This window comes from Ambystoma mexicanum, chromosome 11 (assembly GCF_040938575.1).
Source record: "Ambystoma mexicanum isolate Mex_15411 chromosome 11, UKY_AmexF1_1, whole genome shotgun sequence".
In the NCBI taxonomy this organism is placed as follows: domain Eukaryota; kingdom Metazoa; phylum Chordata; class Amphibia; order Caudata; family Ambystomatidae; genus Ambystoma; species Ambystoma mexicanum.
In genome coordinates, this window is record NC_090934.1 from 149,700,888 (window position 1) to 149,989,245 (window position 288,358).

Sequence of the window (288,358 nt, forward strand, 5' to 3'; positions counted from 1 at the left end):
ACAGGCCTCCAAGAGGAGGTAGGTGTCACACTCACCTGTGTCTCTGCAGGAGCGATGGACAAGCCTCCCTTGACCCTGAGTCTTCACTTCCCCTGTTTCACCTGGAGGAATACCTGTCAAATACAAGGTGTACACTGAGACCTGAATTCACCTGATTCCCCTAGGCCCTTCCCTTCTCTTTACTGTGTGCTGTGATGTCCCCCTATGGGCTTACCTTGATCTTTAGCAGGGTGTGCAGTCTATCCTGCATTTGCAGGGGCGTGATTCACTCATGTGATTGGTGCCAATGTCTGTAGGCTGAGTTCAGATGCCAAACACTCTTTTATGCCTTCACAGCGAGTTCAAGGTGCCAGTTTCTTCACTGGCTAGAAAGTCCTTCCCACAAGTGAATGTTGTGCAGAGAATGTTGAGTGTCCAAAATTGTCTGTATTGTCTTTGTTTGCCGGTATTTTTGTGGGTGAGTAGCGATGCATGTAGAAGCTATCTGCTGGTAGGTTTGCGCAGCGCCTTCAATTTGAGCGCACCTGGTAATGTCTCTCCCTTTCCCTTGCAGGAGAAATTATGTGGTATTAGCGCCTCGAGTCCACGTTCATCGCTACTGGAGACTTGGTGGTTAGGTAAGTTTGCACAGAGGCATTTGGTAAGCATGCACCGTGTAGAGAGAGAGCGCAGTGAAATAAGTGTCCGCGTTATTGGAGCAAGCGCAATGAATAATGTCTCTTCTTTCTTACACGGGTTTGTGCGCTCGTGCAACTAACCTGGATTCCAGTGTCGCAGGAAGAGTCGGTGAGTGTGCGCAGCGTTACTGATGTGTGCGTGTTAAAGCTGTTCTTCTTTGTTCTTACAGGTGCCGGTGTAGAAGTGCCCTCTTGACTGGAGATAACTGCGTCGTGGAGTAAGAACCAGGTAAGCTGAAGCTGAATGATCCGGAGCGGGTAAGCAGAAGTAGGATGATCCGGAGGAGGTGAGCAGAAGCAGGATGATCCCGAGCAGGTAAGCAGAAACAGGAGGACCCGGAGCAGGTAAGCAGAAACAGGATGATCCGGAGCAGGTAAGCAGATGCTGGCTGATCCCGAGCACGGCAAGTGTGCTGCTGATACAGCTCACAATAAGCAACACGAAGCACTGGAAGAATCTTGGGTGTCGCTTATATAGCCAGCCACACTCAAACACTAGAGAGCTCATGAGTTATCATGCACTTCCTGTTTGGCAACAGGAAGTGGTAACCAGGAAGTTACTACAAACACTAGGAAGGAATGAAAGGAGGGAATTGGTATTGGTTTCTTTGTGTGCCTATCGTAGGCCTGCCAAGCCTCCACCCAGCTTTCCCCAACTACCTGCCTGATAGCCATGACAGTGGGTCTGAAATCCAAAATTCTCAAATAATACAAAGTTTTACCATACAGCTTCCCCAACACAGGCCTTTAAGTGGAGGGGAATCTGAAATATTCTCAAATCATCATAATGTTTACCATCCAGCTTCCCCAACACCGGCTTTTAAGGGGAGGGGGATCTGAAATCCCAAATTCTTAAATCATCCCAATTTGTCGGTCAATCTCCCACAACGCAGACCAAAATAGGTGGAGGTCTGGTAAAAATCACCCTATGTTTATTTAATGATAGCCTTTTAAGCATGCAGGAAAATCGAAATTGCACTGCATTGCACACATAATTGTTTTTGTTTATTGACCAATTTGACTATTTCTTGAGGTGAAATCTGTGGAATGTAAAGAATTGTGATTTGTGTTCTTCCAAACCCATTTGTGTGATGTATTTATGTTGAGAGAAGTTTATTGTTTTGTGCAACGGATAAAGTGATGTTTGACATTTTAGTGAGATTTTCTTAACATCTAATTCAAATAAATTACACAGCCACTTTAGTGGCCGTGTAGTTATGGTTAAGTTGATGTTTCCATAGGAAGAGCACTTTTTGGGCGGCTTATAACTCTGCTACCCCTGGACGAATCATCACCGAATCTTGGAAAAAAAGGTCCTTGCCCACACGAATCATCACCGAACTTTGCAAAAAAAGTACATTGCCCACACTGAATCTTTTTGCAAAGTTTGGTGATGTTTGGTCCAGGGGGGGACAAGTCATAGGGGGGGGTTCCAAAATGTCTTTTTTTCCCATAGACTGAATGGGGAAAAATCTTGGCTACAGGTCAAACCGCTGGACGGATTTTCACGAAAGTGTGGCAGGTATAGGGGCTTGGTCCAGAAAGCATGCTTTTGTAAATTTGGTGACAATCCGTCCAGTATTTCTCTTTAAAACAACCAAAAACTATGTCTCAAAAAGTTTGTGATAACTATGTCCGCTCCGGGGTCACACTTCCCTGTTCGTTCCGCGGACAAGATAACAATTGGCTAATGGGCTCGCGTCATGCCTGCAGACACGCGATGTCTCTGCCGATTGGCTGCTGCGAGACGTGTTCTGCGTCAGATTGTTTGGCTGCACTCGACATCTTGGATCCGCCGATAGCGGAGCAACAACCAGCGTACACATGCTATATTTATAAAACATTTTTGCTGTGTCACAGAGCATTGGGACAGGTTCAGACAGTAAGACATGGCTGATCAATGCATTTGTTCTGGGGGTCGGTCTTCACAATGTATTTTCTATGGCCATCTTGTACACACAGAAAATGAGGGGTCTAATAACGGTAGCATTTCAGTCCATGCATTGCACAGGAAACTTGTAACTTTTGTAAGGACACGCGTAGTGGTAGTGAACATTGAAATTGACAACACGCCATCATAGCAATACTTTTTCCTATGGGTATTATTATATTCATTAGTACGCTGCCATGGGTGTGACATGTTACAGTGGTTGTGGCCAGGGCCTAGAGTCTTGGATACATGGCCGTTACTTGCAAGACTGTAGGCCCTGGCCACAAAAACCACAGCATGTCACACCCATGGATACGCCCGTAGTATTGCGTTTCAATTGGTAAGTTGTGGGGAGTGTGTGCAGTCTTGGGAGCATGGACGAAGGCCATGTACCCAACAACAAAGTTATAAGTACTGGACATGCAACTGACTGCACACCCATTCCATGTAATATCTATGGACATACAGCTAGGAGTGAAGCCTCTGGCCAGAAGCAGTGAAGGATACCACACTTATAGAAAAACCCCCACTACCACACATCACTGAGGTGGTTGTGGGGAGACCATGCACCCTATGACAAAGTTACAACCTCGTCATGATGTATTTTCTATGGCCACCTTGTACGCACAGAAAATGAAGGGTCCAATAAGGGCAGTATTTCAGTCCGTGCAGTGCTCAGGGAACTTGTAACTGTTGTAAGGACACGCGTGGTGTTAGGGAACATTGAAATTGCCTTCATGCCGTAATTGCATTTGGGTATTGTATTCATTAGTACGCCGCCATGGGTGTCACATGCTATGGTGGTTGTGACCAGGGCCTAGAGTCTTGGATTCATGGCCGTCGGCCGAAGGCCCTACTTCCAAAACTCTAGGCTCTGGCCACAAACACTAGAGCATGTCATACCCATGGATATACCCATAGTAATGCGTACCGATTGCCTGGTTGTGGGGAGTGTGTGCACCCAACCACAAAGCTATAACCTCTTCATTTACAAGCCCACATGGGTTTTATCTAGTGCGCTGGTTTTAGCAAAGATGTGTACTTTTTGGTGCATGGTTGCAGGCTGTATGCCATACACCCAAGCATGCACCCAAAAGGAAACTTGTAAGCACTGAAGTTATAAGCCACTTCACAACCATATATTGAACTGTATGAACATACACCTAAGATTTTAGGCCCTGCCCACACAAAGTGCAGAATTTCAGAGCTACAGAGACACCCCTAGTATTCAACATCAATCCGGTGGCTGTGGCAGGGTCTGCAGTCATGAGTGCATGGCCGCAGGCCATGCACCAAACAGAACAGTTGTATGTAGTGTACCTACAAGGCACAAATGGTGTGATATGGTGTAGTAGTGCATCACTCACGCGGCTGTGGGGAGGGGATGCAATCATGGGTATATGGAACATTCCCCCAAAAGCACATTTGTATGTAGTGTACTTATATGCCGCAATGGATGTCATATGGTGTGGTAGTAGTGGCCAGGATGCAGAGTATTGGAACAAAGTAATAAGCACTGCATTTGTGAGCAACTGTGCATTTTATATACTGTACACCCATATATTGATAATTCTATGGCTTCAAACTCACGTCTGTAGCCTGTGGCTACAAACTACTGCAACATATCACAGCTATTGATACACTTGTCCTATGCAACATCATTAAGATGGTTGTGGGAAGGGCGTAGCATTTTGGGAGCATGGCCAAAGTATCTAACTTTTGTTAAAAATCAAGGCAACAAACATAACATTAATAAGAAAGATGAAGGAAACAGGATATAACAACGACACAAATAAATGAATATCACAGATCTGTACGAACAAATGCACGTTTTGTCGTTGTTATATCCTGTTTCCTTCATCTTTCTGATTAATGTTATGTTTGTTGCCTTCCTTCTGATTTTTAACAACAGTTAGATACCTGTAGGTGTGTTCTAACTGTGCATTTGTTCCTACAAATCTGTGATATTCATTTATTTGTGTCATTGTTATATCCTCTTGGGCAGTTAGATACCTATTGGCATATTCTAAGTGTTTGTAGTCTTTCACATAATTTTTTGGCAATCTTGAAGTACACATTATTTATTAAATGTTGTCTTTAAGAAGATTAAATATGCATTTGTAAGATTAGCTGGCAATCTCTGCTTTAGAGTAATGGTGCTATCATTACATTGGAGCCATCCACATTTCTTTTTAATGTATAAAGTGTAGTGACCTGCATTGGTTGTAGTTCCTGCATGGTAGATTATACCTATTGTTATAAAGGTTTTCATTCCAAGTGACACTTCACCGTGTGTGAATCCAGTCAGTTTGCAGTTGTTTTTGGTACCATCTGCATTATAACGTGGAAGCATAAGTATTATGTAGGCACTATGTGATTGTATCAGAAAGGTGGAGCGATTGTCTGAATTGCAAATAGTACATAATCTGCCATGGTTTGCGTTCTGTACAAGTTGCTGAAATGGAATACTTTCACAATTTGGTATGGAAACTTACACAAATCACTCATTTGGGATTTCTTCCTGTATCACATTGCTACAGAGAGTGCATGTATGTTTCCACATGTACGAAATCTGGAAGATTTCATTTACAGGTATGCTTTTGTTTTCCAATACTAAAAGTAAGTACATTAGAAATTCTTGTGGATCTTCTTGTGAGTTCACAGTGAATCTCACCATTCCAGCACAGTCATCCAATTCATGGCGTATTCCATGAACACTGTATGTGTTGTCAGGATTGCTTGTTGTATTTCTATGAAGCACTAACATTTGCAAACACAATTGGTCTGTCATGTGCCTGTAAATATTGTTAACAATTGATGTTAATTGAAATAGAATATTCATTGCTACATTTGCATAGCAACTTACCCCACTTTCATTTGCAAATTTGAATGGACCACCTAGTTCTGTATCTGAGTGCATTTTTCAGATTTTCTGTTCCTTATTTGCCAACGTCCCTGGTTTACATTCCCTAATAGGTTCATCTTTGTTTGTGATAATTGATGAAACTTTAGCTTCTTTTCTTTTCTTTGAGGAATTTGCTGTTGGATTCTGTTGCATTTCTGTTTCATTTAGTTTTATTTTACCATGTTTTACTTTATCTGGAACAGGATATTGTTTCAGATGAGGGGTGTACAGTGAACACAGTCTATTGTATTCTAGAATGTAAGGAATATCAGCTTTGACTTTACTTGCATCAAAGTTCATTTTCAATAGACCGTCAAGTGTACGTAAGCGTGATAATGATACGGAGCTCATGCCTTCCTTAAAGACTGTGTTTCTTATATCTATCAATGCTTTGTCTAGGGTAAAACCTTGGGATTTGTGAATAGTAACTGCATATGCAAGAGTTAGAGAAAATTGCTCTCTATGTTACATACATGTCTTTGAAGAGAAGGAATCGAGCAATTGCGCGCCCTATCCTTTTCACTTCTGAAACTTTATCAAAGCAAATATTGACAAACTGAATGTTGCTGTCACATGGGAATGATTGAAAGCCAACAACTGTACCTAGTGCTCCATTAACTAGTCCTTGCTCGATGTCAAGGTTACGTTTAAGCATTACTCTACAATTTAAGGATAATTTTAATATTTTTTCCAACCCAGCTGTGTTGGCGATTGAATTTTCTAAACTATTTAGTCCTGTTGTGGCTTGCTCACACATGGGTACTCTCAAACCATGTACGTCTAGTTTGTCTGTGGCGCTAATTTCCATTATTGGTTGCATTTCTTTATTTAACATTGTTTCATTGAATTTGAAACAGCTTGCAAGAGTTGGCATTAAGGCCATACAAATGAAATTTTTGTGCGCTATTTGTTCCAAAATATCAGTTGGACATGCATTATTGCCATGAAGTGCATGAATGTGCCGGTTTTTCAATACAACGTGTGCTTCTTGCGATAGTACACCAACTCTAATACTTTTTAGGATGTTCTCAGTTAATTCTCTGTATTGGAAATATTGCCAAAGGTTGACATTACCTATGCTACCAACAGTTTTCCGGCAGAGTTTGTGGCCTAAGGTTTTAAAAATAGGTTCACTTTTCACTGTTGTCAATTGTAGAAGATCTCCGAAAACGATAATGTGATTCCCTGCAAAGAGTTTTTCGTTGTTACTTTTAAGTACTTCTTGTAATCTGAGGTGAATCAAAGCCAACATTAGGTTGGAGACCATGCTCACTTCATCTATTAGTAGCATTTTCATTTGTTTTAATACTCTGTGTAATTCCATTGCAGCTTATGCAGAAAGTTTGTAATAGTCTAATTTATTTTGATGATCTATTGGAAGCAGTAGTAATCGGTGTAAAGTGACACCACCTATGTTGTAGGCAGCTAAACCTGTGGGAGCCATTACAACAGCTGACAGTTTGTTGTTTGTCAATTGTTGAAGGAACTTGCTGATGATTTTGATTAAGAATGTTTTCCCTGATCCAGCTTCACCACTCACGTACAGCAGTATAGGTTTGTAATTTTGTCAGGTACATTCTTTATTTTCGTGTTGTACACCATGTACAATTTGTTTTGTTAAGTTTTCAAAAATGGTGCGTTGATCTTTGTTAAGTTTTGCTTGTTGTACATTTAAGTCTTCTGTATCTTCTTGATACTGATACATGTTGTTTTCTACTTCTGCCATAGCTAATTCAGCCCCATTTGCTATTAGTGGTTGTCCAAGTGGTTCTTGACTTCCTGTTACAGAAGGTTGACTACTGTCGGAAGAGTCCTTATCTAGTTGGGCCTGAAGTTTTTCTTCCTGTTGCTACTCATTTTGTAACATTGTTTTGTACTGCGTAAAGTTCACATCAGTGATAGCGCTTTCATTTGCTTTGAAAGCATCTTCATAGCAGTCATAGTTTTTTTGTATGTTTTCCTCTTTTCTCCATACTCTGAAAAAAAGAGACATGTAATATAGTTCTTTCTGTTGAGGGTTTTTTAATGACAATTATTTTACATGATTAATTAAGCTTCATTTGGTAAGTTTCACTAAGCTCCCTTCACAATCGGTCACTCTATATCTATGTTTGCTTTCATCGGGTTTTACATTATTTTTGTATGCAAAGTTTTGAGCTATGTGGTATAGACACATGCTTTGCAAAGTGCTACTCCTGTTTGGATAGTATGTGTCCAGTAAATTGTTATTAAGAATGTCTTGGCTGTTGGGATCATTTCTGGCAATTGTTTCTATGTCCTCATATGATTTCAGCACTCTTTTTCTAGATTTTGCAGGACCACGACTTAGCCATACTATGTTGTCTGATTTTCCATACAAAGCAGTACCGGTTAAACGATCTGCTGCTTCATAGGTGTCACATTCTCTATGAGAGGACATTTTTATGCCTAGGCTGTACAATTTCTGTGATAATGTTTTGTCTGATGCTAGGTCATCCCAGAGGTCTTGAAGCTCTGTTTTTTCTGCTTTTGTTAAGTAGGCATATCGTGCAACAGCAGTTGAATTGTCTGCAATGTACTGCACATCTATGTTGGCATTCCATAAGAGGGCAATGATTGCATTGTAATCATTGATATATTTTGATTCTTCCCTTCTTTTTATGTAATACGTGTTCTTAGGTGATTTACCTTTAACACTATGTCGAACTGAAGACATGAAGTTGTTTACTTCACCTATTTCTGTAACTAGTCTAGGGAAACAAAAGCAGCAATTGGTGTAGTATTTACCTTTGTTTTTGTATTTGCGGTGACAATATTTGCCACATTTGTGTCTTTGAAACTGTAAAATCTGCCCATGCAGCTCACTATGTGTCTGTTGTGAAGGGATTTCACAAGTAACATATTTTTGGATAAACTGCAAAACAGTGCTATCACTGTCGTGACCAATTTCCGGTGCACCTGTGATCCATAACAGCATGTGAATATGTGGTGCTCCTCTCGCTTGATATTCTTTTCTCCAAGAGAAGCGTTGCACTTCTCCAAGGGGAGGAACAGTTTTATTGCAAATAGAGTGTAGCATAGCAATGAAACGATGATGGAAATATCTTGACACATTAACTGGATCTAGAGAGCAAAGTTCTCCAGGTGTTAATATATCTATGTTGTTTTTGTTGCTGTTTGCTATGCGTAGGAACTCATGTAAATCTTCCCATGCATATTCACAACTTAGTGTAACAAACCAAGTCGGTGGTCCAAGGTTTCTGATCATACAACACACGTCTCTGTGCCGTCGGAACCAGTATTCCTTTGTACCACGCATGTTTGCAAACAATTTGTTATACTTGATTGTAAAACCTCATCTTTTTCCTTTACTTTTTGTATTAACTGCATAGCTGACATATTTTGAAAGTGGGTTCCAGATTTCAAAATGTGTGAAACTCCATAACATAGTGTTGCTACTTCACTTTCATAGAGTAGGTGGAATATGTATTCCACATTTTGTCTAAATCTGGGATCTTGCGAATACATTCGTAAAGAACGGTATTCTGATGCCCCAATCTGAGTGGGTCTATCATTGTATTTTCCACCTTTGCCAGTAGGAAATAACAGTGGAAAAGCACGTGCTTCTATACTTTTTTCCCATATTCTCATTGGTGACCCTTTGGTTTGTCGCATTTGGTAAGTTTCTAGTGCATCATGATGCTTTCATTGGAATGCAATGGATGAATGGTTTAATGGTCCAAAAGAGTGGATACTGTAGCAGGATCCAGAAGTTCGAATTGTCCAGTTTCTGATGGCTCTTGAATTATTTCAGTTGTTTCCCTTAAGCTTTCATCAATATTTATTTCCTTGTAGTACTTGTTATTGTCTTTTAGATATTGCAATGCGTGTCTAACTTTATGTAAATCCACCAGTTGTTGCCACATTTTTTTGTCCTTTGTTGGTACACCATTTACCAAGACTATTAAAGAATGCTCTATTGAATGTTGCACTCCTAGAGTGTGTACATTTTCCGTTAGATCTAATGGCAAATAAACTACTTTGCCACGAATGCCTTTCACCAATTCAGAGGAAGGTAATTTTGCTGTATTTGGATGAAGGTGTATAATTGCTTGAAATGGGTTTGAATTATTATGCTCTCATACAAATTGAGTTGTTGCACGATTTTTGTAGTGGGAACAATGCCAAATGATTTGTAATAGCACGTGAAGGAGTGTGGTTGTTGTCTAATTTTGTAGTACAGTAACTGCAACATATTAGGCGTTCAGTTAGTTCATATTTGTTTTCTGCTAAAAGGTAGAAAGCTAATTCAAACCATTTAGAGTCTTCATTGTATTCTATTTTGTATGCTATGTCTACATTTTTTGTGTTCCTTTTGTAAAACGTTCTGCGGCAACACACACACACATGGTTTGGTAATTCAGCCGATGGTCTTTTAAATTTTACTATTTCTTTTCTGTATGTGTGTAATAGAAGGTTGCTATGTGCAGAATTGTTGCTACTATGTTCTAAAACTATTCAATTTTGTAAGTGGCTTTCACTTCCAAAATACTTTCTCTGAATACGGTCAATTTCTTCTTGTAAGTATTTGGGTGTACCATGCAGAAGAGTGTTGTTTAAATTGCCTAATTCTGAAGCTGGACTTTTTGCATAGTATATTTTATACACTAGATTTCTAACATTTGAATGATGTATTGATATCCTTTTGATATCATGGAAGGTGCTTTTGCAAATAGGCCCAGAAATGCAGGCTAATGAATGTCCTTGTAGTCCTGTGTATTTGCGCACTGGACAAATATCCATATTTTGCAGCACTTTCATTTTACTTTTGTCTTTACCTTTTACATACTGATTGAGGAACTGATGTAAAGATTTGAAAGCTTTGTTTGGAATGGCACACATTGATGTGCACAGCCATTTGTATACTGGACGGTGTAGTTCTGCTGAATCGAGAGGTAATTCTGAGTTTTCAGACGATACTTTTGTAAGCAGTGTTTCTTGTTCCATGAAGGTAGTATTGATTTTCTCATACCCTCGTCCACTGCTATGGATGGCAATTGTGTTTGTTTGATTTTGTTTGTATGCTTCTTCATTAAAATATGGTTCTGTGGTTGTTGTGTGACTCCATTCACCACCACAAACATGTAAAAAAATATTTTTGTTCACATTCCGTTTATTGCTGAGTTTCTTTTGTAGTTTGGTACTTAGTTTTGTTAGTGCTTTCATCCTATTTAACACTAATATAAACAACTTCCTTTTGAGAAGGATTGCACTGTCCACGAGAGCTTGTAGGATTAACTTTCTATGGTAGGTTTTAAGGGGTGAGGATGATTTCGGTCCTCTTCGTAGTAGATTCTGAAGGACTCTGTGACGAAACATTTTTGATAAAATACTTTTTTTACTATGGGTTCTTGTTACACTATCAGGATTAGTAGGAGCATTGTTAGCTGTTCTGGTAGCTGATTTTTTGCCACCATTTTTGTGTTTTGTGACACGTTTGGATGGAGGAGGTAAGGTTTCGGTAGTTTAAGCTTCTTATGTTGTGCTGACTGCATTAGCTGGTTTCCTCCAACATTCTCTACAAACTCTACAACAGATGGATGCTTAGATTGGGCACCTTTATTTTTATTTGCTCTACTTCTGCGTTCCTTTCTACAGGGTTGCTTTTTGGTAGGCATTCTTTGGTGTCTGTTCAAAAAAAAGAATGCATACTTTGGTCTGTTGTACAATGTATGTGTGCTGTGTGCATGCGTGCATGAGTCTGATGGGGAAGCTCTTTGTCATGGTGTGTGAATGTGCATTGGACTCTTGCAATGATTTGGTAAGGCTATTTTACTGTTTGTATACTACTACAATGTGCTTCAGATGAGAGTACAAAGTGGGCTAGTGGTGACGAGAAGCATTATTAATAAACAGAATGCCATAAACTTGCAACAGCAACTTTCTTTCTAAATCTAACCTCCTAAGGATTATGTATGTTATTTGAGTTCCAAACACACAGGGATTTGTGAGCCATTCTGCCTGTTATTCTTTGTTCAATAAATGGAAATTTGTAGGTAGAATGGTTCAGAAATGAATGTTTGCTTTGGTGCCCAAATTAAACAAATAACCCATGCAGCCTCTTTGAGGAGTAGTTACAATATAAAGGTAGTACTGTACTTACTTTTTTTTGTGCAAAATTACCAGGTTTCTTTGGATATGTTGTCTGCAGTGTAGATGCTGTTGATTCTCAGGAGAGTAGTCTTCACTGTGATTCAAAAAAACTAAATTAATTACTTTGTGTGTTTACAGCAGTGCTGATACTGCACACATTAATTGTGCATCGTTCGTCAGAGCATTCTCCTTTCATATTTGAACACAGTGCATGTGTGCATTTCACTTCACTCTGTGCAGGCTTTGCATGGTATTTGCAATATGTTACTTGCAAGTCCTTCAAAATTGCAAACATTTTTAAGGTTATGAAAATGCCTTGTTTTTTACAAGGTGTACTATCTATAGGAGAGAGGTTTGTAAGTGATAGGGCACAGTAGTAGATGGAACCAAAAATTCTACTTGCAATTTAAAAGCACAATGCCGAAAAATTGGGAGACCCTCAGAAGGAGATGTCACCACAGCAATCGGGAGCGCTTACTTTTGTCATACAATTACATTGCAAGTAGCATTACCGTAGGCCGTACACAGTACACAACTCTGACATTTTCTAATACAAAATCGAGTTTGGCCCTAAATAGGCATGCTTGCAATGTGTGTATAGGTTATGCGGAAGACAGTAAGAATTTGTGTCGGTTGTCAATGATAAATCGGACATCTTGCACTTTAAAGGGGGAGCGTTGGTATGTATTGCCTATGCACATTTAGCAGCATTAATTTGTTTTAAATTAAATCATAAAGGTTGCACATGTTCTCTGATTAAAATACACATACCTGTACTCTATACTCATGCATGTGCGCATGCATGGAGCTGTATGTAGAAATTCGCAACACTTGCACAGTAGCTTCTGAAGTAGGTGCTTTGCAATGATATGCGACTTCCATTCAGAATTATCAACAGTGATTTTGAAGTGCGCAATGTTGATGACAGAGTTACATTTAGCGATTTTCAATGTGATTGGTGGATGGTGGTGTGACTGCTTAGTTGTGTCCAATGATGGAATCGATTTGCTACCGCTGTGGAAAGGGTGAAAGGACTGGGCAAGAGTTGCATGCCGCACATAGGCAACGCTTGTCCGCGGGTAGGGCGTGTCACATACAGGTTTCTACAGCAAATCCTGCATGGAAAAGGGACAGCCAATCAGATGTTCACATTACTCTTTTGTGTCGAAAGACGGTGCATACACTGAAGATGGCAGAGGTGGAGAGGGTCAGGGTTTTGGTGCTTGGAGACATTTTTGTCCATGGCTTACAACATTATGAAGAGAGTAGGCTTGTGGCACACCATTTCGATGTGAGAGGAGTGGAGGTGGTGTGGAATGCTGAGACTGATGCCAATGTTGCGGAAATTCTGCAAGTTTGCAGACACATACGTACGATGACCTCTCCTCATGTGGTAATTTTGCACTACAGTGCTTGCCATTTGGGCTACGTGACTGCACGTACTTTGTTGGCAGATTTGGGACAGTTGGGTCAAGCACTCATGAACATCTTTCCAACTGCAAAAGTAATTTTTTTCTGTTTACACCCTAGAGTAAAATGGGACAACAATTCTTTTTGCTGTCTAGATCAAAGTATCGGGAGGTGTATCATTAATCGCGGCATTCGTGCATTTATGTTACTTGCTGGTATGTTTTTCTGCAGCCACAAAAACATTGTTCCAAGTAATGCGGATTATTTTGAAGCAGATGATGTTGCGCTATCTTCTTTGGGAAATGTGATGTTCTTTTGGAACATAAGGCTTGCTTTAGAGAATGTTCTGTAATGGTTGTAGGGGTAAAGTAAGGACAAAAAATAAAAATAAAATAAACAAAATAACAGATGACTGTAAGGAATCTGCCCAAAAACAAAATAAAACAGCTCTTTTCAGAGCCCACCTTAAAGGGGAAAAAGGGGAATAATACTTTAATGTACCGTCGTCACGTTCTGATCCTACACATGTCTGCGGACATGGCGGTAGTTTGCAGCCAGCGCATTTCACCAACGGGGATTCTGGGGTGGAGACGCATGCAAATGAAAATGAGCAGAGCTATGGATTGGTCAATAAAGTTCAGTGGGTGTGTTCTGAACGACGAGATTTAGTAAAACCGTCTTCTCCCTGACAGGAGACCACACAGCCATGGCTTTGCGTGCTCGCAAACAGATTATCAGGATTTTGGGAGACTCATGGATACATTGGTTGAAGGTGCATGCAGAAAGCTGCAGTTTATCTGCAGATCTCGGATTTCCTCATGTGGAAGTGCACTGGCATGGCGTGCGTGGCATGAGGTTTGCTGGACTTGGTACCTCTCTGTGTTACTTTACTGGCAGAGTGTCCTGCAGATATACTTATCATTCATTGTGGAGGAAACAGTTTAGGCCATGTCTCTGGAATTTCTTTGCAATTTGCAATGAAGGAAGGGCTTGCGCAGCTCATGGACATGTTTCCAAATTGTCAAATACTTTTTTCCCATATTGCACAAAGACAAATATGGCTGCGTTCTTCTGCTTTTGGTCCACAAATGGAGAAAGTGAGACGCAATGTGAATAAGGCTGTTTGTGCCTTTTTAAGAGATTTTAGAATGTCCTCATTCCACAATGAAAACATTTTGTTTCGCAGTTCTTTCATTTTCCGGTGGATTCCTTCTCACATATGCTGGCAATCAGATTTTTCTTCACAATGTACAAAATTCATTGCAACCTCTTTTGGATTCACAATAACCTATGTGCCAATCCGTTTTCTCCAATCCACAGTTTTTGACCCACACAACACACCACTGAAAGGCTCTTTTCAGAGCCACCACTTACTCCCAGCGTACACTTCATTGTGTTTGCTCCGCTTGCACCCTCCTTTGTTTTTTCCCTACGATTGTCTGCAAACTTTTCCACAACTTCGCGGGGGTCTACAACGGTCACTTCATAGTTCGATTTTTAAATTGAGAAAGGTGGCTCTGAAAAGAGCCTTTTCTGTAATTTTTGTTGTGTTCACGTTTATTGCTTCTCAGCACACGACACACTTGGAGAAGAGGCCAAAGGAGGGTAAGTAAGATCACCAGCCATGGGGATAAGAAAGGGCAAGTGAACAGAGAAAGATATAGGTTGAGCTTCACTTAGGTAGGAGCAGATCTTCTGGAGCTCCGTGACCGTAGCCTCAAAAGCACTTCAAAATCTCTCCCCCCTGCAGAGTACTACGTCACAATACATACACACTATTGTCACCTTTTGAAAGGTACGTGTCAACAGCATTGCGAAAAGCTTGTGAGGCAGCTGGAGGGAGGCTCTCCCCCACAGGAGTGTCTCTTGTGGTGCGAGGATCGGACTCGGAGGATGCTGTGGAGGAATTCAATGGATTACGATCTTCACATGGCACCACCTTGCGAATGTCTGCAGTGTGGAACGAAGTGATGTGTCGCTTCATAGTTGTCGTACCAAAGCTGTACGCACCAAATCTCGCACGACTCAGCACCACCTCGCACTGCTTACATCTCACCAGGTTCGCACGTGCTTTTGGTACGTTCCCATAAACGGAAAACAACCTCTGCACCCACGACTCCCGGTGAGTGCTCCTAGTGCGAGTTCGTCCACTTCATTCTCTTCCTCTGCTTCTTCCTCGCTCTCTACATCCTCACCCGTATATCTCTCTGCAGGCCCTTGGGGAGGTGGTGGTGGTGGCGGGTTTGGGGGTGGTGCAGAGGCTAATGAACCAACAGCAGCCATGGAAGCTATACCGATTATTTTCCTTTTGGTCACTACAGCAGTAAAGGCAATACACCTCAATCTGCTATAGCTAGAAGGACAATGAAGATGTGCTCGGGGGTGTGGCCATTTATAGGGGTGGAGGGGTGTGCCTCGTGACCGTCTTCATCCCTGCAAAGCGGTATGAAAATTTTACACAACAAGTCCTCAGGTAAGCTATTGTCTGGGATATGTGAAATGATATTTCTACACTCTACAATATTTTGCCTTGTGTCTATAAGTTCTTTTGTACTGCTGCGGAAGCACACAAACTGCACAAATTAGTCCACACGCTCAATGTGGGTGCGGTCACATGATGACGTCATGAACACATCCACAACAGAAATGGGAGACCGCTGGACAGCAAATGCAGAGTAACAAACTTGCGCATGCATGCAAGTGTGCTACGGACAGTGTTCGGGTTCTCAAACTAATTCAAAGTGCTACACAAGTGAGACGGACAGTTAGGGACAGGCGCGAAGTTCGCTATACTTACGGTTGTACTGCGCATGTGCATACATGATATGCTCTCTGTACGGACAGGTCCAGTGACCTTAGGACAACTCCTTTTTGTTTGACTATGACCTTGTCGGCCACTGTGACTTTTCTACAGATGCCACCATTTTGACTGTCCTTAACACACTCCCATTTTGCTCATTTAAAACCATCCTGGACACCTGGTGTGTTCTACGAACATGTTTCATTTCGTTTGTAAGCGGCACTGCAAGGTATAATGTCCTTCGGATGCCCCTTTCTGTTTATGTACGCACAACTTGAACAGATGTTGCGGTCAAACATCAACTCCATCTTACTTGAAATTAGTAAGGGTAGGTGTACTGCCTTTACAACACCCACATTCCATTCCTTGCGGATAGGTCGAACAGGTGCACAAAATTCCCCAAACCTCTATAACTACAACTACTATACACAAACATTCCAATCACACACACACACACACACACACACACACACACACACACACTTCAATCCAAAGAAATAGCGGGGGAAGCAGATACTGACACAAATATAGGGGAATTAGGATTCAACACGTGTTGGTTATGAGGAGAAGATTTGTGAGGGGAAGAAGGGATGGATATTTCGTCAAAACATCTATTTTCTTCTTGCAGGTTTGGAGATGGTTCACTAGGGAATGGAGAAGTGGGGCAAGTACAGGTGGGACAATGGTAACGTACTTTTCCTCTCACACAGTCCTCCACAAACTCCCTTAAACTTTTAAAATTGTCATTCAGTACATCAATTTTCTGCTCAATCCTTTTCATCCTGTCGTCTTCTGTCTCGTTTGTTGGCCTTTCTTCTTTTCTTTCCTGGTCTGTACAAAAAAAAATATACATATGTTAAATGCCTATAAAATACTGATCAGTATTCTGCCTACGCAGAGCAGTGTGTACCATTATTGTCGCTGTCTTCAGACATTTCCCCATGCAGCAAATTCTGCTCCAGCCACTCCAAAGTACTATCCATTTCTGTGTCAAAACAACAGAAAGAAATTATTTCTGCACCACATACTTAAAAAAATACACACACATACAAAAAATGACCTTCACTCACTATTTTGATGTAATTTCCCTTCGTCCTACTGCATCCGTCCACTTTCAGTCCAGGCTGCAGAGTTTCTGTGAAGTGCTTACGAAGGAGGCATCCTTTTTTATTCATGGTACCATCCATTTCATTCTACATTGTTATTGAATGTGTCGTTTTCATTTCACACCTTTAGGTTTCCATATTTACTTATTACTACTTATAATGTCGTTATGTCCTTCTTCTACTCTGCAGATTTTTTGTTTAAGACAATAGTATATTTTCAGATACCCCCTGCATCTTTGAGTAATGTTGATCCCGTCCGCCCCCTGTCCGCAAACAGGCGCTCAGTCCGTCCCTTTCTAATATCAATAGGGAGGGGGTTTGGTATGTTCTATGTTAATGTATATCAAGTATGTACATTGTACTACATATCTCCCACAATCACATGATGACAGTGTATATTCAGCACAACAACTTCATTGACACAATGTTATGATTAAGTTCCCCTTCTAAAAACCTGCAAAATTCATTACAAAAAAAACTTTGTTGAGGGGACGTTATGGTGAAGTTGCCCTACCAAAACCTGGGGAAGTCTTACACCATTATTACACCATTATTATTATTATTATAATAATAATTATTATTGTATTTATTGAGCGCGGACCTAGCTTCCGGAAGCAATAGAGCGCTTTTCAGAGGTGTACATTACAGATGCATAAGGGTGCGCTTTTCAGAGATAACAAATGAATAGATATTCAGTGGGGGGGTAGAATACATAGGGGCACGGAGGAGGGGTACAGCTGTACAGGCTGGTGGGGAGGAGAGGGGCAGGTAGTGTCTCGTGAGTCAGGTGGCGCGACAGGTGACGTGATGGCCTAGGTGTTAAGGAGGAGTTACTCCTTGAAGAGGTGGGTCTTGAGTTCTTTTCTGAATTGTAGGAGCGGAGGGGCAAGTCTGATGCTGACGGGGAGGAGGTTCCATAGTCATCGCGCATAGGCAGGGAAGGCTTGTTGTCTGGTCCGTTCCTTTTTACAGTGGCATATTTCAATTCTTCACTTGTCCTGTTTCTGGTGGTGCACCACCAGCCAGAGATGCATAGTTCCTCCGCGGGGTAGCTGGGTGACTTGATGGCGACTGCCTTATAGATGATGCAGCAAGTCTTGAAGGTGATTTGTGCGTTCAGTGGGAGCCAGGAAGGTTGATTAGGGCCACCATGCCATCACTTGTAATATTGTGGTTAATCCACAGGACGAGTGCTACAAATAGTACATGAGTTTAGCAGCAATTCCGTGAATTTACTGCTGAATTAGTGGCAAACTCGTAATCAGTCCCAATGTGTTATGATCAATTTAGCAGAAAGGAATCTGGGGCAAGCCGAAATTCAAAGAGACTAAGACTCTAAACAGTTGTGCACAAGCACCAGTCACAGAACATGGTTTGAAGGTGCCAGGCCCTTAACATCTTAATGCCTAGTTCTGTCCTCATCACACCTAAGGAGTTTCCTCGCAACACAGTCAGTAAACGATGGAAACACATAAGATCTTCCAATGACTGAACCATCCATTGAGAGGCCTGGGTGGATCCAGCTCTCAAAAGCAATAGCCACCAGCTTTGAGGCCCTTGCTTGGACCCTCCTTTAAAGGAATGTCAAGCAATTGTTTGGGGTAAGAGGTCTGTTATGGCATGATGGCACTGAAATTGAAGCTACCGTGGGCAGAGGAGGAGAATTGTGACATAAGGAGATTTTATATATTTTTTAACCTATTTAATGGATTACATGAAAAAAACAGTGGGATTAACCATGAATATCTAGCGGCAATTTGATGTCAATATGCCCATCTGTTGTATGAAAACAGTTCCCATATGACAGCCTACTTCTCTACCAAACATTCCAATAAGTGATTCATTCGGCCTCATTCTAAGTTTTCCGGTCTGGTAACTAAGGTACCGCTAAGCTTGCCGGTACCATAGTTACTGGACTGGCAAACTACAAGTTCTACTTGCAGGTGCCTTTTCACCCGCCATGTCGGACAGGCGTGCGGAATGGCACACGCGAGCAAAGATGTTGGATGCACCGCCACCATTATAAATTGTGCCGGTGCATCCGACCTCCCCATTCCCAAATTTCACATGTTTGGTAGCAACCTACCGGTTTTACCGGCAAGGCTACTGCCAAACTCATAATGAGGCCCATTAGATTTATATACTGGCAAATAAAACAATGTGTCTATTGTCAGTGGACATTTATTTGCTGGTAATGACCTTCAGGTAAATAAGTACTGTTTCAGGTGTGTTTCACTTATCTCCACATCAGGTGGGAGACCTCACGACCAAGCAATTATCCATCATCACCCTCTCTGAGCATGAACCAATCCATGCTGAACAGTCTGCACCCACCAAAGGACAGATTTTCTGCCCCAGCTACAATCTAGACACTTTTCAACTTTGCACTGAAATTGAAGACTACATATGATGTGTGCATTTCAAGGAATACTACCATAGGCAGATAAATGAACAAAAGGTTGCACCGGATTATGATGGAACACAAAACGCTCAAACTAGACACCTCCATATGGCTGTAGTTTAAAACGTGCAATCTACATCAACTGATTCAGTAAAAGGATAAGATCTGACATCCTCAACAAACAACATGTAGCTGAACAGGATCTCACTCCCAAGAGAGAAGGCCAATAGGAACACTTCAAGCAAGCAACAACACATGTATATTTCTTTATTAAACAGGGCAATCATAATAAAAACAGCTGAAAAAGTTGACACTGGCATGTTCATGGGTACACAGTAATAAACAAGTGCAGCATACAGACAACGACTTGACAACAATTATTACCAGACACCTAGTGTTGACCTCAACATGGAATACAAAACCACTTTGGAACAAATCATCAAATTCGTGACAAGCGGTGTTGAGGAGCACCTGCATCATCTGATACCATACGACTCAACTCTTTTGACATTCTATATGCCCCTAAAGATCCAGAAACCAAAGAATGTGAGCCATCCGATCATCCCGGGAGTAAAAACTTTAACTAAATCCATACGTGTAAATACCAAATTCACCCTTATGCCTCTGGTGATGGACACACAACGTTTTGTACAAGACACAACACACTTCTTCAGAAGAATTCAAGAGGTAGATTGCAAACCCATGCACTCCTGCCCACTTTGGATGTGACCCCACTTTATTCCAACACTCCACATGAAGATGGAATTGCAGCATGCTGAGATCCCCGCAAAAGTGAGCATCAATGTAGACACCCAAACAACGATAAACACAGATCTCAAGAGATACATACTCACACGCAACAATGTTTGCATAAATGAAGGCGCGTCCTACGATAAACCATAACGTCCTTGGGCAGAATATTGTCAACTCAGTAAGTTATCCTTGCCATGGCATATGTCGAACAACAGCTCTTTCAACCAATCTAGATACTGCTAACATACCTGCAATTCATTCATTAGTCTTCTGGATTTGGTAAGAAGGTGACAATTCTCTTCATAAATCACTAAATGGCTTCCACCAATGTAACAAGATTATCATGGAATATTACATGAACAGCATACACTTTCTGGGAGGAATAGCCAACTAGAAACAGCTGTATACCAAAAACCCACAGGCAGAAACAAATACCTTCTTAAAGCAAGTTTCCATCCTAGCCACATAAAGCAGTCTGTTGTTTACAGCCATGTTGTCTGGTACTAGTGCATATGTTCCCACAGGAATACAATGGTCAATCAACTTGCCACACACCATATTCCTTCTTTCAAAAGGGTCACTCAGCCGGACAAATTAACAAGAAATTTGATTGTGCATTGAAAACACACAAGAGCAATCTGCTAGAATTTAGAGACAGGATAAATAAAAAACATGCACCCTTGATTGTCACTTATTATCCAGCACTAACACAATGAATAGTATTGTATGGACCTGCAAACAATAATTAGCAGAGATGATGAGCCGAGAGACATGTTCAAAGAAGAACCCATGATTGCAGACAAGAAACCAAAAAACATGGAACAGTCTCTAAACGTGAGTACATATTCACTAGATTAAGAACAGAGAAGACCTGAAATACACCAGTGAAAGATAAGACTGCCCAGCATGTACTCTCCATATGCAGAAATATCAAAAACAATTTTGCATAATTTACCATTTTTATCATTGTACTAAATTACTGTTATTTTCACCATGGATCTTTGCCCTCTAGCGTAAAGGCTATGTGCACAAACTATGAACTTTTTCCCTAAAGCAGAAACGAGAAATTCATTTTTTTTTTTGGGAAGTTACTAAACTATCAAGCATTGCGTGTTTGAATTTTGTATTTGTATTAAATTCCTATAGCACTTGACACCTAAGCACTGTGCAAAGCAACCAGCAGTAGAAATTATATGAGAAAATAATTGGAAACCAACAGATCAAGAAAGATGATGAGTTTTTAGATGAGTCTTAAACAGAGAAAAGGAAGAAATAGAGCGTAGTGCAAGAGGAAGAGTGTTTCAGTTCTTAGGAGCCAAAATAACAAAAGACAGAAAATGTGAGGAGGTACAAGGGGCACGAGGAACAGTTAGAAGAAAGAGACATTCAGAACTAAGTGAATGAGCGGGAGAGTAAAAAGAGATTAGAGAAGAAAGATAAGGAGGAGCAAGGCCATGCAGACACTTAAAAACAATACATAGAAAATTGAAACACGCGCAAAATTCAATGAAAGCCATTGCAAAGAATTTAGAGCAGAAGTATTAGAATAACGAGGGGTAAGGTTACAAAGAACTAGAGATGAAGACTGGTAAAAAAAACAAAGTGGGGCAAGATGAGATGGAGGCAGAGCAAGTAGAAGCGAAGAGCAGTAAAAAGAGTTGAGAGAAATCTAGCACGGAAATCAGAGATTTAGCAGAGGAAAAGGTAACAAACCAACAAGCTTTCAGAATATTAGAAATGTATTAGCGACAGGAGCGAGAAATAAAAACTATTTGAGAAGAAAAGAATAATGAAGAGTCAAGAATGACACCAAGATTATTGGAATACATAAGAAGAGAAGAAGGAGGAAAAGAAAGAAAAGGAGGAAAAGAGGACGATTGGTCTAATCAGGTAAGAACAGGACCTATGTTTTTGAGGGATTTAGGTGAAGAAAATGAGAAGACATCCAGGGTTGAATTGCAAGAAGACAAGCAGACAACAAAGATTGAATAGAACTAGGTAAAGAAGTACAAGATCAATACCAACTCCTGAAAGCCCAAATTCGAAATAGAGGAACGAAGAATAGAGTGATCGATCATATCGAAAGCGGGCAAAATATCAAGAAGATTTTTTTTATTTTTTTTTATTTTTTTATTGCATCAATTAGTTTCCAAGGAAACTTTAAATGCGTACTTTAAACAAAATCTCCGTTCAACAGAAAGAACAAACGTTAAGAAAAATGTAAAAAAAAAAATCAATTGTATGTATATAGAAAGGGGAGAAAAGGTAGTGAGCGTAAAGAAGGAAGAAAGAAAGGACAAGAAAAAGGAAACAAGTATGGCTAAATGTCCAATCCTGTGAATATTTCTCGCACAAAGTTCAACAATGCCAGAGTCCTGGATACTTTTTCTCCCCTTCTTAGGATTGACCACCTGTCTTGCAGGGATAGAGTGGTTAGATTTTCAAAGTGCAACCCTAACCATTTTTCTCTGGCCCTAGATAAGGTAACACAGTACAACACCAGATGTTGTAGGGATTCATTCTCCAGCCCACAGTATCGGCACAGCAGACAAGGTTGCATCTCCTTTTTATTTCTTCTCCCTAGAACTTCTCTGGTGTGAAGGAGGTTTAGTCGGAATCTTAGGAATCTATCCCTTTCCGTGCTTGAAGGAAATTTGTCAAGATACGGGAGCACTGTGCCTCTTTGATAGTGCTCGTCCATGCCCTGGGTTATTGATGGAAAGGCACTAAGTCTGTCCAAGGTGACTATCCAATCCCAGTCCAGTAGTCGCCTCTTTACTATGTGCGGGATTAGCACAAGGTTTTCAGGTACCAGGGCTATATAGTTCAAAATATCTATACAGATAGACTGCCATTTAGAAAGGGCCGGGATCAATTTTCTTGCCATGGCTTCGTTAATGGCCAGGAAACCACTTCTTTCCTGTGGATGCAAACATTTGTCAAGGAGTGACAATGATTTCCAAACCATGGATACATAAAGTGAAGATAAGCCCAGTTCTTTGCGGACACATTCGATTGGGATCGATGCCGGTAGGCCCAATACTCTTTTCCAAAATAGACCTTCCAGTAGTCTCCAGACCTCTTGATTCAAAAAAAAGTTAGCCTCTGCCGCATAGGTCAAGATGGGCGAGACTTTTAGTTTGTAAAATTCAATCAGTGGTCGGAGTGAAAAGGAACAGTATCGCTGTTTAATTAACAGGGCTTGAGAAGCTAAGTTAGTAACTTTGCTTCTGAGTCTTTCGATACCCGGACCATCTTGGATACTGTTATTTAAGGATACTCCTAGATAGACCATGGTTGAAACCACTGGTATCACTTCCTCCGACAAAAACCATCTGAGGTTTTTAATGGTCATATTGGGACCTAACCTCAGGATCTGGGACTTCTTTGGGTTTATTCGGAGACCGTTTCCTTGGATGTATAACTCGAGTGCCTTTAATTGGCGCTGAAGGCCCACCGCAGTTTGGTCTAGTAGCAGGAGGTCATCCGCAAACAGTAACCTTCCCACAGGGGTCCCCGCAATCTTAGGGGGGAAACATCTCACGGCTTCGAAGGCCTCCTGCATGTCAGATATAAACAGACAAAATACCGCTGGGGCCAACCTACAGCCCTGTTTCAGCCCGTTCAAAGCCATCACACTATTAGAAAGGTTGCCCTGTCTGTCCAACCTTACTTTAAGAGTTGTCCCAGTGTGCAGTGCTTCCAAGGGTTCTCTTAGGTTATTCGGACAACCCCATTTCCTCAGTTTTTGCCATAAAATGCAACGGTCGACAGAGTCGAACGCCTGTTCCAAGTCTATGGACGCAATGTAGATGTTTTTATATCTTTTCTCCTTAACCAGGCATTTTAGTATGTTTATAATAAGGATGTTTAGGGATGTCCCTATGCCCTTGCGGAACCCTGATTGCCAGTGGTCCAAGTGATTTGACGACCAACTCCAGTCGTTTAGGTGTTTCAATAGTATCGCAGCAAAGATTTTTCCCACGACGTCCAAGAGAGCGATTGGTCTGTAGTTCGTGGGTACAGACCTATCTCCTTTTTTGAAGATCGGCACAATTATGGACGTCGTCCAAGATTTCGGTAGTTTTTTTAGTCTCAGTATGTCGTTGAACAAAGACTGCATGAAAGAGGCCCATTTTTCCGGGTCTTTTTTAAGGATCTCGTTGGTAAGGCCGTCCGGACCTGCAGCTCTTGACGATTTTGATTTTTTAATTAGGTCTATGATGTCTTGTTTCCCAAAGACGATGGTCCAGGCTTCATCGGCAGATAGAGGCATTTGGGGACCACTATTTAACCCCTTAGAGTAAAGATTACAAAAGTGGATTTCCCATGTTGTTGATGCTATAGGATTCACCATTTTGGAGTCCGGAGGGGTATTTATTTCGTTAAACAATCTCCAGATACTTGAGATGTTTTTAGATGATAGCAGTTTTAACATTGACTCACTGTCTTGTTGCACCAGTTGGTGTTTATGTTGCATAAACCAATTCCTGTAGTTGTTTCTAGAATTTTTGTACAGGAGTAGGTCAACTGGTGCCCTAGTTTTAAGGAATTGCCTCCTGGCTTTCCTTACAACTTTTTTTTTTATCGCTACTTGGTGATCATACATATGCCGGATGATTTGGTGACTGCCCCTATTGTCCACCTTTGTTCTAAAAGTTTTCAATACTTCAGCGTATTCGATCAATTCCGAACCTTTGACTTTACTTAGAAAATCCAGTGCCAGGCTCGTCTCTTTTCTTCCCAAGCGCAGTCTGTTCCCCCCTGGAGTTATCTCTAGGGGCTGGTCGGATAGATGTTTAGCTGGTATAAGGAAGGATTTGTCCCAAGTCTCGATTGCAAGCTCCAAAATGTTGTGGTCACTCAGAGTCGTAGAGACCACTTTCATTGATGTAAGGTTTCCGTAGAGGGTTTCTGATACGAAGAAGTAGTCCAGCGTGCTCATTTGATTTCCCCGTTTCCAAGTCGGGGCGGCCATTTGGTCACCCAACAAGTTCCCATTAACCATGTGGATGTTCCTGGCTATAAGTTCTTTTTCCATGTTGACACCTCTTATTATGTTTTTAGGGGCGTACAAAGGCACAACCTCAATCTTCTTCTGATTCTTGTCGAAGCATTCCATATTGAAATCGCCACATAGAAGGTTTTCAAGATTCGGGCACTCAGTTCTTGCGTCATCTATAGCTCTCATGAGAACTTCCATGAATTTGTCTTCTGCTCGGGCCTTAGGGCCCCAGTATACATTGCAAATTAGGAGCTGCCAGTCTTGGGTGTGTTGGGGAGTCTTTGTCATTGAAGAAATCCTGGTTAGTTGAATCCACGGATTTCTATTAGTAGATGAGAGCACATTTAAGCCACTGGTGCGCTTGACCCCTACCAGGAGACCAGCACTCGGTCTCCCTTTCAAGCCCTTTGTTGCTGGGTTTAAGAATAGCTCGAAGCTGTCCAAGAGAGGGAGATCACACAGCCAGGTCTCCTGTAAGCAGAAGACATCGTAAGTTGACAAATGTACTAATGGATTTCCAAGGAGGTGCGAATGGCCCCTTGTGTTCCAACTCATAATTTTTAGCCCTTTTGACACAAAATTGAGTTGGGTACTTCGGGGGCACTGATGGCATTATGATTTAGTAGATAAGGCTCCTGCTAGCCAGCTCCAGTCCTCTAAGCTATTATCCGGGGTCGGTCCGGTTTTGTCTGATATGGAGCACACTTGCTCTTTTTTATTAGCACCCTTTCGTAGACCCCTGTTACTGTAGCCCTTTTTCCCCAGTTGTTCCTTTTTAGGGTCAGTAGAAGGCTTAGAGGAATTGTTTAATGTGTATTTCAGATCTTTAGGACTGGCGTATTCTAGGCTAGACCCCTCCTCCAACTCTTTTAACACAAACCCACATAAATTGAGTTTGGGACCCAACCCCAACAGAGAGGTTTTTGTGATTCTGTCTCCTGTGTGAAGAATCACACTATCAAGACGCTGTTCGTTGTGAAATTCAATCCAGTCTATGTCCCTGGATTTTAGGAGATCAGGGTTGTCAAAGGAGTGCAGGAGTCTCATGACGTTAGCCCGGTTCATAATCAGGTTATCTTCATAGCCCAGTATTCTTTCCAAAAGCAATCTATAGTGTGGAAGGGCATGGAGTGACTCCAGCCCTTTGTAAGCTGTCTGATTGGGAAGTCCTGATACTGGCTTCGTCTCTATGTTTTCTGCCCATGCAACTGTTCTTCTGGTCCCCTTTGTCGTATCCATGCGAGGTCCTTTATGGATGTGATCTTCCGAAAGTTTCAGGGCCAAAAGGTTTCTCCTGACTTCCAATGTTACAAAGTCCATGGTGCTAGGTGTCTGAGGTACCTTGCAGGCTTGTTCCGGGGACTCTACCTTATCTTCTCTCCCAGTGAACACTCTTGATTTCCACTTGAACTTTTTAACTAAGTCCACCTTCGGGACCGACGTCTGTGGTGGTAAATGCTTTTTGAGGGTTACTTGTCGCTCACCCCGTTCGTTGAAGTGGCCCTCCAACACCCCTTTGTTTTCAACGCCACTACTTTTGTTTTGTACTTCGGGGACTTCATCCTCAGTTCCACTTTCTGTGTCGGATATATTTATTCCTGACTTCTCCTCCCATGAAGAGTTCATATCGGAATAGACCGATAAGTCCATAAGGGAAGTGTCTGTGTTTTCATTTACCCTCTCACTGACCAGCGAACGATGGTACTTGTCTAGACTCACATTGTGAGAGGAGACAGAGGAGTCACTGGATTTCTTTGCTGGTCTTTCGTGGGAAGAAAGTTTCGAGGGGAAAGACAAATTCCTAGGAAGGGTTAGACCCCTTGCGGTTTTCGATTTCACTAAGGGTTTCCTTATGTTTAAAGACCCTTGCCCTGTAGGATTTTTCGACAACGTAGGGGTCTTCCCGTAGTTTCTTTCTCCTTTCTTGTTTACTTTGAGATAACCTATGTCTACAGGGGAGAGTCCTGTTTTAGGTTTCCTAAAAAGCTCAAACAATTTGGTGTTATCCGATGGTGCCGAGGCCTTGGATAAATCCACTATCACCTGCGGCTGGGTGTTTGTTACGGTAGAGGTCACTGGACAACCTCCTTTAGATGCAGAATCATTTTCCTTTGTTTTTGGTACGTTCGTCCACACGTTATTGTCCGTGTTGGTGGACGCGTCCGAAGATTGTAATTGAGAGGACTCAACCAAAGGGCTCTTGTGGGATAGTGCCGCCTGAAGTTTTGTAGTTTGAGCCAGACTGTCAAGGTCCGTCACATGACTCACCACTCCCCCTTGCAGGACACTTTGCCTTTCTGATCTCCTTATTTCCTTTTCCTTGATTATCGGCTCGATGATACTTTTCAAAATTTCAGTTGTATGTTCGTCGTTTGTTTCCAGTTTCGACTGGATTGCTGTGACAAACCCTTCAATAAAAATCATTTTGGAATACAGCATGGCAATTGTTGTTGAGTGGTCCCGCAGCTGGTCGTTTTGCGACTCTATAAGTTTCATGAAAGGAGCCATTACAAGTGCAAAAGCTGTGACCATTCCGGGGTCGATTTGCGGGTCCTTTTTTGACGTGTCCTCTGTTTGAGTAGATGCCAGGACAGACAGGAGATCCTCGTCTGTAGGTGAAGGTTGTCTTCTTTGCCGTTTGCTGGGGAATGGGGCTTGCTGGGGGAAGACTCCTTTGTGGGATCTTTGGGAGTGACCCCCCGCTGTGAATTTGTTTACTGAAGCAAGTTGCCCCCCTCTTGTATTGAGAGGTACACCCTTATACTCAGGGGCTGTGGTGTTTAGCCCCCGAGTGTCGGTTTGATGGTAACTGAACCGTGGCGTAGGAAGATCATGGTAACGTTTTTGGTGAATCTCCTTATTATGTGGGTCACCACTCAATTGGGCCGGGCAGAATGCGGAGCTCGTCAGAGAAATTCCGAATGGTTTCCAACCCTTGTCTTGACCTTGTGCATAAGGCTGGGCTCCCTTTATTGTGTTTAAAGAGCCAAAGACAAAGGGGTTCGCGTCTAGGGGAGGAGTTAACCTCGGGGAACTCCTGATGTCATCCGGGACTGGACCCAAATCTTTTAGTGCCAGTGTGATTACATTTGGGGAGATCAGGTTTGGCAAGGGTACCCACAGTGAATCCTTAGGGGACCAACCTGACACGGGGTCCCTACTGCAACCCGTTTCTTCTATAGTCACTTGGGTGGTTGCGGATGGGGGGGTTTCATTTTCTTTAGATGGGCTCGTAGTTTGTAACATTGGGGGAGTATGTCGGGGGTGATGGAGGTGAGGATAAGTATTGTCACTTCCCCTTCCACTTGAGCCATTTCCCGCCCCCTCTCCCAGGGTCAGTTGTAAAATATTTTCATGTGAACTTGTGGTATTTGTAATTGCTACTTTGGGGTACAGATCCGCCGTGGACCTAAGTATTGGACAAATCGGGGCTGGAGAGCCGACCATTGTCCGTAAATACTGGTTTATCAGAGCGGACTAGCTGGATTTTCAAGGGGACTCCCGGTACCCAGAGCCACAGCCTTTTGGTCAATGGTGCTGTGAACCCCTATAGTACGCTTCCGTACTGGTGAGCACTGTAGGGGAGTGGGACCAGTGGGAGTAAAACGCAATGTTGTCCTCTTACCTTCCTGCAGCTAACTGCCTGGGGCTGTGCTAGGACACTCAGTGGAAGTGGACAGGGTGTTACCAGATAGCCGTGAGTAGTCCTTCTTCCTTTGGTGAGGACCGTTTTACCGATGCACCCCACTGCGCACAACAGCCGACGCCCTCCACCCCTGCCGGGCTCAACGCCGCGAGGGTGAACGCGGGTGCGTTTTCAATCTGTGTCCTTGTCACGTGATGGATCACGTGATCACAAGCAGGCTCCGCCCCCTCCAGGCACGAAGCAGCAGCCAGCAAGAGTCCCAGCCGACTCGCAGTGCTGTGGACAGCCCTGCCACTCCACAGGATTTGGTGAGTGCAAGAAAAGTCTTTTCTCAAGTGAAACGCCCCGCTCGCCTGAGCGCGGGTGCGTTTTCAATCTGTGTCCTTGTCACGTGATGGATCACGTGATCACAAGCAGGCTCCGCCCCCTCCAGGCACGAAGCAGCAGCCAGCAAGAGTCCCAGCCGACTCGCAGTGCTGTGGACAGCCCTGCCACTCCACAGGATTTGGTGAGTGCAAGAAAAGTCTTTTCTCAAGTGAAACGCCCCGCTCGCCTGAGCGCGGGTGCGTTTTCAATCTGTGTCCTTGTCACGTGATGGATCACGTGATCACAAGCAGGCTCCGCCCCCTCCAGGCACGAAGCAGCAGCCAGCAAGAGTCCCAGCCGACTCGCAGTGCTGTGGACAGCCCTGCCACTCCACAGGATTTGGTGAGTGCAAGAAAAGTCTTTTCTCAAGTGAAAGAAGAACAAGGAGAGAAGAAAGTTTAGAGCTTCAAGAAGAAAGACGTGAATTAGTGACAGACACAAGTGCAGTTTCTGTGGCCTAAATACAGACTAAACAAAGGTAACAGAGAAGGTGTATTAATGAATAAAGGAAGAGACTTGAAGATAAACAGTGCACTCAAGAAGCTTAGAAAGAAAAGGAAGAAGAGATATAGGACGAATGTTAGAGGGCAAGGAAGAATCAAGGGAAGGATTTTTCAAAAAAAGAAGTATAGAGGCATGCTTACAGTGAGAAGGAACTAAAGCAAAAGGAAATTAAGTATTGAAAAGAGTAGTAAAATAGAGTAGAAGTGACAAATTAACCAGACAAATCAAGGAAGAAGGAAGAGAATCACATGGAGAAGAAGTAGGATAAGCTCTAGCAAGAGCAGAAGAAATATCATCCTCCGAAAGCGGGTGGAATGTAGATAATACAGGAAGAGAAGAGTTAGAATCCATCAAAGGTAAAGAAGGCACAGTAGAAGAGGAAAAGATAGAAGAATGGAGTACGGACATTTATGAAGTAAAATAATTAACAAAATCAGTTACAGAGAGAGGAGAGAAAGATGAAGGATCAGGAGAACGGGAGAGAGAATATGATTCAAGCTTGCAAATGACAACAAGGATGAGAAGCAAGAGAGGTGAAAAAAGAGTGAAAATACTGTTGCTTAGCAGAACGAACAAGAGAATCGTAAGTAGAGTGGAGAGAAGAAATGGAGGATAAATCAGTTGCTGAACCAGACTTGCCGAACCGCCATTCAGGTTGATGGAGTAAACGGCGAGTGGACTGAATGGTGGATGACATCCAGGGCTGGGAGGGCCTGTGGGATGGAGTAAACGCAACAGCAGGATAAAGAAGAAGAAGTGACAAAATCGAAGAAGCAAAGACAACAGAAACAGAGACATTGAAATAGAAGAAAGGATTGAGATTACAGCAGAGGAGAAGATAGTGAGATCAAACAGCCAAATATCACAACAAGAAAGAATAGTTGAAGATTGAGCCAGGGAGGGAGAAGGAGAAAGAAAAAAGGAGAAAGAAAGAAGAAAGTGATCAGATGAATAAATAGAGAGGGCAGAGAAGCAGAAATAGGAATTGAATAAAATGTAAGATTAAGGGAGCACCGGGATATATGAGAAGGAAGTGTTGGAATTTCTAAGATTGAATAAGAATGAAGAATAGACAGAAGTGGGATAGCACCATGAATAGTGTACAGATGTAGATTAAAATCACCCAAACAAAATGAAGGCGCAGGAGAAGGCAGAAGAGTGGAAATGAAAGTATCAAGATCAGCCCAAAAAGAAGAAACTGGGTCAGGAGGATGATAAATGGCAACACAATTGAAAGTACAGGAGAAGGAACAGCAGTGCTATTTAAAAGAAAAATAATCAAAGAGGGTATGATTGAGAATGGGCCGACATGGGTGGAACGGTAGACATGATACCTATTCTACCAACATGTCCATGGGAGTAGGGGGGTCAGAAAAGAATGACTGGCAAGTCAAGAATTGCAGTATTAAGCAGAGTCAACCAAGTTTCAGTAATGCAAAGGAATGAACATGAAAACGGGAACATATAAACCCTAACAGAGTGAGCTTTAATATTGAGGGAACGAGAATTTCATTAAGTCATATTAAAAGTTGCTGAGAACTGCTGACTCCAACAATCCAAGCCCACATTCTGAACAATCTCAGAGCTGTGAGTGGAGGCCCTGCCATCTTCCCTCAACCTCCCTTTTGCCTTCTGCTCCTTCCTCTCCTCTCCCCACCCCAGCACATCCCCACACCCACTTACCTGTTTCCTCTCTTGTCGGTGGTGCCACCGACAAAGCTGCTTCCACCTCCCACTGGTCTGCCATGGAAATTGAAGATGGGCTCCCCATGGAGCTCTGCCTTCCATTTCCATGACAGTCATATTAAGTAATTATTTTGTTTGAATGAATGGGGTGCCACAAGTGTTATGTTATGTTATGCTAAGCCAAACCTGCAAAGCGCAACCTTTTGTCAATAAAGGCATCATGTTGCTGGTGAACTACGAGGAGAGCAGCTAAAGAACCATAAAAAAACAGAAGAAAAGTGTCTTGAGTTGGCGATGAAACAGCAAATGGTTATCAGTCGCGTGGAGGGAGCATGGCAGATTGTTCTACATAGTAGCTGCAGAAACTGGGAAGGCTTAGTCTCCCACCCAAGAGCGCTTAAACCTGTATAAGATTAGCATTTTCTGATCTTAAGGAATGAGGGAGGGTATATAAGGCTGGAACTTCTACTGAAGGAACTCTGCACCCACTCCATAAAAACCATGATGGACTATGCAGAGAGCCTTAAACTCAATCCAGTGGGCCACCGGCAGCCAGTGAAAATGGCAAAGAACTGGCAAGATGGAGGCACACAGCTGGGTACCGGTTGCAGCCCTTGCTGCAGAATTCTGTAGCACCTGAAGCCTGTTTAGAAGATAGAGAGGCTGATCTAAGTGCAAAGTGTTACAATAATCAAGCATTCCGAAGATGGACGATGTTATCTCCGAAACACGACAGTGTTCTTGAAGGAAAGAAAGGGCCTTCCTCAGGATTCTAAGGTTGATATAACCATTTGTGCTGACCATGCTGACCTGGGATTCTGCCGAAAGAGACACAGAGATTTTACAGCCCAGGTCCTTCACCACTGCAACCGGGGTCAGAAGAGGACCCATGGAGGTGGACAAGAAAGCCTCTGCCCAGAAAGAGATAGATGAGGGGCTCCCAACCACCAGAAATTCTGTTTTGTCAGCATTCTGCTTCAACCAGTTTTGATTCATCCAGCTACCCACAGACTCCAGGCAGCGGTGCAGACAAGCAGCTGAGTCTGCAACCAGCAGATCGAGACGCATGACAATTTGGGTATCGTCAGTGCAAGAGTAGCAGTGGAACGCGGTGGGATGTTTTTACCCATGCATCCAAGCCCTACAATAAAACTGTGCAGTACTGGCATGGAAAACATCATGATGGCCAGAACTCCCCAGAGAGTGCACAGGGAAAACATGAAGAATAGGCTGCCACCCATTTTTGCCTATGTTGTGAGCACAGGAGGGCACTGCCTAAAACCACCACTGGGCTACACACACAGTAGCCTGAAACCATTGGGAATGGCAATGCTGATTGCCAAAAGCAACCCAGAACTGTGGGGAATGAATTTTCTTAATCCCAAAAATGGTTGCATTACCAGTACTCACCACTATCAGAAAGCCAGCGTTTTAAAACCACCAGACTTTTGTGTAAAACTGAACAAATGAAACAAAACCAGACCAAGGAAAGACTTGCTAAGAGGTGGATACAATGTAAAACTATATTCTGAAATGACTTGAAGGAAGTAATTATTTAATGTATAGGTAAAAATTGTCAGTTTTATTTGAATGTAGAAAACTGGGAACAAAAAGTGACATTTAGCTGAAACCTGGCTTAGTGAAACTGGATTCTGCCTGACAACTACCCCCGACAGGAGAAACCTGTTCAGCCACTCTTCCCAGGCCTAGCTGCATCCTGCTGCCTCTTGCCAAAAGGAGTTGTCACCTCTCTGATTAGATTAGGGGTGGAGCACCTGGGAACTGGAAGGAACAGAACAATGCAACTCCCTTGACTCAGGCAAATGTTATATTGGGGGCGTCGTAAAGTGGCTTCCTCTTAGGGGAAACTGGGAGGGACAGTGCCTCTGCTAGCAGCTGAGTTTGGGGCAAGTGGATAAACCAGTTATTCCACCATGTGATGTGCGAAGCCACACCCCTTTTTGACCAGAGCATAATTTTAAAAAGATAGATAAATCATAGTGCAGACTTGTCTGAATTATATAAGTAATATAATTATTTTTGTGATTTTTCTGTGAACATTTTAAGAGGCGTTAGGACCCTGTGGTGTATTCTGGGGGGTTGCTAGCGGAAAATAGGGTCTCACTCCAAATGTCTGCATGTTAAAAATCTGACACTTCATCAATTAATGTCCATACTCCTTGCGCACATGTGTGTAATTTTGGGTAAATGTCCGATATTGCAAAACCAGTTAAAAAGCGCAAAATGTTGTCATTTTTGAATGCAAGCCCCAGGAAGATCAGAGGTGGACAAGCATGGACCATAAGGAATATATAATGTGCACATGTAATTTCAACACATTGTATATCTGGGAAAGATGTATTTGAATCAAATATAGATTTGTGGGCAAACTGACCAGGGGAGGGCCTTCTGGCCATAAAATCTACCTCATCACTCTGACTCACAACTCAGTTCCCCCAATCAAGGGAGAAAGGAAAGCTTCGCCAATGATAAATTGAGAGAGGGGCAGGTTTAGTTATGACCAACGCACACACCCACTTTCCAAAACACATAAAAAGAGACTGCTGGGACAGGTAGAGGCATTCAATTCCATTTGCTGCGGAGCATGCTGACCGACGACTTCACATCCAGAGATCCAGACTTCAAATCCATCAATCTCCAGAACCTGTAGCAGTACCCAGAAAGCAGTGTTACATCCAGAATCCAGAGAGGCTAGACCAGCAGAGCAGAGCTGACCCAGATCGCTGTGAGCAGAACCGGTGCCTGATTGACCCACCGAGCAGACAGAACCGCAGCCGGACGTGTTGACCAGATCCGTGACGAGGCCTAGTTCAAATTTATATTGTGAGTACCTAGCAGAACTGTGCAGAACCAATCTCTTAGTTAAAATAATCTAATCCAAGCTATTTTAGCCTAAGTAGAACTGCCTCCTAGAAATCGTGTCATCTGTCATTTTTAAAGCTGCACAACTGTCACCTGTCAATTCTGCAGCTGCAAGCTGTCACCTGTCAATTTGAGTTACTTTAAATCCGAAAAACGACCTTTACAAAATCATTCATATCTCTGGAACCGTTTTTCCTAGGAACTTGGTTTAACTTTCCTCTGAAAGCTTAGAATCTCAGCTTTCCAGCGAACCTAGAACCGACTTGCTATATTATACTTTTGCCGTAATCACGATTCACGCACTCGCGAATTTTGCCGCGATTTGCGATTTGGCTTGATTTCTTTACCTGTAAAAAGATAGCAGCTTTTTGCTTTCCTTTGCTAAAAATGTGTTTGCCTCTTAATAACCATCCCATAATCATTGCTAAAGTGAGCCTGAGCTCATCCCAAGTATCTCTCACTCACCCTGAACCACCTAAAGGGAATTAAAAGCATTTTCAGCATTTTTCTCACTTCATTGCCACCACATTCAAAGCACTTGGGCCTGTGTTTTAAAACTCATACCTGTTTTCTCTAAGCTTGCTGGGGTGGGAATTGAATTTCGTATTGTATTTGATTGCATTCCTGAGAACTGTGTGTGTTACTTCCATCTCCTTGCATTGCATATAGGGGCGGGGGGTGAATTGCCACCACAGGAAAAGTGAACATATGACATCTTGTGAAACCATATTAGTTAGTTTCTGTACTGCATTTTCATTCAACATTGCATCCATTTGAAACCATAAAAGTACTTTTGCTGCCTTATCCATCCTACACCAACTCCTCATTGATTATAAAGAAGTGTGCTAGTGTCAGATTACCCATTGTTGATTAACATTATATTTATCAAGGCGATATTGATTATTAATTTATTATAAAAGCGTGGTATCTATATTTTGTTTTATTTCTCAAATAAACCTTTTAAACTTGCAAAAGAGAACTACTTCTTGGCTCAGTGGGGTCAGGGGGATTCTAAGAGAGGGGTGTTATATAGGGGTAGTCATCCAGAACTCATGAACTGGACATAAAGATATATCAATAAGGGTTTCCATTCAGTATCCCAGACTAGGCATTGACTTAGCTGTAGTGTTGAATTGAATCCTCTTACAACGCGTTGGACGGGACAAGGCTGGCCAAAGGCTGAATATACACATTACCCAGAATAGGAGAAAGAGCAGACCTGTGTGGAACCCTACAAGTGATAGAAATAGGATCGAATTGAAAGAGAAAAAGAGATAGTGACTGAGAACTGTTCCCAAAAGAAGGATCCAAACCAGGAGAAGACCGACCCGGAGATACCAGTGCTCAGCCTTTGAAGAAGCTTGGTGGAGTGGTCAACAGTGTTAAAGGCAGCCGAAAGATCTAACAGATGGGTCAGGTCACCCACGATTGAAACAAGCACAGACTCAGTATCCCTGCCCGTCCTGAATCCAGCTTGAAAAGGATCAAAGAAAGAGGATTTTTCCAGATAGTCAGAAAGTAGAGACCAGTGATTCTAGGATTTTCATAAGAAAAGGTAATAAAGAAATAGGACAATAGTTTGCGGAGAGAGAGGGATCCTGAGTAGTTTATTTTTTCAAAGTGGGATTACCAAAGCGTGTTTAAGAATATCTAGATGAAAGCTAACGAGAATGATTGATTAACTGCCCAAGTCACAGCAGGAGTAATGGTCGCAATCCCAGTTTTCATGATGGATAAAGGAATCGAATCCAATGGCCTAGCAGACCTCATCTTCTGTGTAGAATGTAGAATATCTGCAAGAAGAAATAAGGAGAAACTGACCAGGAGCATAGCACCTCATATTCGAAACTAGGTTTCCCTGAATAGGAGGAGATATAGTGGAAGAAACAATATCCTGACAAATGTTAAAATTTTATCCAAAAAGAAGGCACAGAGAGAGTCACATAAAGCTTGTGAAGGTGGGACAGCAGCATCCTCAGTAGTCGAGGAAGACAAAAACTTAACCTGAGGGAGCACCTGGGGCTGATTCAAAGAGGCTTCAACATAATGAAATGAAAGCATTTTGCTTCATAAATCGCCTTTCAGCAAGCACACTTCGAAATAGGGCTCTCAAATCTGCCCGATATTCAGCCATCAATTTCCACTCAGCCTGCCTGCAAATGAGCCTGAGTTCAGCCAACTGAGGGATCAACCAGGGTTCGATTGGGCAAGAGCGCTGACAGGAAAGCCTCAAAGTGGCTAAATGATTGGCTGTCACAGAAAAGACAGGCCTTCAAGTTCCATGTCAACCAATGACAGACAGACACTAGCAATCTATGCTGATATCTCAGAAGAATAAGTCAAGTGCCATTTGCTCAGAGCCAGGCCTTGAGTAGGCCTAGTCACGCGGGTCACCATAGTGTTAACAGTAAAAGTTAACAGAAAGTGGTCAGTCCAAAGAACAGGGAGAACAGAAAAACAGTGGCAAGATTAGCAGCAGCAAAAATGACATCAAATGTATTGCCAATCTTGTCAGTAGTGAAAGCAAGTCCCTCCAATGCTCACACCAGAGAGAATGCATTAGAAAGACCCAAGTCAATCTTGTAAGGATAACAAGTTTAATCACACACGCAGATGAGAGCAATAGCAAGGAACTCTGCTGCTAAGAACTTTCTTCTGAAAAATAGAACAAGCAGAATTGTATAAAGAAAAACATTGTCATACATGATGCAATACATAGAGTGACATCCTGTGCGGCTGGTCGGTGTGCCCCTATGCAGGATCCACCTTCCCCATAAGGGATTCCAGCCCAGGCCGCCCGTCTTCCATCATGTGGGTGATGCATTGATCATCTTCTCCTCACGTCAACGGTCAAAGAACAAATTAATTATACTCCTTCAATATGACTACTTTATCACTCATACTGTGTACTTGGCAGGCCTTAAGACGGGCACAAAGAAGGTTCTGGGGCACTCTAACCTTCACTTACACATTTCACTCACTCCCTTCTGCACCATCCGGCTCCAAGTTCTCCACCCTTGTTTTGAACTATAATGTATCCGTCCCTTCACCAAGCAATACACATCACATGATTGTTGCTTCAACAATGTGCCCTGTCTGTCCCTGTGAACATGTCAAGACTTGGTACCGTGGGGTTGGTGGTCAAGGGGCCCCTGGTGCCATGGAATTCAGGGATCTTATGTTTTAGTCAGTTATATGGGCTATAACTCATGGTTGCCTTGAGATGGGGCAGGTCATGCTTTGGCCAGTGTGAGATAGCATGCACACCAGGCGCCTGTCTGTGATCATAGCCTTGTAGGGCACATTCCTCTCAAACATCTTTGCAACACTATTAGAACAATGAATATGCGTTGTGGCGGTGGGGGTGTGCACTGTCCTCATGCAAGCTTGGGCATGGCTTGAGATTTCCCTTGTCTCGCAATTTGGGCCTAGTGCATGCAATGCCGCATTTGCTGCACAGGCCTTGACTTCTACCTATGGTTACTAATATCTATGCAAAAATAGCAATGCTGTTTGTGCCCTGTTTGGTTATATTGGAGTGGGGTCCTTTTATGCTGGGAGGTTGTCTTCTCACCACCCTCCTTTCCCCTGGCCCACCATAGTGCTTCGAATGCATCTCCCCTCACTCTGCAGCGCCTAGGGGGTGGGGCGGGACTGTAGGAATCAAATGTTGGAGGAAGGTAGACTAAAAGTACATGGAAGGGTTGTGAAGCTGATAAGGCTAAGTGTATCAGCATGGCTCGATATTGAAAGAGTGCTCAAAAGGCACTGTCACACAGGTAAATGAATATTGTAAAATCAGTGCTAGACTGCCTCAGGCTGCGGCAGACTAAAATATTTTATAATTAGCCGGGAGAGCTTCAGCGATATCTCGACCAGATGAGTCATTCAGCCAGGTTTCAGTTAAGAAAGCCAGATTAGGCTAGTGTTCATGCAATATCTCATATCATTCAGTACAATGTCATGTTAGAGAGAGAACATTAAACATAAAACACTTAAGCTGCTGAAAGCTACCAGTAGGGATTTCCACAGAGTTTGCAGATCCCACATTAAAGGAGTCGGGAAACCTGGTGATTATAGGAGCTTGCAACAATAGCTCTAACCTAGAATAATGCTTATCCAAATAGATCATGGCAGCATCAGCATCAGCCTGCCCATGGCCCGTCAGAGGCCGAACAGGCCTGGACGAGCTCAGATGGGCTTGCCTTTTCTGCACTTTTGGTGCGCTTTAGATCTGCCCGCTGTGCTCATATGCTGCGCTGCAATGTCTGCCGGCATGAAGATCACATGACAGTGGGAGGAGCGGCAACCGAGGAAAGACTACTGCTATAAGCAGTCAGTAAGCAAGCTCCAATAGAGCGATTCTAAACCTGCAGTGAAATAAATAAATAAATAAATAAATACATAAATAAATAAAATGTAAAAGGCACAATAAGTTTGGGGGTAAGGGAAAATAGGCACAATAAAAACACAGTGTGTCCCGTTCATCCAAACAAAATAGATTGGTATCAACACCCAGGATTTTCGGATAAAAAACCTGGGGTGCTAATTACAATAAAACCTTGTCTATCCTGGTATCAGCACCAGGACCCATTTTTAAGGCCTGAATGCTATACATTGGCAATTACCGGCTGACCCAGCCTGTGGGATGGGTGTTATTAGTATAATACAAGACTGGAGAAGAAAAGTAACACACTGTTACTGTTCATATTCCACACATATCACATGGAGCGAAAAAATACACATTGTGGCTTCTGCAAAATCACTTGCTCCTTCATATGGCTGCCTGCTTGACATCATGAGCCTAGCCCAGTGCCTTCACTGTGGCAGCAGCAGCAGAAGGCAGCACAGGGCAGGATTTATGCCTGCAGATATAAACCGTCCCCAGCACACAGGCGGGCCATTAATCTCACTCGGAACTGGCGGGATGGGGTGAGCCAGAGCAGGCTGCACGCGGAGGAAGGAAGCAAAGTGTAGCAACTGATGGCTGCAGAGGTGTAAATGGCCCGGTGGAGCCGAGGGGACACGTCTTTCACAAAACATCCCCGTATAGTGGGTGGGAGAGGCAGGGGGCGGGGGGAACGTGCGATTCCAACCTTCAATTATCTCCTAGCTTCTGGCAGGTGTTCCTTTAATATTGAGATCTGGATATTGCACGCACTACCACGTGTGAACACAGGCAGATGTTATGGGGAACGCTGCTGCTTAGCCCCTACTAGTTCACCATGTCCACCCACTGTAATTAAAACAATGAACATCTGGTTTCCAACATACATCGCATATTCAAATGAAGGGCTCAAAAGGTTAAAAAAATTAGAGGAAAAAGAAGCAAAATCAGCTGGCACAGACAGGACGTCCCTGTCAAAAATTACAATAAGCTTGAGACTACGTTGACGACCGAAGAGGGTTTTTTTCTCATTTTTTAATGTAATTTTCTGTTATGATAAGTCGTTTATAACGTGCCTATGCACACGTGTTTCAAGGCGCGACAATGGTAGGCGGACGGAGGACAAAACATAGGCCGTGTGTCATTCAGATCATGCAAGTTGAGGGAAGAGGAGCAGTGCCATCGCTAAGGGGGGTGGGCCTGAGGGGTCTGGGGGCCGTGTCCCTCTCTGAAATCCTGGGTCCTCCTTGTGTCCCACCCTACCTAAGGTGAACAGTGACCGTGTTCTCTGTTTGTGGTGTTATTTGTGACACTCACTAAGGCAAATGTCTGCATATCACACGGCAAATACTCTCCTTTTGTCTCAAAGCTAGCAGTGATCTTGGTATGCATTCTGGCATTGGTATGAACAGGAGCACGAGCCACTTCTCAGGTGTTCCTGCCCGGCTTCTGCACAGCGACCTCCATAGTGTGCAGAGCAGCTTGCAGCCCCTCCCATCAGAATGTAGGGCAGGAAACTGCTAATGATGGGCCATTAGTCACTGAATGGTTTTGTGCCTGCATTCTGATGGGAGGAGAGGTTCAGTGGGGTATAGGTAGTTGGTGTGCAGGAGTGCTTGTGACATCACACATTGCCTTTCATAGGTGCCCCCCCCCCCCACTTCTGTCTGTGCCCACCCCTACTTTTGTCTTTGGCCCCCTGCGTGCCCCTTCTAAATTTGATTCCTGGCGACGCCACCGAGGACGAGAGGTGGCGAGGGGGGAAAGGAGAGTGCAGAGAGTTGCAGTTTTTCAAAAGTCAAGAGAAATAATGTATGACATGTCAACGCAAGGGAGCAGCAAAGGGACCTTGCGGAAGGAAGGAGCGGCTGTCAGTGGTCAGGTCAGGTGCCTTGGCAGTGTTTTCCGCCATGTGTAAACCTGTACTGTCGGCACCTCGCGAGACCAGAGCGGGCAAAAGGTGGCACAGTGTCGAAAGAAAGGATATGCAATAAATGAACCTCTTGCCATGAAAGTGCACTGCTATTTTGGGACATATATAGGCTCGACGTGGTCTAGTCGCTGTGTTGCTGACTTTTAATCTGTAAACTATTAGGGGCGCAGTATACATGGTTGGCCCTATGAAGCTATGTATTTGTACTCGCTATGGCTGACGTCAGCATAGTCATCTCTTCTTTTCGGTTAATAGCCAAGCAAATTGGAGCTGATTTGGTGGGTGTTCAATAATTTTGCTTCTTTAGTGTTTGCTTTTTGCTGTATTGCCCTGTTTTGGCTTATAAATGTAGCAATTATTGTGATCCACGAGCCATATTACAGAAACTTTGCATCAGTCAAGTGCAGTCTGCTCCAAGACAGATATTACAATAGTGTCAAAAGCGTACTCGGCGTTATATACAGATTCCTTCAATGCATGCTTGCACCAGGACAAAGGACTAGCATTCGTTCAAGCAAATACGATCCCTGAGGCAAAAATGGACTGGATGACTATGGGCCCTGATTTACAAAGCGTTTTCCAATGGGATTTGTTAATTGAAAAGTGTTTTTCTTAATCAGGCAAGGGGCCTCATTACGACTCAGGCGTTGGACCATGGTGCTAATAGCACCATGGTCCATGCCGGTATTTACCGACTCCGCCATGGTGGAATGGGGAATTACCACCCCATTCCGAGGTTGGCGGGCGGTAATTCCCCATGCCGCCATGGCCCTTCCCCATTCCCATTTTTGCCCCATAGGGCTCAATGGGAATGGGGAAGGCGCTAATTACGGTGCCGTAATTAGCTCCTAGGGCCCTTTGCGGGTTGGTTTCTTAACACCTGCTAGAAGCAGGCGTTAAAGTGCAACTCGCAAAGGGACCTCGTAATCAGGCTTTAAGGGTTTAACGGCGCCGACACCTTTTACGGCGCCGTTAACCCCTTAACGCCTGGGTTGTAATGAGGCCCAATATCTTTTTTTGCACACAGGCTTTTTTGCCCTAGTACAAGTTGCACCTGTGCCCGGGTGCACTTTTGCTGTAACACTGCTCCTGATGAGCATTGCTGCAAAGTAGGTCCACACCATGCGTGGTAACTGATACCAGTCCAATCGCTTCACTTTACATGCCGGGACCTGTAGATTTATTTTTTTAAGAGAATACAAGAGCTAGTATGCACCATGACTATCTGTGTCAGCGATCATGCTTGCCATGGGTCCACTTTGGAGCATTGCACATTATCTCAAAACGTGCACTATACCAGCAGTCAGCAACCTGCAGCTCTTAAGATTTTTTGGCCTACAGCTCCCATGAACGCTCACCATTGACTGTGCTGACAAGGGTTCATTGGGATTGTAGTCGCCAACCAAATGGGGGCCAATTCATGGAATATTTGGCAGGTTCAAAATGAATTTGCACTGCTGAATAGTGACTTTGCACTGCCGACACAAACCCTGATTCATGGAACCGTGCAAAGTGCATTTTTACAGTGCAAAGTCCGGGCAAAGTCAGTGCATAGTCATTTGTGCAGTTCAAAATGACTTTGCCCAGACTTTGCACTGCGAAAAAACACTTTGCGCGGTTCCATCAATCAAGGTTTGTGTCAACAGTGCAAAGTCACTTTTCAGCAGTGCAAATTTACTTCGAACCGGGCAAACATTCCATGAATCGGGCCCATGGAGAGCCAAAGCTTGCAAATCCCATGCTCTACATGCTACCATTTACATAAACTCAAACATAAGAGTGCATCAATGTAAGCAAGGGACCACAAAACAGAAATTGACTGAACCCAACACTCAAATTACCCCCACTGTTCTCGAATAGCCAAAGAATAATTCATACATCTGCAAAAATCTGCATAGTAGGAATTACGAGAATAATAATAGAATAATTGCCAGCCAAGTATTTTGCACTGGCCAAACATGTTTGCTTTCAAGCACCTGGATTCCAAAATTCTGTGCAAATCACTTTATCTGCTTATGCCACAGATTGTAAATAAGTGTTATTGTTTTTAAGAGGCTTGATTGTTTTATGCTCTGTGCTATACATATATATAACTAGGTTTTGTATTGTGTTGTTGTGTGTATACAAAGCCACTCAGCTGAAAGTATGTTACCAATAAATAAATACATATGTGTAATGTGATGTAAAATGCCTGAAAGTAAATACTGAATACTGTGACGTCCAGTATTGTCCAAGTGGCATGACCGCCCCATACACTGATGTTTTTCGAAATCCGGTCTCATGTGGCCCACACACTCAATGATGTTCTATGTTCAGCATCCTAGGTTTGAGGTGCTCTGGCTACAGGAAATGTTCACTGTAAATTGGCCCCCCACTTCTTGGATCTAGGTCTGCGCTCAACTAAGTACCTGCAATAAAAACTTAGATAACAGGCGTGCTTGTGTTTGAGAATCAGACCAAGAAATCAGGAACGTTACAGTGCATCAATGTCTCGAAGTCCCTAATTGGTCTAAAAGGAAAGTGGACATTACATAACAGTGACAGTTTCCCTACACACTATAGAAATGAGTGAAGCCCATAGAATGATTCATTGAGCGTGCGCACATTGTTCAGAACAGTCCAAGGTAATGCTACGCCCAGTGAGACAAAGAGCTGCAGATTTGCATAGTAAATCCACCTGGGCAGTGGCAGAGAAATGGCTTGAGAGAGGTCACATATGTGCTTTACACCTTCAAGTGCAAAACCTGTTATGATAGCTTCATAGACCCGGCCCAGAGTTGGTACCACATGTTATGGCCCCATCAACTTTGTTCAACGTTCTTGTTGAGCTCTGAGCCCATAATGCCCGGTACAGCCCAAGAACCGGGTAAATACAGCTTAATTATAAGCTTTGAATGTTGGGTTGTCCTTTGACAACAGTCGGTCTGCAGAGGGCATTAAGCAGAGTTACAAAGTTTGCTGTTTGCTCTCAGTACTTCACCCACTCTGTCTTACATGTATTGTGTTTTCTTTGGCTACACGCTTTTCCTAGAACTCCCTCTCTAACATTCTCTGTACCTATTCTTTGTTTCCCCCGTGCATGAGCACACATGTAATTGCACCCTCCTCACTTGAGAGCTGTTTCGTGTCTCTGCTGGAGCTCCTCACCCGACAGTCTCAGCCGTGACTCCTCTTCCGCCTTCCCAGCTTCGCCTCCTCATTGTATCATCCTGCTTCCTAGCCTCATCCAGTTCAGCAGCACCATGCATGCCCGCTCACCATTCCCCAGCCACGTCCTTTGCAAATAGGTCTTCCTCTGTGCTGTCCCACAGGAGCTTCCTCTGTGCTGTCCCACAGGAGCTTCTTCTGTGTTGTCCCACAGGAGCTTCCTCTGTGCTGTCTCACAGGAGCTTCCTCTGTGCTGTCCCACAGGAGCTTCTTCTGTGTTGTCCCACAGGAGATTGTAGCTCGCCCATGAGTCCTTCCTCTGCTGTGTTGGCACCCGCGTGAGGGTGAGAACCACCACAGACTTGTATTTACCTTTATTAAAGGAAACATAATTTTGTTCAATACTAGAATAATTGTTTGCCCATACTGCAGCTGGTAATGGTGTTACAGCTCACTAAAGCATGACCATAATGGAAGTTAACGGCCATATCTTCCTTGTTAAGTGCCTGCGGCTTAGCCACAGGCCCTTCACTCAGCAGCCAGCTGATACCACCGGTACCGCCCCACCAAGGCAGAATGGCGCACCAACAGGTTGGCTAAGTTATCCCCCTGATTGTTCAGAACACTACTTTCCAAAGCTTGGTCTGGGCTCTATAAGCTGAATAATAGTAATAATTAAAATAATAATAATAATAATAATAATAATAATAATAATAATAGTAGTAGTCATATTAATAATACTAATTATAAGTATGGTGTGACACTAAGTTGCATTCTGACTCGTCCACAGAGTTCCAAATTAGGTGATGCCAGTTGGCCACTAAACAAGGGTTACAGTTCTCTATACATATACCTACACCATCATCAACCATCAAATCACCTAAAAAAAGGATTCCAGCAATTGCAAGAACTCGCTTGCTGTGCATTGTGCGTGAGACTCTTCTTGATTCTCGAGCCACACTTTTGCAAAACAAGCCGGTCTCCTCCCACTTGTCTAAATGGAAAGATTTTCTTTTTTTTTTTTTTTTCAATTTCTCCTCCTGAGTATTTTATAGGCAAGCAATGATAGACCAGTAACTCATGGACAGAACAGATCAATACAAGTAATCCATAGTCAGGGACATTCTGACAGCCTGACTCCAACTTGTCCCCAATTACCTCCCGATGAGCTTGTCAATGTTTGTGTCTGCCACAGGGCATATAAATTAAAGGCACTGTCTCGCCAGCTTTCTGAGTTTTATTAGGCATTTCTAAAGGTTTGTCCTGTTTCGTAGCGTTGGGTGTTTTTGGCTCGAGTAGCGTGAGCATATCAACTGTTTGTTGGATCCTATGCGCTACATTAGACGGTTTCCCTGTTGGTTGCCTTGTTGTTCTGGCTCAAATATAACATATATGTACATAATGTAGAATCTGTGTACTGTTACCAACTTCGTCATTCAGGGCTCCTACTGCTTCTATTGCACTTTGATTTCCTACCGGTCCCTGTTGTTGCACCGTCAGCCTATTTCGCATTGGTGGGAGATTCCAGATGCAGAAAAACACTACAAGTCAGTGTATAAAAGGAAAAGTCATACACAATTGCTTTTTAATATAAATAGATCTTCCAACATGGCCGCTGCTCCTATTATCCTTGCAAATAGTAATATAGGTCAGGGTTCTTCCTATGATTTTGGTCTCACTATCAGATTCTGGATTCCCGGATAATATGCATGTTTATTTTTTCTCTGATCCAGGCTGGAAGGTGACCACGCAATCGAATTCTGCAAAATACATTGCCCGACATAGTTGCCTTGGGCATAATATTCTAGAAGACTTTGGAAATTGTAGGTTTCCGTGTTCTGTTAAAAGGGTGTGGCCATTGATTTTAATCACTGTTTTGTAATGTTTTTATTTATCTCGAATCTCGCACCACTGTGAGGTAGGCTGACGTCTCACTCACCACTAGACAATCAAAGAGGGACCCTTTAATCCACAACTGATAAGAAGATGGGTGGGACTTAGTATTACATTTTTTCTTCCCTTTGCCTTTCTGTTGCAAAGCACTCTGGTTATGACCTCACACATGCATGAGATTGTTGCTTTGGACCCAGGACTTGGTTCATTAAGGTAGGCTTGGCCAACAGCAATCCCTGTGATCCATGTGGCTTTAAAAGTGGTCCAAGCCTCTCTTTTGGCAGATCATCTGAAGGCTTCACCAGAAGTAGAAGGAAGACCTCATCATTGGAGGTACAGGCTTACATCTTCTGCCAATGAAGGGAGGCAAGGACCTCTAAGAGCGAAGCAAGTTCCCTTCCCTAAACATCTCCCAGGGAACAGAGGGAGATAACGAATGCAGAGGACCCTCAAGGAGCTCCAGAACTGGTACCCCACAGCGTACCCTTCTAGTCTCTGCAGCAAACTTCCTAGGTAGAAAGTGCCAGAGAGTCACTGAACCCGAATCCAAGGACAAGGCAGCTGCCTGCAATGCACTCCACAGCATTGGGTCATCCGCCTTAAAGAATGACAAAAGCTCAGTGAATAAACTAGGAAAAGTGCTTCGACAATCATCTACTGATGACCACCTTAAAGGAAATTCTCAAGCCAGTTGATCCCCTCAAGCTGCAACCGACTTCATCGCTGACTGTTGTTATGTCACAGTCACTAAAGCCACCTCGCCCAGTGCTTCAGAACTGCCAGCCAGCACAGAAACCAGCCTTCAACCATCCGTCCAGCTTTGCTCACTGAATTATTTGCCACCTGATACCGGCAGCTGTCTCCCATCTTGAACTCTGTCACAGAAGCTGCAAAGCATCCTGAAACCGAAACCGACTTGACCCTGTCGAGCACCAAGAACACTGACAGCACAAGGTATATTTTGCTTTTGTCACCCTAGTCCTTCTACGAAAGCCCCTAGAGACATTTTAAGACCCATTGCTCCCTTTGCACTGAAGCAAAGTATCCTCGGACTATTGTGATCATTTATCATACCAACTTATTATAATAATAGACAGTTCCAGTAATGCTGCAAAAGACAACCCATTCTGTAAGTCAGGGCATATTGAACACCCTTGATACCCTCGCTCCCAACCCATCCCACATCCCCTTGACTCCCTTTGTCACTCACCCTCCTCCTTTCCCCTTCTTGTCCTTCTCTCCTGTCACATCTGATGATGTTACTAGAGTTTTCCGCTCCTTGAAGGTCTCTTCTAAGCAGGTTTGACTTCGCTCATCCAGGACGATGAAGGATAATATTGGCTCTCTTGCCCTGCACATGATGATTTCTGCAATCCCTCTATCGAAACTGGATCTTTCCCCTCCTCCCTTAAGCATTCCCTTCTGTGCCCACTCCTGAAAAAACCTTCAGAAGACCCTACCTTCCCTGCCAACTACCGCCCTATTTCCATCACCGCCTTCCTGGGGAAGCTGATGTAGAACTTGGCATTTCCCCAACTCAACTCACAGACCAAACTTGTTGATGGTCTCCATGACCATCAATCTGGATTCCGAGCAGCATCCAGTGGCATGGAAACTGCTCTTCTGAACACCTGTGAAGAACTGCTTGCATCTCTGGACTCCAAATCCCCTGCTGTCCTCATCCTTCTCGATCACTCCTCTGCCTTTGATACAGTGAATTATTCCATCCTCATACAAAGGCTACAAAATACCTTTGATATCTCGGAATGGGCACTGGACTGGCTGGCATCCTTCCCCAATGACCGCTCTTCCCAAGTCATCCTGGGCACCTTCTCCACTCCGACGTCCTTCTCCACTTGTGGTGTCCCCCAGGGTTCTATCCTCCCCCCTTGGCTCTTGAACATCTACCTTGCTCTGCTTGCACACCTCATCTCCTCCTTCACCTCCAACCTTCAGTGTTACGCAGATGACACACAGCTCTTTTTCAAACTACCTGATGACCCTCTTGCACCCTCCATCTTCCCCGACTGCTTATCTGCCATCCAGCCCTCGTGCACCTCTAACTATATTTGCCTCAACACCTGTAAAACTGAGATCCTTCCCATCAGGACACTTGCTCCAACCTTCTTCCCTTCACTCTGGCCTCGCTCCTTTGGCTTGCCTCCTGCTCCTTCTTCTGAAGCCAGAAACTGTGGAGTCATTTTTGACTCCTCTCTCTCCTTCCTCCATCACACTCAGGACATTGCCAAGAAGTCCTACTTTCAACTTCCCAAAGGAATTCTCCATTTTCTCACTTTCCCCCAGATGCTTAATGGTACCTGAGCCCTGGTTCTCTCTAGGCTTTACAATTGTAATAGCCTCCTCCTGAATCTACCTTCTTCCACTCTGGACCCTTCCAGCTAAGACTAGGGCAGCAAGACGTATCATTGGCCTTCAGCCGGGACTGCATCTCTCCAGATTAAAACGTCTTCATTGGATCCCGGTTGCTGCACAGATTACATTAAAATCCCTCTGCATCATACACAAGGCTGTCTAGGTCCAGGGACCACACTATGTTCATCTTTATCTTACTAAGTACCCTCCCTCTAAACCACTATGTTCCACTGGCAACAACTCTTTGGGCCTCATCACGACATGGCCGTTACCGCCGGCGGTATTAGCCCTACTGCCGAACTCCCCAGCGCTAATAGCGGACCCTTAAATCCGGCGGCAATAGCGCGACTGACAGATTTAAGGGTTACTGCTAAAGTCGTGATGAGGCCCTTTGTGTGTAAAGCATTTTGCTACACAGAGGTTTGGTGGTCGATCACTTTCCTCAGCTGGCTACCTCCTATGGAACAGCCTCCCCCTGCCTCTGTGCCTTGAGCCGACCTTTCTTAAATTCCGGAAGCTCCTCAAGTCTTTCCTCTTCACCTCCTCCTTCCCTTCTCTTCTCTGCTAATCCCACAGTTGCTGTGATTGGTGTCATGGCCCTTATGCATCCTCAGGGCCCCTGACCTCCCACACCCAATCTGCCCAGCCCCTGCCTACCTTCAGAACTTGCCTTGGCACTTACTCCTCATGTGGCCCCTGGATGCGTAGCACTTAACCCCAGCACTTCTTCTTTGGCAGACCCATGAGCCTGGACTCCCTGCACTTACATCCTCTGCCCTCTTCTTTGCTGCATTTGCACTTTCAGAATACTCACAAGGCATAGAAAGTCTGTCCTTTCTTCCTTCTTTCCCTCCACTGCTCTTATTAAATATTGTGTTTTTAATGTATTGCACTCCCCTTTTCCTTCCCCCTCCCTCTATGGGAGATTTGAAACAGTATTGTACTTGCTGTATAAACACCTAACAAGTAAACAATAAATAAATAAATAAATAAATACATAAATAATCATGGATCTTGACAGAGAGACTGTGAAACACATGAGCAAAGATAGCCTGCACGTCCTTTGTCAAGCGAGGGGACTTCCCCACAGCAACAAGGCTAATAAACCTGTAGGAGTTGCTTACCAGTCTCCAAGCTTGGGTAGAATCCAGGGCAGCTGGGGGGAAAAGACCCTAGTGGACAGGTTAGACCCTGGGTGCCCAAAAGAAGAATATATTCTGGGATCGGTAGTGGAAGATGATGAGGAAGACAGCGTGAGCAGTGTTTCTCACCAACCATCCCTTCGGGGGGCAAGAATGGTTTCCCAACAGTTGAGAGTGTCAGTGATGTGAGGGGCTAGTGCAGTATCCCACAGCTCCCAGGCCTTGCCAGGGCCTCTAATTACCCCTATAATAGTTACGGCTGTTAAAGAGGTAACTGTGAGAAAGCTCCTGCTGGAGGAACGGAGACAAGCACTAGAGGAACAGAAACAGTCGAGCAAGGTCACCATAGAGCTGTGTAAACCGGTGCTCAAAAATTAGAAAAAGGCCAACAGATCCACCTCTAGCAAAACCAGCAGAAGTGGCTCAAACAAGGGTTGTGCGACAATTCAAGAGAATATGCATGGCTATTGTAGGTGCTTTAGATCCTCAAATCAGCTCAGGGAACTGATACATCTTGGTAGTGGTAGACCACACCACAAGGTATCCTGAGGCTGTCCATCTGAGGAGCATCAAAATCACTGTGATTGTTTCGGCTATAATTGGGATTTTTTCCCATGCTGGATTCCCCAACAAAGTCATTTCTGACAGGGGATCAGACTTCATATTAGTGTATATGAAGGCTTTGTGGGAAGAGTGTGGAGTCATCTACCGCTTCTCTACATCCTTCCATCCACAAACAAACAGGCTTGTTGAGTGGGTCAACAAGACCCTGAAAGGCCTCACAGCTGGCTTGGAAGAGCACCTCAGGAGAAAATGAGATATTCTCCTGCCATACCTACTGTTTGCCTACAGGGAGGTGCCACAGAACGAGTAGGGTTTAGCTCCTTTGAGCTTCTGTTTGGACATCATGTACGAGAGGCCCTCAGTCTAGTGAAAGATGGAAGGGAGGGCAACCCTTCATCCCCTATGTGAGATTTGGTGGACTGTGTACTTGGTATTTGGTCTATAATGCAAAGTACATGGCACAGTTGATTGTAAGAGGATTCAATTCAACACTACAGCTAAGTCAATGCCTAGTCTGGGATACTGAATGGAAACCCTTATTGATATATCTTTATGTCCAGTTCATGCGTTCTGGATGACTACCCCTATATAACACCCCTCTCTTGGAATCCACCTGACCCCACTGAACCAAGAAGTAGTTCTGTTTTGCAAGTTAAAAGGTTTATTTGAGAATTTAAACAATATATATATATATCACACTTTATAATAAATTAATAATTGAATATCACACTTAATCTGAGCAGTAATCAATAATGGATAGTCTGGCACTAGCACACTTGTGAATAGGAACAGAAGAATAATGTGGTAGAGAATGCTTTATAGGGTTCAAGGAAATGCAAGGTTGAATGAATGAAATGCAGTATAGAAAATAAACTGATATGGTTTCACAAAAGACAAGGTAATCACTTTCCCTTTGTGGCAATTCACCCCCCCCTGTACAATGTAAGGAGATGGAAGGAAGAGCACACAGTTCAGGTATACAATCACAATGTAATACAGAGTTCCAGTTTCTCAGCCAGTTTAGAGGAGAATAGATATGAGTTTTACAAAGGCTCAAAATGCTTTAAAATGTGATAGCAATATATTGGAAAATGTGCTAAAATGATTTTAATTCCCTCTGGAGGTTCAGGTTGAGGATTAGTTGGTTTAAATTAGTTCAGGCTTACTTTAGCAATGTTCTAGGAATGATTGGCAGGTTAAACGAATTTTTGGCAAATGAAAGCAAGGAAGCTGCTGTTTTCACACGTGGAGAAATTTGCAAATCGCGTATAGGGAGTAGGAATGCGGTTCTAGGTTCTAGGTTCGTTGAAAAGCCAAGATTCCCAGCTTTCAGAGGAAAGTTACTGCAAGTCTCTAAGAAAAACGGTCACAGAGATATGAGCGATATGGTAAAGGTCGTTTTTCAGATTTGAAATTTTAAAAGTTCAAAGTGACAAGTTACAGCTTGCAACTAGAAAATGACAGGTGACAGCTTTGCAAATGACAGGTGACAGTTAGGAGACAGTTCTGGTTAGATTAAAATAGATTGGGCCTCATTACGACCCAGGCGTTAAGGGTTAACGCCGTCGTTAACCCTTAACGCCTATTCTGATTTTAACGGCTGCTTTTAGCAGCCGTTAAAATCCATGGCGCTAACCTGCCATGATGCTAATTACGCCACCGTAATTTACGGTGGCGTAATTAGCGCCTTCCCCACTCCCATTATGCCCTATGGGGCAAAAATGGGAATGGGGAAGGGAAAATGGGAAATGGGGATTTACCGCCCCACTCACCTTGGAATGGGGCGGTAAATCCGCCATCCACCATGGTGTAAACATAGTTTACACCATGGTGGTAAAGTTGGCGCAATTAGGGCCTGGGTTGTAATGACCCCCATTGAATTATATTATTTTAACTAAGAGATTGGTTCTGCACAGTTCTGCTAGGTACTCACAATATATTTAGAAATAGAATGGGCCTCGCCACGGATCTGGTCAACAGGTTTTCTTCACTCGCCACGGACGGTCTCTGCGCACAGCATCTGGGTCAGCTCTCTAGTTCTGCGAACAGCGGTCTGGGTCAGCTCTGCTCTGCCTCTGGTTCTGGATACTGCTCTGCTTTCTCTGGGTACAGCACTGCTTCTGGATCTTTCTGCACAGCTTTCTCTGGACCCAGCGCTGATCTGCACGGCTCCTGGATGCTGCTATCGCTGTTAGGTTTGCTGGATGCTGAGGCCCACTGAGAAGAGTTCTCAGTTTGTGGGTTTAGGCCCTTGCTTTGAGTTCTGAATCAAGTTCTTTGGAGTTTTAAAGTCTAAGTGTTGAATCTAGTATCTTCTGGATGTTGTGTGGTCCGGCAGAGCGCGTTGCAGCAAATGGAATTGAATGTCCCTATCTGTCCTGACTGTCTGCTTTTATGTGTTTTGAAAGTGGGTGGAGAGGCTAAGCTTTCTAGGCCCAACCCCTTCAGAGTTCTGATAGGTTGGAGAATTCTTTGCGTTCTCACTGGAGAGCAGGATTGTGTGTCAGAATGATGTCATTTAATGGCTTTCAGAAAGGACACTCCCCTGTCAAATTGCACACAATCTATATTTGATCAAAAAGACATATTTGCACAGGTACACATTTGTTTAAAATTACATGCACCCATCACATATCACAGGAGGTATACCCTGTCCAAATCTGCTCTTCCTGGGGGCTTGCATTCAGAAATGGCAACATTTGCACTTTTTAACTGGTTTTGCAATATCGGACATTAACCCAAATGTACACACATGTGCGCAAGGAGTATGGACATTAATTGATGAAGTGTCAGATTTTTTACATGCATACATTTTAAGTAATACCCTCTTAACTGTTAGATTGCCCCCAGATCATACCACCGGTTCTAAAAACCTCTTAAAATGTGGGCAGAAAAATCACAAGAATTATGGTATCATTTAAATAATTTTCACAAGTCCGCTCTATGAATGATCCATCTTTTTAGAGTTATGTTCTGGCCCCAAAGGGGTGTGGTTTCCCCCCAGCACAAGGTTGAATTTCTGGTTTTTCCAGTTCTGCCAAGCTCAGAGACCCTTCCCCTCCCAGCTTCTGCCAAGAGGAAGCTGTTTTACGGTCCCCCCAATAAAGCATCTGCCTGGGTCCTGGAAGGCCCATTATTCAAGAGGAAGCCATTTATGGCCTCCCCCTAATAAACCCTCTGCCTGGGTCCTATGTTTAGTCTCTAGCAGTCCCTTGGTAATTCAATCAGAGAAGTGTCATATCCCTTTTGGTGGGAACAGCAATAGGCAGCTAGGCCTGGGAACACAGCTGTTGTGCAAGTCTCAACTCCTGTCGGGGGTAGCTGGTGGGCAGAATTCAGTTCCTTAAGCCAGGCCCCAGCTAATGTCACTTTTAGTTACCCAGTTTTCTGCATTCAAATAAAACTAACCATTTTTACATATGCAGCTAGAATGCTGATTCTAAGTTTAAAACTATGAAATTTAAACAATTGCAACCTATGTGACACTCAAAAGTAGGTCACTCATTTCTTTTAAACATTTAGATTTTTAGTGTCTTTCAGTCCAAATTTACTTAAACTGCTGAAATCCACAGCTCAGCCAGTCTTGTTATAAACCTTCAAGTCACTTCAGAATATAACTTTACATTGTATCCACCTCTCAGTAAGTCTTTCTTTGGCCTGCTTTGGGTTCATTTATTCAGTTTTACACAAAAAAAAAGTCTGGTGTTGTTTTAAAACGCCGGCTTTCTGATAGTGGTGAGTACTGGTAATGCACCCATTTTTGGGATTTAAGAAAATGAATTCCCCACAATTCTAGGTTGCTTTTGGCAATCAGCATTGCCATTCCCAATGGTTTCAGGCTACTGTGTGGGTAGTCCAATGGTGGTTTTAGGCAGTGCCCTTCTGTGCCCATAACATCGGCAAAATGGGTGGCAGCCTATTCTTCATGCACTTCCCTGGGCATTTTCTGGGAAGCTCTGGCCATCATGATGTTTTCAATGCCAGTACTGCACAGTTTTTGAGGTAGGGCTCGGATGTATGGGTAAAAACATCCCACAAGCCCCCCTCTTGCGATGGCCATTCTGTTTCACTGATGGGACTCGCAAGACCTGGGATGTTTCCTCATCTTCTTCCAATAGATGGCACAGTTCAGCATCTTTTCCTCCATCCGGTCGGATCGATCGGTTCTCCTCGCCGGTCCTGATGGGAGTATTGGGCGTTACACTGGGCCCCTTGCGTCTCTGCTCCCGGTCTCCGGATCGTCCTCCTTGGCCCGTCTCCAGGTTTTCTTTCTCCTAGGATGACAAAGGAAGAGCGGCAATACCGATTCATGGACATTTCTCCCCCACCATTTATATAGTGGGGTTGCATATAAATTTATAGTCAAAACATATGAACATGCACATTTCTTTTTGTATTCAAAAACAAAAACACCCACATTGAGAAACTCAGAATTTGATAGGCGATATGTAGGATATTTTAAGTTAGAACTGAATTAATCTGAGAGAGTACCCTCTAGGATTCCAGAGGATTCCTCCAGTTGTTGCAGAGTGTGCCTGGGATGGCAACACTTCAACTGGTTAATGTGGACCCACTTGTCTTCCCCCTCTGCCAAACCGCCTTTGGGGATGCAGATCTTGTAGGCCAACGGGGAGATCTTGTCTATAATCTCAAAGGGTCCCTTCCATGTAGGCAAGAATTTTCGCTGTTTTGCCTGGTTTCTTTGGAAGTTGTATAGATAGACTCGGTCCCACACCTGATATTCCTTCCTGGAGGTTTTCAGGTCATAGTGGGTCTTCATGCTATCAGCTGATCTTTCTAGATTCCGCTGAGCATAAGCAAAAGCATGTTGAAGGTGTTTCCTTAAATTCTCCACATACTCATGAGTTGTGGAGGCATTTATCAGCGTCTGCTCTTGGGTCCTGTAGAGCAAATGCTGAGGAAGCACCATCTTGCGCCCAGTCATCAACTCAAATGGTGACATTTTGGTTGCAGATGAAGGGGTAGATCTGATGGCCATTAGGACCAGAGGTAATCGGATATCCCAACTTGGCCCAGAATCTGCCACAAACTTCTTTAATATGCTCACAATGGTTCGGTTATATCTCTCTACTGCCCCAGAAGAAGCTGGCCGGTAAGCTATATGCAACTTCCTTTTGACCCCCAGTATCTCCCACATCTTTGTCATCACTTCACTGGTGAAGTGGCTACCTCTGTCTGACTCAATCCTTTGAGGTAGGCCGAAACGGGAAAAGATGTGGTTAATCATCAGGGCAGCTGCCGTTTCTGCCTTGCAATTTGGGGCTGGGAGACATTCCACCCACTTGGTAAACAAGCATGTAACGGTCAACATGTACTTATTTCCTCTAGACGAGCGAATCACAGGGCCTACAAAGTCGATTTGCAAATCTGACCATGGCAGTGTCATCCCCCGCTTTTGGAGAGGCGCGCGGTGTGTGAGGGACGTCGGCTGAAATTGCGCACACACAAGACACCCCTTCAAGTATTGGTCAAGGTCCTGCCCCATGTGTGGCCAGTATGCAACCTCTCTTAAGATTTCCAGTGTTGTGTGAAACCCCCTATGACCGGCGGTGGGCGCATCATGGGCGTGACTTAACATCAGGCTTCGGAATGAGGTAGGAACCACCCACTGATCGTGGCCAGCTTTGGATTTCCTTACCAGCAAACCGTCTTGGATTCGGAACATTTTTGGACATTTCATCAACACTCTTAGGTCCTCTTTCCCAATATAATCGGTATCCGTCAGGGGAAAGTTCTCAGGGTCCTCAAGGTGTTGGTAAAACTTACCAATAATTGGATCCCCCTTCTGAGCGGTAATCAAATCAGCATCAGGGGTCTCCTTACTCCATTGTGCAATTGAAAGGTCGTTGTGAGCATTTGTCTGGGACCTAGTGATAGCAGTGACCTGGATTTCCCCCAACAGGGACTCAATCTCAATTAGATCCCCTTGGATGGCCCCGGTTTTGGCCAGCTGATCAGCTAAGTCATTTCCAGTTTTGTCTGGTCCCTCTACTTTGGAATGACCCTTGATCTTCTTCCAATAGATGGTCATCCCCTTCGAGGTGACCAGATCATCAATGTTTTGGATCAACTTCCCATGTTTCAAGGGTTTGTGGTTAGCACATAACATGCCTCTGGTTTTCCAATTAACCAGGTGCTCCACGAACCCGTTCCGTACATAATCCGAATCTGTGATTATGACCAGTTCGTGGAGTTGATGCTGGACAGCAGTGAGGATGGCCTGATGCACAGCCATCAATTCTGCCACCTGACTACTTCGGGGACCAATTTTGTATCCAGCGGAGGGTTCTGGGGACTCATTCACCCATGCATTCCCTACGCCGGCCACCAGTTCTTTCTCCCCGTCGTTGTCAACATGGTAAGAGCATCCATCCACATACACAGTGGGCATTCCCTCACACTTGTCTTCTTCAAAGACTTTGTGGGGGGAATTAAGGTATGCCTCCATGTTGTCCTTTATTTTTAGACTTTCGTCCTCGAGACAGTTTTCTCTGGCACAATCATGCAAGTCAGCCAGACCTTGCGCGAGGGGACTCTTCTTGTTTTGGCCATATCTGACCTCCACAGGAAAGCCTTGCATTGACAGAATCCAGGAAGTAATTCGGGAATTACTCACATTTCCGGCCCGGATTCTGTCACTTTGGAGATATTGCAGAGGCTGGTGTGGAGTCTCCACTATGATGTGTTCCCCCTGGATAAACGGCGGTAATTCTTCAATGCCCACACCGTTGCCAGGAGTGCCTTCTCACAATTTTTCCTCCACAGAGGATAAAGTTTTGCTCTCATAGGAGATTACTTTATTGACCTTGTCATGCTTTTGGTATAATACTGCCTTCAAGCACGTATTAGAGAACCCCGTCTCCAGGAAGAACTCCTTGTTTCTGACAGGGTAAGCTAGGCAAGGCGCTTTTGAGAGGCTTCTTTTGAGTTGTTTTACTGCCTCGGCTTGTTCTGGACCCCATTCCCACTTGACCCCCCCTTCAGGAGATGAATCAGGGGTCTGGTGATCTCTGCGTAGCCCTCAATGAACTTTCTGCTGTAATTAGTCAGTCCAAGGAGGCTCCTTAGTTCCCGCAGAGTTGTGGGGTCTTTCAGTTTCTGAAGTGCTTCCACTTTCTTTTCCTGGGGACAGAGACCCTGAGGAGTAATCTCATGCCCCAAGAAATTAACACGGGTTCTGCACCACTGTGCTTTTTGAAAGGAAAGTTTTGCTCCGGCGGTCCTCAACTGTGTCAGAACATAACGGATCTCCGCTATGTGTTCCTCAACAGTTGAGCTTTTGATGAGGACATCATCTACATAAGCCAGGTTACCCCTGGCACCCAGGTCGGGAATGGCCTTATGTAGGAAAATATTGAACTCATTACCGGAGTTAAAGTATCCGAAGGGAGTCCGGGTCCATGTGTACTGCTGGCCCCCAAAGGTAAAAGCCAGTTTGTATTGGTCCTCCCTGCTGACAAGCACGGTCCAGTATCCATTGGTCAGGTCTATTGCAGTGAATACCTGTGACCCCTGAATCTGGGCTAGCCCTTGGTCAATGTAGGGAAGAGGCCATCGGGAAGTATGGACCCGTTTGTTGAGCTCCCTGAGGTCGGCGCAGAGTCTCCACTGGCCGTTTGGCTTCAATATTCCCAGTACCGGATTATTGAAGGTGCTGTGGACTGGACTGATTATTCCCCGGGACTCAAGGTTCTTAATTATTTTAGTAAGGGACTCCATTGATGCGAGAGGCAAGCGATATTGCTTCACAAACACAGGAGTCATGCCAGGGTCCGTGGGGATTGTTGTTGTGTGGATGTCAGTGCGACCACAGCATATGAGTCTACCGCAAAGAGATCTTGGAAATCCAAGAAAACTTGTTTCAACTTTTGCTTTTGTTCCAGAGTCACACAGGCATCAGCTAGGTTGACTCTCTCTTCCACCATCTGCCTGAAGCCTGGAAAGACTTCGGGTTTGGCTATCTCCGCGGCCTCCTCCAGCTGGGTGGAGAAGTCCCTGGTCAGAGTGCTGATTTGGACCGGAGGCTTCAGGTGGGAAAGGCAGCCCTCATGGACCTGGAAAATCACCTCATCCCTCCTGAAGTCACAAGTCACATCTTCCTTACCATAGGGGCAGGAAGTGTACACCAGGAAGTTCCCCCCATGCCGGGTAAAAATCCTGTCTGGTGTTGTATTGTCCTCACTGTCACTGTCAACGCAGTCCTTGGGGATTGGCCCTAACAGTTCATTACCTAAATCAATGGAAAAATGTCGGTCATCAACCGCCATTCCAATAATGGTGCCTGCGGCTAGAGTAATACTCTTTAAGTCGCTGTTATCCACCTCCATTGGAATGGTGTCATGTTCTATGTTGACTAATGGTGTTGGGTTTATCCCCAACCCTTGCTGTTGGAGAGAAGCGTTTAGATGTATGTAAGCATCAGGGTTTTTCAAATGTTGTCCTCTTTTAACTTTCACTCCCAGGGAGAATTGTCGGGTCCTTTCTGGGATGGTGACTTCCTCTTTGATCTGAATTTCAACTGCATAAGGTAGCAATTGAGCTGACCTAAATGCTTTTTCTGGATCATCAAAGCCCATGGGATTATCCGCTAATCGGGACCAAGCTTTGAAGTTTATTAGGTCCAAACTAATGGCAAAGCGATTGAGAATGTCACTGCCTAAGTAAAAAGCGGCAGTGACGTCTCGCACGACCCAACAATTGTGGACTATGCTCTTGTTGCCAATGGAGATTTTGAGCATACACCTGCTTGGCAGGAGATGTTTGGAATTAGGTGCTTCCAGGTCCATTTCCCATTTGTCTATCAGTTTGAAGGTGGGAATGGCTGGATCGTTTGGGAGTTGGCGAAACATGGCTTCGCTGATGAAGCTCTTACCATTGTTCACGCACACTCGAGCGAGAACAGAGTCCTTCCCATCATTTACCTGAACAGGGATGAACAACTGCTCTCCAATTTGCTGAATATCAGCCAGGCTCTGAGCTGATTTCACATCTTTCTGGACTAGGGGAGTGGGAGTTTCTGATTGTGGATTAGTAAAGAATTTCAGGGTGTTTCCTTCCAGTGTGGAATACCACCTTAAACTGAAAGGAAGGTTGATTTTCAGAAATAGAGAGGACCCCCCATCACCAGTCTGTTGTCCTACTACTATTACTGTCACTTCTGGAATTTGGTTGTTCTGGAAGTGAAATTCTACTTGGTCAGATTTTTGTTCAACCATGTGGCAGGTGCCGTTTAAACTAACATGGTTGACACTCTGTTTTAATTTTATTGGTCGGCTAGTCTGGGTCCAGAGGACCTTGTTTACGCAATCTATTAAGGGTGACAACCTCCTCGGAGGTCATTCCCCAGTAAACAAGGGGTGCCCTCTGGAGTCACTACTATGACCGGGTGTTTCACCTTGTGTCGCCCGATCTTAATGTCCAAGTCTGCAGTCCCCTCAACGGGAATTTCCTTCCCGTCAAAGTTCTGCAGTTGTCCAGGAAGAGAGGTGAGAGGAATTTGGTAATTCCCTCCCCTTCCTGCATTCAGTTCATCAAAGGCCCTTCTGGACAGAAGGGTAGCTTGAGATCCAGTGTCCACCAGTGCCAAAATTGTACCCTGCCCCTGTACTTGTACCGGGGCATAGTATCTTCCCTCCTTCTCCTCAAGGGGGCACATTTTTGGACAACTGGTGGGCTAACTTTCTGGTTTTGGACATCGCTAGTGAAGAGATTTGGGGAGAATTCTGTGGAGACCCTTGGGAATCTGAAAGAAAATGTTGGCAACTGGAGATCAGAGCCATTGTGGGTTCCCCTGGCTCCGGTTCTGGGCGGCCCCCCTTTTTGGAGGCAGTCACCAGGATGGGTTTGAACTAGGGGATTTTCTTGCTGTTGGTTCTGGGATGAGATGGTGGGCGGCGGTAGCTCAGTCTCCCCATCTCCCCAGTCTGGATTTGCATCCCTAGGGACCCATTTTTCTTTGGGAGGAGTTCCCCCCTCTCTGAAGGAGAAGATCCTTTTCCCAGGATCCTCTGAGGATCCCTCTCCCTCAAATTGGAAGATCTGTACCTCCTCCTCAAACTGAGTCTGTTTGGGTCTTTTGTTTCTCCTACCCCCCTTCTGCTCCTTAGGAGGCAGACTTTCAGGGGCAAGAGATTTTGTTTTCGGTTCCTGGGTTTCCAGGGGCTGTTTACAAGTGAGGAAGGAAGCTTCCTCCAAGGCTTTACACCCCCCTTCCCTTTGTGCCTCCTCCCTGGGAACCGGTGAGTTATCGGGGTGCTGCCCCCGTCATTGTTCTGGAGCACCAGATCCAGAGTTGGGTGCGTTCTGCGCCGGCATGCCGATCTGAGGATTCTGCTGAGCCCTCAGTATGTGACCCAGATCCCGCGCCATGTTTTGAACCTGGCGCTCTAACTGGGAAACCCGCTCAGGCTGATACGGGGCCCTGTTTTCTCCCCTGGGCTGATCCCGGGAAGGGTAGCTATCCCTTCTTTGGTAGTACCCCTGGTTGGGAAGATTTGGATACCCCTCCACCCTTGGCCTCCCCTCTCCCGGATTCGGTTGTCTGGGCTCAGGGAATTGGGGAAAGAAGGGTGGAGGATTTTGGGGCTGGAAGTTGGGTGGATACCTTGGGAAGAAGTTCTGCCCAGGGTTTGGTGAGTTTCTGCCCTCCTGTGAGAAGTTGGGAGGGAAGTTCTCTGGGTTAGGTGCTTGGCTGGTTTCCCCCCCTTGGGCTGGAGGAGTCCACACATAACCCAGGATGGGTCTGTTTCCCTTGTAACGGGGGCTTACATAATCAGGAGAGCGAGGGACCCCATTTGTGGGGCTGCCTCCCGGGCTCCCTGTCTGTGACTGGCCCGAGGACCTTCTGGGCCTAGCATTATTAGGTGCAGGTAGGTTTTTAGGCCCCCCATCTCCAAATCTAAAACGGGGGTGACCTTTACCTCTGCCACCTTGGCAGCAGCAGGGGTGTTGTTGGCTTTGGGGTTTTTGGGCGCATTATTTTTATTTTCTATTGGCTTCTGCACCTCATAGATCCGGGTCGCCTGTTCAATGACCCAGTCTAAAGATCTTTTCTCGTGAAAATCCCTCACGAGCTGGGTCATTATGTATTTGGGCAAGGCATGGAAAAACGTATTAATAAATTCTCTGCTATCCGTGCGCACCCTTCTTGTGGTCTGTGCAAAAGCACGCTTTAACTCCTGCACAAACTCTTGTGGGGCCTGATCCTCCCCACATTGTAAATTGTAGGCTGCCTTGCGAGCCTCTTGAGGATTTCTATGAGTAGAAAAATGTTTCAAGATGGCCGCCTTATAGGTGGACCATCTTAAATGATTTTGGTCCTCCAGCCCCGCAAAGAAACTGGAGTATTCCGGAGAGAAGGTCCACTTTACATATTGAATACAGCTTTGGCTGTCCTTCAAATGGAAAGTCTCCATCATTTGCTCAAACAACTCTAAGTGCTCCCAAACAGAATACTTGGCGTTCTTATGATAAGGCGTGATGACGCTCCTGATTGCCTTAATCTGCTTTAAGGGGTCCTTAAGCAAGGCCCTTTTTGTCTTATTGGCCCTTTTGGTTCGGGTAACCCTGGTCCATTCATCTTCTGACTCAGAGGCACTGCTCCCAGAGGTTCCCGTCTGTTCTTCCAGGTTTTTCCGGATTCTGCGAGCCTGGGAATGGCTGGCAGAATGTGGGGACCTGGTCTCCTGTGTCCTGTACCGCTCAGAGGAGTCTTCAGATCCCTCCTTGCTGCCAGGATTTGATGGGTGCCCCCCCCACTGACCTAACTGGGCAGAGGTTTTCAGGATGCCCTTAATGGGCCTACTCTCCTGGGGTTCCCCATTAAATTGCACTGTGCTTGGGTGCCCATACCCGGGTGCCCGCCCATCTATTCCTGGGAGGTACTGGCCTATGAGCCCCATGCTTCTGGCTGGATAGTAATCTGCCATCCCTGTGGCCCGGTGCTCAAGTGCGCCCGGGGACATGGGGGTGGCAGAGTCCAGGGACTGAGAGAGATAAAGGCCTCTGCTTCTAGGGCTCCTGAGGTTATGCTCAGGAGTTTCCCTTTCCCAGCGAACCTGGTCTCTCTGCCCCTGCTCCCTGTTGCAATGCAAGAGCCTGCACTTTCAGTTCCTCAGTTAAGGCCTTACTAGACTCTATCAGTCTCTCCTGCATTGCTACCTGTTGTTGGAGTCTATCATTGTGCTGGCAGAGAGCCTCATTCTCTCTCTGTGCCTCCTGATTGGTCCTGGAGCACTGGGTCAGTCTTTATTTGAGAATTTAAACTATATATATATATATATATATATATATCACACTTTATAATAAACTAATAATTGAATATCACACTTAATCTGAGCAGTAATCAATAATGGATAGTCTGGCACTAGCACACTTGTGAATAGGAACAGAAGAATAATGTGGTAGAGAATGCTTTATAGGGTTCAAGGAAATGCAAGGTTGAATGAATGAAATGCAGTATAGAAAATAAACTCATATGGTTTCACAAAAGACAAGATAATCACTTTCCCTTTGTGGCAATTCACCCCCCCCTATACAATGTAAGGAGATGGAAGGAAGAGCACACAGTTCAGGTATACAATCACAATGTAATACAGAGTTCCAGTTTCCCAGCCAGCTTAGAGGAGAATAGATATGAGTTTTACACAGGCTCAAAATGCTTTAAAATGTGATAGCAATATATTGGAAAATGTGCTAAAATGATTTTAATTCCCTCTGGAGGTTCAGGTTGAGGATTAGTTGGTTTAAATTAGTTCAGGCTTACTTTAGCAATGTTCTAGGAATGATTGGCAGGTTAAACGAATTTTTGGCAAATGAAAGCAAGGAAGCTGCTGTTTTCACACGTGGAGAAATTTGCAAATCGTGGCAAATTCGCGAGTGCGTTTTTCACGATTGCGGCAAAAGTATAGGGAGTAGGAATGTGGTTCTAGGTTCATTGAAAAGCCAAGATTCCCAGCTTTCAGAGGAAAGTTACTGCAAGTCTCTAAGACAAACGGTCACTGAGATATGAGCGATATGGTAAAGGTCGTTTTTCAGATTTGAAAGTTTAAAAGTTCAAAGTGACAAGTTACAGCTTGCAACTAGAAAATGACAGGTGACAGCTTTGCAAATGACAGGTGACAGTTAGGAGACAGTTCTGGTTAGATTAAAATAGATTGAATTATATTATTTTAACTAAGAGATTGGTTCTGCACAGTTCTGCTAGGTACTCACAATATATTTAGAAATAGAATGGGCCTCGCCACGGATCTGGTCAACAGGTTTTCTTCACTCGCCACGGATGGTCTCTGCGCACAGCGTCTGGGTCAGCTCTCTAGTTCTGCGAACAACGGTCTGGTTCAGCTCTGCTCTGCCTCTGGTTCTGGATACTGCTCTGCTTTCTCTGGGTACAGCACTGCTTCTGGATCTTTCTGCACAGCTTTCTCTGGACCCAGCGCTGATCTGCACGGCTCCTGGATGCTGCTATCGCTGTTAGGTTTGCTGGATGCTGAGGCCCACTGAGAAGAGTTCTCAATTTGTGGGTTTAGGCCCTTGCTTTGAGTTCTGAATCAAGTTCTTTGGAGTTTTAAAGTCTAAGTGTTGAATCTAGTATCTTCTGGATGTTGTGTGGTCCGGCAGAGCGCGTTGCAGAAAATGGAATTGAATGTCCCTATCTGTCCTGACTGTCTGCTTTTATGTGTTTTGAAAGTGGGTGGAGAGGCTAAGCTTTCAAGGCCCAACCCCTTCAGAGTTCTGATAGGTTGGAGAATTCTTTGCGTTCTCACTGGAGAGCAGGATTGTGTGTCCGAATGATGTCATTTAATGGCTTTCAGAAAGGACACTCCCCTGTCAAATTGCACACAATCTATATTTGATCAAAAAGACATATTTGCACAGGGACACATTTGTTTTAAATTACATGCACCCATCACATATCACAGGAGGTATACCCTGTCCAAATCTGCTCTTCCTGGGGGCTTGCATTCAGAAATGGCAACATTTGCACTTTTTAACTGGTTTTGCAATATCGGACATTAACCCAAATTTACACACACGTGCGCAAGGAGTATGGACATTAATTGATGAAGTGTCAGATTTTTAACATGCATACATTTTAAGTAATACCCTCTTAACTGCTAGCTTGCCCCCAGATCATACCACCGGTTCTAAAAACCTCTTAAAATGTGGGCAGAAAAATCACAAGAATTATGGTATCATTTAAATAATTTTCACAAGTCCGCTCTATGAATGATCCATCTTTTTAGAGTTATGTTCTGGCCCCAAAGGGGTGTGGTTTCCCCCCAGCACAAGGTCGAATTTCTGGTTTTTCCAGTTCTGCCAAGCTCAGAGACCCTGCCCCTCCCAGCTTCTGCCAAGAGGAAGCTGTTTTACGGTCCCCCCAATAAAGCATCTGCCTCGGTCCTGGAAGGCCCATTGTTCAAGAGGAAGCCATTTATGGCCTCCCCCCAATAAACCCTCTGCCTGGGTCCTATGTTTAGTCTCTAGCAGTCCCTTGGTAATTCAATCAGAGAAGTGTCATATCCCTTTTGGTGGGAACAGCAAAAGGCAGCTAGGCCTGGGAACACAGCTGTTGTGCAAGTCTCAACTCCTGTCGGGGGTAGCTGGTGGGCAGAATTCAGTTCCTTAAGCCAGGCCCCAGCTAATGTCACTTTTAGTTACCCCGTTTTCTGCATTCAAATAAAACTAACCATTTTTACATATGCAGCTAGAATGCTGATTCTAAGTTTAAAACTATGACATTTAAACAATTGCAACCTATGTGACACTCAAAAGTAGGTCACTCATTTATTTTAAACATTTAGATTTTTAGTGTCTTTCAGTCCAAATTTACTTAAACTGCTGAAATCCACAGCTCAGCCAGTCTTGTTATAAACCTTCAAGTCACTTCAGAATATAACTTTACATTGTATCCACCTCTCAGTAAGTCTTTCTTTGGCCTGCTTTGGGTTCATTTATTCAGTTTTACACAAAAAAAAGTCTGGTGTTGTTTTAAAACGCCGGCTTTCTGATAGTGGTGAGTACTGGTAATGCAACCATTTTTGGGATTTAAGAAAATGAATTCCCCACAATTCTAGGTTGCTTTTGGCAATCAGCATTGCCATTCCCAATGGTTTCAGGCTACTGTGTGGGTAGTCCAATGGTGGTTTTAGGCAGTTCCCTTCTGTGCCCATAACATCGGCAAAATGGGTGGCAGCCTATTCTTCATGCACTTCCCTGGGCATTTTCTGGGAAGCTCTGGCCATCATGATGTTTTCAATGCCAGTACTGCACAGTTTTTGAGGTAGGGCTCGGATGCATGGGTAAAAACATCCCACATGATGAAAAACCTAAAGGCCAGTCAGGAGCTGATGAAGCACTGGCATTAACAGAAGGCTACAAGTAACTGTCTATTCTCCAGGCAGTGGGTGTGGTTTATGGAGCCTATCAAACCCAGTTCCCTTCAGAAAAAGTGGACTGGGCCTTACTGTGTGCTGGAAAGTCAGTGAGGTCAATGATCTCATCGATGTGAAAGTACCTAAACAGATGATCAGGGTCTTTCACATCAAATGGGGAAAAAAATATTATAGCCGGGATGACTAGGACATGGTGTTAGTGACAGATGGAGAGACTGACGAGGACCAATCCCTTCCCAGACCTCCTGCAGGCTGAAGCCACAGATGAGTCAGTTGAAAGTGTCAACCTTTCAACAGACATGTCAGAACAGCAGCTGACAGATTGTCACCATTCACTGGGGCAGTTTTCGGGGCTAATTCTGCTGATTTCAGGTTGCACAGATAGGTGGACTCATGATGTGGACACTGGGGCCAGTAAGCCAGTAAAGAACAGGATTCACCAGATATCCGATAAGGTCAAGGACACCATCAAGGGGGAAGTTTCCAAGATGTTGTCCCTAGGAGTGATAGAGCCATTCCACAGCCCCTGGGCTAGCCCAGTGGTACTGGTCCCTAAAAAGATCAGAGGTATTAAGACTGTAGTTCGGTTTTGTGTGGACTACAGGGTGCTCACTTCTGTCATGAGGACAGATGTTCACCCCATTACTCGGGCAGATTAACTCTTTGACAATCTTGGTGCTGTCAAGTACATGAGTACCTTTGACCTCATTGCAGGGCACTGGCTAGTCGGCTTGATAGATGGAGTGAAAGAGAAGTCAGCTTTCTGAGCCCCAGAAGGACATAATCAGTTCAATGTGATACCCTTCGGATTGATGAATGCCCCTGCCACTTTTCGGAGGATAGTTAACCAGATTTTGTCTGGCCTGGAAAACTTCAGTGTCACCTATTTAGATGAAATTGCGGTGTTCAGTCACACCAGGGAAGATCACTTATCACACCTGAAACAAGTGCTTCAGGTGCTGCGGAACACAGGTCTGACTATCAAGGCCACAAAGTGACAAAGCGCATGGCACAGTGACTTACCTAGGCCATCTGGCCTTTGGAGGTAAGAAACAACCTCTCGAAGTGAAGGTACAGGCTTGGAAGGATTCAGACATTACCGCCACACAGACACAGGTGATAGCCTTTCTAAGTCTCACTGTTTGCGGGGCCCCAGTTTTGAAAGTGCCAGACTATGGAAAAGCGTTGATTATCCAGACCGATGCCAGTGATTTTGGTAATGTGGTAGTGTTAGCGCAGCTGAACTCTCAAGGGGTAGACCAACCATTGCCTACATTAGCAGGCCATTGACAAAAAGCGAAAGGAACATGGTCATTGTTGAAAAGGAGGCTTAAATGCTTGTCTGGACAGTACAGAAGCTGAAATCCTATATCTTTGGTTCAAACAGACCACCAGCGTCTTTGATGGTTAATGACCATGCAATGGGAGAACCCTAAGCTTTTACGTTGGGCCATATCCCTACATAGATTCCATATGGACATCCAGAAGTAGTCAGGCTCCCAGCATGGAAATGCAGATGGCCTCTGCCGGTATTTTTGCATTCATGACAAACCAGACCCTCAGCACGGTGGTGGTTCACATGTTGACGATGGGGTGCATGTGAGGAAATCGACCATTTGCATGGCGGTGTGCGCTCACCTGGGCTTTTTCAGAATTATAAATGAAATTGAATGATGGTAGATCAACCTTCAGCAAAATGGCTGGGGCTAATCTGCACACATTTTCCTATAGTCACCATATGACATACGCATAGACCTGTGTACTCTTGCTGGACACATCCTACAGGCGCAGTCCTCCTGTCATATTTAGTTGGGATATGACAGGAGGAGTATACAATGCATCTCCAGAAAGGGGAGAGACAAACCTTCCCCCTGCCTGTTCAGGCTAATTAACTAACAAAGGTTCCATGTATGCGCCATGTCCCTTTGTTGAGCCCTGTAGTTGGTGGCAACAATTCACATACCAATCAGAAAGTAATTCAAACAGGGCCACATGGAGTCTGGCTAAAGAGGCTAACAAAGGAGACAGGAAACCCCAACAACCTTGCATACGCAACCATGTCAACCTGGTGCCAGCTCCCACCCTCATTATCGATTGAAAGTGAAGCGTTATGTCTGGGACTTTACTTTTACTTTTATTCATTTGTATAGCACACCAAGGTCCCGGAGGCTTACGGGTGCTACAAAGAATAAAAAACTAGACAAGACACATAGAACATAAATCAAAGGCGCAATGACCATAAGCATGCCACGATAACCGAAAACCAGAAAAAAAACTGAGAAGACTGCAACCTATTTAAATAGCAGTGTTTTGATCTTTTTCCTAAAAATGGCAATGTAATATATCCCCCTAATATCTGTCAAAATAGCATTCCAGGCGTTGGGTGCAGTCTTGCAGAAAGTGGATTTCACACAAATTTAAAGTTAATTAGTATTGTTGGACAATCAGTCAGGTAAGCACTGCCAATGCCCTTAACACACTTGTGTGTTATCAACAAAAAACAAAAATGAATCCTAGCTGTAACCGGTAGCCAATGCAGGTTATGCCTCGTGTCTGATGTGTGGTCTCTCTTTGTTAGACCGACTATAATCTTGCCAATGCTATTTTGTAATGTGTTCAACCGTTTGATGTCACACTTAGTGACACCAACATAAGGCTGCTGCAGTAGTCATTTTTGGATCCTATAATGGTCCTGGCCACGTATCACAATTAGTTTGGGAGATATAAGGCCATAATTGGGCCAATAATTTGGTATGATAGGCAGTAGATGAAAGAAGACTATTTATTTGTGCCCTCATGTCCAGGTTTTGATCCAAAATTATGCCTGAAACTTTCACCTATTTCTTGGTTTCCAAATTTCAGCCAGATACCTGAAAGTGTCCATATTCTGGACACAATGGACACAATGGACACAATGGACCTGATTACGACCCAGGTGGTAGCCGGACCCTTATTAAGGGCACGGCTGCCACCGGTAATGATTTTTTGCCCTTTTCTGGGACCTGGTAAAAGTTAATCCCCATTCCCATTTGAGCCGCATAGGGCTCTATAGGAATGTGGAGGATGCTAACAACGGGCCCGTTAATGACGGGCCGTTGTTAGGATCCTGGGCTGCTCACGGGACCCACTAAGGACGCCTGGTTTTACCAGGCATTCCTTAGCGGGTCCCACAGCAGTCCTCGTAATAGGGCAGCCCGTAATGAACGGTGCCAGTCCCGTACCAGCACTGTCCATTACTGGACTGCTAGGGCCCTAATGAGGCCCAATGTCCTTAATTTAGTAATGGTCACTATCTCCATTCACTTGGTTTTCTCTTTATTTAATGCCTGACCATTTTCCATTGTCCATAATTGTATGATTTAAAACATCTTATTTATTGTATTCTCATGATCCTTATGAAGCCCTGAAAGTAGGCTGATACATTGAGTATCATCTGCATAATTCATAAATCCTATATTACACACTGCTAGGAGGTTAAACATGGGTCTGTAAAGATATTATATAATGAGTGAGAAAGCCAAGCTCCCTGTGGCACAGCAAAATGAAAATGTGCTGATCACTCCACACTCTAAATGACCGATCGCTCAAGTAAGGCGCAATCCAGTGAGCAGCAGTGTCTGAAAATAATGCTACCTCCCTTAACCTGGTGACCAGCTTCCTTTGGTCCACCAGGTCAAAGATGGCTAATAAATCCAACAGCATCAGCATGACTGTCTGCCGCTTGTCCATATACTATAGCAATCTGGATTTAAGATCCAGCAGTACCATCCCAGTACCATGAACCTTTCTGAAAACAGATTGCCATGTGTTCTGAATATCATGATTACTCAAGAAGGTCGATAGGTGCAGGTGTGCCACTCGATCTAGAAGCTTAAGGAGAAACAGTGTGTTAGATATCTGTCTATAATTAGTGGGAGTAGCTGGACACAATCCTGTTTTTTTTAATAAGGGAGTGTTCCAGGCATCATTGAGTTCTACCGGGACATAACTCTCTGCAAATTATGCATTCAATTACTTGCATAGGGTGCTCAGCAATAAAGGAGCACACTCCTTAATTATTAGAGCTGGACAAGAATCTCCCTTAGACTAAGTTGGCTTTAAATTAGAAATGATTGCTGCTAAATCACTTTTACGAAATAGGACTTCCCGTGGGCTGACTATCATAGTGCAAATTTGCTGGTTAATCTCTTTGGACTTTTTTTTATCTTGGCCAGTTTTCCAAGCATAGCTTCCTGGATCATGGTGCACCAGGCAACATCCTTTACTATGATATATACAAGGATCTTCCAGCTCCTTCAATAGTTTAAAAAGTTCCATGGAGTTGCATTTAGCATTACTGATCCTGGAATCACATGCGCTTCTTATGTATTAGTACGTATCTTGATATGCATCATTTCAATCCCTTCAATAATGGGAATCTCCACCTCCCAAATATCAAAGGTTGACTTAAAGATACATGCCACTCTTACTGCTCTGCCCTGAGCTCTATCCTGATGTATCATACTGTATGTATCTAGAACAGCGAAGACCAAAGTAGGCCCGCTGCATCATAGCTCCATGTCGCCGTAATAGCACAAATATCCACATCCTCACTACAACCATAATACTGTGTGTTTACAGTAGTCAGCCCCTCCGCGCGGCCCCATTCCGAATGTACGAGTATGTGATTTGACAGAGCCAGAAAGTCTGATCTTGCTGCAGCTTCAAGGGAGACCTGCTACGTTATTCAGGAACCACAGAGATCTCCATTAACCAGAAGCACCCTTCGATCCACAATAGACAGGAATATGGGTGGGACTTAGTATTGCATGTTTTCACCCCTTTTCTGTTGCAAAGTGCTCTGGTTGTGACTTCATGCATACAGGAGATTGTTGGTGGAGACCCAGGATTGGTTAATTAAGGTAGGCTTACCCTACGCCAATAACTGGGGCCCATTCGGCTTTAAAAGAGGGATGAGTCCCTCTTTTGGCAAATCATCTGAAGGCTTCAACAGAAGCAGAAGGAAGAACTCATCATTGGACCGTGGCTGAAGGTACAGTCTGTCTTACAGCTTCTGCCAGTTTAAGAAGGCCCAGACCTCTAAGAAGGAAGCAAGATCCCTCTTCTAAACATCTCCTAAGGAACAGAAGGCGATTCCAAACCCAGAGGACCCCCCAGAAGCTCCGGAACCAGTACCCAAACATCACACAGCGTGACCTGCTAGGAACTGCAGCAAGCTTCCTGGTTGGGAGGTGCCATACAGTCTCTGAGCCCAAAACCAAGACAAGGCAGTTTCCTTCAACACACTCCTCAGCTTTGGGCCGCCCACCTTAAAGAACAACACATGCCCATTGAAGGAGCTTGGAGAAGTTCATCGACAAGCATCTACCGATGTCCACCTAAAAGGACATTTTGGAGGCAGTTAAGCCCCTCAAGCTGCAACCGACTGCACCACAGACTGTTGTTACACTACAGTCACTAAATATAGTATCCAGAGAGCATCCCTTTTCCTTCTTTGAAACTGTCTGTCCTCTGCAATCCTTTACAGGGAGGGCTGTTATTCATAGTTTTTCTAGAACAGTCTGTTGTAATAAAAATAAAGAAGATATTTTTATACAACCTTGACTGGACAGTCCCATTTATTATTGGGATATAATTGTATTTTCGCTGTGTTACAACTAACCAATGATACAAATTGTCAAAATTGGACAAGGAGGTGTATAATTTGCTTGTTTTTCCAATCTGTTAGGATCCTTTCTGGTGTACTAAACGTGTGGGGTTAATTGATGGTTTAGAAACCGATATTGACCCCTGGACCACTGGTGACCCAGAAGTTGATTTGTCATAAAATCCCACAATGCACATCTATTTCTCTGGCCCTCTAAAAGCAGAGCCCTGCTGTCAATGCACAAAACAGAGAAACCCAAATAACATATTTCAGGTGTGCACTGTGTCAGTGCATCTGGTATCTTCCCAATACACTCATGGGGCATCTATCAAATTCCAACAAAATGTCCACATGTCCATGCATCTCACAATTCTGAGCCGCACTACCATTCCATGCATCCAGGATAGTCAGGAATAGTCCCATGGTGTGTGGAACCTTTGCCAAATGTGGTCAGATAATGTTTGTATCACTATACACTTATCCCTTCCCCTTTTTGATGAAGGGGTGAGGGATAATTGCCATGGGTTTGTCATAGAGAGGTAGGGGGAGAAGAGAACAGGGAGATGTGGTGGTACAGAAAGCTATGCAGGTGGTTCTTCAGAAAGGAGAAGAGCTAGGAGGTTGGATTTAAATATACATAGAGTGGGAGTTGTGCAGAGAGGGCGTGAAAGAGCATTCCAGAAAATTGGAGCGAGGAGAGGATTAGAGCGCAAATGAGCGTGAGCGCAAGAGGCACGAGAGGTGACAAGGAGGTGAACTGTGGATGATCTTAGGAAGACCGGGGGCAAGTAAGGAGTGAGATGGGCCAATAGGTTCATAGCAATTGCAGTATTCAATTTGACTTAGCCTGTCTATACACTTCTATCCATCCCAAAATATTCCTCTTCTGCAATATTTCATCACAAGGTTCTTTTTACACAATCCATTATAAAACTAGTGAAATGCATCTATAATTACATAGATTTAATACAGAAACCTGCATTATGATATCATTTATTTTGTATTAAAATATTTCTAGTCTTGCAACACATTTTTTTTACTTCAACATTAATTTGAGTCAAAGCTTCATTTTTTTGACAGTCCATTCATGATTTTTGAAACTTTTTCATTACAGACCTCCACTTTCTACATAAGTTGAGGCGTGTGCCTCATCTAAGATTAAAATTGATTTGTGAACAAAAACTAAAAACTCAGGAAATAGTCTCACACTTTTTTCTTTGAATGTTCACATTTGTTGGAGAAAAAAAAGAAACGGATAAGCGTTTCCTGAAAATATTTTCAGCAAACTAAGCAAAAACCTTTTAATTAGTTTGTTGAGAAAATCTCCTGTAACCATCCTTCTGATGACTTATTTCAGCATTTCATTGATGGGTTTAAAACATGATTTTGCTAACGTTATAATCACACAATAATGATCATGATGTAATTTTATGTTATGCCATTTTTCTAATTTCTCAAACCTGCAAAAGATTGGAGCACAATTACATGAAATTGGTGATGCCAAATTAGCCAATTTCACATATTTTTTATACAAACGTTTAACTGTTGGCTGCCAGAGTGATCTTCTCATAAAATGATGTTCAAACAGAAAAAGGAATGTCTGAATCTGGATTAAAATTGAGGAAAATGTGGTAAAATATCCCTCTAACTATTTTTGTCCCTGGTTATTGGGTACGCACCAACTAAGGATACAGCAAATACCCTAATGTAAATAATAAACACATTGGGGGTCATTACGACCCAGGCGGTAAGTACGCCAACTTTACCACCATGGTGTAAACTATGTTTACACCATGGTGGATGGCGGATTTACCGCCCCATTCCAAGGTGAGTGGGGCGGTAAATCCCCATTTCCCATTTTACCCTTCCCCATTCCCATTTTTGCCCCATAGGGCATAATGGGAGTGGGGAAGGCGCTAATTAGCACCAAGGCGGTTTAGCGCCATGGATTTTAACGGCTGCTAAAAGCAGCCGTTAAAATCGGAATCAGGCGTTAAGGGTTAACGACGGCGTTAACCCTTAAAGCCTGAGTTGTAATGAGGCCCATTGTTTTGCTCTGGAATAGAAGAAGCCTAGAGCACTATTTGGAGGAAGAAGACATTCTCAATGTTAATGAGGAAAAAGAAATAATAGCTCTGTGGAAGGTCTGGCTAAGAGAAGCGGCATGTGTACATGGTTTGCAGATACTATGGGAACCAGTTCTGAAAACAAATGGATGCCCACAGGGAGTGTCTCATTAATTGTGCTACTCAAAGAGCTAAACCCTAAGGTTATGGCAAGAAACAGGAATAGGTAGATACACTAATGCATGTCAGCACATCTGTAACACTTTTAGAATTGTGAGTGCACCTCTATTCATGGGCCCCACCAAGGGCAAGACCCCTACAATTATTTCAAGAAATAGGAATAGGCAGATAAACTAATGCAGCTACATGACACGTCAGCACATCTGTAATCCTTATGAAATCCTCAGGGGGGAAAATCCCACAACGCACCTCTATTTCTCTGCCCCTCAAAGAGCAGAGCCCTGCAGTCAGTGCAAAAAACATAGAAAAACAGATACAATGTTGCAGGTGTGCACTGTGTCAGTGCATCTGGCATCCTTTTACAACTTTAATGGAGCATCGACCAACTTCCACGACAAGTCCAAATGTCTGGGCATCTAAAAAACCTGATCCGCGCCATCAATGCATGAATGAAGAATAGTCAGGAAGGGTCTCATGGTGTGTGGAACACTTGCCATATGTGATCTCATTTTTGTATCCCTATACCCGTTCATAATGTTTACACTGTGCCCTTTTAAACAAAGGGCTGGTTTTTAACTCGTCAAAGTGAATTACCGTTGTTTTAATACCTTTTAAATATACTTTTATTACATGGCCTGTGGTAGCAGCTGTGTAGTTATGGTTTAGTTGCTCAACCCATAGAAAGACCACTTTCTAGGCGGCTTATAACTTTGTCTCCCCTGAGAAATTTGGTGAGGTTTTGTCCAGGGTGTGGGGGGCAAAATTATAGCAGGGTTCCCAAAATGTGTGGTTTTCCTCATAGAGGCAATGGAAAAAATATTTTCCTCATGCCTACAGCCCAACCCGCTGGAAGGATTTTCACCAAATTTGCAGCTGGAGCAGCAGCTTGGTCCCGAAAGCATGCTGCCATCAGTTTGGTGGAAATCCGTCCAATCGTTTTTTAAAAAAACAGGCAAAAATGTAGTTTAAAGGATATTAGTGATATTTGGGTCTGGTCTGTGGACTCACTTCCCAATTCGGGGGCAGCTGACAACTTTGGGCAATGGGGGGCTGGCATGATGTCCTTGGACAATGGAAGCACCGGCTTATTGGATGGTGAAAAACATGAGCTGCGTCAGATATTTTGAAATAGTCGCCATGTTGGAATTGTGGACAGCCACCATTTTCTGCAGACATTGCTGGAAAAACATATTAAAAAACACAACATTGCACTTATCAAACTAATGAAACAATCTCTGGAGTGGTGAGGGGCGGTGAGGATGGAATGGGATATGGCCATAAAAAGGCAAAAAACAGGTCGTTTTCCACCTTCGAAGTTTGCAACAGCTCTGCAATGTTCGCAAACATCCATACATAATTTTGCAATATAGGGTTGGGTAAAAACAGTTTATGGATGTCTTATAACTTTGGCACCACCGAATGAAATTGCATGAAATATTGTGATATTATTCTAGATCTGACCTTGAACGGTTCTACAAAGTTTGACACTGTTTTCCCAAGAGGGAACAAAATTAGAGCGGGGTTCCAAAATATTTGAAAGGCTCATAAATGTGGTGCCATTTCACAAATCTGCACAAAGATTCAATACGCAGATTTGAATGCTTTTGTAAAGTTTGGTGGGATTTTGTGAAGAAATTAGAGGGGTGGTTTGAACATTTTTAGATGTCTTACTACTTGATAATCGTGTACTTTGATTTGATTGTTGGAGCATGCAGCTTGGCCAAACCCTTTTGTGTTTTATTTTCCAACATGTTCAAATGAAAGCAAAACAAATAGTGATATAAGTTTGGTGCATGGACAATGGGTCTAGCCCTCTGCATGTAATAACGCCTTCTCTGATTTACTTTTTGGGGCATGCGGCATGGCCAAATCTCTAGGTTGAAATGGAAAAAAACATTCTGCTTGCGGCTGTAGTCCGGTGTGCTGGACGGGATTGCTGTAAACCTGCGTGAGGATCATCAGCAAGGACCTGAAAGATTCTTTTGCAAATCTGTTCTGTGTTTTATTTTTATGAAAGTGTCAAAAAAGTAAGTACAACAAATTGTGAAATAACTTTTCTGTCGTGGGCAGTGGCACAAAAAATATTGATATAAATTTGGTGCAAAATAATGGGCCTGGCCCGCGGTAAGGACAAATGCCTGCTTTGATTTACTTATTGGGGCATGTCCGAAGCTGTAGGTTTAAATGGGGGAAAACATTGCATTGCGGCTGCTGCCCGGAATCCTGGATGGAATTGCTGCAAACCTGTGCAAGGAGCATTAGCAAGGACCAGAAAGATTGCTTTTGCAAATCTGCCCTGTGTTTTACTTTTTGGAAAGTGTTGAAATGTAAGTTAAAAAAATAGCGATATAACTTTTCTGCAGAGGGCCAGGCCCTCAGCAAGGACAAATGTCTACTCTGATTTGCCTATTGGGGTACGTGGCATGGCCAAAGCATATGCCCCATGGATTGTGGAGACTGGCCATGCAAGCCAGGAGCACAGTCCATTATATTATGAGGGTATAGAGAACACTGAGCTAGGATGCTTGTAGGTGCAGTGGATAACGGCGATGGTTTGGTGGGGCTGGGGACATGGTTGAGCCTCATGCTCTAGGCAATTGAACAATGACTTGCATCCCCAACATGTGTTGCTGATAACGATACACATAAGTATGCATTGCAAAACATATGTTTGTCAAAGGATGTTCATAGTTGTGTAATATATGTTAAAAGAGGAATTATTAATAACTCATATATAGTGATGTAACATTAGGAATGAGTATCACTTATAAAAACCTATTGAATTGACAGAAAAAACATTGTTCAATGGATGTTACAGTTAGGATGTACCCCACCCTTGGGACTCCTGTGCCCCAGCAGTTAGTTAGTGGCCTCCTACCCTGGCATCACTTGGCACTTTCTTCTTGAGCTCTTATGAGCACTTTTCCATCAGTACTGCCCCATTTATTTATGGAGCACAATGAATCTGTGCATTTATTGGAGCACCATATATAATATGTTGTTATGGGAAATGCAGCCAAAAGATTTGCAGAACATTGCTAAGTGGCAGTGGTGAGTGGAAGTTTAACATGTTGTTAGTCTATATGTAGAGTGTTTTTAAGTGATTGCTGGATATAAGTGTGAATGGTTTAAATCAGGCCATGAGGGAGAACATAACAGTAAATAGAGTAGAAGGGTTGTCTTGTGTGATGGTGGGCATGTGCAATCCAGGTTTTCTAATAAGGCATGGGCTAGACATGGGAATGCAGAGACTGTGCAAAGTCATAAAGGGTAATGGGTTATGGTGTTTATTGTATACTAGAGAGAAGAATTTCGGACAGACAATAGTTGCTGTGCTTTTTTTCTTTTTCTCTAGTATTACAATTGTCTGTTATTTCCATTAGCATAGTAGAACATGCTAATGGGAATGTTGGAGAATCTTATTGAGTCTAACTACTTTACTGAAAAACCTAAAGTAGACGGAGTCTATAAGCTCATTTTTTAGTTCTACTTTTTAACTGTGAAAGGTGGTTCCTAAAGGAAACGTTTTTATGTGTTTTTTCTTTTTTTTGCAGTAGAAGCCTGGAAGTAAGTAGGAAGGGAAATGAGGGAAGTGGCATCAACCACAAACATGGAGGAGCAGGTTGACAGGTGAAGATGTTGCACATGTGTTACAACTACACCTACAGCAATAGGATCCAGTGTTAAGCTCACCTGATATCCACGGGGACGCCACTCAACCCTGGTGGGATGGCTTGCAACTGAAACCCTCTTCCCGATCCCTGGGTATGTTTCAGATGAAGGTGAGGCCTGAAATACAGGATGATGGGATTCAAGACTTGACAGTTTCCTGTAGTGTGTCTCCCCCCTCCCTTGGATTTGAAACCTCCCCCGGGATCTTCTCCTCACCTTGATTCTTTATAAGGTGTGCTTTCTGTCCTGTTCCTTGTGGCAGGGGTGCGTAGCTGTGGAGGGCGTGCTGCGACCAAGTTGCTTCACTGGTGCGAGCCCTGCCGGAGTCCAGGCCTGCTGCGACTCCGTTTTGACAAGGTAGGTTTGCTGCTTATCAGTCTTTGTAATTAGTGCTTTCTTTCTTGTTCTTCTGCATTTAGAGAATAATGTCTGTTTCTTTCTCTTCCCCTTTAGGTATGGAAGATGTTTCGGCGTTGGCGTGCAGATTGGTGATGGGCACGAGCCAAGTAGTGAAGGCGCAGTGAGCGCGATGCTGTTCGGTGAGTAATGCGCGATGCACGGCGCTGTTTTGTCCTTTTTGCTAACCTGTGTTTTTTCTCCATTCTTCAGAGAGTGCTGCATTCCTCGTCGAGCGCTGTGAAGTTCCAAAATGGTGCGGAGCAGGAGACGACTCACCAGGTAAGGATCTTGTGGTTTTCGTCGTTCGGAAGAGTATGTGAATAGATGCTCTCTAATGTTGTCTTGTTCTCTCTTCTTTCCAGGTTGTTGTGTTTAGAAGACTTGAGGCGCCGGTATGATGGATTTCGCTGGATTGAGTTTCTTCAGGTAAACGGGTCTGCTTCTGGCGAGGAATCCAAGACAGGAGGTTACTCACAGGTAAGATTATGTTAACGATGTTCTCTTTCTCTTCAGGTCCGTGGTGTCAGGATGAGCGAGCATCAAGGAACACTGGAGACACGGTGAGCGTCACGCTGCAAACAGCAGAATAACGCAAAGTATGTTCTGCTGTTTGGGTGTGGTTTAAATAGCCTCAGGTAAAGTAGTCCAAATAAAGTAGACCCAGGCCCAGCCACACTCTAAACACTATACCGCATAGCTCAGTTCTTAGCATCTGAGCTATGGGAGTGCCTCCATGTTGGCTGAAGTTCCTAAATAAAGTAGTCCCATCCTAATGTTGGTCTCTATAATGATTATGAGCATGGCGCCAAAGGTCAATGGAAAAGGTGGGGGATGGGAGGCACAACCAAATGTCAGAAAATCTAGTTCAAGTTGGTAATGGTAGAGGGAATGTAAAAAGTGTATGTAGTAAAGTAGGAGAATACTTCGGCTGCAGCTGGGAAGACCTCAAGGCCACTCGGGGGCCAAAAGCAAAGGACACAAAACATACACTGGACATTGCCAACCAGTAGCCCAACGCTGCACTCACAATGGGATAGAATCCCTGGTGTAATTTTACAACCATATACAACCAGAGCGGGTTGATAAGCTCCACCTGGAGTCAGTCAACACCGGTAGTTGGTAATGTCGAGATATTTAAATGGCAAAAAGATTTATGCTTTCATTGTATTCAAAGGTCATAGTTAGTACGACTTATCCATTCCTACAGATGCCTGTCCACCTGATGGAATGTAGTAAGGACATGTTCAGTCCTTTAGTGGTGGAGAAAGCAAATTGCTTAGTAATGGGTCTGGTCTGGAGTGGGCCTCCAAGAAGCCGGATAGCAGTAGAAGTATGGCAGGTAGTGACTTCCCTTTGGGTACCAGATAATCCGGTTCTGCTCTTCATTGCTTGCTGAGGAGTTAGCCCTATTTATTCCCTGACAAGACAATTCATGGAATTGATCCCAATTATTGAAATAAGGAGCCGAAGGTATCTGAACCTCGAATTTACTGCATTCTGAATTACTGAAAATATAATAAGTTGGGCTAACTCCTGACCCATTACTAAACAATTTGCTTTCTCCACCACTAAAGGACTGAACATGAGAATTTATCATGAACACAGAGTGAAAATTTAACACATCCTGCCCTGAAGATGGATTAGTTTAATCCGAAACGCGTTGACACCAACCACCATCTAGTAGTGTTTTATTATGTTGATGACTATCTGAGCACGAATGTATTATATGGCTCAGAATTACCACAGGGGTTATGATCATTGATGGATCTGTGATATAACCACTGTATAATTGTTTTAGATTTATTTGGATGTTACTTCAGCTCAATTGTACTAAGGTTGTTTGAAATACTATTTGCTTATAATTTACATTCCACACTGTGGGCCTCATTACGACCTTGGCGGATTTCGCGGTGCTAAATGCACCGCGGAGCACGGCGGAAAGCCGTCGATAGCGCCATGGGGGTTGGCGGATTTACCACCCCATGCCGACCTTGGCGGAGCGGTAAATCCCCAATCCCCATTCTGCCCTTCCCCATTCCCATTCCTGCCCCATAGGGTATAATGGGAGTGGGGAAGGAGTTAATTACGCCACCGTATAATACGGTGGCGTAATTAACAACGAGGTTCATTACCGCCATGGATTTTTCCGGCTGCTAAAAGCAGCCGGAAAAGTCTCCATGGCGGTAATAAATCTCGTAGTACGGCGGACGGGTCCGCCGCGAATACCGCTGGCGTAAACCCACTCCGCCAGGGTCGTAATGAGGCCCTGTGTGTTTAACAGTGTGGTTTCAATTGATTGTGTTATATCAACAATTGCTTTTTACTTGTTTTAAACCTGTCTCGAGTTAGTTTGGTTTTTTGTCCTTACTACATTCCAGCAGGTGGACAGACATCTGTAGGCATGGATATGTCTTACTAACTATGACCTTTGAATACAAAGAAAGCATAAATCTTTTTGCCATTTAAATATCTGGACATTACCAACAACCGGTGTTGACTGACTCCAGTTGGAGCTTATCAACCCGCTCTGGTTGTAAAATTACACCAGGGATTCTATCCCACTGTGAGTGCAGTGTTGGGCTACTGGTCGGCAAAGTCCAGTGCAGGGACGTCATTTCACCAAAATGCCAGGGGTAGCGGAAGTGACATCACACGACCCTTGACCCCTGATGACATCACAGGAATTGATGTAATTTGACCCCACCCCGAAGTGATATCGCCGGAAGCGATGGAACACGACCTTTCACCCGTTGCCAAAACAGGAAGTGACATCACTGCATTGTACACTACGAAAAATATGGTTATGATATCACTATAATGTGATGTACATTTCATGCAAGAATGGATCGCCATATTTAGCGTTAAGATCAGTGTGTATAGGCCCATATTACTAAATTACTGTGAATGCAAGCAGACGTCCAAGGTCAAAGGATAATGATGTGTTATTATATAGCACTTACGCTTAAGTGCTTTATATAGAAAAAATATACACCCAATATCACCCAACCTGTCTTGGTACTCATTTATCGACCTCAGAAGGATGAAGGGCTGATTTGAGGTGTTTAAGAACAGACTAAATCAGTGACTCACCCCCTGAAGTGTGCCTGAAATAAACCTTTAATGAGTCTAGCAATGATTGTACAGAATTCCAGAAAGACACATTATTTGGTATTCCTATTCTTTCTTATTTAGGGTCAGTGCTGAAAGTGTTAGACTTGTGGCACTCCTGTTCTTATTTTTCTTCTTTTTTTTTTTTCTTTTAAAGGCCTGAACATGAGAGCCAGCCACTCCAGGACCTTGCATTACAAAAAACGGAAGAAATTTCTTTTTTTTTTTTAAATAACTTTTTTTGGTTTTTTTAAACAGAGGTCGCAAGGGAGACCTCAGAGGTCGCAAGGGAGACCTCAGAGGTCGCAGTTGCGACCTCTGGCGACCCCCAAATGACGTCCCTGGTCCAGTGTATGTTTTGTGTCCTGGCGCCAAAGGTCCCAGGACTGTTTTCAAGAGAGTCTTGGATGAGGTGCAAAGACCCTTGAGGCCTTAGTGGAGGCCCAGACCCTGGCATTAGCTGGGAGGTTGACTTGGCAGTGAGGGTCAGGGGTAAGGGTCATGACATCCAGCAAGCAAACTCAAGCACAAAGGAACTCTTTGTAATTTTGAAAGAGCTTGAAACCCTGGTTCCTGTGCCAGACAACTGCATAAAGGATACACTCTGGTGCTCTAACATAAAGATGGCCCTAACCAACAAAATCACTACTCTACAGTCCAAGATTGCAGACAGAAAAGCTGACATACCTAATATTGACACACCCACTAGCACTCCAATGCCCTCATGTAAACCTCCACAACGCTTTAGTTTTGCAAGAGTTTCCATACTCAAGGTCGAACAAATGATCCTCTCCCTCAGACTTTCCAATTGTCAGGGAGATAAATGCCCTGCCCAAATCATTAAAAGAACTGCAAGAGACCTGGCACCCTTCATAACCAAGCTTATTAATTCCTCATTCTCATCGGGCACTATGGCCCTCATTACAACCCAGGCGGTAAGTTACCGCCTGGCCCGTGACTTTACCACCATGGCGTAAACTATGTTTACGCCATGGTGGTTGGCGGATTTACCGCCCCATTCCAACCTTGGCGGGGCGGTAAATCCCCATTTTCCCATTTTCCCTTCCCCATTCCCATTTTGCCCCATAGGGCATAATGGGAGTGGGGAAGGCGTTAATTACGCCACCGTAAATTACGGTGGCGTAATTAACTCCATGGTCCCTTAGCGCCATGGATTTTAACACCTGCTAAAAGCAGGTGTTAAAACCTCCATGGCGCTAAGGGACCTCGTACTCAGGCGGTAAGGGTCGGCGCTGTTTACGGCGCCGTAAACCCCTTACCGCCTGAGTTGTAATGAGGGCCTATATCTAGCAATTTAAAGGAGTCATGGTTCCTCCCCCTCTTCAAAAAACAATTGCTAGATCCAATCATACCCACTGACAATAGACCCATCACGACAGTGCCATTCCTACTTAGAATCTTAGACAGGGTGGCCTATCTCCAGATACAGGAGTATCTGGCGCTTATACCAGCTCCTAGCAGTGCGCCAATTGGGTTTTAGAGCACAACATGGTACTGAAACTGTGTTGATTGATCTCTAAGCCCAGATCAACGAGCTGAAAGATAGGAGAAATTCAGCTCTGCTACTTCTACTGGATCTCTAGGCGGCCTTCGATTTGGTCGACCACAAGGCCCTCTGCAATCATCTTGACTCAGCAGCTCACTTCTCATAGGAGGGCATGGTCTGGATCCAATCCTTTTTGAGCAATAGGACTACTAGAGTCTTCTCGCCAGCAGCTCCTGTGTCTCACCCACAATGTACAATATATTTACTAAGCCCCTTTTCAATGATCTGGACCATCTTGTTGTCACCTACAGTAAATATGCAGATGACACCCAGATTCTCTTACCGCATACTGGGGATTATACCAAGGATTTGGCCATGGTAAATAAAATGTATCTCATCATCCAGGCAAGGATGACTGGCCACGGTCTATGCCTGAATGATGACAAAACCAAGCTTATCATTTTGGGAGCTACTCTCAATCTAAATAAACTCGACCACAAATATACCTCCATTAACATCTATGGTAACATTAAAGTAGCAAAAGAGGTAAAAGCCCTAGATTTTTACTTAGACTCCTCCCTCACCCTTGTCAAACAGGTTAACTCCATGGCCTCCACCACGGCTTATACATGTACGCTGATCAGAGCCGGCAAACCATTCTTATTTAAGAATAGCTGTACCATTCTGGCCCGAGCTATAATTTTGTCCTAGTTGAACTATTGTAACTCCTTATACTTGGGTGCCAGTAAGTACATTATCAACAAGATCCAAATTCTACAGAATAATGCCCTCAGAGCTTCACAGGGTCTATCTAGAAAATAACACATATCAGAGATAAGAAGACAGAATAAATGGCTGTCCACCAGCAACTCAATTCTGCTCAAAACTGCCTCGCTAACACACAAATGCCTTAACAACACCACACCTCACTACCCCAGGGAGAGAATCAATAGAAAAACCTCTAGCCGTCTCACTAGGACTGCAAATACAAACTGTCTAGTTGTACCTAGGTTTAAATTGACCAAAGCTGGAGGGAGCAGCTTCCCAGTCAAAGCAGCAAAGTTATGGAACTCCTTCGCCCCCTTCCTGAGGGCAGACCAAACTTTTCTAAACTTCAGATACAACATGATTAAATGGCTGAGAGAAAGTGACAACTAATTCACTCCAGTCTCTCCACTGTCTCTCCTCACCCTTCCACCAGCCACTATCGTGTTGTAGATAGATACTACAGAACCTCTGCATGCTGAGCCTCAACATTGTAAACTATGTAATGTGTGTCCTTGTATTGATTATTCACATTGTATGTATGTACCTGCCACACAGTCTTTTGATTGCACTGATTTATCTGTTAATGTTATTCTACCACTATATAACTGCGTAATGCTAAGCTGTAAGTAATCTTGTACCTTCCTGTTCCTTTGCACCCTGATAACCCTGGGTCTGGTGCGCATTACAAATAAATAAACAAACAAACAAACAAACATCTAAGGCCGGCGGCAGTGTTCCTATTGCTCCTTGATTATCGCTTGAAAAGCACTTCGAAATTCCTCCTCCCTGCAGAGTGGTGTGTTGCAGTATATAAAGAATACTGCTGTCTTCGAAAGATATGGATCAAAAGTCTCTTTTATCGCTTGCAAGGTAGCTGGTGAGATTTTGTTTCCCACAGAAGTAGGCTGTGTGGTTACATTATTGATGGCGGTAGATGATGTAGTTGAAGACAACCTACATCATCTACTTCCTAAGAAAGGAACAGCCTTTCTGAATGCATTGCGGCTTTTGGATTTGGTGTGCCGGCGCATGGAGGTGGTCCCATAGGAGTACTGCCCAGGTAGTCCATGATTAGGAACAACGTTGCAGTCAGTGGATTTCACTTTGGTAACTTTAGCCTTTGGTACATTCCCAGCAGTGGTAAAGAACTGTCACACCCATGATTTCCCTTGGGTGCTAGAGGTAGCCACTTCCTCTACCTCATCTCACTGGTCCTTTCCATTGTCTTTTGAATTATTGGATCTCTCTCGTTGTGTAGGTCCTCCATCTGCTGGTGGCAGTTGCGGTGGCTCTTGGGGAGGAGGGATGGCACCAGCTGATGCCATTTTTAAAAGAAATAAGCAGTTTTGTTAATATTAATGTTAGTATGTGCTGTGTGCTAGATTGTTAATGGATAATAAGTAAGAATAGGTGTAGGAGCTATGCAAGGGTAAAGTATGAACTTCAAAGTTCCTAGATGAGCTAGAAAATGAAGTTCCAAAGTGTTTGCGAAGCACGTACACATTTGCGCAGTGCGGACGCTTTCGCGAACATGTTATCATGCTGTGCGCGCACCTGAGGTCACGTGACACTGTCCGGAAAGGTCTGTGCTGATGCCAGATGTTCGCGAACATCATTGAACACAAAAACAGTGCAAAAAGTTTATAGAAGTATTCAAAATGATGCTAGATGGTGGGGAATGGCAGAGTTTCAAATTTAAACTTCCTAAATTGGACACAAATGTTGCTATATTTGGGTACGTATGATATTAGAAAGTAGTAAGAAATTAGGGTGTGCTGGTAAACCCATTAAATTCACTGAAATAACTTTGTTAAAGGGACGTTATATTTAAGTTACACTAATAAAAATCTAGGAAATTCAATGAAAAAACAGAAATGTCTCTCCTAGCCCTTTCCCCGCACTTGCTTGATCTGAATGACACAAGGCCTTGTGAGATCGTTATTTTGTCCTCCCTTTGTTTCCCTCCCTTGCCTTGTTGCGCCTAGAAACCCTTGTGTACAGACACGTTATAAATTCCACAACATATCATATCCCTACATCAAAACCATCCACAATTCCTTCCAAACAGAACAATATTTCTCCCATAATCCCTTACCACGAGGAAAATATTTCTCCAACAACCCTTTACCACCATTTATGAAGCCTGAGCCCAGTTCAGTTTATTGACACAATGTCATACGCTCCATATCACAAATATAAACAAATTTATAATATAAGATTTAAAAATACAATTGGAAAAGAGAAATATTTAATTTAATTTCTTATTTGACAAGTCCTAAATGTACATTAAAAGCTGGCAGTCTATAAAATGCTAAAGAAAATGCAATAAAAAAGCTATACCGGCGACAGGAGTCTGCATGCAAGTTTTTTCGTGGCATGTCTCCTCAGCCATGCGCTGTGGAGGCACTTTCCCACAGATTGTCCCTCTTATAGCTTGAGCTGAAAACAAGGGTTTCAGATGTCTTCTTCTCAGATCCTTGAATACCGGACATCCTAGCTTGACATGTACCACCTGCACCATTCTTTCTTTGCAATGGTAACATTGATTTTATTTGCAGTAATCCATCTATTTAGCAAGATACCCCTCAATAGTCAAGATAACCGTCTCTGTGACAACCTGGGTATCACTAATCAGGCTCTGGCCTGTCTGTGCTCTTTCCTCTAAGATCGACCCTCCCAGGTCCAACTTGGGACTTTCCAATCATCTATCTCCCTATCTACCTGTGGTGTTCCCCAAGGGTCTAACCTTTCACCCTAGCTTTTAAACCAATACCTGGCAACTCTCGCCCGCTGCATTGCCATTTTCTGCTCAGATTTCCAGCGCAATGCAGATGACACTCAGCTAATTTTCAGGCTTCCCTCAGCCACCTCTTCGCCTTCTCTCATCTCTGATTGCCTAACTGCCATTGAAGATTGGGGCACTGCAAACGATCTCTGTATAAATGTCAACAAGACTGAGATCCTCCTAATCGGCACACCACCATCCTTTCCGCTCACTCTCTGCCCAGCCTCCCCTGGCCCTCCTCTGACCCGCGAGGCTAAGAACCTCGGGGTCATCTTTGACTCCACACCGTCCCTCAGTCACATCTCTGACATCTCTAAAAAGTCACACTTCCTACTGCACCTCCTGAGAGGTACTCTGCCTTTCCTCTCCTTCCCCCAGAAACTCACTGTCTCCCAAGCTTTGGTTCTCTCTAAGTTGGACAACTGTAACAGCCTCTTTCTAAATCTACCTGCTTCCACTCTCTGCCTTTTACAACTAAACGAGAACAGGACTGCAAGACTTGTCCTTGGCCTCAAGCCCTGGGATCGTATGTCTCCAGCTCTGAAATCTCTTCTTTGGCTCCCAATGGATGCAAGGATGCAATTTAAAACCCTCTGCATTGTCCACAAGACTTTCTGGGGGCTGGGTCCAAAATACCTTAATCTATCCATCTGTAAATACCTCCCCTCTCGAGATCTTCACTCCTCTACCTCTAACTCCCTCAGGGCCAGTCGCTTTTCAAAGAAACGAGCTGGGGGTAAATCTCTGTCATCTGCTGGGGCCTCCCTTTGGAACAGCCTCCCTGCCACTCTGAAACTTGAGGAGAACTACCTCTGGTTCAGGAAGCTCCTCAAGACGGTCCTCTTTGCCTCTGCCTTTGCCCCCCTCCTCCCCTGCTGATCTGTTTTCTCTCTTGGCACTGCAACTGGCCACCCTCTGTCCCCCGGGCCCAGGTACCTGCTCACCCTGCCACCCTCCTGCACTGCCTCTGGTCCACCCCTTGCACTGGGGTCTCTACCTGTAACCATACAGTCCCCCACCCAACTTTTCTTCTGCACTTATCAGTTATACCCTGTCGGCTAAACCCTGCACTGCCACTTGCTGGCTGCACTAACAGTTTATCGCCTTTTTAAAATGTATTTTATTTATTATTATTGATCTGTTTCTCCTTTGTTCCGTACTTTTCCACTTCTCTCCCTTCCATGCACTTTTCCCCTTTTCCCCTTCCTGGGCCTAGTAAGCTCTTTGTTTTGTTCTCCCCTGTTCCCCTCCCTTGTCTTGTCGCGCTCTGAAACACTTATGTATGAGGGCGATATAAATAAAATATCATATCATATCATTTATACGTTTTGTTCCCCAATAATATGAAGGTTCTGATCTCAACAGATTTACCATTATTGTCTGGTCTGTGGTTCTGGTAGCGGTGTGTGTGTTTGTGTGTGTGTGTGTGTGTGTGTAGGTCCCTATGCCTGCTGCCAGAATCCCACCAAGAGGAGAATTGATGGGTGCAGGAGAATAAGTTTAAAGCCATCTTCTCTGCTGTTCTCCACCATCAATGCCAACGTGCATAGAGCCTGTTAATGTGTCCTGTACCTGAGCATACTAGGGACCAGAATATGCTGACAGAACCAATACCAGCCACATAAGCACAGAAATCAGGAATAACTTGATTAATAATAGCTGGTGCCACACAATATGGATGGCAGCAGAACGTGATTTTTAAACACACTCAAATAATAATGTTTAAATAATGACACTGACTAGAAATGGATGCGGGTGAAATAATGCAAAAGGCTGCAGCAGAGGCACCATATATTTGCATGCTACTAAGTTAGATACAGTCGTCGAGCAGATGACACTTCTCCACTGCTTGAATGCACAATGTGGCGCAGTGACATCTGTGTACACTGAAATTATGGCAGGCAAGGCAGATGTTTTAGGTTTCCGCGTGCAGTTGACTACGCGGCGCAGCAAGCAGATGTTCCACACACCATCCTGATGTTCACATGGTCTGATGATGTATAAAACACTCTGATGCAAAAGTATGCTTTAATTACCCGCAATGCATGTGCAGGGGAAAAGTGGTGTTGACTTCCCTTCTTGCCAGTATCACTTACATATGTCTTTGCAATGCTGCCAAGCAAGAGCATAGAATCTTGTTTTAACTCACCGACTGGAACCCGTAGAACAGAATGCGAGAAGTAGCTCCATGATAAGCAAATTGAAATTACACAGGAAGCAGGGGTGTTGCTAGGTCTGGAAAAGATCTGGGGCTACGCTAATGTCCAGACTATCATGACTCGGGCTAGCTAGTTTCTGGTTCTAGCCCTTGAGCTTCTATCCGGAGCTACAACCAAATGACCAGGGGCTATCGCCTCTCAGTCCCCCCACACCCACCTAGCGCAAATGGACTACTGCGCTCGTTCAGATCAATTCATCATTGCAGAAAGGGTGTTATCCACCCACAAGGCCTTTCCGATAAGGTAGATTTGTGGAATGAAAATCAGTTCTTGTAAGGGCTGTTGACTCATTTTGCCCCCCAATGTTGCCCCCCAATCGCATCAGTGTATGCTCCCGAATAGAAGCTTGCACTTGGTCAAATAACTACTGCCCCTGTGCCCATGGGCATTCAGCAGCAAGCTTCCAAATGACAGATTGGTAGGGTGCTGCTCCGTCTAGGATGTGATGCAACTGGGAGGGGCAAAAGTCAGCAGCTTCCCCCAAGGCTCCCTTCAATTTCCCTCTTGAGTCTCCTCCAATACAAGGTTTGCTGGGCCAGGTCCTGATTGAAATCTCTGCATGCAAGTACCCAGACCGGTCACTTTGCGTGTTGCAAATATGTTCAGAGCAAATACCTATGGATGGAACTTCTAAAGTCCATGGGGCCTCATTACAAGTACGTACATGAGTTAAACAATGGCAGTAATGTGGCAGTAGATCTGTTACTGCCGTTACACCACACCGCCGTACTACAGGTTTGGAGGTGAGTGGAGGATTTTCCTCCAGCAATAGGCTGAAGGAGAATCTGCTGCCTCGCCACCAAAAAATTGGCAAAATCCTATCGACTCCAGAAAATGGGGATTACACTGCCTACCATCACTTTTAATTCTGCTGTACATCTGCCAAGCCAAGTGGCAGTAAAAATATTACTGCCAGAATACTGTCAAACTTGTAATGAGGCCCAATGTGTTCTTGCGGGCTACAATGACAACCGGGTTTTTCTGCACTTGTGCTATGCCCTGTAACCTACCCATCAGGGTTTATGCATGCCTTTCATTTCAGTGCATTGCCTGAAGCTGGAGGAGTTGAGCTGAAGTGGAGCTGGTTGCAGCAAAGAGTTTACTCGAGTTGCTGCCTAGATTTGACTACACCTCCTTTAGTGCTCTGCCATTCTCTCCATCTTGGTGCCCTCATGGAGTTCATTCTGGCGCCTCTTCCCCCACATGTGTTGCCGCCAGCCTGGCTTTCGACTGCTGCAAAGTCAAGAGAGAGAAAGGGCACATTGTGTTTTGGGTAGATAGATAGTTTCAAGTAAATGAAAAAAGAGATTTGTTTGTGTGTATTTTGTGAGTGAAATGTGTTTGTGTGTGTGTGCAAGATATTTTGAATAAGTGTGCATGGGTGAGAGTGTGATTATTTATGTGTGTGTGCATGAGTGTGTATGTGTATGGAGAGGTGTATTTACTGCATGCTAGTTTGTCTGTTTGGTAGGGTGATGCACTTGCAGCATAAAGGTTTTCACTTATCGCAATGGTACGGCGCAAGTGCACGTTAGGAGCAGATGGTAATAAAAGAAAATATTGGCTTCGCCGCTTTGAATTACAGACATGCGTTGTTAAGGATTTAGACCCTTGATGTGTTAAATAAGATCCATGACTCGGTGCACTTTGCAGCTCACGGTTTGATGCATTCAATATGTAGATGTGTGTTGTAAAGGACTTTCTCATTTGATGAACTACAAAGCTTGGTTGTCCTGGGGTGATGGTATTTTGTAGGGTGCCGATTATTGGGCACAGGTAAGTGACACTATGAAATGGATACATGTCCCAATTTGTACTCAAAACCAGATGACTAGATGTTCTTCATTATGGTTCTGTAACATCTCTGTCCTGAAGAAGGCTGGGTTGGGTACAAAGGAGGGACCCAAGAGCCGAAACTTGAGAAAACAGTAACAGTGTTGTAATTTGGCTTCCAATCTTCAATATACGGCCATAGTAAATGTAATTAAGTACAGTTGGCCATTTGAAGATAATGAATCAAGTTCTACTGTGACAGGCATTGGGATGAATCATTAGTCCTGTGTTATATGTCTCATTTGTTTTTTTTAATAAAACAACTAGTTTAGGTACGAGTGAGAGTGGCATGGTTGTGGGATGAGTGTGTGACCAGTTTACATGTAGGGAGTATTGCACTTGCACTTTAATACAATGTGATTATGTGGCTTGTGAATTGTGGGTTGAAGGAACAATATGAATTTTATGTGTATTGATGATGTGTTTTTTCAAATGTATGATTAATATATTCAGTATGTTTCCTAAATGGGTTTCATTTCCCACCTAAATTCAATTAAATAATGTTCGAAAATGGTTTGCATCTTAAAACAGTGTAGGACACTCTATGTTTGTTGTTTATTGTTCGCCCTACACTTCACATTTTTGTGTGGTTAGACCTCGATTTGTGATCTGCTTTGACTTACAACATATACTGGGAACACATGTAGCATTGGAGATTTGCATTGGGTAATTCTGGCATCAATTGGCAAGGGGGAGCATGAAAAAGTTCTAACAGTTAATACTGACATATTTAGTGGCCATGATATCAAGAACGTGTTTTAGCGGGACAAGCTGACATTTATTGTGAGAGTTTTACAGTGGCAAAGCTGGCAGATAACATGTTCCTGTATGCTTTATGTTGCACATCTTTAAAATCATGCTTGCCCTTGTGATATCCATGTGTATGCTTGGCCTTTGATTTTTAGCATATAGTGTGGGGATAGTGTGTTACTTATAGTTTGTGCTCTTGTATAGACAGTATAGAATACTGTTGTTTTATTATCAATATGTTTCTGAAAGTCCAGAGTTAGTCTATGTCAATGTTTGTAAAATACCTTCTGGATGACATGATTATGCCCAGAATACTGAGTGGTGCATTTTACAAAATCATACCATTCATTTTCTTGTATTCTATGTTTCATTTTAGGCATTACACGTTCAACTCTTACTTTTTAATTACTCTCGTTCAAAACCATATCTAGACATCTTTTATCGTAAACTCTTCCCTGGAAACTTTTACTCAATTACCTTCCCTGTTTACGTTTGGTCCCCAAAACCTGTCCTGCAAGATGTTATGTTGAACTTTTGTTATGGCTATTCTCGGCATGGAGAAAGTGTTGACTTTCATTGGCTTGCAATGTGTTTTTAGTTTGTATATTATTATTGTTGGCATATGTCACAACATCGAAATATACAATTACATGTTTAGTGTATGTTGATGTCTTTAAAATTCGGAAAGGGTTAGAAATTCATATTTTAATATATTCATTCTGGCTGCCAACACCCCCTTTACATTTGACAAATATGTAGTCAACATACCTTGATCATTTAGTGACACTGTAATACAGGCCACCCTGGAGGAGCACGCTCATGCCCAAGTCTGGTCACCCGGACCTATCTTTCCGGTATCTGATCTGGTGCAATGATAAATCGAAAACAGGTCAAGTCCTCCTCTTTTTACTGGCTTGACCACAAAAATGGGCCCATCAAGTATCCAATCATTCTGGACTTCATCTGGTTTTACAAGCAAACTTCCAAGCATTCTACCACTTTACTCAAGTGGTGACAACTGGCACTTCAACAGGGATTCACATGTTTGCAGAATTACATTTCACTGAATTATCTTTAACTGTTTTTTTACAATTTTTCTCACATGCTCCATGCTCTTAGCCACCCTTTCTCCTTTCTATATACCTAACCCAAACTGACCAGCTATCTATTTTGCAGTAAATAAACAACAATATACAGGCAGATAAATGTAATGCACCCAAATGCTAGGTTGAAAAATGTGTGCAATACCCCCAAGCAGATCCGCACGCACCCGTACTATCCCATACATACCTCATTGTGGCTTCTTCACCACTCCCAGAGAATGCCAAAACCTTGACCCGCTTTCCTGTCCCTTTTCTTATCCCCACACCTCTTGTCTCATGCCACAGACACAAAACGCCCCGGACAAGACAGGCACTCAGTTACCTGATTTGATGCAGTGTGTAGACTTCAAAACTAACATAATACATACAATTCCTTTCCAAATGTTCTGTGATTTCTGATAATAACTCATTAATTTGTTGGTGATATGTAAGGAACCTTTTGTTTCTCATGCATTCACTTTTTTTTTTTTTAAATGAGTGCTATTTTTTGTAATATCTGTGTTTATGTGTAAGTAAGCTCTGATGGTGAATTGTAATGATGGACTATGGTTATATATTTGGTTTTATATGGATTTTATGATACTTCAGCTGTGGTTTCTCTACTGAAAAGTGTGTTCTTTTCTGAAGTAAAGCATGCTTTGATTTGATAAATCTCCTGTAACTTCAATATATCCCATGAATACATTCACATGCATAATTAGATCTGCTTGCTAGACCTCCTCTTTGCTGGTTGTATTGACAATGATGTAATAAGACAATGGTTCCATTATGAATTGTGCTGGTCTGGGAATGAAGTGCTGGTAATAACATGTATGGGAACTTTTCCGGACATTCCAATTATAGGTTGCTAAGAGCTGGAGGTATTTCCACTACCCTACCAGGATTGCCAGTATAACTGGCCGATAACACTGGTGCTGATAATACCGGCAAATCCCCCATTTGGGTAGTATGGGACTCTATGGAATGGGGGTTTAACAGCATTTACACCACTTTGAATCAGCCGAGAATTCCGGCTGACCGAGTGGCAGAAACAGTAACACCAGCGGAATACCAGGAAAACTCTTAATGAGCCTCCATATGTTTGAGGCTAAACGCCATCATTTTAATTAACATCTCATGCTGCAAGTAGTGTGGGTTTCTGATTGGCAAGGGAAAACTCCACAGTTTTTATATGCAAGTCATGCATCGTCCTCATACCAGTAGAACTTACTGATGTATTCAAATAGATATCTATACATTTACACATCGGCTCAGTGATCCAACCAGTCATGATCATTACCAGTATAATTGCTATGAATCTTTTATATGCCATATGTACCTTGGGGAGGAGTACAGAGTGCGTATTCTTGGAAATTTCACTGGTAAATAATAATTGTAAATTTGTGTAGTAAGTCCCAAAACAAACCTTTTCATCAGGAGTATTTCTGCCTTGTTTAAGATCATTTTTGCTGGATTGCTACACAATTTCTTATTACAATTGACAAACTTTGATTAGTGCTTGCTTGCAAAATATAATCTTTTTTTGTTGTTGCTTAGAATCACAATACTACCATCTTTATCTGCATCCTTGATCATTATATGTGTATCTCGTTCTAGTTGGGAAAGGGAATCATTTTCATTTTTGGTTATATTGTTGTGGCATCTAAGGGAACTGTCACACCTTGTTCCTTTAAGATCATAGATTTACTTAGTGGGAACCATCTATTGTTGGTTATTCACTGTGCCCTGCTCCAGCAATGTCACCTCCAGCATTCATCATGGCTGGCCAATACCCCTGTGCACCAGTGAGATCCACCCCCTGCTGATTTAACACTGGTGCCATCGGCTCCATCCACCTCCCCCACATGTGCATGTCATTCACTCTCTTACAGTAACCTTCCAGGGTCGGGATGAGGTCTCCTCGGTTCGTTCTGGTAATCCTGGTTGTCCGCTGAGACCATGGCATGGGTGTGTCATCTACATGTCTGGCGGTGGTAGTGGTGTGGTCTGCTTTTCTATCGCTTGATGTGGTGAAGGATTCTGAATAGTTTGGTCGTGCACTGTCATCCAGCGGATGTCTTAATGAATGTCATCTGTATAGGGTGAAGAGGCAGCTCTATATGGTGGGTTAGTCCGCCTACATGAGGTCCATTCGGCCTTTATGTCTCAGAAAGCGCTGTGCCGTATAGCTCAGTGCAATTATGGTGATGCATCCTCTTCATGAGATTGCCTAGGACCTTAGATTGATGCCCTGCAATTACTTTAATGGGATCAGCTTGCAGAAATGTAGCTGCTCCCTTGCTTGCTAACAGGTATATGTGAGTGAGCTGGAGCCTTTACCCTTTTGACATGTAACTACTTTGACTGTTATCTGTATATGGGGTTTTTGCTAGGGTGCCCCGCTCAGTTTGGTGCCCTCCTGTTGGCTCCTGTATGAATGTGTCACATCCAGTTACACACAAACCTTTCAGCAGTGTTTCCTTCCTGGCCCTCCCACAGTTCCTTGCAATGTACAGCAATGTTCTGTGAGTTTTTCTTTGTTAAGTAGACAAGAATCATAGCATTTCTCTCTGAGGTCATCACTTGTACATTGTGTGTCACTCACATCATTTGGCAGGTCCTGGGTGTGTTTTCAGATATCATCTTTCATAGCCTCTGGCAGGTCTTGGGAATTCTTCCCAAACAACATACCATGCCCTGCCACCACCCCAATGAAGATACAGTATTATGTGCATCAATGACTTTTGCAGCACATCTAGAAGATATTTAAATCACAATGTGTCGTACATGAAGGGCGCAAAGTTATATATAAGTTTGAAATCTAGGTGTTTTGCATTTACTGTTTTGCCTCCAATTTAGGAGTTCACCCTCTGGCAGATGAAGCTTAGCCATGCATCACACTGTGAAGTTTAGTGTCAGTCATGCTTAGATAGAATTGTGGAGATTGATCATGTGTCACACTTGGATAGAGCTGTGAAGTTTAGCCATGCTCCACACTTAGAGTGAAATGTGAAGATTAACCATAAAATAAATAAATTAATAAATGCATACATAGAAAATATATAAATGCAATTTAAAAAACATCTGTCACACTCAGGGACGTCGTTTCACCAAAATGCCAGTGGTAGCGGAAGTGACATCACACGACCCTTGACCCCCTGATGACATCACAGGAAGTGATGTCATTTGACCACACCCCAAAGTGATATTGCGGGAAGCGATGGAACACGACCTTTCACCCGTTGACAAAACAAGAAATGGCATCACATAGCATTGTACACTACGAAAAATATGGTTATGATATCACTATAATGTGATGTACATTTCATACAAGAATGGAACGCCATATGTATCGTTAAGATCAGTGTGTATAGGCCCATATTACCAAATTACTGTGAATGCAAGCAGACGTCCATGGCCAAATAATAATGATGTGTTATTATATAGCACTTGCTTAAGCGCTTTATATAGAAATAATATTCACCCAATATCATCCAACCTGTGTTGGTACTCATTTATCGACCTCAGAAGGATGAAAGGCTGAGTTGAGGCATTTAAGAACAGACTAAATCAGTGACGCCACCTGAAATGTGCCTGAAATAACCTTTAATGAGTATAGCAATTATTGTATAGAATTCCAGAAAGACACATTATTTGGTATTCCTATTCTTTCTTATTTAGGGTCAGTGCGGAAAGTGTTAGACTTGTGGCACTCCTATTCTTATTTTACTTCTTTTTCAAAGGGCCTGAACAAGAAAGCCAGCCACTCCAGAAGTAAAGAGAGAGCCACATTATGCTGGCAACAGCCCAGGAGCTTGCTTTACAAAAAAATATTTAAAAAAAATAAACATATATTTTTTAACAATTTTTCTAGAGGTCGCAAGGGAGACCACAGAGGTCGCAAGGGAGACCTCAGAGGTCGCAGTTGTGACCTCTGGCGACCCCCAAATGACGTCCCTGGTCACACTCAGATAGAATTGTGAAGTTTCACCATGCGTCATACTTAGATAGAATTATGGAGATTAGCCATCAGTCCCAAGAGATATGACCAGTGCTCCAGATAAGATCTGGAAGTGGGATTATTTTACTCAGTGTTTGTTAAAGTTTGAGATAAAATGATTTTTTAGGGAGGAAAAATGTAAGTTAATTTGCCAGGGTGAGATTTTATAAGCAACTAAAAATTTGTTTTCACTTGAAAACAGAAATATTTTGGGAATGATAATTTGTTGCACCTAGTGATTCATACACATTAAAAGATACATGTTTACTTCTTCTGATCAGGCAGTTATAAGAGTAGTTTCGTCCTGTGGTACTACGTGAACTACTGGCCCAAATATATCCATAGAGTTGTGTGAGTGAAAACAGGGGCACAAGGTCCTATGTGTCTGTTTCCCATTGTATTTTTCCTCCTTGTTTTTATATTTTTGGGAGTATTTTCCTATTGTTAGGGAGTAAAAGAAGCTGATATACCCCTTATCTGTAGGGTTTTATAGGATAGTGTAGATTAGCCACTTAGAAGAATTTAGCGAGTAGCCAAAGTAGTAATACCTCTGCTTCTACTCTCTCAAACACACCACCCAAACACTATACACACCCACTGGGCTAGCCAACCCATACCCAAACACACACCCAACACAAGCAACACACACTTACAGCAAATAGACCAGGACACTGGACCTTACCCATACGGGCACAACAAGCCAGTGCGCACAACCTGTAACACATGTCGATCTACACATAAAACACATACAGACCACAACATAACAACCAGTCAGATAGAAATAATCCAGGTACTGGACGTTACCCATACAGATACATCAAGCCAGTGCGCAAAAACCTAAATACCAGCAATCTACACATAATACAAACAGACACACCCCAACAAAACAAACAACCACAAAAAAAGCATCCCAGGCACTGGACCTTACCCGTACAGATAATGCAAGACAGTGCATGCAACCTACCATTAGCAGGCCAACACACATAGATGCCAGTTTCTCCTGGTTCTGGACCTATCCTATCATTCTTCCTTCACTAACCAACCGCGTCCTCTTTCTTGCAGAGCCACGTGAGCACCTGGAGACTGCCCTTGAATGGTATTGGTGCACAGCATAAATCAACATAACATATGCAAATCATCTTGAGGGAAATGTTTCTCTTCTGTTCCATTCCTGCCCAGATCCTCTCACTCTCCAGCAGAGTCTGCAACACTCCAGGTGCTGAATGATATAATCAGACAGGGTCGCAGAACCTTTCTCAATTAGCAAACGTTTGTGAGTCGCTAACATTGACTCTGCTGCACTGATCTGCGAATGTCTGTAAATCGGTATTCGTTGTCAGTCCCACTTATGACAAGTTGGGTACAGAATCGTGATTTACAAGGTGAAAAGGTTTGCTATTTTTCTGATGTCACATTGCAACTTCATATGTTGGGGCTCTGAACTAATTAAGGTGGGCAAAAACAACCTGCCTTAAACTAAACAGCAGTCTTATATAAAGCCTTTCATAACAAGGGAAGACGAGTCCCTTTAACTCAAGAGCCTTCACTGTTTAAATAACATCAATTATTTCATCTAGGGCTACCTGGAGAGATAATCTCTGCCATGCAAGCATGCAACCTCTTAAATATATGTACTGTGCATTTAGATTGCGTGTTAGCCGCTAATTGTAACATTATCGAAGACCTTGGAGACCTCGTAGGAGCAGGAAACATTTCTCAGCTCCACACACATTCCGCCTAAGGATTTGCATGTGTCATTAAAATTGATGAGTGGGGGTTGCTCTCGCTTAGCTTAATCACTGATATTGCAATGGCAGCTAAAGCATCCACGTTCAGTTTTAGGAAAGTGAAGCAGAACTCCCCATCAGCACTCCATGTAATAATGTCCCCGCAAAAATGACATCATTACATTGAACATGCGGGGGACCCCCTCGTAATCCCAAACCTTTTTCTTTTTTTTACAAGGGGAGCAGGGGACATCGCCGCAACCTGCCCCATACATAATGTCTCCATATAGAATATCACCAATGGCTTTTACTGGTGACATATCTATGGGGACATTATGTATGGGGACATTATCACCCGATAACCCCATCAGTCGGATATGTTGACTTACTATTAAACAGTGTTTATTAACTGGTAACCGGGAAAGACTCGGTGGCAGAGCTTTTTCCATTGCTGCGGCCAGGCTGTGGAACACCCTCCCACTGCTACTCAAGTCTACCTCTAACCATTTGGCTTTCAGGAAAGCCCAGAAAACAACTCTATTTTAGCTCTCTGGTTACCACTGTTCTTCCTGCTCGGTAGCTTCCTCACCAGCGCCATGATGCCATTGGGTGACCGTGCGCTTTACAAGTCCAGGTAACATAACATAACATTAATCAGAAAATACGATATTGCAAAAAATGTCATTCTTTTATTCAATAAGTTTATTTGCATGAACACATCCATCAAACAACACAAAAATACAAACTCTTAGCAAGTAAAACAATATATTGGCCATAGCAAAAAACACATTACAAGAAGAATCATTCTGAAATGTCTAAAATCAGGAAAAATAGTGGCCTTTCTAATGTCCATATAAGCAGGACAAAACAAAATATAATGAAATAGATCTTCTATTGCATCTAGGCACATTGGACAGCAGCACTCTAAATCTGAGAAGCCCTTCCATATAGTAGTGTTCCCCCTCAACAACAAACTGGTTATCAACAATCCACCTTCACAAACGCAGAAGGAGATATGGGTTAATAAGGCCCACCTGGCTAATAATTAGAATTTGCAAAAGATCTTAAAGATCCAGAATTCAGTATGAAGAATTTGCATGCAGGTCTTTTTCTTTGTGTGTACAATATCACTGTCACAAGCCTTCATTTTGTTGTGGGAAATAAAGGTGCCAAAAGCTTGGTGTAATGTTTGTATGCCTCATTTTCCTGCTCCAGTCAAATTACAGGTTGACACTGTAAAAGGAGGGGCCTGCAGGGAAGGTAAGATTTCTGCTGTATTCACCTCCGCCATCTTGTGTGAGCATTTTCTTTTACCCTTACATGAGATGTTCATGCAGGTGTGAAACACATAGGGTCTGATTCACTGAACTTTTAGCGCAGTGCAAAATGACTTTTCACTGACAACAAACACCCCTATTTACAGAGCGGTGTTCACTGCAAAAGTACTCTTCACACCGTGCTAAATGCATAGTGCAACGAGTACTTGTGCAGTGCAAAGTGGCATTGCACTGCTCTGTGAATCAGGGAGTTCATTTGGCTGTGCAAAGTCACGTGGCATCAGGGCAAAGTCACTTCGAACGATGCTAAAAGTTCCATGAATCAGGTCCATAGATTCCTATGGAATCCACCTTAGTTTTGCACCTGGTCAAGGCCAGGTGGATTCCACAGCTGCCCATTAGTAAACAGAGCCCGTGAAGCGTATTTGCAGGCATCATTTACTTTTTCACAAGAAGGGGCGGAAAAAGAAACAAAGAAAGGGCATTTGCCTCGCTTTTACACTTTTCTTGTCCCTCTGCGGCTGCCTTGTGAATTTATAAGATGGCATACAGGATACATCACACAGCAACTAAGCTCTAATGTTAGTGGTCCCTTGCACGCAATTTACATTCTCTATGAAATGACGCGGAAAGTGATTTACTTAAGATCACACATTGTGTCTACTGATTGAGCAGTGATACAATCAGTTAAGCAGACCAGTGCAATATGGGGGACCCTGTTTTTGGCATACATTAATGGTATGATGTAGATGGAATCTTTCAGGAGCACTCTTACAAATGCCTAGTGCCCCACAGTGCACAAGCAAACATAAAATGAAGATATGCAGTTGAGTCTCTGTTAAGTGGTTTATTCTGTCCATATATTTAAACATTTCAATTGTTTTTGTCATGCTGTATGTTATGTTTGCTGCACTTCTTATCCCTCTGATGCCAGAATTGCATTCTGAGACACATTTAAAGAAATTGTTCCGCACACCACCAATACTTTTACATAACAAACAGGAATATACACTTCTATGTAATGTAGGGAGAGATAGTAAAGGACCAAGGCAAACAACATTTTCTACAAATTCCTAAAATGGGGACTTACCCTCGTCCGGTGTGCACAAAATGTAACAGGTTGTGATATTATTTATCACTAAAATAGGAGGTTATCACCTGAGAGAGTAGAGTGCATGCATAATGAATTGAACAGTATGTTGTTTCAAATGTCCTTACAGAAAAGTGTCTTTGCAGAAACCATTAAGTAATCCAGAACAATGATCGTGAGAAATCACATGTACTCCTACATACAGACAGAATGCAACTTTGGAAGCAAAACAGTGTCCTCTAGGGTTTGTGTCTCATTTCCCAAAAAAATAAAAAATAAACAAATAACCCAGGGTCAAAAACGTTGTTGACCCAACATAATAAAACTGAAGTCCTTTTCTTCCCTTGTAATACTCTTCTTCCTCCCTCTCCTCCCCCTTTCATCCACTTTCCTCCCTCCAATCTCCCTATCTCCACCCATGCTCGTAATCTAGGCATTCTATTTGACTCCTCTCTCACCTTCTCACAACACATTTCACTCACCTCCCGCACCTGCCGATACCACCTCTACAATATTCGCAAAATCCGTCCCTCCCTCACATTCCATGCCACCAAACTCCTAATTTCCTCTCTCATCTTTTCCCGCCTCTTCTACTGCTCCTCTCTAATCTTCGGACTTCCCACATCTCAGCTTGCCCCCCTTAAATCCATATACCACTCCGCTGTTCGTTCCCTTTGTCTCCTTACCTCCCATGACTCCATCTCCTCCTCGCTCTCTCACCTTCGCTGGCTACCTTTCCACTTACAGCTAAAATTCTGCTTTCTCTGCCTTGTTTTCAAATCCCTACATGGTCTTGCTCCTCCTTATCTCTCCTCCCTTCTCTCATTTTACTCCCCCCCCTCGTTCCTTTTGTTCTGCTGACCATTTCCTTCTCACTGTACCTCCTTCCCCCTGTGCTTCCTCCCGGTTCCGCTCCTTCCCACTCCTTGCTCCTCTGCACTGGAACTCTCTCCCACTCTCAATCTGCTCTTCCACGGCCCTCCCCTCATTTCGCACTTCCCTTAAATCCCTCCTCCTCCATTCTCCACCTTGAAAGCCCCCCTGCCCTCTCTACTCCCCCCTCCTTTCCCTCATCTAATTCCTCTCTCCCCTCTCCTATTTCACTCTCTCCCCCTTCCATTTACGCTTGTTCTATCCTTCTCCTGCCCCCCTTCACCAATCCTATTCCCAAGCCACTTCCACCCCCCTCAGTTAATTGCTCTTTGCACTGTTTTTGTTGTTGAATGATCCAAGATGTAATTTTCGCTCCCAATGTTATTTGTTGTTGTTACTTTGCATTTAGTTGTTCCATTGTACAGCACCTTGTTGTAAGGCGCTATATAAATAAATCAATCAATCAATCAATCAATCAATCAAAAGTTGTATTCTGTCTTTATGTAGGAGTATATCAAAGGACTTTGCGTGTGATGTCTCACCCTCATTGTTCTGGATTACTTAATGGTTAATAGTTTATACCCATTTGGGTTTATCAGGGTTTAGCTAGGTGCCCTTATTTTTGAATTTAATTTGCACAAACCAGAAAGAGATCGATGTAATCAAGATAAGCATCAGAGACACCACTCATGAGTCCCAGCCAGTGTGTCACTTTCAGGATCTGAATCACAGTTTCACCCATTACGGGGAGGTGAAAATCGCAAAGATCTACTGCTGAAACTGGAAGCCTTTGGAATTTTCTTTATGGGCACGGTGTGCTTCAAAGGAATGAATACACCTTTCAAACCAGGTTTATTTGGTGCTCATAGTTCGCCATTTCCATGAGTTAAGCAGGAAGCAGGTTCAGACTGGGGCATAAAATTGTCTCTGGCACCAATGAAAAAGTGGCCACAGTTGCAAACAGCAATTCATTCCTTTTGTGACCAACTGCTTGAGTTGTACCCAACAGATAGGCTTTTGAGAACATGTGTTGCAAATTGTGCATTTTAAAGAATAATCATTCAAACATTCAAAATATGGCCCACTTTGACCATAACAATTGGCCCATGCTACCATGTTGTCCATTTGGTTCGGAATTGCCCTGTTGTCCTATAGGCTAGTCTGATCCTGGCAGGAAGTCAGGTAACAGTTCCAAGACTATGCTGTAGGGGCTGCAATGCCACGGAAACGATGGGACACATGTTCTGGTCCTGCCCCACCATCACCTCCTACTGGCGGGAGATCTACTGCAAGCTCTCAAGCATTGAGGGGGCAGTCATCCCGTTCACCCCAGCGGCGATGATCCTCGGCATAGACAGAGAGGACTGGCACAACGACACTCTCTTACACAAACTCATCTCAACCCAGGTAGAGGAGCCCGTTACTGGGAGATATTAGAGGACTATGTATGACCTGATTAAAACCGGACACCAGCCAAAACGGTGGTCCGAAGACACGTCCCTTAAAGACTTAAAACCTCCAGCATGTGCATATATTTCTGTTAATATAATTTCTGCTTGTCTGTCGGTTCTGTCTTACAACCTGACCTGCTTTTAATACCGTCTGTAATCATGCTCTTGGTGTTACGATGTTTAAACCTTAATAAAAAAAAGTTTGAAAAAAAAAATATATATATATTTCCTTCTGGGTTATACTTAGACTTGAGGGCCACAACACAACACTGGCAGAGTGTTAGCGTCACATTATCGTTTGGTTCTTTTTATTCGATTTACATGTAATTCTAGCAGCACCACACTAACTTTAATATTCATAGTTATTGATTTTGTTTTCGTGTACAACTGCACCTGAAGAAGGAGTCATGGCCGAAACATGTCATTTATGGGCAATGAGGGGCCTGGCTTGAGGGAGACAAAGAGGGGTAGCTCAATCATCAACAGTTACTACTGCAAGGAATAATCATTTTAGGAAAGTGCTAAATAGTGAGCTTTGTCTACATTGAGCTAAGTGCCTGGGCCAGCAGCGCAATTCTTCACCAACTATCAGCATGATGAAGCATATTGTTGCTGTGTTATACATCTAAACACTCAAGCAAAACGCACGCCAGGATACTGTATGCAATTGGAACTGTGTCTGCACCATGAAGCCCATCCTAAATCTATGATATGCCCCATAGGTGTTGGCCTTCGCGTACATTCATGGTCATCCATAAGCACCTTTTGGTGTCATCATAATCCACCACTTATGCCACCATCCTGGAGAACCACAAAACCACCCAATCACAGATTCTATGACCTATAGATTTAATATTTGTCAACCTATTGGATGCGATTTCAGAAGTTGAAAACTGGTGTAGCTCGGACCTTTTTTCATTGAATGGCAGCTATTTTAATTAATCCCCACAGAAGGCATCCTTTTCTGGAAGCACAATAGGCAGCGGCGCGCCCGTACTGGCGGTATTAGTTTCCATTCAGAAACACACTGCTAGATATTGGCACTGCACTCATTCTTTCATAAATGCTGACCACTCTTCAAGGGGTTAGCGTTTAGGCTGTTCCATTCTTTTCAAAGGGAATACAATATGTGGTGCGTCCTTTGTTGCTCAAATAGGCCACTATATTTGTTCATTATGTCAATGCTCCACATCAACATGGGAAAAAAGCTCAACGGCAAAATAACCTGTTTAACGGCGGTGCAGCATGCCTGTTAGCCAATTTCCAAAACCCGCTCGACTGGGACTGTTGGTGCAGAGCAGGCAACTGATAAAATGCTGTGGTGGGCATTGATGTCTTTGCTTGCAAATATGCCTCTTTAGGATTACATACAATGGAAGTGTTGGTGCATTTTAAATATCTTACTTATGTTTTAATTTTATAAACACTATTCTATCCCTCCAACCGGTACTAACTGGCCAATGGTGGTTGTTTTGCCCTAGGGTGTGCTGGTGTGCCGTCTATCTAGGGGGAAAGATCGAAGAGAGAAAACTAACTCTGTCTCATAATAAACGCGTTGTTAATTATAGGTTTAAAAAAATTGGTGCTTAGAGGCCGAACATGGGAGTACGCAGGGGAGTTATTTCCTAGTTTTTTATTACTCACTTCTCATCTGCTCAGTGCATTTTAAGAAAACAAAGAAATTAAAAAAGGTTTTTGGTTAATACATGAGCGCCCCATAAGGGAGGTTGACCGGTTTCAGCCTCAGATTAATTCTGCCACTTTCTTCAGGACCAACGGTCAATTATCTGTACTTCTGAAAAAGCCAATAGTCAACCATTTCGGGCCTCAGGGTTTATTAACAATTTTATTTGATTCCCCTTACCACGCATTATGGCACCTCGGTTTCATCATTTTCAATGCTTTTATGATGGGATGACTTGCTCATCAATCACAACACTGAGTTATTACTTTGTCTCTGTTTTCACCTACTATGAAGTCTCAAGTGCCAGTGCAGTGGTGTAATGCTTATGATTAAACATCTATGGACCAGATTCTCAGAATGTTTTCTGGGGCAAGTGATCTAATATTAACGTGAGGGATTCTCCCGCTACGCCTTTGGAAACAGGTTCTGGGATAGGCGCAATTCATGACAGGGTCATTTCTGACCCTGTCATGATTTTTCTTTTAAGTTTGACGGGGTGGTTTAAACAGTGACTGTCATACTTCCATTTCCATCCCCAAAACACGGGTGGAAATCCTTTTTTTCTCAAGCATTTTACTGAGGCAGACCCTTTAACCGTCCTTTTTTTCTAAAATAAAGGACAAGCAAGATAGCTTCCACATCAATAAGAAAAGGAGATCTATGTATAGCCCCTTTTCAATTCTCATTGTGGCTGGTGGGTCTTGCGAGTGCCACGGCAACGAAAGAACATGCAAGGAGGTGGATTACAACAGGTAACTTGTCATTCGAGAGGCCAGCCAAAAGGATGTACAGCCATATCCTTGCTCACAAATGCTCAAAACACAAGGCTTTACCATAGAATTCATCCTGAGCAACCTTAATATGCCACTTTTATTTATTTCGTGCAGCACTTTGGTGAATGCACTAGAGACAGGCTTTGGAAAAGCCAATAGATATGGCTTCAAAAATTGGCTTTGTCAATGCTTGTTTTTAAAACTCAGCACAGCATTACTGACCAACCATGTCTTCTAGGGATAGCCTCAAAACCGGTTCTAATTATCTCTCAAAAACTCAGGTATCAAATTCTGATTGGGTTGCATATTTCTCAGACCTTTATATTATCGTGCTGAAGGAGAGACTCAGCGATTCTGTTGAAATAGCCATGACCATCTGTATAGAAGATGCTGATATCTTTTTTTAAATTTTTTTATTTTTATTTGTATATGTTCAAAATTGAACTTTACAAAGAACAAGTTGCGAGAAGAAAAAAGGAACAAAATCACGGCGACTGCTCAGGGTGGGAGCATCACGATGTTAACATTTTCATGGTATGTTCCATGATTTTTGTCGTTGCTAGGAGCCATGATATACGGTCTCCTCCAATCAGTCTTGGCCACCAGGTTTCTTCGTCCCACCCTCTAGCCTCGCCGATTAAATGTTTGCCATAAGCAGCTCTCAGCGTTACGGTTTTCGGACAGACCATCAACAGGTGTCTAATCGATTCGGTCTTGGATTCGCACAGGCGGCATGTTCTTGAATCTGCTAAACCTCTGATGTTCCTGATTTCGTTGGTTTCTAGTAGATTCAGTCTAATCCTTAGGAGCGCATTTCGGGCCCCCCTGCTGTGAAATTTTTGCAGATAGTTCATTGGTTCGTTGAGTTTGTTGAACAGTGGAGGGAGGTGAAGAAGGAGTTTGTTTTTGGATGCTGCTTCTTGAGTTTGGATCCAGTCTTGATGTTTCAGTTTCTGGTAGACTCTTGTGGGGTTTGTGGTGAGGTCGAGTTCCGAACACTCCACCGAATCAAGCTGGGCCCTATTAGACTCTCTCCAGGCTGTCAACATCTTCACCTTGCCAGAGTGGACTTCTTTGTTGAGGAGGCCGTAAATATGGTCGCTGTCATCCATTATGCATTTCCTGTAAAGCCTGAGGGCATTGATGTTTACCGTTGCCTTTAATGATAGAAGACTCAGATCACGACGAATTGCAACAATAGATGTGGATTTAGGAAGGCCAAGGACCAACTTCCAAAACAGGCTTTGTAGGTTCTTCCAGGTTTTTGCTGGAATCGATGGCATGGCTTCCGCCCCATAGGTGATGGACGGCACAACTTTTTTTTTGTAAAATTCAAGCACTGGAATACAGGAGAATTTTCCAAATTTAGTGTCAATTGCTTTTCCTTGTGCGGCCAGCTTCTTAGTTTTGTTTTGTAGGGCGGCCTGCATGGAAATCTCAAGTTTCGAGCTGTCAATCGAGACACCCAGATATTTATATTCGGTGACCCTCTCAATCTCATTTTCCTCAAGGCGCCATGTGAATTGGTCGTTGTTTTTTTTGTGCCCGGCAGCCATTATCAAGATTTTAGTTTTTTCTTTGTTTATTCTTAGGTTGTTTTCCTTCATGTAGGTGAGGAGATTTGAAAGCTGTCTTTCGAGCCCAATCTGTGTCTGATCCAGTAGAATTAGATCGTCAGCGTACAAAAGAAGACTTACTTTGACGTCTGCGACTAGTGGTGGGAAGGTGCGGGCCTGGACTTCTGATCCCTCAAGGTCGCCGATGTACGCCAAGAACAGCGCTGGGGCCATGGGGCATCCTTGTTTTACGCCCCATTCTGTCGCGATTTCCCCTGACAGGTTCCCCCTTTGAGTCAATCGGATCCTGAAGGTAGTGTTCGAATGTAAGGCTTTAATGGGCTGCAGGATCGCCTGAGGACAGGTCCATGCTTCTAGTTTTTGCCATAGTCGATTGCGATCCACTAGATCGAAAGCCTGGGAGCGGTCGATGAAAGCAACAAAAATTCGAGATTTTCCTTCCCAGACCTTACTTTTTAGGGTGCTGCTGGTTAGAATATTTGCTGCCGTGCCCATCTTCTTTTTAAAGCCAGTTTGGAATTTATCGTTGCATGGGGCCAACTCTGCCTAGGCTTGGAATCTTTTCAGGAGCTGGCTCCCATACACTTTACCAATACAATCCAAGAGTGCAATGGGGCGATAGTTTTTTGGATCTGTGATGTTGCCTTTCTTGTAAATCGGGAAAATGATGGATTTGGTCCACGAAGGCGGCAGGGATTTCTGCGCCGCACATTTTGCGAAAATCTCTGCAATCATCGCTGCCCATTCTACTGGATTTGCTTTCAAGTCTATGTTGGAGATGCCATCGGGGCCTGCTGCTCTCGAGATCTTCAATTTTTTTATGAGCGCTCCGATTTCGGCTAGATCGTTCAATTTTAGCCAGTCCGAGACCGGCTGATTATTGCCCGATGGGGTATCTGTGGCAGGGACGCTTGTTTCTGGTGCTTGAAAGACTGTGGAAAAGTGGGAGATCCATTTTTGCTCGGATATGGCATTGATGGTTGAATTGTTTGGTTCAGAAGGCTCCTGCTGAGCTCCTTTTCCGGAGTAGGATGCCGCTGCTGGAGTTCCTGCCGCACGTTTGCAGGCACCCCCCCCCCGCTCACAAGATGTGGTCCTCCCTCCGGAGGCCACCGGATCGCGGAGCTGTTGAGGGGGAGTCTGCGATTGTAGCGACGCCGGCGGGCGCACTGGATGTTCCGACGTTTGTGTCCTCGACACGGAGACAGGTATGTCCAAAGAAGCTCCCTCTGTCGATATTTGTTGCCTTAGGCTATTTTCCTTTTTGGCGCCTTCCACCGTGGGTTGATCAGGTGTATCCGCTCGCCTAAAGCGGTCGTGGGAAGTTGGTAAAGAGGGCAGTTTATTTTGTTTATGAGGCTGTATTGAACCTGACGGGGGCTGACTTAGCACACCGCGGTTTGAGTTGGTTTTTGAGACATTTCGTGGGAACGCACTTCTAAGCAGGCGACCCTCCTCCGCTTCCCTGGAGTCAAGTCCAGCGTCTGCGCCATTGCAGCCATGCACAGACTGCCAAAGACTGCACACTCGCAGCCACACTCCGCGGCCCGCTCCGTGGTCTGGAGTGAGTCTTGTAGAACCACAGCAGTGGTAGCACCTCCCAGGAACAGTTGAAAGAGAAGAGTGACTGCCAAAGACTGCACACTCGCAGCCACACTCCGCCGTATAATCGTGTAAAAATGGCCTCCCTAGTCCAATCACAGAAAACAGGTGGAACCCTGATATATGCTGATATCCTGCATTTCACTACCTCAGAAGTCACCTCAGAAATACACAAACAGGCACTCAATAGATGCCCAAGTTTGCATGGCATCCCAGCTGATTTATTTGAATCTTTTGAGAATTTCTGGTCTCCCTTCTTAAACAATGTTTTCAATGATATGCGTAAAAGGGCTAGGTATTCAGAGTCCTGCAAATGTGCAATTTCCTTTCCAATATTTAAAAAGGGCTCCAAATCTTCTCCTGCATCATATAGACTGATTGCTTTATTAGACTTTATTGGACTGTTACGCTCACCTAGTCTCCACAGGGGCGCCAAACGAAGCTGGACGGTAACTGTCTCCACCAGCGTCACACGTAGCGGAGTGATGAATGGCTCCACATGCCCTCTCTGTTTTGCCCTTCCGTCACGAAAGAAGATTTGCCTAAAATGTTGAAATGAGATGTTAATTAGACATAAGGAGGAGGACCGACTTCCACGTCCCGTGATCTCCTTATGCACCCCTCTACTATGTCTCACCTTAGTGTTATGAATGGCAGACTCTCCATCTGCGACTGTATGCAGGGGTGCGTACCAGTTCAAGGATCTAGTTACTTCACTGATCCTGCAGATTACTGAAGAGTTCCAGACAACTATGACTCAGTGGGTAAGTCTTTATACCAAAAACTCCTTGGTATAGATTGCTTTATAGTTCAAGTTGCCTAAAGTTCACTCCAATGCCTTTTTCTTAGCAGGTTCCCCTTTGGTGCATCTAACGAAGAGTGACTCCTCTACGAAAATGGTGAGCAGAATTCCAAGGTGAGTTTCTACACTAGCGCGATGCGATAATGTCTTAACCAAATTGTTTTTCTGAGCAACTAACCTGCTGTTCCTTTTCTATTCTGCAGGTGTGGTGCCTCCGGAGTGCCGTTCGCATGATGGTGTCTCGAGGGACCGCAAGAAAGTGCAGCCTTCAGGTGAGTATTAGCGCTGCGTAAGATTGAAATGTCTTTAATGAGGCCTTTTCCCTTTGCGCAGCTAACCTGATGCTTTCTTTTCTGTTCGGCAGGTGCAGCAGCTCCAGAGCGGCGATCTCCTGATGGTGCTTCGATGGATCGCAATAATGAGCAGCCTTCTGGTGAGTATTAGCACTGCACAGTCTTGAAATGTCTTTAATGTGGTCCCCTGCTCTGCGTGGCTAACCTGGTGTTTCCTTTTCTGTTCGACAGATGCTGAGGCTCCAGAGTGATCGAGATGGAGCGTCAGGTAAGAGTCTTGTTCTGTTTTCTCCTCTTTCTTTCTTTCCTTCCTTACAGGCAGCGGGTCGTGAAGACCTGGACGGGCGTGGCTGAAGACCGGGCTGAAGCTAGCAGACATGGTGAGCATTAAGCTGCAGGAGTGCAGAATAATGCGAAGCGTGTTCTGTTCTGAGGGTGTAGTTTATATATCCTCAAGGAATAGTCCCATGGTGAAGTAGTCCCTCCAACCACACCCTATCAATGTAGTCCCAGGTAAAGTAGTCCCTCTAGCATGCCTCAGACTGGGCTGCATGTGATTCCTCTTCCCCTGCAAACTGCCTTGCATGAGAGGGCAGTGTGAGCCTGGTGCCAACGGCACCAGCACTGAGTCCAGGAAGCCCTTAGGCAATCCTTTGGGGCCTTGAAGGTCCCCATAGGTGCCAGTACCTGGGGCAGACTGGACTGCTCCTGATGTCTGGGGGCAAGCATTGTGACAGCACTCCTCCCCAAAGCCCCTCCCAAGGTGGTTTGTCTCGCTGGTCCAGGCTTGGTCGGGTGGTTTCGGTGGAACCGGTTTACTAGACGTGGTGCATGAACGTAGTCACTTGGCTCCCACAACCTTTCTTGTGGTCCATAGCCTTTCCAGTCAACTAGATAGAAAAGGTTTGATTTGACAAACTTTGAGTCCAGAATGTCTTTAACCTCGAATTCTGGTTCACCATCTACCAAGATTGGCTTTGGTAGTTTTGTTATCCAATTTCCAGGTTGTACTGGTTTCTAAAGAGAAATATGAAATACGGGTGGACTTGCATGTTCAGAGGTAACTCCAATTTTACTGCTACTGGATTAATGATGGTTTTAATGGTGTATGGTCCCAAATACCTGGGATTAAATGTGTGGGTTCCTTTAAGTGGTATGTGCCTTGAGGCTAGCCAAACCTCATCTCCAATCTGGTATTTTGGAGCTTCACTCCTATGTTGATCTGCGGATTTCTTGTATCTTTACTTGGCTTGCTTTAAATGTTCTGTCGCCTTCTTGAAGGCTTGTGTAATGGTAGTGTGCAGACTGCTTATGGCTGGCATATCTAAATGTTGAGGTGGGTCGAGTTCAGAGGTTTGTGGATTCCTTCCATATATTGTACAGAAAGGACTCTGCCCAGTGCTAGAGTGCAAAGAGTTGTTGTAGGCATACTCAGTTATCCATAAAATGTCCTTCCAGTTGCTTTCAGTTTGGTGTAACATGCACCTTAGGGATTGCTCCAATGTTCAGTTGGTTCTCTCGGTTTGACCATCCATTTGAGGATGGTGGCTGGTCGAAAGCCTTCTGTCAATTTGGGGCAACTGGCAACATTTTCTCCAAATCTGTGAGATAAATTTACTGCCCTGATCTTAAACTAGGACAGAGGGGAATCCGTGTATCCGGACAATCTGTTCTAGGAACTCCTTCGCCAGAATTGAAGCTGAGGGCAAACCTTTTAACGGAATGAAGTGGGCCATTTTGGAAAACAAGTCTACTACCACTAAAATTGTGTTGAAGCCATTACAAGGGGGAAGATCAGTGATAAAATCAAGGGACAATGTATGCCACGGTATAGGTGGGACATCCAGAGGTTGTAGCAGACCCAATGGTTTCTTTTTCTGGGCTTTGTTCTGTGCACAAATGCCACATGATAGCACAAATAGTTTAATGTCTTTACGCCATGTTAGCCACCAAAAATGTCTCTTGATCTTGGCTTCGGTTTTTGCAATTCCAGGGTGGCCTTCTAGCAACGACTCATGGTAATTTGAGATTACCTGTTTCTGAAGTTCCTTACTAGGTAAGTAGAGGGGACCTTGAAAATAAGGTAAATAATCAGTGAATGATATCTGCTTTTAGTCGACCAATCCTGTAAGGCCTTGGAGTCAAGGAGATGCAAAATGTCCTTGTGGATATTGTCCAGGGTCAGCGAAGTAGTGATTACCAGGATTCTTCCTCCTGGGATTATGGGCACTGGGTCCAGACTCAAGTATGCTTCTTCCATTCCTATGCGGGATAAAGCATCCGCCTTGCCGGTTCGGCATCCAGGTCGGTAAGTAATCACAAAATCGTATTCTGCAAAATAAAACGCCCATCAGAGTTGACAGAAGACTGGGCCTTGGCTGTCTTTAGGTATTGTAAGTTTCAATGATCTGTAATTACAGTAATGGTCTGTCTGGCTCCTAGTAGATAATGTCGCCAAGCTTTGAATGCTGACTTGATGGCTAGAAGCGCCTTGTCGGTTACGGCATAATTCAATTCAGGTGCTCTGAATTTTCATGACCAAAAGGCTACTGGGTGAAGTTGACCTGTCTCTGGGTCTTTCTGAGAAAGGACCGCCCCATTGCCAAACTGGAAGCATCCGTTTCTACCACGTACGGGAGATCTGGGAGAGGATGTTTTAGGCCTGGGGCTGAGGTGACTTTTCTTTTTAGGTCTTGGAAAGCCTTTTCCACTTCATCAGACCACTGAAATCATTTGTTCTTTCGTAATAAGGATGTGATGGGATGCACCAAATGTGAAAAGCCTGGGATGAATTTGCAATGGAAGTTTGCAAATCCAAAAATATTCTGAACTCCTTTAATTGAAGTTGGAGAGGGCCACTTAAGGATGGCGTCTACCTTCTGCGAATCCATACGAACACCAAATGGAGTCAGGACAATCCCAAGAAACTCGACCTCAGTAACGTGGAAGAAACATTTTTCTAATTTGGCATACAGCTTGTGTTGCCAAAGTTTTTCAAGTACATCGCAGACGTGTTTCACCAGGTTATTGTCAATATATACGACGACAAAGACATCAATTAGCTCTACAAGGACATCGTTCATAAAATATTGAAACGCTGCCGGGGCGTTCCAAAGCCTAAAGGGCATCACCTGATATTCGATTTGGCCCGTACTTAGTGCGGAAGGCGGTATTCCGTTCGTCCCCCTTTTTGACTCGTACGAGATGGTACGCCCCTCTGAGATCCAACTTAGTGTAAATTCGAGCATCCTTTACTTGGCCCAGCATTTCCAGGATTAGAGGCAGGGGATACCGTTTTTTTACAGTACTTGGTTTAATGCGTGGTAGTCGATACAAGTTCTTAGATCTCCTTCCTTTTTAGGGCCGAAGAATAAGGGCGAGGCCGACTGGGACTTGGACGGGCGAATGAAGCCGTTAGCCAGGTATTGATCTAAGTATTGTTTTAGATGAAGATTCTCGGGTTCCGTGAGGGTGTAAATTCTACTGCATGGAATCTGAGCACCAGGTATAAGGTTGATCTGGCAATCATAGGGTCTATGGGGTGGCAAAGTACTGGCTTGGTCCGTCTGGAAAACATCCTGGAAATCCTGGAATTCCTGGGGTAGCAGATTTGTCGGACTCATGACTGTTGCAATTTTCTTGGTCGGGGATTCTTCTGAATAGCAAGTATGAACACATTCTGAGAAGGTGAACCTCTTATCATGCCAGTCTATGCAAGGATTGTTTGTTTCTAACCACGGCATTCCCAGAATTATTTGGAATTGTGGAGCCTTGATGAAGTCGAACAAAATGGTTTCTCGATGCCCGTCTTGGCACAACAGTGTCATCTCTGTCGTCGAGTGTGTTACAGGACCAGAAGAGATCTCCGTTCCGTCGACAGTAGTGACCAAATCAGTTGTTTCCTTTTCACAACGAGGAAGACTCATCCTTGAAGCCAATTCTTGATCCATATAGTTACCTATGGCTCCGCTGTCGATGTAAGATCTGAACGCATGCATATGAGATGGATGCTGGTGACTAATGAGGATCATTGGTAAGGCTAGGTGCGAGGTCTGGGAGTCATTTTTCTCACATGACAAGTGATCCTCTATGCTTGTCGGGCAGAGTAGTTTTCCGGCTCTGGTTCAGCACTAACCTTATCGGCGACCCCGACTGCCATCTTGGGTGGTTTCACTGGACAGTCTCGAAGAAAATTGCCGGCTGTTCCGTAAAATAAGCACAATTGTTGTTGCCTTCTCTTTTCCCTCTCGTTTTAGATAGTGGCCCCCGTACATCCTCCAATTTGCATGGGTTCGGACGTGTCTGTGGTTTTGGAGGTGTGTCTCTCGGTCGCACAAACACCCGATTCTCCAATCTAGCTCGGTCAGCCTTCCGGTTCTGTAGTCTGTGGTCCAGCTGTACCACCAAGTCAGTGTATTCCGTACAGTCTCGGGGTGGGTTGACCACTTGAGCCAAGATGTCTTTTAATTCGCCTCTCAACCCACGATGAAATAACATAGTTCTTTTGTCTTCAGGCCATCTGGTTTCCACCACTAATCTATTGAAGGTTGCATTATATGTTAACAGATCCTGGGTCCCTTGGCAAAGAGAAAGCAGTTAATTATCTAAAGCTTGGCCTTGGGAGTGTCCGGCGAACAGCTTCACCATATTCTGCTGAAACCCCTGGAAATCTCAGAGAAGGGGATCGTCTTGATTAACTAGTGGTATGGACCAGTCTGCAGCGCTGCAACTGAGGTATGAAAGTATAAAGGCCACCTTTGATTGATCGTTCAGAAAGGCTCCAGGCCTAGATAGGAAGTGTAGGCGACACTGGTTCATAAAAAACGCAAACTGTTTAGGGTCTCCCGCAGAGCGTTCTGGTGGAGCCAAAGGTATAGCTCCCAGAAGGACCACCTGCACTGGGTTACATGACTGAGTTGGGACGGATGCCCCCATTCCATGTAACGGCGTGTGGCCAGCTTGGGATTGGAGTCATTGTCTGGCTAGGTCATCGGTACGCTCTTTTGACACAATCAGTTCTCTTCTTAGAGCGTTGGTTTCTTGTCGAGTTGAATGCACCTCTGCTCTGAGTTCCTCCAAAAGCTGGACAAATTGGTCAGTCTCTGAGGTTTCCATGGCGCCCAGGTAGAGGTTTGTGTGAACGCTTCGCGTTCTGTTACGCTCACCTGTTCTCCACAGGGGTGCCAAACGAAGCTGGACGGTAACTGTCTCCACCAGCATCACATGTAGCAGAGTGATGAATGGCTCCACGTGCCCTCTCTGTTTTGCCCTTCCATCACGAAAGAAGATTTACCTAGAATGTTGAAATGAGATGATAACTAGCCGTAAGGAGGAGGACCGACTTCCATATACCGTAATCTCCTTATGCACCACTCTGCTATGTCTCACCTTAGTGTTATGAATGGCGGACTCTCCATCCTGCGACTGTATGCACGGGTGCGTAGCAGTTTAAGGATTTAGTTACTTCACTGATCCTGCAGATTACTGAAGAGTTCCAGACAACTATGACTCAGTGGGTAAGTCTTTATGCCAATACTCCTTTGTATAGATTGCTTTAGAGTTCAAGTTGCCAAAAGTTCACTCCTGTGCCTTTTTTCTTTGCATGTTCCCCTTTGGTGCATCTAATGAAGAGTGACTCCTCTCCGAAAATGGTGAGCAGAATTCCAAGGTGAGTTTCCACACTAGCACGATGCGATAATGTCTTAACATACGAAATTGTTCTTCTGAGCAACTAACCTTCTGTTCATTTTCTGTTCTGCAGGTGCGGTGCCTCTGGACTGGCGATCGCATGATGGTGTCTCGAGGGACCACAAGAGAGTGCAGCCTTCAGGAGAGTATAAGCGCTGCGTAAGATTGAAATGTCTTAATGAGGCCTTTTCCCTTTGCGCAGCTAACCTAATGCTCTCTTTTCTGTTCGGCAGGTGTGGCAGCACCGGAGCGGCGATCACGTGATGGTGCTTTGATGGATGGCAAGAATGACCAGCCTTCTGGTGAGTATTAGCACTGTGCAGTGTTGCAATGTCTTAAATGTGGTCCTTTGCTCTGCGCGGCTAACCTGGTGTTTCCTTTTCTGTTCGGCAGATGCGGAGCCTCCAGAGCGATCGAGATGGAGCGTCATGTAAGAGCCTTGTTCTGTTCTCCTCTTTCTTCCTTTCCTTCCTTACTGGCAGCAGTTTGTGAAGACCTGGATGGGCGTGGCTGAAGACCGGGCTGAAGCTAGTAGACACGGTGAGCTTTATGCTGCAGGAGTGTAGAATAATGCAAAGCGTGTTCTGTTCTGAGGGTGTGGTTTATATAGCCTCAAGAAGTAGTCCCAGGGTGAAGTAGTCCCTCCAACCACACCCTATCAAAGTAGTCCCAGGTAAAGTAGTCCCTCCAGCATGCCTCAGACTGGGCTGCATGGGATTCCTCTTTTCCTGCAAACTGCCTTGCTTGAGAGGGCAGTATGAGCCTGGTGCCAACGGTGCCAGGACTGAGTCCAGGAAGCCCTTAGGCAATCCTTTGGGGCCTTAAAGGTCCCCATAGGTGCCAGTTCTTGGGGCAGGCTGGTCTGCTCCTGATGTCTGGGGGCAAGCACCGTGACATGGACTCATTGTTTAAAATGTTTGGAAGGGTACTTTTATTTTGTCTGCAAGCCTGGGCAGAAGCTGAAAACATGTTGTCCTGTTTCAGTTCGATTTTTGTGAATGACTAGGAACAGATGAACACGTATTCAATGTTGTTTAATTATTTCAAATTGCATTAATATAAACATGGAACAAAATCTGCCTAGCCTTCATGGACCTGTGTTCAGCATTTGACAAGGTTAACAGACACACATTATGGACTGGTTTATGAACAAAAATAAATGTCCAGCTTCCCTCGTCAAAGTACTCAAACTATATTTTCTTGTGAAATTCTTTATCATAGACAGTGTCGACATAACTTTACTCAAGCTTCGGTCTCTATGCTATTTCTCATTGTTTATGATTAATATAATCATCCTCAAATAAACAAATGAGTCAGCAAAGCCAATCTCTTTATCAGCTATTTGCAATGCGGTGTACAGAGATTTCCCTTTGTTCCGAAAATTTAATATTTTATCTTATTAATATTGAGGCTGAGATGGTTGCCCTTAGAATATTCTATTATAGCAGTGAACTGTTTAGTCCTATTGGGGTTTGGGCCTATAGGACTTTTTCATCCACTTATCCCATCCAACTGACATAGCCAAAGAAGCTAAGGCGCATCCCCATTTGTGATTGTTGTTGGTGTTCATCTTGCAAGAAATATGTCTGAGATGTTTAATCTAACAGAGACAATATTTTCATTATACAATTGATATAGCATGTTTAGTAACCCAAGAAGAGTGCCCCACCCTCCCAATTTCAGCCAGAGAAGCTACCTGTGTACACTATCACATGCCACTCTGTAGTCCATGCATGCAAAATAGAGTGGCATAGCATTCTTTCCTTTAGCTCTTTTAGCTAGCAGATTTAGAACCACGATATTCTGTAGGGTATCTCTGCCTTTGTGGAAGCCTGCTTGTAATGGGTGCAGTAATGTATTATCTTCTGCCAAATTAGATCGATTTTTAAAGAGAATGTGAAAAAAGTGTACTGGGGTCATCCAGCATAGCAAACAATCTTTAGTTTTCTGGGTCGTCCAGGTTTCCATTTTATATACTGGTATGATCAGTGAGTGTTTCCTGGAAACAGGTATTTTCTTGTTGTCCACAAACTTACAGAAATATGAATGTAAAAGGATTGTCCATAGTATTGAATTGTTTTTAAATACTACATTAGATAGCCCATCAGACATGGGTGGACTAGAGCTTTATAGATAAAAAAAATAATTTGTAAAGTTCATCTACATAATATTCCTTCATGTCAAATCTAGCAGTTCCGACTCCTTCTGGTGTACTTGTGTATGCATTTTCAAAAAAAGGTGTGAGCAATAAAGTCACACGACACCTATTCTGAAATGATATTTTGCTGTACATCTGCTGCCATCATGAGGTTTTATTAAAAAAGATTTTTGGGAATTGTTGGACGGTAAAGTTCTCAGCATAAACGATCTCAGTGAGGAACTTTTTGGGCGATATCACTTGTTAGTCCCTGCGACCAAATCAAGATTAGTTGAGAAAGTGTTGCCTCGGTGCGTGAAACAACAGAGACCTAGAATTCCTCTAGTCCGTTGGCAAATGGAGAGGAAATGTGTTTCAGCCACACCACTTACTGCACCACATGAGCAAATATGTTAATGCATGTAGCAAGATTATTGAATACATTCATCCGATGTTCTGGTTTTGTAATGTCCGAGGTTATTTATTGTTGGCCCTATGTGATTACACGTGTTTCAGCACTTGACCGTGCCTTTCTCAAATCAGGGCATATCCTTAGTTTGTATCCATATGTATTCTGTCTTGTTGTGATGCGAGAAGAAGTCCTGGGTTAAATCTCACCTTAAAATTTCAAGTCTCCCCCGTCTCGCGTCGGGTAATGGTTCTCAGCAAAGGCTGCCACTTTACTTATTTTATATAAGATGTATATCTTTCAAGCCATTTTCTATATGCCTTCTTACATTTCTTGATTGCTGTTCTTGTGTGTTCAGTTGGTGATTGGTAAACTTTATTCATAGCTCCTATAGTGTGGTGTAGCTTCCTTTTCTCTTTTGAAATTTCTGCATCAGAATATTAATAACTGGGAAAGAGTACCCCCAACTAGACATCTCTGCTATATACCAAATGAAGAGTGAGACTGAGAATCCAGTCAGAGGTTTTCTCTATGCTTTACAAATGTATATTGTCTGAATGAGTGCTTATCACTATGTTTACATTTTGGTTAATTCCTATGATATTTTTTTGAGACCAAATTATCCTATTTCCCTTACAATTTGTATCTGTTGCGCCTATTTTATATTCTTTCTGCTTCTTGTTCTGAAGCAGACTGGTCACTAAAGGATCATATATCAACAATCTTTATTAGACATTATCAAATTAGGAGGTTGATGTCCCTTGCTTTGATAATCTAAGAAATCCAGTACTTGCTGACGCAGACAATACAATGTTGCTGCAAGAACTTTGATTTCTCTTCAACACCTTGTAAGTAAATACACTGAATTCATGATTCCTCTAGATCTAAGCATTAATGGGCCTAAATCGGCAGGCATGGCTTGTTCCCATAAGAGCAGAATTGATAAGTTACCAAGTTAAGAAGTAAATACTCCAGGTTACTACTGCCTTTGAATACCTATTATTTTAATAAAGGTCTAGGCTTGAGGGGGATCACATTTTAATAAACAATCAATGAGGCTCAGGTTCATATTAGAGGGAATCTCTAGATTTGAAAACGAATAAAAAGCCAGCCCAGTAGACATGCTGTTGGTGATATATTTCACCAAGATTAAACTGATAGCAAGATATGGAGAGGAACCTGAGTGATTAACAGGGCTTCATTGCTGCAGACCCAGGACAATTAAAAATACTCCTGGATTCTGCACCAAATTCTGCCACATACAATGAGGTTGGTCTATCATTTCTCGAAGATGAGCTACTAATGGAGCCTTATAATTTGAGTTTAAGAGTATGACCGAATACCAAGGTATTGCTAACCCATGAAACTTTGACACATATCTTCTCATCGGAACATAACGAGTTACAAAACCCCTGGCTTTCCTTCATTAAAACTCAAATAGACAAGGCCAATCAGGGATTATTTTTCATTAACAACCGCTGCAGACTAATATCACATTGATTAGTATTGATAGTCCACTGCTTAGAATTTCCAGTAACCCTCCATAAGTGTATTAAAAGACATGTACCATATATAACACATCAATACAAAATGCATTTTCTTAGATGCACCCCTCAAACAGTTCATGTTCACATGCTTTTGACAAGTCACTCAGTAATGAACACTCAATGAACGCATTTTACACTCTCATGTATAAAGTATATCTTTTAATAAGGAGAACAGTCACATAGCTTCACCGGTTGTCACTGCTAGAGGGAGCTGTTGGATTAGAATATATAGTGGTCCTACTGAGTCAATGAAAACCTGATCTTTGGTCCGCATACATGGGCCTCTATTCTAGTAAGTAATAAAGAAACATTACTACCATAACGGTCACGATGCACAATGCAACTTAAAATGCAAAAATGAATTAATGCATAAGCAGCAATCATTTTCATTGTTTCTACATCTACTCAACACTATGAACTGATCAACCTTATCCAAGATGCCATAGTCACCTCAGAAAAAAACCTACCTGCCTCACCAGGTCCTGCTGGGCAACCTCACCAAATCTTGCTAGGCAATCTCACCCAATTTTGCTAGGCAATCTTCATAGAAGCACCTAAAAGCACCTCACCTTGTAATTCCTCTATATCTTCCTCAATATGATATCAATGAAGGGTACAAATCTTTGATTCTCACTTCGTGTGATAGGCAGGTGGATGAGCCTGGAGCCTGAAGTGATTTACAAAGTCCAATAAAAATGTCAAAACATGCCTAAAAAGTATCAAAAGCCATCAGTAAAAATTGCTATGGCCTTTTCATCAAAAAGCATACAAATTGAGAAAAAATGCCCCAACAAGAGTTAATGTCAAATGGGATTGCCCATGGTGCCAGCATGTAGCCAATTAGAATCGAGGTTGTGAGCTGCCTTGCTTGGGTGGAGAAGTAACAGATATTCCCCATACAAAAACTAAAGCTCTGCTCAAATGTCAGCAAAGTCCTCTGGGGTCTCAAAATGTCTCAGCAAAGCCAACCATTCTATTTAGCGGCTTTAAAATCCAACCAGGGAAAAAAAGGAACTTGACCCCTCCCCTCTGCTCTAGTGTTGCTCACACTCCGCCCTTCTGGCTACCTCTTTGTCTTCTTGCCAGCTGCCATTCCATCCAGAGCAAAATCTGTGGGACTCAAGTGCAGCCCTTTTTATATTCTCTGGGCTGTCACTATTTAATCCAACTATAACTTAAAAATGGGAGCCAGCTTCAAATTGGGTAACCAAGTTCAATATCAGTGCCCAGCATCTACCTTTTGTACCTACGTAATTTTGTAGTTGATCCGTATATCTATCACCATCTTTGTTTACTATTCATCGTAACACTTGGCGTTCATCCCAGATATGCAAATAACACATAGAGGGGCCTGATTGGTCAGGTGTGGGGTACTTCGGACACCAATTATATATTAAAATACTACACAATCCCAACCTGCAGTTTGCTGTGCTTGCAAAGTTACACCAAACTAGATTCTGCCTTTTTTAATTTCTTGGTTTGATGCATTCGTCAACAAATCTTGAATGTATGCTATTGAACATCGCTCATGAAACAAAATTCATTCGTTTTTTACACAATACTTTAATAATACAAAACAGACACATTAATTTGAAGAAATGAAAATAAATATTAACAAAACCATTTGGACAAAGTTACATAAAACCCACCACCAACTGACTGTGAAAAAAAAAACAATGCAAAATTTATCAACGACTAAAAATAGCTAACTGACCAATCCATAAATTGTGTGCAGTTTTACTTTGAATAGTCATATGCAATCCCGACATGTTTCAGTTCCAATGTTGCTGTCAAACTTTCTTCAGGGTAATATTTTTTATTTGTCTTACCCTCAATTTCATTAAAGTGGACTGGACAATCTTTCAAATAGTTCTGGACTAAAGGAACATCCTTTCTTCCTTTCAGATTAGACAATCAATCAAGAAGAAGGGAGGCGTGGCGAATCGACATCCCGCCTTGCTTGTCTCTGGTGTTCAATATTCGTGAGAGTCTAAATGACTTGCAGACAATCTACTAAACTCTAGACCCAACACGATTTCTTTTGGGAGAAATAAGTGGAGGTTCAACCGGTGGACTCGTTATTGAATAACAATATCTCTGTGTGGTCTACCATACTGGTAGATGGACCTAGTGGCTGAATGGAGCTACCACATCTGTTTGCCATCCACGGACCAATCTGGAGCAATTGTGAGGGAGAAAGCCTCGAGAGCAGTCATTGGAATTATTTATTATAAGTGCAGCATAGTGTTCTAATGCCAAGGTTGTTTGGTGCCCATCCTTGGCTTTTGAATGAAAACCCTATTTACTGTTCAATCTACAATTATGAAAATTATGAACACTTTTGCTAAACCTCGCCTGAATGTAATGTGCATTTCTCGTGTTTACTAATTATGGATCTGAATATGCGTCAAGGCTTAAGTCCATGGTTCAAATATTCCACTTTTTAGCATGGTTAGAGATGAAATTACATGTCAGCAGCCCCTCTACTCTCTCCTCTCCCATGGTCCTTTGTGTCTGATATCCTGCCCGACATGGATTTAATTTCAGTTTGTATTCCCCTTATTTTGCCTTGCATACTCATTGTCCTTTTACCCACTGCCGCGGTGTGCCGCTTAATATCCGCCATTTCCGATAACATCCTGTTAACATCTGCTCTTAATATTTCTGATAAGGTTTATCAGGTAATGTGTAGCATTTAGATGTATTTCAGGGACAGGAAATGTGTTGGATTTAGATGTATTTTGGGGGCAGGAAATGCATTTGACTTAGATGTATTTTGTGACAGTAAATGTGTTGCACTTAGAGGTTATTTGGGGCAGGAATTGTGTTGCACTGAAATGCATTTAGGGCAACCGGTCTATCACATTTTGAAGATGCACTGTGATAGCCTATTCATGATGCTTAGAAGACCTGTATGGCAACTCGACTGGTGCTCCCACCAGTCCCTCTCTCACAGAAAACCTGATCAAAAAGTGGCATTAATAACAAAGCTCCATCCGAGCCTCAAGGTGCAGGCTTGGCTAACCTCACGCATGCATTAGGATGCAGCGACAACCTACGGCAAAATCGGTTTAGCTTGGTACCTAACATTTTCTCCTTCTTACACCAGATTAAGCATCAACAGCTCTGCCATCAGAATACATCGATGACCTATGACAAACATTTGGTCCAGCTGGACACATAAAGTCTCTTGCACTTGCACATTCTCCAGACCTACCTCAGCACCCATCCACATGGTGCCTGATCTCTTGGGTTGCTAACAGGAGCCGGGCCAGCTCACCTAAGTACTTATCTTGGCCAAATGCACACGCATTCTAAGCCTTTTCTTAGAAAAATAAAGTGCTATATAAATGACTACTACAATACAATATAATATCCACTAGTTTCTGGTCAGTATCTTTTTGTTTTGACTGCTCACTTTCCCCTGTATGTTTTTGGGAGAAAATGTGAATGAGATGTTTCAGTGGTCATCTTCTTTATCAGTTGGACGGAGATCTTGATGAGGGATAATTCACTTTAAGTGATACAGGCTCTGCCCATATATACTTTGAACCTTTAGGGGGATGGCACACCCCTAAACAGGGTCTTGTTGCTGTTAACATTTACACCCTTCTGCTAAAAGCCCTCCCAACATGGACACTGCCATGGAGCACTTAGCCATGGACACTGCCATGGAGCACTTAGCCATGGAGACTGTCTTAGAGTGGTCTAGAAATATGTTAGTGCTTGTTTTCCAGCACTCTTCTATTAATTTATCAAGCCTCCAAGGGCGTACGGTCATACACCATTGTACCTCAGTTGAGGTCAGCGGACCCGAATGCCTCTGAATCGTTTCCTTCTCTGGAGATGAGAGCCCCTCTCATGCAAAGAATGATCAAGTTCTATTGCCTCTTCTTACACTATACCAGATATTTTGCCAAGCACATCCACATCTGCAGCAAACAACAGGGGCGCCCTGGAGTCAGAGGCTAATTTCTTGCAATAATAATATAACTAGAAAATGGCCACCTGTAATCTTTCTTGTAGTTTCCACAAGAGGAAACACTCCTTGGCCAGCTCCTAACCCTGACTGGCCTGGAGGTACTGCTTATTGCCCAATTGCAAGCCAGCCGGTGTCTAAGCCGGCCCACCACCTAAGGCACAGATCCCATGGCTTCCCCCTGTCGAGAGCCTGTCAGGAGCCAGAAAGTGCCGAGTGCCAGGACCCCTGCTCCTCCTGGAACCCACCTGTAACATTTTGTTCATGCATGCTCATATATTAGGGTAAGCAGCTCACCAGTGCTTGTGGTCAAACCTTCATTGCAACCTTTGTTGTGCTGTTTATTCCGTCAGATTGTTGTTCACATTGCTGCATGTAACTGTTTAAAAGACACTTTTCTGCTGCCTGTGTGTTGGACTTTTGCACTTTTGAATTGCTGCCTGGCTTCACAGTTGTCTGACCTTGTTGGGCTCTCATATTGCATCTCGTATGCACTTTATATATGACAAATAATTACAGCCTATATGGTGTATCAACCAGATCATCTTTTCTAGTTTTGAATGAGTCAAATGCTCACTTGGGCTAGCCAAAATGTATAATTGACCGCTTCACTACTGTCCCTTAGCTAACTATTTTCTTGCTAACTATATTTTTACACTCTAGTACTACTGCCATGAATATTACTGTAATGCTATGATTGAGATATATTGCTGTTGCTCCCGCTTTATTAGAGCAATTTTAAGTGACAACTGGAAACAATACTATTGCTAGTTGCCTTAGTTCGTACCTGCCTGCACAGTGTTTTTAGCCTAATCTGTGATTGTCAAACCTAGAGAGACCCTGTGGCCATACTGGTTCTTACCTGCCAGCACACTGTTTTTAGCCTAATCTGTGATTGTCAAACCTAGAGAGACCCTGTGGCCATACTGGTTCTTACCTGCCGGCACACTGTTTTTAGCCTAATCTGTGATTGTCAAACCTAGAGAGACCCTGTAGCCATACTGGTTCTTACCAGCCGGCACACTGTTTTTAGCCTAATCTGTGATTGTCAAACCTAGAGAGACCCTGTGGCCATACTGGTTCTTACCTGCCAGCACACTGTTTTTAGCCTAATCTGTGATTGTCAAACTAAGAGAGACCCTGTGGCCATACTGGTTCTTACCTGCCAGCACACTGTTGTTAGCCTAATCTGTGATTGACAAACCTAGAGAGACCCTGTAGCCATACTGGTTCTTACCTGCCTGCACAATGTTTTTAGCCTAATCTGTGATTGTCAAACCTAGACAGACCCTGTGGCCATACTGGTTCTTACCTGTCGGCACACTGTTTTTAGCCTAATCTGTGATTGCATTTGACCTTGTCTTTGCAGTTCATAGCATATCTGTACTTCTAGTCCGCCTTATGACCAGTACCTTGCCTAATCTGCATATGTCTAGGCCCTTGTAGTTTATAGTATAATTGCACGTGCCTAGTCCACCCAAATTCCGGCACATTGTCTAAACTACACATGTCCATGCAAGGCCAGGTCCTAGCCTAATTTGTACTAACAAACCTAGCTACACATTGCCCACGACCATAATGAAAACCTCCCAAAAGTATACAGTACACTTTGCATTGAGCCTCCTTACTATCATGGCACTTGCACCTGTTGCCGCTTGCTCACCTAAAGATAGAAACATGAGACTAAGGGCTAGACTGTTGTCCTATCTACACGAACCATCATCCTACCACACTTTTAGGGGCTATATCAACCTACCTAACCCAATGAACAAACGTTCACAACACCCCAAGCCCGCTCCTCTGCCTCCAGGCGTCTCACCCACCAAGCAGCTGCTATCTCAACTAGCTACTTTAACTAAAAAGACGCAACCCCCTACTAGCATACCAACTAGCACCCTTTTGCTAACTGGGTCCCTCATTAATGCTATATCCATGGTAGCCCACGGTACTGAGATTTCAGACACCCTAACTAATGAGAACCTAGACCTGCTGTTCATAACTGAAACTTGGCTCTATGAGGCTGCTGGCCCTGCTATTATGCTAGCAATACCAGGCGGCTACCTACTGTTAAGAGTTGACAGACCTAATACCAAAGGAGGTGGCTTAGCTATTATCCACAAAGCCAATCTACCCATTAGACTAGCCACTACTACGCCTTTTCCGTCCTGTGAACACCTCATTGCCAAACTCCAACTCTCATGTAACCGTACTCTCACCATCTATGTGATCTACAGACCTCCTGGACAGCTAGGAACTTTCGAGGATGACCTAACTAGTATCCTGACTAACAATACAAAAGACCATGCGCAAATCCTACTATTAGGAGACTTCAACCTTAGCTTCAATGACTGCAATGACAAACATGCAACATCTGTCGCCACACTACTGCATGATTATGGATTAATGCAAAAAACCACTACCCCTACACACTCTAAAGGTAGGACTCTAGATTGGGTTGCTGACTTGAACTGCAACATCAGTATCATCAGTATAACTTCTCAAATATAGACAGACCACCATTTAATCTCATTCTCTGCCTCACTTGACATTACCCACCCGAAACCTATAACTATGGCCCCGCCACTCCCCACTAGAAGTAAAAAAGACATCACAGTAGAACAACTCCTTCCACACCTCCTCCCCACCCTTAACAATGTAGACAATATCACAGAAACGACCTTACTTGAGGAAACCTATAATAGAACCTTGAACAAGGCACTAGATCTGATCGCCCCTACCAAAATCTGTAAAGGCAAACAACTTTTACACCTGAATAACTGGTTCACACCTCAACTGAAAGACCTTAGAACTCGAAAAAGAAAACTGCAATCAATCTTGCGACTCTCGCCTACTGAGGAGAACAAAATTAAGTTAGCCACCCATGCCAAACGGTACAAAAAGGAAATTATTAGCACAAAAAAAAAACACTTACAACGACAGAATGGCTAAAGCCAAATCTGACACTAAGGAATTATTCTCCATCCTCCGTGAAATGGAATCACCCATACTGCAAACTGATAATACTCCCACAAATAAGCTCTGGTGCACTAATATACAAAATGCCCTTGCAGGAAAAATGTGCTCTCTTCAAACCAACATTGCAATCAAAAAAGCTGCCCTGCTATTGCCAGCGGAGCCTACTCCTAAGGTACAGCCTTCCCTAAACCAGCCCAATAACACTCCTCACCCCTTTAGCTTCAAACAAATAACCATACTAGAGACAGAAAAAATGATACCCTTCCTAAAGCCTTCTAATTGTAAAGGAGATAATTGCCCTGCACAAATTATAAAAGATGCAGCGAGAGACCTAGCTCCCTTCATCTCCAAACTGATCAACGCCTCCTTTAAGACTAACCTAGTGCCCAATAACCTTAAACAGTCTTGGCTCCTACATTTCCTAAAAAGAAAAACTCTTGACCCATCCATCCCAACAAATTACAGACCCATCACCACCATCCCATTCCTACTCAAAATCATCGACAGGGTAGCCTACCTGCAAATAATTCAGGATTACCTTGAAACTAACAACCTTCTAGGCTCACGACAATATGGCTTCCGCCCCCTTCACGGTACTGAAACAGCCTTGATTGATCTTAAGACTCAAATTGACGAGTTGAAGGATAATGGGAAATCAGCTGTGCTACTCCTCCTTGACCTTTTGACAGCCTTTGACCATGTAGATCATCACCTCGCTCCGCTGCCTATTTTTCAAGCGATGCCATAACCTGGGTACAATCCTTCCTTGCTAACTAGACAATGAGAGTCTTCTCCCCCCTAGCAGCTGCTGATCCCATACAAGTCTCCTGCGGTGTCCCCCAGGGATCATGTGTGTCTCCTACTATGTACAACGTCTTTACCAAACCTTTGTTTGACAAGTTGGATAGACTGGGTGCCATCTACACTAACTACGCAGATGACCCTCAGATCCTCATCCCCCTTTTGGGTAACTTCTTGAAAGACTCAGCTTTGGTAAACAAGATATATCTCCTCATTCAGGCATGGATGGCATCCCATGGCCTCTGTCTGAATGACGACAAAACAGAGATTCTGATCCTCGGCACAGAGACAGCGATTAAGAAACTTGACCCGAACTATGCCTCTTTTAACAATGACAACAATGTCATCAAAGTGATGTCTGCAGTCAAAACCCATGGGGTCTATCTAGACTCAGCACTCACTTTTAAGAAACAAATTAACTCCCTAGCTTCCTCCACAACCTATACTTGTAAACTGATCCAAGCATATAGACCATTCCTAGCAGAGGCTAGCTGCATTACCCTAGCTAATGCACTTATCATATCCAGATTGGACTACTGTAATGCCCTATATGCGGGATCTAACAAGTATATCATAAACAAACTCCAAACACTCCAAAATAACGCTCTTAGAGTAGCCGTAAACATTCCTAACAGAGCCTATGTCTCTACCTCCAGAAGGAATATCCACTGGCTAAAAATTAAAGACATGATCACCCTCAAAACTCTTTCGCTCACGTCCAAATGCCTCAACATTATAGCTCCTCCCTATCTAGCAAATAGAATCAACAAGAGAATATCAAACCGCCCCACAAGAATGACTAACGCTTATACCTTGATGGTGCCTAGATATAAAAAGAGCACAGCTGGCGGCGCTAGCTTTCCAGTCATAGCTGCCCAAACCTGGAACAAACTCCCCTTAGAACTTAGAAAGGACCAACCCTACCTAAGTTTCAGGCGCAAGGTTCTTTCATGGATACAATCTAATGACATCTAATGTGATCACCCTCTTTTACTAGAACCACTCGTCCTGAGTGACACCTCCCAACTATGCCCTTTGTTAACTTGACCCCCCATAGGGATCTCCGACTACCACTGCTAGTATCTAGGAATTTCACTGGACCCTACCGGGACAACAAAACTGTGGTTGATTGTTACTTAGCCCTTTATGCTTCCGACACCTGGCATTAACTGTATAAGTATATGCAGACTGTAACACTGCTGAACTGTCCTACTGCCTATTTTGCTTGTCACTTTAACTAAGTTCTCAAGTATCCTTGTAATGTTTGCGCCCGGATACCTGCGGGTTTGGTTTTGCGCTATATTAAATAAACAAACAAACAAACAAACATTGTCTTGGCAATCGGATGCATGGATCCATTATTGTACAGTTTAACATGCATTGTGATGTCCATTCATCATTTTGTATTTGTGAGAGGCGCTCCCCAGATATGCAGCCCTCTTGTTGGTGTCCGGGCACCCATGTCCCCTTTTTTTAAGTTTACATATTTCCTTCTTTACATTTTTAAGAACCAGAGGGAATGGGAGGGACTTATGCCCCCACTTTCCATGGGAGTCTTCTGAACAAGGAACTGTCCATCTCACTTTCCTGAGCACAGGATGCAGAGCAAAAGGGCTTTTAGTGTTTTATTCATGAACTGCAGTCCAGAAGTCACAAGTAAACAGCAAGTGCTGAAATCGTCTCCTTCAGTCATTGAAATGAAATGGCTATCAATCTACTGCCCTGCCAATTACCAGATATCCAATTTTCAGTTAGAATTGCATTGGAGGAAGGTGGCGCTGTTGAGCAGTCCAAGATGGCTGCCTAGCTCTTTGGCTCCGTGTGGCTCCGGCATGAATCCGCTTGCATCTGCGGCACACTGCATCCCTGACTACTGAAGTTTTGCTGAGCTGCAGTTCATCCCTCTCTGCCCATAACCTGAAATCTGTGCCTGAACCGGACCCCAGAAACCCGCCTATGGCTCCTGCGGCGGCAACTGGTTGTGGGCGTGCTGTGGCCTCGGTGTGCACCCGGCTCCCGCCCCCTCTTGCCCGGCATCTGGTGACTGCGGCTGGCGTTGTGGCTGCGAGAGGGGCGCACTAGTACTCCACCTCCCGGGGCCCATGTGCCGACGAAGACTGGGTGCGACTAAGGGAGACCTGTCCTGCCCGCCACGGCTGCCCCCCCGCAGGACGCACCGTAGCGCAAGTGGGGCTGCAGCAGGGGCCTGTGCTGGAGTGTGCCCCAGTCCCCTCCCCTGCCGTCCGAGTGCCGTGTGCTGTGGGCCTGTGCCGGCGCCCCTACGGACCAGGTGAGGTGAGGGGGAGGTGCTCGAATAGCGGCTGGGTGTGAAGGCCCGCGGCTGCTGCCACTCCATTAACCACCCGCCTGATCGCCCACAAAATCCCTTCTACCCTGAATTGGGCCACTTGAGCCCCGCCTGCCCAATTTGAAAAGTGGGCTTATGTGTGCCGGCCCGGACTGCACCGGACACCCTACCATCCTGCACTACTGAGCCCCAAGCTGCACTGTGGTTCCTCCATACCAGCAAAGCCACGAAGCTAAGCGGCCTACACCAACAACAGGCTGATAGTCCCCACTCCCCTCCTGCACCGGCTGAGCACTGGAGCAAGTGGGCCCTGCCAGGTCGAATGGCCACAACATTTCTCAACCTAACAAGGGAGTGAAGCATTATGCCACAACCACCACCACCAGTTCATCGCTTATTCCCGTCAGTCAACAACTACCTCCCCTTGGCCCCTGGGTGGCCCAATGCCCTACACCCAACTGCAGCCTCTTCGCATCCACTGCTGCCATAGCCTGGCCGCCCTAATGACACTGAGGTATTGTCTACTATCATCTAATACTTCGGACCCTTCGTCATCCGCCCAGCCGCTGGCTCCATCTGCGGGCCGTTGCCGCATCCAGGCCTACACTTGCAATGTCGAACAGATCCAAAGGGGCCCCTAAGGGAGGAGCCATGGATAAGTTTGCTAAGACTGTCCCAAGGACTGAGGCGGGCCAAACGTCTTCCCTGCAGGAGTAACCTGAGTCGGATCCTCATCCTAGTGCAATGGCTCCAGATCTGGCTACGCTGATGGAATCAATGGCAAAAAACGTTGCCTCCTTCCACGAGAAGTTGGGCGACATTAATGCCAATGTCGCCTCACTTAAAACACGAGTGGACCAAGCAGGGACCAGGATCACTGACGTCGAAAATAGAATCTCCACGAATGAAGACGAAATTCATGTACTGCAGAACACGGTCGCCTCCTTGTCGCGCGATATGAAGAGTGTGAGAGCAAAGTGCGATGATTTGGAGTCGCGCTCTCGCAGAAATAACCTGTGCATTATCGGGGTTCCTGAGAACGCCCTTAAGGGTCATATGGAGGACGCCGTCGAAAACCTGCTCAAAGATCTTCTGGGAAATCCGGCCCTGTCACCATACTTAACGGTCAAACAAGCCCACCGGGCTTTGTGACCCCGCCCCAAGCCGGGCGACATTCCGAGGCCCATCATCGCCAGAATTCTCAATTACCGGGACAGAGACCTCATCCTTCGCCTCTCATGCCAGAAAGGAGACCTACGCCTGGAGGCCCACACCATTAGGATCTTCCCAGATTTCTCAGTACGGGTACAACAGGAGAGGCGTCAATTCCTCTGCGTCAAGAAACTGCTCAGGGAGCTCAACGTCCCGTATGCCATATTGTTCACGGCGCGACTCAAAGTCACCCACAATGGTAAACTGTATTTCTTCACTGTCCCAGATGAAGCTGTGAAATTTATTGAGTCGCAAATACCAGTTCAAAATCCAGGAGGTGACCGCGCCAATGACGATTAACCATAAACTGCTTAGCTTGATGATGCCCATCCTATCTGGTGATCCTTGACTCATAATGTGACAATGGCAATGTTGTATTACTCACTTAATAAATATGGCTCCCTATTACATGCATTCGGGTTACGGGTCAGCTCCTAAACTATAGACACTAACCACCCTTCCTTTCCAGTGCCTGGAGCTGGCCACGAGCCGTGGTTACTCCTTCAGTTTCAGTTTGCTCTGAAATGTTTACTGGTTCCAAGGGCCAGACTTAGGATCCGCTTGCCGCAGAAACCTGTGCTGGACAGCACGCACTGTCCTTTACCATGCTTAAAATGCAGACCGCACGGCAACAGCGCACCTCACTGCAGTTGCAATGTTTACTTTCATATGGTTGTTGCTGGTTGTTGGCCCTCGTTGGGCCTTGAAAGGGACATATCCACGTTGGATTCTGCCCGCCGACCTCTGCTTCCTTGCGAGTGTCGGTTCATTTGGTTACACCTGTGTTCGGGGTGAGGAGGTCTGCACTGCAAGTTGGGGGTGGGCAGTGAGGGACGGGGGAGGTAAAGTTGGGGATTGGTTAAAGGATAACGGCATGGGAGCGGGGGACATGGTTGCAACATGGTATAGCTGTACTGCAGCTGTGCGCATGGTACTGAATGGTAACAAATATCACGGCAGGGATGTTCCATAATACGGCATTATGTCACTTAATTTTATGACATGGAATGTCCGGGGGTTAAGTAACTTCACCAAAGCCTGCAGGATAACTGCCTACGCCCAGAGGCACAGAATTAAAATATTCCTCCTTCAAGAAACACACGCCCTGGGGTGCTTAGCGACATACCTGGGTCCGGCCTGGGGCACTAACATGTACTATACAAAATATTCAACCCATTCCAGGGAAGGGCTCACCTTAGTCCACAAATCAGTCCAATTCTCACTGCACACCAGAAACATCGACCCGGAGGGCAGATATGTAGTCCTTCATTGCCTACTTGCCAACGTGGAATGCCTCCTCGTGAATACATATGCCCCAAATTTCGACTCCCCAGATTTTTTCGATGAAATCACCACCATACTTGTGAAATACATTGGTGTCCCAATCATATGGGGGGGAGACATGAACCTGATCTTAGACAACGAGCTAGACAGATCTGGTACCGCCCGCAGAGCCACATTGCGGGCAGCTAATAGACTACACGCACACATCGACACGCTGGGCCTCAAAGATGTGTGGAGAGAGAGCATACCTTTTACTCATCAGTTGCTGATAGCCTTTCTAGTATAGATCTGTTTCTTATATCAAGTGGAATGGTGGGTAGGGCCATGGACACACAGATACTACCACGCACGCTTTTAGATCACTCCCGGGTAACGCTGCGAATCACACTGGAACATGGCCCGCATCCCCGCCCTGCTTCGCGGTTCAAGTCAGAGGCACTTAGAGATATAGTTTTTAAAGCTGAAATCCTGGCTGACATTAAAACCTTCTTTGACTGTAATAGCAGACATGATACAACCAGTGGGGTCCGGTGGGAAGCGTTCAAGGTCTACATCAGGGGGACGTGTATCTCCAGGGAGGCCGGGGTCCTCAAAGACATTAAAAATAGCCTGCAGCGATCTGAGGCAAAGCTTAAAGGACTTGAGAGGGAGTACACCTCTGCCCCTTCCCCGATCATACTGGCACAGATAAGATCAGAACTGGAGTCCTTCGAGGCCCAAGCCCAGAGGGAGATACAATACCACGCCCATCCCCTGCCAGCCCGGAAGTACGGAGAGGGGGGCAGACCGGGGAGAACACTATCCGGGCTGGTTCGCGTGGAGGGGGGTAGAACCCGTATAGACTGCATCAAAGATACAAAAGGCGTCCCGCGCTTTACTGACCAACACATCCTCGAGACATTCACTGCGTTCTATACAGCCCTGTATGCTCCCCAGCAGGAGCACAACCTACAGGATACAGACCTCCTTCTGGACCAAATCACCATGACCCTCGTCACCCTTGACGAGATGTCACTATCCTTGCACCCAGACTCCTTGAGGTCTGGAATGAATCACTCGGTCTGGCCATCTTGCCCCAGTCCATGCACGAGGCCATCATAGCTGTGCTCCCCAAGCCGGGCAAGCCACTGGACGAAAGTGGGTCTTATAGACCCCTATCTCTAATTAACACCGACATAAAAATCTTTGCCAAGATAATCGCAAGTAGGTTCCTCCCTATAATGACCCACTTTGTTCACCCAGATCAGAGCGTCTTTGTCCCCGGTCGGTCAACGGCTCTCAGCATCCGCCGCCTGTTCAATGTTATGTCCAGAATTGATCCCAATGCCAGTGCCGTAGCGGTCACCCTCGACGCCCAGAAGGTATTTGACATGGTGTCTTGACAGTACATGTGGGCCGTACTTCATAAAATGGGAATTGGCTACCCGTATGATGTCATATATTAAACTGCTCTATACAAACCCAGTGGCTAGAGTCTTATTAACTCCCAGGTCTCGTCTCCCTTCACGCTCCATAGGGGCACTCGCCAGGGCTGCCCGTTCTCCCAATACTGTTTGCGCTTGGTATCGCACCCATGGCTGACAGTGTTAGAGAAAGACATACCCATATTTTGCGGGACACCCCGGAGATAATCTCACTGTACGCCAATGACGTACTCCTCTATATCAGAGACCTGGCTGTCCATCTAGACCCGATTATTTGCGACATAACAAAAATTGACATATTCTCTGGCTTTACTATAAATTACACTAAATCAGAAATATTCCTGCTCACTGTGGCAACCTCCCAACCAACATGTGAATTCCCTCTCCGCTGGTACCCAGGTGGAATCAGATATCTTGGGGTCCAGGTATCCCTCACTAAACCTTTGCTATTAGCTGACAACTATGCAGCTGCGGTGCAGCACGCAGAGGCCCGGTTGTTGAAATGGCGCAGCCTCCCGCTTTCCTTGTCGGGCAGGCTGGCCCTAATTAAAATGGTAATTGTCCCTCAGCTGCTTTACATCTTCGTAAAAGTCCCGATCTGTCCCGGGAAGAGATACTTCAAGAACCTTCACACCGCAAGCACCCAATTTCTGTGGCACTCCGGCACGGTCCGCAAGAAGTGGCAGCACATGGCTCTCCCATATGAGAAAGGGAGCCTCATGGCCCCTGACCTCGCTAGATACTGGATTGCTGCACAGGTTCAACAAGCCACACACTGGTATACATACACAGACCCTCCCCCACATGTGAAACTCGAGAAACTAGCAAGTGAAGAATTCAACACTCTGCCTCTCATTCTCCACCACACCGACGCCCCGGCGGACCCCGTGGCAGCGACAATCATGGCGTGGAAACGACTATTACTATCACACCCAGGCCACCATCCATATTAGAAGTGGCTGCCCATCTGGCAGTTCCCAGGCCTCAGCCCCACTCATGACAAACTCCTTATGCGACACTGGCACGACCTGGGCTACCGGGCACTGTTCAACCTATATCCCGAAGGGAAATTCATCACCCCGCAGACATGGCGGCCCGGGCACTCTGGCTCAGCACTGGAACTATTGCGATATTTCAGGCTGAGGGCAGCGGTCCGTGCCATGTGGCCCACCTATCCCGACAAACCCCCAGATTCACCTGAAATCCACTACATAACCAATTTGGGTGGGGCTAGGGGCATAACATCCTCTTTGTACAAAATGCTACTGGTCAAACTAGATGACGCACCGCAGACGTCACGCGATATGTGGAGTGACGAACTGGGCCTGACCCTCACTGATGCTGTGTGGAAAAGGATGTGCATACATACACGCAAGGTCTCCCTAAATGCCAGATTTAGGTGTATGCAATACAATCTCCTGAACCGCCTATACTATACTCCACACAGGGTGGGGTGGGTGGTTCGCACACAACCAGGCTCATTCCTGCCCTAGATGTAGATCCATTGATGCAGACGATTCATATGTTCTGGGCTTGCGAAGCACTGGGCCCGTACTGGAAAGCTGTTATAGAAGCCCTCTCTGAGATAACAGTGACCCACATCCCCCCTGACCCACTGGTTACCCTGTTCGGAGTGTGGGACGGGCCTGAGGTAAGGAAGGTGTCCAGGTTTTTGAATGTCGCGACTATGGTGGCCAAAAAATGCATATTGCAGTGCTGGAAGCGCCACTCCCCCCCTCATTTGAGATGTGGCTAAGGGCCCTCACCTGGACTCAAATGTGTGAAGAGGACTACATCAATACCCTCCCAATGACCTCTCGTACCAAGAACGTGTGGTATGAGTTTTGTAGCTACCTGAACAGTACGGATGATATTGAACTCCCCCCCCCAGATGAATAAGCTTGGTTATCTCTGAAACACACTGAACTGTGGGGCTTATTGCCTACCCCTCGCTTGAAACCCCCCAAAATGTAATGTCATTCATGTGTCTGCAATATTCTCTGTTTTGTGCACTGTGTTGTTTACCTGTTCTCTCCTCATGCCAATAAAGATATATATATATATTTTTTTAAAGAATTACATTGGAGGGGTCTTCTGAGTTTGCAAATATCTGTATTCAAACTGAGTAGGTAAGTCAACCACATGCTTCTTATTTTCTGCATGAGTAAGGATGGTGTTGTAATGATGGCCTAGCTGGAAACAAACATGTTGAACAAAGCCAGTGCAGCTTTTGCAATCTGAGATTAAGCAGCAATTTGGTCAGTGCTTATTTTTGTAATCTGTGGACACATTGCCCCCCCCCCAGTCTAAATAGCAAAACATCTACGATCTTGAAGGCACACAGTAATGCACAGATATGTTATGTGTCTACTATGCTCCTGCTTTGTGGATATCATTGCTATATTCCCTTGGACAAAAGTGCACAGAAACACAAGTGATTATGTGGTGTTCAATGAAACAAATGTCTGTACCACGAGAGATGTGTGAAGAGTAACGAATAGAAGCAGAATTGAGAATTGTGCGTTCATTACCAAAAACACATATAGGAGTGTGTGTGTGTGTGTGTGTGTTTCTGCGCACGCGCACACGCGCATGCACACGCATTAGTATGGGTTGGGGGGGGGGTAGGGTTCCAAATACCAGATCCACAGAGTAGACAGACCCAATGCTAAAGGCGGTGGCCTAGCAATCATCGCGAAAACCACCTTGCCTATCCGACTCACCACCTCACACCCCTGCGCGTCCTGCGAAGTACTCTCAGCAAAAATGCAACTCTCCAATAATCGCACGCTAGCCATTCACCTGATCTACAGGCCTCCAGGTCCCCTGGGAACCTTTGAAGATGACCTTACTACCCTCATAGCGAACAATACCCAAAAACACTCGCAAACGCTGCTGATGGGTGACTTCAACATCGGCTTCAATGAGCCAAGCAATAAAAATGCCCTTTCTATAACAGCTATCCTAAATGACCAAGGCCTTACCCAAAAAATTCTCTCCCCCACACATGCTAAAGGCAGAACCCTTGACTGGGTCTCAGAACTCAACTGTAACATAGTTATCACCTCCATCACCCCTCAACTATGGACTGACCACTTTCTAATAAATTTCACTGCCACACTTGACCTCCCCAGTCCCAAGACTATCAAAATGATACCACCACTCCCTACCAGAAGTAAAAAAGATATTACTACAGAAAAACGTATCCCCCTCCTCCTGCCCACTATTAACGGTCTGAATGACAACACTGACCCAGACACACTAGTAGACACCTTTAACAAAGCTATGTCTCACGCACTAGACACCATTGCTCCTGCAAAACTACGCAAAGCTAAGCAAGAAGCCTACCTCAACGCCTGGTTCACCCCCCACCTTAAGGACCTTAGAAAGCAGAAACGAAAACTCCAAACTATCTGGCGTAATTTGCCCACTAACGACAACAAAGCTAAGCTAACCCAAGCTACTAAACACTACAAGTCTGAAATTATCAACACCAAAAAAAATGTATTCAATGACAGAATTACCAATGCCAAATCAAATACCAAGGAACTATTTGCCATCCTCCGGGAAATGGAATCCCCTATCCAACCATCTGACACGGTCCTAAAGGACAAGATATGGTGCACTAATATACAGAATGCCCTATCAAACAAAATCTCCACCCTCCAACTTAAAATAATGAACAAAAAAGACACCCTCTCTCTTACTGATCAACAACTGCCTCCAGTAACTGAACCTACCACTATCCCCCCTTTTAGCTTTAAACCCATCTCCATCTTCGACACTGAAAAGGCCATCCTCTCACTGAAGCCCTCTAACTGCAAGGGCGACAGCTGTCCAGCTCAAATAATAAAGGACGCTGCCAGAGACTTAGCCCCTTTCATCTCAAAGCTTATTAACTCATCCTTCAAATCTAACACAGTGCCTGCCAACTTAAAAGAATCCTGGGTCCTCCCCCTTCTCAAAAAACAAACCCTCGATCCTTCTATCCCGACTAACTATAGGCCCATCACCACGGTACCCTTCCTACTAAAAATAATCGACAGAGTAGCCTATCTCCAAATTCAAGGGTACCTAGAAGCTAATCATCTACTAGGCTCGCGCCAATCGGGCTTCCGCCCTCTCCATGGCACGGAAACTGCCCTGATAGATCTCAAAACCAAAATAGAGGAATTTAAGGATAATGGGAAAACAGCGTTGCTACTCTTACTGGACTTGTCAGCAGCTTTCGATCTGGTGGACCATGCAGTCTTATGCAACCACCTCAAGCTGGCTGCCAACTTCACAGGAGATGCTATAGCATGGGTCCAATCCTTTCTAGCCAACCGGACTATGAGAGTGTTCTCCTCCACCACCTGGGCTGACCCCATCCAAATCACATGTGGAGTCCCACAGGGCTCCTGTGTCTCGCCCACTATGTACAATATCTTCACCAAGCCACTGTTCGACAAGTTGGACAGCCTTGGCGTCACCTACACTAATTACGCAGATGACACCCAGATCCTCATACCCCTTTCGGGCAACTATGAAGTGGACTTGGCTCTGGTGAATAAAATTTACATCCTCATTCAAGCATGGATGGCTACACATGGCCTCTGCCTGAACAAGGATAAAACTGAAATCCTGCTCTTCGGTTCAGACCACAAACTATCCAAACTCACCCCGGACTACACCTCATTTAACATTGATAACAATATTATTAAGGTTATGCGTGAGGTCAAAACGCTGGGCTTTTATGTCATGTCCAGACTCGACTATTGCAACGTCTTATACTCAGGTGCCAACAAGTCGGTCACTGATAAACTCCAGAGATTGCAAAATAATGCTCTTAGAGCAGCTCTGAACATCCCACGCAGAGAACATATCTCCAAACACCGGATTGGAGCCCATTGGCTAAAGATAAAGGACAGAATCCTACTTAAAACTATTTCCCTCACTTCTAAATGCCTCAACAATCAAGCACCCCCCTACCTAGCGGAAAGAATCAACTGGAGACCCTCTAACCGACTGACTAGATCTGCCAACACCTTCCTACTGGAAGTCCCCAGATTCAAACTTACCACAGCGGGCGGTGCAAGCTTCCCAGTTAGAGCTGCACAATCATGGAACACACTCCCACCCGACCTTAGATGCCCTTTACCCTACACAAGATTCAGATCTTACGCTCTCAAATGGCTGCATAACAACGACATGCTACGACCCTCACCCTAGTGGAAACGGCACAACCTGTTAAAATGTTGCTCTTTTGCGCTTAAACTTGATATTTTATATGCATTGTATCACCTACTGTAAGCAACCATTGTTTTTCTGTAATAGCCTGTGTCTGGCATTGTAACTAAGCTTCGAGTCATCCTGTACTGCTGCGCCCAGATGCCCACGGGCTTGGAGCGCATTACCAAATAAACAAACAAACAAACAAACAAATCTGTTCTTATACAGCAACACTAAGAGGACATTAACTCTACAATTGTTCAATTAATTAAAACTGCAACCAAGCTGATGCAAATGTGTATGACAAATAAGGATGCACAGCTTCTGTGACAAATTTACTTTGGCCCTGCAGGAGGACAAGGGTGAGTAGACGCAAAAGCACCTACTCAGCACTCACACTTCTACAAACCAAGAGTGAACCCAATCATGAAGGTAAAACAAGCAGTTAGGAGATATACCTTCTTCACCTTTTGTGTTAACATGGCTGAGAAGGCTAAACTCAGTGTGTGAATGTGAAACAGTTGCAACTCAAACAGCAAAGTTCAACAGTACAAAGTGAAGGAATGTCCTATCAAATGTGAAGGCATCATGAGTAAGACATAGACAACAGGTTCAAGTGTGTTAACATATATGTTATCAATTTTAAAAGGCAGAGTGGAACAATGTCTAACTTGCCCTATTCTAGGGTGGGATTTCCCTATGTAAAGAAAACCAAGGATAATCTGCATCCCTAAGTCCAACTAAAATGTTGTCTTTGTCCAAAACCTATGCTGGCCCTCACAGCTAATTGTATACAAGTTGTACGGATGTCAGCATCAACATGAATAGTGTTCAAGATAAAGTTCCAAGCTTCTCCCAACTCAAGGCTTGTAATCAACTTCCCCTTCCCCAAGTTCAAAGTACTTTACACAATACAGGGGATCCCTTCCCCAAGAATTCAAATCTTCCAGCTTTCACCAATACAACAAAGCAGATTTCTTTACCCAAGAGCTCAAATCTTCCAGCTTTCAACAATACACCAAAGGGGGTTTCCTTCCCCAAGACTGCAAGTCGTCCAGATTTCAACAAAACAACACATATCCTTGGGACATTCCCTCTCTGTAGACATTAGTACTTTTCACTGGCTTACACAGATAGTTATGTTTCTTAATGTGCAAGGTTGTTTCAAAACACAAGCTTCTTTATGAATACTTTCCTTAGCTTCTCAGGTGTTTCTGGGGGACATTTTTGGGGGAGAAAACGGAAAAGGCTGACATAAGCCTATGAAGGCTTGAGGGATATAGTGTTAATTATAAAAAGGGATTGGGGGATATCATGTCTCACCTAAGGACATCCTCTCCCCACTCCCCAAGTTCCCTCCACCCAGGTAATCCTCCCTCGCATATACACCCCCAGGGTCAGGATCCAAAAGTGATGGCCACATGAGAGGAGGATTATGGAGAAAAAGAAGTGAGATTGCCCTCAGGTTGGTCACACAAAGTTCTAGAAAAACACATATAATTTAACTTTACTCAACCAATGCAAAAATAACTAAATAGTAAAAAAAAAAAAAAAAGTATCCAAAAGCAATGGCCACCAGAGAGGAGGATCATGGAGAAAAAGAAGTGAGAACACCCTCAGGGTCCTGACACAAAGTTTGATAAATGTATATATATATATATATATGTTGAAAAAGGAGGAGAGGGGCGCACTCCAGTTCCCTGCACAGTAAACCTTCTCAGCTACAGGTGTTCTCCTCCGACCGGTTTCTGTGCCAATACACGTCATCAGGGAGGCTGTCTTAACTTGCAGCTCACAGCAAGTGCAGGTGTTGACACTTAGTGATGATCCTGCTGCAAGGACTTCTGGTAGCTGTAGTCATCAGGTTTTGCAAGGAACAGACTCACACCCAATCCCATAAATGGGGAGAGGGGTGGGAGTAGCCTACAGTGAGGCACTCCAAAGTTGGGCATATATTACCCCGGTGCAGCACCCTATAAGATTTCTGAAGCTTCCACCCTTCAGAAAACTTGAAAATGTGTTGAAAAAGGAGGAGAGGGGCGCACTCCAGTTCCCTGCACAGTAAACCTTCTCAGCTACAGGTGTTCTCCTCCGACCGGTTTCTGTGCCAATACACGTCATCAGGGAGGCTGTCTTAACTTGCAGCTCACAGCAAGTGCAGGTGTTGACACTTAGTGATGATCCTGCTGCAAGGACTTCTGGTAGCTGTAGTCATCAGGTTTTGCAAGGAACAGACTCACACCCAATCCCATAAATGGGGAGAGGGGTGGGAGTAGCCTACAGTGAGGCACTCCAAAGTTGGGCATATATTACCCCGGTGCAGCACCCTATAAGATTTCTGAAGCTTCCACCCTTCAGAAAACTTGAAAATGTGTTGAAAAAGGAGGAGAGGGGCGCACTCCAGTTCCCTGCACAGTAAACCTTCTCAGCTACAGGTGTTCTCCTCCGACCGGTTTCTGTGCCAATACACGTCATCAGGGAGGCTGTCTTAACTTGCAGCTCACAGCAAGTGCAGGTGTTGACACTTAGTGATGATCCTGCTGCAAGGACTTCTGGTAGCTGTAGTCATCAGGTTTTGCAAGGAACAGACTCACACCCAATCCCATAAATGGGGAGAGGGGTGGGAGTAGCCTACAGTGAGGCACTCCAAAGTTGGGCATATATTACCCCGGTGCAGCACCCTATAAGATTTCTGAAGCTTCCACCCTTCAGAAAACTTGAAAATGTGTTGAAAAAGGAGGAGAGGGGCGCACTCCAGTTCCCTGCACAGTAAACCTTCTCAGCTACAGGTGTTCTCCTCCGACCGGTTTCTGTGCCAATACACGTCATCAGGGAGGCTGTCTTAACTTGCAGCTCACAGCAAGTGCAGGTGTTGACACTTAGTGATGATCCTGCTGCAAGGACTTCTGGTAGCTGTAGTCATCAGGTTTTGCAAGGAACAGACTCACACCCAATCCCATAAATGGGGAGAGGGGTGGGAGTAGCCTACAGTGAGGCACTCCAAAGTTGGGCATATATTACCCCGGTGCAGCACCCTATAAGATTTCTGAAGCTTCCACCCTTCAGAAAACTTGAAAATGTGTTGAAAAAGGAGGAGAGGGGCGCACTCCAGTTCCCTGCACAGTAAACCTTCTCAGCTACAGGTGTTCTCCTCCGACCGGTTTCTGTGCCAATACACGTCATCAGGGAGGCTGTCTTAACTTGCAGCTCACAGCAAGTGCAGGTGTTGACACTTAGTGATGATCCTGCTGCAAGGACTTCTGGTAGCTGTAGTCATCAGGTTTTGCAAGGAACAGACTCACACCCAATCCCATAAATGGGGAGAGGGGTGGGAGTAGCCTACAGTGAGGCACTCCAAAGTTGGGCATATATTACCCCGGTGCAGCACCCTATAAGATTTCTGAAGCTTCCACCCTTCAGAAAACTTGAAAATGTGTTGAAAAAGGAGGAGAGGGGCGCACTCCAGTTCCCTGCACAGTAAACCTTCTCAGCTACAGGTGTTCTCCTCCGACCGGTTTCTGTGCCAATACACGTCATCAGGGAGGCTGTCTTAACTTGCAGCTCACAGCAAGTGCAGGTGTTGACACTTAGTGATGATCCTGCTGCAAGGACTTCTGGTAGCTGTAGTCATCAGGTTTTGCAAGGAACAGACTCACACCCAATCCCATAAATGGGGAGAGGGGTGGGAGTAGCCTACAGTGAGGCACTCCAAAGTTGGGCATATATTACCCCGGTGCATATATATATATGTATATTTTATCTGTACTCACCCAATGCAATAATAACTAAATAGTAGAAATAAATCAATTGTTGAAAGAATACAGAATATGGTAGATAGAGAGATGCAGACCTCTGGTTAATGAAACAGAGGGAGGAAAGGTAAATCAACCACATTTTCTAAATAATGGATATGTTCTTGGAGCAAAAAGTGACCTAGCCAGTACCTATGGCCTAAAGGAGGGCGAGGGGTCAGTTATCAGGCAATATTAACTGCAATGTCTAGGTAGTTTTACAATGACAAGCCAGGCATCTCTGTGTTGTGCTGGTGGTACGATTTAGGCTCAAATGAGGCAGTCAAAGAATTTGAGATGGCAAGCAGATGTCCATTCAGTGTTGAACTGAAGATTGCTGAACTGAATGTTGACGTGGGTTGAAGCGATACTCGAGTTATGAGGATCCTGGAGATCACCAGGTTCAATTTGATGGTCGGGGTTGATGGTCGATGGGCTGATGTCAGGATGTTAAGGGTGAGGCACTTTGGTGCAGTGTCTGAAGGACGCAGTTTTGGAATAACACCAGAGTTGGTTTGTTCATCAACTCGATAAGCAATGAAGAGGCTAGTGGTCTGAACAGCAGTTTGAGTAGCCCAGGTGCAGCAATGCTTCCTTGTTCCTGATGATGCAACGACAAGCTTCAGTGGGTGCAATTTGGCTGCTAACTTGTTGGAACATGTGGCACTGCATTTTGAAAGTCAGCAAATGGCAAAAGCAGCTTGCAGGGGTCCTGTTAGTTTGATTGTGGTTGAACGGGCTAAAATCACAGTTTTCAGCGGTTCATTGACAAATGTGCAGGCATACGTCTGTCTTGGTTCTCAGGGCAAGAATAGTTCTTGTTCTCGAGTAAGGTTGGTACACACATGTGGGGATCCTCCAGCATGGTGAGGTCCTGAATACCATTGTGGCTGGCAGGCAGGTATGTCTTGCTCAAGCAGCAGGCACCTCACAAAGTGTCCTGCATCTGCCTTGGACCACCTGTCTTCACATCACAACTGGAGGACTTCACTTTGGAAAGGACTGCTCTCCCAACAGGGTCCAAGTAAAATCTTATTCAAGGTTTGAAGTCCAGAGATGATTCAAAGGAGTGAGAGACAAAAGTCTACAGGTGATTAAACAAAAGCAAGCCAACTTTAAGAGTCCAATCCCTGATCTTGGAACAAGTGGATATGCTTCTGACATCACACCAAAAGTGCTTTCTGTTAACAGGAAGTGGAGGGGACACGAAGGAAAGGAGATACAGAGAGAAAACAAGATGACAGATCCATTTAATAGTCTCCCAAGTCACCCATTAACTATCGTTTGCCCTTTCACCTAAAGGCTTTCCCATCACTGGCTTTGCCTGCATCCCCAGTGGCTGTGTCATCTACATCTCCACACAAATGTGTTCAAAACCAAATTAAAAGCCTACCTTCTCGCCTCTGAGTTACCCTCTTAACCTACCTCTCATCTGCTAGCTAGTTTGCATTTTACCCTCTCCTCTTACCTGCCTCTGAACCTCACTTCCTAAGTACCGTTGCATTTGTGGTCGGACAAATATAATGGGTAACAAGAAGTAGTGCTGGCAAAATTGTGATTGATGACCAAAATCTTCTGAATATTGGAGAATTGTTGAAGTTTTTGGTGAACGGAGTTAAAAAGGTAAATTAAGAATGTATATTTATCCCAGGGAAAGGAAAACGAGAAAATAAATACGAGCCATAGTAATACAACCACCAATAATGGGAGGTAGTACGCCATTATCACATATTTGCCAACATCTCCCTCTATATAGTGAAAAAATACAGAAGTACCATGACCAGTGGGTGACGGAAATAAAGGGAGATAGCGTACAACCCATATGGCCGCAGGGAGGGTCGTTTGATAAGAGGGTATTGGATCTGGTATCAACACACCTACTAGCGAAATTCAAAGGTAAACAGTTACAGAACAGAAGGGAGGTACTAGATTGGTGGCGCATGTTCGTGGAGGTAACACCTAGCGGTGAGGTAAGTAAAGAACCGATAGTAAAAAAGGAAGAAATCCCAGAGGGAGAGACGGGTAAGCAGGGGGAGAGTGTTCGACACCACCCAAGGAGAACGAGTCCACAAAAATGTTCCCGCTGCTGACAAGGCCTGCAGTAGGTTACAGTGAGCTCCTGTATGTTCCAGTGTGCACAACCGCAACCCCAAGAGCAGCAGCATCACCCACCGCCCCACCTCCCTATGAGACAGGAGGATTATATGGACCAACTAGCGTGCCCCCAGTGAATTTGGCACGGCTGACAGGGGACTTAGATAGACAGCTTGCACATGCACAGATGGAGATAACGAGGTTAAGAGCGTTGTGCAACAGGGGTCAAATGTTGCCAGGATGAGGGGAAACGCCACCACTGACCACGGGTGACCTCAAACCACCGCCGAGTGTTGCGGGATCAAGCATCGCAGGGGAAAGTGCTGCAGGAGGGTCCCCACAATCTCCACCACTACTGGTGCAAATACCGAGGGGACAAGAACAAGAGTGGCAGTCGGGAGAGTTCCTGTTTCCTCTAAACGGTAAACCGGTTAGGATAATATGACCTGCCACCCCAGACAGTCAACGAGAAGAGGTACAAGGAGAAAGGGAGTCAGAAGAGGATGCAGAGGAGGTATGGAGTGACTTAGACGAATATGAAGAAGGAGCAGCAACAGCGGGAATACCGTTGCCACTCCACTTTGATCAAGGAGATGCTAGATCACCACCAAGGTGGCAAGGAAGGTTGAGACAAAGAGTGGGAAACATGCTGGTAAGCAAAACAAAGAAGGGAACTGTAAGTAAGAGAGGGGTAAAAACAAAGCTACAGATGCCTCTAATACACAAGGGGGCAGGGAGGTCCAACTACATACCATGGGCACAGGTGGACAAGAATAACTTGTTGAAACTCTTCTCCCCACTCTCTGGTGTGGAGGGGAAGTGGATACACGCCTTCAAAAAACATATGGCAGGGGTCCCTCTAGCGATAGGGGATGCAAAGAGTTTGTTGCTATCAGCCGTGGGTGATCAATCAGATGCAGTATGGGTAAAGGCGGGGTTCCCAGGAGTGACTATGAGTTGTGACCGCCATGACGGGTCAGCATTTAATAATGTCAGGGCTATGGTGTGGGATGCATTGCGAAGGACATTTCCCGATACTCCAGATTTACATTTAATGATGCAATGCACTATGGGAGAGGAGGAGGAGCCTAAGCAATTCATCCTCCGGGTGCAAGACCTGTGGAGAAGTGAAACTGGTACGTCCTGGGACCAATCAACAGCATTGTTTTATTTCATAATAAAAAAAGGGCTCCCAAAGGAGGTTCAGAAGGCCTTGGATAACATAGCTTGGATAGAAGCCAAGGCGTGGCCAGAGATTCAAAGCATAATTGTACATCATTGTAGGAGGATCAATGAAAGAGAAAAGGAGATAGTGCAGAGAAGGTTGGCGGACGAAGCAAAGCTGGGCAGAATAAATTAGTGAAGGTTGCAGCGATGAATGCTACAACATCAACAGTCAGACAGGAGGAAGGAGAAGAAGAGGGAGGGAGCAGCCCAGTAAAAATGGCAGCAACATGGACAGGAAATGGGCAGGAACGGTGGGATGGAGAGGAACAATACAGAGGGCCACAGTGGCAAGGAAGGACACCGAGAGGATGAGGTGGGTACAGAGGGCCAAGAGGTGGGTTTGGAGGAATGGGAAATAGAGCATTTGGCGGGCCTGGGCCCAGGGGAGGACCACAAGGAGCATGTTGGAACTGTGGGAGGTGGGGACATTACTCACGGGCGTGCAGAATGAGACCTATTGGATACTATCAAGGGCAGGCCCCCATGGGAAATGAGCAGCAATACGACCACCCACACCCAGGCAGTCCCTATGGGTTACCTATGGGAGGTAATGGACAACAGGAACAAGCCTATAATGAATCATAAATGCAGCAGAGACAGCCGCCACAACAACACGCACAGCAGAGAGGTATGCCACAGCAAATGGCAAGACAAAACACTATGGCAAATGCAAACACTAATATTTTTGCTACAGCTGCAAATGGTGCACCAGCACCTTTCCGAGGTGTCGCAGTAGTGGGGGACAATGTGTTCTCTGTTCCAGGCACAGAGACATATGCAGATTAGGACAGCTCACTGAAAGCACTTGCGTGTCCAGTCCTATCCACCACCCTACGTGCAGAAGAGGAACCACTAGTGGAGGCAGAGATAGGCAACAAACAGTTAATCTTTATGGTGGACTCGGGAGCTGAAATATCGTGCCTCATGGAGGGCCGGTTCCTGCTCTTGGGCAGAAATTTGGAAACGCAGGAGTTCTCTGGGGCTATTTTAAAAGTTCCTTACACAAAAGATCTTTACTTAACAGTGGGGGGAAAAATGGTGCGAGCACCACTTTTGTATCATGAAGACTTGCCAATCAATTTGTTGGGAAGGAACCTTCTGAGCTCAATATGACCATTTCCTTTACTGAGCGGGAAATAGTTTGCTCCACCCCAGGGGTGTGCCCCATGCGGGCAATGTTAATGATCAGCACAATGACAAATGAGGTTGTGGTTCACGGGTTACCTATAGATATGGACATGTTTATGGTATCAGAGTGCTGGCACGGGTGGTGCCAGAAATTACGAGGAAGGAATGGAAGGCTCCCTCAGATTTTGTTTTCTGCCCAATTGTAAATACAGACATTGTCCCTGGAACTTGTATGTCTATTGATTTGGAAGCAGTACAAGTATCAAGTAAATGTATTGCAGTGATAGGACTGGACACACATGGGCGCGAGTGGAGAACAGTGTTGTGCATAGACCAAAACACGATGTTGCGTGATTTAACTGATGAGGAGCTATTTACTGACAATGAATGTGATGGGAAGATAATGATGGAAATTAGTGTGCCCTGTGACATCATGATTCAGCACAGAGAGGTACACAACCCCCTCATGGCCATTGTCAATATACCGCCCACTATATTTGAAGAAGACATGGAAAAAGTATCACCAGAAATATGGACAGCAGGCCCACACGATGTAGGAATATTGCAAGAGGTCACACCAATCAAGATAAAATTGAAACCAGGTCCCTTACCACCTAGAGGGAAACATTACCCCTTGTCAAGAGAGGCAGAGGAAGGGATACGAGAAACAATAAACGCATTACTGGAACAAGGGATAATAGTGCCGTCAAACTCACCATGCTACACAGCAATTTTCCCAATCAGGAAAGCGAAAGGAGGGGCTTGGAGGATGATCCAAGACCTATGCCCACTCAATGACGTAATACAGAAAGCGTTACCATTAGTTCACAATCCAGCATCCATATTATGCAGCATACCAAAAGATGCTTCATGTTTTACAGTGGTGGACTTGAAAAATGTTTTTTTCTCGATACAACTTGACCCAAACTCCAGGTACCTTACAGCATTCACATTGGGGGGGGACAGATACGAAAACTGCAGATTGCCCCAAGGGTACTGCGAGAGCCCCAGCATTTTCAATAGAATATTGGATGAAGATCTTGGAAATATTGCTGTAGAAAGCACAATAATACAATACGTCGATGATTTTCTCATCTGCATGGACAGTGAGGAAAAGTGCAGGGCCGACTCGATAGCACTACTAAATTTGTTGGCCACGAAAGGATACAAGGTGAACAAAGGGAAGCTGCAATACTGCCTAGCAGAAGTGCTTTAACTAGAGCAGTTGATTTCAAAAGATGGCAAGAGAATTTTACCAGATAGAGCAACAGCTATACGGCACATGCTCATACCAAAAACTGTAAAAGACATGCAAACATTTCTTGGCATATGTCATTACTGCCGCGCATGGATTTTAGATTACGCAGCTTACACATGCCCACTGTTGCAGGCCCTAAAGGACGCGCAGAAGAATAATGTCACACTTAAATGGTCAAATGAAATGATGACACAGTTTTTCAAATTAAAGGATCTTATCACACACGCTCCCCTTCTTGCGAACCCTGATTATGATCGGGAATTTTATCTCTTTTTGCACAGCAATGGAATTCTTATGACTGCAGTGCTCACACAAAAAACATCATTAGGCCACAAGCCTTTGGCCTATTACAGCAGCACACTAGATTCTGTAATGCAAGGTCACTTCGCATGCGAACAAGCTCTCGCTGCAGCGGCCTTCACAATAGAAAAAAGCGCCATGATTGTGATGGGATGCTCAATGACGTTATATGCTGAACACTCATTATTTGCAATACTAGAAAGGTCAAAATCAACCCTGACCCCTCAGAGAGAAACAGCGTACGAAATAATCATATCAATCCCAAATTGTCATGTTGTCAGGTGCAAATCGGTAAACCCTGCCACATTCATCTCCGAGCCATGCACAGTGGAAGACATCAAAACACATGATTGCTCCACATATGAAGGTGAAGGGAATGATATTCCTAAGGCCAGAGAAAATGCACTACAGGAGGCGGAAATATACTTAGTTGACGGATCAGCATCAGTAGACAGTGAAACAGGAGAAAAACATGTAGGGGCAGAAGTGGTAAGAATGGAAGAGGAAGAATATGAGATCACTGTACAAAAGCGCCTTCCGTCCCAATACTCGGCACAAGCAGAGGGCCTAGAGGGTTTCGCAGGGCAGACGGCTCTCCAGTGCAGCATGCCGCCTTATTGAATGAATTGATAGATGCCTTGGGAGAACCGTCGGTAATAGCTTTGGTAAAATACCAGGCCCATACCACCAGCACAGACTTCTTCTCATTGGGAAATGCGGCAGCAGACGCAGCAGCGAAAGATTCCACGTATTTCAATATGCCACAAGCAACAGAGTGTATTATTAAAACACCAACAACAGAGATATTAGGGGAAGGATACAACAATACACCAACATCACAGGTGATAGAACTTCAAAGGCACACGTCAAAAGAAGAACAAGAATTGCGGGCCAAGAGAGGGTGCAAACAATCAGCTTCTGATTTAATATGGAGAGAGGAGTTAACTGGAAAAGTAGTAATGCCAATAGAGCTGCTAGAAATTGCATTCCAACAGCTGCATTTTCCAACACATGTAATGAAACAACACATTGCAGCAGACATACAGGAACATTGGTTCATTCCCAACTTGCAGGATAGAGTGTACAACATGCCAAACATACAGCTCAGGTATGACAATAAGAACATTGAGAGGAACATTGCCACAACCAATAGGACCAGTTAGAGAGCTCCATATTGACTATGCGGACATGGGAGAAAGGTGCAATGGAGCAAGGTACTTAATTGTGATTGTGTGCCCATTTTCAAGGTGGGTTGAAGCTGGACCATGCCCCCACCCCGATGCCAAATGTGCCGCAAGGTTTTTTGTACGGGAGGTCTTTTCATGGTGGGGCATTTGTGATGTAATAAGGTCAGACAATGGCACACTCTTTGGGAATGACCTCTTTAAAGAAGTGACTACGCTGTTGGGGGTCAAGCGCAAACTGTGTTCAATTTATCATCCAATGGCTAACGGGTTGGTGGAAAAAATCAACGGCCTACTCAAAAGCAAATTATCAAAACTGTGTAACACATTGAAGAAAAACTGGGTTTATTGCTTACCCCTAGCACTGTTCCAACTCAGAACGCAACCAAGCAAGGACCATTTAAGCCTGCATGAAATGGTGACTGGCAGACGCATTCATACCCCACTATCCCCCGTAAGAGGAGCCTCAGATGCTCACAGAGCTGCCACAGTGCTGGGGGACGAGTTTAAGGAATACCTCACAAACTTAACTCGTGCAGTACGTAGTATAGCAAGACAAATTGCACCACCATTTACAGAGAATGCTGTGACTGATACTGCTATGCCGGCAAATGATAGTTCAAAAGGACAACTGATGCCAGGAGAAAGCGTTTATGTTCAGAGCTTTGTACGGAGATGGAATTCTCCGAAGTTTCAAGGCCGTTATGAGGTCATATACTGCACACCGACAGCAGTAAAGGCAAAGGGATTGAAACATTGGGTGCATTTGTCAGATGTGAGAAAGGCACGCAATAGTGCAATCCCCCAAAGTGAAACAAGTACAAGCAACAAAGCTGCAAGTGGGTAAAAGAAAGTGCAAATTGCAAAAACATGACTATAAAAAATGAAATGAACTGACAAAAAGGTTAAATGTATTTATCAATTAACAAATATCACACTGCATCTCTCTCCTTATCTCTCTCTCTCTCTCTCTCTCTATCCCTCTCTCTATCTCTCTCTCTCTCTCTCTCACCCCTCTCTCGCATTGTCAACCACTGATAATATGTCTAAGTATGCGGACAGATGCTTTAAATACTTACAGAATAAGAACATGTTTTAATGATGATATGGTACAAAAGAAAACATACAAGTGAATGCAGTTTGAAAAATGTTAAGAATCTATGAAGTTGCTAGAATTTTAATAATTATTAAAGTTAGCGAGATGTGCACATCGAGAAGGATAGAAAAAAGTAGGAAAGTAGAATAGCGAAGAAATATTAATACTGTAAAAATGATAATATTTGTATGCATATTACTTAACAAATTTATATCGCCCCTTCAGGTGACACAATGGCAGAAAGGACTGCAATCTCGGATGATGACACAATCTTAGTTAGAGATAGGATAGTAAACAGAGATAATAAATGGTATAGCTATGAGTGTGGGGTTAAGTATAGTATTATATTGTTTTCTGTAATGTTATTTTTTATGGCGTGGTATTACACGATTTCTTTTATTGTAGATGACATAAAAGAAGGGGGGAGTGGGGTGAACCTAATATGAGAAGGCTCAACACTGATATGGGCCAGGGTGAAAACAATGTGGATACACAGTCCCTCCAATAATGCAAACCTCACCACGTTGCATAAGAATCGTACAGACCCAGTGCCCCTTTTTCCGCTTCCAAGTACTGTAAATGAGACCAATCAATATGATGGGGATTACCTTTGGGAAAGTGAACCTGATTTAATGTATACTGATATACAAACAACCGCAGGACCTACCTCACAAAGCACTGCAATGCACTTTAGTATTGCTGCTACTAATAAACCAGAAACGCCTGACCCACAGACCTGGGAAGATGCTAACAGACATATTAACACGGCATGGGCTGGAGTATTTCCCATACATTATCGAAAGGTAAAAATGACCCACAGTAATAAAGGGGGTGAGGATACGGAAAAGGTGGGCGGGAGAGGAAAAGATATGACGTTTACCATGGGTTGGGATTAGATGAAATAGAAGACCCCCGCCACCCAGACCAGTCCAATAAATGGTATTCAGATATGAGTGCAAGCCACTAATGAGAGCTGCTATGTTTGCTCTCTCATACCGCATGCATCGGGAACACCCAAAATATTTATACAGGAAGTGCCCTTGCAAGACGCCCAATGTTTGATTCATCTGTGTTATGTAGAATTCAGAGTACCTTCCAGGCACACACAATTACAATAGAAATGCTGCAGAATGAAAAAAAGTGCACAAGCAAGCGCCAGGGAGTGATTTGCATCAAAGAACCTTTTTTCATCATAAAAGGAACAAGATTTACAGACAATAAGTGGCATGACGAGAAAATCGAGTCCAAAGCCGAAGCACTGAGAGGGCTAACTGAAGAAAATGTCCAATGGGTCAAAGAACCATGTGCTCCAATCTGGTCCCAGCACATTGGAAAACTAACATGGGTTATTGCTCTCGAGAAACCCATCAAAACTCAAAAGGAAATCTCACATGCTTCCACGGAGAAGGGAAGGTGCCAATGGGCACCAATAAACGATGCAACAAGACTATCATTATCCCCGAAATGAAGAAAGTTACAGCCGCACTCGTGGACATGTATTGGGTGTGTGGCAAACAAGCCTACCTGCATTGACCAGCATCATGGAGAGGTACTTGCACCCTGGCCAATTTTCACACCGCACTAATGGTGATTCCAGAAAGCAACATCCAAGGAAAGGGGAAATCGGCTGGCATATCGGCAGCAGGGGAATCGGCTGGCACATCGGCAGCAGGGCAATCGGCTAGCACACCAGCAGTGTCCCAACCAGCACCCACAGAATCGTACCCATACAATATCATATCTGAAAATGACCTAAAAGAAAGACTGTCCCACAGAAAAAGGTCAAATTACATTTCCACAGAATCCTCCAACCTCCTGGCTGAAATTCCATCAAAATACAACCTCTTCAACGCGGCAGAGACATTTTTTACGTCCCTCCAATGCCAGGACTGCAGGCATGTACCAACGCAAAATGGTTACAGATCGTCCGCTGGGAGCTGATCCAACTGGCCAACGACACTGAAGAGGGGTTCAATTTCATCAAGGTGGAACTGCGTGCCTTGCGGCTAATGACAATGGAGAACCGGTACGTCCTAGACCTTCTCACAGCAATGGACGGCGGTGTTTGCCGAAAAATCCGGAGCGCATGCTGTACATTCACACCTTCTGAGGACGCAGATAATGGGACCCTCACCCACGTTATCTCAGCAGTGCACAGTCTGGGGAACGCATGCGGGAAGAAGGAGGAGTAGAGCCAAGTAACTGGTTCGACAACATGCTCAATTGGATACCCTCTTAGTTCAGTATCATGATGAAAATTTTTGTTCCAGTCATCGTTTTTATTTTACTATTTTTCTGTGTGTGCCAACTAGGGATCCGATGTTGTGCAAAATCTATGCCTCGCTCCGCAATGATGATGGTAACAATGGGCCGAAGGCAATGGTAACAACAACGATAGATGCACAGATGCAAACTGGAGAGCCCAACACCCCAAAATATCGCATGACTGTCGTTTACCGACAAAACGGAGACGGGCTAGCTAACTTATATCACACCACAATCAAAGAGCCAAGATAACTGCAGTTGTATAGGGAAATGTGGGTGGACCTGGATGGGGATGGAGACATTTACATGACCTGCACCCCTGATGAATATGCCAGAAATGGGCATAGTTTGGGAAGTGTAGGTAGGGCATGGATGTCCATAAAAGGTACCCCTGCATGGGATGAAGCACTGGCTGAAGAAGAGTACTATCGCAGTGAAAGAAAAACAAAAAGTAATTTGTTAGTTTAGATGTAATGAAATGGGGGAATGTGTGCGAATGGCAGGGCCATTCGGGCCCCACTCAGACATTCAGTTTAAGATGCATCACTTGCTCAACCAACAGTGGGGGACGCTTCCTTTTTGCCCCTGTGTGCATATCCAGCCCCCGTGCTAATGACGACACAGCCGGGGCTGTTGTAGAGACACTTGGCATCCATCTTTGGCACCCCAGACTCCATCTATGGACTAGGCCTCACTGCGATAATACGAGAAGGCTTCTCTCCCATCTGAAGTGCCGCGCACGGTGCTCTCAGAGGCCCCACCTTTTCTCCCTGTGTCTGAAAGCCCTGCAGCTCCATTCTCACGCCTAAGCCAGAGTTATTTGCAACAATATAAATGTAACGCTTCACCCTTCCTCTGAGATCACTGTCCTGTGTGTGAACCAGCTCGAAACATGCTGTGCTAACCCATCCGTCTCCACAAACCTGCCGGTGCCCCCCACACGCCCGTTGCTGGAAAATTACTGCCAATATAACTCCATGGCCCCGCTAGGTATTCTCTTGATGTGCCAGACACGTAACCTCAGTGTGATGACCACCCCAGTGTGCCCCAACTAACAAAAAACAACCTCTGTCACCATATATTGCACCTAAGAACTAACAAATGTCAGCATGCCCCTAGTCTCTTTGATGCGCCCAGACCCACCCCATGATCAATGAGCCCACCTGGACCGAGCCCCCCGAGTCTTGATAAACCCCAAAGACCCCAGTGAATAATGTTTTTTTTATAGACTTAGAATTTATAGAGTATAATGATTTGCTCAAAGGAGCTTCAGTAACTGTTATTTAGTGCATGCTTGAGACAATATGTTATTTTAGATTAGTTAGTGCCTGCCCTGCTTCATCGTGACCTGACCATCACCCCACCCGGACACAGGCAGCTGGACCTCGTGGCACGTGTCCTCCCGCCAACCGAACAACCAATCCAGCGGGAGCAACATCACTCAACATACATGTATCTAACTGTTTTATCCAATCCTGTGTCTTTGTAGTCCCCTATACAATGATGTCATGTGTGACGAGTCATACCTACTTAAACTGCTACTTTTGTAATGTTTGCCAGAGCGCTCTCGAGCAGCAGAGTTCTCTGGATGCCAATTTTTACATAAATGACTAACTCTTACAGCCTGTCCTCCTGGTCTAATTCCCCACTGGGGTGTGTCTTATTTCTTTTTACTTTGGATGTATAAGCCAGGGAGTGGGCCTACACACTTCACCCATCATGGTCACATCCTGAGCACAGCTGGCCGTACCACCTACCTGCACTTCAAAATGTAAAATGTTCACTCTTGTCAACCTATGTATAATAATAATAATAATAATAATAATAATTAGGCACTTATATAGCGCTACGAATCCTCAGGTATCTGAGCGCTGCTTATTATTACCCACGGTGTGTGGTGCTCATTTATCGACCTCGGAAGGATGAAAGGCTGAGCACGGATGTCAAAGCGAGCGCTCTACTCGCTGTGCCACTTGACCGGCTGTATGTATGTCCATGTATGCATTGTTCCTGGTGACTGTTCCATTTACTCCCCTCCACAACGTGGTTAGAATGTCCCTCAAACTCACCTCATTGTAAGAAGCTCACTGCTTCCCGTCAAATCTGAATACTCATCTATTGCATGTTCTTTTGTGATCAAACGAGCATTGTTCCTCCTGTGTATATTGATAAATACAATTTACAAAATAACATCTGAGGCTTGCTCATGTCCCTTACCCAGTTCACCCCTGACTCTATATCGAATGGGGGTTATTCAGCAATATGGACACCATCGCTTTGGCCCACCACAGAGGTCGCTGACCCTAACGATGACTCATCAACATGACAGGGTCCTCTTCCAGCCCCGTTGGAGCCTATTATTCCAGATCCAACTTGACTCTGGAACCACAATGGATGATGCTGAGGCTTCTGTACTATTTGTTGGCACTTTCCTCTTCAGCCAACGGGGCCAGTTGGCCCATAAAGCCGGTAGATGTGGGTTTGGAATGTGCGTTGTAAATTCCTTGCAGAATGGTAAATTGAGTGATTTGCTTCACAAACAACAGGCTCATAGGCTCCTGTAGATACATGTGCATGAAGCCAGGTTTCTGTGATCATGTATGCCTGAGGCAGCATGTAAGATGATGGCAAGGGGTGGACTGGTCACTCTGATAAAAACAAAAGGGGTTATGGCTACTACTCACTGATGACGCCCAATGAGGCCGAAACATGTCTATGGATGCTTGTGGTCTCGGGAAGAAGGGATGTAACCTGGCGGCTCGGGGTGTTCTGCCCTTTTGGGGACAAGCCCAAGCCTGATGAAGGTTGTTGACCTTTCTGTAATGGCGTGTTATGCAAAGAACGATGGTCTGGAGGGTTGCCCAGAGCAATTGCCAGGGGTTTAAGATTCATTCTAAACATTCCAGACATCACCTCTTTGTTTTTATTTTTACTGGTCACTCTGATGACATGTTCTGTACGACCTGTACTTGCTAACGCGTTAGGCAATTCATGGTTAATCTACTTCACTGAACGTAGTGAACTGTGAATGTCACTTTATTTTACTGACGCTTAAGTTTGTGTTTGGCACAACGTGGCATGAAGTGCATGATGAAATTTGAGTGCTCGTGATGTCACTCATTGTCTGGCCACTCCTTGAGTGGTATTGTGTCTTGAGAGTACTGTTTGGCGGTGTCCTGTTGATGCTGTTCCATGTTTCAGTAGTGAATGGGGTGTCTCCTGTGTCTGTTGCTGTTTGTTTGTTTAACAGCTCCTGGTTTTATATATTGTGCCTTGGGCTCAGAAGGGTAGTCCCCCTCTGTGAATGCTTGCTGCACTGGGTCACTGCTCTCCCTCAGAGCTGCTGCTAGCACACTATGCTGTCCTGCCTAGGCATTTTGAATTTCCCTAGTTATGAACGAACTGCTTATCCACCCATTCTCATGTAGTAGCTTCTGGACTACCTGCAACATATTGTAGTCGATTGTGGTGGTTTTCAGGGGTTGCTGTATGCTGTTCTTTATGCACATATATTAGGATGATTCTGGTGTATACAGGCAGGTCGGCTGGGTGTAGCAGAAGGTTTAAGGTGGACTTCATTAGTGGTCAATACAGAGCATGCACACTGATGTGTCCACCTTTACCGACCTCATTGTTGATTGGCTGGTAATGGCACTGTGCCGCACATACTGTATACATGATTTCAATGCAAGATTAACCAGGATGACACGATCAAATCTGTCAATGTTTCATTGACCTCTCACAATCCAGGCATGTAATCATTGGTGGCATGGTGGCGTATCTTCATTAGAACAGTTGCAGTAGTGAGGGGCATGGACATGTTTTAATGTGGCTCAGGTAACATGCCTTGTGTGGCATCGCTAGATGTGAGTGCATGGAATGTGTCTTTCACTCGAAGAGGGCCCCTGCACTAGCAGTCCCTGCCTCTGATGTTCTTGGGCCAGCGGTTGGTAGGGTGTTGTTTATTGACAGACACACAGTATGCTGAGTGTGATCAGAGTCCAGATGAGGTAGAGGTATAGGTGACCTCTAACGGAAAGTGGGTCTGGAGGCCGGGGTGTGGATCCTTGAGCACCTTAGGTGGTATGGGGACATGCCCAGCTCCCCTGGGCATGGCTGCCTGCCTATTGCACCTGTTCAGGCTCCTTCTGTGTTTGCTTCAAGTGAATATTGTGCAGGGAGAGCATTCATGTGCGCCCTTCTCACACTCATGTGTGAATGATGACCTTGGGGCTGCACAGTGTAGTTATACTTTTGGTAAGCAAACACAACATTCGATTGGATATTTACAGGTGGTGGCTTCTGAGACAGACTTTGTAAATGCTTGACTGTTTTGGGGTGTAAGGCCTTCCCAGGTCTTTTGACACTGCATCAATTGTGTGTGTCTGCCCCTGACACTTGGCACATCAGTTTATGTCATGTATTTGTAGGAGTGTGGTGAGCACGGAAGTTCTCACGGTGGCTTTTTGCTTGCTTTGCACTTGCGCACTGTGCCTTTCATGTGGTGGTTTCCTCTGTGGTGCAGTCCTTGTGTTGGCAGAGGTCACCTTGTGGATGTGTTGCCTGTAGATGGAAGGGATATTGTGTGTCCTGACGCATTTGGGGAGGCGTGATGAAAGCCATGTCGAAATGACCTTATCGCCCCCGTTTTCTATGGTAAATCAGGTATTAACTGGGCAGTTGTATTTTCAAGTTTGTGGCCTCTTCGGCGCGATTGTTAAAAGTGATTTTTTCACATTTTTCTTAGTGTCGGAGAAGACGATTTTCGCGTCGTCGCAGTCGCGTGTGAGAGAGTTTTTGCATTTCTTTGAGGTATTCCTCATGGTTCAGCGAGCTTAACCTCGTTTTTTCTGTGTTTCTTAATTTCCTTTAATTTGTATCTGATAGGTGTCTCGACCAAAAGCTTTCTATCTGATGACGTCAAGCACAAAGGCGATGTCTCGTCTCCAGTGAATGCCTCTCTAGCCTGTCACCAGGGAGTGCGCTGCTGCAGGAAGAGCAGTGCCAGCTTTGTGCAGTTTCCGGGGTTTGATGGCGGAAAGTGGGTCACCTCATCCTCCTCTCCAGGATCAGTAGTATCAGCCTTCACGAGGGAGCCTTTCAAGTCCCTTCCCCTTTTCTGTATAAATAGTTCAAAGTTGCCGCGCATTTTGTGGCAGTTTATGTCATTTGTCGTCAAGATGTGTCTTCGCCTTAAAATAACCTCTCTCACTGCTCACACATTTGAAGTGAAAATCGAAATGGAAGTTAATCATTGCGAATAATATTAGGTATTGAAAAGATCTGGGGCTACGCTCATGTTGGGACTTTTGGGACTTGGGGCTAGCTAGCCTTTTGTCTGAAGCCCCTAAGCTTCTATCTGGGGCTACAACCAAAAGACCCAGGGCTGCAGCCCCCTCAGGTGCCACCTAGCAACGCCTCTGAGCAGAGGGATTTTTCTCCTAATTTAATTTATTTTTCCTGATATCAAATATACTCTAATTTCGAGGGCATTAGTAGCTATTCATGCATTCCCAATAAGATATCATTAACCAACTCTTTTTCTCTCCGGAGGTGTAATTAAAGATCACTCTTTTCCCCTGACTTTCATTGGTGAGTGCCCGCATATCTTTGTGCATGGGTGCGGTGGGAGAATGCACCCACTGTTGCATATGCCCTAACCTCCTACCCACAAAAGCGAGGCCTCAACCAAGAAGAACAGGGGAATGGTGAGCACAGTTGAGCACTTAGAGGCCTGCTCCCCTGTGCCTTATGGGGACGGTTGCGTGCCAGCTCTGGGAGTGGGTGCATTTGCCCTAATAAAGGAAAAGATTCCCACTGGGCGTGACATCAGGTGAAATTATCCTTTTCATTGACATTAAAGTTTGTAACTTCACCACCATATGGCCCTATGGGCTATCTCATTTATTAACTGCAATTAAGCCATGAGCCTCATTCTACCTGTGCCGGTCTGGTAACAATGGTGCCGGTAAGCCTACCGGCACTGTTGTTGCTGGACCGCACAGTACAACTCTGCGGGCGGGTGCCGTACCGCCCGACTGTCAGACCTGCCAGGCGGGACGGAACCCTCTCAGAGAGTTGTCACGGGAACACTGTTGTTAACGGTGCAGGTGCTCTCGTGTCCCCATTCCCATGGAGTCTCATGGGGACTTACAAAATTACTGGCATCTCATTTCCCAGCCACTGTAAAGTCAGGCGCCAGTAATTCATTACGGGTCTGGCGGCTACCTGCCGGTTTTTCTGGCACGGCTACTCCCGGACCCATAATGAGGCTTTAAATGCAGTGGAATGTTAATCTTATATAGAAGCCCACTACAGCATGCTTTCCTGTGGCTCAAAGGTGTCTGTTGGCTTGAGTAATTTGTAATAGCTTTTGAGAATTGGTTTGCTGTAATGGACTAACAACCTCTGCTTGTATCTTACTATTCTAATAGTGACTTAGCACCCATAAGCTCTGCAATTCACCTCCCCTCCTTCTCATGCTTGAAACAGATGCTTGAACTTCCATCGAAGACCCTCAGACAACTAGCTACCTTTGGACCCATACATCAATAAGACCAGACCTTCTTGAGTCATAGCCCACGTGACACAAATGGCCATCTCGATTTTTGATCATCTGTCCTTTTGTTTGTCTGATACGCTCACCATGCTGAAACGCACTGAGAGCTCTGTGTATGGACCTATAAATATGTTTTGATGGTAGGAGTGGGATAGCGCAAAGAATTTCACAACTTGGCTTTTGTAGTGTATTTTCATTCCTCTGCAAGATATTCATGCACATTGTGAGGGCCCGGCTAGGCAAAAATGCTGGAAAAATTGTGGGTAATACCAGCATCAGCATTTTTACCAGACCAGGTGGGGGCACCGATCACTCTGCAGTCCTGACCTGGCGGTAGATCAGGCCACTACCGGCAAAGAGATGCTGAAAATCACTAGCACCTGTACTCCGGGTGCCAGTCATTCTGGCAAACCCATCCTGTAGAATCCGATGGGACTCCATGGAATGCCTGGGATATCCAGCAGTGGAGACAGGAGGGGCAGTTGCCCGGCACCCTGCCAAAATTACTTTTAATGAGTCGCATTGACATGATTTTAGCCTCATTTTATATTTGCATTTATTGAAGAAGAGATTGTCATTTTTAACAGCAATCACTTGCAGAGTAGGCAATGGCAAAGAGCAGAGACATTTGTAAGTCAAATGTACCTTTACATAAGAGAGTTGTTGGATGAAAAGGTCGGTGGGAAATTAAGAGATACAAGCGGGAATTAACAGAAATTGGATGACATCATTTTATTTTTTACTTTGCCAACCTCAAGCCAGTATTTACACATATGCAAATTGCATGTATAGGCTGAGGCCTGGTTTTTCCAAATATGTTGAAATGACAGTGTGTTCCCTAGGGAAAATGAGGAGCTGAAATGATGATGCCCACCTTTGTCTTTTGGGATTTGTTTCTACTTTCACTCTTCGCTTTTCTAGGCCTCTAAAGACTGGAAAATATGATCATTCAATACCTTTATTTAAACGATGACTATCACAGGGCAAAGGTTTTTTAACAAGTGTTAATCTGTCATCTGAATTGGCCACCATATTCTACAGAGACAAATATATCTTTCACTTTTTTTAAACAAAGGGCATTCTTTAATTACCATTAAGCAGATGCTGTGTGCCCTGAACTTTATTACATTCTTTTGGAGATATACATTGAAGTCTTCTTTCAGGTTATCTATTTACTTTCAAGGTTTCTTAAGGCAGCATGGCTCTGCACAGACAGGTCACTCTAATGGTTCCAGCAGGTAAAACATACAAACTCAGAATGTTATTGTACTGGAATATCATGTGAAACAGAAAAAACAGAATATTCACAAATACATGCTTTGTTGTAAGCTATAAGGAAAGTAAAATGTAACTTAAACAGCACTTCTGTATTTGTGCAGTCATGTTAAGAGGAGCATGCAGACATATAGAGGTTACAATTGTGTATTACATAAAACACTGCTAGATACTACTTGTAATACAAATCTTCTGGTAGATCAAGTTAAATCTATTGACAGGCCTACACTTTGTTAGATTGTTATTACCAGTAAAAATGACTCAAATAAACAATTTAGCTTTTACATGTAACCTTAAAATGATCAATTTAGTTTGAACTCTGATTCCTTCAAGCCAGGAATGTACAGATCCTCTATCCATAACTTTGATAAAGGCATTGGAAAGGCTAATGGCACAGTTGTGTTTACCTGCGACAAAATCCTCTGTTCAAATATGAAAAGACAAGCCAAATTGAATTCCAAAATCAGTATTCTCCAGGTCCTATTTTTGAAGGTTCACCTGGAAGCCCACTCTGGTAATAGACTGATGGATACATGTTCAGTCAGTAATTGTAATTTCATATAAGCAGATATCTACACAGACCCTGACCTCCTTCACAGACCCTGACATCTGATCCAGCAGAACACTAAGGCCCCATGAGGAATGTGTTTCTGTTAAATTAAAGCAGTCTATTATAATGACAGCAGCTGGTCTGTTTATTACAGTGGGCAGCCGTACACGCAAATGCAAATTAATACAGATTCAATGACACAATGTCAGTTTAAAATGTGCAACAAATGGGATACATATAAAAGTGACTATGCAAAAGAGGTTTTTGGCTATAACTTCCAAAACATATATGTGATTTGAAACCTAAACATGGATCTGAATTCAGCAGAAAAACACCAATCAAATGCACATATAAAGGACATATTAAAACAGTTGAATTATGCCTAAAGTCAGATATTTTAATACCACTTTTATGAATGCAGTTACAAAAACCCTAACGATGTTGGTGGGTTTAGAATATTCTTGCAAATCTGCATATACATATATATATACATACATATAAATATATATATATATATACATATATATCATATATATATATATATATATATGTAGTGGACCCTGTACAAAAGTGCAGGGAAAGCGGAAGGCACTGCAGGAAGCAGTCTTGCATGCAGGAATCGTGGCAAAACACTGAGGGAGCGAACCATTGATGTAAGCCAAAAAATATTCTTTAATAAATTAAATGTCCAGGACAGAAAAGAAAACAGCACGAAAACGACGCGTTTCACGGTAACAAACCACTTGCTCACGTTAAGGGGGAGAAACACAAAGGAAGGACTATTTATCCAAATTAAAACTCTATGGTTGTAGTGTAGAGAGTCACACACATTTCCTATTGGGTTCAAAAGCTAAACCACACGTAATGGTAAAACAAAGCATACTTTAGAATCGAGCATTATAAAATGTAGGCAAAGACATATTACAAAGTAGAAGTCACTTATTATAAGGTGTCTATTAATATGAATATGAACAATGCAGTATTTAAGATTTAGTGCATATTGCATATAAACTGTTCATTATAAAACTCATGTGTATTTAAATTGCTTGTTTAGGTACAAATGTCTGTTTAGACTAACTGTGCAAAGTATGCCATATACAAAACAATGTTGTTAAAGTGCTATGTGCAATCAGCAACCACAGAGTACAACTCCTAATTCATAAAGTGCTACGTGCATTTAGCAGCCTTTCACTATAATTCTCAATATGAGAATAGAATAAAGTGCTTAGTGCATAAAATGCTTTTTTTGTACTTTAAAAATACACGAGTATCATTAATTACCGCATAAAAATAAAAGTTCTAGACAGCCATAAAATCAATTGCCCACAAGTAGTGAAACCTCAATTGCAAAGTAAATCATGAATAGTGTTACCAACCCAAAAGTTATTTCAACCAAAAATGGAGAAAAAACAAAAAAGAGGAAAGGAAAAAACGTGCATGCAAATAGTTATGTTCCTGTGTTAATGGATACTTCAACATTAGATAAGTTGCTCGACCTGACAAAAAGAAGAAGTGAACAAATATTAAAAGGAAAGAATAAAGGAAAGAGGAAGTCTAAAGAATGTTCAATCCTCCAATTATGGAAAAAATATTGTTTTGAAAGACCTTCAAACCTTTATACTAGTGAAAAACCTATTTTCTGACTGTGCTGCAAACAAACTAATAATCAACAAAAGGTATTTGAATTCACATTGACACGAGGCTGGTAATAAAGTTTGTCATGTAAAAAATCTTAAAAACACATGTTCTTTGAAGAGACAAGAACTTAGCGGGGCGAGCTGGAATCTGGGATCTTCTCAAGCAGTTCATTCATGAAATTACTTTAAAGTTGCTGTAAGAAATCAGGTGCCTAGAAATGTATATAGTTCTTCATCTAGATTATGGCCCTGTGGTTTCTTGGTCTCATAGTCTAGAATGTATCTGGTTTCTGTTTGTCTCAGAAGGAGTTCACAATTACCACCCCTTGCTGATTTTTGGATGGCATGTATTCCAAAGTACCTAAAACCTTCCAGTTTCCCGCTATGTTTCTCTTGAAAATGTAGAGCCATAGGGTATGTCGGATCGATGTTTTTGATCGCTCTTATGTGTTGTAAAATTCTCAGTTTTAGCTTTCTGATCGTGCCACTGACATACCACTGATTGCACGGGCAGGTAAGGACATACACAACACTACGATACTCCGTGTCGCATGTGATCCATGATTTAATGATCACATTATTTTTTAGTATTGGATGTTGGTAATTTTTAATATTTTTTGCAAACTTGCAAGCCTTACACTTTGTGCATTTGTGGAAACCTTCTGGATTGGCACCTAGCCAGCTCGGGACCGCTAATGTAGTTCTGGGACTCATGTAACTGGACACTAGGCTATCTTTCAAGGAGGTGGAACGTCTGTAGGTGATGTTGATGTTTGCCCCCAAGGTTCACCCCAAATGCTCATCTTGCTTAAGTACATGCCAATGTTTTTGTATTACGTGGCGAATGTACTTTGAGGCTTTGCTGAATGTCAAGATGAGTCGTGTGTCTGTTTCTTCTATTTCATTTTCAATTTGAACCTTAGGCATCAACAGAATCAATCTATCCTTTTGTCGGGCTTTAAAATAAGCTCTCTCCAACACTTTTTTCAGATAGCCTCTTTGTTGAAACCTCAGGGCCATAGATCTACATTCCTTATCAAAGGTTTCCACTTGAGAACAGTTCTGTCTAATGCAGATAAATTCACCGTAGGGGATGCTCCACTTTAACGATGTAGGGTGGTTGCTATATATATATTCATGAAAAAATCTTTGCTAAAGGGATGTCGTGGTTAAGTTGCACTAATAAAAACCAATGAAATTCAATGAAAAAACTTTGTTAAAGCGATGTTATGGTAAAGTTGCACTAATAAAAACCTATGAAATTCAGTAAAAAAACTTTGTTAAAAGGACGTTATGGTTACAAGTAAAATTGAAAAACCCCTGAAATTCGCCAGTTATGGTAAGCTAAGCAACCATAACTCGAGCCACCACCGTGCACTGCTAAGACTAACACCCAGGACATCAAATATGATATCACAAATATCATTGATGACATCACTGATGACATCACATGTCTAGCCCCTTCTTTTTTGTTCACTGTCATATCTAGGCCAGGTGGGTTTATATACTGACAGTCACTTCCTCCCACTGTAAGAAGGAAGGATTATTCTTCATACAGCAGGACGCCGCAGGAAGGACAATCCTTTTCCAAGACAGCCAACATGGAAAGAGAAGGCGGGGCTCCATACCCTCTTCCCTTGCCATGGCAGCCCGCAAAACCCTATCAACATATTACCACAAGCACTTTTTTTCCCTTTCAAACCTATCCTAACTTGGAATATCTTTACCACATAGCCCGTCCCAGGTAGACATAGCCACTTTAACACGACTTTTCATTCCTAGCGGTCATGGCCAGTAGCCAGATTGTCTGTGCAATAACCTTATGCCATGACCCAGACAATCTGGCTACTGCCCACGGCCACAGGCTATACCTCAGTCCCCAAAGATATATGACTATTTTTTGTACCTACATTATTACACTTGTCAAAAAATAAAACACAGGCACATTTTGCAAAACCAAGCTTTAATGTCCTTGCCAATGCTCCTCACGAGTTTGCTCGAAATCCGCCCATGTTTTATTTTTTAAAAAGTGTCAAAATGTATATAGATACAATAGTCAAATAACTTAGCCCACACTCGACAAAATCCATTCAGTCTTTACACAAACATTGACGGTTTGGTCTATAATCTTTCTCAAAACTTTTGTCCACATTCGTCAAATAGCAACAAAGTTATAAGCCATCAAAAAATGTTGAGACCCCCCCCTCTAATTTCGCCCCCTCTTGAGAAAATCCCACCAAACTTTAGAAAACCATTTATATCTAGATCCAAAATCGTTTTGACAAATGTTGTGCAGATTCGTCAAATGACACCACATTTATATGCCTTTACAATATTTTGGGACGTCCCTCTAATTTTGCCCTCTCTTGACAGAATCCCAAAATAATTGGCAAAACCATTCAGGATTAGTTCTAGAATAGAATTGCAAAATTACATGCAGTTTCATTGAGTGGCGCAAAAGTTATAAGCCATCCAAAAACTCCTTTTCCCCAACCCTGTAATGCAGAAATAAGTACAGATGTCCTAGGACATCTGAAGTGTCCGCGAACACCACAGGACTGTCCCAGGACTGTCCCAGGATATGGCCATATCCAATCGAATCCTTATCCCCCCCACCTCCCCAGAGATTGTTTGTCGAGTTTGACAAGTGAAATGCTGCTTTTTTAGAAAAAGTTTTCACCGCACTGTTCGCAGACCCCAAAAAAGTCCACGAATCCAAGATGGCGAGCGTTTAAAAAAAACAGATGCATTTAAAGTTTTCTTACCATCCAATCAGCGGATGCTTCCCGGTGTTCGCGGACTACGCAAAAGTCAGTGAATTTTCGTGCCAATCGGAGGCCTGTCCGCGGACAGCACAGCCAATCAGAGACCGAACAGGGAAGTGAGTCCGCGGAGAGGACATAGATATCACACATTTCTTTTTCTTTACATTTTCGTCATTTAAAAAGAAACTACTGGACGGATTTCCACCAAATAAAAAACGCATGCTTTTGGGACCAAGCTGCCACTCCTGCCGCAAAATGGTGTAAATCCGTCCAGCGGTTTGGGCTGTAGGCGTGAGCCAAGTTTTTTCCCATTATGTCTATAACTTTGCCCCCCCCCCCTCGACCAAACCTCACCAAACTTTGCAAAAAAAAATCAAAATGGGCCATATACTATTTTTGCAAAGTTTGGTGAGGATTCGTCCAGGGGGAGCGAAGTTATAAGCCGCCAAAAAGTGCTCTTCCTATGGAAACAACAATTTAACCATAACTACATGGCCACTACCATGGCCATGTAATATAAATATATATATACATTTATTTTTAGGAACATCACATATATGTACCAGGAATCATAATGGAAATACCCATTTCAGTCCAATTGCGATTTCAGATGCTTGAGAGGTGAGCAACCTTATAGCTAAGACATCCCATTACGACACAATTAAGACATTGGATCAATTGAAGAAAAGAGGAAGACCCTAATGAATGTGAGTAAGTGAAGGGAACCTATCACAAGCTTTGACCTATCTAAAAATGATTAATCAAATAATGCTGCATAGTTACTATAAGTAAATCAATCCCCCTAACAATAGTTCAACAAGTCTAGGTTCAAAGGCACCACTTATTTGCAGACAGAGGTGAATGATTTAACCTAGATGGCACTCTAGTATTCGTTAGAATGGGAGAGAAAAGGCAGGGTATGAAATCAACTCGGTACCAACACTTTTATGAACAAATGCAAGGCAAGCAAGGCAGGGTCTACTGTAGATCGCAAAGTTCAGAGGCCAGGCCCACTCGGAGAGAGGCAAGGCGATATGTCCCAAAAAGTATCACAGTAGAAATGCACTTCGAGTCTTTGGCGCAAATTGTCACAGAAAGATTGGACCAGTTCAGAACAGAAAGTTAAGAAGGCTTGGAGGCGACCCAATGGAGAGGCGAGGATTAAGACACTTCACGCTAACCGACACAAAGGAAGCCAGGCGGATACGGTACCTTGTATGTGGAGAGACAGCTCCGGCGGGGACAGTTGTTCCTGGTGGTGGATGCAAGTTGGGGCTTTGCCAAGAGAAGAGATGATCTCGTCATCGAAGGAAAGTTGAAGATCGTTGCACCACCAGGGAAGAGACCAGCCGCGGAGTGCTCCGTCACAAGGCACCACCTTTTGGTCGTGGTACAGTGGGTAGTGGCTATCCGGTTGCTGGGGTGCTCAGCACGGGCAATTCGATCACTACGTCCTGGAACGAAGAAAAAGCAAAGGGGACTGGTTGTTCTCACCAGTCAGGGGAAGAAGACGCTCCAGCCGGGAGATCTCCTCTGTTGTCGGGAATTGGTGAGACGATTCAGCAGGGCTCCACCGGAGGTGTAGTCGTTGCAGGTCGGCTCAGCTTTACCCTCGTCAGATTCTTAGGTCCTCTGGCGACTTCTGAAGATCCAGTCCCAAAAGCCCTGCTTTTATGCAGAAAACCCCCATTCATTCAGCCTAGCTGTCAATCAAAACATGCTAAGTGGTGAGCGGGGTGGATCACCACTTGGGCCAATCACACCAGAGTGCGACTTGAGTTGGCAAGGCAACTCAGTCCAGGTGCCTAAACCCCCTCCCACACCCCCTGTGGTACCCAGACAGAATGGCACGACTTTGGAGGGCCTCTGTGCAGAAGCCCGCCAAAAGTGGAACAAAGGGCTCAACCTTTGGTTTAGGAGTCACAGAGACGAACACAGACACCATTTTAAAAAACCGAGTTCTGGCAGAAAATACCAACCGATAGATGTATTTAAGACAAATAAACCGGTGGTATGTTAGAGTTTGACAAGAAAAAGTATCAACCTCCAACAATGGGAAGAATCCCATAGGGTTATATTCGGGGTCGAATATAACAAGTAGTTTCCACTGCCACCAGCCAAAACTCGACGAGGGGGGACGGGACCGTGCCCCCTCGAATAACAGACCCAGGGGTAATCGAATTACCCCTAGTAGCACTTCCACAATAGGATGGTTGGTACTAGTTCTGTTAGTAAATTTAGGTCTAGTAAAGCCAATGGTGACTTTACATGCCCGGGGAGACAGTAGTCAGTCCCTGGGTATGGAGTCTATGGTGGGGATCCTCTAGGACGCCCCAGTGTTACGGCACGGAGGGTGCGGTGTAACACACATAGAAAAACATATGAGACCCTATGGAGTAAAAGACCCCATAGCCCATAGAACACATTGACATTTAAAGGAATTAACACACATTCATGTCCAAGAGTGGGAGAAAAAGAGTCTCACTCTTGGCAGGATGGAAAAAAAAAAACTCCAGAAATCCAGCAAAGCTGCTGGGGGACTCACTAGGTTGGGAAATTCAGCCTAAACAGAGAATTCTCCCTAACACTACTGGGTAATTAAACTCAAACACACAGCAATAAAAAAGAGTTTTAGGAAAACAGAAATGGAAGAGGGCCTGTTTGTCAGGAGCAAAGCAGATTCAGACTCTAACCAGAAGTATCTGACGACATTATTTCATGGTCTTTGAGGTCAGGTTCTTGTAGCCAATGCCCAGGGGAAAATAGTGTATAAGGGAAAGGAGTGTAAAGAGTACTGCAGACGCAAAAAGGATAGGCGATGACTTCAGATGGGCAACAAAAGCAGTGAACAGAAATGGGGCTCCCTTGGGGTGTACACAGAAAGGGGAAGGGTTCCCAAGGGTCAGTGAAAACTCTAGCATTTTGAGTTGGTTGTTATTAAAGGACACACTCTGAATGCTCCTGGAAAGTCTACATTCTGGCGTTATATTTTCTTGCGTAGTATAGACATTTATATTTATTTTTCTATTTATGGATGTTTGTGTGAATTGAAATGAAAACATTACCAAGCCAACCAAAGGCAAGTTGCATCTTCTTTTCTGTAGACAAGCTGCATGAATTCAGAAGGAACATTGAAGTTAGGTGACTACCTTTAAAGATTTGATATCTTAATTAAACTAAAGAAAACGTGTTAATTGAACCTGATTGCAAGGTGGGATTGTCATGGTGGGGCATATTCAATCACTGTAATTTTCTCAATAAAACAAATCACTAAAAGGAAAAATATTATCATTGATTGTATAAAGCAGGCCCACATCGGATCGATAAAAATAACTCCAATTGGATTAATAAAAAGTGCACCGCTTGCAAGAGGAACAAGATTTTATTACATGCAATTTCGTCTGTGAGTGTCAGTCAGTTCCATAACACGGCAAACTGAACTCAAGCTCGAAACGACCATGGTGAGTTACATCTTTTATAGCAGAAACCCACAAAGAAAAACATATCAGATACAATATAATCACACGTTCCCCATTGGCTAACACATATACAAAAATGTAAACATTACCTATAGTTCATTACCCCATTGGTCGTTCAGATCTACATACAACCCCTTACAAGATTAATTAATTATACCGTCAACAGAAAACACTGTGATGTGATTGGTCCACTATGTTCAGGTACCTTGTTGCAACAATGAACATTCCTTATAGTGCAAGATAACTTTGGCTTACTCCTGATGTGCGTACCCTTGACAGGTCCCAATCAGGTAGGAAATATGAACAACAAGTTTAACCCTCATCCTGGGATACAATGGGCCTCATTACGAGGTGGGCGAAATGGGATTAACGGCGCAGGTAATGGTGCCAGCCCCATTAATCCCAATCCACCCTATTACGAGGTTTCCTTGCGGGACCTGCTCTGGACGTCTGGTTTTACCAGATGTCCAGAGCGGGTCCTGCGGAGGGATCAGGGAGCTAACAACGGGCCCATTATTAACAGGCCCATTGTTAGCACCCTCCCCATTCCCATTGAGCCCTAAGGGGGCTCGAATGGGAATGGGGAAGGACCGGGTCCGGGTTCCCTGAAGGAGGAAATACCGGGCCCTCAAAGTCGTAATGGCCTGGTATTTCCCCATTCAGGGAACCCGGACACTATTTTGGAGGCAGACATGCCCTTTTTAAGGGCATGGCTACCTCAAAAGTCATAATGAGGCCCAATAATTTCCTCATGAGACCAGACAAGTTGGAACTCAGATATAGCCCCTTCGATCTTGCAGCTGAACCCTTTGGCATCCCCTCTTGCAACTCCCGTCTTAGAGCATGTTACTTCCCTAGCATGCCTTCTAACTTTTCTCTCTTGAGAACCAGGTTCTTTAAATCGATAGCTTTGAAATGTGTCAATTCTCTGGGTATATTACATAATATTGTGGCTGGATTTGGTAAGAGTGGACATTCGGCCTTCACTATGTTGTTCAAGTGACAGAGATCTTGAAAGAATCATCACGCCCCAACCTTTGATTTCTTGACACTGTAAGTGGCCGTGTTACATGTGGATTCTGATGTTTTTATTATGCCCTGTTGCCCAAGTGTGAGGAGTGTGAGGAGTGTGTCATTACTACCCTTGTCTGCCTCAAGAGATAGTGGGTATTGTTTAACCCAGGGCAACAGTGCTCTCCTATAAGCCGTATGCGGACCACGCCTGCACCCTTCAACAAGCCTACATCAATGGCACACTTGTTCATAATAGAACTGTGGGTACTTTTTTCAAATCTCCTCAGAAGTGAGTTTGTGCCTTGATCACTGCGTGCATCCTGTGGGTGACCCATCTCTCCTCTATGTCTACTTGACATGGGATGCATATTTGAAATACCATCTCCCCTCCTCTTCATCTTCTAAGAATAGCAGTCCATCAGTCAAATCTGTTAGTCTTAATGTCTGATTAATACAGAGGACTGTGCACCGCTCTGTATCATCTTCATCTGTTACACAAAAAATTACCATGTGCTTCTTTGTAAGTGCTGCTTCTAAATCTATGGTGAGTATTGTGGTGGGTACCATTTCTTTGTGTACTGCTGGTCAGAACAAGAATTCTCTGGTCAATCGAAATATCGTATCATTCATTCTGGGTATCCACCCTACCAAAACCTGTACCCTATGAAGGAATACCTCAGGGTCGTGTGGTGACCCACCTAACGTGCTGTGCGTGCAGAATACTTGTATGAGGGGTGCGACCCACTCATAAAAGATACCGGGTGTCGAGCATACTATGACCTTCTCTGAAAATGTAATGGTCATATTTAGCTTGTTTATTATTTTTATTCTATGATAGGAACCTTTACAAGGGCCAAGGAAAATCCCTGTGTGTCCATTACTTTGTCCAACAAGGGAAAGACACCCTCCTTAACACAGGATTTGGTGGCTCACGTGTGGACCAAAAATGAAAAACCTTTTGTCCAATAGTCACTGCTACCTCGGGTTCCTCATCAGGGTCTTCAGTTACATAAAGGATTTGGCACACACACACGTCTCCTGTGGGGTGGCCTATTCGACATTTGGCCCTTGTCCTGAAAATGGAAATGTATTAGCTCCAAGAACTGTCACTCCTGTAAAATGTGGTACTGTATTCTGGATCAGCAATGTGCTGTCCTCCTGTCTGTATATTTATACTTATGCGATACTGTTGTATGCTGCTGTGTGTTAACCTGTGGTGTCAGAGCAACTGTGTTTCCTACAGGTTGCATTATGTGTATTAAGGCCACCTGCAAATGCAGTGGTGGCTGCATCTGTGATTGTATATGCTGTCCCTGTGGCTGTATGGGATGAACATATGCTTGTGTTCCCCTTGGCCATACTGCTGCTATTGTCCATGTGTACATATTTGTGGGTAGTGTCCCCTCTGCCCACACATAAAACATAGTCCTCCAAATCTGGGTCCCACACCATCACATCCAAACCCTCTCCCTCTTTGTGAGTATCCTCTGTAAAGGTTGGTAATATCCTGTCTGTAGGTAATACCCCCGTGCAGTTAATTTCCCTGTTGCTGGTACATTCCCTGTTGGGTATACCCTCCCTACTGTTGGAACCACCTTGATGTGGGTATACTCCTCCCTGTGGCATGTACCCCACGGGGAACCGCCTTGCTGAACGGGGGCAACTTCGAGCTGTCCTGGGAAAATGTTGGCATGTACAGACCCTTCCCTGGATTTTTTTGCTAATTTCTTTTGTATCAAATTTGTCTCTGCTTTAATTGCATTGTCTGCCATGTTCTTCTCACTTTTTTATTTCCTCTTACAAATGTGTTTTATCGTGGTCTCTATTTCCGGCTATCCCTTCGCCTCTATCCCTACCAATTTTTGGCTAGGGGTATCTGCACATCTGAGGGGAGTCCCCGGACCAGAATGTGCTAGAATATTGGCACGTTCACGTCCCATGATTGTCGTGTCTTTAATGTCAATGTCTCCTGTATCTGTTATATGTATTCTGAGGGATCCGCTTCTGGCTTCATTTTGCAAACCAGAATGGCCCCCATTTCAGATGTATTTGGATACATGGTCCTTAGTAGTTTCCACACGTGTGCACGGCAAATGTTAAAGGGTGCACTATCATGTATGTTACTACTCAATGTTACTCAGTTATAGCCTGCCTACTCGCATAATTTGTCTCCCCTTTCACCCAATATAGCTGAGAATAAGCTCTTCATATCGCCAATCACCAGGGTAACCCTGCTGTCATTTTTTCAAGAGTATATATACACTTGCTGACTCCAACTGTGAGGCATGGCAAGCTATACATTAAATTATCTGTGTCCATGCCCTTCCTTTCTGTAACAGGGGCAACTATATCCGTGGCACGGGGCCGGCGCGCCTTTTGCAGTGCTAGCTACTGCCATCATTGCTATCCTGTTTCGGAGGGTCTGGGACCAGTCCCTACTACTCTCCCAACCTGTCTCCTTTACTTTATCCCTCTCTCTCCCTGTCTTTCCTCGGTCTTCTTCTCTCTTCCCTTTCCTTCTCTCTGTCTTCATCCGATATCTCTGCCCTTCTTGGCCCTGCTCCTCTTTCCTCATTGGTATCTTCTGGGTCAACTTCAGACCCCACAGTTCTCTCCTCCTCCTCTTCTGGGGTCTCTGTATCTGATTTAAACAATATTTTTCCAGACACCTTGTCCCACCTCCTTTTCCAAACCTCCTTCTCTATTACTCTTTCTGCTGCTTTGAACACAGTTTCTAGCTGCCTCTGCAAACTGACCGCTAAGTACTTCTTGTTATTGGTGGCTGTTCTCTCAGTAATAGCAGTGACTCTAGACTCTGGCTTTCCCTTCCCTGTTTCTGATTTGTCCCTACTTCTGGACAAACATATTGGGTTTGTGTACCCTGCTGCAGGTTTCAACGTAGGAGGTACAGGCCAAAGGGAGGTGTACTGCCGGATGACTACCTTTCTCAACCCCTTTGGCGGGTTCCTCCTTTTTCGCTTTATAGAGCTCCCATTAGCCTAAAATATTTCTTTACTCTTTAATTTGGTGCCTTTATATGTCACCAACGAATATAAGAACACATTTTCTATGGTGTCACTATCCAACCTTCCTTCTCCTGGCCATTCCCGATAGCACTTCCCAATGGTGTCCTGCACCCAATGAAAGTGATATTTTAATATTTAATTGCAATACTGGGGAAATGTATTATATAAGTTGTCCAGGGACATCTCAATCATTCCATTAAACACCATCCTCCACCCAATGGTGCACTCCAACTCACTCAACACAGTCAGAAGTTCCCTCCCCTTACTCTTGTGCAATTTAGCGCACCGCCCAATTTTGTTTATAGAAAAACCTAATCACAATTTGTTACACAAATCCCATATATTTAACAAACCCTACCCAAAACAAACACCCCTATGCTCCCACTCAACAATCCCTTCCCCTCATACACTCACACTTCTCATTCACAAGAATCACTCCCATACACATTCAATGGCCTTCTCCACAAGCCCGCCCACTCATCCATATCAAACTCACTGGCCCTGTCCACGGGTCTGCCCACTTATTCTTTATTACACTTAATGGCCTTCTCAACAGTCCCGCACAATTCTAACTACCTGCTACTCTATAGTTATTATATAATTACCTGGCTGCCTAGATACCTGCGGAGATATCCAGGCAGCCTCTCCGGAGGAGCGGCGCCTACCTACAGTGACCAGTCCCAAAACAAGTACTTCCCAGTGCCCTCTTTGCAGAATCCTGTCTGCTCTTTGGAGCGGGGCATGGCTCCAAGGAGAAAGGCATGCCAGTGTTGTTGGAACCCCGTGACGGAGGAGTTTAGATCAACATGCGCACGTGAGTATCGCCTTGCAAGGTATAACAAGTAGGGTGTGGATGTATGGGAGAGTGTGAACATTGTGAATACTCAGATATTGAAATCATAGGTGTGGCATGAGGATTATTTTGGTTTTTGGTATCATTCATTTTTTAAGGAGAATATTAAGGAAAAGAAAATGGAATGATAGGGAGCCTCCCCGAGAGAGGGGAGAAGATGGCGCCACTCGTAGGGTAAAATGAAAAAAAAGGAAATATATAGGAGCCACGCATAATTGGATGGCTCAGAGATAATAGTTGTTGTTATTTTAGTTTGTTATTTTAGCTTGTTTTATTGGCGTTTTTATTGTGTAGGGTGGAGGCCCAGGAGGGTGAGTGCACAGTTTGTGGTATAATTGAGTGTGTGTAATGTGTGAGCGATAGCGCGAGAGGAGGAACATTTTATTTTTTGAATTTTTTAACAGGAGGGAGGCAGTGAACATTGGGTGTGTTTTTGAACCCTTTAACACTGTGTGCAGCTCATTTGTACAAGCTTCAGGGCAGTGGAGGCGCAACCAGCCCCAACATGGTAGGAGAAACGCTGATAGAGTATGGGCCTCATTACGACCCTTGCGGAAATCAACAGACCGGACCGCCATAGCGTAAATAGCGTTTCCGCCATTGCACGATGGAGCAAAGTGCGGCTAATTCCGACCCATCGGGCACGAGCATTACGCCATGGCGGAATCCGAAAGGCTGCGATGGTGGAAATGACCCCAAAACGGCCCTTACCGCCGCCGTACGCTGCACCAGGTGCAATACCGCCACCCATCTTAGCGGTCACCGTAATGAGCGGTCACCGTAATGAGCGGGCACCGCAAATTACGGCCACCGTAAATATACGGAAACGGAAGTAAAAGCATGTGGCCGGAACGGGAAACAGCACGCCGCACAACTATAAAATCCGAATCCCAACACAACCATTAAAAATCCGACCCTGAGACACATCCCAACCCGTTAGCAACCCCAGTTAAAAAAATAAATATGGGAAAGGTAGCCAAGAAAGCGTGTGATCGCAAGCGGCAGGTCCACTTCTCCCGAGAGGAACTGACCGTGCTCACCGAGACCCTCCAGGAGAATGCCGCCGTCGTCTTCTCCAGTCAAATGACCAGGACGGCCCTTGCCAACAAGAAGGCCATATGGGCCCTGGTGGCACAGCGCGTAAGTGCGGTGGGGACAACACCCCGCACACCACAGCAATGTCGCAAGCGGTGGGACGACCTGCGGATCCGCGTACGCAGCATACTTTCTGCGAACAGGAACATCGCCACAGCTACCGGGGGGGGATCAGAATCGCCCATCAAGTTGACCCCCTGGGAGGAAATCTGCGCCTCCACCATAGGAATGGAGAGCATAGAGGGAGTCGGAGGGATGGAGAAAGGAGTGCCGACATCCGGAGAATCAGGTAGGTTGGCCAAGAGAAACAATGCGAAATCCACAAAGCACGAACATGTGCAGTACCATGTGACCCCATAGTGCAATACATACTTTGCCCTGACAGCGCCCTCTAAAAGTCAGAATGAATAAACAAATTAATCAAGATGCCAAAAACAACCCCTACATGTGCAGCATGCACCCCCTAACTGCAGGCAGCCAAATGAATGCATCCTCAATCCACACGAAAATGAGACCACCTCCAAGGCCCAGTCCCAAATCACCCTCATGTACCACCCCAATGCATGTGATACGTTGCCATTCCAATTCCCACAGACCCATAACTAACGCTCGCCCCTCTTTACTCCACCACAGGGTCCGATACCAACGACGAGCTGCACGACACCCCTACCAGCACGCCTGCAAAGAGGGCCAGGACCAACGTCCCAAGAGCCTCCACCTCAGGTGCAAGGATCAAGACACGGCAGCAGCAGGAATCAAGTGGCAGCACACTGGAGGGGACTGCAACAGGCACCCCAGCAGCCAGCAAGTCCACAACACCAGCACCACAGGTCCCCCCAAAGGACGTATCTGATGGCACTGCTTCTGGTGGTAGCAGCACCATAGGTGACACTGCTGTCATGCCAGCATGCTCCGACACGGAAAACAGTGCTGGCGACGTAGGTACCATCCATGACCTTTCCCAATCCCCCTGCATGTTCCATCCCCTACACCATGACGAAACCACGCAGGGGCACCCTGAAGACGACGACTGGCCAACCCCCACAAGTCCTGTGCCAAGGCAACATGTGTTGAGCAGCCCCCCTGTCACACCACCGCAAATGTCCATGGCCCAGCAGAGGCAACAGTCCCTCGACCAGCTGATCGAGCAACAGCAGGAAGTGGCCACGCTACTCAAGGACCATGCAAATGAATGCGGGGGTTCTAGGGCAGCCATGGAAACATCCACCGAGACACTCAGGGCACAAATAGAGAAAAGTAGTGAGAGCCTTAGGGGAGAAATGGAGAGAAGCACCGAGAGCCTGAGAGCACAAATGGAGAAAAGCACCGAGAGCCTGAGGGGGGAACTGCATGCGACGTCCAAAGACGTTTGTGCTGAACTTGCCGCTGTGCGCCGTGTGCTCTCGGAGCTCTCACAAACCCTCAGAGACATGCATGGACGCGAGCAGGCAGAGACATCATCCGTGGCAAGTTCCGTCCAGGGCAGCCCCCAACGCAGATCTGGCAGGAACCTGCGCTCCACGGGCAGGGGTGCCCCTGATACCCGTAGAGGGGGCTTGCAATAGCGTCTAAACACGGACAGCATGCATATTTGGACACTGGTGTTGGGGGGGGAGGTAGTAGGGTGGAGGGGGTGTGTTGGGCTTCACTGGGTGGCGGGTCCATAGGGTGTATAAATCAAATCACATTTACAATAGAGTACTTCATTATCATCCAATGACATGTGTGGACATTGATCTTTGCGTACGAGGCCTTCATAGGCGTACAGTCCACAATGTGCCTGTACTACACACACACACAGTGCCACAGGTCCCCTTTCCATGTAATAGGCACCATGCGTGGTTGCTAGAAGCATGCATCTATGACGCTCTGTCGGATTTCACGTGCATCCTGTGCCTCATGGACTCCTTGAGGTGCCTCCACATCCCCACCCTCATCATCATCATCTTCAGGTGCATGCAGTTCAGCGTCAGGGGGCATGGGCACATTCCTACGTACGCACATGTTGTGCAGCATGACACATGCCATGACCATCTTAGAAACCTTCTCATGGCTGTACATGAGTGCCCCGCCAGACCTGCTAAGGCAGCGGAAACGAGCCTTCAGTAGGCCGAATGCCTGTTCAATGACCACACGGGTACGTGAGTGGGCATGGTTGTACCCCTCCTCATGCTGGTTCTGTGGGTTCCGGATTGGTGTAAGGAGCCATCTCTTCAGTGGATACCCGGCATCACCTGTATGTGACAAATAAAGGATGTCAGTGGAATGAGAGTGCTAAGTAGCCCCCCCCCCTTCCTGCAAGCTCATTGACGCATCAAATGGGCCACGATGTAATGCATGGAATTAGACTAACCGAGTAGCCAGGATCTGTGCCCTGCATGTCGCTCCATGTAGCGTGGTATTCTAGTGTTCCTCAGGACCATAGAATCATGGGTAGACCCTGGAAATCGGGCACAACAATGCGTAAAGATCTTGTTGGAGTCACACACCATTTGCACATTGATTGAATGATATTGTTTCCGGTTGCGGTACTGGACCTCCATGGCATGTGGGACAACCAATTCAACATGGGTGCAGTCGATGGCACCAATGCAACCCGGGATGCCGCCAAGTGCATGGAATCCCACTTTTGCGTTGGTAATCTCCTGGTACGTGCGTGGTAGTGTGATGTGGTCGTCGGCGTGCTTCAGGAGGGCATCGAGCACTTGGAAGAGTGTCCGTGAGAACAGTGGCTGTGAAATGCCATGCAACTGTCCGACTGTGTGCTGGTAGGTGCCTGTGGCCAGGAAGTGGAGTACAGACACCACCTTCAGTAGGGGTGGGATGGCGGTTGGGCTATCTATCATGCTCACGAGGTCAGCGTGTGTCATGTCCACAATGGCGATTATGGTGTCCCGGTCCAAACGGTAGAGGGTGTGGATCTGCTCAGCAGTGAGGTTGAACGGATTGGCTCGGAGGCGTGGGATTGCGGGCTGCCTGCGTGGTGGTAGTGGCAGTGCTTGTGGGCCTTGCTGACCCTGCCTTGCCCTCCTTCTCCTCCTTCTCCTCCTGCGTCTCCTCTGTGCGGCCGGTTGTTGTAGCTGTTGTTGTTCGTCGTCTTCTTGTAGTTGTAGTACTTGCAGTGCTATCTGGTCCCCCATGGCCAACATCGCTAGTCCTGCCGGTAGCATTTTGGAGTGGGTGTGGTTGTGGGAGGGGTTTGGGTCTGCTATTTATGTGCTGTCGGCCTGTATGGGCTCCACCCGTGCTGATTGATTTAATCTGTGGCAGCTGCAATCCCTTCTGGCCGAGCACGTCCCGCACGAAACGCAGCATTTGGCCGCATGGCATCTTGCAATGGCAATCATGTATCAAATCCCGATGGCAGTGTGATGTACTTTGACTGATTTTCATGCTATGCTCCCATTGTTACACATGCTATAATTGCAGTCGCTTACATACCTGTGAAGAGTCAGTGGTATGTAGGGCTCGATCGACGGCGGACCCTCATGCAGCACAGTAACGAACTTCACCGACGGGCGTGGCGTCCCATTCGTGATTGTAGCCAGTTAGCATTGTCACACACAGCCGCACTACATTGATGTAATTGTGAATGCAAGCGTTCACAGATGCCTTTTCGACATAATGTTGCAAGTGAGGAATTCGAAGGCCAGCATTTTTGGTTTTGAAGTAGCGGTGAGGAGACGCCCACAGGTCTGCCTGGAAATGTAACGTTCTATTGTTGAATGTCCTTGGGACAGGGCCCATAACGAGCAAGCAATGAATGACATGAATTGAATGGGATGCGCAATAGCGTAGTGGACGATAAGGCAGGACGTTCCCAAATCCATGTTGCTTCATAACACTACAGATCCGGCCAGGAGCACAGTGGTTTTTGCAGACTGCATTACGCACAGACGCGATGGAAGTTTCAAATATTATGTGAGTGAATATTCATGCGTTTTCATGGCGGGATGAGGGAATGATGAATGGATGCATGGACAGATGATTTTATTTGGGTCTGCCATGTACATGGGTTTTTTGAATCGATCCCCTTCCCCTGCGCTATGTGATGCAAGGCTGCCATAGTGGGACTAACGTCTATCTGCCCTTGTCGGATCCTCCCTGTCTCGACGCGCCTTCATACACTTGTGTCTAGGCACGTTACTAATCCCATGTCATGGGTTCTGTCTTGACGGACGCATGCACAGTAACCGACGTTGGCAATGGTGTATTTACCTCGATTGTTTTCGTTATGAATCGATACTGATTTAGGGGTGTATATATTCCTTTGGAGTGGGCTAGCATGCATATGGGTGTGGATTTGGTGTGTTGAATGAAGAGTGTAATGCATCATGAGTCCCGTAATGCAATCGGTTATTTTGTGTTTCCTTTGGGTGACAGGTATCTCCTGCCCTTTTGCAGATGCCATCTGTACGCCACTCCTCCAGATGGGTTTTACTCTCGACACCTGCAGCTTCGGGTAAATCAGTGGAGCACCATTACGATCTTATGGGACGATCGCCAATGGGCCACATGCCCTTACGCTGTACTGGTGGCTAGGTGCAACATTTCGGCCTTTCAGCTGGACTAGTGCCTGCCTCATGGGACGGACCTGCGGTTCTTGCCGCTTCCATGTTGCCTTTTGGAACGTTGATGAAGGCCCTGTGTGCCATGATGGTACAGGGCGTCACACAAGTGGAAGCTGGTCAATTATTGCAGATGCAGCCCTCGGTGATGATGGATGTTTTGGTTTTATTGTGCAAATTGCTGTGAGGCCTTTGTCATTTGGATGTGCATTTAAATTGTATTCCGATATTTGCCGTGTTGCGTTATTCTTTGCAGGTGATGTAGCGATTTTCGATTTGTGGCGGTATGTATTGCGAGATGATCTGCATTGTGTTCCGCCTTCTGAGTTGAGTTGTGTGGTACTGTACTAGCCGCGTTTGCCTACGTAGCACAGTATGGTCACGGATAGGGGCTGCCATTGTGACTGTTTACATGATGTGCTGCTCAGGGGCGGGGGATTGGCTTTTGGCCAACTGGTGCCTGTCAGCCAGGTCGATTGGTGGGATGATGGGATGTTCAGAATGTGGCTGGTCACAGGTGCCTGTGTTTGCGTGCGTTTGTTGGAGGGGGACTGGGGTCATGTCCATTAGGAAAGCTTCTGTATTCGTGCCATCTGTGCCCTGCAGCTCCCATCGGCCCCTCTTGAGATGGCCTGGCTGCTCAGTCACTCTGCCAACTTGTGTGGTACATGCTTCTGCTGATGGTTGCTTTGTTTACTGGCAAGAGTACAGGGCTGGTGCAATCCCCCTCAGGATGCTGCTTTGGATGTTGCCTTGCGCTGGTGGCAAGCGATGGGGGACTACTGTTGTTTTGTGTCATGTGTTCTTGATTTTCATTTTGATGTCCTTGTACCTTCACATGCCTGTGCTGCATCAGTATGGCTATGGTGACATGCCGTACATGGATGCCCACTCACGGGGCGCTTTGAGCCCCTGCATGCATTTCTACGTTGGCATGCATGGGTGAATTGTAGATTTCACTGGTTGCATAGTGTGAGTACATTGCGCCTGCCAGGAGTTGTGCAATGTGGCCAGGGAGTGGAGTACAGGCACTCAGTGGGCCATTTACGGTTGGTTCACGATGCCGTATTTCTCGCCATGGCGGAATGGTACTTTCCGCCGTGCTTGATGGCGTTCAGTACATGTCCGCTAGGGTCAGAATTCGCGTACCGTTGCGCCATGGCGGTGATTCCGGTTTTGCAGGGCGCGCGTGCGCGTACTTGGTGCAGTTAGCGTTGGCGTTCACTGCGGTGTCGCTAATGGCATCGTACTTTACGGTGACGGGTCATAATCGCAACGAGCGGTATTCGATGGCGGTATTGCATTTCCGCCATCGTTTTTCCATTTCCGCCAGGGTCGTAATGAGGCCCTATATGTTTAAAGCCCTACCGTTATATCGAGACAGAATTGAGAAGTACCTTAAGCAGTGGGTGACAGAGACAAGAGGAGGGGGAATGTCCCGCTCGTGGCCAGAGCAGGGCTCCCACAATAAAAGTATGCTAGAACATATGTCCATTTTTCTAACAGCCAAATATAAGGGAAAACAATTACTAAGACGGAAGGAAAGATTAGACCTCTGGAAGAAGTTTGAGGACACTGAAGAGTGTAAGGGAGAAGACAGAAAGGACGGTAGAAAGAACGAGTGCCCAGGAAGAGAGGACGGGGCAGGTACAGAACTCAGTGGGATATACCCACTGGCATTTTGCCCCACGGTAGGCTATATCAACCCGGCCTATGTGTCCATAGAAGCAACACCTGTGCCCACAGCAGCAACAGCTACACCGCCCTCATATGCGTCCCCTCTGAACGCCCCGGAACATGCTGATGGTATGGTATGGTGTTGTTTATTCATAAAGTGCCTATACACAGACAAGTGTTTCAAAGCGCAGAAGGAGGGTAGGAACATGGGGAAAAAATAAACAGTCGCTCTGAGCCCCTGAAATTCTGAGATGATAATAGTCTGCACAGGCAGAGTAAGTGCTAGGCCCCATAAAGCCTTATGAACAATGCGAAAGGTCTTTAATTTGATCTTTGCAGCCACAGGGAGCCAGTTAAAGGATTTCCACACCAGAGAGACGGGCTTGAGGCCAAGGATAAGTCTTGCGGTTCTGTTCTCGATGAGTTGTAGAGGGTGCAGGGCAGAAGATAGGAGGTCGAAGAAGAGGCTGTTGCAATAGTCCAGTCTGGAGACCCCCAGGGCTCTGGAGACAGTGAGCCTCTGGGGGAAAGTGAGGAAAGGTAGAGTACCTCTGTGGAGGTGAAGCTGATAGTTAGATTTTTTAGAGATGTCTGAAATCTGAGAGGAGAAGGAGAGAGTGGAGTCAAAGATGACCCCCAGGTTTCTTGCTTTGCAGGTGGGTGCGGGCGCAGGGCCAAGGGAGACCAGCCAGAACGAAAGTGGAAAAGCGGGAGCAGGGGTCCCAATTCAAACCATCTCAGTTTTAGTGGCTTTGAGGCACACCAAGACTGCATAGCAGACAAACAGTCAGATATGAGCGAGGAGGAGGAGGCGGCTGAGGGTAGCCTGAAAGATAGTTGCATGTCATCCACGTAGCACTGGAAGGCGGAGGTGCAAGCGGCAATTACGCATGCCAGGGCAGCCATATAGACGTTGAAGAACGAGGGGGATAGGTTAGATCCCTGGGGAACGCCACAGGTTGAGAAAGTGACAGTCGAGTGAAAGGCTCCGAGTTCCACCTGGGATAGGCGGTCAGAGAGGAAGGGGGCTAACCATGCCAGAGCCTGATCTGTGATTCATAGGGTGTCACAGAGACGTGCGATCAGGATGTTGTGGTTAACCATGTCGAAGGCAGAGGAGCGGTCAAGGAGAATGAGGATAGAGGGGGTGGTAATGTCAAAATTTGAGAGCAGGTCTTCACTGTTGTTCAGAAGAGCAGTTTCTGTGCCTCTGGATGCTCTAAAGCCATACTGATTGTCGTGGAAGAAGCCTGTAGATTCATTGTGGGTGGTCAGCTGAGAGATAGCCAATTTCTCCAGGAGTTTGCCCAAGAAAGGAGTGATGGAGATAGGGTGGTAGTTTTCCAGAATGGAGGGGTCAGCTGGGGTTTTTTGAGCAGAGGGTGCACAAGGGAGAGCTTCAGGGCAGTTGGGAAAAGGAGAGATCACAGAGATCAACCAAGGCTGGGGCGAGGGAGTCGATATTGTCTTTAATGGTTTTGGATGGGCAGGAGTCCACCTGTTTGGATGACGCCTTCATAGATCAGACTTGTCTGGTGACTTCATCTGGTGTGACGGGCAAAACAGAAGAGAGGGTAGGAGAAGGGGGGCGATGGAAGGCTCATGTGTTGGTGTATGCTGTGGTGTGTAAGATAGGGTGGAAAGGATGTCTTGGGTTTTTATGGTGAAGTGTGCAGCCAAGGCCGAGCAAAGGTCCTGGGTGGGTGTGACCGAAGAAGAGGCTGCTGCAGGATTGGCCAGTATCTTGCAGACTTTGGAAAGTTTGGCCGTGTTGTTTGATGCCGCAGAGATGCGGGTTGAATATAGACTCTTTTCTTGGTGCGGATGTAGAGTCGATAATGCCTTTGAAGGAGGTGGCAGGTCAGTTTGTCCAATGGTTCGCCCGATGCATTCCATTTCCACTCAGCTGCCCTACACTTGCGTTTAAGCGCAGCCAGGTCGGAGTCATACCAAGAACTGCAGTTTTTGGTAAGCTTCAATCAGACCCTCATGACAGGAGCAAGAATGTCAAGAGTGTTTGAGATTAAGGTTAGCAAGGGCTGTGTCAGGGTGGGAGTCAGCCGAAGGAGTGTGTAGAGGAGAGTAGGAAGAGGCAAATGCAGCCACTGTCACGTTATTCATGGGTTTGGTGACTTTGAAGCCAAGTGGCTGTGCCTTATGTTTTGTTGCAAGAGGAGAGAAGAGCTTCAGGTGTGTTGAGAGAAGAGAGTGGTCAGTCCAGGAGAGGGAGGTAGTTAGAGGGATAGGAGGGGGATGTCAGTAGAGAAGAGGGCATCCGAGGTGTGGCCCACGCTGTGTGTGGGGCCGGAGAGAAGGATGGAAAGGGCGAGAGAGTAGCAGAGATTGCGGAAAGGACCTGAGGAGTCATGAGAGTCCAAATGGATGTTAAGATCACCCATCAGCAGGAGTTGAGAAGAGGAGGGGAGTAGAGAGGAGGCTAGGTCAGCCCATTCAGAAAGGAAGAGAGTGGACTGACCTGGTGACCTAACAGAAGATTTTGGGGATAGTGACAGTCTGCAGACTAAGCACTCGAAGGAGGAGTAGGCCTGAGTAGGGATGATGGACAAAGGTATCCATTATGGGAAGACAAATACCATTCCCCACACCTGTCTTCTTAGGCCTGGATGCAGAGAGGATTTTGTAGCCTTCAGGGAGGAGTGTGTCAAAGTTCATGACAGAGCTATCCTTAAACCAGGTTTCAGTGATAGTGAGCACATCAAGATCGATGAGTTTGAGGAGGATGCAGATGTCAGACGAGTGTTTGATGGCAGAGAGAGTATTGAGAGTGGCAATGTGGAGCAGCTTGCCAACTTTGAGGGTCTTCCCCGCTGAGGAACAGCGGATAGTATTCCCCTCAGAGGGTGTCAAGAGATCCATGGGGATAGTGGAGGATGGCAGAGGAGCTGATGCCGAAAAGGGGGCTGGGACAGAAAGGCTGGGCAGGGGCCGCTGTACAGAGGAGGAGGAAGGCACAGAGGGCAAGGGAGCCTGGCCGGAGGGAGAGGTGAGGTTAGAGAGGTGAGGGAGGAGCCTGTCGAAGAGAAGAAGGTTGGGTTGAGGACCCTGAACCATGATGGTGCCATTGAGATAAACATTAATGATGACTCTGGGAATGGCGAAGAGGTCAAGGAGAACCCCCTAGCGAGTGCCACCATTAATGGGAAAAGAGGCGATAGGAAAGAGAAAGCCAATCATGTTGCAAGGCCATAGTTCAGGTGTGTTAACGAAGAAGAGGATGTCAGTGATAGTCTCTCTGGCGGAAGGTCTGAAGCTCTGACATAGGAGTCTGCAGTAGGAATGCCTGGGTTGGAGCCCAGGATGTCCTTCTTAAGTTTCTTCCGGGCAGATTTAGTGATTAGAGACGGATGGGAGATAGTGAAGTAGTGGGAGAGGATAGGAGAGATAGATGGTGACATAGTTGGCTGAAGAGGTGGGGGAGACGCTTACCAAGCTGAAGCACTAATGCACTTGCAGGTGGGTGTAGGGAGTTGTGGGGGGCACAAAGGAGTGGGGACAGAGGGAGGTACACGAGCTAGTGAACAACACAAGCAGCCAAAAGACACCAATAAATGTGGTTTTCAGTAGGGCAGGTGAAACATATCAGTAACTAGGCAAAGCTAAATTTGATTTTAGTAGAGCAGGTGAAACGCATTCAGTTACTGGGCCAGGCTGAATTCGATTTTAGCAGGGCTGGTGAATCGCATTCAGTTACTGGGCAAGTCTAAATTATATTTTATCAGGACCGGTAAAACACATTCAGTTACTGGGCAAAGCTAAATTCGATTTTAGCAGGGCAGGTGAAATACATGCAGCACAGGGCCAAAGTTACGTACAATTTTAGCAGGGCATGTGAAACACATGTCAATAAAAGAGATTTGGATGTTGCACTGGCTCAGCAAGAGCAGAATTAAACAGACTACGAAAAGTGCAAAATGAAGTGAAAGCTGACAGACAGGTAAAGCAGGCACCAGATGGGTGGAAAGCAGGGGATTTCCTATTCATGGTAGATAATACACCCATAAAAAGTGCATGTGGAAAAGGACGGAGAAGGAAGTGAGTCGGCTGACAGCTTGGGATATGACATTGCTGATGGGTGGAGTACATTCAACGAGTTTGAGGATAACGAGGATGAGGAAGCAGAACAGGCACCCGAACAAATTCCTAGGATGGAAAGTTTATGGGATGTGAGGTTAAGGAGTAGGTTTGGCTCAATGGTTTGGCAAGGAAAATGGGAAGTGGGAAAAGAAGCGAAGGGAACAAAGCATATTTGCAAATGCCTCTCATACATAAGGGGACTGCAAGCTAATGTATCTTGGTGTGGCTAGGACACAGGCAGGAAACTCAGGAACCACACCAGAGCCAGGATTATCAAAAGGTAAAGTCTTCTTTATTGTTTCAGTTTCAGTGGGAAAGTAAGATAGGAGATGAGATGATGTGCTTCTGCTTTCCTTGGCTCTATCCCTGCCAGTCCCTAACCGTCCTCCCTGAAACCCTTACACTCACCTCATTCCAAGCCTCGCACCAACACTCCAAGCTCCACTGCTCACTCACATAGACACACAGCACACATAGCAGATATTATGCTAGCATACCACAACATCCCCCTCCTTTGAAGAAAAGGAAAAGTATAACCATACATGTGTAAAAAAGGAATTTGCCCCAAGGTGGCAGACCCGAGGTCCTGGCACAGTACCTCACAGCATTTACACATGGCAGAAACTGCTACAAGCACACTCATTTGCCCTAGGGTATTGTGACTGTCCAAGCATACACAAAGACTTAGGAAACATCCAGGTGCCCAGCACGGTCATCCAGTACGCCTGCAAGGGGTACAAGGTTGACAAGGCCAAACTCCAATACTGACAACTTGAGGTGCTCTACTAAGGACAGCTGATATCTGCAAACAGCAGAAGAATAAGACCAGACAAAGCAGCATCAGGGAGTGCCACACCAAACCTGTTACAATAATAGAGATGCAAAAGTTCCTAGGGTTGTGTAACTACTGAAAGGCATGGATTCTGGACTATGCAACGTACACAAGACCGTTCCTATAGGGTCTCAAGGTAGCACAGAAAGGCAACCACAAACTAGCATCTACAGCAGACATGGTACATTTTAATGATATGAAAGAAGTGATTTCCATAGCCCCAGTTCTGCCACCCCAGATTGCACACAAGAATTCTGGATATTCTCGCATTCAAATGGCATACTCATGACCGCGGTAACAAAACAGAAAAGCACAATGGGCCAAAAGCCATTGGCCTACTACAGCGGTACACTAGATTCAGTTATGCATGGGGGTTTGCATGCGAACAAGCTCTCGCTGCATCTGCCTTCGCCATTGAAAAATGCTCCACAATTGTAGTGGGATGCTCAGTGACATTGTATGCGGAGCATTCTGTATTTGCGATCTTAGCAGACAGAAGTCTACCCATGCCACACAAAGAGCGTCAGCATACAATATTATTATCTCAAGCCCAAATATTCATGTAGTGCGATGTGTGAGAAACCGTAGGTTATTCTCCCAGTAAGATCTTGAAAATCCCTTATTCAGGTGGCCAGGACACAGCCATCGCTGTGGGACAGTTCCTAGAGGTGGACAGGGTGGAGGGATCACCTGGGTAGGGGAACCCAGGGTTATTCTAGAGGGGAAACCCCAAGTGAGATGCAGTACCATCACAGGGAGGATGGTGAGGGGAATGAAGTCTCTGATGCTTTTATATAACTATTCCCACTCATCATCTCTTCCACCCATTGAATCTTCCTTACCAAAAGGTAAAGCCAACAATCCATTCACATCTGGTAAACTTGCTAGAACCACAACTCCCAGACTCCCGCTCTTCTTGGTTCTTACCCGGATACCACTGGACATTCTTTTCCACATTCCTCTAGTTATTCCGTCCCAAACACCCACTGTACTCTAGTTAGGCACTACCGTTCCCTTAATAGCCCTGGTTTATTTTACAAACCCAGTTATTCGCACAATCCTCCATATTCAGGTCATGATAAGAACTCCTATCATTCCTGTTTATCTCAAAAACCCTCCAAAACCTACCCTTCCGAGATCACCCCAAACCCAAATACGAAAGCTATAATCCCATGTGACACCTCTTTCCCTTCCAACCCTGCAGGATACTTTAAAACTCCAACCCCCTCATCCGACATGAACGCCTTTACACACCCAAGACAACAGACTAATGTAAGCCCTGTCCAACTGACATGTCCCAACCCCAGTGTCAGGCAAAGTCAAGTCAGGCAATTAACCTGAATCACACACACCTGACGGCCCTTTCCTTTTCCCACAGGGCTACAAGGTGGAGTAAAATAGTACAGTAGGAGCAAGGTGAGCACAGCAGTCAGCACGACTGCACAGTTACGCAGGCACAGCAGTTCAAGAGAAGGAAAAAGGTGGCAGGAATTGAGGGGGTGGCAAGGAGAGAAGTGAGCTTGCCCTTTTCATCCCAGGCCTGCCGAAACTTCATGCAAGAGAGCCCAAGACCGCAAACAATAGCAGAAGTGTCTTGCAGCAGATGTCAACAGTACACAGGGGAAGCTTATGCCGATAAGCAGGACCGAGGGAAGCTCCTGCACCCGTGATACTGGCCTTGACTCCTGGAAAGCCAAAAGCCAAGCGGTGCATCACAGTCGGTGAGTCAAGGGGAGAATCCATAAGAACCAGACTGTGTTGAGTGAGAGTATCATAAAGTGGCAAGTTTAATGAACTGTGTAAAGAACTGTGAAATGTGTTAAGGGGTGATCAGCTGCAGAAGGAAAACCGGCACCAGGTGTGTGCTAATTCATGAAACTCTGAACGATTCCCGTCAGAGCGAAACTATGGGTACCAGAAGGCCCTAGGAGAAATGCCAAAAGAGGCCAAAGTGGTCATACAGGAGGTTAAGCAAAACCACTGTACAATTGAAACACTTGATCTACAAACTATGAAAAGGCAAGGGAAGCTAATCTTGCATACACAAGCAAATGTGAAGTTGGAAAGAGTGCGCCCAACAAAGGGATGCTGATGAGAGGGGCAAAGTCTAAAGTCCCAAGAAACAGTGGGTCGACAGCCGTGAACCCAGCAGATGGATGTCCACTATGAACTGTTTAAAAAGACACTGAGAAAACAAGGGAAGTGAATCCTGCTAAAGAGATTTGAGAGGGGTCCGAGCCAGGCAGATAGAGATCCAAGGGTGAAGCTCTCACCCAGTGTTCATTGAGAAAAGAACTGGTAGTTGAAACTTTAGTAAACAATAAAGGAGTGACAACCACTGGAAGAGGGGGGCCAAGGTATGAAGCTATCACCCTACGTGAACTGTACCTAACAATTGAGAAGAGTCAGTGCCCAGGGGTACACTGGGGTAAACCGATCACCCAGCAAATATCGGAAATGAAGTCTGTGATTTGTTACAGAAACTTTTGTGTTTGTGTTTGTTGAAGACCTCAGATCTTCGAAGTCAAGAGACTTTCTAGCAAACGATACTTGGCCCTCTCGTCTCATGCTGGAGAAGCCAGAGACTGTACTGTGCTCCAAGCTCCCATCTTGCCCCGTGTTCAAAACGTGAGGAAGGGAGACCCAGGCTACTGAATCCTGACATATTATTTTAGAACAATGTTTTGAATTATTTGTATGGTTTAGCAATAGGTTTCTTAGTATAGGTAGGCTCTTTTATTTTGACACAAGACGCCACAAGGGCTGCATTATTTTCATTTGATGGTTGACGCTTGCTCCCATCCTAGATTAAGGTTTAGATTAGGCATTTATCCAACCTGCATAAAGCATTCATTGTTCAATAAACACCCTTGAACTATGATCACTTGTGTCTGTCTTACTTGTTGCCACCGTGAGTTCTTCAGAGATGCAAAACTGTAAATCTGTCCACGTTCCTAACGGAAGTGTGCACTGAGGAAGACTTGCAGCAACACGACTGTGCCACATATGAAGATGAAGAAGATGACATCCCCAAAGCAAAGGGCAGCCCACTAGAGGGGGCAGAGGTGCTCTTCGTTGACGGTTCAGTGACCATTGACCAGGACATAGGACAAAGAAATACAGGCATGGCAGTAGTTTGCCTCAAAGTGGGAGAATACGAAATGTTAGTGATCAAGAGATTACCCATACACTACCCAGCACAAGCAGCAGAGCTGGTGCCGTTCATCGAGGTGCTTCAGAGATCACAAGTATGTCACGTGACCATTTATTCAGACCCAGCATACGTCACTACAACAGTGCATGCTGGTTGTCATGATGGAAATGGAGAGGATAGAGGAGAGCAGACGGTTCCCCAGTACAACGCGCTGCACTATTAAATAAACACATTTCTGCACTGTCACAACCTTAGTACCACTGATGAAATATCATTAGAAAACGCTGTGGGATGCTCCAGCCTAAATATAATCCTATCTTCCAGTTCCAGTAATTTCAGAATACGTCATAACTACACCATCATATGAACCACAACCAACATCATACACAGCGCTGCCCATCATACAACTGATTGAACTGCAGTGAAAAGCACCAAATGAGGAAAAATATAGGGTCCATGAGAGGGTGTAAACAGTCCCCACTGACCTACTTTGGAGACAGGAATGCAGTGGCAAGGCAGTAATGCCTATGGAGCTCTTGGCAATTGCATTCAATCAACTACACCACCCATCCCATAGCTCCCAACAGCACATTGCAGCAGACATACAAGAAAAAGGGTGTGTACCTAACCTTCAATAGCATCTCATAAATATGATTATACACTGCACCACCTGCCAAACTTTCAGCACTAGCATGATACTCGGGACAATACGAGGTACCATGCCTCACCTCATTGGGCCGTTCTGTGAGTTATACATAGACTACACAGACATGGGAGAAAAATGGAATGGTCCCGGTACCTAATAGTTTCACGATGGGTTGAAGCTGGTCCTCGTGCACATCAGGATACCAAATGCGCTGTTAAATATTTAGTGCACAAGGTATTCCCTCGATCGGGGTGTGTGCAACATACTTAAATCTGACAACGGCATCCACTTCTTCAATGAATTCTTCAAAGAAATTACAGCGCTACTTGCAAATAAACACCAGATGTGCTTCACTTTACCACACCCAAGCAAACCGTATTCTTGAGAAAATCAACAGCCATCTTAAAAGCAAACTCTACAAACTGCACCACCTTGAAGAAAAGCTTGGTGCATTGTCTGCCACTGGCTCTATTCAGCTTATGCACTCAACCAAGCAAAGACCATCAACTTTCTCCCCACAAAATAGTAACTGGCAGGAACATGCAAACACCCATCACCCCACTCAGAAGGGCATCAGATGCCCATAGGGCTGCAGCGGTTCTTGGCGAAGAATTCAAGCAGTACTTAACTAACCTAACACGTGCAACCAAATATGTCTTCCGACAGATTGCACCACATCGCCTACAGGACACACCACAAACAGGGCACTACACAGCGACCCACAGCAGACACCACGCCCACCCAACTGCTACTGCCTGAAGAATTAATATATTTAAAGAGTTTTGTGCCCAAATGGAACAGCCCTAGGTTCCATGGCCCATGTGTAGAGGTGCTTTCCACCCCTCTCGCAGTAAAAGTGAAGGGGCTTCGATATTGGATTCACCTCTCTGATGTTAGTAGGGTACCCCCAATGCCTAACCAGTATCCTAAAAACAATACCAATATACCTCAAAGTAACTACCTCAAAAGGAATAACATGACTAGATGACTCAGATAATAAACATGCATTGCTGCTAAAAGCATGAGCACTTTTAAGTTAAAGAAAAACATTTCTCTCTCTCTCTCCCTCTCCTTCTCTCTCTCTCTCTCTCTCTCTCTCCCACCACAGTTTTGTTTCCTATACAGGAGTGCTCAGAATGGAACACTCAACATCAAATGATTCATTTTATATTAAGAAATTAGATAAATATACGGTTAATTCAAAATGTTTATGTTCCTACAACTGTGGCCTACACTTTACTGCTCTCCTGTTTACTAAATTGAAGTGTATTTTAGGCATTTTCTGGGGTACATCTTTTATCTGGGCAAGCCATCTAAAAGAGGGATTAGGGGAACGTAAAGGAAAGTGCACTGGCACTGCTGAACACAGCCAACAGTGTGAATGTACATATGTATTATGTTTCCCAGGCGAACAAGAACAATGTCAACACACGAGCACAAGGAAAAACACTGGGTCGAATGAATGTGAGCATGAGCAAAATGTTAGAAATGGTATTTCAGAAACATTTTTTGTAAAGCAAACATTAGTAGCAATGTTAACAGTAGTATAGTAATGAAAAGGTATGTATCCCGACTTGATAGAATAAGAAGGCAAGCGTGTAGGCCCAAACAAGATTAATACAACGGCCTAGGAGAGGATGCTATTGAAGATATTAGACATCCCAAGCACTCCAATAGCTGGTACACGGACATGAGTGCTGTGGGCAGACAAACAACAAATGGTAGCTGCTATGTATGCTCATTGATACCGCACACATTGGGGGCACCCAAGATTTAGTACCACAGGAAGTTCCAATTATGGAGGCACAATGCATCTTGCGCTATGTAGAATGAAAGGCACTTTCAAGGCACACAGACTGCAACTAGAGCTTGAGAATCCAGAAACCCTGCAATGCAACAACAACCCGAAAAACGTCAATTGCTTACAACAACCATATTCAGTGATTGATGGGTTGAAGTATGCAAACAGTAATTGGCAGGAAACAACGCTCAGCTTTCTAGCTGAAGGCCTCCTGGGATACGAAGAGGAAGTAGTGGCGTTTGTGTGAACATAATGTGCACAAATATGGAAAGAGCACGTCAAAAAATCGACATGGATTGCGACGATGGAAAAGCCAGTGAAAGTACACAGAGAGGAGAGCTATAAACTATGTTTCCATAGTGAAGGAACTGTCTTTATCGGCTCCAGCGACAGGACATTGTTGATTTCAGACATGATAAGGGCCACGGCGGCAGTGATGGACTACTACTGGGTCGGTGGCCAACAAGCAGACTTGCATCTCCCACCATCATGGAGGGGCTACTGTTTGCTGGGCACGCTGCACTCAGTTACGAGTAGTCCCTGAAGAACACTTGAAAAGGGGGCATACCTCACACAACACCAACAGTCTCCCGGGCATTTGAAGAACAGAACCCAATACCACCTACAGAATTTCAGATCATACGTGGGAAGAGCCAATATGACAAGATACGCAGAAAGAAGAGAGCATCAAACTTTCTATCAAAAGACTCAGCAGCACTGCTTGGGGAGATACCTGAAGAATACCGACTGTTCAGCTCTGCTGGTCCAGTTGGCAAACGACACTGAGCATAGGTTCAACATCATAAAAGTCGAGTTGCATACCCTAAGGATGATGGTGATGCAGAACCGCTACGTCCTTGATGTGCTGACGGCAATGGAAGGAGGCATGTGCCAAAGGTCAGAGATTCATGTTGCACATTCATGCCAGGAGAAGATGCAGAGAACGTGTCACTAGCTCACATCATCTAAGCAGTATGCATGAAAAAAGAAGGAGGAATACAAGGGGGTGACAGGTTAAATCTCGACTTCGACTGGGCTCCCATCCTGGTTAGGAGCAATCATGAAGATGCTGGTTCCAGTTATCGTGTTCATCTTCTTGGTCACGTCCTGCATGTGCCAAGTGGGAATCCGATGTTGTGACAAAGCAGTGCTTAATAGCGAAATGATGATGGTTTTAATTGGTGTTTCAAAGGTACCTCGTATTACAAAAGAAATTGAAGTACAAACTGATCATGCCATTCCCCAAATGCTCTGTATTTAATATGAAGACGAAGTTGATCGCCTATACCACACCATCATTGTCCCAGCCCCTGAAAATTTAAAGAAGTTTGGCTACATGTAGTTGGGGACGGGGGATGCATTTATATGACATGCACACCCAAAGAATTTGCATGAGCAGGAGAAAGTTTGCAATCAGTATTTAGCGCTTGGATGCCAATAAAAGGAACCCCACCTTATGAGACCACAGGAATTAGAGAAATTAGCACAAATATGCAAAGCAATTAGTTACTATAGAAGTAACGAAATGGGGGAATGTTGGGAAGGAAATGAACCTCTCCCACTTTAGAATAAGACGAATCCCATAACTACACTTGCGATGCACGAGGGGCAGGGGGGCTTGCTAAGGAACCCTGCACAAATGGAATATTAAATATAAATGCGTAGACTTAGTGTGCACATGTAAGGAAGCACCATTTCTGTAGTTATGGTAGAAACATTTGGCCCTGCATGGCTGCATGGTAAGCACCTACCCAACGAAGAAAGCTGAACAGGCCCAAGTGCCGATGAGAGAGAGACCCATGTTGATAGCTCCCATAGAAAATGTCCTTTTTCCATAACTGTTGCGAATATGTTATCCCAAAAAGGAATGCGTCTTGCAAGGCTGCAAGACAGTACCAGGTGCCTTGCAATGCATGTTTATCACAGCCAGGCCAAAAGCAGACTTCAACCCCCACCCAGCCCCCCAGCAGTTATGACACCCACGACTGCATCAGAACAAGACCACTAAATTCAACGATAGTAGATGACCACAGTTTACCAACCATAAACCCAGTGGTCATGAAAAGATATAAAAGAACACAGCAACTCCGTCTTATTTCTTAATGGCACACTTTATAATACAAGGTACAGGGTGGAATAAATGATAGTCCAAAAAGAGGGTGGAAACCTTGAGTGCAGAAAGTGCCACATGGACTCAGCATGATCTTAAGCCTCCCCCAGTGTCAGTCCCAGAGTTTCCCATTTTCATGCCATAGTTATAGAGTAGCATTGTTTTACATAATTACTCATCGCAAACTCAACCTTGGTTCCCTGGAGATGATGAGTCCAGCTGACCCCACATGATGGAAGACGGACAGACAGGTGTGGTACCAATAGCAGCCTGGTATCCACTATGGAGAAGGCCGCCCATGTATATGGTCTCAGCAACCAGCCACACATGTGTTTACTGTATATGTGACATCATTAGTGATGATGAGTGTCCTTATAATCTTCTGCTTGTACTATTTCTCGGCAGAACGTTTGTGAGCTGCAGAGTTCTTTGCTGGACTACATATTTTTTGTGTGATTGAAACTTGTTAGCCCTGCAAGAATCTCTTGCCCCTTTTTCCCTAGTGGGTTGTATTTTTTCTGACGTGAGTGTTTAGGGGCATGCCTTCACTAGTTAAAATACTTTAGGAGTTACACAGTAATCAAACTCTTAAAAGTGTCCCTATTTAAAACTTGCTTTTAAAACATGTATTGCAGTTTCCTTTCTGCCTTTTACGTATCTCAGTTTCAATTCGTTGTTCAAAAGATAAGATACATACATTCCTTAGTAATAATTACTCCTTTGACTCCTCTCTATTATTTACTTTGTAGGTTTCCTAGAGTTTGGGAAGTGTAGAGGAGGTCCCAAACAAGACCCACACTCCAACTGTCCATTTTGAAGTACCAGGAACTTTCACGCCGAAATATGTGACGTATGATGAGCAAATAAACCAGCAGAGAGCCGCAGTTGGGCTCTGTCCAGTACCTATAAGAAGAACAGCACCTGTTGAAGTACCGCCACCTAAGAAAACCTGGACAGTAAGGTACCCATTGAGAAAACCATATCGACAAATGAAACAGAATGAACATTGTCAAAATGCAGTCCATGAAGAAGTTAAAAGGATACTGAAGGAAGACAAATGGTGACATCACAAGAACCTGGACTCACTCTCATATAGTAGATATGATGACCTGCGAATGATAAAAATAGATGAAACCCCATGGATAAGTGACATCCTGAGCCTAAAGTAAAATAATCAATATCAGAAATAATGCCATGAGCACGATGAAGATATCCAGTGAAGTTTACACGTGTACATATGCATGGAACCACAAGAAGCAAAGAATTGTGAGGCTTGCTTATGCTTAGTAGTAAAATAGATTGCCTCAAGCACCACCTATACATATGAAAAGGAGCACTGTATATAAGTATACTTCCACTATGCACAAGAGCAGAATCAACCAAAGGTTACTAAAGTTCTCAAGAGGAGACTCTGCAGCAACCTAAACCGAGAATTAAAGACAGAAAGAAACTCAGACGAGGGCAAATCATGCCAAGAAGCCAAGGTCGTATCATTCGTACGACAATTTCAGGGTGTCAGACTCAGGTGACCAGCCAAGCGAGAAGGGATGAAACTTTGACACTACGCATGGCCTTGTGCCATGCACAGATATCTTGATTTTTCCAGACCAAGAAGCAGTCTCGAGGCCAACCACAAAGAAATAATTTACACCTGACCACTGAGGTGATGATTGATTGTAGCAATAATTGGAGGGAAAGCTGGGAGTGCAGACAGATATTATGCCAAGGGCTTCAAGATCAGGTACAGAAGCAGCTCAAGAAGTTGGTAGGAATCGAGGCCAAACTGTTGTCTGTAATACAGTTGACCATAGCTCACTATTGGAGATTGCTGCAGGAGAAGAATCACAAAAAAGAGGCTGCACGAAAAGCTGAAGAGGAAAAGTTAGTGCAGAAAAAAGTGTGAAAGTATGCCATTGAAGGGGCAATGATAACTAGCACAGATGGATCGAACATACAGTAGGTCAATAATCAACAGCAGGTTAATCAGGGCAGTAATGGATTCTACCCAAGGGGGAGAGGCTTTCGAGGAGAGGGTGGCAGAGTAATCAGGGTGGTTTCCAAAGTAATCAGGGAGGTTTTCAAAACATGCAAAATGGCAATAAGGATATGTCCAATGGGCAAATAATCAGTATGCCATTGAAGGGGCAATGATAACTAGCACAGACGGATCGAACATACAGCAGGTCAATAATCAACAGCAGGTTAATCAGGGCAGTAATGGATTCTACCCATTCTAACAATATGTTGGACGCGTGGAATGTAGGTCATCTAGCACACACATGCAGAAGTCAAGGCATGGTGCAAAATGATGAAGGAACAAGAGTAGGAATGGTGAAACCACCTGCATTTTTATAGCAGAGTGAAAATGGAGTTGCATAAAATCACACGGTGTAGCAGCAAGCGCCAGCAGTACAGCAAAGTTTGCAACCTCAGAATGTGACAAATTTCCCGCAAGGACAGTCTCAACAGTCACCTATGCAACTGTCACAGACAACAAGTGCAGGCCAGGTACTGAATTCTGGAATGAGAAATAACACTGGTGATGGAGAAATCCATTCACTCAGCATGAGACAAGGTTGTATATGGATTAGGACAGCTCACTGGGAAACCTGATGTGTTCTATCCTATCAGTGACACCAAACCGTCACGAAGAACAAAGGGTAGATGTTGATATAGGGGATAAAGAATATTCCTTCTTAGTTGACATGGGTGCAACACACTCGTGTACACGTGAAGGCAAGTTTTCCTTACAGCAGAAGGCAAGTTTTCCTTGTCCGGCGATGCCATAAATACTCAGGGCTTCACAGGAGCAACAAGTCGTGTTCCTTTTACAAATGAACTTCCAGTTTCTATAGGGGAATGTGACATGAATGTGCCACTGCTATATTCAAGGTAAACCCCAGTAAATATATCAGGACGAGACCTAATGGCAAAGTTAAACATGACAATCTCATTCACAGAGAAGGGCATAGTATGTTCAACTCCAGGAATGCATTATTTGAACATATGCAAAATGATTAGAGCAGGACAAACAGCTATGAGAGCTGTCCCATTGGAACCAGAAGTATTTGCGTATGGTTTGCGTGTATTAATGGCAGGGCTACCAGGCCTTGCAGATAAAGCCATGAGGACCCCGATGAGTTTTTATTCAGACCACAAATACCTATGCATCAGGAAAAGGGACAAGTATTTCCCCTGACAATACACACAGCCATAGTGTGAGGGTAAATGGCATTGATGGGTGGTTGTGAGGATGAAGGCAGACAATGGTGCACAGCAATCGCCATTGAGGAAGGGTACAGATTGACTGAGGTCACTCATGATGATCTGTTTGACAAACTAACAGGTGTAGATGAAAAAACATTTGAGGTAAAACTCGTTTTCTGGGTGAGAATGATCAAAAGAGAGGTGCCACAGAGAATGATGCTGGCATAAAACCATCCTGAATATTTTGATGACGACATGGCCCAGGTGCCTGTCTCAGTGTGGGACACATACCCCTATGATGTAGGCTTACGGAAAGGAGTCGGAGAAGTGAGAATTAAATTGAAACCAGGAGCAATTCTACCTAAGGCACAACAATACCCCATGTCTAGGGAAGCAGATGAGGGGATTTTCATTTCTGCCATGATGGAGCAGGGCATTTTGGTGACGTCAGAGTTGTCATGCAATACTGCAGTGTACCCTATCAAGAAATCAAGGGGAGGGTTGTAGAGACTAATTCAAGATATACGCCCGATAAATGATATTGTAGAGGCTGAGTTCCCTCTAGTCCCTAACCTGTCCACAATCCTATGTAATATACCCGTTGAGGCAAAATATTTCACAGTGATTGACTTGAAAAATGCATTTTTCTCAATCCCATTGCACAAAGACTGAAAACACGAGGTTACCACAGGGGTACTGTGAGTCTCCTTCAATTTTCAAGAGAGTCCTGTAAATGGACTTAAGCAATATTGCATTACAGAGTGTTGTCTTGCAATATGTGGATGACATCCTAATTTGCAGCACGGCAGAGGAGACGTGCAGACACAATTCTATTCAGCTATTCAGCTATTGACTATATTGGCTGAGAAGGGATATAAAGTTGACAAAGAGAAGTTACAATATTGTCAACAAGAAGTGCTTTACATGGGCCAGCTGATCTCACATGAGGGGAAAAGGGTTACCCCTGAAAGGGCTGAAGCCATATTGAACACAGCCAAGCCACACACGATAAAACAGATGCAGAGTTTTCTAGGCCTTTGCAATTATGTCAGGGCATGGGCCTTTGACTACCGCTTGTATACCAAGCCCTTGTTACAGACCCTAAAGAAAGCACAGGTGACGAAAGAAAAAAATGAATGGACTAAGACCATGGAAGAAGAGTTTGTTAAACTCAAGAACGCTATTTGCACAGCACCCGTTTTAGGAATTCCCAATTATGCAGAGGAATTCTACCAGTTTTCACACACGAATGGTAGTGTTATGACGGCATGCCTCACACAGAGAGCCACGTTGGGGTACAAGCCCTTGGCATACTACAATGGGAATCTAGACCCAGTGATGAGAGGTCACTTCCCTTGCATACAAAGTTTAGCTGCCACAGCTTTCGCCATAGAGAAGGATACAACCATTGTGATGGGATGTTCAATGACGTTATTCATTGAGTACGCATTATTTGTCATTCTAGAGAAACCAAAAGGCACATTGACATATCAGAGAGCTTCTGCTTATGAAGTGATCATATCAAATCCATTGATTAAGATAATTTGATGTAAGATAGTGAACCCAGCTATGTTAATAGCAGAGCCAGTCACTGACGGAGAGCCAATCCACGACTGTGCGAACTTTGAAGAATTCTATGATGAGATTCCCAGAGTGAAAGAGAATGCATTGGCAGAAGGGGAAATTGTCTTCGTTGCTGGTTCCTGGAGAATCGATCAAAATGATGGGCAAAGATATACAGGCACTGCTGTGGTGAAGCACACAGCAAATGGTGAATTTCGAGTACTCAGTGCGCAATTACCATCACATTACTCAGCGCAAGATGCAGAATTATTGGCATTGATACTTGCACTCGAGAATCACGCAGACCAGGAAGTGACAGTATACAGTGACTTCGCCTATGTGACGTCAACAGTGCATGCAGGCCTAGCGCGCTGGAAAAGGAGGGGACTCCTCTGAGCGGACGGCACGCCAGTGCAGCACGCAGCCTTATTGGACAGGCTCATTACGGCACTAAAGCTCCCAGTGGGCATAGCGTTCATGAAATGCGCAGCCCACCCAAAAAGGAAAGATTTTATCTCATGTGGAAATCAAGCAGCAGACACGGAAGCCAAGCATATGGTGGCCAAAGACGAGACAACAATGAATGCGGAAATAACTGATGTGCATGAGAAGATGATTGTCGCACAAAGTGAACCTGAGGGTTATAGTAACATGGGGCAAATCCAGTTAATGGAACTCCAAGGGGAGGCATCACAGGAGGAGAAGAACTGCTGGAAGTGGCAAGGGTGTTCTTTAAACCCCTCCAAAAGCTTGTGGCGACAAGACAGCACTGGTAAACAGGTGATGCCTATAGCCCTTTTTAAACACGCATTGGAACAATTGCATTATCCAGCACACATGACAAAAGAGAATCTAGCAGCAACGATCTCTGAAGACTGGTCTATACCGAATTTAGCAGAGCATGTTGCATTTTATATGGTGAACTGTATAATCTGCCAACAGTTCACGGCTGGACATACACTAAGAGTAATTATAGGAGTCATCCCAAGGCCCAATGGACATTTTCAGCACTTGCATGTCGATAATGTCGATATGATTCAAGTATGTAATAGGTACAAGTATCTCATTGTTGTGATGTGTCCATTCTCTAGATGGATAGAAGCAGGTCCATGTACACACCCAGACTCTTCCTGTGTGGCCATATTTCTGGTGAGGGAAGTATTTCCCAGGTGGGGAGTATGTGAGATCATGAGGTTGGCTAATGGGCCTCACTTTGTTAATGCAGTCATTGAACAGATTAGCTTGCTGCTTGGTATAAAGCACAAGTTCTCGTCGATGTATCATCCGCAAGGTATTGGATATGTGAGAAGCTCAATGGCTTGTTCAAGGAAAGGATAGCCAAGTTGAGGCTTACTCTAAAGAAGGGATGGCTGCACTGCCCTTCATTGGCATTATATGCACTCAGAAACCAGCCTGGTTCTGACCATCATCTTACGCTGCCCGAAATAGCGACAAGCAGAAGGATGCACACTCCATTGACACCTCGAGCTAGATGGGATGCTCAGCCAACTTGGGACATTTTAGGATCTGAGATGCAAAATTACTTGAATTGCATGACATCTTTTCTTACTGTAATTTCAGGACAGCTGCAGCGACAACAGAAATGGTGCAGGGCAGCACAGAACACAGATGGAGATACTAAAACAGACACAATTCAAAGTTTACATCTACCACCAATATTTCCTCGAAACACAGTCCTGGTGAGGAACCACATGAGAAAAAAGTGGGACGAGCAAAGGTTCAACGGACCCTTTAAAGTGGAAGACAGCACTACCTCTGCAGTCAAGTTACAAGGATGGCTATTCCTGGGTGATATCAAGCCATACAGCGGTGGAGGCCCCGTGCCCGCACCCCAACACATAGAGACTACAGACAAAGGGGAAAAACTGCAGCACGCGCAGACAAGATCCATGATGAGGAAGAAGGATGCTTGACCGGCAAAGCAAAGACAAAGAACTTTAGTGCAAGATTGTGGCTTAATTTAGGACATTTCCTCTGAGCAAAGGGGGACAAGATCATAAAAATCGACACTCTGTGCATCCTATTTGTAGGGTGAAGAAGAAAATTGCATGCATAACCCACACCATAGGTTATTATCTTTGAACTTTGGACTGAGGCACACTGAAGCCTTGATGAGAAAAGGATATGCCAAATATTGATCGGGGTCACACAAATTGGAAGAAAATACAGTATCCAGACTCTTTCCAAACGGGAGCCTTGTTAGGACTCACGTATGGTGTTCCCCAGCAGTGACATCACTAAAGACATCTTAATTGACTTTGACCTAGTATTGAGATCATACCCGTTATTAGTGGGAAGGCTCACTAACATCACTGAATCTCAAGACCCTGAAAACGAAAAGACAATAAGGAGGCTGCTCACTGTGATCGCCAAGCAGTTCCTCACTTTCATCAGAGACCCAGCTAATTCAACACAGATGAGCATGCTCCTGCCTGGCATTGTGATGCAAAGTTGAACTTTCAAATCATCATCAGAATTTCCAGTGAAGATTGTAAACTTTCCGCTGACGGAGAGATCGAGAAAGTGTTGCCAGAGACTTCACTCTTGTTTTTACTGGCGAGGACACAATATGTCTTCTGGAGTGAAACAGATAAGAGGAATCGATTGGGAACTTGTGTATTTTGAACATGCACAGTAAAAAGACTTGCTGAACTTATTGTATTAGTTGACATTTTTCATATACAGAAAAGAGAACTGTATCCAGAGACAATAGACAATAGACAATCCATTGTCTAAGCAAAGAAGGACAATTGTTCCAGTACTTGCAACCGACATGCAGAGGCAGCAGATATCCAGAGATATTGTGCCTAGAATGTATTAAAAGTTAGTCTTCTTTCCTTAGATGATAGAGATGGGCAGCCAAAGCAGCAGCATTGTCATAATTGTTCCAGAAGTAAGTGTTGTCGACTAAACTATAGAGGTATAATGTACCTATGCATTGTATTCATTGTTTTACTGGGGATCATTCCGACCCTGGTGGTAAGGGGTTAACGGCACCGGTAAAGATGCCGGAGCCGTCAACTTCTTAACACCTCATTACGAGTTCCGTTATTAACGGGCCTATTGTTAGCATGCTCCCCATTCCCATTGAGCCCTATGGGGGCTCGAATGGGAATGGGGATGTACCGGGCCCGGGTTCCTTGAATGAGGAATTACCAGGCCCTCCAAGGTCAGAATGATCAGTAATTCCTCATTCAAGGAACCCGGACCCGGTACCCCGTAAGGGGGTAGCCATGCCACTAATAGCATGATTGCCTCCTACCTCCTAATGACACAGTCTGTCACTGATGGTTGATCTGCATTTTTTATTGGTGCACAAAGTGTTCTGATTCCAGTGCACCCAACTAATGATGTATGCATGACACCCACGAAGGCACCCAGACCCTTTATAGTGATTCCAGTCCCTATAAAGTCTGACAAAGGAGTGAGTGAACTTGAAATGGATGTGAGTAGCAATAACACACACCCACATTTGGTACCAAGCAAGTTGAAAAGACGGAGACAGGGTCGGCAGAACAAGAATGAGAAAAGGTTACTGACAACCACACGCATGCAGACAATGAGTGCAAATACACCAGGTCTTGTGTCAATAGCTACAGAACCACAATCAAAAGAATGGGAGAAGGATAGACAACCAACAATGAGAAGCTCTACTACAAGTGAAGTGAAAAGACAAATGGAAAAAGCTGAACTTTTAAAGAAACAAAAGGAGTTGGAGAAACCAGCAGAGACAGCAGTGATAAGCACCTCTGACCCAGCACTGTAGGAGACAAGTGCAAGCCCAGCAAAAATCTCACGTGCAGAGATGATAGCAGAATCATTATGGCCATTCATAGCCAGAGAGAGGAAAAGACAAGAGGACAAAGAAAGAATTACCAGACTTTCTTCTACCCAAATGATACAGATGAAGAGACCTGAACCATGGTTGGAAGTACCTGAGAATCCTCCAGTGAGAAGAAGTTGCTTGGAGGCTATTAAAGATGTGATGATAGCAAACTACATGAAAACCTTGAGAGTCAGAAGAAGCATACAAGGAGATGATAGTGAACTAAATGACTACCTGTGCAGCACAGCACACTTGGGGAATAACATCTTGTACCAACATATGAAAGAAGTTGGAAGACGAAATTCAGAGGAGAAATGTTTTGTTTGTGCACTCCTACCTTACAACATGGGGAAATCAAAGATCTTTGTAGCTGTTGAAATAGATGTGCAGACGGTGCACTGTCTATCACACGTAGCAATGTGCAAGACCAGAGGCCAGTTCATGGGGAGTGATGCCTCATTGAAATGGGCAACTGAAGCAATGGATCCAAATGAAAATGATTATGTCCAGGACATAAAGACAAGAAGCAATGGAAAGACAAAACACATTGTGATCAGATATGAAAAGCCTGGAGTTAGAGGAGCGGAGATCAGAAGAAAGGCAAATCAAAAACTAAACGTTCAAGGAAAAACTCCAGAAGAAGCTTGGAGATTGAAGAACAGAGGCCAAATGCAAATTTGCGGAACAGTGCTTTCACCAGATGGATGGGAGAAAGGAGTGGTGATCTGCAGAGCATGGATGGTCTTCGATCACTACGAGGCCACCATTGACATAGTGTGAAATGGATGCAAGCCAGTAAGGCCAAAACTTGCTAAACTGTTGACATGGGTCGAGTACAGAGGAGGACCCTGACAGATAATGCCATTGGAGAGCCCAAAATTCTGCTTCAGGAATAATGGCACAAGAAAAATGGGGGAGAATCAAAACTGTGGACAAGTTTTTGACACCCCAGGAATGGTACACGCTGCTGCAGTGATCATGGATCATTATTGGGCATGTGAATGCAAAGCATATATCAGGCTGCCGAGAAAATGGGGAGGTATATGCACAATAGTGAATGTCCATGTTTCAGCATTGGTGATTCCAAAAAGTGCTCTGAATATTGACAGCTTCCCGAAAGCAGATTATCACCTGAAGAAGAGGAGATCTGTGGAACTGATGAATCGAATGAAGAGAGAGAATTACATTTCTGCTAAATCAGATGAAGCTTTTCATGCAATCCCGTATTAACACAGACTGTTCATCCTAACCTCATCAGTGTTCATGACAATTTTTATGCAAAGAGTTCAGATTGGAGCAAATACTAAATGGTTGCAGATAAACAGATGCGGGTTACTGCAAACCATCAACACGACCATAAAAGGATTCAACACAATCAAGGAAGAGTTCAGGGCAATCCGACTAATGGCTCTCCAGAACAGATATGTCATTGACATGATCACAGCTATGGATGGAGGTGTTTATGCAAAAATCAGAGAATCATGTTGCACATTTATACCATCTTGCGACGAAGAAAATGGAACTTTAACAGAGGCCATAGGTATGCTGACAAAACTACAGAATCAGATGATCGATCAAACTGACGATATGGACGATGATAGTTGGTTTGGATCACTATTCTCATGGGTTCCACAGTGAATGGCAGATGCATTCAATTTCTTAGGAGCCCTACTAAGGATGATATTCCTCAGATTCTGTGTTATCAAGATAATAGTCGCTCAGTGCCAGAAACCTGCGAAAAAAAAAAGGCGATAGGGATGAAGATCATGATTGATGTCGAACTGGGATGGAAGCCCAAGGACCTGACTGATGACGAAATAAGGGACTTTGTGAAAGACTGCATTTATTCACCAGAAGGAACACAGTTTCGATGTCCCAGAAAACATAGAAATTGTGTGGGAAAATTGATCTATTTTAGTCCAAGTGGACAATGTCAACTAATGACTTGGAACAAAGATGAGCATGTGAGAACAGCAGGAAGCTTGAAGGGAGTAATAAAGATATGGACCCCAAAGATGTATTTCTTCAAACCTCTGTGCGTGGATCCAGAGGATGAAGTAAAGGTGGATACCAAGGAAGAAGTGAAAGTGGTTGATGAATCGGCCAAAGGGGGGAGTGTAGAGGAGGTCCAAAACCCGTACTCCAGCAGTCCATTTTGAAGTACCAGGAACGTTCACGACAAAATATGTGATGTATGATGAGCAAATAAACCAACAGAGAGCTGCAGTTGGGCTCTTTCCAGTACCTATCAGAAGAACAGCACCTGTTGAATGTAACACTCACCTGGTATCCAAAGGGACGTCACTCAGCCTGTTCTGACCTCTTACGACCTCAAATCCTTCCCTGAAGGCTATTCGACTGGAGACTGGGCCTGAAACACAGGATTGGTAGAGTTTAACTCCCTATTGTCTCTGTGTGCTTGAACCCCTTCTTCCCCGGGGTCCAACCCTTCCCTTTGATCCACAGCTCACCTTGTTTTCTTGGATAGTGTGCTCTCCGTCCTGCTTTCAGTGCAGGGGCGCGTTGATTGATGTGGGCTTGTTGCTGCCTAGTTACTTCACTGGCAAGAGTCTGACAGGTGAGTATAATGAGTCTTTTGAACAGTTCTCTAACTTCATTCCTTTCCTTCCTTAGATGATGGCCGCCGTCCAGGGATGGCGGCGTGCTGCTGAGATGAGTAGCGCTGAAGGTGAGTGAGAGCGGGATACGCGATGCACCCCTTTTGTATTTGCATTGAACTGAGTTCTTTTTCTGTGTCTTTTAGGTGCCACGACATTTTCAGCGTGGATGCCGGTTATGAAGAACAAATGCGGTGGGTAAGCACGGTATGCGGTGCCTCTAGATGTTTCCACGCTAACCTGGAGTGTCTTTTCCCTCTTGCAGATGGATGAGAAATTCCGGAGACAGAGTTCCCCCAGAGCGGCTGGGATTAAGGTAAGCATTTTAAGCTCGTACAGTATTTAAAAATAAGCGAAGATTTGCAGAATGCTTACTAATGCCTTTTTGCTGTTCTTTTCCCTTTTCCTTAGGATGCGGCATGCCAGGATGGGAATAACACCACCGACGATGCCCGCAGAACAGAAGGATTGATGAATGATGGACAGAAGCGCCACAAGGTAAGGCTGTTCCTAACGGTGTTCTTGTTCTTGCAGGAGCTGAGCACAGAAGAAAGATGCAGGCCTACTGGAGACCGATCCAAACACGGTGAGTGTCACGCTGCAGGTGCAGAAAACGTAAAGCATGTTTCTCAGCCTGGGTGTGGCTTAAATAGTCTCTGGGTATCCCAGGTGTCTCTGGGCGGAACCACACCCAAGAGACTAGACCGCACATGCAGTTCTGGGAACCGAAATATGTGGGGGCATCCATCTTGTACCCATCAATGCACTACAAGTCCAATCCCCAATGTTATCCTATGGGAGTGAGTGAGTCTGGTGCCAGAAGCACCACGTCTGACTCCAAGTGGGTCTTTGGAGGGATGGAGAGGCCCTTGAGGGCCATGTAGGTGATGGTGACCTGGCTCCAGCCTGACATCTTGGAGGGCTGGGGACATGAGGGGCAGGAATCATGACATTGAAGTACCGCCACCTAAGAAAACCTGGACAGTAAGGTTTCCATTGAGAAAACCATATCGACAAATGAAACAGAATGAAGATTGTCAGAATGCAGTCCCTGAAGAAGCTAAACAGATACTGAAGGAAGACGAATGTTGACATCACAAGAACCCAGACTGACTCACATATAGAAGATATGATGACCTGCAAATGATGAAAAGAGACAAAACACCATGGATAAGTGATATCCTGAGCCTAAGATGAAATAAACAATGTCAAAGATATCAGAAATAATGCCATGAGCACAATGAAGATATCCAGTAAAGTTTAAACATTTACGTATGCATGGAACCACAAGAAGCAAAGAATCATGAGGCTTGCTTATGCTTAGTAGTAAAATAGATTGCAGCAAGCACCACCTATACATATCTAACTCAAAAGTAGCACTGTATATAAGTATACTTCCACTATGCACAAGATTAGAATCAACCAAAGGTTACTAAATTTCTCAAGAGGAAAGCTCTGCCGCAACCCAAACTGAGAATTAAAGACAGAAAGAAACTCAGACGAGGGCCAATCATGCCAAGAAGCCAAGGTCGTATCGGCTGAAATAGTGGATACAATTTATGAAAGAAGAACAGGGTACTGTTCAGAAATGTCAAGATAAGCCACAGTAGGCAGATGGCTGGCAGAAGTAAATCAAATACACAAATTAAATAAAGAGAAAGATGATTTCACGGTGTCGGGCTCAAGTGACCAGCCAAGCGTGATAGGATGAAACTTTCACAACCACGCATGGCCTCCTGCCACGCACCAATATCTTCATTTATCCAGACAAAGAAGCAGTCTCAAGGCCAACCACAATGGAATAATTGACACATGACCACTGAGGTGATGATTGATTGTAGCAATAATTAGAGGGAAAGCTGGGGGTGCAGACGAGCTCCCTGCATCTGGCCGGCTATTCTGCACGCTTCTAAGCAAGTGGAAAAGTATGAGTGGGGTTGTTGCCTACCCAATCATAGTGGACCAAGTAATCAAGGGTCCTATAGTTAGTAGAACCAATGAGACATCATACTTTCAGTGACGTTTACAGTAGCCATTTTGGAGGTAGGGCTTAGATTCCCCACCTGACAGTGTTTGTCCAATCCTCTCCCTCGGTTACCATATACAGATATAGTACCTATATTAAAGTTACCTTCCTAGAACCAGTAGAATTGCATGCAACATTTTAAGCGTTACACGTCAGTGATGACGAGTTTTTAGTATAAATGATGTGTTTTTTATGAAGTTCTTTAGAGTTGTTGAAGCGAGAAAGAAGATCGAGCGATTGCTGATATTCATGAACTCCCTGTTTCTTGTACTTGTCATTAATCGGACTCCCTTTGCCAAACCGTTGAGTTGTCATTATTGATTTGATGCTAGAGTATTAATCTGCCTCCCCATCCATCCTCCCCATCCATCTCACGGGTGCTGCTGCCTCATCTTAAAGTGCTATTGGGAAACCCCCAGCTCTATGGGCCGGTTGGGGACCAAGTGCACACTAGGAAGTGTTGAGTCTGCCAGAAATGAGATAATTTGCACTCTCTGTCAAAGTCTCACAGTTATTAAAATTGTTACCCTATAACAATTCTAGGGAAAAGTCATAGAACGAGTGCGCTCCGGTACCCTTTAGTAAATTTAATTTCGGATTGCTTCCACCCCAGTTAATATAAGTGTTACCCTACACCTATTATAATAATGAATTGAACAAAACCATGAACTGAAAGGATTGCGCTGCTCCAATGGTTATGATTTTTGGAATTATATTCCCAATATTTGAATTTAGTAAAGAAATCAGTAAGCACAATGAAACAGCTCTTGTGAATCCCAGCTTCTTGCCATAAACATTTAACTTGTTTATGTGCCCATAAAGCTACTAGTCGGCACGTGTTTCGACCCCTGGGTCTCTCTCAAGAGTGTTGCTCTAATTATAGTACATTCCCTCATCATGTCCTTTAAAACCATAGATATGCATGTGCCAAATCATCAATACTGTTAGCATCGTTCTCTTATGATGTGATATCCAATTCTACTGAACCTTTCATATAAACTGTTGAAACTTGTTTGACTACCGTCTGTGCTGCCCAATAGATGTATGTCCATTCATTCAGGTAATTTGCTCAAGCCTTTCATAGACTATCCTACTTAGGGGGTAGTCTATTCCAAATTCGGCGTGCCAGGCTCATTGTTACCTTAAAATAACCATAAAGGACCTTGTACATTAAGGGAACACATTATCTACTACAAGGCTGCCTATTTTGGAGTATTTGTGTAAATGCACCCAGTTTAAAGGCGCCTGGTTGAATTAATGTATGTCTTTATTTGCATTTGTATAGCGCACTTGCAGCACAGGGGCATCGAGGCACTGTTACATGAATATTTAGCAGAGCTTTAGTTTAAGTTGGTTTACAGTTGGTTACAGGTATATAACTATACATCGGTATACATCATATACATATATGAATTAACATCTGTTCTGTTTTGTGGTAATGAATGCAATGTTTTGAGGCCTGTTCTATCCACTGCAATGAGTACAAAATAAGGTTTAACAAAAACCTCTCTCTATATTAAAACAGTTATGTTGAATGTAAAATCATGAAGATGTGACACAGACATCCAATAATGCATGCACAGAATGAAACAACAATATCTTTATGTTTCTTGAAAGTATACACATGTAATATTTGAAAAAATAATATACAATAGCCTGCGTTTTAGCATCAGCAGTGACCATTTCAAACATATTTACATTCTGATAACTGACTGGTAAATTTCATTTTTAATTTGTTGTGCTTGTAAATAATGACTGATTGCTAGTTCATTGTGGAACAGCATTCTGACCGTATGAAGTTTAATATAAGGTATTCATTGCATTCAATCAGATAACATGCTGCATGGTAGGCTGAAAGCCTACTTTATTCCTGATGAGGTAGATCACTTTAAATGCAGGCATTTCTGGGTTGTGGACTTTACTTTTGCTCCCAGCCAGGCTTAATCCAAAGCCCCACTGACTGTGTGGCTCTGTTAAGGTGCTCTGCCTTGTGTGCCATTATGAGTCCTAAAATAGGTGTACTTCAAAGGTGCCTTGATGTGTCCCAGAGAAGGTGTCTGTTCTCTGCTGGCCATGTGCTAGACAGGTGATGGCTTTTTTACCATATGATAGAATTCATTTGACCTGTCTGGGTCCTTTTTGACCCTGTCCTCCATTTTATATAAATTAGGTTGTCTTCATATGCCTTATACACCTGAACAATCACATATCTATCCTGTGTCCCTCTTTGTGTATGTGAGAGCAGGTAGCCATCTTTGGCCGCTGAATACTTGCATCCCATGACTGCAGACTGTACTCTATCAGAATGCAGTTATGACTGGCCTGCAAAGATGCTTGTCTGAAATATGGTGTAGCCATTCATTTGTTTGAGAGCCCTTTCTGAATGCATGGGTTTGTTTAGAGCAATTTCCCTGCATTGGCTAAGCACTCCTCTTCTTGAATTATCCATGGTGTATGGTTGGGTGCTGTGTTCACTCACTGCCTCTACAGGAAGGAAAACATGTTCGTCCCCTTAACCATTCACCTTGTGTTCTGCTGTAGCTCCCTACCTGCATCCATGGAAGGCCTGCTGATTGTGGAAGGGCTGAAGATCTTTGACGGGCCACTAAATCTGATGGCAAAGATCCTTCTCTCCAGAATGCCAGAAGGAACAGACTGTGGCTCTCCTAAGGGCAGAAATGGATCACAGTTCCTGCTTGAAGGTTGTGTCCCTCTGAAGATCTTGATCATGCCTGCATTGCTGATCCCGAACCAGGAACCCCTTCACTGCCAGGGATATGAAGGCCCTGTGCCAAATGGTCCCATATTTCTTCATCCTAGAACACCAGATAAGAAGCCTGGTTTTGACTCCCTCATCTGAGAATCTCCAGAGGCCTGTGCTGCCTTCCACCCTTCAACCACACTGTGGCATCTGCCTTCCACTATTTCTTCCGCATATAGCTCTTCTCTGATGTGATCTTAAATGCTTTTCTTCAAAAATGATTCTCCCCAGAGGTCTCCTAAAACTGATAACAGTCTCAGAAGCTAACGTTTTGGCCTTAGGATGATGGACGATCCCTGCATTTCCAACTACCACTGACCACAGCTTCTCCGCTTTTCAGCTCCTCTAACTGGGAATCACTGAATTATCAATAATCATTCTTTACAATACTCATGGGGCCTCTCCTGCACTGATCTGTCACCACTGGAACTCAAAGCGGTTGCCAAACAATGTGAACAGTCACCTCCTTGGGAAACCACCAAGTCTTGTTGGAACCGGGGGAACTATGGCTCCCCCTTTCATTACCAATTTTGGCTGTGGGCCTCAATCCGCTGGAACGTTAAAAAGTCATTTGAACACTTTCATAGAATGCAACACTTTCCTGCCAAAGATCAGCCCATATCCGTACAACTGGTCGCCATTGGTCTCTTCTAAAACTTACTTTCCTAGATTAGGAAAGTGTTTTGCTTCCCTGCTGTTACATTTTTCCTTTTAGGAAAGGCTCTATATTGAACTCTCATGAATCCTTTTAAACTATTGTTCCTACATGTTATAGTGTTGAACATTTGTTTTGCAAAGTTTACTTACCTATTAGAGAAGCGATTTATGTCTTGCCTTTTCTTACATAAATATGATATTTTAATGAAATTCTATCATGTGGACATTCCCTGATTCTGGTACTTGCGACAAGTGTGTGCTGTACATGAGAACACCCCTACCCCCATATTCTAGCTCCTATGAGTTTGTCCTGGGCCTCTCTGCCACACTTACACTTAGGGAGCCCGGTGGGCTTTTTGGTATCAGCGATACCCCAAAGTCAGGACAACAGACCTAAAGACCCTAGCCAGAGACCTTATGGAAAATCTTGCTAAAACTGCAGCACTGTGTCTGCGTGGCACCTTAACAGAAATTGGCCATTCTGTTCATACATTACAGGTAAAAGGGGGGAGGGTCTGTTTAAGTGCAGAGCACCTACACAGAGCCACACTGTCAGTGAGGCGTTAGATTAAGCATGGCACGGAGCAGAAGTAAAGTCCAAAACCCAGAAATGCCAGTAATTACAGTGATCTACCTCATCAGGGGAAGTGCAGGCTTTCAACCTACCAGGCAGCATTTTACCTGATTGAATGTAATTAATACCCTCTATTAAATTATAGACGGTCAGGATGATATTCTACACTAACATAGCAATCAGTCATTATTTACAGGCCAACCAAAATAAAAATTAAATTTACCAGTCAGTTCTCAGAATGAAAATATGTTTAAAATGGTCACAGCTGATGATGAAACACTGGCTATTGTATATTACGTTTTCAAATATTCAATTTCACATGCCACGAGAGGAATCGAGGAGCCAGACCCTTAAACGTCTCCTCAGAACCTTTTCTCTTTTTCACCCATCAGGACCCCGGTGCCTACCTTACTTATCGCTTCAGGAAATTAACCCCTGCCTACCCGCTGCAACATTTATCGAACTCATCATACTACCAGAATTCCACCACTAACATTACTAGCTGTGTCTCAACAATAGACACTTACCTCATGAATGAATGCCATTGTATACACACACCCTGAGAAAGACCCGAGATGGTTGAAACACGTATTGGCTGGAAATGTCAGTAACATACCTGTTTTGAACACTACTCGTACCTAGGGCTCATCATTTGACAATGGGGACCAAACCCAACTCTCTTTGCAATTGTATCAAACCCTGCACTACTGTGAATAAGGTTCTACACCCAATTTCACATATATTGGTGTGTCTGCCTCCCTGAGATCTATCGCTCCTAGGTTGATATCCTCTGTGTGCAATAGAACTTTTTCTTCATCTCTGCGCATGGAAGATATACTACATTAAAAAGAGTAAAACACCAATTTGTTGATGTTGATTAGCTGTTTAAATCTGGTGGAGCGATCCCAGAACATATGTCTGTCCATTTGATTTTTATTACATTTTTAGAAGTGTGGACCTAGCTTGAGGGCAGTGGAGCGCTGTATAGTGTGGTGGTAGCTAGTGTTTGGGCTGATACCTTTTAACATGGTGCAGTACTATGGATTGCGGTCTCTTCTTCAGTCCGTCCTTGGTTAGGTATTTTTGACAAAAGCCACATCTTCAAAGATTTGTGAAAATGGAGAAATGCAGGGGCTTTCCGATTCGATACAGGGATTGAGGTGTACTTTTGTGTTGTACTTTTGTACAGTTACATTCCTGGCTCTATCTGGGTGACCAAAACTGCCAGAGACTGCCTGTGGTCCCTGTCTACTGCACAGGTGGCTTTTTGCTGTGGCGAACCTGCTGCTGAAGAGCTTCTGTGGGAGCAGCCACATAGCGGGTGATGGCGGGAACAGCCGCAATGCAAGGCCAGGCTGCCTCCATAACACCACACCCAGTGAGACACAGATCTCATTGCCACCCCTGTGGGGGACCCTCTGATTCCCTGCATCTCCTTTAGCTTCTGGACTAACTGGCTCTCAGGCACTGTGTGCGAAAAACAATAAGTATGCTAAGTGCCCTGTGGGATGTATCAACCCACTCATCCAAGCCCTGCAACATCACTGTGCATTGCTGGCAGCCAGAATCACCACAAATTGTGCAGTGAAAACCTGAAAAATAGGCCACCATCTACTTTTGCCGATGTCAGTGGTAACACAGGACACCACTGCCAAAAACCACCATTGGGCTACCCACAACGTAGCCTGAAACCACTTGGAAATAGCAATGCTGATTGCAAAAGAAACAGAGCTTGTTTCAAAAATCGGTTTTTATTTGGTGTCAAATTTGTAGAAATCATGGCTCACAAACCACCCAAAAAGATTCCACCTCCTTGTTGGGTGGTCAACATCATTCTCCCGCAAGAATCTACATGAATAGAAGGTCCACAGAAGTGTATCTATATCTGAACAAAGTATATTTTGAGGATTGCTTGCTGGAAGAAATCTGTCAAGAATGGGTGTAATACCATTGCTCACCTCTACCAGAAAGCCGGCGTTTAAAACCATTTATGTAAAATTGAACAATTGAACCCAAACTATGACAAAAGAAGAGAATTCCATTGAAATGCCATATAGAGGGCCACACATTGATTTAATGTTGAAGAAGACTGGATTTAAAGATATGTTGCTTATTTTAAATGTATAAATATTTTTTTTACAAGGAACTATGTTGCAATTGATAAGAAAGTAACCTGATGCAGTTAAAACTCCAAAAGGCTTGCTTCCCCTGAGAACTCTTCACACCTTGGGCCTTCCCACCAAAAGGAAGGATGTCGCATGGACATGTTAATCAGATGGGGAGGGGATTTTCTCTGCTGGCAGGAGAAAGGGACAATAGAGTCTTTCAACTGAATAGGGAATGCTAATTTCGGGTGTGACTGACCTCAAACTGCTAGCAGGAAGCAAGACATGTGACCCTCTGAGTCAGCCAGCTCTGGGAGGCGGAGACAAACCATTGTGTGAATTGAATTGAAAGCAAATGTATGTTTTTATAAAAATGCTTATAACAAATTTACCAAGCTGACAAAAATGGGAAATTTTGAGGTTCTTAAAATGAAAAATTCCCTCACGATTTAAGACTAAGCTGGACACCGTGTGATGTTCTGAGACCAAACCCCGGAATTTATTAATATTGCAGCTACAGTGTTTTTGCTATTAATATAAGAAATTACAGAGATATGCAGAGATGGAGTGTGTATGCCTGTGTAAAATTTGGTGCAGAACCAATATTGGGAACCCACCAAAAGTGCAAATAGGTGATCATTTCTGAACCCAAGCTCGTAGGAACATGGGACTTGAACAGGGACGTGCCTTAATTAATCTGTGATGTGTATATGTATTATGAACAAGTGGTGCTTTATAGAAATATGTTTTTTTGGGAAAAATAGATTTTCTATGTAAAAGCAAAGGGGAGGGATTTCAGTTGAGCCATAAAACACAGCATCACTCTGACACATATGACACACTGCTCCTGTCTCAAATCAGGGGACAGGAAATTCTCTGACCTATCAGGATCCTTAGAGGGTTGGGCATAGAGAGTCAGCCTCCCCACCCACTTTGGAAACACATAAATAGGGACTGCTGAGACCCAGAGAGACACTTTTTTCCACTAATCATCATATTTCTTGGCAAAGCACCCTGCAGGACTCCAGACTCCAGATAGATCCAGACTCCAGACTCCAGATAGATCTAGACTCCAGAACCAAACTCTAGAACCCAAACTCTAGAACCTTGAAGCAGAGAGGCCTAACCCACAAGCTGAACCCTTTTCATCAGGCTTCAGAATCTTTTTGAAAACCTGATTCTAACCCCTAAACTTCCACTGGGCCTAACCAAACCATTCAACAGCCTGGATGTGCTGTTTGCCTCTAGCTAAGAACCCTGTGCTAGACCCAAGATCCAGACCCAGAGAGAGCAGTGCAGTAACCCAGAACCCGTCCGATCCAGGCACAGAGACCGAGCAGACCAGAGGCCGTGCTGTGACCAGAACCCAGTGTCTGAGACCTGTCCGGTGGCGAGAGCACCCAACCAAACCCTTGACCAGATCTTTGATGAGGCGCCCTCCATTCTAAAGCCATAGGAGTGAGTATCTAGTCTAGAAATGTACATAACCAATCTCTTAGTTAAAGTAATCTTCTTCCAACCATTTCAACCTGTCCAGAACTGCATTACAGAACCTCTTTTGTCTATCCTAAATTCTTCTCTCCTCCACATAAGTCTGTGATAATTGTAGCAATAATCATCTCTGTGCTGAAATTTTCTGAAGAGGGACGGGTGTTTTGATGGACAGAGATCAGAGCGGTGGTGGCGCGGTTCTGGTGGCTGCCCGTTGAATGTCTTGCTTATTCATAGCTCCTTAGTTTAAGCCTATCCATTTTGGTAAATCTTTAAAGCGCGATGTGTCATTTCTAAATTCTTGATTCCATTTCTGAAAAATCTACCTTCACAAAAAAATCCGTAACTTTTGAACCGTACGTCCAAGAAACGATATTCCAATTCAGTATAGTTTTTCCATAATCGCGTTTCACACACACAGGAAAAAGTGCTGCAAATTGCCATTTAGCTCCATTTCAACACGTGCCAAAATAGCTGTCTCTTGTTTGCAACTGCTGAATTCGTTTTCAATCTTATAATCATTCATGAATCATTGCTAGTGTTGACCTGAACTCATCCAAAGTAATCTCATTCATCCTGAATCTCCTTTAGTGAATTAAAATCATTTTAGCAGATTTTCCCATTCATTGCAATCACATTCAAAAGTATTTTGACCTGTGTTTTAAAATCATACCTGTTCTCTCTAAGCGTGCTGGAGGAACTGGGATTGAACTGTATTATTGATTGTATTCTTGAAACCTGTGTGCCCTCCTTTCCATCTCTTCATATTGCATAGTGGGGGAAGTGAGTAGTCACAGGGGAAAACGTGATTATCTTGTCTTTTGATTGAAACCATATCAAGTTTATTTCTGTGTTGCATTTTTCCCATTATTGCAGTTCCTTGAATCCATATAAAGTATCCTAAGTGATTAAAGAGATTGTTGAAAAGTCAGAGTGCAACAAATTATTTCTGAAAGACCTGTACACCCAGGCAGAATTTGAAGAAGAGCGCCAGAAAGCTGGTGCCCTACAAAGGCACAGAGGCAGACTCTTACTCAGGAAAGTGACACCTTAGGCCAGGAAGTCTGTTAAAAGGAAACATTGAAGAAAATCACCTGGCCCTCCAGGGACTGGGTGACCTCCAAAAAGAGCATCAAAATGTGTTAGAGCACACCAGGAGGGTGGAAGATGCTCTGACAAGAAAGGAGCAGGCCAGTAGGGACGGGACCCAGGAGGTAACCCTCCTGCAGAAAAGACTGGCCCAGTACTGCAAGACAAACCAGGAGGCACAGAGAGAAAATTAGGCTCTCTGTCAGCACAATGATAGGCTCCAGCAACAGGTAGCCATGCAAGAGAGACTGATAGAGTGCAGTAAGGCCTTGATTGAGGAACTGAAAGCTCAGGCTCTTGCATGGCAACAGGGAGCAGGAGCTGATAGAGATGCGGTTCGCTGGGAAAGGGAAACACCTGAGCATAACCTCAGGAGCCCTAGTACCAGAGGCCTCCACCTCTCCCAGTCCCTGGACTCTGCCACTCTGCCACCCCCATGTCTCCTGGCGCACATGAGCCCAAGGCCACGGGGATGGCAGATTACTATTTAGTCAGAAATATCGGACTCATGGACCAGTACCTCCCAGGCATGGATGGGCGGGCATCTGGGTATGGGCACCCAAGTACTGTGAAGTTTAGTGGTGAACCCGAGGAGAGTAGGCCCGCTAAGCAAGGAGGAATCAGAAGACTCCTCTGAGCGCCCCAGGACACAAGGGACTAGGTCCCCACATTCTGCCAGCCATTCGCAGAATCCGGGAAAGCCTGGAACATCAGACGGGCACTTGTGGGAGCAGTGCCTCTGAGTCAGAGGATGAATGGACCAGGGTTACCCGAACCAAGAAGGCCAATAAGGCAAAAAGGGCCATGCTTAAGGACACCTTAAAACAGATTAATTCAATAAGGAGTGTCATCATGCCTTATCGAAAGAACGGCAAGTATTCTGTGTGGGAACACTTAGAGCTCTTTGAGCAAATGATGGAGACTTTCCATTTGAAAGACAGCAGTAGCTGCATTCAGTACGTGAAATGGACATTCTCCCCAGAATACTCCAGTTTCTTTGCGGGGCTGGAGGACCAAAACCATTCAAGATGGTCCACATACAGGGCGGCCATCTTAAAGCACTTTTCTGTTCATAGAAATCCCAAAGAGGCTCGCAAGGCAGCCTACAATTTGCAATGTGGGGAGGATCAGGTCCCACAAGAATGTGTGCAGGAGTCGAAGCGCGCCTTCGCGCAGACTACCAAAAGGGTGCGCACGGACAGTAAAGAATTTGTGAATGCATTTTTCCATGCCTTACCCAAATACATCATCACCCAGCTAGTGAGAGATTTTCATGTGAAAAGGTCACTAGACTGGGTCACTGAAGAGGCCATCCGAATCTATGAGGTGCAGAAGCCCATGGAAAATAAAAATAATGCTCAGAAAAAACCCAAACCGACCAGCACCCCTGCCGCTGCCAAGGTGGCAGAGGTAAAGGTTGCCCCCATTTTAGATTTTGGAGATGGGGGGGGGCCTAAAAACCTACCTGCACAGAATAATCCAGCCAAGCACCTAACCCAGGGAACTTCCCTCCTAACTTCCCCCAGGAGCGCAGAAATTCACCAAACCCTGGGCAGAACTTTTTCCCCAGGTATCCACAAAATTTCCAACCCCAAAATCATCCATCCTTCTTTTCCCACTTTCCTAAGCCCAGACAACCTAATCCGGGAGAGGGGAGGCCAAGGGCAGAGGAGTACGCAAATCTTCCCAACCCGGGGAACTACCAGAGAAGGGATAGTTACCCTTCCCAGGATCAGCCCAGGGGAGAAAACAGAACCCCATATCAGCCTGAGCGGGTTTCACAGCTTGAGCGCCAGGTCCAAAATATGGCACAGGATTTGGGTCACATGCTTAGAGCTCAGCAGAACCCTCAGATGAGCATGCCGGCACAGAATGCCCCAAACTCTGGACCTGGTGCTCCAGAACAATGCCGGGGGCAGCACCCTGGTAACTCACCGGTTCCTTGGGAGGAGGCACAAGGGGAAGTGAGGCAGCTTCCTTCACAACCTGTAAACAGCCCCTGGAAACCTAGGAACCGGAAACAAAATCTCCTGCCCCTGAAAGCCTGCCACCCAAGGAGCAGAGAGTGGGTAGGAGAAACAAAGGACCCAAACATACCCATTTTGAGGAGGAGGTACAGATCTTCCAATTTGAAGGAGAGCGATCCTCAGAGGATCCTGGGAAAAGGATCTTCTCCTTCAGAGATGGGGGAACTCCTCCCAAAGAAAAATGGGTCCTAAGTGATTCAAATCCAGACTGGGTAGATGTGGGGACTGGGCTAGCGCCGCCCATCATCCTATCCCAGAACCAACAACATGAAAATCCCCTGGTTCAAACCCATCCTGGTGACTGCCTCCAAAAAGGGGGGTGGCGGCCAGGATCCGGAACCAGGGGCACTCAAAACATCTCCTATCTCCATTTGCCAACTTTTTCTTGCAGATTCCCAAGACTCTCCACAGAATTCTGCCAAAATCTCTTCTCTCTCCATGTCCAAAACTAAAAAACTAACCCACCAATTGTCCAATAATGTACATTATCTATGCCACCTTGTGGAGATGGAGGGAAGATACTATGGCCCGGTTCAAGTACAGGGACAGGGTACAATTTTGGCACTGGTGGACACTGGATCCCAAGCTACCCTTATGTCCAAAAAAGCCTTTGATTAACTAAATTCAGGACGGGGGGTGAATTACCAAATTCCTCTCACCTCTATTCTTGGACAACTTCAGAACTTTGACGGGAAGGAAATTCCCATCGAGGGGACTGCGGATTTGGACATTAAAATTGGGCGACACAAGGTGAAACACCCGGTCTAGTAGTGACTCCAGAGGGCACCCCTTGTTTCCTGGGGAATGACCTCCTGAGAAGGTTGTCACCCCTAATAGACTGTGTAAACAAGGTCCTCTGGACCCAGAATAGCCGACCAATAAAATTGAAACAGAGTGTCAACCATGTTAGTTTAAACAGCACATGCCACATGGATGAACAAAAATCTGACCAATTAGAATTTCACTTCCAGAACAACCAAATTCCAGATGTGACAGTGATAGCAGTAGGACAACAGACTGGTGATGGGGTGGTCCTCTCTATTTCTTAAAATCAACCTTCCTTCCAGTTTAAGGTGGTATTCCACACTGGAAGGAAACACTCTGAAATGCTTTACCAATCCACAATCAGACATTCCCACTCCTGTAGTCCAGAAAGATGTGAAATCAGCTCAGAGCCTGGCTGATATTCAGCAAATTGGAGAGCAGTTGTTCATCCCAATTCAGTTAAATGAAGGGAAGGACTCTGTTCTCGCCCGAGTGTGTGTGAACAACGGTAAGAGCTTCATCAGCAAAGCCATGTTCCGCCAACTCCCAAAAGATCCAGCCATTCCCACATTTAGACTCATAGACAAATGGGAAATGGATCTGGAAGCACCCAATTCCAAACATCTCCTGCCAAGCAGGTGTATGCTCAACATTTTCATAGGCACCAAGAGCATAGTCCATAATTGTTGGGTCGTGCAAGAAGTCACTGCCGCCTTTTACTTAGGCAGTAACATTCTCAATCGCTTTGCCATTTGTTTGGACCTAATAAACTTCAAAGCTTGGTCCCGATTAGCGGATAATCCTATGGGATTTGAAGATCCAGAGAAAGCATTTAGGTCAGCTCAATTGCTACCTTATGCAGTTGAAATTCAGATTGGAGATGAAGTCACCATCCCAGAAAGGACCCGACAATTCTCCCTGGAAGTGAAAGTTAAAAGAGGACAAACATTGAAAAACCTTGATGCTTATATTCATCTGAATGCTTCTCTTCAACAGCAAGGGTTGGGGGTAAACCCAACACCATTAGTCAATGCCGAACATGACACCATTCCAATAGAAGTGGATCACAGCGACTTAAAGAGTATCACTCTAGCCGCAGGCACCATTATTGGAATGGATGTAGATGACTGACATTTTTCCATTGATTTAGGGAATGAACTGTTGTGACCTGTGACTTCAGGAGGGATGAGATGATTTTCCAGGTCCATGAGGGCTGCCTTTCCCACCTGAAGCCACCAGTCCAAATCAGCACTCTGACCAGGGACTTCTCCAACCAGCTGGAGGAGGCCGCTGAGATAGCGAAACCAGAAGTCTTTCCAGGCTTCAGGCAGATGATTACTCCGGAAATGTGAGTAATTCCCGAATTACTTCCTGGATTCTGTCAATGCAAGGTTTTCCTGTGAGGTCAGATATAGCCAAAACAAGAAGAATCCCCTCGCTCAAGGTCTGGCTGACTTGCATGATTGTGCCAGAGAAAACTGTCTCGAGGACGGAAGTCTAAAAATCAAGGAAAACATGAAGGCATACCTCAATTCCCCACACAAAGTCTTTGAAGAAGACAAGTGTGAGGGAATGCCAACTGTCTATGTGGATGGATGCTCTTACCATGTTGACAACAACGGGGAAAAAGAACTTGTGGCCGGCGTAGGGAATACATGGGTGAATGAGCCCCCAGAACCCTCCGCTGGGTACAATATTTGTCCCCGAAGTAGTCAAGTGGCAGAGTTGATGGCTGTGCATCAAGCCATCCTCACTGCTGTCCAACTTCAACACCGTGAACTGGTCATAATCACAGATTCGGATTATGTACGGAACGGGTTTGTGGGGCACATGGTTAACTGGAAAACCAGAGGCATGCTATGTGCTAATAACACACCCTTGAAACATGGGAAGTTAATCCAAAATATTGATGATCTGGTCACCTCGAATGGGATGACCATCTACTGGAAAAAGATCAAGGTACATTCCAAAGTAGAGGGACCAGACAAAACTGGAAATGACTTAGCTGATCAGCTGGCCATAACCGGGGCCATCCAAGGGGATCTAATAGAAATGGAGTCCCTGTTGGGGGAAATCCAGGTCAATGCTATCACTAGGTCTCAGACAAATGCTCACAATGATCTTTCAACTGCACAATGGAGTAAGGAGACCCCAGATGCTGATTTGATTACGGCTCAGAAAGGGGATCCAATAATTGGTAAGTTTTATCAACACATTGAGGACCCTGAGAACTTTCCCCTGAAGGATACCGATTAGAATGGGAAAGAGGACCTCAGAGTGTTAATGAAATGTCCAAAAAAATTTCAGAATCCAAGACGGTTTGTTGGTAAGGAAATCCCAAGCTGGCCATGACCAATGGGTGGTTCCTACCTCATTCCGAAGCCTGATGTTAAGTCACGCTCGTGATGCGGCCATAGCCGGTCATAGGGGGTTTCATACAACACTTGAAATCTTAAGAGAAGTTGCATACTGGCCACACATGGGGCAGGACCTCGACCAATACTTGAAGGGGTGTCTTGTGTGTGCACAATTTCAGCTAACATCCCTCACACACCGTGCGCCTCTCCAAAAGAGAGGGATGACACTGTCAGATTTGCAAGTCGACTTTATCGGGCCCGTGATTCGCTCCTCTAGGGGAAATAAGTACATGTTGACCGTGACATGCTTATTTACTAAATGGCTGAAATGTCTCCCGGCCCCAAACTGCAAGTCAGAAACAGCAGCTGCCCTGATGATCAACCACATCTTTTCGCGTTTTGGTCTACCCCAAAGGATCGAGTCAGACAGAGGTAGCCATTTCACCAGCGAAGTAATGACAAAAACGTGGGAGATACTTGGGGTTAAAAGGAAGCTACATATTGCTTACCGGCAGCATCTATTGGTGCAGTAGAACGTTACAATAAAACCATTGTGAGCATCTTAAAAATGTTTGTGGCAGATTCTGGGCCAAGTTGGGATATCCGATTACCTCTTGCCCTAATGGCCATCAGATCTACCCCTTCATCTGCAACTAAAATGTCACCGTTTGAGCTGATGACTGGACGCAGGATGGTGCTTCCCCAGCATTTGCTCTACAGGACCCAAGAGCAGACATTGATCAAAGCCTCCACAACTCATGAGTATGTTGAAAATTTAAGAAAACACCTTCAACATGCTTTTGCCTATGCTCAGCGAACTCTAGAAAGATCAGCCGACAGCATAAACACCCACTATGACTTGAAGACTACTAGAAAGGAATACAATGTAGGAGACCGGGTTTATCTATACAATTTCCAAAGGAACCCGGCCAAACAGCGGAAATTTCTGCCTACCTTGAAGGGACCTTTTGAAATTGTAGACAAGATCTCACCAGTTGCCTACAAGATCTGCGTCCCCAAAGACAGTTTGGCAGAAGGGGAAGACAAGTGGCTCCATATTAATCAGCTGAAGTGTTGCCATCCTAGGCACACTCTGCAGCAACTGGAGGAGTCTTCTGGAACCCCAGAGGGGGCCACTCCAGATCCATAAAATATCAACCCTAAAATATTCCACATATAGTCTATAAAATACAATAACAAAAATGTCTCCTGATTCATAAAATGTGTATGTCTGCCCCACTACATTAATAGTGGTGGGGAAATGTCTACAAATATGTTTTTGCTTTGTCATCCTTGGAGAGAGAAAGAGAGAGAGATAAACCATGCAGACTAACCAAGGAGGACGACCCAGGGACCGGGAGCAAAGATTCGAGGTGCCCGGGGTATCGCTCAATACTCCCATCAGGACTGGCGAGGAGAACCGATCGATCCACCCCTGATGGAGGAAAAGATGCTGGACTTTGATAATTGTGGAGAGATGAGACTTACATCCCAGTCTTGCGAAGTTCCATTGATGGAAGAGCAACGGCCATCGCAAGAGGGGGGCTTGTGGGATGTATCAACCCACTCATCCAAGCCCTGCAACATCACTGTGCATTGCTGGCAGCAGAAACATCATAATGGCCACTGAAAAGCATGCTGCGCGCCAGAAATCACCAGAAATTGTGCAGTGAAAACCTGAACAATAGGCCACCATCTACTTTTGCCTATGTCAGTGGTAACACAGGAGACCACTTGAAAAAACCACCATTGGGCTACCCACAAAGTAGCCTGAAACCACTTGGAAATAACAATGCTGATTACAAAAAGAAACAGAGCTAGTTTCAAAAATCTGTTTTTATTTGGTGTCAAATTTGTAGAAATCATGGCTCACAAACCACCCAAAAAAGATCCCACCTCCTTGTTGGGTGGTTAACATCATTCTCCCGCAAGAATCTACATGAATATAAGGTCCACAGAAGTGTATCTATATCTGAACAAAGTATATTTTGAGGATTGCTTGCTGGAAGAAATCTGTCAAGAATGGGTGTAATACCGTTGCTCACCTCTACCAGAAAGCCGGCGTTTTAAAACCATTTATGTAAAATTGAACAATTGAACCCAAACTATGCCAAAAGAAGAGAATTCCATAAAAATGCCATATAGTGGGCCACACATTGATTTAATGTTGAAAAAGACTGGATTTAAAGATATGTTGCTTATTTTAAATGTATAAATGTATTTTTTGTACAAGAAACTATGTTGCAATTGATCAGAAAGTAACCTGATGCAGTTAAAACTCCAAAAGGCTTGCTTCCCCTGAGAACCCTTCACACCTTGGGCCTTCCCACCAAAAGGGAGGATGTTGCATGGACATGTTAATCAGATGGGGAGGGGATTTTCTCTGCTGGCAGGAGAAAGGGACAATAGAGTCTTTCAACTGAATAGGGAATGCTAATTTCGGGTGTGACTGACCTCAAACTGCTAGCAGGAAGCAAGACATGTGACCCTCTGAGTCAGCCAGCTCTGGGAGGCGGAGACAAACCATTGTGTGAATTGAATTGAAAGCAAATGTATGTTTTATGAAAATGCTTATAACAAATTGTACCAAGCTGCAAAAATGGGAAACTTTGAGGTTCTTAAAATTAAAAATTCCCTCACAATTTAAGACTAAGCTGGACGCTGTGTGATGTTCTGAGACCAAACCCCAGAATTTATTAATATTGCAGCTGCAGTGTTTTTACTATGAACATAGGAAATTACAGAGATATGCTCAGATGGAGTGTGTATGCCTGTGTAAAATTTGGTGCAGAACCAATCTTGGGATGCCCACCAAAAGCGCGAATAAGTGGTCATTTCTGAACCAAAGCTCGTAGGAACATGGGACTTGAACAGAGACATGCCTTAATTAATCTGTGATGTGTATATGTATTATGAACAAGTGGTGCATTATGGAAATATGTTTTTTGGGAACAATAGAATTTCTATGAAAAAGCAAAGGGTAGGGATTTCAGTTGAGCCATAAAACACAGCATCACTCTGACACATATGACACACTGCTCCTGTCTCAAATCGGGGGACAGGAAATTCTCAGACCTATCAGGATCCTTAGAGGGTTGGGCATAGAGAGTCAGCCTCCCCACCCACTTTGGAAACACATAAATAGGGACCGCTGAGACCCAGAGATACACTTTTTTCCACTCATCATCCGATTTCTTGGCGAAGCACCCTGCAGGACTCCAGACTCCAGATAGATCCAGACTCCAGAACCAAATTCTAGAACCCAAACTATAGAACCTTGAAGCAGAGAGGTCTAACCCACAAGCTGAACCCTTTTCAGCAGGCTTCAGAATCTTTTTGCAAACCTGATTCTAACCCCTATACTTCCACGGGGCCTAACCAAACCATTCAACAGCCTGGCTGCGCTGTTTGCCTCTAGCTAAGAACCCTGTGCTAGAACCAAGGACAGTACAAATGTCCTCCACGTCAATAGCCAATGCTAATTGTGGTCTGAAGAAGATTGCTTTATCAAAAGGATGAATTTATGGCAGTCCAAATAGTCAACCGAAACATATGTAGACTTTCTGAATCTGTGGAATTGAATAAACACAGATAGTACCATCAGCTATTGAGGTGTAGGACATTTGTACTGTGAATTGAATTTTATGTTGACCAAGGAGTCAACACACCAAGAATGATTGGTATATGTTTTAAGATTTTGAATGAATGGTAGGAGTGAATGAGTATGCGTGAGTTGAATTCTGATAAAGTATTGCGTTGTTTTTTAGAATTGAGATTTTATATGTTTCTAAGATAATAAACTAATTTTGAATTCAATGAGTTACATTTATTGTTATTTATGAAAAGATAAATGTTTGACATATACCATTCCCTATCCCACTGGTACCTTTTTCTGATTTATTATTGTTACTAGCCTGAAGGACTAAGGTTTTCTGATCAGGCTCCCCTTTGTTTATAAATTTATAAGTATACCTATGGTGACAACTTGCGGGGTGGGTGCTACGTGGAGCCCTTGCTGGTTAATAGTGATCCATCCTGTGATATGTGAATAGACCCTGATCCCCCCGAACTTGCTATAAGGGTGTTTCATGGCCACCAACCGCACCTGAAGTATATTTCATATTGTTGCCTCTCACATCTGTTAATCGCATATGCCAGCATCTTAACTACTGCACAGTCCTTCTCTCCTGAATGTTAATGCCCGCACTGCTGATCCCCACTCCCCTGAACCACTGTCCCCTTGCCTCCCTGGGGACAACGGTTGCGCTTCTCCGCTGAGAGATCAGCTGTGGTCAACCTGTGTGCACAAGCGTTAGAGATGACAAAGGGTTCTGGGAAAACACAGAGCTCCTTGAACATGTATGCTAAGACTACCCCGAAGTTGCCCGATGTTGCATGTGGTGGTATGTCATCTGAAGAAACTTTGGAACCAAGTGAACGCGCGGAAACACAACACATGATGGAGTGCATGCCGGAGGGTTTCTCTATCCATAATAATGGATAACATAGCTGGATGACATTAATGGCACGATTGCTTCCATCAAGTCACGTCTGGAGAAAACTGACCTATGACTGACTGAAGTACAAGTAGTGGAAGAGGACGTCTCCTCATTGAAAGCTGATGCCACCTCTCTGACTAAGCAAGTTCAAACTATCACCAGGAAAAATCATGTACTCAAATCCAGATCACACTGCAATAACATCCGGATTATCAGTGTCCCTGAGAAATACCTTGAGAGATTCATGGAGGATTTTGTGGAGCCCATCATTTTAACCGTGTTTGACAATCCCAAGCTGTCACCAGAGTTCTCAGTGGAATAGCCCACCGATCCCTGGCAACGAAGCCTAAGACTGGAGCACCAACTCGTCCGATAATCGCCTGGTTATTAAACTATCAGGACAGGTAGGCTATCCTACGTGCTGCCTGTAAAAAGGGTGAGCTTATCCAAGGTTGCAGTAAGCTACATATTTACCCTGACTTGTCTGTAGCTGTACAACTGGAAAGGCAATCGTTCCTAGCAGTGAATAAAAGGCTATCTGTGCAACACATGAACTACGCAATGCTATACCCAGCCAAACTGCTTATTGAATGCAATGGCAAGACATACTTCTTTACACTTCCTGAAGAAGCCATGAAATTCCTAGGTGAATACTTTGCTGGGCAATGATGTTCTTCATTTCGCCTCTTCACTCAGTGATGACATATTTTTGACTCTCATCTTTAACATCTTCTGATGATTGGGTTCTGTCCAAGTGCGGGCGCCCACAATGGATAGATGCGGCTGCATCATATTTTTTGTTTAATTTAATTTAAATTTAATTTATTTTTACATTTTGATAGCGCTCACACAGCCTGCGGGCATCAAGGCGCTGTTAACAAAATTGTTTTTTTGTTTTTTTTGTTGCGTTATTGGTTTTTTTTTGTGTCTTAGTTGCATATTTATAACGTGCTTAAAACACCCAGAGGTTTCTAAGCGCGGACCGGTGATCAAACCTGTGTTGCTTGGTGTCGTCTTGCTTCCAAGGCACGCACGTTGCCACTTAGCTATCCTCCCGGGGATATTTGTGCCACTGTACCTCCTCATTTTCTTTATTTGATACAGAAGAAATATTGCTGTTTAATACTACATACTTCAATGGTTCTTGTAGAGCCTGGATTGACACCCATGCACTGGCCTCCCCCATGCAAGGTTGCAAAGTGTGTTGGGTTGCTTATCTCAGGGATCCATATTTCCAATTGGGGGGAGGGTGAAGGCTGTGGTGGAGGGGTCATGGTGGGGGTTCAAAATGAACTTGGTTTTGCTGTAGAATCTCTATCGATTTGCAGACAATGTTTGAGGAGGAACTGGAAATATGCTTTCTTAAAGGTTACTTTTAGATGGGTGAGAATGTATGTTCGGCACAGCAGGAATGGGTGAGCTTACATGTTTGAGCTGGAATGTGCGAGTGCTTCGGAATCCGGTTAAAAGGTGAAAGCTTATGTTCGAAATTGAACATCACACAGGCAGGCTCTTGTTGCCAAATAAAGGGTGCAAAAATAGGTTTTACACCACGTATTACACGCAATATAGGGCTGTGCTTTTCCTGCTTCACAGTTCTCTGCTGTTTATACACAAAAAAGTTTACACAGATCCCGTGAGTCAGTATGCTATGGTGTATGGGGTGCTTGCTGGTATGGAGATGATTTTGTTGAATGTATATGGTCCTAATGTAGATGACCCCATGTTCTACACTGAAATCACAGATATGCTAGCTCTCTATCCCCTGATACCTATACTGTAGGGTGGTGATTTCAATATAATTTTGGATGTTGATCTGGACAGGTCGGGCCGAATTTGTAGGACTCTTACGAAAGCCGCTCAAGTGACAACCAACAGTATGGCTGAGCTGTGTATGATAGATACGTGGAGGGCTCATAATCCATGCAATCATTCCTACACATTCTACTCCTCAGAGCACGATTTGTTTTCACATATAGACTTGTGGCTGATTTCTGACGTCCTTCTCAGTGGTGCCACCAGAGCGAGCATATTTCCCAGCACAAACTCTGGCCATACTCTGACCATTCCCCTGTTCTAGCTACCTTGCAGCTGAATGGGATACCCTAAACCCCACACCAATTGGTGCTTTAAATCTCATGCATTGTTGGATTTTACTTTTGAAACTAACGTTAATAACCATGTAAAGCTTTACTTTGAGATGAATGAGGCGTCAGTATCCTCGGTAGGTACTGTGAGAAGGTCATGCTATCAAGAAAGACACAGACTCGTAAATACGTTTTCAAAACCCGTATTTCTTAAAGTTTCCGGGGTTGGTGTAATACCTAACTGGCCCTAACTCTAAAGGGATGGTTCCCTCAAATGATATTTCTAAGGGCCATCAACGTCTGAAAATCCAAAATAATAGTCAGTGTGTGTCTAAACCTATGCTTGCCCTCACTCTATACAAAAATGTCTTAGGGGGTCTTTTGTAAAAAAACAAAAAGTAGTGGTTCAACAGAAGAAATAGGAAACCAGGGTAGGTTTCCGGTGGCCTTCTTGCCAGGCGTAGTTTTAAGCTCACAAGAATGAGGTCTATCAAACAGGGTTACTTTCAAGACCTTCACCACAGGGTCCTTACAACAGTCTCTCTTGCTTTCACTGTTTTGGGCTCTTGGAGTTCCCTTCCCCAAGAGTTGAAACTCTTCAAATGCTTTCACCAAATGGTTCACTTTAGTCAACCTCTCAGGGTTCCCTTCCCCAAGCTCAGGTCACTTCAGTTTCAAACAAAAGTTCAGATCAATATTAGAGATTAGCTTAGGCCTCTTAGGGTTCACTTCACCAGGTTCAGGCCCCTTATCAGCTCTTCATACAGGTTCAGTTTATCAGGATGAACCCTTCTCTTCCTTTTACTCAAGTCACAGTAAGTACTTCACTGGGGCGGCAACCAAGACTTTCGAGAGCAATAGGTTCTTTACTTTTCCCAAGCGCGACCACTCTGACTTCTGACCACTCTCCTCCTTCTTTCTCTTTTTCCTTGGCACGGTCTTGCTTGTGCCTTTTTTCTTTCATGTGCCCTTGGCACACTCTTTGCACCTTGCCAGTGCGCTCTTGCACCTTCTTTACTATTTATTTCTTAATCTGACTTTGTTTGGGAGTTTGACCCGGCTTCGTTTTCTGCGTCTCCCCTTCTGCTGCTCGCATTCAACAACTTGCTTTCTTTGAACTTCTTCTTCCTTATCTTACTTCCGCGCCTCTAGAGCACTAAAGTTTACATTCAGCTTTTCACACTTTGTCTATATTTCTGATTTCTCTTCTGTCTCTTTACTTTCCTGCAGCTTGCAAAAATCTTTCCCTCTCTCCAGCCACCTGCACGCTACCAAGTTTCTCTCTCTCTTGTCTTCATGAAACTCACCGGTAAGCGTAGCACTGCAGGCAGTCCTCAGGATGCTTGGGTAGAGTTCTGTGTCTAACCACCTGCCTCTGGGACACTCTTGGGAACATCACACGTCCCAAGGTAATGATCATTCTGCTGGACATGGTCAGCAGGCTGCAGTCTGCCTTTTGCTGGCTCTCTGGAGACACAGCTTCCTAGCCACAGCGCAGCCCCTCAAAAAGACTGAGAAGGGATCACCTGCTGGACTCAGCCACAGAGCCTCCCTTCTGTTCTCCCAACTGCTTCTTCCTCTGCTGGCTCAGCAGCCTCATTTTATACTCCTGGGTTGTATCAATGGGCTGCCAGTGTGTGGTCAAGGTTGGATTTGCCTGACCTTCAATATTCCATTTAAAATAACATGCCTGCCCTTTACTCCTGAAAAGAGAGTCAAGAGGAGTCAAGTGTGAGTGGTCAGTGTTAAATGCCTGATCCTACCTGACTCTATGGGACAACCTAATGGTAGTTGGTGGCAGTTTTTCCTCTGTTTCTCAAGATGTTTCTCATAGGTAATCCTCACTACTCTCGGTCAATTCTTCTTCTTCCCAGTATTAGTCGAAAATTGGAAGGGGAAGATGGAATGGGATTGGAAATACCCCATTAAAGCTGAAGAAGAGGATTCAGAAGGAAAATGGGGATAGGGGGGTGGGGTGTTCTTGGAAATACCCCATTAAGGCTGAGGGGGAGTGGGTCGGTATTCAATTTGAAAAGAGGGAATACCATGTCTCGCCATTGGGTATTCTTCTCCCAGTCCCTCATGATCCTCCACTCAGGTGATACTATCTCACTTGGCCATCCCCAGGGTCGGGATGCAAAAGTGATGGCCCTTCCCTTGTCAACTGAATAGAAGATCCCGGGGAATAGGTTGGAGAACACTGTCAGGTTTCTCACAGTACACTATGGGAGGCTTTCAAAGCCTACAACTGTAGCATTGCAATGTCCACTGAGTTTGGGGGCCTTAGATCTATTATACAAGACATTAAGAACAGTCAGGACAACCTAAACTGCTTGGAGCTGCAACAGGCATCTCATCATCCCTCCATCACGCTGACATAGGTTAAAGAAACACATTTCGGAAACATTGTAGTGAGAAAACTGAAGTTCCTAGACGCTCTGTTGATATCAGGGCGCTAAGCATAGGGGGAGCGGCAGGGCGGGTTGCTGGCTCATGCAGTCTGTCTGGCACTTAGAAGTTGCTGCATTCCACTCATTAAAGACAGATCCAGCTACTTGCTCACTCACTGACCGAGGTTAATAAAATATTTTAAGCCTTTTATGCTGATTTATACACAAACAAAGATACTTGCTCAGTTGCTGACATTGACAGGTTTCTGGAGGGTCTCCCACTCACACAGTTATCATCAGAGACTAGGGCTCAGCTGGATCTCCTCATCTCCCTAGAAGGTATTGCTTGGGCAATTGATAATTGACCTATCAGAAAGCCTCTGGCCCGACTGCCTCACCGCCAAATTCTTTAAACACGTTAAGTCCTCCATGGTTCCCAATCTTCATAAGGTGTGGGTGGAAGCCTTTGAGTTGCAAATGCGTCCTACCACCATGAGAGAAGCAGTCATCACGGCACTACTAATCCCCAACAAACCTGCAGGAAATTGCAGCTCTTACCGACCACTTTTGTTGATAAACTCTAATGTCAAAATCTTCACTAAGATTTTAGCCACCCGCTTAATGCCGTACATGCCTCACATAATTCACTCTGACCAGTACGATTTCATACCTGGACATTCTGCAGTGCTCAGTTTGTGCCTTCTCTTCAATATTCTTTTCAGTGAAACATAATAACGACAAAAATGGTAAAAAATGTTATAAAAGTATATGTCACAGTGTGGTAAGGGATTCAAAAGAGTGGGGCTTTGGGGGGTTAGTAAAGCAGAAAAAATGGGGGGATTGGGGAAACTTCCAAAATAAAAAAAAGACCTAAAATAAATTAACACATTCAACATTGTTTCATTATTTGAGAGTCACTGAAAAAGTTTGTCACTATTTTTCTTGTTGCTATAAAGACATGTAACCGTTGGAATCCGCCAGAAACATATTTGGCAGCCCTAGATATCTTATTTATAATGCACGTAGGAGGGCTCCTGGATGGACTGATGTATGACTATTTTGTGTACCTCTGCTATGGTGACTATATTCCTTGGTTAGGTCCACCTGCATCTGTCACCACCTCCGGATGTCCTTGTTTCCATTGGGCCTCATTACAACCCTGGCGTTAAGGGGTTAACGGCACCGTAAAAGGTTGCGGCACCGTTAAACCCTTAAGGCCCGATTCACACTTTAACGCCTGCTTTTTGCAGGCGTTAAAGTCTAACCCGCTAAGGGACCTTGGTGCTAAATACGGCGCCGTAATTTACGGTGCTGTAATTAGCGCCTTCCCCATTCCCATTGAGCCCTATGGGCCAAAAATGAGAATGGGGAAGGGACCATGGTGAATGGGGATTTACCGCACCGCCAACCATGGTAAATGGTAAATCCGCCATCCACCATGGCGGAATCCGGCATGGACCATGGTGCTAATAGCACCATGGTCCAACGCCAGGGTTGTAATGAGGCTTAACAAATGTACCTTTGATTTTATTGATAGCTTCTATGTCATTTGTACTTTGTGTAACGTGATACCAAGTACTTTAAGTACTTTAATAAGTACTTTAATAAAGAACGTTTAAAAAAGGATTCGTGAAAGGATGGAGTATCAGGGGCCTCCGCAGGAGACTAATTTGCAAAACGTTTATCAGGATGGCCTGGTATTTTCCTGAGAAGGGGTAGATCTATTCCGGACAGTGCCAGAGAATCCCATCCTGTCAGTGAAGAGTGACAGGAGGTGCAGTGGTCAACAGTGTTGAATGCAGCTGAGAAGTCATCAAGAATGAGGGGGCATGAGTCACCCATATCCATGATTTTATGGGCATCATGCACCACCTAGATGGTGCTGTTCTGATGAAAATGTTGTGGAAGATCTCGACTGATAGTCATTCAGAAGGTGTAGTTGTTCAATTCTGGCAACTCATAGTGTAGCAACTACTTTTTTCAAGATTTTGCTGATAAATGGAAGATTTGCAAAGTGTCGCTATTTGGCCAGGCCGTCTGAGTCTAGAGCCTGTTTTTTCAGAAGCAGTCACATGAGACCAGTCTTGAGGGTGTCCGGGAATCACCCTTCAGTGAGTGAGGCATTAGTGGTGCTGAGGTTTATACTGACACAGTAGGAGATAGGTTCGAGGGAGGTGAGTATTTTTGTAGAAGATCCAGGGAAGAGAGATTGGAAGATTCAGTCCAGAAGGGCAGTGTGCCTGCTGAGGCGCAGGTGGTGCTAACGCAGAGGGTTGTTGTTTGGATGATCTGTTGAATTTTGTATTTTTTTCCAACTAAAAGGTTGATGATTCTGTCACATTTCTAATGATTTCATGGCTCCTCGATGTCGGTGATGGTTTAATACTATGCTTTACTACTTCAAAGAGAGCTTTGCTAATCTTAAAGTCTGTGGCAATGATGGTGGACTAGTAAGTAGTAAGCATGGTGGAGTGGTAAGCAGCTTTGCCATTGCAGAGCACGAGGTTTGCAGTTTTTGCACTAGCATTTCTCTAGGGTTCTGATTCAGCATTTTTTGCAGGCAAGCTTAGAGGTATAACAAGGGGTGGAGGGTCTGGTCTTGCATGACTGTTTTTTTTAGGTGGCATGAGTATCCACCAGTTTCAAAGCAGAGTTGTTGAATAATTCTAGGACGGTGGCAGGAACATCTACCAGGTTTGCTTATAGCTCATTGACCGGGAAGGCTTTGAATGAGCAGCACTGAGTGAGGGGGCATTTAGCCCAACCTTTGTGCGACGTGGTAGAGTGGGTGATGTACAGTGGGATATTGGCAAGGGCAGACCAGTCGAGTTGGGATAGGGTCTGTGCAGGTGGTGAGGGAGGATGATGTAAAGACTAGGTCCAGGGTGGTGCCTTTTCTGTGCCTGGGTGCGCACAATTTGCTCAATGTCCATAGATCCAGTCGGTTCTACGTTATTTCGCCGAATGATTTTACATCGCAGGACTTTTCATCGCCACCCTTTCATCGCCAAAAACTCCATTTTTAAATTTTTTTATTTATGGGTGTGGGGCTTTGCCCCCCAAATCCCACCTTACTTAAATAATCATACCCCAAACTGCACCAAACACCCCAACCAATAAAAATGTTTTAAAAAAAAGTTTTTGGCGATGAAAGGGTTGGCGATGAAAAGTCCCACGATGTAAAATCATTCGACGAAATGCGTGTATACCATCCAGTCATTGTTAAAAGTGTGCTTCGAGTGTGGTTGTCGGCACACGGCTCTGGGATGTTAAAATCTCCAAGAACAATATTATTAGTGTGTCCAAATTTGGCAGAGGAGAGTAAGTTGAAGATGTCTTCAATGAAAGAGTCACTTCTTTGCGGTTGTCTGTAGATAAGGTGGAAGGAGATAATGGGAATGAGTAGACACATATTCTGTACAAGCTTGTTCTGTGAGAGGGATTGATGGAACATGGCCAATCACACTTGTGGATGATTGTCACTCCACTGCTTCCCTGCTTGGGCAGTCAACATGTAGTATGGATAGTAGAACATCAAAAGCATGGGAGGAGTGTGTGGTAAATATTGTTTCAGTGATGAAGAGGGTGTCAAGGTTGTCATGCCAGATGAGATAGGCATCCTCTGTGGCATGATCGACTTCTGAGCAGACACTGATCAGCATGAGGTAGCGCGTGTGTGTGTGTGGTCCGTGGGTGTTGGATTTTGGCAAGAGCTATATGGATGAGTGTTGCTAAAATAGCTTGCTGGGGCTCCCCAGGGCACTTGGTTGTCCATATCCTAGTGAGGGCATGGATGGGCTGTGGAGGGAGGAGACACATGGTGATTTTGTTTGGTGAGAAATTTGTAGCAACTACTTTGAAAGTTAAATGCAGAATAGCAGGTTGGTCACATTGTAGATTTTCACTAGATTTTCATAATTTTCAGCATGAGGTAGCTAAGGTCACTGGATTCTGGGATGTCCCCGGCATCCTTTGCCATCATTCGCTGTTATTGGAAATTGCACTTGAATCACCAGTGTGTGTGCATGCATGTCAGTGATGAGTAATGGTAACTGACATGACATGCAATCCCTATCAACACAATCTAATGTTTTGTAATGCAAATGACCAGCTAGTATCTTCAGAATCACAGCCCGTCCACCGGCATCAAAATGTGGCGTGGAGCTAAGATGGTGGTGGATTCTTTGCTTGGAGTGGGGGAGCGCATGAGGCAGCTGCCCTGCTCCATGCCTCGCTCCGTTTATGAAATTCTAATCAAAATACATCAGAGGTGCAAAAACATGCAGAGTATCTGGATGCATGCATTTTACAGCCTCTAGGCCAGTTAATAAGCTCAGAAAAAAAGCCCAAAATGATTGTTTGGACGGGATGTGTATTACTGTCAGTATTTTCCATTGGGAATACAATACACCTTTAATTACAAGGATATTGCAAGTCTCCACAATAGTCGAAAGGGGCACTTAACACATGTGTTTTTCCAGCAACGTGCAATGCGATTATAAACAAAACTAAAACATGTGGAAGGTGTTCATTGAAAAAGGGCACTGCTAATTTACAGCTCTTGTTGAATTAATGTTTGAAAGTAAAAAAGTGGTTGATTTTTCAGACCATGGTTATGCACCGAATACATAACAACAAATAACATGTTTCACAACAAATTGCTACTTTTTAACCATGACCATACATGAAAAATGTTCTGACAATTACAAAATGGATGGGAAATGGTAGTGGGTTATTTTGCTACTTTACAAATTGCAAAACTAATAATTTTCTGATAAATTACTTTAATTCTTTGTTTGACAAACTGGAGTCACAATGTATTGCAAAGAGCTAAACCATGAAATGCAACCACGGGAACAAATACCCTGAAACCATGAAAAATGAATATTCAACATTGCCACCTTATCTCAATGTTCCCCAGCTGCATAGTAAACAAAGCCCAGTGCCCCGGAACTGGCACAGCCCAATTAGCTGTGCAGGAACGAATGTTGCCGCTTGTGAGCCGGAAGGTGCCGCTTGCAGAACATTGCCCTAATCTTTGTGCTCAAGGACTGATATAAATTAATATGAATGTTCAATTTCATTCCAGGCCAAATACATGCACTGGAACATTCTAGGCCCCTTTCTCGCAAAGCCCTTGATTGTGTCAGGTTTTATAATAGGACTAATTGTTCAGACATACACTCGCATAGCTATTAATATATGAGATAAATCACCCCCACCTGCACTATATAAGTATTTTACAAGCCATACATGTGTTCCCTGACCAAACAGAAGAGCCATGTTACTGGTTGCTGCCTTTGTAAGATTATGTAGATCTGATGTGCCTCCGAATATTTAGCATGTACACAGTTGGGGATATTGGGTTCCTCATAACTCATAGGAGGACGGCACAGTTCCCCAAATTCTTCCATTTAATTTTTAGCCTCACTTTTACTAGCCTTGCGATTCTTTTTGTGACCATTTTCCCTTCTGTTTCGTCCACGTTTTGTTGACTTCCTTTTCTCTATTTCCGTAACCCTTCTACTCTTCTCACTGTGTCAATTCTTAGTTTTAATGCTCTGTTTACAGTTTTCTGCATTTAGCCTCTCTTTATCTTATTTTCTGTTGTCAATGTTATCAGTCCTGTTCCAGTTTTTCTTAACTAAATTCTCTGTTTTCCGTCCCCCTTTTCTTGCATTCTTACTTTTCTTGTATTCATTTTATTTATTTCTCCATCTTCTTTCCTTTCGGCCTTCCTTTTGTTTTGATGCTGTCACGAACAAAGCTGCTTTACATCCCCTTGGTGTAGAGAACCTCATATCCCAATAAATCAGTGAAGAAAGACGCCCGGGAGGGCATTGATTTTATTTATTTATTGCATTTATTAGTAGCACCCAAGACCCGGAGGTATCACACCACTAGAGGTTACAAAATATTCAGTACATTATAGACACACAGTACCAGCATGGTAGCGTTAGGTAGTTATCATATAGACATATACTAGTACAGAGGAGAACACTTTAGCCATATTTGTTGAACAGAAATGTTTTGATGTTTTTGCGGAAGGACAGATAGTAGGGGTCTTCTTTGATGTTGTGTGGAAGAGTGTTCCAAAGGGTGTGTGGCTGTGAAGCTAGTTCCTCCGGCTCTTTTTCTAGAGAATCTTGGAGTAGCTAGTAAGGTAGAGGAGGAAGAGCGCACCCTACGTGAGATTTTTTTTTAGAAGCAGTGGGAGAGGTAGGGTGGGGCAGTCTTGTGTAGGCAGCGATGAGTAATGTACAGGATTTTACACTCAATGTGAGCCTGGACTGGAATCCATTGGGCTTCATTGTAACTGTTTCCTTGTTTCCGTTCCCTTCTCTACCCTACACACTCTGGTCTGAGAGGGCATGACAGCAATGCAGGTGCTACACTAGTGACCAACATTACAGTATGTTTCTCCACCTTTTATTCTGATTTTCAGTATGCTTTTCGATTCTTCACCTCTTATCCTTCAACATGTGGAATTGGTCAGTCTACTGGCAAATCTACAGTTGGGCATTGTCAAGTAGGGTTGCACATTTGCCACCCCCAATTTTTCTTCTTTAAGACAGGGCATTGCACCTTGAAATGAAAACGAGGTTAGCACCTGCTGGTTATTTACTGGCAAATGCTTCGATTGTGTTGTGTGTGTGGGGCATGCAAAACTCTGTCGGCTTACTTCCTCCACCAAATACTCAGTAGGTTCCATGACCTTCCTAGCTCTTGTCAGAAATCCCTACAATGAAAAAGATATTTGAAAATCGATTGCTTTAACAAAAATACATCATTCTAAATGTAATTGGTTATTTATAACATACTTAATATCCAGAGGGTTCTAAGTACGGACCTGGGGATCGACCCTGTATTGCTCTGCGTCGTTGTTGCCCCTGAGCTATCCTCCCGAGACATGTCTCTATTTTTGCTGAGCCCACACTTGTAATCAGCAGTAGCTGCTTTGTAATAACTATATGAGGTACAAACTAACCCCCATTCATCGTTCTGTAGGTCTGCATCATTAGATTGACTGAGTGGGTCATGCTGATTTTCTACTCCCCACCCATATTACCCAATGCATTACATGACCATGTACTTCAACATGGATACAGACTGCCTCGATGCTTGGAAGCCTAACAAATGTCAGTTAAGCACTTTACTAGGGGCATGCAACCAGCAACCAGCATGTCTCCAAATGCTTTGGATTTCAACTTCCACGGTCCATTAACACTGAGTATGCTGGCTAGGGTCAAACCAGCCAGCCTTAGTGGATCCGCTAAGGGACTTCGGAATGCGGCGGTAAGGGGTTAACATCACCGGAATCCTTACAGGCGCCGTTACCCCTTACCGCCGGCCTCGTAATGAGGCCCAATGTGTTTCACCAATTAAAAGGTGAAAATGGAGAACTGTGACTGCCGCACTGGAACATATGATTGGCAACAATGTACAAACTTGAAGTATTGGTTAGATACAGAACATTTATATATTTAGATTTATACTGTTCATTTCTTACAAATCATACCCATGCCCTGTATTAAAGGTATCTTTATTTTGAAATGTAGTTCCACTTTTGTACCTGAAACATTAAGTCAAAACACACTATTTTTTTATTTTTTTATTCATTATTTTTTTTTATTTTGAGCCAAAGCCTGCAAGCATCAGGGTGCACACATAAACACAAGACAGGCAGACACAATGTGAGACGAGTACAAACATAAACTGGGGGGATCAGATCTAAAGATGCATTGTTCATTCAAACAGCCAGATCTTTAGTTGTTTTCTGAATGGCACATAACCTTGCTCCAGCCGTAGGTTCAAGGGTAGAGCATTCCTTGCTGTGGCTGTGAGGATCTCATAAGAGCATCCAAAGCCTTTGAATTGTTTTGATCAAGGTACCACCATTTATCGTTGGGTTCGCGATCGAAGATTTCTCGAAGGTATGTATGGTGTTATGAGTTCCTTGAGGTAAGAGGGTGCATTCCCATGCAAACATCTTTGGGCGACTGATAGAGCCTTGAAACTTGGGGTAGCTCACACCAGCAGCCAATGCAGCTTCCTTCTGGCCCAAGAAACATGTTCCCGTTTATGTATATCAAAAATGATCCGAGCTGCTTCGTTTTGTATCGTCTGGAGTCTGGTTATGCAGTGTTTATTAGCTCCCAACAGGAGAGTGTTACAGTAGTCCAGCCTTTGTGTATTAATGGCTGGGACCAAGGTTTCACGATTTATCTGGGACAAAAAAGGCTTGGCATGTCTCAGTACTCTCAGGTGGCAGTGAGAGCTACTGACCAACCCGTCGAACTGCCCTTCAGTGCTTAGTGAGGCCTCTAAGTAAGTTTCCTGGGTCTTAACCTTATCTAGGATGGTTGTACAGTTACCGTCCAAGCACATGGTTTTATATTTAGGGCTTAGTTTTGGTCTTGCCTGCATGTAGCCTAAGATACACGCTCTGTCTTGGAGGGATTTAAACGCATCCAATTGCTGGACATCCAGTCTTTTATTGAGTCATAGAAGGAGTTTAGCCTGGCCGTGTCAATCTCATAGTTTCAATTTAGCACTACCACAAGCTGGGTGCCATCAGTGCAATTGGCAAAATAGACACCCAGGGTGGATATAGGTCACAAAATGACTTAATATATAAAAATGAACAGGCCCAGGGACAAACATGCTCCCTGTGCCCCTGTGGGACTCAATTGACTATTTTTTCCTCCTTCTGAGGAGGCATCACTCCAGCATATTCAAGATTACCTATTGCTTAAAAAGAGTGAATCCAATCAACAGCTTCTTTAGAACAGTACCCAATGGTTTGCAAGATGTCCAATAGGCGTCTTTTATCTAGCAAATCAAAAGCAGTTGCCAGGTGCAAAAGAACCAGAAGGCCTGCATTACCCTTCTCCAGAAGACTGAGCATGTGCGACTGTAAATCCAGTAGTCCGCTTTCCGTGCTGTGTTGAGCTCGGACACCAGATTGCATTGGATGCAGAATGTCAAGTTTTTCTAAGTGCTCTTGAAATTGAACAGATGACACTTTGTCAATGACTTTTAGAAGAAATAGTGAATTACTTATGGGGCACAGGTTGTTGGGGTCAGTTGGGCTAAGATTTGTTTTTTTTTAGCACAGGAGTAATAGCTACCTGTTTAATCACATCAGGAACGCTGCCATGATGGAAAGTGGCATTAACAAAATGCACCAGAATCAGAATGAAAACACTAGGGTTGCTTAGAATTCATTTTGACGGCACAATTTCCCCTTGACAGTGAGTTGGGCACACTGATTTAAGGAAATCACACATTACAGTCCCAGTAACTAGATGAAAAGCCTTCTAAATGTTTGCTCTTGCGGCACACATTTTCCTGGAAAAAGCCTGCTGTACTTTGAAACAGTCTTCCATAGATGATGTGTAGAGTTTAGGTTTAAGTAGTGGGTTTTTTCCAGGTTCTGATAGATTTCAAAGAGTTTTTTGGAGACCCTTCCTGCCATCTCTAGTTCTCTGTTGTAAAAGGTTTGTTTTACCTCCGGGATTTTGTTTTTATAGGTTGCTTGAAGAATTTTCCAATGAGTTTTATTTTCATCAGATTGATTTTCTCCCAGAGGCGTTCTGCTAATTTATTCTCCTTTTTTAGGGATATCAGGTCATCCGTAAACCAGGATTGTTTGCAGTTTTTGTCCCTAACCCGTTTGTATTTCAAAGGAGCCACAACATACAAAGGTTGTTTAAATGATTGTTATATATAATTGCCAGTGCCTCTGGGGTGTCCCCACGAAAGGAGTTTTCCATTATGGATGTAATACATTGGGCCTCATTACGACCCTGGCGGAAAGGGGTTTGCGGCAGCGTTAGCTGCGCCAACCCCTTTCCGCCAATTCCGAGTTCCCTTTCCGCCATGGCGGTTTTTACACCTGCTTTTAGCAGGTGTAAAAAACCATGGCGCTAAGGGACCTTGGTGTTAATTACGCCACCGTAATTTACGGTGGCGTAATTAACGCCTTCCCCACTCCCATTATGCCCTATGGGGCAAAAATGGGAATGGGGAAGGATAAATGGGGATTGGGGACTTACCGCCCCGCCAAGGTCGGAATGGGGCGGTAAGTCCGCCAACCACCATGGCGTAAACGTAGTTTACGCCATGGTAGTAAAGTCACGGCCCTGGCGGTAACTTACCGCCAGGGTCGTAATGAGGCCCAATGTTCTAATTGATCTGGCTTGATCCTTTTCAAGTTTCTACTGGTTATGTATTTTTCTGGGCAAAGTCAGTAAGTGTGTAAGACCCTCCATGTAAGAATGCGGAAAACACCATTAATAAACCCAAGACCCTATTTGAATTGGTCCAATCTCTTTCCTCCCTCACAAAAACAGGCTCTCTAGTTACTCCTTCACAGGATCTCTGCGACTCCCTCTCTTCATTTGCTTTCTCTAAGATCGAGACGATTCATAATGATACTAGAGATGTGGCTGCTCTTTCCCCTGCTGACCCTAGTTCTCCCGCCCTGCCAGCCCCTATTGCTAAATGTTCCTCGTTTCTGGTGTTTTCTGACTTGGACATACTTAAAGTGATTCATTGCCTTAAATCTGCTTCTCCGGCTGATACTATCCCTCTACCGCTACTTAAAGACATTTCTGGTGAGCTGATGCCTCATATTACTGCTGCTATTAACGTGTCTTTTCAAGAGGGACTGATTCCTAGTCCTCTGAATCATGTCCTGGTGCTTCCTTTGCTGAAAAAACAGTGCCTTGACCAGAGGTGTTGGCCAGTGTTCTCCAGTATGGGGTCTGGCATGGATTCACATGCTCATGAATATTCCCCGTCGTCAGGCTGGGAATCCTCGGTAAAGAAAAAATCAGTATCAGTTTCGTTTCTGATCTGTCTTTCCTAGTAGTAACCAATCACTGATCTCTGCGTCATACTGACCACAGCCAATGACTGCCCTCTACCTAAGCCCCGCCTCTGGCAGCCATCTTCAGATTTTTACCGCACGTTCAAGTGTTGGGAGTCCTCGTGCTTAGTTCTCAAGCTTTTACTGCGTGTTTCGCGCTTTTTCAGGTGAATTTTCAAATTTTTTCGGTTAATCGAGCCTCAAGCTCCACCGTTTCTACTCCCGTTAACGGCTATCCGTTGCGGGATTTTCCTATGCCCCTCAAGGGTGAAGATTTCGTCAAATCAACTTCTTGGAGGATTCCAGAAGATTCGCGGCCTACTTCGAGAACGCCCAGGATGCGAGTTTGTTGCCCGGACCCAAGCTGTTTCGCAGCTGCCCTGGATGCAGGCTGCAGAATGTGTTTAAGGAAGACGAACATTCGCGATGCCTCTACTGTCTTCATGGGGACAAGACTCATGTAGAGAAGGACTGCCAGTTCTGCAAGAACTTGTTGGAGCGGACCATGAGGGACCGTCGATCCCGTCTCGCAAGCTAGTTGGAGAAGGGCTCGATGGGTGAGAAGAAGAAGAAAGGGTCCGAGCGGGCTTCTAAGTCCTGTGCGGGCGCCCCAGTGACGGGGGCCCAACACCAGGCCAAGCGCCGCGAGTCCGCTGGCTCCGGGAGCGCCGAAAGGTCAGGCTCTTCAGTCACCAGGCAGGGAGCACCTTCCCCGGCACCGTCAACCACGAGCCAACGCTCCGGTTCGGGGAAGAGAAAGTCTGAGACGCCGGGTAAGCTTCGGGAGAAGCCCCGACCGATCTCGGAGGAGGGGGAGCGAGGCGTTGCCCCTCCCCCGAAGGAGAAGGCCCGGGACGCACCTAAGGTGGTGAAGGCCCCTACCCAGCAGGCGAGGCCTCTTTCGAGGCTATCGCCGTGACTCTTGCCAAGCCGGCAGAGACACCGCCAGCGGAGACTGCCTCCGGGACTAGAGTTTCCCTGCCGCCAAGGAGGGAATCCTCTTTTCAGCCCATCATCGTGGCCGCCATGATGGAAGAAGCGAGGGGGGGCACGGTGCCCTCCTCGAGCATGGAGTCAGCCTCGGAGGAGGAACTAACCGAGGCCGTGAGGAACCTCGAAGTCCAATTCGAGAAGGTTCGATCCCGTCAGGAAGATCCTCAGGAGATAACCGAGGAAGACGACGATGGTGAGGAAGAGCGGCCTTCCCTTCCGGCGCAACCGGATCCTAGGCCTCAGGATGGCTCGGTGGCCATTTTGTCTGCCATCCAGTCCTCATGCTCTGAGATAAGGACGAGATTCCCACGGCCCAGGCCGGAGGACCCGCAACCTGGCCCGTCGGGAAGTCCTCAGAACAAACGACGGAGGACCCAACACTCTCCTCCGCTCGCCCCCGTAAGGCCTACAGTTCCCTCCTCGTCCTCCCACGAGTCGGGAGATGACGGTGCGTTGGGCTCGACGACGGGTTCGGATGACAACGGTGACGACGACGGAGACGACGACGGAGACGACGACGGAACGGGTCTCCCATCTCCCGTCGCACAGGCCTCGCCGCCCGACGAGATTGGCTCATTCCACACCATGATCGCCAGGGCGTCCGAATTGTTCCAGCTCTGCCAGGAGGAGCAGAAAAAGGAAGGTTTCCTCTATCAGCGCCGGGAGGCCAAGAAGAAGACGGTCATCGCGGTGCACCTAATCGATGACATCTGGGAGGAGGGCCTGTCGGTTCTCAAAAACCCCTCCACGGCACCAGCCAAACGGGACCGGTACGAGAAGAAGTACCGGGTCCCCGAAACCGCTCCCCTGTGCCTCAGGGCCCAGCCAATGCCAGACTCGGTCGTCTCGGCGGCAGCGAAGAAGAAAGCGGCGGGGTCAGGAGCCTCAACGTCGAATTCCACGCCGGACGGCGAGGGAAAGAAGTTGGACGCCATGGGGCGGTGGGTCATTTCGTCGGCGGCGACGACGATCAAAGCGGCCAACGCCCTGCCGATCGTGGCCCGTTACGACAGGGAGCTCTGGTTTAAGCTAGCCCCCATATTGGACTTCCTGCCGGACGACAAGAGGTCCGAGGCCCTGGAAATACTGCAAGAGGGCGAGGTGGCGTCGGACAATGCCATAACGGTGGCAACCGATATTGCCGATACCGGGTTCCGCCAGCTGGGCAACGGTGTTTGCCTAAGACGACGGGGTTGGCTTGGGGCGACCGACTTCCGTTAGGACGTCCAGACCAGGGTGTTGGACATGCCGTTCGACGGCAGCAACTTGTTCGGGAAGGCGGTGGACGAGTCCCTCCAAGCCATAAAAACGGACACGGAGACGGCCCGCGCCCTAGGAGCCCTTCAGCAATGACGGCCCTTTCGGAGCTCTGGAGGCAGACAGGGTGCCTCCAAGGGATCCAGCGGTGGATCGTCGTCCTACCGCCAGGCGGCACGCTCCTCGTCTCAGGAGGCCTGCAGGGGTCACGGCAAGCAGGGAGCGCCTCGCCGCCGTCGGCAAAGTGGCCAGGGCAGCAAGGCCACCACCTCCAAGCAGGACTGAACCGGCCGTGGTCTCGGGCCCCCACCGAAGCACCCCGGTGGGAGGCCGGCTGACGAATTTCGTCGGCGTGTGGAAGTCCATCTCCACAGACCGTTGGGTGCTGGATACCCTGGCATGAGGACACTCTATCGAATTCCTTAAGAAGTGCCCTCACGTTCCACCTGTGGCCAGGAAGGAAAATCACATCCTGCAACTGCTGTTGGAAGTACGGCCGATGGTCAGGAAAGGCGCCATCGAGCTTGTCCCGAAGAGGCTCCGGGGCTCTGGGGTGTACTCAAGGTACTTCCTCGTCAGGAAGAAGAACGGCGGCTGGCGCCCCATCCTGGACTTTCGTCGTTTGAACAAATATATCAGATCACAAAAGTTCAGGATGGTCACCCTCCAGCACGTACTGGGACAGCTGGAGGAAGGCGACTTTCTATCGTCGTTGGACCTGGAGGATGCATACTTCCACGTTCCCATCCTCAAAAGTCACCGAAAGTTCCTCAGGTTCATCATCCAGGGACGCCACTACCAATTCAGAGCACTGCCGTTTGGATTGAAGTCGGCCCCCAGGGTCTTTACCAAGTGCCTAGCACCAGTGGCGGCGCGGCTGCGCCTACAGGGGATTCACGTCTACCCCTACCTGGACAACTGGCTCATACGCTCAAGGACGAGGGAACTCGCCGTCGAACACACTGCGAGGACGTCCAGCTACTCACAAACCTGGGATTCGCCATAAACTACCCGAAGTCCCACCTGGTGCCGTCGCAGGTGGCCCTGTTTCTGGGAGCGAAGCTCGATACAGTGAGGCGCCTGGTGGCCCTGTCGGAAGAACGGACAAAGTCCATTCTAGGCAAAGTGCAGCGCCTGCTAGCCACGGACGTGGCCAGGGTGAGGTCCATCAAGTCCCTCCTGGGGATGATGTCCTCTTGCATCTACCTGGTGCGCCTCTGCAGACTACGGATGCGCCCTCTTCAAGAATTTCTCGACGCCCGTTGGATACAGGCGACGGGCACCTTTGAAGACAGGGTCCCCCTCAACGAGGTGTTCCGGCGGGCGATTCAGTGGTGGGGCGTTTGAGCGCACCTCATGGTGGGCAAGGACTTTCAGACACCGGCGTACCAGGAGACGGTGATGACGGACGCCTCCCTGGAAGGTTGGGGCGCCCACACCGGAGATCTCCACGCAAGAGGCCTCTGGCTCCCGGAGGAGAGACTCCTGCACATCAATGTCCTGGAACTCCGAGCCGTGTTCTGGGCTCTCAAATCGTTCCTCCCGTCGCTCAAGGGCAAGGTGGTGCGGATCTTCACGGACAACACCACGACAATGTTTTACATACGGAAGCAGGCAGGCACCAGATCCCCAGCCCTATCCAAGGAGGCACAGGATCTGTGGCACTGGGCGGTCGCCCAGGGGATGTTCCTGGTTCCCTTCCACCTGGCAGGAGAAAGCAACACCATCGCCGACTCGCTCAGCAGGGAGCTGCGCGCGTGTCACGAGTGGGAACTGCGCCAGGTGGATCAACTCTTCCGACGATGGGGCAAACCTCAAATCGACCTGTTCGCAACAGCGATGAACTCGAAGTGCAAGAGGTTCGTCAGCAGGTTTCCCCAGCAGAGAAGCATGGGCGATGCATTCTCGTTCCCCTGGGACGGCCTATACCTGTATGCGTTCCTTCCATTGCCATTGCTGCTTCGACTCATCAGCCAGCTCAAGAGGTCCCGGTGCAGGATGATCCTCGTCGCACCGGCGTGGTCGAGGCAGATCTGGTTCCCGGACCTTCTGGACTTGTCAACGTCCCCTCCCATCCAGCTGTTGGCGGACGCGGACCTTCTCTCCAGAGAAGGAGGCGCCATCTTCCACCACGACCCGGCGTTGCTGAACCTGCAGGCTTGGCTCCGTCAGCGCTACAGTTTGGAGGCTACGATTTACCGGCTGATTGCAGAGAGGTTCTTGCAAAGGCCAGGGTTTCCTCGACTCTCAAATGCTACGGTCATAAGTGGAAGAGGTTCTCTATCTGGTGCCGAGCACAGAAGATCAACCCCCTACGGATTATGGCCCCTCAAGTGCTGCCGTACCTGCTATCGCTGGCAAAGGCTGGGCTAGCCCATGCCTCCATTAAGATTCATCTGGCGGCGATTTCCAGATATACCAGAACCACAGGACGGACGTCCCTGTGGTCCCATCGACTGGTAAAAGAGTTTATGAAAGGACTGTTCCGGTCGTTCCCGCCGGTGAAGGCCCCGGCGTGGGAACTTAACGTGGTGCTGACCAGGCTCATGGGGCCCCCATTCGAGCTGATGCACTCCGCACCTATGAAGTTTGTGTCGTGGAAGACTGCGTTCCTGGTGGCCATTACCTCCGCACGACGAGTGGGAGAGTTCCAGGCCCTATCCTGCAAAGCACCGTACTTGACTTTCCATGCCTCGAGGGTGGTGCTTAGGACACACCCCTCCTTTATGCCCAAGGTGCCGTCGGACTTCCATCTTAACGAGCCCTTGGTGTTACCTGTTTTCTTCCCGTCTCCTTCGTCGCCGGCCGAGAGGACTTTGCACTCGCTGGATGTGGCTAGAGTGCTGAAGTTCTACGTGGACCGCACAAAGAGTTTCCGGAGGACATCACAGCTGTTCGTGAACTTTGGACCTGTGAATCAAGGGAAGGCTCTCTTGAAGTCTTCTATTTCCAGATGGCTCTCCGGCTGCATCATGCACTGTCACTGGTTGGCTAACCGACCGCTGCCAGGCCATCCGAGAGCCCATTCAACCAGAGCGATCGCTGCTACTACGGCATTCTTATCTGGTGTGCCCCTGCTGGACATCTGCAGGGCTGCTACGTGGGGGTCGACACACACCTTCACGAGATTCTACTGCGTCGATCGGGATTCCAGGGAGGAGTCCAGGGTCGGCCAAGCAGTGCTGCGCAACCTGTTCACTTAAGGTGAGCCTGGTGAGGAGGTAAGAGATGCTTAATGTTCAGTTTTTTGTATTGCTTAATGTTGAGCCTTTTACCACCCCCCGTGGTTGTGCATGTGAGTACTGCTATTTAATCTTATATTCATGAGCATGTGAATCCATGCCAGACCCCATGCTGGAGAAGGAACAAGTTACTTACCTGTAACTGTTGTTCTCCAGCATGGGTCTGGCATGGATTCACATGCAAACCCTCCCGCCTACCCCTCTGCGGCTCTTCACTTGGTCATACTGCCACTTCACGTGCTACCAAATCTCGAAGTAGGCCGCGAATCTTCTGGAATCCTCCAAGAAGTTGATTTGACGAAATCTTCACCCTTGAGGGGCATAGGAAAATCCCACAACGGATAGCCGTTAACGGGAGTAGAAACGGTGGAGCTTGAGGCTCGATTAACCGAAAAATTTTGAAAATTCACCTGAAAAAGCGCGAAACACGCAGTAAAAGCTCGAGAACTAAGCACGAGGACTCCCAACACTTGAACGTGCGGTAAAAATCTGAAGATGGCTGCCAGAGGCGGGGCTTAGGTAGAGGGCAGTCATTGGCTGTGGTCAGTATGACGCAGAGATCAGTGATTGGTTACTACTAGGAAAGACAGATCAGAAACGAAACTGATACTGATTTTTTCTTTACCGAGGATTCCCAGCCTGACGACGGGGAATATTCATGAGCATGTGAATCCATGCCAGACCCATGCTGGAGAACAACAGTTACAGGTAAGTAACTTGTTCCTTAGCCCCATCTCTCTCCTGCTCTTCTCTATAAAGGTTCTTGAGGCTCTGGTATCCCCTGTCCTCTCGTCTTTCCTAGAATCAACTGGATTTTTCAATCCCTTCCAGTCTGGTTTTCGTCCTGGTAGGGGGACAGAATCAGTAATCAACTCAGTTATGGATGACCTTGCCTGTCTTGTCGATCAGGGTGGGGTTTGACCGGTATTACTGTTAGACCTCTCTGGGACATTTGACACAGTCGACCACCACACCCTGCTGTCCTGGCTGTCGGATTCTGGTATCTCTGGCCAGGTACTTGACTGGTTCTCTGCCTTTTTGGCAGATCGTTCCCAGTCAGTATTGCTTCCCCATTTCTGCTCGTAATCTGTGCTGCTGTTGTGTGGGGTCCCTCAGGGATCCACACTTTCCCCAATTTTGTTCAATACGTATATTAGACCGCTTCTTCTTCCTATTCTATCTCACGACTTCAGATATTACTTATGCAAACGATATGCAGATTTTGGTTTTGGTCACTCTCGACCTTACTCATGCTGACACTGCAGGTCGGCTGGGGTATGCCTGGAGGACCTGGGCTCATGGATGGCAGCCAATTGGCTAAAGCTCAATGGCAATAAGACTGAGGTGCTGGTTGTTGGAACCCCCAACCCTCGTTCTTTCTGGATGTCTGAGTTCTGGCCCATCTCATTGGGCCTTTGTCCTCTGCCGTCTTCCTCAGTGAAAAATCTGGGATAACAATGTCATAATCTTTATGGCGGAACATGTGGCAGCTTTCTGTAACTCTGGACACTTCAAACTTGGTATGTTGAGTAAAGTGCTTCCTTATGTCCCAGCCAAATTTCATGCCCCAGTGGTGGCTGCTCTTGTGCTGAGTACGACCAACTACTGCAACTCTCTTGATCTGGGGCAGCCATGCTATTTTACCAATCACCTTCAGCTGCTTCAAAAAGCGGCTTTCAGATCAGTGTTGCACCCCCCTTTCCGAGCACATATGTCTCCGCTCCTTATGCAGCTTCATTGGCTTCCCATTGAGAAGATGATTCTCTTCAAGTCTATGTGTATAGTTTATCAGGATTTTTATAAGTTGGGGCAGAATATATCCAGGAAAAATGTCCATGCTATATTCCGGCTCGCCCTCTGCAGTCTCAGTCTGCCCTGTTGCTGTCTGTTCCTCGTACCAGACTAGCTCGTATGGGCAGACATGCCTTTTCAGTGATGGCTGTGAAGGTCTGGAATGATCTCCCTCTGGCCATGGATGACCTTTCTGTCTTTCACCGGTCCTTGATAACGTATCTGTCCTAGGATTTCTTTTTACTGCTGCGACCCTTCTTGCTTCTGATTAGTGCCATGATGCCTTTGGGCGTACGTGTGCTTTAGAAATGCACATAACATAGCATAACACAAAACATAGATTAGACCACACCCAAGGCATGTTGTTAGTGATAGTAATAGAGATGTTTCTAACAGCGATGCAGTGTAGGATATGTCTCCTCATATGCATAGGGTCTGTGTTAAGAATATAAAAATTTAGAATTTTCAGGAGATCGACATGATCTAAAGCAGTATCATCTTCAGAGCTATTTGACCATCTTTTGAAGTTGCCAAGCAGTATTGTGGCACTATTAGGTTTGTTAAGAGGTTTGCATTCAAAGTCTTGTGTCAAGAATATTCCAATGTAAACAGTGCATTAATTTCTTCCACAACTGTCAGGTTATTGTAGAAAGAAAATAATGATATGGTGGACTTTATATAATACATTATGTTGTAAATAAAGGAGAAAACAATAGCTCTGTATTGGTTATGAACAGCACTTATTTTCATGTCAGGTCTGTATAGTGCTCACTTCAAGTTGACCCAGCTTTCAACTAGGAGTATACTGGTCCTCACCTTCAGGAGTTTACTAGAGACTATTCTTTCTTTTTTTTTTTTTTTTTTTGTATTAGCATTTGTTTTGTTCACAAACCTTTCACCTAAAAACAGAAATCAAAAACAGCCAAAATAATTGAAGCATACACTGCAACAAGCATTAAAATCCATACACACGTGTTCATAAAATCAATAGAATTGCAGTCAGTAGTTAATTTTAATAGCTAGCTACTCCTGAACTTGATAGATGATCTCTAATCATACTCAATGCAACTAGTTTCAAAATGTCTTGTTCATCTAAAAGAGCTCTATAATATGTTGCTTGTAAAATCCAGTAAAACCTGCTATCATAAAGGACTTGTTTTAAAAATCTAACCTTTGCCAGAGTTAAACTGTCATGTTTCCCACTAAAGATCATGTCCCACCAGGCAACTCTGGTGAGAATTATGTACTGCTTTACGAAATTATCACAAAATTGGACCTCTCAGTTCCTCGAAGGTTGCACAGTCAATCAGTAAGCACCTTAAGGTTTCTTGATATTTTACAACATCTACAACCCCAGGCACTTTTATCAAGCTTTGCTTGAGCTCATAGTACCTCATTTGTGGGTAGTAAATGTAGCCGAACTCTTAAAACAAGGTGTACTTCTAACATTGTTCCTGAGTATTAATCCAGTCTATAATACACAATTTGAATTCTGAAGCAACAACTCTACTGTAAAATCTGTATCCCTCATAATCTATAAACACTCACTTTCTCACCTGAGAAGAGCAGGTTCTCTTCTTACCACACTGATACTTTTTAAAACATAAAACAAAGAGTTCTTACCCATTGTCAAACATATTCTGTGAAGTGCAAGTGCTTTCCATTGGACCACCCCAAAAAGAGATAATAGACCCAGTTCATAATGCACTACTTTGATAGGAATTTCTTTCGAGAGTGCCAGCACCTTTCCCCAAATATACACCTTCTAAGAGCTTCCAAGTCAATTGAAGAGGACATTACAAAACATCAGCACCAAACGTTAACGTGTGAACCACATTCTTTTTGTAAAACTGTTTTGCAGCCATTAGCGAAAAGCCCCCATAGTGACATTGCAGTGCCGCTACTTGCTCAGCCAGTGCCTCTGAATTCTCTTTTAGCTTACTCACATGCGGGTTGTTGTTGGCACTATTATTCACAGTAAACCCTAAATAGTGGCAGGTGTCAATCCTTACTAGAGGAAGAACACTCAAGCTCCTCTTCAGTGAGCCTCATTACGAGGTGGGCAGTAAGGTGTTAACGGCGCTGGTAAAGGTGCCGGAGCCGTTAACCCCATAACGCCCTATTACGAGGGCTGCTCGCGGGACCTGCTAAGGACGCCTGGTTTTACCAGACATCCTTAGCGGGTCCCGCGAGCGGCCCAGCATGATAACAAGGGGCCCATCATTAACGGGCCAGTTGTTAGCATACTCCCCATTCCCATTGAGCCCTATGGGGGCTCAAATGGGAATAGGGATGGTCCGGGTTCCCTGAATGGGGAAATACCGGGCCCTCCAAGGTGTGAATGGCCCGGTATTTCCCCATTCAGCACAGACCCGGACCCGAGTTTGGAGGCAGCCATGCCCTTATTAAGTGATCGTGAAAAAAACAGAGGCAAGAATGCACCTCTGCTTTGAACCCCTAAAGGTAGGTATTCTCATGGAAAAATGTCCATATTGGCTCAGCCTGACTTGCAGGGAGGCGTTAAGATTCACAAAGAGTACGGCAAATTTAATATAGCACCTGTTTTGACATTTGATGGGCAAAAAGTTGTTCCAGCGATTGTATTTGGCACCAAGGCTGGTTGGAACATCGAAGAACATACCTGGCAGATTTTGGAGGGTCATTTTTGGCGCAGCGTGTTGAATTTGCCGCAGTCCACTTCTATGACAGCGTTAAGATATAAACTGTCCCTGAATTCTCTTTATTCCAGAGTCCTGTGGAAATTGTTTGCAGTAATGCGAAAACATTTTTTGCATTCTCCAATGCCGGCATTCCAGATCTTTGTAAGTGGAAACAATGACACTCAATCCAGCTTACTACAAATATGGTTTCATCGTTTACATGAAATTATGGCCGCCGCAGATATTAACAAATCTGACCTGTTAAATCTCCCACAACTTGCAAAGAAAAAGTTTGAGACCTGGTCTTGGATAATCAATTTAGAACAACGTGCAAAACTTCACTCGGCGCTGTACCTTGGCGTTGGTGGAAACAAACTACATGTCCAGCCAAGATATTTGCTTTACTGTCCATCACGTCATCACCATGAACAATTTCTAAGATTCAGATTGAACATTTTGAAAACAAAAGTATTTATGTGGCAAAGACGTGATAAAGCTGTGAAAGACAATCTCTGTTGCTTTTGCGGACTTAGCATTGAATCATCTAAACATCTAATAATTGGCTGTGAAGGTACTCGTAACCAATGCACCCTACATCTTGGGAAATGTGCACCCCTAAATGAAGACATGGAAGCCTGGTGGTCGGATATTATCTCAAGGAACAACATAAAACTATTGTGCGCAGTAGTGGGCTGTATGGACAATATTTTGAAGACCGAAGTAATATGAAAATAGCATTATACGGCTGGACTTTTAAATATCAGACCACTGATTGGAAGAATGTTTGAAACAAAAGTTTAATTCCTCTGTTTTAAACTGAATTTTTTCAATAAAAATAAAATAAAAATTAGAACGTTTCTCTAGGACTTGGGCACAGGAATCACTAGATGTCTTAATCAAAAGCAAAATATACGCTTTTTCAATTGGAAGAGTCGAGTCCACCCTAAAAGTGGCACCTTTAATTTTACTTAATTCCGACCCTTCACAAAGATAGACTGTAACTAATGAATCCAAATACCCTCAGGGATTGGGTTTATCTGCAATGCTAATTTCAACGAGTCACTGCCCTTTGTTAGTTGCCAAATTTCTGACATCCGTCTGCCTGCTTGTATGCTCAGCATTACTTTGGAGTCTCTCTGCAACATAGCATTCAATATGGCGTAACTGATTCCGACCATATTTTCGAGAATGAGTTTAGCACAGTCACATAGCTCCCTCCAGTCCACACATAGTCTGCTTTAATTCCATAGCAGATACTTAGACATTTAATCTAGCTACCTTGTCTGGATTCCACAATATCCGACGTCTACCTATGCTTACCTATACATGCAGCATATACCTTGCATCCTTGGTTCTAACTAAGCCAAATGCCCAGTCGGATTCCAAAAAAGAATGATCACTATGCAGAGAAACCTCACTCTCGAACTTGGTTGCATGCATAAAGATGTTACCAGATACAAAGACATTGCCCAGAATCACAGATTGACCTTCTTTGCCAATGTGGCCATAGCCTGGGTATCACATGAGACACACTCATTGAGCATATACAACCCTTGCGATTTCAGTAAGGTTATCCAGGGCTTCCCTCTCGTGTTTGCAGCAGCCATCCCCTGGCCTGTGACATAAAGTGTTCATCTAAATTTGGATTTGTGATATGTAGATCTCAGGATAGTATGATTTCAGGGATAGCAGGATCCTTCCAGCTCTCAATCAGTGAGGTAGCCAGACTATCTAAAAAGGCATCAGAGGGCATACTGGTAGGATTCCAGTATACATGACAATCACAAATACATCCATCCATGGAAAATATTTGCATCCCAGTAGAGTTGGGAGGACTGAATATAATGGTGGTGATCTTTCCATGTTTTCAGCTCCATCCCCAATATATCAAAAGCCCCCAAGTTGTGGCCTCCCACCTGGAACAAGTTGGTAAACCCTTGCATGTTCCAGGATCCCATCCAGAGACCTTATGATGCCTCTTCGTGATCTAGTTAATCTCTCAATGAAATTGAAGTGTATTTGGATAAAATCCATAAACCAATGCAAAGCGATGTAGATATACACAGTTCAGTAATAAAATACAATGGGCCTCATTAAGACCCAGGCGTTAAGGGGTTAACGGCGACGTAATAGGCTGCGGCGCCGTTAATCCCTTAACGCCTTACTACGAGGTCCCTTTGCAGCTCCCGACCTGAATGGCTGGTCTGGACCATCCGTTAAAGTAGGGACCCGCAAAGGGACCTTGATGGCAATTACGCTACCGCAATTTGCGGTACCGTAATTGCCGCCTTCCCCATTCCCATTGAGCCCTATGGGGCAAAAATGGGAATGGGGAAGGGCCATGGAGACAGGGGGAATTACCACCCCGCCAACCTTGGAATGCGGTGGTAATTCCCCATTTCTCCATGGCGGACTCCGGCATGGACCATGATGCTAATTGCATCATGGTTTAGTGCTGGAGTCCTAATGAGGGCCAATATATATAATCACAGGAAGAACACTCATTGATTAAAAACAATAATTTTCAGTGAAAACATGCTAAAAATTAACATCTCCAAGCGTTTTTCTTCTCTTTCATGCCCTTCTCAAACATTCTAGACAAGACCAGGCAATAACTATAGATTCAGCTCGTAACAGAAAAATTAGTGTGGGTCGACATTGATTATAATTGGCTTCTCTTAACAATGGAGTAATTGTCCTTTTACTGATGTCTTCATAGAGGGGGCAGGACAAGACAAAGGGCCTCATTACGACCCTGGCGGAAATCCACAGACCGGACCGCGATAGCGTACATAGCGTTTCCGCCATTGCACGAGGGAGCAAAGTGCGGCCAATTACGACCCATCGGGCACGAGCATTACGCCATGGCGGAATCTGAAAGGCTGCGATAGCGGAAATGACCCCAAAACGGCCCTTACCGCCGCCGTACGCTGCACCAGGTGCAATACCGCCACCCATCTTAGCGGTCACCGTAATGAGCGGTCACCGTAATGAGCGGGCACCGTAATGAGCGGGCACCGTAAATATACGGAAACGGAAGTAAAAGCATGTGGCCGGAACGGGAAACAGCACGCCGCACAACTATAAAATGAGAATTCCTACACTACCATTAAAAATCCGACCCTGACACACATCCCAACCCGTTAGCAACCCCAATTAAAAAAATAAATATGGGAAAGGCTGCCAAGAAAGCGTGTGATCGCAAGCGGCAGGTCCACTTCTCCCGAGAGGAACTGACCGTGCTCACCGAGACCCTCCAGGAGAATGCCGCCGTCGTCTTCTCCAGTCAAATGACCAGGACGGCCCTTGACAACAAGAAGGCCATATGGGCCCTGGTGGCACAGCGCGCAAGTGCGGCGGGGACAACACCCCGCACGCCACAGCAATGTGGCAAGCGGTGGGACGACCTGCGGATACGCGTACGCAGCATACTTTCTGCTAACAGAAACATCGCCACAGCTACCGGGGGGGGGATCAGAGTCGCCCATCAAGTTGACCCCCTGGGAGGATATCTGCGCCTCCACCATAGGAATGGAGAGCATAGAGGGAGCATAGAGGGAGTCGGAGGGATGGAGAAAGGAGTGCCGACATCCGGAGAATCAGGTAGGTTGGCCAAGAGAAACAATGCGAAATCCACAAAGCACGAACATGTGCAGTACCATGTGTGCCCATAGTGCAATACATTGCCCTGACAGCGCCCTCTAAAAGTCAGAATGAATAAACAAATCAATCAAGATGCCATACACAACCCCTACATGTGCAGCATGCACCCCCTAACTGCAGCCAGGCAAATGAATGCATCCTCAATCCACACGAAAATGAGACCACCTCCAAGGCCCAGTCCCAAATCACCCTCATGTACCACCCCAATGCATGTGATACGTTGCCATTCCAAATCCCACAGACCCATGACTAACGCTCGCCCCTCTTCACTCCACCACAGGGTCCCATACCAACGACGAGCTGCACGACACCCCTACCAGCACGCCTGCAAAGAGGGCCAGGACCAACGACCCAAGAGCCTCCACCTCAGGTGCAAGGATCAAGACACGGCAGCAGCATGAATCAAGTGGCAGCACACTGGAGGGGACTGCAACAGGCACCCCAGCAGCCAGCAAGTCCACAACACCAGCACCACAGGTCCCCCCAAAGGATGTATCTGATGGCACTGCTTCTGGTGGTAGCAGCACCATAGGTGACACAGCGGTCATGCCAGCATGCACAGACACGGAAATCAGTGCTGGCGACGTAGGTACCATCCATGACCTCTCCCAATCCACCTGCAAGTTCCATCCCCTACACAATGACGAAACCACGCAGGGGCACCCTGAAGACGACGACTGGCCAAGCCCCTCAAGGCCTGTGCCAAGGCAACATGTGTCGAGCAGCCCCTCTGTCACACCACCGCAAATTTCCATGGCCCAGCAGAGGCAACTTTCCCTCAACAAGCTGATCGAGCAACTGCAGGAAGTGGCCACGCTACTCAAGGACCATGCAAATGAATGCGGGGGTTCCAGGGCAGCCATGGAAACATGCCCTGAGACACTCAGGGCACAAATACAGCAAAGTAGTGAGAGCCTGAGGGGAGTAATGGAGAGAAGCACCGAGACCCTGAGGGGAGAAATGGAGAGAAGCACCGAGAGCCTGAGGGGGGAACTGCATGCGACGTCCAAAGACGTATGTGCTGAACTTGCCGCTGTGCGCCGTGTGCTCACAGAGCTCTCACAAACACTCAGAGAGATGCATGGACGCGAGCAGGCAGAGACATCATCCGTGGCAAGTTCGGTACAGGGCAGCCCCCAACGCAGATCTGCCAGGCACCGGCGCTCCACGGCCAGGGGCACCCCTGATACCCGTAGAGGGGGCTTGCAATAGCGTCTACCCACGGACTACAGGCATATCTGGACACTGGTGTTGGGGGGGGAGGTTAGGAGGGTGGAGGGGGTGAGGTGGGCTTCACAGGGTTGCGGGTATATAGGGTCACTTGATCAATCCACATGAGCAATACAGTACATCATAAACATCTTATGAGAAGCGTGGTCATTCATTTGCGTACAATTACTCCTCAGGCGTAAACCAAATAAAGTGCCTGTGCAACAGGTCCCCTTTCCATGTAATAGCCAAAAAGCGTGGTTGTTAGAAGCATGCATCTATGATGCCCTGTCTGATTACACGTCCATCCTGTGCCTCATGGACTCCCTCAGGGGCCGCCACATCCCCACCATCATCAAGTCCATCATCAGGTGCATGCATTTCAGCGTCCGGTGGCATGGGCACATTCCTACGAACGCACATGTTGTGCAGCATGACACATACCATTACCATCTTAGAGACCTTCTCATGGCTGTACATGAGTGCCCCGCCAGACCTGCTGAGGCAGCGGAAACGAGCCTTCAGTAGGCCGAATGCCTGCTCTATTACTATACGGGTACGTGAGTGAGCATGGTTGTACTCCTCCTCATGCTGGTTCTGTGGGTTCCGTATTGGTGTCAGGAGCCATCTCTTCAGCGGATACCCGGCATCACCTATATGAGACAGATAAAGGGTGTCAGTGGAATGATAGTGCTAATTGGCCCCCCCACCCCTTCCTGCAAGATAAATGACGCATCAAATGGCCCACGATGTCATGCATTGCATGAGACTCACCGAGTAGCCAGGATCTGTGCCCAGCGTGTCGCTCCATGTAGCGGGGTATTCTTGAGTTCCTTAGGACCATGGAATCATGGGTGGATCCTGGAAATCTGGCACAACAATGCGTGAAGATCTTGTTCGCGTCACACACCATTTGCACATTTATGGAATGGAACTGTTTCCGGTTGCGGTACTGGACCTCCATGGCAAGTGGGACAACCAATTCGACATGGGTGCAATCGATGGCACCAATGCAACCCGGGATGCCGGCAAGTGCATGGAATCCAACTTTCGCGTTGGTAATCTCCTGGGCCGTGCGTGGTAGTGTGATGTGGTCGTCGGCGTGCTTCAGGAGGGCATCGAGCACTTGGAAGAGTGTCCGTGAGAACAGTGGCCGTGAAATGCCATGCAACTGTCCGACTGTGTGCTGGTATGTGCCTGTGGCCAGGAAGTGTAGTACAGACACCACCTTCAGTAGGGGTGGGATGGCGGTTGGGCTATCGATCATGCTCACGAGGTCTGCCTGTGTCATGTCCACAATGGCGATTATGGTGTCCCGGTCCAAACGGTAGAGGGTGTGGATCTGCTCAGCAGTGAGGTTGAACGGATCGGCTCGGAGGCGTGGGATTGCGGGCCGCCTGCGTGGTGGTAGTGGCAGTGCATGTGGCCCTTGCTGTCCCTGCCTTGCCCTCCTTCTCCTCCTTCTCCTCCTGCGTCTCCTCTGTGCGGGCGGTTGTTGTAGCTGTTGTTGTTCGTCGTCTTCTTCGAGTTGTAGTACTTGCAGTGCTATCTGCTCCCCCAGGGCCAACATCGCAAGTGCTGCCGGTCGCATTTTGGAGTGGTAGTGGTCGTGGGAGGGGCTTGGGTCTGCTATATATGTGCTGTCGGCCTGTATGGCTTCCACCTGTGCTGATTGAATGAATCTGTGGCAGATGCAATCCACTCTGGCCGAGCACGTCCCGCCCGTAAGGCTGCATATGGCCGCATGGCATCTTGGGATTGCAATCATGTATCAAATCCCGATGCAAGTGTGATGTACTTTGACAGATTGTTATGCTATGCTCCCATTGTTACACATGCTGTATTTGCTATCGCTTACATACCTGTGAGGACTCAGTGGTATGTAGGGCTCGATGACGGAGGACCCTCATGCAGCACAACTACGAACTTCACCGACGGGCGTGCCCTCCCAATCGTGATAGTAGCCAGTTAGCATTATCACACACAGCCGCACTACATTGATATATTAGTGAATGCAGGCGTTCACAGACGCGTTTAGAACGTAATGTTGCAAATGAGGAATTCGAAGGACAGCGTTCGTGGTCTTGAAGTAGCGGCGGGGATACGCCCACGGGTCTTGCTGGAAATGTAACGTTCTTTTGTAGTATGTCCTTGGGACAGGGCCCATAACGAGCAAGCAATGAATGATATTTATTGAATGGCATGCGCAATAGCGTAGTGGCCGATAAGGCAGGACGTTTCATGATCCATGTTGCCACACAACACTTAAGATCCGGCCTGGAGCACAGTGGTTTTTGCAGACTGCATTACGCACAGACGCAATGGAGGTTTTGAATATTATGTGAGTGAATATCCATGCGCTTGCATGGCGGGATGAGGGGATGTTGAATGGATGCATGGACAGTAACAGACGTTGGCAATGGTGTATTTACCTCGGTTGTTTTCGTTATGATTCGCTGCTGCTTTAGGGGGGTATATGTCCCTTTGGAGTGGCCTTGCATGCATATGGGTGTGTATTTTGTGTGTGTGATGAGGTGTGTAATGCATCAGGAGTCCCGTAATGCATTCGGTTCATTTGTCTTTCATTTGGGTGTCAGGTATCTGGTGCCCTTTTGCAGGTGCCATCTGTACGCCACTCCTCCAGATGGGTTTTACTCTCGACACCTGCAGCTTCGGGTGAATCAGTGGAGCACCATTACGATCTTATGGGACGATCGCCAATGGGCCACATGCTCTTACGCAGTACTGGTGGCTAGGTGTAACATTTCGGCCTTTCAAATGGACTAGTGCCTGCCTCATGGGACGGACCTGCGGTTCTTGCCACTTCCATGTTGCCTTTTGGGACGTTGATGTAGGCCCTGTGTGCCATGATGGTACAGGGCGTCACACAAGTGGAAGATGGTCAATTATTGCAGATGCAGCCCTCGGTGATGATGGATGTTTTGGTGTTATTGTGCAAATTGCTGTGAGGCCTTTGTCATTTGGATGTGCATTAAAATTTGAATCCGATATTTGCCGTGTTGCGTTAATCTTTGCAGGTGATGTGGCGATTTTCGATTTGTGGCGGTATGTATTGCGAGGTGATCTGCGTTGTGTTCCGCCTTCTGAGTTGAGTTGTGTGGTACTGTACTGGCCGCGTTTGCCTACGTAGCACAGTATGGTCACGGATAGGGGCTGCCATTGTGACTGTTTACATGATGTGCTGCTCAGGGGCGGGGGATTGGCTTTTGGCCAACTGGTGCCTGTCAGCCAGGTCGATTGGTGGAATGATGGGATGTTCAGAATGTGGCTGGTCACAGGTGCCTGTGTTTGCGTGCGTTTGTTGGAGGGGGACTGGGGTCATGTCCATTGGGTAAGCTTCTGTATTCGTGCCATCTGTGCCCTGCTGCTCCCATCGGCCCCTCTTGAGATGGCCTGGCTGCTCAGTCACTCTGCCAACTTGTGTGGTACATGCTTCTGCTGATGGTTGGTTTGTTTACTGGCAGGGGTACAGGGCTGGAGCTATCCCCCTCAGGATGCTGCTTTGGATGTTGCCTTGCGCTGGTGGCAAGCGATGGGGGACTACTGTTGTTTTGTGTCATGTGTTCTTGGTTTTCATTTTGATGTCTTCTACCTTCACATGCCTGTGCTGCATCAGTACGCCTATGGTGTCATGCCGTACATGGATGCCCACTCACGGGGCGCTTTGAGCCCCTGCATGCATTTCTACGTTGGCATGCATGGGTGGATTGTAGATTTCACTGGTTGCATGTGGTGTGTACATTGCGCCTGCCAGGAGTTGTGCAATGTGGCCAGGGAGTGGAGTACAGGCACTCAGTGGGCCATTTACGGTTGGTTCGCGATGCCGTATTTCTCGCCATGGCGGAATGGTACTTTCCGCCGTGCTTGATGGCGTTCGGTTCATGTCCGCTAGGGTCAGAATTCGCGTACCGTTGCGCCATGGCGGTAATTCCGGTTTTGCAGGGCGCGCGTGCGCGTACTTGGTGCAGTTAGCGTTGCCGTTCACAGCGGTGTCGCAAATGGCATCGTACTTTACGGTGACGGGTCATAATCGCAACGAGCGGTATTCGATGGCGGTATTGCATTTCCGCCATCGTTTTTCCATTTCCGCCAGGGTCGTAATGAGGCCCAAAGTGTAGCACGTCCTCTTTTATGGCATTGCATCAGGGCAGACCACAGACTGCTCATGGCCTGGCCAGTTCCTCAGGTTCTGTGTGTACAGCATAGTTAGGCTCGGGACTAGGGAGTGCCAGTAACTTTTTGAAAAAGTTGTTCTCAATTACCTCTATAGAGGCTACTTTTTCATTGCCTCACAGTGCTGCCCCATAATCAGTTGCGGCTTTGGCTTGTACGTGGTACACTTCAAAACGAGAAATGCCCTGTAATCTCTGTTCCAGTCTCATACTTTGTTTATGCATGCGGGCCAACCCCTGCCAGTTTTCAGAAAAACATATACCTCAATAATCACATTTGGACACCCATGGAATAATAGCACAATAATGCACATTTTTATCTTTTTACCCCTCCCATGACTACATGATATTTCTGCTGATTTTCTAGTGTTAACTGTTAACTTCAGGTTAGACATAAAATCAGTGTAGACATCTATTAGCTGTTGAAGGGCTTTCACGGTGTGGGCAATTAGAACCGTGTCATTGGTGTATGCCAATACTGGAAGTGCTTTCACACCTACCCGGGGATAGTATGCCTTAGAGTCCACCAAGACCCTGTACAGGCCATTGATATATAAAGTAAACAATATTGGGGCTCGGACACAGCCCTGGCACACTAGCGATGTAACTTCGAAATAGCCTGTGCATTGCCCTTGTTCCCCAAAATGTACACAGACCCTGGTGTCCTCGTGAATCAATTGTAACACTATTGTCAGCTCAGCCGGACAACCCAAAACCTGAGCACCTGCCATAACAACACCCTATCCAGCTTATCAAATGCATTTCTCAGGTCCATGAATGCCAAATCTATGAGTTTGCCCTTTTTCAAAAATAGAGGATGCCAATGTTTGATCACAAGTACCCAGGCCTGACCTGACACTAGATTGGATGTCTGAAAGGACTTGGCTATTCGAGATCTAATCCTCTAAATGTTGCAACACAACACGTCCAAAGACTTTAAAGGAGGTGCCCTGCAATGAAACTGGCCTGTAGGCCAGATGGCTTCCCTGGTCACCCTTTTTAAATATGGGGTGGATAATTACGCTTTTCCAAGATTGTGGATATACTCCAGTTTCCAAATAGGAGTTAAAAAAAAAAGTCAGGAGTTGATCCCACAGTTCTAACTCGCCCTTATATAAATCTGCACGAACTGCATCAACAAATGAATGGTTTCTCGAACATTTTGGAATACAAACAAGGGCACACATAGACAGCTAAACAGCTGTAAAAATGATTGATTATAAATTTCAAACAAACAACTAAGAGTCGAAAATATGTTTAACATGGTATGATTCACAAAAAAGAATGTAACATGGTAATGTTTCACAATTTAACATTACAGTTCAAATCAAAAAACCATAAATATTCATCTCAGTCTTTCAATAATAATAATACAAAACAAATCATTTACATCACTTTCATCATTAAAGTTTCACAAAGAAATGTTGAATTTACACAAAAGATAAAATCATAGTTCTCTAAGGGAGTGTACATTTCCTGATATCCTAGATGTGAGGAACTAGATTCGTCCATCTATCTTCTACTATGCGTTTCGGGCGTAAAGCCCTTCTTCAGGTATGAATGGATATCTGGTATATTATTTCTGAAAATTTAATGAAAAGGCGGCTTACCTTTTAGGCTAAGCTCGCCTCCACGTTGTTTCATGAGGTAAGCAAATCCAGAATGTTTATTGTCTTCGGATTTAACATACAATCTTATTGGTTCTGAGTCATAACATCTTATAGCTGAATTCGATCACTTCCGCAGATGTTCTTCAAAGCCTCATTCCTGCCGCAGGTATTCTTTGCGTTCTAACTCGGAACTGCCTGTGGCTGTTGCTCATCACTATGCGACGGCTCCAAGCTAATCCTAAATAAAAACTTGAAAGTCACAAGGCGTAGGGTAACAGCCATCTTGGAAGTATGTTGGTCTGATACCATTATTCCATTAACCAATTTGCATTGGTAGAGTAATATTTTTGTCTCTAGGTGCCAAATCTGAATATTGAGATTATCAAGTGAAAATAAAGTTATGTACAAACGTGTCAGAATGTTTTCGATCCTCACAAAAGTTATAATTATAATGAGATCTCTTGTTATTAGTCAGTAAATAATAGTGTTGCTGATAAGGCATAGAGGTCTCCCTGAAGCATGACTATGTATGCAGAAGAGGTTCACAGCTACCTAGTTCATCCTCCATCTGGCATAATGAGTATGTGCACATCAGTCCATGGATACGCACATATTTAAACAATAACAGAATCAAAACAGGATTCGAATTCTGAAATAGTCTAACTTTTCAATTTCTCAGCTATAGACTTTATAGCCATTGTCAAACAGCAGGTGTATTTATGAAACTGACTGTATGTTGACTCAATTTATTCATTCGAGAAGCGGATGTTAAACACACAGTGAACGCTATTGTCTGTAACAGCTGAACATAATTTAGTCAATGTAGCACTATTAACAAGTCTAACACTTCAAAGGGTTAGGACGTTGTGCATTGTTGGAATATCTTGTCAAATTTAGATCATAGGTAGCAATATAGATCCGACTCTAGGTTCATCCCGCTGGGATGCATGGAATCCAATTTATCTATCCAAAATGTTTCTCTCTGCTGTAATAGCTTTTGGAGATTCCTGCCTCATCTTTGCAACTGGACATGCTCCAGGGTGACCAACTGCAGCTGGGCTACTGAATGTTTAAGTTCCTTAAAATGTTGAGCAATAGGGGACTTTATTGATCCTTAGCGAACATTAGATTTATGTTCCCCCCAATCTTTGTTTGGCTTTTCTTCCCATGAGGCCGACGTAATAGAGGTCAGAGGGACACTTTATGCCATGGATGACATTCTTGGTGTCACATGTTCAAGTATGTCTTAAGGGAATAATATATTTACCCTTGATTATATTGTGGCAGCAGTTGCAGTTGTTGCAAGGGAGAGTGCCCTTAAATGTTTTAGTTTGAATTCTCTTGTGACTAAAGTCTGATTTAATCAGGTGGTCACACCGACCTGCTCTTGTTGTAAGCGGAAAGAGGTGGCGTTGGAAATAGCTTTGCCAATTTTGAATCCAGGGACAAGGATTTCCAGTTATTTACAATGTTCTTTATTTGTCCACTTTGCTCTGAGTAAGTAGTGAGGTATACTCATTTGTTGTCCTTCTTTTTGACACTCGGTTGTAATGCTTCCAATCTAGTTATACTCTTAACTTTGGTGGTATCCATTTGAATCATATTTGGATCATAGTCTCTTGTTAGGAATTTCTTTGCAAGTTCAATTGCCTTTTTGTCAAATTCACTCTCCTCTGATACAGTTCTTCTGTACTTCATTAGTAGGCTCAAAGGTATACTTTTGATTGTATTTTTCGGATGGAAACTTGATGCTAACAATAAGCTATTCGTGTCTGTATTTTTAGTAAAAACTGTTGTTTCAAGTTTGTCTTGTTTGGAGTAGAATAACACATCTAAAAAGAATTAGATGTCCTTCTGAGCTTGTGGGTAAATTGGTTTCTCAGGACAAGTCGATTCATGGATTAAAAAAAATGTGTGTAGGTAATCCTCTGTCCCTGCCCACACTCCAAATAAGTCGTCGATGTATCTGACCAGAAATTTAAGTTTATTAATCCAACGTGGATCATTCATCACTTTGGTCTCTTCTAAGTAGGCCATGTAGATGTTGGCATAACTGGGGGCCCGGAAGGCCACCATCGATGTTCCCGAAATTTGAATGAAGTATCTATCTTCAAACATGAAGAAATTATTCAGTAGTATAGTCAATATCTTAATGACAAATAGAGCATCACTCTTTCTTTTCTTTTCTGTATTCAATAGTGTCCATTCAATTGCTTCTAGGCCAGCTTGATGTGTAATGTTCTTATACTGACCGATTGAGGATTGGTCATCTATAGCATTGCACCAAAAGTGCATAACTATAGAGATTTCATCAACAATAAAAGAGGAAAAGTGTTGCCCCTCCAGATGGAATTGTACAATAACTTTCTTTACACTTACTTTCCTTTTCTGTTTAAATTCGACGTTACAGAATGTCTACAATTAACTTGCTGAACAAATTCATCAAATTGCATGTGCACCAAAAATAAGTGCTATGATGCTGATGCTGGTAAAAGAACTGTACCATTGATCCCTGTTCCTCTTCTTTAATTTGAGACTGATGCTCTAAAAACCTGTTTGCCTTTTTGTAAATATTGTATCTTTTGGTTCTTAAATATGTTTGTTACTTTGAGTGCACTAAAAATAAAATGGCACTGAATACAACTAGCTGTTGGTTACAGAACTTGCTGAAACAATATAAAGTAGGTTCTTTTGTTGATTTGTATTTAACCAACTAAGGGGTGTTCTATTTCATCACAAGGATAAAATAGAGGTTGATTTTTGTACTAACCACCCTTTTCACTGTTCTTTTTAAATGTTGACCATATACAAATTAAGGTATGGAGAAATTTAGTTAGGCGGTTACCCCTTTTTGTGACATAATGTTCTTATACTGACTGGTCACGTCCATCGTGAATAAGAAGTCTGATTGTGCATTAAAGTTGATCGTTTCAAGTCTAGTCAGTAAATGATTGGTATCTTTAATGTAAGTGTGACTTTCTTTGCCAATGGTTGAATGATTTTTTCAATGTATTGTGCTATAGGCTCCAATAGGCTATTTGTAGCAGATATTATCGGTCGTCCCGGGTGGTCCTGGAGATTTTTATTAATCTTTGGTAAAACATAGATTACTGGCATGATAGGGTGTATATTAGTCAGAAAGGCTTGGGTCTTATATGTAATTATCTCGTCTGATTCTGTTAAATCCAAAGTCTTCTTAATGATTGCTTTGAACTCTTCCATTGGATTAATGAATACCTCCAAATAAGTGTCTCAGTCTGATAGTTGTTTCTCCACCAGACCTGGAGCGCGGTTGTGTAATTGCTGCACAATCGCGGCTCCACCTCCTTCAGGGTCAGCTGTATTGAAGAACACTAATCTCCACCCTCGTACTTAGATACCTGACCGTGGAATAGGGCCATATAGTGATCAGACCAAGATTTTGTTCACACATAGTTTTCCCGGTGGGTTTTTAAACTTTTATACAGCGGGGCCCCTGCAACAAATTCACAGAACTTCTTGGAGTCTTTGTTGGAGACAGCTAGGCGAAGTATGTCCCATGATTGATTCTCCAAGAAATCCTATCTAAGTAACATTGACCTTTTATAATTGGCCGCAGCCCTAATGACTTCTCACCTGGTGCTATGATAATTTCTTAGGAACCCCTTTAAATTGCTCTGTGCAGTCATGCACAAGTTATCTAACCAGCTGCTTTGCCTCCTTTTACTATGTTTAAAATCCTAATGGAATTGTTCTGTCAAAGAACTCCACAGTTCTTCTGAGCAGAGAATAATCTAATTTGAATAAACATCCTTGGCAAGAGTGCACAGGATGTGATTTAAGTTAGTAGACACCACTTTATTTTGGGTCGCTATTGGGTCACACTTGCCCATTGCATCCTGTGTTTGCAGTGTGGGTTAATCGTACATAAATCCAACTGTGATAAGACAACAGCGGGCACATTAGCGCAATCTTGTTTTAGCACAAACCTCAGAGGTAATGGGTCACTGACAATTTCCTGTACAACCAATAAATGCATGATTAAGTGTCAGTGTTGTGCGTGCATACACATTTAATCAATAGCTGATGACCCCTGGGCACTCACAAATGTTACTTTGCCAGGGACATCTGAGTGTGCATCCATTCAAAGAATGCAATACCCATTCCATAAGCCACATCTTCACTTGTAAACCCGTGGCACACACCCGATCGTCGGACATCTGCTGACAGGTGATCCCATAGGCAAAATCTTCACCCACATCAACAAGGTCAGTTGGAATCCCATTGCACAGTTTCACATTGAAGTCCCACCTCCCCAAGACCGAAACCGTGTGCTTGTTCAATAGATCTAGAATGGCAGATTCAAGCAACTCATTTAGTGCCCTGAGCCGATTGACTTCTGAGGCATGTGTTCTTTTATAAAAGTTGACCAACAACAGTTTATTCTCCCGGTCAGGGGTCACAATGATATATTGAATACTGGAGGGATTGTATGATTAAATCAAAATTTCCATCACCCCTTTGCAGCAACACTTCTATTCTGGCACGCTGGGGTTGAGAGCGAGACAAATCCATCCAGGCACACAGGTTCTAAGTCGCAGGGTTCCTATAAAAAAATGATGCCCTATGACCTCATATATGACACTACGTCAATCTCAGGTTTGGACGCAGCCCCAGCTATATTCCAACTGATGATGGTGACCACATTCTCCAGGGAGTGCGCAGACATTTCCACACCGGCTGGGGGCCTCCTCTAACCCCAATGGGTTTTGAGTGTCTACGTCTGGTGCCCGTAGTCAGTCCAATTCTTCAATATCTGTCAAGGTCTTGACACAGTTTGATATAATTGCCACTCTCAATCCGGGCGCTACTTGCACCTATACTAGGTGTGCGACTTACCCCTTCCCCTTCCTCTCACTACCTCCCATGCAATCCACTGTGATCTTGGAAAACTGGTATGCAGGGGATAGAAGGCAGTGAGGGGGAGGAATTTACTCACGTTGTTAATGCTCTTTGTGTTATAGCGAGGGGGGCTGAGCGCAGAGACTAAATAGTCCAGCGTAGCTGGAGCTACTACTGTGACTATCATACAGTCACCCTCTCCCTGTTTAGCAGTATTACCTATCTGAATGGCCCTTCTTGTCATCAGGATGCCCTGAGGATTGATCTTCATACCAGATAAGTGGGTGTTAATACAGTGCGAGGTTTTGTTCATTAAAAAGATTGTTGTCTCCTCCACCCCTTCCACCAAAGTTGGGACATCCATAATAACTCACACCAATAGTACTGCTCCAGTCGCCAGATCAATTACAACTTTTATCCATGGTGTGTTCTTAAGTGTGCAACTGATTTGAGGGTGGTGTGTTGATTTGGGCACTATTACCTCATTCCTCTTTTTTTCGGAGCCTATTCTGGAGAGTATGCATAGGGTCTGCTGGGCTTATGGACTTTGTACTCCCCTGGGGCTTAATCTGATGTTCTTGCTGTACGTCAGTAACTCCTCCAGATGCCACATCCCTGACAATGGCCATGCTACAGGTAGAAACCGCCTGTTTGAGATCCAAGACATCGTTCTACATCCTTCTAATAAGATCATCTAATATGATTTGATATGATATGATATCATAACACGCCTGTGCACAAATGTTTCTAGGTGCGTCAAGACAAGGGAGGGAAGATAGAGGGAGGACAAGACAAATGTTCTTACTAGGCCTTGAATCAATTAGATCATGCAAGTGCAAGAAGGAGAAGTGCAAGGTAAAAGGGAGGGGAGAGTGCAAAGGAGAGGGGAGGGGAAAACAGGGCAGCAATGCTCTGAGTAAGTGAAGCCGGGGCAGCGTGGCTCTGGGTAGTGCAAGGAGAACAGGGAATTGTAGGGTTACAGTTACAGTCCTTATGTGCGTGGTAGTACCAGAGACAGTGCAAGGGTGGCTGATCAAGAAAGAGCCTAGTGCCCCGTGAAACTCTGAGGATAACCAAGCAACCAGTTGGTACAGCAGACATATAGGTCAGGTAGGTCAGCTGGGGAGGGAGAGAAATAAAGCTGAGGAGAAGAGGAAGGTTTTAAGCTACTTCAGGTGGCCTGGCTCAAGTTTGAGAGGTGCAGGTAGGCCATTTCAGAGGGAGGTACCTGCTGCAGAGGAGAGAGATCTACCACCCACTTTCCAACTGGAGAAGCGTCTAACCCATAGAGAGTTGGAGGTAGCTGAGCGAAGGGCTTGCAAAGGAAGGTATTTTAGAAGAGTGTTGTATGTACTGCAGGCCCCAACCCCAGAAAGCCTTGTGGACAATGCAAAGGGTCTTGAACTTGATCCTTGCAGCCACAGGGAGCCAGCAGAGAAATTTCAGGGCTGGAGTGATATGGTCCCTGGGCTTAAGGCCAAGCATATGTCTCAAAGTCCTGTTCTGGATTAGTTGCAGAGGGCGGAGAGTAGAGGAAGGCAGTTTGAGAAAGAGGCTGTTGCATTAGTCCAGCCTAGAGAGAACCAGAGCTCTGGAGACAGGTAGCTTGTAGGGGAAAGTGAGAAAGTTAAGAGTCCCTTTGAGGAGGTGCAACCTGGTAGTGGGACTTTTTGGCGAAGTCCAAGATGTGAGGACAGAAAGAGAGAGTGGAGTCGAAGATGACACAAAGGTTTTTTGCCTCGCACAAAGGTGAAGGAAGAGGGCCCAGGGTGGGCAGCCAGAGTGAGAGAGGGAACGCAGGGCCTGGGGTCCCAAAGAGGAGGATCTCCATCCTATTGGCATAAAGGCAGATATTGTTTGAGGCACACCAATCCTGAATCGTGAATAGACAGTCAGGAATGAGCGAGAAAGGAGAGGAGGCTGAAGGGAGCCTGAAATAATGCTGAGTGTCATCCACACATCACTGAAAGTTAGAAGAGATGGTAGAGATCAGGTGGGCCAAAGGGACCAAGTAGAGGTGTAAAAAGCAGGCTTAGAGGATAGAGCCCTGGGGAATGCCACAGATAGAAACAGAGAGAGTGGTGACAGAGAGAAAGGGACCAAGTTGAACCTTGGAGGCACGGTCAAAGAGGAACAAGGTTAGCCACTCCAGGGCCTGATCCATGATCCCCAGGTTCTCACGGAGTCGATTGATCAGGATGACGTGGTTGACTGTGTTGAAAGCAGAGGAAATATCAAGGAGGATGAGGACAGAAGGAATGCTGGAATCCAGGTTAGAGAGCAGATCTTCACAGGTGTTCAGGACAGCAGTTTCCGTGCCTCTGGCAGCTCTGAACCAAGACTGATGGTCATGGAGACAACCCATAGATTCAGTGTGGAGTATAAACTGTGAGATGCCCAGCTTTTCCAAGAGTTTGATCAGGAAAGGGGTGATGGAGATTGGGTGATCGTTTGCCAGGCAGGTTGGATTGGCAGACAGCTTCTTGAGGAGGGGGTGCACAAGGTAGTGCTTAAAGGGATAGGGGAAAGTTCCAGCAGCAAAAGAGTGATTAGAGAAATCGGCCAAGGCTGGGGTGAGGTTGTCAATATGGTCCTTGATGGTTCTGGAGGAGCAGGGGAGCACCTGTTTGGATGACACTTTAATAGAACGGACTTGTCTAGAAACCTTGTCAGGTGTTGCCAGAGAGAAAGTGGAGAAAGACGAGATGTGAGTTTTTTAGTGCAGAAGTACCATTCAGTACATGGACCAGATTCTTATCTAAGACTACTTCCAGGATTTTAAAATCACTGGATACTGAGTCCATGCTGTTACCTCGCTGAGATGACAATGGGCCTCATTACGACCCTGGCGGATGGACCATGCCGGTAACTTTCCGACTCCGCCATGGCGGAATGGGGAATTACCACCCCATTCCGAGGTTGGCGGAGTGGTAATTCCCCCTTCCGCCATGGCCCTTCCCCATTCCCATTTTTGCCACCAAGGTCCCTTTGCGGCATGGTTTTTAATGCCTCCAAAAAGCAGGCGTTAAAATCACCATCCCGCAAAGGGACCTTGTAATCAGGCGTTAAGGGTCGGCGCCGTTTACGGCGCCGTAAAACCCTTAACGCCTGACTCGTAATGAGGCCCAATGAATGCAACGCCCCTCTGCTCCAAATGCCCCTCTCTATGGCAGTGTCTTTGTCTGAGACAGGATCCAGCAGTGGAGCATCTAAGAGGTTGTAGAGGAGCAGACGAATGCCTCTGCAGGAAGACCCGCCCCCCTACTGCCTGTATGTTGGAAGGCTGAAACTGCACCATGCTTGACACTAGTAGTTGTGACCATACCTCGGCAAGTTTTTGAGAAAAAATACTGATTAAGAAAACCCTATCTGATGTATCTCTGTAGAGATGACAGTCTCTTGGAGGAAATTCCTGAAGGAATATGAAAACAAGTGAAAGAGAAGCTGGTGCGTCACAAGAAGTGAGGGTGATGCACTAAGAAGAGTGGCTGAAGAAGAGAAGATATGGACCTTATCGAAACCAATGACAAAATAGGTAATTAAGTGAATATCCTTATGCAGAAATGAAGATTGCTTGTGTAAAGAGCACTGCAGAAAGTGCAAGCCGTTTAATAACTGTACAGATTCAGCAATGCAAGAAGAATGAGTAAATCTTAGAAGCTAGCTATATGCAGTAAATAGACTGCAGGCAAAGCCGCCATTACATAGTGAAAAAAGAGGGGTGAGGCGCGCCCTCAAATTCTTGGCCAATATACTACCTGAAAAAAGAAAAAGAATAAATGAGTTAAATTCACAGGGCTGGATCCCTTATGCTGCATTTGGGCTGCTGCTCTCCTCTTCCTAGCGCTTTTGTGTCCCAACACTCTTCAGGGAGGCCGTGTTGCCTTTCACTTCAGGTGAATCCAATTAAATTGCTAATGCAGTCTCTAAGAATTATGGGAGCTGTAGTGAAATCATTAGTTCATTTCAAGTGACCAAGGAAAGTCTCCCCTCCAAAAAAGCACACATTTTACCCTTAGCAGGGGGAGGGGGGAAAACCATAACTATGATTCTCCACTGTACGGAAAAATTTCCCCGGTGCTGCAGCCTCTGGAGTCCGGATCTCCACAAATTACATGAAAAAAAAGAGGGGTGAGGCGCGCACTCCAATTCCTGGCCAATATACTATCTGAAAAAAGAAAAAGAATAAATGGGTTAAATCCCAAAGTGTCCAATTCACTGGGTTAGATCCCAATTGTTGCAAAAATATTCACAGGGTTAGATCCCAATTGTTGCAAAAATATTCACAGGGTTAGATCCCTTATTCTGCATTGGTACTGCTGTTCTCCTCCTTCAAATATTCACAGGGCTGGATCCCTTATGCTGCATTTGGCTGCTGTTCTCCTCCTCCTACAGCTTTCATGTCCCAACACTCTTCAGGGAGGCTGTGTTGCCTTTCACTTCAGGTGAATCCAATTAAATTGCTAATGCAGTCTCTAAGAATTATCCTAGATTTCCTCATCGCTGTGATGGTTCGAATCCAATCCATTATCTTAATAAGTTCTTTAGCCTTCATAGGGATTTGAATCAGAGTTTCTTCCAAACATTCTGATTCACATACCATTTTAAATTATTCAAATACAGATTAGATGCCCCTTGATAAGCCACCAAAACAATTTCATAGAGAGAGAGAGAGAGAGAGAGAGAGAGAGAGAGAGAGAGAGAGTGGAGACAAAATCAGCATGTATGGTGTGAACAACTTCCATTCCAAGTAAGTCCTAAGTGATGGGACACCCAGTTTATATCTCAGGCTTACTACAAGGACACAGTTAGGAAGGTTCAACACATGCCTCCCTAGCATACCCTCCAATCGTTCCCAGTATATTGCGTGTGAGTGTGGGTTAGTATCAAATCCAAAATGCAGGGCCAGTGTTTTCTTACCAAAATAATATTTAATAAGTGGCAAGACAGAAAATGTGCAACATTTGTTGGCAACTTTTTTCCTCTGAGAGCCTAAGCAAAGGATATTTTCGTCCAAGGCAGAAGTGACTGACCCCTTTGTTAGATAGGATCTAACCACCGATCTCAAGTAAACAATCTCCTTGACTATAGGGATCACCTGATTATCCAGAGACCAAGAAAATTGTTTAGTTTACCTTAGCGGGTGTTTGAAAATTAAGATTTGGGATTTTTCTGGGTTGAGCTTCAGCCAGTTCAGCTCTGCAAATTTCTGAAAGGCGATGCGATTTAGAAGCACAATGTCGTCGGCATAGGCCAGCCATCCAATTTTAGAGGTGACCAATTTTGGGCCGGTCAATGCCGCCTCGACAAGCCATTTAACTAGATCAGCTAAATAAAGGTTGAAGTGGAAGGGCTCCACCAAGCACCCTTGCCTGACAACCCTTGCTATAACAATGGATTTGGAGATGAGACTTGATCTATCAAGTCTAACCTGCAATACAGTGTGCCTCTGTAGCTCAATCAAGATGGCCAGCAGGTGTTTTGGCAATTCTCAGTCTCTTAATTTCCCCCAGAGGAGGTCCCGATTGATGGTTTCAAAAGCCTGGGACAGGTCAATTCATGCTCCAAACAGTGGAGACCCGCCCCTGGAGAAATATTCACTACTCACTGTGTTTCTTCCAATGAAGGAGGCAGCATCAGGAGCATCTAGAGTAGCACTAGACAAAGAGAATGTTGACATAGGAAGCATAGAGCCTTGTCCTTGTGTCCTTGTGCAGACTAAACCTAGAGCAGGGTGAAAGGGACAAGATTAACACTAGTTGGGGATTAGACATGTTAGATGAGGAAAGAGAATCCTTCCATGCGGAAGAGGGAGGAGGAGCATGTGCCCCGAGGGAAGCCTGCCGATGGACCAGGAAGCAAGATGGTCCGATCAAGTGCAGCCTAAGGAAAGGACACCAGATCCCATATCATATCCAGAGCATCCGCGAGGACGATCGTAAAGTGAGAAGGGAGAATCACTGCCATATGTGAGCAGGTTAAGATCATTGCCAGGGAGAAGACAGTCAGGGACCATTGTACCTGCCATGGATATGCAGATGATGGGAGCCCGATTGCGGGTTAGGGTTCACGCAGTTTCCATTATGGAAAAAAGGGGGAGCAAGCCCACAGTATATTCCATGGCCGCCGATGGATAAGGATAGTTTAAGATGTAAAATCCTGAGTTTGACATCGGGTGTGGGAAAATGGATTTATGAATTAGAAAAATGACAGGAGGAGCTATGTTGGCAATTGGAGACATTAAGGGTCTTTTGGCAGCCATTCTTGGGGAAAGAGCTGATGACATATGGAGGAGAGCAGGCTATCCAAGTGTGACAGCACAGAATACAGCACACGATGGAGCGCTGTTCAATAATTGTAGGGCAGACATGTAGAGTGCTCTCAGAGTGCAGTATCCTGACACATCAGATATGGGTGTGATTATGACACGCAAGATGAAAGAAGATGAAGACTATGTTGCTGACATTCAGGACATTCAAGAGCATTGGTCTCTTGAAACAAGGTAACCGTGGGAAAAACAATGCCATTCTTTTACCACATTCTATGTTAGGGGTTGCCGGAGCAAGTACAAAGGCTAATGAAGAAGCAAGTGAGGATGGAAGTGAAGCCATGGGTTGAAATACAGCTGACAATAGTCCATCAATGTCAGCTAATAAGAAGAAAGATGAGGCGAGGAAAATTGAGGAAGCTAAATTAGTTTAGAAGAAATTGTCAAAGTGTGCCATAGAAGGGGCGGTATTGACAAGCGGAGAAGGGCTGGGGATACAGAAAGCAGTGGGTACATCACAGATGAAAAATCAGTGCCCGATGGACCAAGGAGGAAATGGGTTCATGCCACGAGGCAGAGGTATAGGATATAGAAGAAGGGGTGGATTCCAAAGCAATCAAGGTGGTTTTCAGAACGCACAGAATGAGAATCAGAATGTGAAAGGAGGATTTAACCAAGGCGCACTAGTCAGATAGTCTACCTCTGTATGTTGAACCTGTGGGATGACAGGGCACATTGCACGCTCAAGTGGGAGCCAAGGGAATGTACAGAATGTACAATTCACAAGAGGGTGGCAGTTTATCCTCCACCATATAGCACACAAACTAGGGAAGGGTTTGCCCAGGATCAGACAGTGCATCAGACACAAGCACTGCAAATGCAACAGAAACAGCAACCACAGCAAGTACAAATGAATCCACCACAAGGGCAGTCGCAGTGAAGAGACCAAAATGTTGTCAATTTCAGCCTCTAATTTACTTCTATTTACAGGCCGATTCATGGAATTAATGTGCGCTGAAAATTCCCACGCAAGCGTGCGAAACCGTGCGAATCGCAGTGCAAGTGCGAAAATCGCAGCAAAACCCGCGCACATCGATTCATGGAAGTCTGCGCGCGAGTAACATGTGGGATGTGTGCTGAAAATCTGTGTGGCGCATGCCGGCGCACAGATCATCTAACGGCGTGCGCTACGGCCACAGCAAAAGTGCACATAGCGCGGTGCACATAACAAAAGTAGGCGTAACACAGGGCGTGACACGCGGAATGGGGAACAACGCGTGAAAATGTGGACGTCACGGGGGAAGTACAGGAGGCAAGTGCGCGGAACGCCCACACGCTCGCCTACAACACGTATTCATGGAATCGAATAGGGCAAACCAGCGCACCGGCGAAGACGTGCACAGGCCTAAACACGTACGCCACACGAAGGCAGGTGGTAGCGTCCCTGCGCATGAAAAAAATGTGCGCCAAAATGTGCGCTAACAAAAAGCATGTATATACAGCTCTGATGATTGTCCCATACTGTGGCCCTCTAGGACAAATGACGTGCAAAGGGGTACGCGACAAACACGAATACCCGCTGTGTCAAAAATAGCATGTGTGTGTATTTCGGGGTGCGCAGGAAGTTTCACACGCGATTGGCCTTGGGCGAGCGGGGTGCGTGTAAATCTGGGGTTGCAGGAAGTTTCAAACGTGATAGGCCCTGTGCGAGTGGGGTGCGTGTATTCCTGGGGTTCGCGTGAAGTTTCACACGCGATTGGCCTTGGGCAAGTGGGGTACGTGTATTTCGGGGGTGTGCAGGAAGTTTCACATGCGACAGGCCCTGTGCGAGTGGGGTACGTGTATATCTGGGGTGCAGGGGAGTCCTACACGTTAATTGGCAGTGTGGGTCCTCCCAGGTGTTCCCTCTACACCCTCCACAGCCCCTGCAGGCAGCCCACACCATAGGGGACTACCCTGCACCCCTGGTCATGTCCCGCAAGCAGCCCATCCACCATGGACATGCCCCCCAGCCAAGCCACATGTCACCTTGCACTACTGATCACCAACGCATGACCCCCTCCACCCCCGCCCCCCAGCAGTGCAGGGCACCTGCCAGCAGGCCCCCACTCATGTGCCACTCATGTCCCCTTGCACGCCCAGCCCCCAGCAGTGCAGGGCACCTGCCAGCAGGCCCCCACTCATGTCCCACTCATGTCCTCTTGCACCACCAACCCCCAGCACTGAGGGGCACCTGCCAGCAGGCCCCCACTCATGTCCCCTTGCACACCCACCCCCCAGCACTAAGGGGCACCTGCCAACAGGCCCCCACTCATGTCTCCTTGCACACCCACCCCCAGCACTGAGGGGTACCTGCCAGCAGGCCCCCACTCATTTCCCCTTGCACCCCCACCCCCCAGCAGTGCAGGGCACCTGCCAGCAGGCCCCACTCATGTCCCCTTGCACCTCCACCCCCAGCACTGAGGGGCCCTGCCAGCAGGCCCCCACTCATGTCCCCTTGCACCCCCACCCCCCAGAAGTGCAGGGCACCTGCCAGCAGGCCCCCACCCATGTCCCATTGCACCCCCACCCCCCAGCACTGAGGGGCACCTGCCAGCAGGCCCCCACTCATGTCCCACTCATGTCCCCTTGCACCCCCACCCCCCAGCAGTACAGGGCACCTGCCAGCAGGCCCCCACTCATGTCCCCTACACCCCACCCCCCAGCACTGAGGGGCACCTGCCAGCAGGCCACCAATCATGTCCCACTCATGTCCCCTTGCTCCCCCAACCCCCAGCAGTGCAGGGCACCTGCCAGCAGGCCCCCACTCATGTCCCACTCATGTCCCATTGCACCCGACAACCCAGCAGTGCAGGGCACCTGCCAGCAGGCCCCCACTCATGACCCACTCATGTCCTCTTGCACCCCCACCCCCCAGAACTGAGGGACACATGCCAGCAGGCCCCCACTCATGTCCCTTTGCACACCCACCCCCCAGCACTGAGGGGCACCTGCCAACAGGCCCCCACTCATGTCCCCTTGCACCCCCACACCCCAGCACTGAGGGGCACCTGCCAGCAGGCCCCCACTAATTTCCCCTTGCTCCCCCACCCCCCAGCATTGCAGGGCACCTGCCAGCAGGCCCCCACTCATGTCCCCTTGCACCCCCACCCCCCCAGCACTGAGGGGCCCTGCCAGCAGGCCCCCACTCATGTCTCCTTGCACCCCCACCTCCCCAGCAATGCAGGGCACCTGCCAGCAGGCCCCCACTCATGTCCCCTTGCACCCCCACCCACCAGCAGTGCAGGGCACCTGCCAGCAGGCCCCCACTCATGTCCCATTGCACCCCCACCCCCCAGCACTGAGGGGTACCTGCCAGCAGGCCCCCACTCATGTCCCACTCATGTCCCCTTGCACCCCCACCCCCCAGCAGTGCAGGGCACCTGCCAGCAGCCCCCACTCATGTCCCCTTGCACCCCCACCCCCCAGCACTGAGGGGCACCTGCCAGCAGGCCACCAATCATGTCCCACTCATGTTCCCTTGCCCCCCCGCCCCCCAGCAGTGCAGGACACCTGCCAGCAGGCCCCCACTCATGTCCCACTCATGTCCCATTGCACCCCCACCCCCCAGCAGTGCAGGGCACCTGCCAGCAGGCCCCCACTCATGTCCCACTCATGTCCCTTTGCACCCCCACCCCCCAGCACTGAGGGGCACCTGCCAGCAGGCCCCCACTCATGTCCCCTTGCACACCCACCCCCCAGCACTGAGGGGCACCTGCCAACAGGCCCCCACTCATGTCCCCTGGCACCCCCACCCCCCAGCACTGAGGGGCACCTGCCAGCAGGCCCCCACTCATTTCCCCTTGCATCCCCACCCCCAGCACTGAGGGGCACCTGCCAACAGGCCCCCACTCATGTCTCATTGCACCCCCACCCCCTAGCACTGAGGGGCACCTGCCAACAAGCCCCCACTCATGTCTCATTGCACCCACACCCCCTAGCACTGAGGGGCACCTGCCAGCAGGCCCCCACTCATGTCCCCTTGCACCCCCACCCCCCAGCAGTGCAGGGCACCTGCCAGCAGGCCCCCACTCATGTCCCACTCATGTCCCCTTGCACCCCCACCCCCCAGCAGTGCAGGGCACCTGCCAGCATGCCCCCACTCATGTACCCTTGCACCCCCACCCCCCAGCAGTGCGGGGCACCTGCCAGCAGGCCCCCACTCATGTCCCACTCATGTCCCCTTGCACTCCCACCCCCCAAGCAGTGCAGGGCACCTGTCAGGCCCCCACTCATTTCCCCTTGCACACCCACCCCCCAGCAGTGCGAGGAACCTGCCAGCGGGCCCCCACTCATGTCTCTTTGCACCCCCACCCCCCAGCAGTACAGGGCACCTGCCAGCAGTCCCCCACTAATTTCCCCTTGCACCCCCACCCTCCAACACTGAGGGGCACCTGCCAGCAGGCCCCCACTCATGTCCCCTTGCACCCACACCCCCCAGCAGTGCAGGCCACCTGCCAGCAGGCCCCCACTCATGTCCCCTTGCACACCCACCCCCCAGCAGTGTGGGGCACCTGCCAGCAGGCCCCCACTCATGTCCCCTTGCACCACCACCCCCCAGCACTGAGGGGCACCTGCCAACAGGCCCCCCACTCATGTCCCCTTGCACCCCTATCCCCCAGCAGTGCAGGCCACCTGCCAGCAGGCTCCCACTCATGTCCCCTTGCACTCCCACCCCCCAGCAGTGCAGGGCACCTGCCAACAGGCCCCCACTCATGCCCCATTGCACCCCCACCCCCCAGCAGTGCAGGGCACCTGCCAGCAGGCCCCCACTCATGTCCCACTCATGTCCCCTTGCACCCCCACCCCCAGCACTGAGGGGCACCGACCAGCAGGCCCCCACCCATGTCCCACTCATGTCCCCTTGCACCCCCACCCCCAGCAGTGCAGGGCACCTGCCAGCAGGCCCCCACTCATGTCCCACTCATGTCCCCTTGCACCCCCACCCCCCAGCAGTGCAGGGCACCTGCCAGCATGCCCCCACTCATGTACCCTTGCACCCCCACCCCCCAGCAGTTCGGGGCACCTGCCAGCAGGCCCCCACTCATGTCCCACTCATGTCCCCTTGCACTCCCACCCCCCAAGCAGTGCAGGGCACCTGTCAGGCCCCCACTCATTTCCCCTTGCACACCCACCCCCCAGCAGTGCGGGGAACCTGTCAGCGGGCCCCCACTCATGTCCCTTTGCACCCCCACCCCCCAGCAGTACAGGGCACCTGCCAGCAGTCCCCCACTCATTCCCCCTTGCACCCCCACCCTCCAACACTGAGGGGTACCTGCCAGCAGGCCCCCACTCATGTCCCCTTGCACCCACACCCCCCAGCAGTGCAGGCCACCTGCCAGCAGGCCCCCACTCATGTCCCCTTGCACACCCACCCCCCAGCAGTGTGGGGCACCTGCCAGCAGGCCCCCACTCATGTCCCCTTGCACCCCCACCCCCCAGCACTGAGGGGCACCTGCCAACAGGCCCCCCACTCATGTCCCCTTGCACCCCTATCCCCCAGCAGTGCAGGCCACCTGCCAGCAGGCTCCCACTCATGTCCCCTTGCACACCCACCCCCCAGCAGTGTGGGGCACCTACCAGCAGGCCCCCACTCATGTCCCCTTGCACCCCCACCCCCCAGCACTGAGGGGTACCTGCCAACAGGCCCCCCACTCATGTCCCTTTGCACCCCTGTCCCCCAGCAGTGCAGGGCACCTGCCAGCAGGCCCCCACTCATGTCCCACTCATGTCCCCTTGCACCCCCACCCCCAGCACTGAGGGGCACCTACCAGCAGGCCCCCAACCATGTCCCACTCATGTCCCCTTGCACCCCCACCCCCAGCAGTGCAGGGCACCTGCCAGCAGGCCCCCACTCATGTCCCACTCATGTCCCCTTGCACCCCCACCCCCAGCAGTGCAGGGCACCTGCCAGCAGGCCCCCACTCATGTCCCACTTGCGTCCCCTTGCACTCCCACCCCCCAGCAGTGTGGGGCACCTGCCAGCAGGCCCCCACTCATGTCCCACTCATGTCCCCTTGCACCCCCACCCCCCAGCACTGAGGGACACCTGCCAGCAGGCCCCCACTCATGTCCTCTTGCACACCCATCCCCCAGCACTGAGGGGCACCTGCCAACAGGCCCCCACTCATGTCCCCTTGCACCCCCAACCCCCAGCACTGAGGGGCACCTGCCAGCAGGCCCCCACTCATTTCCCCTTGCACCCCCAACCCCCAGCAGTACAGGGCACCTGACAGCAGGCCCGCACTCATGTCCCATTGCACCCCCATCCCCCAGCACTGAGGGACACCTGCCAGCAGGCCCCCACTCATGTCCCACTCATGTCCCGTTGCACCCCCACCCCCCAGAAGTGCAGGGCACCTGCCAGCAGGCCCCCACTCATGTCCCACTCATGTCCCCTTGCACCCCCACCCCTCAGCAGTGCGGGGCACCTGCCAGCCGGCCCCCACTCAAGTCCCACTCATGTCTCCTTGCACCCCCACCCCCCAGCACTGAGGGGCACCTGCCAGCAGGCCCCCACTCATGTCCCCTTCACACCCACCCCCCAGCAGTGCGGGGCACCTGCCAGCAGGCCCCCACTCATGTCCCCTTGCACCCCCAGCAGTGAAATGGCGATCTCATGACACAAACCAAAAGTCAACTATGTACATCAACACATGTCCGCCACAAGAAGGCAGGCGGTAGCGTCCCTGCGCTAACAAAAAGCCTGTATATACAGCTCTGATGAATGTCCCATACTGTGGCCCTCTAGGACAAATGACGTGCAAAGGGGTACGCGACAAACACGGACACCAGCTATGTCAAAAATAGCGTGTATTGCGGGGGTGCGCATGAAGTTTCACACGCGATTGTGCCTGGGCGAGCGGGGTACGTGTACTTCAGGGGCTTGCGGGAAGTTTTACACGTGATTGTGCCTGGGTGTGTGGGTTAGGTGTACTTAAGGGGCTCGCAGGAAGTTTTACACGTGATTGGGCCTGGGCGAGCGGGGTACGTGTATTACTGGGGTGGGCAGGGAAGTACAGGAGGCAAAGGCGCGGAACGCCCACACACACGTGCCAAAAAAGACGCGCTAATCCGGAAACACGTACGCCAGCAGGAAGCAGGTGTTAGGACAGTTTTTCTGAAGTCCAGTTAAGGGCCTAGTAAAACCATTCAACTGAGGCAGTACAAGACTCCACTCTTAGTATAAGACTGTACCACCTGAGTACATGGTAGCGTAGGCAGAGCAGCCAGGCTTTTCTTAGGAGGGAGAGAGGGCAGTAGATACAGTACAAGTGAAAATTGTAATACAAATGATCCAAAGAAACACTGAAACACTATGTATTATAAAAATAAAGGATTTATTTAAATACAAGTAGGCCCAGATAAATCTAGGGGTTAAGTAAATACTGAAACATTATATGAAATCACAATATAAAACACAACACTATACTTGAAAGTACACAGACCCAAGTATAGACCTTATTTGGAACACCTAACAGTAGTTCTAGGGAAGTCAAAACCTTGTTATACACATTTAGTATAGGCCAAGCCTATTCTTTGGGAGTAAAAGACCAATGGTTACTTTTAGATTACTTTTGGTAATACAAGGACAGTAGGCCCTTCCAGTTATAGAGTGACTCTTGGAACAAATCACATAAACAGTCAACTGGACAATATACTTTTGGTGAATAGTGAAACACTTATTCTAGGTGCAGTAAAAACCTATAACTACTTTTGTCATAACACACAGTTATACCAGGTGAGTAATACCTATGGATGTAATGTACAATTACAGATGCTTTGGAAATCAGGGAACCCCAGATTGAGATGAGCAATAACTCTTGTAACTTGTTTTGGATGGCACACAGCTAACACAAGGTAAGTAAAACCCACTTAATTTAACTTCACAATGAAGGGGAAAGTAAAACCCAATGTCACACTTTACTGAATAGATATTCTAGGTAGGCAACAACCTAATGTAGACTTATTAAAGACAGGCTAGCAGCAAGTCAGGGGAAGCAAGACCCAGTTGGGGGCCACTCATACAGTTATCCTAACAGGACTAACCTGGTGATACCAACAGTTGGAGGACACTCATACAATTACCCTTCAGGAATAATCTGGTGAAACCAACACATTACTTTTGTAAAGAGGCACAACCTAATCACAGGAGAGTAAAATACCTTCACATCTACTTTCTTTTAGACTGGCAAAATAGTGGCTTAGGAAGGAAAGATGTTAACCATACTTTTAAGAATAGTGCATCACACATCCAAGATCAGTAAGAACTTTTGTAACTGTTCACTCTTAGAATTACAGTTACCAACCAACTCTTTACAAGTAAGTAAAAACACTTGATTTCTTTTCTAGGCAGAAGTCCCAATCCCTTCAAAGTATTTTCCCTTAGAGCATGAGTGTTCTCAGTGGCAGAAGGGGGGTCACTAGGACTAGTGACCAACAGGCAATGTTAGAATAAGTTCTTTAGTAGCAAAAGTCAGAGTTTCCTGAGGAAAACTGGCAAACAAGTGAGTACCTTTACTTCTAGGGTTAGAAGAGGATCCAGGGGCTTTGCAGAAGACACCCCAGCAGGATTCTAGCAGTGGGACTGGGTGTACTGGACGAGGGACCTCCCAATCACAGAAAACACCCCAGGACTACACAGAAATCCCAACAGGCTTAAGGTAAGTATATACCCAAGCCAACACAGTACCTCAGCAATGAAGAAGAGATTGCAGCAGGAGAACTTCAGGGACTGCAGCCAAATACCCGGTCACTGGATTCCTTGTCCTGGAGACTGAACACAAGACCTCAGAAGGGACTTTGCAGCAGGGATCGATGAAGAAGGCTCTAGGCAAGATTTCACTCGCGGCTGAATGCGGTTCTGCGGGTTTGGTGCCTTTTCAAGGAGCACAGAAGAAGACAGAAAATCGCAGTTGAATTCTCGTCGTTTAAAAGGTCCAGCACTCTTGTGAGGGGACTTTTTGGACTCGATTCGTGTCTCTGGAGATAGACCAAGATGCCCACGAAGTTTCAGCGAGATTCGGAATTCGGAAGACCGTGCACCGCACAGTGGCAGGAGGTCCCAGGGTATTGGGGTATTGCAAGGTCGCAGCAACCAGTGGGATGGCTCAAAATGCTGGTCGTCTTGAGTCTAGTGGGTCTCACCAGGCTCTGGGTTCGGGTCGTCGTTTTCGGAGACCCCAGGTCGATCGGAAGGAAGGGCTGCAGCAGGCTCTGGTTACAAAGCAGGCTCTCCGGCCGCTGGAAATCATTCCCGCCGCTTTTCCTTCATCATCCTCTTCGGTTTTCTGTTCCAGTGGTCGACATGACTTCAGCTTCCAGGTTTTCAGTATTTATCAGGAACTGCAACACAACCTCTGCATTCTCTCCCCGCATTTTACAAGAAAGGGGCGTTTGGCTGTCCAATCAGGACAGCCAACCCCCCACTGGGATTTGGCCCAGTTGAAGGAAGACCTAAGACAAAGGAGGGGGAAGTTTGGGACCCCTCCCCCACTTCCTGTGCTTACAGACTGACTGGATCCTGGGTGGGGTGTCCAGGGGACTCCTGCCAAAGACAAAACTCAAACAAAGGATTTTCCCGCCCTGGATGTCAGGGGAAGGAACAAGAAACAACAAGAAACACTAAAATGGCAGAAAAAGAAGTCAGGGGCCATTTTGGTAAAAACGAGCACCCTTAGGTGCCTTTACTGCAGCTGTGATTACAGCACGTGGTAAAGGTGCACCAAATTAGTAAAAGGTATCACTGCCACCAGCCATTAAAGGTAAGCTTGTCACTGTAACAGAATTGTTACAGTTTAAATGTGAAAGGGGATACATTGTATCTGCCCAGCACTCCACATAAGGTGGGGTGTGCTGGTTTCACAGAATAAAATGTAAAAGGGATCCAAAGATCCTTTCTACCCTTGGGAACTGTAGTTCACTCAAGGTTAGCACAAGAAAGTTAAAGGGGGAGTCCCTAGGGCAACCCAGTAACAACAGGCACTTATTGCCAATAAGTTGTTAGACATGATAACTTTAAAAAGACACTATGGAGAGTCTTAAAAATGACACCCATAAAAAGAGTTAAAGACAGGTGAGTGTGGAAAAAGGTTCCCACTCACTGAGGTATTAATGGAAAATATCTCACTAGAAAAGCAAAAAGTTCTGGAGTTGAACCAGGCAAGGAAGATTTACCAGCCCTGTGGAAATCTTACCTAACAGGCGGTGTACGAGGACCTGCGCAGCATAAAAGTGCGCGCGAACAACAAGCAAGCTCAGACGCCAGGATGAACATACCGTTCCTAGCAGCAGTGGTCATGGGATACCGCAGGAGGAGGAGGAGGATAGTCAGGCCCAGAATTTTCACACCCAGAACCAGCCTTTTTGGCATGCCTGATGACCATGTGTATGGGAGGTACAGGTTTCCACCTCACATAATACTCGACCTGGTCAGTGAGTCGGAGGATGACCTCACATCACCCACCCTCTGCTCCCAAGCACTCAGCCCTCTGGAGAAGGTCCTCAATGTACTGCACTTTTTGGCCACCGGATCATTTCAGCGGACAAGTGCCATAGTGGGGGGGTGTCACTGGCCACGCAGTCACGCTGCCTACACCAGTTCTTGGCCATCATGACTGCACGCCCATCAGTCCGCAGGCACATATACCTGCCCAGAACACCTGCAGAAAGGCAGTCTGCCGTCCAGGATTTCTACGTGGTGGCACAATTCCCCAAAGTCCTAGGAGCCATTGATTGAACCCATGTGGCTCTACGTCCCCCAGGGCATCAGAGCACATCTATAGAAACCGCAAGCACTGGCATTCCATCAACGTCCAGGTAGTATGTGATGCCAAGGGAATCATCACCTCAGTATATGCCAACTATCCAGGGTCCACCCACGACAGTTTCATTTACAGAATGTCAACCCTAAACCGGGACCTAGAAGCAGGGCGGCATGGCGATACATGGCTGCTCGGTGAGTATAAATGCCACAGCACATGCATGCATGCAAGATACTGAGTAATGTCACAACCCTACTAATGATACCCATCATCACCTCCCCAGGGGACAGTGCCTACCCTCTGAGCAACCACATGATGACGCCAATTCGGAACCCCACCACGCCACCCGAGGTAAGATACAACACAGCCCATATTGCAACCCGGGGCATAGTGGAGCGCACATTCGGAGTGCTCAAGTCAAGCTTTCGCTCCCTTGACCGTTCTGGCGGGCAGCTGTTATACGCTCCCCCAGTAGTGTGCAGGATCATAGTGGCAGCATGTGTCCTGCACAACGTTGCAACACGCCGGGGCCTGCCGGTGGACATGGTGGTGCCCCCACATCCCCAACCACATGCACGCCTGCTACGCATTGGAGGGGAAAGGGCACGGGTGAGGCAGCCCGAACGCAGCTGGTGGCTAATTACTTCACTTAGAATCACACCCCTGTGGAGTGCACACAGCCCTGCCACATACCAGCTGACAATTGATGATGACACAAGGGACAGTGAACTGTCACTACCATACCAGCCTGAGATTCGTCACCTGGAAGTGTCACAATGTGTGCATCCCTACCTACAGAAACACCACCAATGCTGTGTCATCAAAAGACACATATGCTGCTAAATGCATTACCCCCTTGCAAAATACATCATGAGAACAGTGCCATGTCACCCAACCCCTCCCCAGCACCACCACCCAACACACCATGGCATGTCATGCTATGTGAGAGCAAACAAAGCAATCCCGAAAACCTGACACAAGTGTCACAAAGTACAGTGTCCCTAATGGAAACTGGCCACAAACAATATGCTCCCAGTAATGTTGAACTAACAACACACATGACCAAATACTTACCAACAATACAATGCAGCTACACAAGCTCAAACATAACTAAAACATGACAGTACTAAGTTAAAGTAGTCGTAGCGTACAACCTGAATATGCCACCACATCGCCCCCTTCCAACTGTAGTCTTGCATGCTTCAAAACTTGTCTGTGTACTGCATACAACATGAACTCCATCTCCAAAGTAGACGGCCTTGTGAAGACATGAGGAATGAACCTGCAAATTCAGAGGGAGACATGGAAGCAGAAGCATACATAATTCCAACGTGCAGTGTACAATACAACAACAATATACACAAGGAATGTCTACACAGTATTGACTACAGACTGCCCACTCAGCTCATGGGAGCCCAACATCACTGTGTACATAACTGTCACTTGGTCACACCCTTTGCAAGCCCATGGAAACGGGAAGCAGGAGGGGTGTGTGTCTCACAAACCCAAGCATCGAACCCAAACTCAGGACAAGCCTGCATGTGCCCAGCCGGAATACAGTGGATGCCCACGGGAGCCACACAAGGCAACACACTGTTAAAAAATAATCAAAAATCAAAAATCAAAAAAGCAAAAAACAAAAATCAGAAATGGCCAGGTGGGGGCCAGGGGGATAGGGGGGAGGCCACCCAGGAGGTCCGAGGACAGGGTGCGCACCAACAGCCACCTGTGTGGATGTTGGGAAAAAAAAAACACCTCCATGGGCTCATGGCCTGCACAGCTATGCCGATGTGGGAGAACTGCTTCTGTCGCTCTGAGCACCCTCTACTGCTGCCACAGGAGGTGGTGGTGCTATGGGAGGCAGCCAATGCAAAGCCCTGGTATGGTCCTCCATGGCAGCAAGCATGCAGGTGTGGAAGGTCTCGTTCTGGAGGATTATAGTGCGGAGATCCCCTTGCAGCACCTGACGTGATACCTGGATCTCCTCCCGAGTTGCCTGCATCTCAGCTGGGAGCGAAAGTGTGAGCCGCTCCAGCTGCTGTTCTGTCCTCAAGTTAGTGGAAGTCTCAAGGTCAACAAGAGTCTCCCTGAGGTGATGGAGTTCTACCCTCAGGGCTTTCGTGTGGCCCTGGGACTCTATTGATATCGAATGGCGTAGAGTCTCCAGTGCCGCCCGTCTGTCCTTGTTGGACGCCAACATGTCCTCCCTGTGTGATTGGCAAATGGAGTCTGTTGGCTTCTGTAGTAGCACCATCTGCCTTTTAGGGGCAACAATGGAAGTGGCCACCCTCTCCATTGCTTGAGCCATCATTTCAACTGATGCTGCCTGTTGGGTTGCCATACCGTAAATTGATTGTTCCCATGCCTGTATTGCCTGGGGGCGTACGGCCACCGCGTTGGCGGGCACCACACCTGTTTGGGGCAAGGCGATCTGCGCCTTGCTGTGCCGGCACTGCCTGAGGCTGCAGGACTGCATTCCCCCTCTGATCTGCTGGCCCAGGAACAGGATCAGATGTTGTGGAGTGTGACCCTGCACCCGCAACCGCCAAAGGCTGACTAACCAACACTGACATCCCCATAGAGGGTTCTACCCCTGGTGCAGGTGGATTGGACAGCACAGAACCCCTTCCAGAAACACTTACCTGCAACGCCATATAGGTCTCATCATCCGAATCAACACCTGAATAGAGGTCTGGGGAGGTGCACCCATAGACACCCCTTGACAGTATCGTCTGCAGCAGCAAGAGTGGGTTCTCACCCACCACCACACCACGTCCCCCACTGGTGGCCGGTTGTGCCTCAGGTTCCTCCTGGGTCTGCACCATCTCCTCAACCTCACCAGCATCAAGTGCGTCATCCCCTGCAAAAACATGAAAGACAAAAAATGGAAACAGGCATTAGCACCATAGCACACAAATAGGCCTGACAAGCTACAGAACCAGTACATGATTTACACATGTGCCACATGACTATAACCCTCCCATGCATGCACTGTCACAGAGTTGGAAGGGGAGTCAAAAGTCTGACACTGATGACACCAAGATGGAAGAGCAACACATTTGCTGCATGCTGGTTAGCACTGCCATCACACATTGGCCTGTGAGTAGCATGTTCTATACACATAAATAACACATACCATCACACAGAGTGCATGTACCATAGCAATGGTACATTCCACAAGTACATCCATATGTCAGTGAATGAGTACTGTCACCCATCCATGTGAGATGGACATGAAGAGATGAAAAATGCCACATAGTGTGAAAAGATACGCCATGTGCCACACACTGCAACACATCCAGTATACAAAAATACAGTGATTGCAGGGCCATGTACACATCAATGGTTGTGCACTTCAACATGACAGGAAACAACTAGCATGTTCCACATTCAAACAGGCCCAAAAACATCATGTGATCAGGAAAACACTCATTCAGCCTGAATGGTCAAATCTTTCAACTACCAAGGTGACAGATGTGGGCCTCTGTGGGGTTCTTCACTGACAGAAGCATGTCACATATGTCACAATAGGGCTGAGGAATTTGTTGCAAAAGTGGGAGAATTGAAACAATCATCCTGAAAGAACACTGAAAAATACAAACAATGTTGTTGCATGATGCCACCTCAAGGGCAACTGCCGTAATGTTGCGCTAAATTACTACTGTGGGCAAAAGGGATAGTGTCACACCCAAATTCAAGGCCTCAGAATGTTTTGGATGAAGCACATGGGTGACCCATAATTCTCAGTCACAAACACCCTCACCTGGCACTCAATCAGAACCCGTCACCCAAACAACATACACATGCATTACACACACACGCATGGGCACTCACCGGACAATGTGTCATAATCGGGTAGTTCTCCCACACTCAGATCTGTTCCTCTGTGACGAAGGTCCCAGCAACAGACTCATGTTCAGTGAGTTTGTTGTCCTCTTGTTAGAGACCCACCGCCAGTCACCAGAGTAGCGGCATGACTTGAGGCCAGCTTGTCCTTTGCTCTGTGTTAGGCGGAAACCTGTGCAGTTCCCTCTGGGACCACTGCAAAAGATTTAGGACTACAGGCGTTGGCGATGAACCCACTTGGTAGCAGTCTGTACCACACAGATTCAATTGGTAGCTGTGGCTGAGCAGTCAGACTTCTCTCAAGAAAAGTTGGTCAGTATGTGGAGTATACAAGATAGGGCAAATCTTCACAGCAAGACAAGCAAACACGCAACAAGGCTTAGTGTAAAGATAGTAAGTTATTTATTTATAACAGAACGTCTATGAAAAACACTAAAGCAAATCACGGCAAACAAATCAAAACACAATTACTCTACGTAGTAGAAAATGATCAATCCCCCTAACGCAATATTGACAACTCTAGGTTCTACCGGTACCACTTATTTTCAGACAGAGGTGTATACCTCAACCTAGATGACACTCGAATATTAGTTAGGATGGGAGAGAAAAGATAGGCAGGTTACGAAATCAACACGGTTCACTCTGAGGCGGATAAAATGCAAGGCGGGAAAGCAAAAATCACAATAGGTCATAAAGTTCAGAGGCCAGGCCCACTCGGAGAGAGGCAAGGCGCGATGTCCCAAAAAGTCTCTATTGGTGATGCATTCAAGTCTTTGTAGCAAATTGTTATCGACAGATTGAACCAGTTCAGAACAAAGAATGAGTAAAGCTTGGAGGCGACCCAACGGAACGGAGAGGATTAAGACACCTCACTCGAACTGATCGAAAGGGAAGCCAGGCGGACACAGTACCTTGTTGTGGAGGGCATCTCCGGCGGGGGCAGTTGTTCCTGGTGGTGGATGCACAATGGGTCTTGGCTAAGAGAAGAGATGATCTCGTCGTCGAAGGAAAGGAAGTCCGGTGCACCACCAGGGAAGAGACCAGCCGCGGAGTGCTCCGTCACAAGGCACCACCTTTTGGTCGCGGTACAGGGGTAGTGGCTATCCGGTTGCCGGGTGCTCTGCACGGGCAATTCGACCACTGCGTCCTGCGGCGAATAAAAAGCAAAGGAGACTGGTTGTTCCCACCAGCCAGGGGAAGAGACTCTCCGGCAGGGAGATCTCCTCTGTCGTCGGGAGCGGTGAGTCGGTTCCGCAGGGCTCCACCAGAGGTGTCGTCATGCAGGTCGGCTCAGCGTTACCCTCGTCGGATTCTTTAGGTCCTGTGGCGACTTCTGAAGATCCAGTCCCAAAAGCCCTGCTTTTATGCAGACGACCCCCATTCATTCAGCCTAGCTGTCAATCAACACATGCTAAGTGGTGAGCGGGAAGGCTCACCACCTGGGCCAATCACTCTAGAGTGCGACCTGAGTTGGCAAGGCAACTCGGTCCAGGGTGCCTAAACCCCCTCCCACACCCCTGAGGTAACCCAGACAGAATGGCACCACTTTGGAGGGTCTCTGTCCAGAGGTCCGCCAAAAGTGGAACAAAGGGCTCAACCTTTGGTTTAGGAGTCACAGAGACGAACACAGACGCCATTTTACAAACCGAGTTCTGGCAGAAAATACCACTCGATAAACTTATTTAAGATAAGTAGATCGGTGGTACATCAGAGATTAATGAGAAAAAGTATCAATCTCCAACAATGGGACAAATCCCATAGGGTTATGTTCGGGGTCGAACACAACAAGTAGTTTCCACTGCCACCAGCCAAAACTCGACGAGGGGGGACGGGACAGTGCCCCCTCGAGTAACAGATCCAGGAGTAATCGAATTACCCCTACTAGCACATCCACAATAAGATGGTTGGTACTAGTTCTGTTAGTAAATTTAGGTCTAGTAAAGCCAATGGTGACTTTACATGCCCGGGGAAACAGTAGTCAGTCCCCGGGTATGTAGAGTATGGTGGTGGACCCGCTAGGGCGCCCCCGTGTCACGACACGTAGGGTGCAGTGTGACACACATAGAAAAACATATGAGACCCTATGGAGTAAAAGACCCCATAGCCCATCGAACACATTGACATATCCAAGGAATTACACACATACATGCCCAAGAGTGGGAGAAAAAGAGTCTCACTCTTGGCAGGATGGAAAAAAACAAACTCCAGAAATCCAGCAAAGCTGCTGGGGGACTCACTAGGTTAGGAAATTCAGCCTAAACAGAGAATTCTCCCTAACACTCGCCCCCCACAGACTAAGGGACAGGAGGATTTAATCCACTCCTGGATGAA